The 250,168-nt window shown below is 38.1% G+C and overlaps 4 protein-coding genes and 1 long non-coding RNA gene across 8 annotated transcripts; 3 read left to right on the top strand and 2 right to left on the bottom strand.

Annotated features, from left to right (window-relative positions):
- Nucleotides 1–21,249: 21,249 nt before the first annotated feature.
- Nucleotides 21,250–136,609, bottom strand: ACAD11 (acyl-CoA dehydrogenase family member 11). The gene is made up of 20 exons (XM_004003336.6): nucleotides 136,380–136,609; nucleotides 118,797–118,896; nucleotides 116,519–116,644; nucleotides 107,428–107,589; nucleotides 101,545–101,709; nucleotides 82,526–82,667; nucleotides 82,056–82,177; nucleotides 80,115–80,221; nucleotides 78,423–78,549; nucleotides 70,099–70,176; nucleotides 69,274–69,412; nucleotides 67,260–67,367; nucleotides 62,373–62,471; nucleotides 48,124–48,190; nucleotides 47,405–47,490; nucleotides 45,549–45,620; nucleotides 43,020–43,174; nucleotides 25,972–26,088; nucleotides 23,643–23,752; nucleotides 21,250–22,514 (listed from the first exon to the last, which is right to left on the bottom strand). The coding sequence occupies exons 1-20, from the start codon at nucleotides 136,526–136,528 to the stop codon at nucleotides 22,400–22,402; spliced, it is 2,346 nt and encodes a 781-aa protein (XP_004003385.1). The 5' UTR covers nucleotides 136,529–136,609; the 3' UTR covers nucleotides 21,250–22,399.
- Nucleotides 57,250–61,820, top strand: ACKR4 (atypical chemokine receptor 4). The gene is made up of 2 exons (XM_004003337.5): nucleotides 57,250–57,305; nucleotides 59,667–61,820. Exon 2 carries the CDS (start codon nucleotides 59,676–59,678, stop codon nucleotides 60,726–60,728), a length of 1,053 nt encoding a protein of 350 aa, XP_004003386.1. The 5' UTR covers nucleotides 57,250–57,305; nucleotides 59,667–59,675; the 3' UTR covers nucleotides 60,729–61,820.
- LOC121817389 (uncharacterized) lies at nucleotides 97,158–101,118 on the top strand. The gene is made up of 2 exons (XR_006057274.2): nucleotides 97,158–97,442; nucleotides 100,799–101,118. It is a non-coding gene; the product is annotated as an uncharacterized LOC121817389 (long non-coding RNA).
- A 542-nt stretch (nucleotides 136,610–137,151) lies between the features above and the next one.
- On the top strand, nucleotides 137,152–171,516 carry UBA5 (ubiquitin like modifier activating enzyme 5). Of its 2 annotated transcripts, none has more exons than XM_004003335.6 (12): nucleotides 137,152–137,505; nucleotides 144,031–144,076; nucleotides 144,192–144,281; nucleotides 147,220–147,329; nucleotides 149,690–149,776; nucleotides 150,412–150,496; nucleotides 152,256–152,360; nucleotides 152,539–152,666; nucleotides 166,260–166,395; nucleotides 167,596–167,671; nucleotides 167,821–167,927; nucleotides 168,453–171,516. In XM_004003335.6, exons 1-12 carry the CDS (start codon nucleotides 137,345–137,347, stop codon nucleotides 168,534–168,536), a joined length of 1,215 nt encoding a protein of 404 aa, XP_004003384.3. In that variant the 5' UTR covers nucleotides 137,152–137,344; the 3' UTR covers nucleotides 168,537–171,516. The 2 variants fall into 2 exon arrangements, with proteins under 2 accessions (XP_004003384.3, XP_011958725.2); XM_012103335.5 differs by having other exon boundaries at nucleotides 166,242–166,395.
- A 537-nt stretch (nucleotides 171,517–172,053) lies between these two features.
- On the bottom strand, nucleotides 172,054–227,182 carry NPHP3 (nephrocystin 3). Of its 3 annotated transcripts, none has more exons than XM_042237020.2 (27): nucleotides 226,761–227,182; nucleotides 224,813–224,938; nucleotides 223,945–224,095; nucleotides 222,011–222,181; nucleotides 220,697–220,830; nucleotides 218,890–219,050; nucleotides 208,887–209,043; nucleotides 206,347–206,421; nucleotides 204,681–204,854; nucleotides 202,175–202,278; nucleotides 200,100–200,214; nucleotides 199,699–199,842; nucleotides 199,137–199,234; nucleotides 196,400–196,502; nucleotides 195,877–195,959; nucleotides 194,073–194,211; nucleotides 192,039–192,203; nucleotides 183,524–183,618; nucleotides 182,782–182,904; nucleotides 181,012–181,201; nucleotides 180,614–180,855; nucleotides 179,275–179,350; nucleotides 177,471–177,598; nucleotides 175,978–176,218; nucleotides 174,873–174,998; nucleotides 174,162–174,277; nucleotides 172,054–173,207 (listed from the first exon to the last, which is right to left on the bottom strand). In XM_042237020.2, exons 1-27 carry the CDS (start codon nucleotides 227,154–227,156, stop codon nucleotides 173,027–173,029), a joined length of 4,014 nt encoding a protein of 1,337 aa, XP_042092954.1. In that variant the 5' UTR covers nucleotides 227,157–227,182; the 3' UTR covers nucleotides 172,054–173,026. The 3 variants fall into 3 exon arrangements, with proteins under 3 accessions (XP_042092954.1, XP_014948142.2, XP_042092961.1); XM_015092656.4 differs by having other exon boundaries at nucleotides 222,011–222,163; XM_042237027.2 differs by lacking the exons at nucleotides 172,054–173,207; nucleotides 174,162–174,277 and having other exon boundaries at nucleotides 174,873–175,018.
- Between the last annotated feature and the right edge of the window lie 22,986 nt (nucleotides 227,183–250,168).

Raw genomic sequence — 250,168 nt, 5'->3', positions numbered from 1 at the left:
GGTCCATCTAGTCAAGGCTATGGTTTTTCCTGTGGTCATGTATGGATGTGAGAGTTGGACTGTGAAGAAGGCTGAGCGCCAAAGAATGGATGCTTTTGAACTGTGGTATTGGAGAAGACTCTTGAGAGTCCCTTGGACTGCAAGGAGATCCAACCGGTCCATTCTGAAGGAGATCAGCCCTGGGATTTCTTTGGAAGGACTGATGCTAAAACTGAAACTCCAGTACTTTGGCTACCTCATGGGAAGAGTTGACTCATTGGAAAAGACTCTGATGCTGGGAGGGATTGGGGGCAGGAGGAGAAGGGGAAGACAGAGGATGAGATGGCTGGATGGCATCACTGACTCGATGGATGCGAGTCTGAGTGAACTCTGGGAGTTGGTGATGGACAGGGAGGCCTGGCATGCTGCAATTCATGGGGTCGCAAAGAGTCGGACATGACTGAGCGACTGAACTGATTATGGACTGAATTTGTGTACCCCAACCTGATTCATATGTTGACATTCTAAGCTTCAAGATGATGGAATTAGAGTGGAGTTATGAATGGGATTAGCACCCTATCAAAGGGACCCTAGACACCTCTTTTGAGATTTTTCTGCCATATGAGAACATACGAGAAAGCAGCATTTGAAAACCAGAAACAGCCCTCAGCTGATGCTCAATCTGCTCGTGCCTTGATTTTGGACTTCCACTTTCCATAACTGTGAGAAATAAAGTATGTTTAAGTCACCCAGTATATGTTGTTTTGTTATAGCACCGTGAGCTAAGATGAGCAGAAAACATAATCAGAAAGTCCAATTTCCCAGTGCCCAGCCCAGTGGATGAAAATAAACCCTGACACGTCCATGTCATTGTGAAATCTTACAACATGGAAACAGGAAGTTTCTATAAGCTTTCAGGGTGTGGCAGGAGAAGGGGGGAACATGTCTCAGAAAGGAACAAGAATCAGGATAACACTGGATTTCTCAATAACACTGAAGGTTACAAGACAAGGAAGTGATGCCTTCAAAAGCTAGGGGAAAATAATGTCCCGGCTGATGATTCTAGATCCAGCCACACTACCAGTTAAATGTGTGTGTGTGTGTGTGTGTGTGTGTGTGTGTGTGGCGGGGTTGGGGGAGGTGGGGTGTAAATTAAGACATTTACAAATAAGGTCTCAGAAATACCTCCCATGAATGTTTTGTAAGAAGCTTCCTGAAGGATGTTTTCCACCAAAGTAGGGTAACCAAGAAAGGAAGCAGGAATTCTCCAAATGGTGGTGAAAAGAGATCCCAAAGTAAGGTAACAGTTTGTAGCTGACTTAGAGCATGATCAGACTGGACCAGGCCAAAGCAGGTCAGAGGCTTGGGAAACAAATTCTTTAAGAAGATGAAACACTTAGACAATCTGTGTGTTTGAACATGAAGGAGGTTGATGTATCTGAGGAATTTAGGAGAGTCAGAAAAATAACCATTGTACATATGACCCATAAGATTCTGAGTGATAATTATAATGCCAATATGATTATATGGGGAGAATGGAAAAACAGGAAGGATATATGTGAGGGAATGTAAGTTTGGTGGAGGGAGAAGATGAATGACCACTCAGTTATAGCTAAAACGAAAAACAAGGAGTAGCAAGATAAGTGGATTCTCAGGTGGCTCAGTGGTGAAGAATCCACTTGCCAATGCAGGAGACATAGGTTTGATCCCTGGGTTGGGAAGATGGCCTGGAGGAGGAAATGACCTACTCAGGTATTCTTACATGGAAAATCCCATGGACAAGAGCTTGGTGGTCTATAGTCCATAGTCTTGCAAAGAGTTGGACACAACTGAGCAAGTGAGCATGCATTTGAATAGCAATATTTTCCAAGTCAAATTCCCCAAGTGTGGTCATTGTATTAGGGATGACATGATATCTGCAATTAATTGTCAAATACCACAGAGAGAGAGAGAGAGAGAGAGAGAGAGAGAGAGAGAAGAGGACAGAGAGAGAAAGAAACGTGAATCTAGATGAGAATATTCGGGTGTTCATTTTACTCTCCCTGAAATTTTTCTGAAGGTTTGAAATTTTTTCTACTAAAAACTGGGAGATGAGTAGCAGCATACTTGGATATTTAGAAGTAGGTAGTCACACTTAACAATTAGCTTATAAGTTTTACATGTTTGCCTGTGGGAATGGGAAGTTAGCATGTTGAAAGGGTGGGAGGATGAACCACTGATGTTTTTTATAACTATGCTTACTCCTTGGAAGAAAAGTTATGGCCAACCTAGATAGCATATTCAAAAGCAGAGACATTACTTTGCCGACTAAGGTCGGTGTAGTCAAGGCTATGGTTTTTACTGTGGTCATGTATGGATGTGAGAGTTGGACTGTGAAGAAGGCTGAGCACCGAAGAGTTGATGCTTTTGAACTGTGGTGTTGGAGAAGACTCTTGAGAGTCCCTTGGACTGTAAGGAGATCCAACCAATCCATTCTGAAGGAGATCAGCCCTGGGATTTCTTTGGAAGGAATGATGCTAAAGATGAAACTCCAGTACTTTGGCCACCTCATGCAAAGAGTTGACTCATTGGAAAAGATTCTGATGCTGGAGGGATTGGGGGCAGGAGGAGAAGGGGACGACAGAGGCTGGATGGCTGGATGGCATCTCTGACTTGATGGACATGAGTCTAAGTGAACTCCGGGAGTTGGTGATGGACAGGGAGGCCTGGCATGCTGCAATTCATGGTGTCGCAAAGAGTCAGACATGACTGAGCATCTGAACTGAACTGAACTGAACTGTTGAATTCAGACATGTACATTTTTTATTAAAAAAAAAAAAAGCTAAATTTAAAAAGTCAATGCATATTAAGGAGAAACTAAAAATCAGTAAAATAAAAACTTTTAAAAAGAAACTTTTTTATGGAAGGCATAGATATATATCTCATGCTCTTAGATTGGAAGAATTAATATTGTTAAAATTAATTGTTACCAAAGCAATCTACAGATTTAATGTGATCCCTATCAAATTACCTAGGAGGTTTTTCAAAGAACTACAGCAAATAATCCCCACATTTATATGGAACCACAAATGACCCGGAATTGACAAAAGAATCCTGAAGAAAAAGAGCAAAGCTGAAGGCAAAACACTCCCAGACTTCAGATAATATTACAAAGCTATAGTAATCAGAACAATGTGGTATTGACACCAAAACAGACATATGGATCAATGGAACAGATTAGAGAGTCAATTAATCTTAATTAGTCAGTCAATTAATCTTTGACACAGGAGGCAAGAATATACAATGGATAAAAATGACAATCTCTTTGTCAAGTGGTATTGAGAAAGTTGGACAGCGTCATGTAAATTAGTGAAGTTTGAATGAAGTTTCACATCATACCAAAAAATGAATTCAAAATATCTTATAAGAATTACATATAAGACATGACACCATAAAACGCCTAGAAGAGAACATAGGCAAAACATGCTCTGACATAACTAGGTCAGTCTCCTAAGGCAATAGAAATGAAAGTAAAAATTAACAAATAAATTATAAGCTGTTACACAGCAAAGGAAACCATAAGCAAAACAAAAAGACAACTTACAGACTGGGAGAAAATATTTGCAAATGATGCAACTGACAAGGAATTAATCTGTAAAATATACGAATAGTTCATACAACTCAATATCAAAGAAACAACAGCATCAAAAAAATAGAAGAAAGCCTAAATAGGTACTTCTGCAAAGAAGGCATCCTGATGACAAATAGACACTTGAAACGATGCTCCGCATTTCTAATTACTAGAGAAATGCAAATCAAAACCACAGTGAAGTACCACCTCACACTGTTCATCAAAAAGTCTATAAACAATAAATGCTGGAGAATGTGTAGAGAAAAGGGAACCCTCCTACACTGTTGGTGGGAATGTAAATTGGTGCAGCCACTAGAGAACAGTATGAAGATTCTTTAAAAAAAAAAAAAAAATGGAACTAGTATATGATCCAGCAATCCCACTCCTGGGCATAGATCCAAAGAAAACTAGTGGAAAGATACATGCACCCCAATGTTCATAGCAGCACTGTTTAAAATAGTCAAGACATAAATATCCTAAATATTCATTAACAGAGAAATGGATAAAGAAGATGTGGTACGTATATCAGTTCAGTTCAGTTCACTTCAGTCGCTCAGTCGTGTCCGACTCTTTGCGACCCCATGAATTGCAGCACGCCAGGCCTCCCTGTCCATCACCAACTCCCGGAGTTCACTCAGACTCACGTCCATCGAGTCCATGATGCCATCCAGCCATCTCATCCTCGGTCATCCCCTTCTCCTCCTGCCCCCAATCCCTCCCAGCATCAGAGTCTTTTCCAATGAGTCAGCTCTTTGCATGAGGTGGCCAAAGTACTGGAGTTTCAGCTTTAGCATCATTCCTTCCAAAGAAATCCCAGGGCTGATCTCCTTCAGAATGGACTGGTTGGATCTCCTTGCAGTCTGTATATAGAGTGGAATATTACACAGCCGTTAAATAATGAAATAATGCCATTTGCCGCAACATAGATGGATACAGAGACTGTCATACTGAGTGAAGTAAGTCAGAGAAAGACAAATATGATATCACTTATCAACAGATGAATAGATAAAATGTGGTACATGTATAAAATGGAATACTACTCAGCCATATAAAAGAATGAAATGATAACATTTGTAGCAATATGGTTGGACCTAGAGGTTAACACACTAAGCGAAGTAAGTCAGAGAAAGACAAATAACATATGCTATCACTTATACATATAATCTCTGCTTTTGAATATGCTTTCTAGGTTGGTCATAACTTTCCTTCCAAGGAGTAAGCGTCTTTTAATTTCATGGCTGCAGTCATCATCTGCAGTGATTTTGGAGCCCAAAAAGATAAAATCTGGCACTGTTTCCACTGTTTCCCCATCTATTTCCCATGAAGTGATGGGACCAGATGCCATGATCTTCGTTTTCTGAATGTTGAGCTTTAAGCCATCTTTTTCACTCTCCTCTTTCACTTTCATCAAGAGGCTTTTTAGTTCCTCTTCACTTTCTGCCATAACGGTGGTGTCATCTGCATATCTGAGGATATTGATATTTCTCCCGGCAATCTTGATTCCAGCTTGTGCTTCTTCCAGCCCAGCGTTTCTCATAATGTATTCTGCATATAAGTTAAATAAGCAGGGTGACAATATACAGCCTTGACGTACTCCTTTTCCTATTTGGAACCAGTCTGTTGTTCCATGTCCAGTTCTAACTGTTGCTGCCTGACCTGCATATAGGTTTCTCAAGAGGCAGGTCAGGTGGTCTGGTATTCCCATCTCTTGAAGGATTTTCCACAGTTTATTGTGATACACACAGTCAAAGGCTTTGGCATAGTCAATAAAGCAGAAATAGATACACTTCTGGAACTTTCTCTTGCTTTTTCCATGATCCAGTGGATGTTGACAATTTGATCTCTGGTTCCTCTGCCTTTTCTAAAACCAGCTTGAACATCTGGAAGTTCACGGTTCACATATTACTGAAGCCTGGCTTGGAGAATTTTGAGCATTACTTTACTAGTGTGTGAGATGAGTGCAATTGTGAGGTAGTTTGAGCATTCTTTGGCATTGCCTTTCTTTGAGATTGGAATGAAAACTGACTTTTCCAGTTGTGTGGCCACTGCTGAGTTTTCCAAATTTGCTGGCATATTGAGTGCAGCACTGTCACAGCATCATCTTTCAGGATTTGAAATAGCTCCATTGGAATGCCATCACCTCCATTAGCTTTGTTTGTAGTGATGCTTTCTAAGGCCCACTGACTTCATATTCCATGATGTCTGGCTCTAGGTGAGTGATCACACCATCGTGATTATCTGGGTTATGAAGCTCTTTTTTGTACAGTTCTCTGTAGTCTTGCCACCTCTTCTTAATATCTTTTGCTTCTGTTAGGTCCAGACCATTTCTGTCCTTTATCGAGCCCATCTTTGCATGAAATGTTCCCTTGGTATCTCTAATTTTCTTGAAGAGATCTCTAGTCTTTCTCATTCTGTTGTTTTCCTCTATTTCTTTGCATTGATCACTGAGGAAGGCTTTCTTATCTCTTCTTGCTATTCTTTGGAACTCTGCATTCAGATGCTTATATCATTCCTTTTCTCCTTTGCTTTTCACTTCTCTTCTTTTCACAGTTATTTGTAAGGCCTCCCCAGACATTACTTTGCCAGCAAAGGTCCGTCTAGTCAAGGCTATAGTTTTTCCAGTCGTCATGTATGGATGTGAGAGGTGGACTGTGAAGAAAGCTGAGTGCCGAAGAATTGATGCTTTTGAACTGTGGTATTGGAGAAGACTCTTGAGAGTCCCTTGGACTGCAAGGAGATCCAACCAGTCCATTCTAAAGGAGACCAGTCCTGGGTGCTTTTTGGAAGGAGTGATGCTAAAGCTGAAACTCCAGTACTTGGGCCACCTCATGCGAAGAGTTGACTCATTGGAAAAGACTCTGATGCTGGGAGGGATTGGGGGCAGGGGGAGAAGGGGACGACAGAGGATGAGATGGCTGGATGACATCACCAACTTAATGGACGTGTGTTTGAGTGAACTCCGGGAGTTGGTGATGGACAGGGAGGCCTGGCGTGCTGTAATTCATGGAGTTGCAAAGAGTCAGACACGACTGAGCGACTGAACTGAACTGAATACATGGAATCTAAAATATGATATAAATAAACTTATTTACAAAACAGAAGCAGACTCACAGATACAAGAAACAAACATATGGTTACTGAAGGGGAAAGGGCCTGGGAGGAAATAGTAGGAATTTTGGATTAACATATATATATATACTGCTATCTGGGGGCTTCCCTAGTGGCTCAGATGGTAAAGCCTCTGTCTGCAATGCAGAAGAGCCGGGTTCAATCTCTGGTTTGGGAAGATCCCCTGGAGAAGAAAATGGCAGCCCACTCCAGTATTTTAGCCTAGAAAATCCCATGGACTGTGGAGCCTGGTAGGTTACCATCCATGGGATTGCAAAGAGTCAGACACGACTGAGCGACTTCACTTTCACTGCTATTTGTAAAATAGATAATCCACAAGGACCTACTGTATAACACTGGGAACTATATTCAATGTCTTATAATGAACTATATTTGAAAAGAATATGAAAAAGAACATATATTTGTATAACTGAATAAATTTGCTGTGTAGCAGAAACTAATGCAACATTATAAATCAACTATCAATCAATTTGTTTTTTTAAAAGGTAAAACAGCTTTTGTGCATACAAACTAGTGGAAAATACAATAGACAAAATATTATCCACAAAAAAGGAAGAAAACATTTAGGAGTAACTTTAATATGGAATGTGCAATTAATTTTCTATGATGACTAGCCCTCTACTGAGCAACATACATGAATTCTTGAATGGACAGCCATGTCTTATTCCTGGGTAGGATGATTAAATATTGTAGAGATATAAGTTGTCCCTAAAGTAAACTTAACACAATCTCAATCAAAACCCCAACAAAATGATTAATGGCTCATTTGTAAAAATATAACAGAAATATTAGAAAGAAACTGGATAATGAATTACTCAACCAATTTATTTATTTATTTATTTATTTTTTATTGAAGGAAAACTGCTTTACAGAATTTTGCTGTTTTCTGTCAAACCTCACCATGAATCAGCCATAGGTATACATACATCCCCTCCCTTTTGAACCTCCCTCCCATCTCCCTCCCCATCCCACCCTTCTAGGTTGATACAGAGCCTCTGTGTGAGTTTCCTGAACCATACAGTAAATTCCCATTGGCTATCTATTTTACATATGGTAATGTAAGTTTCCATGTTACTCTTTCCATTCATTTCACCCTCTCCTCCCCTCTCCCCATGTCCATAAGTCTATTCTCTATTTCTGTTTCTCCATTGCTGCCCTGAAAATAAATTCTTCAGTACCATTTTTCTAGATTCCGTATATATGCATTAGAATATGATATTTATCTTTCTCTTTCTGATTCAGTTCACTTTATATAATAGGTTCTAGGTTCATCCACGTCATTACAGCTGCCTCAAATGTGTTCCCTTTTATGGCTGAGTAATATTCCATTGTGTATATGTACCACAACTTCTTTATTCATTCATCTGTCGATGGACATCTAGGTTGCTTCCATGTTCTAGCTATTGTAAAGTGAGGTCGCTCAGTCGTGTCCAACTCTTTGCAATCCCGTGGACTGTAGCCCACCAGGCTCCTGTGTCCATGGGATTCTCCAGGCAAGAATACTGGAGTGGGTTGCCATTTCCTTCTCCAGGGGATCTTCCCGACCCAGAGATTGAACCCAGGTCTCCTGCATTGCAGGCAGATGCTTTAACCTCTGAGCCACCAGGGAATCCCAGCTATTGTAAGTAGTGCTGCAATGAACAATGGGAGGCAGGTGTCTCTTTCAATTTTCATTTCTTCAGGGTATATGCCTAAGAGTGGGATTGCTGGGTCATATGCTGGTTTTATTCCTAGATTTTTAAGGAATCTCCATACCATCTTCCATCGTGGCTGTATCAATTTACATTCCCACCAACAGTGCAAGAGTGTTGTTCCCTTTTCTCCACACCCACTCCAGCATTTACTGTTTGTGGACTTTTTGATGATGGCCATTCTGACTGGTGTGCAGTAATATCTCATTGTAGTTTTGATTTGCATTTCTCTAATAATGAGCGATGTTGAGCATCTTTTCATGTGTTTGTTATCCATCTGTATGTCTTCTTTGGAGAAATGTCTGTTTAGGTCTTTTTCCCACTTTTTGATTGGGTTGTTTGTTTTTCTGGTATTGAATTGTATGATCCACTTGTATATTTTGGAAATTAATCCTTTGTCTGTTGTTTCATTTGCTATTATTTTCTCCCATTCCGGGGGTTGTCTTTTCACCTTGCTTATAGTTTCCTTTGCTGTGCAAAAGCTTTTAAGTTTAATCAGGTCCCACTTGTTTACTTTTGTTTTTATTTCCATTACTCTAGGAGGTGGGTCACAGAGGATCTTGCTTTGATTTATGTCAACACATGTTCTGCCTATGTTTTTCTCTAAGAGTTTTATAGTTCCTGGTCTTGCATTTAGGTCTTTAATCTATTTTGAGTTTATCTTTGTGTTCAACCAGTTTTTAAAGTATATTAAAAGGGTACAGAAAATTGAAACTTGGCATAGGCACTGTAAACATAAAGGTCAACCGAAGCAAACAGTCAAACTATCAGTCCAAGCACATGATAAATAGCATGTGATAAAGATGCCCTTTCCCCTAGGCATGTGTGTATATGTGGGTGAGAGAAGAGAAATGGATTAATGAGGCAACTGGCTACCTTCATATAGATCCCACCCTGTATAAGAAAAGATCCATAGAGTGGTCCCACCTTATTTACTTACATGCATGTATATCTCAGTGATATCAAAGGTTTAAAGTGAAAACTAAAACAAATAAAATCCATTAAATAAAAGAGTTAACCTTCTATTCCTGGCCAATTGCCATGCCATGCCATGAGCATCATCCTTGATTTCAGCCTCTCTTACAACATCACTTTTAATTAACTACATTTTATTTCTTCTACACCTTAAATATCTCCAGCATCCATCTCCAGTCTGTCTCCCCACTGCAAAACCTTCCAACATGTTGCCTTAGTTCAGTGCAGTAGGATCCTGTTTGGTGTCTGACTTCTAACATGGTCTGAGTCTAATCCATATTTCATGGAGCAATAGTTCTAAAACCAGGTGCGACCTTTTTAACCCCACGTTCACTTCCTTGACTCCTCACTGCTCTCGGGACCAAGTCCAGCAGCTTGTCTTTGGCCCCAGGGCCCTTCATGTTCCAGCCCCTTCTTTCTCTGGCATCATCTCTCCTGCTATCTCTGTATCATCCCCCAAATAGTGAACTGCTCAGTTTCTAGAATTTGCCAACCTTTTCCTCCAAATCTTCTTATAGTACTGTTCTCCTCATAGCACTGTTCTTCAGGTCTGGGAGCCTCCCATGCCCCCCTTGATATCTTGGACTTTGTTAATGAAAGCCTTGTATTTACCTGACCATCTCCCCACAGGAAGTAAGTTTTGTGGGTTCAGGGATCATGTCTGTCTTATCCATCTTGGATCCCCCAGAATTTAGTATTATACTTAGAACATAGTAGGAATTCACTAAGTATTTGGTGAATGAATTGAACTGTGCTTGTATAAATCAGTTTTTCTCAGTAAAAAGCAAAAAAATAAATTAACATTATACAATTGATAGTTAATGGCAAAGTTTTACCAACTGGCATTAATGGAACCCTGGGCTGTGCCTGAGCCAGCGCTGCTCAGTGCTATAAACAGCATGGACTATTCACAGAATTATAGATTGCTGTTCAAGGACAGTCTCCTCTGACTTCCAGGTATTTTCAACAATGCCAGCTGCTCAGAATTTGACCCCCTGAGGTTTAGATTTAGGGCTGGAGGTCCAAAGTGAGGAGAAATCCCATCTCTGATCCTCTTTTGCTTCCTGCTTCTAGATCCTTCAGCTGAAGTTGCTTCAGACTCATCTTGCTCACCATTGCAGTGGAAATGGGATCTTAGAAATTTGAAAAATATTTTCCATGTAAGTACCAGTTTGTTTTCTCAAGGTCATGTGATTGATGAAAATGTGGCACTTGCTAGTAAAAATGGGTGGGGGTTTCAGGTTAAGGGAGTTGCCAATTGGCTGAAAGACCTCCTGGGGGCCAGGACACCCCAGGTCTGTGGGCAAGTGTGTCCCCCATGGGCACTCAGATGGACTGGGTGAATTGCTTGGGACTGAGGTCTTTTCCTCCTCAGCTCTAAAGTTAATCTGGTGTTCTGTCAATTCCAGCTGGTCTAGGGTCATGTTGCTTCATCTCTATATAAATACAAAGTCTTTATGATTTAATACTTTAAAGAATCATGAGGCGGCAACACTGAATAGGAAGAAACTATTGGAGAAAAATGGTAAATGTAACCTGTGGTTTCTGCCTCTCTTCTGAATGGCTTTTCCAAACTGTCTGCAAAAGAAAGTGTGTTGCTGCTGTTCAGTCCCTCAGTCATGTCTGACTCTTTATGACCCCGTGAACTGCAGCACGTCAGGCTACCCTGTCCTTCACAGTCTCCTGGAGTTTGCTCAAATGCACATGAATGCATTGAGTCAGTGATACCATCCAACCTTCTCATCCTCTGTCACCCCCTTCTCCTCTTGCCCTCAGTCTTTCCCAGCATCAGGGTCTTTTCCAATGAGTTGGCTCTTCGCATCAGGTTGCCAAAGTATTGGAGCTTCAGCATCAGTCCTTCCAAAGTATATTCAGGGTTGATTTCCTTTAGGATTGATTGTTTTGATTTCCTTGCTGTCCAAGGGACTGTCAGGAGTCTTCTCCAGCACCGCGTCCAACAGCCAATATCCATTGGCCAGTTAAGGTTTACACACTCAACAAGGATCGGCAGTGGGATAACCAGAGCACTGAGCATGTCTTCCAGCTATGTGGAGCTACTCAAGGGCAGGTCCCAGCTAGTCAGGGCCTGACAAATGTGGTCCACTGGAGAAGGGAATGGCAAACTACTTTAGTATTCTTGCCTTGAGGACCCCATGGACAATATGAAAAGGCAAAAAGATATGACAATGAAAGATGAGCCCCCAGGTTGGTAGGTGTCCAATATGCTACTGAGGAAGAGCAGAGAAATAGCTCCAGGAAGAATGAAGAGGCAGAACCAAAGTAGAAATTATGCCCAGTTGTGGATGTGTCTGGTGGTGAAAATAAAGTCCCATGCTGTAAAGAACAATACTACATAGGAACCAGGAATGTTAGGTCCACGAGTCAAGGTAAATTGGATGCGGTCAAACAGGAGATGGCAAGAGTGAACATCAATCGACATTTTGGGAATCAGTGAGCTAAAATGGATGGCAATCGGTGAGTTTAATTCAGATGGCCATTATACTGTGGGCAAGAATCCCTTAGAAGGAAAGGAGTAGCCCTCATAGTCAGTAGAAAAGTCTGATATGCAGCACTTGGGTGCAGTATCAAAAACGACAGAATGATGTCCATTCATTTCCAAAGCAAACCTTTCAATATCACAGTAATCTGAGTCTATGCCCCAACTGATGCTGAAGAAGCTGAAGTTGAACGATGCTATGATGACCTACAAGACCTCCTAGAACTAAGACCAGAAAAAGATATCCTTTTCATCATAGGGGACTGGAATGCAAAAGTAGGAAGTCAAGAGATACCTGGAGTAACAGCCAAGTTAGGCTTTGGAGTAGAAAATGAAGCAGGGCAAAGACTAACAGAGTTTTGCCAAGAGAACGCACTGTTCACAGCAAACACCCTCTTCCAACAACACAAGAGACGACTCTACACATGGGCATCACCAGATGGTCAATTCCAAAATCAGATTGATTGTATTCTTTGCAGCGGAAGATGGAGAAGCTCTATACAGTCAGCAAAAATAAGACCAGGAGCTGACTGTGGCTCAGATCATCAGCTCCTTATTGCAAAATTCAAGCTCAAATTGAAGAAAGTAGGGAAAACCACTAGGCCACTCAGGTATGACCTAAATCAAATCCCTAATGATTATACAGTGAGGTGACGTATGTGATTATACAGAGATGATGAATAGATTCAAGGGGCTAGATCCGGTAGACAGAGTGCCTGAAGAACTATAGATGGAGGTTCGTAACATTGTACAGGAAGCAGTGACTAAAGGAGGCTGTGACAAAAGCCCTTCCCAAAAAAAGAAATGCAAGAAGGCAAAGTGTCTGAGGAGGGTTTACAAATAGCTGAGAAAAGAAGAGAAACAAAAGGCAAAGAGAAAGAGAAAGATACACCCAACTGAATGCCGAGTTCCAAAGAATAGCAAGGAGAGATAAGAAAGCCTTCCTTAGCGATCAATGCAAAGAAATAGAGGGAAACAATAGAATGGGAAAGACTAGAAATCTCGTCAAGAAAATTAGAGATACCAAGGGAACAGTTCATGCAAAGAGGGGCACAATAAAGGACAGACATGGCAAGGACCTACCAGAAGAGGTGGCAAGAATACACAAAAGAACTGGGCGAAAAACCTCTTAATGACCCATATAACCACAGTGGTGGGGTCACTCACCTAGAACCAGACATCCTGGAATGTGAAGACAAGTGGACCTGAGGAAGCATTACCACAAACAAACCTAGTGGAGGTGATGGAATTCCAGCTGAGATATTTCTAACCCTAAAAGAAAGGTTAAAAAGAACAAAAAATCCCCATTAACTTAGTGTGTGAGGACCGCAACATGTTGTGGTTTTGCCTGTTAAATTATTTACTCCTTTGGGCTTTAGTCTAGCTGTCTTGATGTATTGGCAGGAGACTTCTTGCAGAAAGGTTTCAAATGGATTTAGAATTTAAACCTAACTCGTGCAGTCAGCGCTTTGAGAAGGAAGCACTGAACATCTACACCAGATATGAGGGTCATCCCTTCAGCCTCGTTCATGGCTTCATCCCTTAGTAATAGAACGTTCCTTCAGTGTCTTGGAGACAGACATATGAGTTATAATGGACTAAATGGAATGAAATGCAGCAAGTAGACCATTTGGGAGTCATCTCTCCTGAAGCCAAAAACTTCATCATAAACAGTTTGTAGAGGATCGGTTGGGAGAGAATAACTGATGATAACAGTTTTGAATTTTATTCAAAGTGTTGCCTCCATTTCGGTGACAAGATTATTATTAATTCCCATGAAGCAGGGAGGACTCTGGCTCACGAATCAAACATGTGATCTCAAGAGACTGAGTTTACACCCTTCTGTTACTATGTATTAGAGCCAAGCATTTTTCCTACTTGGAAACCTTAACCACCCTGAATAGATACCAATTTTCCCTTCGCATGATCTTTAGGAATGGCTTACCACAGGACCCTTGATAACTAGAAATACTTAGCAGTTCCTTCTCATTATGAGTTTGTTTTGTTTTCTTTTCTAAATAAAGGAAATGCCCTGGAGTTAACCTTCCTTCACCAGACCAAAACATAGAAGATATAAAAATACTGCCTTCCCTTAGTCACAGTGGTAAGCAGCTGCTTTTGGCTGCTCAGCATCTGTTCTCCATATTTAATGCCCCAAGGCCTTTCCTTCATTTAGTGCGGCAGGTCAGCGTCTCATGGGCATACTGGCCAGCACAGTAGCCACTGGCCATTTGTAGCTACTGAGCACTTGAAATGTATCTGATGAACTAATTTCTTAATTTCATTTTAATTAACTTTTTTAAATGTTAAAAACTGATGCTTTTAAAAACTTTTAATGTGCATGAAACAATTCAAGTATATGAATCTATTATTTCAACTGTAAGTTTTATGAAAACTACAATTAACTTTTTTACAGTTCAAGTATTTGCATTGAAAAATTAGCTTCCAAATTGAGATGTATTGTAAATGTAAAATATACTTTGGATTTTAGGGGGAAAAGTGAAAAATATCTTACTGGTAATTGTTGTTATTGATTACATGTTGGAATGATAATATATGGGTGTGTGTGTGTGTGTCTGTGTGTGTCTGTGTCTGTGTGTGTGTATGCTCAGTCACTTCAGTCATGTCTGACTCTGAGACCCCATGAACTAGAGCCCACTAGGCTCTTCTGTACATGGGATTCTCCAGGCAAGAATACTGGAGTGGGTTGCCGTGCCCTCCTCCAGGGGACCTTCCTGACCCAGGGACTGAACCTGTGTGTCTCTGGCATCTCCTGCATTGCAGGCAGATTATTTACTGCTGAGCCACCAGGGAAGCCCCAATATTTGGATATATTAGGTTAAATAAAATATATAGTTAAAATTAATTTTTCATGTTTCTTTAAATGTAGTCATGTATGGATGTGAGAGTTGGACTATAAAGAAAGCTGAGTGCTGAAGAATTGATGCTTTGGAACTGTGGTGTTGGAGAAGACTCTTGAGAGTCCCTTGGACTGCAAGAAGATCCAACCAGTCCATCCTAAAGGAGATCAGTCCTGGGTGTTCATTGGAAGGACTGATGTTGAAGCTGAAATTCCAATACTTTGGCCACCTGATACGGAGAGCTGACTCATTTGAAAAGACCCTGATGCTGGGAAAGATTGAGGGTGGGAGGAGAAGGGGATGACAGAGGATGAGATGATTGGATGGCATCACCAACTCAATGGACATGAGTTTGGGTGAACTCTGGGAGTTGGTGATGGACAGGGAGGCCTAGCGTGCTGCTGTTTATGGGGTCGCAAAGAGTCGGACACGACTGAGTGACTGAGCTGAACTGAAATGTGGCACTAGACAATTTAAAACCATACATGTGGCAGATGCTATTTCTTTTTTCTCTCTCTGTTGCAGAACAGGCCCTGGTGATCTCTGCAATGAGTTTGGCCAGCCAGGTGCTCCTCGGAACCTGAGTGGCGGGGTGGGGCAGAGGTGCAGCTGAGGAGCGTGGGGCCCAGGGAGGTCAGCTCTGCTGGTCAGCTGCTCTCCCTCCCTGTGGCCTTTCCTGGCAAGAGCCTCCAGGCTTTCTTGGTCTTCTGCTTCCATACTCGCCTAGCAGATTTCCCTTAGCACACCTTAGCCAGTCTCTTCCTGGGGTTTTCAGCCAGACACTCTAAAACAGACCTGATCAGGATTTGCAGGGAGTGGCCCTCGTTTCTTCAGAATCCCTTCAAGTCACTCCTGAAGTCACCATCACCAGCACTGGATTTGGGTTGGGCTGGGGCACTTGAGTCTTCGTTAAACTGGGATTCTGATGTTCAACCAGAATTGAGATTGAGAAACAGGGCTTTAGGTCTTTTAGGCTTCTGCATGGCCAGTGAGTGGAGAAGGGCATGGCAACCCACTCCAGTATTCTTGCCAGGAGAATTTCATGGACAGAGGAGCCTGACAGTCTACAGTCCAGGGAGTCGCAGAGAGTCAGACACGACTGAGTGACTAAGCACACACATGGCCAATGAGTAAGCATGAGTCAGTGCTGCACACTCCTGATGGAGAGGAAAGCAAACTTCCTGGGATCTGTGCACTCCAGTAGCTGGAAGAATTCCGTTGACACATTCAACAAATGTTTAGTGAGGATCTAATACCCACTGGCTGGGCATTGTTCTAGACACCAAGTGTGTAGCATTGAGGCAAATACACAAATCCCCTCTCTGCCAAAGCATACTTCTTAATGGGAAGTGGGGGGATAATAAGCCAAATAAAAAAGAAAGATACATAGTATGTTACAAGCTGGCCATTCTCACGAGAAAGCCAAACCAGAGGAAGCAGTAAGGAGTGTATGTGTGTATACATTAGAAGGGCAGAGACATTTGGATGGGGTAATCACAGAGAAAACACCTAAAATGTTACATTTACAGGAAGGGAGCAAGCCTTGAGAATACAGGACTCGGGGAGAGTTTTCTAAGTGAGAGAATCCCTCTGTCCTTGGAATTCTCTAGACAAGAACACTCGAGTGGGCTGCCATTCCCTTCTCCAGGGGATCTTCCCAACCCAGGGATCGAACCAGTGCAGAGCCTGTACTGCAGGCAGATTTTTTACCATCTGAGCTACCAGGGAAGTGTAATCATTTATTAACACATAGATACAAAATCTAGAAAAATGGTATGGATGAACCTCTTTGCAGGGTAAGAATAGAGACACAGAGAATAGATTTGTGGACACAGTGGAGGAAGGGAGGGTGAGATGAACTGAGAGAGTAGCATGGAAACATACACATTCCCATATGTTAAGTAGATAGCTAGTGGTAGAGGCTGCTGGCCAGTGCCCTGTCCCAGCGGCATGCCAATGCTGACCCGTGCCTCTGCAGGAGACCCTCAAACACTCCCAGAGGAGTCAAAGAATACACAGTTGTTCTATTTTCTTGCTGGATTTTGACTTGTTCCCTTCTTACAACTCTGTCGTCTTCCAAGTCACACGCATTATCAACCAGAATCTTTGGAACATCATCAGTGTCTTTAACTTGCAGAATTGTTCTCTCAGATCATATGTATCTTTAAATGTGGACTGTGCTGCGTTGGAATAAAGCAAAGCCTTGTCCATGTTTCATGTACAGATCCCTCACCACTATAAATGGTCTGTTTCTATAGTATCCAAGATTTCACACATATACTGTTGTACATCTACTTTTAACTTACTATCTATAAGAATCTTATATTGTAGGACTATATTTTCAACAAAGATTCCTTGAATAAAGTGTATAATGAGAGTAAAAAAGAATAGATAGCTACTGGGAAACTGCTGTATGACACAGGGAACTCAACCTGGTGCTCTGTGATGACCTACAGGGGTGAGACGGGGGATGGAGTAGGAGAGAGAGTCTAGAAGGAGGGGATATATGTATACTTAAGGCTGAGTCATATATGGCAGAAACCAACACAACATTGTAAAGGAATTACTCTCCAATTAAAAATAAATTTTTAAAAGAAACTCTTGTTTCACAAAACTTATTGCAACCACACTCTTACACTAGAATGTTTATGGATTTTCTTCATGATAATCACAAAATTATGAGAAAGGGGTATCCTGAAGAAATAAAAATATTATGGCAGGATCATAAACCTTGAATGCTTTTTGCCCTGAATTAAGTGAGGGCTCTTCCCGAATCCTAATTTGGAAAATTAGAAAATTCTAATGATCACTGAATGTGGTTTTGTTTTTCTTAGTTATCCTGTCTTCCCTCTGTACCTTGAGCTGATCACAGCACTCTGGCTGATTAGGTTGGACTCCACATCAAGAAAATTTAAAAAAATATGCCCCACTTCTTAGAATAATGGAAATAAAAACAAAAATAAACAAGTGGGACCTAACTAGTTTAAAAGATTTTGCACAGAAAAGGAAATTATAAACAAGGTGAAAAGACAACCCTCAGAATGGGAGAAAATAATAGCAAATGAAACAATGGACAAAGGATTAATTTCCAAAATATACAAGCAGATGATACAACTTAATACCAGAAAAAAAAAAAAACAAACCACAACCCAATCAGATAGTGGGAAAAAGACCTAAACAAACATTTCTCCAAAGAAGACATGCAGATGGCTAACAAACACAAGAAAAGATGCTCAACATCGCTCATTCTTAAAGAAATGCAAATCAAAACTACAATGAAATATCACCTCACACTGGTCAGAATGACCATCATCAAAAAGTCTACAAACAATAATTGCTGGAGAGGGTGCGGAGAAAAGGGAACCCTCTTGCACTGTTGGTGGGAATGTAAATTGATACAGCCATGATGGAAGACAGTATGGAGATTTTTTTAAAAATTAGGAATAAAACCAGCATACACCTAGCAATACCACTTCTAGGCATATACCTGAGGAAACCAAAACTGAAAAAGACACATGTATCCCAATGTTCCTTGCACACTATTTACAATAGCTAGGACATGGAAGCAACATAGATGTCCATCAACAGATGAATGGATAAAAAAATTGTGGTACATATATACGAGGGACTACTACTTGGCCATAAAAAGGGAACACATTTGAGTCAATTCCAATGAGGTGGATGAACCCAGAGCCTATTATACAGAGTGAAGTAAATCAGAAAGAGGAAAACAAATATCATATATTAACACATATACATGGAACCTAGAAAGATGGTACTGATGATACCTATCTGCATGGCAGCAATGGAGACACAGACATAGAAGAGACTTATGGACAAGGGTACAAGGCAGGAAGGAGAGGGTGAGATAAATGGAGAGAGTAGCTTGGACGCATACACACTACCATATATAAAACAGATAGCCAGTGGAAATTTGTTGTATTACTCAGGGAACCCAAACTGGGGCTCTGTAACAATCTACAGGGATGGGAAAAGGTGGGAGATGGGAGGGAGGTTCAAGAAAGAAGGGACATATATACACCTATGGCTAATTCATGTTGATGTATGGCAAAAATCAAACCAATATTGTAATGCAATTTTCCTGAATAACTGAATTTTCCTAAATAACTGAATTTTTTAGTAAAGAAAAAAAAGTAAATGTACATTCTCTGAATTGTTAAATACTCATTAAAAACAAGTATTTCATCAGTTGATCAGCCCAAACTGCTGTGTGCCCCCACTGCTGGGGCTCTAATATCCCTTCTCAGTCCCAGAGAAGACTTTTATGTTCGCTTTCAGTCTGGGTCTGTTGCCCAGCCTCTGTGTTCTTGGGCTAATGCTCGGGCTTCCGTTCTGCTTTTGTTTGCAGACTTACAAATAAATGCTTGGCCCTCTCAACAACTGCAAATCAGGGATCAGGAAAGCAATCATGCACATGAATTCATTCATTCATACTTTTTTGAGTGCATGCTAGCATGCATGGTTCCAATACACACAAAAAGTGGACTCTACTGAGCAGACAGACCATAAATAAATAGATATGCCAAGTGATCAGTGCTGTGAGAAGAATGGTAGGTAAAGGGGCTGGAGAGCAGGTGATGCTAGTTCAGAACAAGTGGTCAAGAAAGGATCTTTGTGACAGACCTCATTTTCTTGGGCTCCAAAATCACTGGGGATGGTGACTGCAGCAATGAAATTAAAAGACGCTTGCTCCTTGGAAGAAAAGCTATGACAAACCTAGACAGTGTGTTGAAAAGCAGAGATGTTACTTTGCCAACAGAGGTCTGTATAGTCAAATCTATGGTTTTTCAGGTATGGATGTGAGTTGGACCATAAAGAAGTCTGAGCACTGAAGAACTGATGCTTTTGAACTGTGGTGCTCGAGAGGACTCTTGAGAGTTCCTTGGATGGCAAGATCAAACCAGTCAATCCTTAACGAAATCAACCCTGAATATTCATCGGAAGGACTGAAGCTGAAGCTGAAACTCCAATGCTTTGGCCACCTGATGGGAAAGCCATCTCACTGGAAAGGACCCTGATGCTAGGAAAGATTGAGGGCAGGAGGAGAAGGGGACGGCAGAGGATGAGATGGTTGGTTGGTGTCACTGACTCAATGGACATGAGTTCAAGCAAACTCCAGAGACAGTGAAGGACAGGGAAGCCTAGTGTGCTGCAGTCCATGAAGCTGCACAGAGTCGTACATGACTGAGTGACTGAACAGGACAGGCCTATGAGATGCAAACAGACCAGAGTTGTGGGCAGAGCTGGGGAGACATGGGCCTGGGGGAAGCCTTACAAACAGGCTGATGAGAAATTCAGCTCCTCCACGATTACCTGAACTTTCTCTTGTGTGTTCTCAAAGGTTAAACCATCAACTCCTGGAGATCCTTACCTGGCTACTCCCTGGACAAGCCATGCCTCTGTGGCCACTTTCGTGTAAAGCCTTACGGTGACTTCCAGTTGGGCAGCCGCTTCCCCTCCTTCCCTGCTGCTGCCCACTAACTGGTGAGCTCTCCCTCTCTTCCTGCCTTCCTATGTGAGGTTACCTGAAGGACGACTTCTCATCTTAAACCTGTGAGGGCTCAAATGACTGGCAAACCTGGCTGACTGTCCTGGGTGGACTGCTCAGAGTGACTTGCAGTGACAGCGTGGGGAGACCCTGGAAAGGGACCTGTCACTCCCGTGTTTACAGTCAGTCATTCACTCACTGATTAAGGGAAAGGGCCCTTGATCTTACTTTAGTCTTTGTTGACTGGAGTTTTTTCTTTCAACAATCTTTACTATGTTTTTTAATATGATTTTATCTGAATAAATTAAAGGTAGGTGAGAGAGGCGATATGGATCACATGGGGAGAGGACAGCTGTGTATATGACAGACAGAAACAGATCAATTGAAATAAGTCAACCACCAATTCAGCCAGTTTTTCTCAAGGAGGAAAAAATTATCACAAAATTACAATTACCAGATACAACTTTTAATCCTAACTGGTCAGAAACAATCTTGATTTCTTCTAAGTTGCAATTTTTAAAACTAGTAATAAGACTGAATAGCTTGGGTTATAAGATTTTATCTACCTAAAAAAGGATGCCTTATAGAAGGCTTTATTGTTGTTCAGAAGTATCAAAGTATTTTTATACAGCTTCAGTGATTATCACACAAGCCCTCAGTAGATAAAGGTCCTCTAAATTTAAAAGTTAATCCCAGCATACAGAAGGAAATACGAGATACCGTGAGGTTAAGGCGCAAAGGCAAATGTTTACAAAGCCCACATGATACACAAGACTCAGAACCCGGGTCTTTGTCAAATGCTGGGTACCCACTCCCACTCCAAGAAAATATTTAAATAATGACTGAAATAACTTATGCACATCAATAAATTCATGTACAGTTTTAAAGCTTTTTGAATTCAAAATATTTTCATTTGAAAATTAAAAAAATTTGTTGGTAACTGAACTGAACTGATTCTAATGGCAAACTAAAAATGTAACAAGAAATAGGTAAAATTAATTTAAATAATATATTTTATTTAATTCAGTATATCAAAAATATTAACATTTCAACATGTAATCAATATTAAAATGTATTAATGAAACATTTATTTTTTTGTACTAAGTTTTCAAAATCTGGTGTATATTTTGTACTTTCTTAATTTGGATGCTAAATTTTCATTCAAAATACTTGCATTTAGACTTCAAAAAATTTACATTTGCCAAAGACAATTAACATACCCAAGTTATTCTGAGCATACTTAAAAGTTTTCCAGTAACTGAACTGAGAATCTAAATTAATTAAAATTTTTAAAAATCAGAAATTCAGTTCCTAAGTTATGCTGATCATATAATTCAGGTGCTCAAGATTCACAAGTGGTCCAGGGCTGTAGTTCTGGCAGCACTGATTTAACAGGCCACAAGGATGTTGGCTTAGGGTATTGCTTTTAACAAAATAGTGTTCAGAGCAGATTGTTTTTAATCTCCTCTCAAAACTATATAACTTTCTTATAGGTTAAAACATCCATTGTTCATATCAATATTTTATACATAATTAAACTTTTTCTTAATTTTATTTTCTCATAAGATGCATGTCTTCTAGCAAACTTTCAAACATAATCAGATTTTATGGATAAATGCTTCCTGCTGAATTATGAAGAGACTTATAACAATATAAACTCTAAAATGACCCAATCAGTCATGTCTCCTTCAATGCAAACAATACCACACAGTGTTAAACCAACCCCTAAAACCAATGACCAAAAGGAGATCCCACTATATTTTTACAAAGTAGTGATTAAATATTTATTTAATATTTATTTAAATGGAACAATTCCTGAAAGTAAAAAAGTAAAAATATTTGTATGCTCATGATTTAGTTCTCCAGTCTACTTCATGATTTCTTTACAAGTAGTGTGTTTAAAAACTAAATGTTATATACGTTTAGGTGTTAGACTGAAGCTATAAAATTTCCTTTTTCACTTAAACCCTTGAGATTATAAAATTTCAAGTGTGATCCTTGAAATGATAAAAGCCACTGATTAAAACAGATGCTCAAATTTTTACCAAAGAGAGTAATTAATCCTGTGCTCAAGCTGTTGCAAAAGTGGAAAAATATTCAAATGCTGGCACTGATGATGTGTGTATCAAGGTGAGGTGGTATCATCTCCTATATCTTGGCCCTCAGGTTTTGGGCTTGGTCCCTCAGCTCCATTTTTGCAACTGCTGAGAGGTGGACTTCGTCAGGCCCGTCTGCTATGCGCAAAGTCCGTGTTAGGGCATACCTGCAAAAACATAAAGAACAGAGTGTCAGGACTTATCATAGAGAAACCTGACGCTTCAACAGTCACTCTAACTCTAAGCCAAGATTATTAGTGTTTGAAATCTCACCAAGACAGTGATAAGAAAAACTGCACAGGGAAAATCAAGAAAAGTAAGCCCAAGGGCTTGTGAAATGTCATTTTAAAGTCCTCACTTTGGGAGTGGAATCTTAAACGGCATGGTGCAGTGGGCTTAATCTCATTCTTGGTTTGCTGTAGGTACTAGAAGTTGCTAGGAGACATCTTGGGTAAGCCACAGGCCATGAAGATATATAACTTTTATATAATATAAATACATAGTACTATATATTCAGTTCTTTCTTATTAAAAATTGATGGAGGAAAAACTGATGGGGCACCAGATTCTTATCTCCAGTGTGACAGAGAAGGTGGTATCATGTCCAGTGGTTAGTGTACCTTCTTGATCTCAGCACTTACCGTGTGGACACAATGTGTTGGCTGGCAGGAATGGCCGCAGTCTGGCCACACCTATGGGTGTGGGTGGTAAAGCATCCTTAGTGCCTGCCTAAGCCTGGCTCTGGGCCCCTCTTTGACCAGCTCTGTTCCTGTCCTCCTTTCTGTTCCAGGGTGAACCCTCATGAGTTATTTACAGTCCAGGAACGCTTGGTGCATCCTCTCAGGGTAAAAGTGAACATAATTGAGGGAAATGACAATTGTAATCATAAAACTATTTATTGATACACAGATCTACTGTAAAGTACCTATATTACCTCAGTTAGCTTTCAATTAGGCTTTAAAGTAAGTTAGTTATTTTTATTTTCTTTGTAAATAGTATCAAAGCATCTGCAGATATTTAACCCCAACACCATTAAATATAGATGGTGATTAGATGACATGTTAGTCAGAGGGTCCCAGGTGGGGCTAATGGTAAAGAAACTGCCTGCCAATACAGCAGACGTAAGACATGTGGGTTGGATCCCTGGGTTGGGAAGATCCCCTGGAGAAGGGCATGGCAACCCACTCTGGTATTCTTGCCTGGAGAATCTCATGGACAGAGGAGCCTGGCGGGCTATCATCCATAGGGTTGCAAAGAGTCAGACATGACTGAAACTACTTAGCACACAGAACTCACATGCTAGCCAGAGGGTAATCCTGGGAAATACCCGCAGCTCCACACACTTGGATGGCCCGGTCAATAATTTTGCAGACGGCACGGGGGGCAGCCACTTTAATCATTGCAATCTGTATAAACAAGATGTAAGAAGAATGTTCTTTTCTTAGACAATATGTGTGACAGAATTTGATCTAATCTGTATTTTCTCTGTGAAAAGAAACAAGAGAACTTTTCCACAAACACTCACCACTGAAACAGGATTTTTGATGAAAGCCAACAAAGATCCGCTAATGCAGCCATTAGGCCATATTTCAGTCAACATAGACCTTCTGGAAAGAAATACCTCATCCAAATTACATTCTATTATTTATAACTTGCCTTGCCTTGTTTGCAGAAGGATTTCAGGCAGCTGATAAATGATACTTATCATGTTAGGGATCATAAAGAGGTAAAGAGTCTTCACTAATCATTTTCCCTTAGCAGTGTCATTGATTTTTTAAAAAAATTGATTTATTTTTTACTGAAGGATAATTGCTTTACAGAATTTTGCTGTTTTCTGTCAAACCTCAACATGAATCAGCCTTAGGTATACATATATCCCCTCCCTTTTGAACCTCCCTCCCATCTCCCTCCCCATCCCACCTTTCTAGGTTGATACAGAGCCCCTGTGTGAGTTTCCTGAGCCATACAGCAAATTCCCATTGGCTATCTATTTTACATATGTTACTGTAAGTTTCCATGTTACTCTCTCCATACATCTCACCCTCTCTTCTCCTCTTCCCATGTCCATAAGTCTATTCTCTATGTCTGTTTCTCCATTGTTGCCCCGTAAATAAATTCTTCAGTACCATTTTTCTAGATTCCGTATATATATATTAGAATATGGTATTTATCTTTCTGATACAGTTCACTCTGTTTAATAGGTTCTAGGTTCATTTACCTCATTAGAACTGACTCAAATGTGTTTCTTTTCATGGCTGAGTAATATTCCACTGTGTATATGTACCACAACTCCTTTATCCATTCATCTGTCAATGGACATCTAGGTTGCTTCCATGTTTTGGCTATTGTAAATAGTGCTGTTTTTATTGTAAATAGTGCCATAGACAAAGATAAATTCAAAATGGATTAAAGACCTAAATGTAAGACCAGAAACTATAAAACTCTTAGAGGAAAACATAGCCACAATGCTTGATGATAAATCAAAGCAAGATCCTCTATACCCACCTCCTACAGTAACGGAAATAAAAACAAAAGTAAACAAGTGGGACCTGATTAAACTTAAAAGCTTTAGCACAGCAAAGGAAACTATAAGGTGAAAAGACAACTCTCAGAATGGGAGAAAACAATAGCAAATGAAACAATGGACAAAGGATTAATTTCCAAAATATACAAGCAGATCATACAACTCAATACCAGAAACACAAACAACCCAATCAAAAAGTGGGAAAAAGACCTACACAGACATTTCTCCAAAGAAGACATAGAGATGACTAACAAAAACATGAAAAGATGCTCAATATTGCTCATTATTAGAGAAATGCAAATCAAAACTACAATGAGATATCACCTCACACTGGTCAAAATGGCCATCATCAAAAAGTCTACAAACAATAAATGCTAGAGAGAGTGTGGAGAAAAGGGAACACTCTTGCACTGTTGGTGAAAATGTAAATTGATACAGCCACTATGGAAGATGGTATGGAGATTCCTTTAAAAACTAGGAATAAAACCACCAAATGACCCAGCAATCCCACTCCTAGGCATATACCCTGAGGAAACCAAAACTGAAAGAGATACATGTATCCCATTGTTCACTGCAGCACTATTTACAATAGCTAGAACATGGAAGTGTCATTGATTTTATAGTTATGCTCTTATATAATTATGCTCTTATTCCGAATAAGCCAGAAACAGATGACAAGAAGGACTTTCTAGGAAACATTTCTATGTGGCAGCATAGTGCTCTGCATTCTACACCAACTTGGTTACTCTTCATTGGAACTCTAGGTCATAGGCAGATTAGTTAGATACTTTGCTCAAGGTCAAGAGGTTGACAGAAGGTGACATAACAGGTACAATTCCAAGTCTGTATAAAGTCTAGTATTTTCCTACTTTTTGTTGTGGCATCTTGAGAAAGTTGAAGATATTCTTCATCCTGAAAATCTTTCCCTAAAGCAGCCCAGTGAAAGGAAAACTGGCAAATGACATACATTTATAATCTTTAAACCAAAATCAAATGGAAGCTTCCAATATTCTGAGTGCCCTCCAGTCACCATGAAACCTGGAATGCCCAAAGTGTGGGAGAAACGTATGACTTGGCAGATGGTAGTCCAAAGGTTCTCACCTCTTTCTTAGCACAAGCGCTGCCCAGAGTATCAATGCTGTGAGCAGCTTTCAAGGTCAACAAGCGGATCTCCTCAATGGCAATGCGGCTTTCAGCAATCCAGTGAGCTACTACCTCCTGGAGGGGAACAAAGGGCAGCAGAAGAAGGAGGAGATAAGCTGGTGTCTGAGGTCCACATATAACACATGAAAACAACCTATTCTATACATTAATATTTTTAAATGGAAGACTTAGTTTGATATAACCACCCAACCATATACACAGCATTTGGTATGGCTGCAGGTAACTTTGGAAGATTTTAGAAAAAAAATTTTATTTGCTCATAAAAATAATTTATTTTGGATATTCTGGTGTCTAAAGTCAAGACAGCCAAACTGAGCAACTGTCTTGTTGCCAAGACTCTCCATACTGGCTATTTTAAATGCTAACTGCATAGTCCCATTGAAACTTGTTAAGTGTAAGGTGGTGGATCTGCTTATAGACAGTCTACATAATTCCCAAGACAATTTCAGTGAGAATGGTCCAGCAGTCCTTCATTATACTGTTACTATTATTTATTTAGTAAACATGACTTTTTCTTTGGTGAATAGTTCTATGAATTTTAACACATTCATAGATTGGTATAACTACAATCAAGAGACAAAACAGTTTCATCTTCCCCCCAAAATTCCCTCATACTGCCCCTTAATAGCCCTACCTCTAATCTGTAGAAACCACTGAATAGTTCTCAGTTATTATGTTGTTGTTGAGTTGTGTCCAACTCTTTGCGATCCCATGGAATGCAGCATGCAGTCCTTTGAGCACTCATGTCCACTGAGCTAATGTCCATTGAGTACTCACGTCCATTGAACTAATGATGCCATCCAACCATCTCATCCTCTGTCACCCCCTTCTCCTCCTGCTCTCAATCTTTCCCAGTATCAGGGTCTTTTCTAATGAGTCAGCTCTTCACATCAGGTGGCCAAAGTATTGGAGCTTCAGCTTCAGCATCAGTCCTTCCAATGAATTTTCAGGGTTGACTTCCTTTAGGATTGACTGGTTTGATCTTGTTGTCCAAGGGACTCAAGAGTCTTCTCCAATACCACAGTTCAAAAGCATCAGTTCTTCAGCTCTCAGCCTTCTTTATGGTCCAACTCTCACATCTGTACACGACTACAGGAAAAACCATAGCTTTGATTATATAGACCTTTGTCGGCAAAGTGATGTCTCTGCTTTTTAATATGCTGTCTAGGTTTGTCAGTTATTATACTATTGCCTTTATCCGAAGGTCATATAAATGAATTCTTTAGCATGTGTTCTTTAGAGGCCAGCTTCCTTCACTCAGCATAATTCATTTGAATGTCATCCAAATTGTTCTGTTTATCAACTGTCCATTCCTTTTCATCAGTGAGTAGTATTCCACTGTAGGGATGTACCACAATTTGTTTATCCATTCATCTGTTGAAGGACATTTGGGCTGTTTTCAAGTTTTGGTGATTATTAAAGAGCTCCTGTAAATATCTGTATATGAGTTTTTGTGTGAACATAGCTTTTCATTTTTAAAAGCAAATAGCAGAAGTGGAGTTGTTAGGTCATCTGGTAAATACTTATAAGCTGTCAACATTTTCCAGAGTGACTATGCCATTTTACCTTCCCACCAGCAGTATATGAGAGTTCCAGTTATCAGCACTAGGTATAGTGAGTACTTTTAAGTTTTAGCCATTTTCACAATGTGCAGAGATATCTCATGGTGGTTTTAATTTGTATTTCCCTAGTTGCTGATGTCGGAGAAGGCAATGGCAACCCACTCCAGTACTCTTGCCTGGAAAATCCCATGGGCGAAGGAGCCTGGTGGGCTGCCATCTATGGGGTTGCACAGAGTCAGATACAACTGAAGCGACTTAGCAGCAGCAGCAGCAGCTGCTGATGTGTTTGTTTGCCATCTATACATTCTGTATTTCTCTGTATTTATTAGGCTTCTTTCATTACTTTTATAATTTTTAGCATATAGATAGCATACATTTTGTTATATGTGTACCTATTTCCTTTCTTAGTCTATTGTAAAATGGTATTTAAAAAATTTCAGCTTCCAAATGTTCACTGCTAGCTAGTGGTAAAGCTAGCCAATGCAGGAGCTACAGGAGACGTGGGTTCAATCCCTGGGTCAGGAAGATCTCCTGGAGGAGGGCAATGGCAATCTACTCCAGTATTCTTAACTATGGACAGAGGATTCTGGTGGGTTACAGTCCATAGGGTCGTAAAGAATTGGACATGACTAAAGTGACTTAGCATGCAGTATCTAGAAATAAAATTAATTTTATATGTTGATATAATTCCGAGACTTTGCTAAACTCACTTATTTTTAGTTCTAGGAGGGACTGTTTGTTTTGTTTGGTAGATTCCTAAGGATATTATACTCAATCATGTTGTCTGCAAAGAGGCATATTTTTATTTATTTTTTTCCTCAACTAGGAACTTTCTTTTTCTTGTCTCACTGCAACGGCTAAGACTTCCTCTATGAAGATAAAGAGCAATGGTGAGAGTAAACATCTTTTGTTCTCAATTTCAGGAATTAAAACACTCAGTCTTTCATATTAAGTATGATGTTAGCTATAGAATTTTTAGATGGTCTGAATCAGGTTAAACAAATTCCTTTGTATCTCTAATATTTCATGAATAGATGTTGATATTTTGTCAGTTGCTGTTTTGCATTAGTTGATATGATCATGTGGTTTTTCATTTTAGGCAGTTAATATGGTAGATTACAATGAATAATTTTCTTAATGATTGACATATGAATATGAATCATCCTTGTATTCCTGGGATAAACATCACTTGGTTGTTCTTTTTATATACTGCTAGATTACTCTAGATTTTTGCATCTATAGTGGTCTGTAGCTTGTTGTTCGGTAATTCTGGTCTCATAAATGAGCTGGAATGTGCTTCCTCTTCTTCATTTTTCTGGAAGAGATTGTGTAGAATTGGTGTTTTTTCTTCTTTAGTAGTTCATCAGAATTCACCACTGATACCATTTGGGCCTGAAGATTTCTTTTTTCAAGATATATTAAATTGTGAATTCAACTTCTTTAACAGAAGCATTTAGGGTTATCTATTTCATATTCTTCCAACAACACAAGAGACGACTCTACACATGGACATCACCAGATGGTCAATACTGAAGTCAGATTGATTATATTCTTCACAGTTGAAGGAGAAGCTCTATACAGTCAATAAAAACAAGACCAGGAGCTGGCTGTAGCTCAGATCATGAACTCCTTATTGTACAATTCAGACTTAAATTGAAGAAAGTTGGGAAAACCACTAGGCCATTCAGCTATGACCTAAATCAAATCCCTTATGATTATACAGTGGAAGTGACAAATAGATTCAAGGGATTAGATCTGATAGACAGAGTGCTTGAAAAGCTATGGACAGAAGTTTGTAACACTGTATAGGAGGCAGTGTTCAAAACCACCACCAAGAAAAAGAAATGCAAAAGGCAAATGGTTGTCTGAGGAGGCCTTACAAAGAGCTGAGAAAAGAAGAGATATGAAAGGCAAAGGAAAAAAGGAAAGATATATCTATCTGAATGCAGAGTTCCAAAAGATAAGAAAGCCTTCCTAAGTGAACAATGCAAAGAAATAGAGGAAAACAATAGAATAGGAAAGATTAGTGATCTCTTCATGAAAATTAGAGATACCAAGGGAACATTTCATGCCAAGATGGGCACAATAAAGGACAGAAACAGTATGGACCTAACAGAAGCAGAAGATATTAAGAAGAGGTGGCAAGAATACACAGAACTATACAAAAAAGAACTTCATGATGCATATAACCGTGATGGTGTGATCTATCACCTAGAGCTAGACATCTTGGAGTGCAAAGTTGAGTAGTCCTTAGGAAGAATCACTATGAATAGAGCTAGTGGAGGTGATGGAATTCCAGTTGAGCTATTTCAAATCCCAAAAGATGATGCTGTGAAAGTGCTGCACTCAATACACCAGCAAATTGGAAAACTCAGCAGTGGTCACAGGACTGAAAAAGGTCAGTTATCATTCCAATCTCAAAGAAAAGCAATGCCAAAGAATGTTCAAACTGCTGCACAATTGCACTCATCTCACATGTTAGCAAAGTGATACTCAAAATCCTCCAAGCTATTCTTCAACAGTACATGAACCAAGAACTTCTAGATGTTCAAGCTGGATTGAGAAAAGGCAGAGGAACCAGAGATCAAATTGCCAACATATGTTGGATCATAGAAAAAGCAAGAGAATTTCAAAAAACATCTACTTCTGCTTCATTGACTATGCTAAAGGCTTTGACTGTGTGGATCACAACAAACTGTGGAAAATTCTTAAACAGTTGGGAATACTGGACCACTTTATGTACCTCCTGAGAAACCTGTATGCAGGTCAAGAAGCAACAGTCAGAATCAGACATGGAACAACAGATTGGTTCAAAATTAGGAAAGGAGTATGTCAAGGCTGTTATTGTCACCCTGCTTATTTAACTTATATGCAGAGTACATCAAATGAAATGCTGCCTGGATGAAGCACAAGCTGGAATCAAGATTGCAAGGAGAAATATCAACAAGCTCAGATATGCAGATGAAACCACCTTTAAGGCAGAAAGTGAAGAGGAACTACAGAATCTTTTAATGAAGGCAAAAGAGGAGAGTGAAAAAATTAGTTTAAAATCCAACATTCAAAAACTAATATTGTGGCATCCAGTCCCATCACTTCATGGTAAATAGGTGGGGAAACAATAGAAACAGTGAGAGACTTTACTTTGGGGGGCTCCAAAATCACTGCAGATGGTGACTGCAGTCATGAAATTAAAAGACATTTGCTCCTTGGAAGAAAAGTTACACAAACCAAGACAGTGTATTAAAAAGTAGAGACATTACTTTGCCAACAAAGGTCCATATAATCAAAGCTATGGTTTTTCTAGTAGTCATGTATGGATGTGAGAGCTGGACCATAAAGAATGCTGAGCACTAAAGAATTGGTGCTTTTGAACTGTGGTTTTGGAGAAGACGCTAGAGAATCCCTTGGACTGCAAGGAGATCCAGTCAGTCAATCCTCAAGGAAATCCATCCTGAATATTCAGAAGGACTGATGCTCAAGCTGAAACTCCAATACTTTGGCTACCTGATGCAAAGAGCCAACTCATTAGAAAGGACCCTGATGCTGGGAAAGATTGAAGGCAGGAGGAGAAGGGGACGACAAAGGATGATATGTTGGATGGCATCAGCGACTCAACAGTCATGAGTTTGAGCAAGCTCTGGGAGATGGCGAAGGACAGGGAAACTTGGCGTGCTGCAGTCCATGGGGTCACAAACAGTCGGACACAACTGAGTGACTGAACAACAACAACAATTTCATATTCAGTGAGCTTTGGTAGTTTGTGGGTTTCTGAGGAGTTGGTCCATTTCATCTAAGTTGCTAAATCTATATGATCGGCATACATGCCTGAGGGTGTGTTTCCCAAGATCCAGACCTAGAGTAAAGGAGACTCTACTCAAGCTTCAGCACCAGTCCCCATTCTCTAGTTTAGCCTTTCCCAGAGAACTTTAGACAGTAGTTTAGAGAATACCTGCACAAATTAAGAAACTCATGCTTCCAAAGACTTCTGTTTCTAAGAAGATGGAATAGATGTACTTTCCCCTAGTCCTTCAACAAAGTACAAACCAAAAATGGGCACTGTCTATAAAACAAGCATAACAAGACTCTGAAAGGTAGAGAGAAGAAGGTAGACTGCAAGGGAATTTTGGACCAGAAAAAGAACAGGAGATTAAATTCCCTGGATTTTCTCTTTGTCTCATATATCCCAGACTTGGAGCTGAAGAAGCCAGCAACTTGAAAATGCCAGCGAGCACAGACCAAAATCAAATGAAAAAGAGCATCAACAAAAGTCTACTGTCTATAGCTGAAGGACTGGGAAAGCGCAGCTAGAAAGACAGAAAACTTAGAGAATAACCACTCTATCTATGCCAAATACCACAGAAAAAAATCACTGGCCCCACCCCAACTCATGCCAACACAGGCTTCCACCATTCTGAGTGCTGTAATGAGGTACCTCAACACCCCATCCAGGGTGGTATCAGACAGTGCCAAGTAAGGAATGACACCAGGAACAAGTTCTCTCCTTTCTATGATGTCAGTGGGAACCACTCAGTGATAAGAATACATCTCTCTCCTCAGGTATCAATGTAGGCGGAACGGGAACCTGGACTTCTACCTACTGGCAGAGGTAGTGCAACCCTTTCCTCTAACTGAGTACTGCCAGATAAACCCAGCTAAAATAGAAAGTTTAAATAAGGTCTCAAAATATATTATGAAAATGTTTAGGTTTTAATAAAAAATCATTTGTCATGTCAAAACCCAGGAGGTCTGAAAATGAATGATTATGTGAACACTGAGGTGACAGAGATGTTATAATTTCTGACAAATACTTTAAAGCAACTATAATAAAAATGCTTCAATTAGTAAATGTAAACACAGTAGAAACAAATGAGAAAATAGAAAGTCTCAGTAAAGAAATTTAAATATTAGTAATGAAACAGAAGAAATAAAGAACCAAATGGATATTTTATAACTGAAAAATATAACAATTTAAATAAAAACCTCAGTGAATGGGCAGTGGATGGTTTAGCAAAATGGAGGAGACAAAGGAACAAACCGATGAACAGTAAGACAGGTCAATAGAAATTGATCAATCTAGACCACTGAGAGAAAATAGAGCAAAAAATTCTTTCAAAGACTAGCATTAGGGACATGTGAATTATAACAAAATATCTAACATTTATCTAACATTTAATATCTAACATCTCTGGGAAGATGAGAAAGAGGGCAAGACTGAAAAAATACTCAAAGAAATAATGGCTGAAAACTTCCCAAATTTGGCAGGAGACATAACTTATAGATTTAAGAGGCTGAGTAAACCTAAGGCATAATAAATAGAAGAAATCCATGCCAAGACACATCACAATTAAACTTCTAAAAACTAAAGACAAAATCTTAAAAGCAGCCAGTGAAGAATGAAAATATATGCATATGCTAGGAGGAAATGGCAGGATATTTTTCAAGTGCTGGAAGAAAAGAATTGTCAACACAACCTTATACTCAGTGAAGATATCCTTGTTGTTCAGTCGCTCAGTTGTGTCCGACTTTTTGTGACCCTCCTTAAGGAGAAGAAATCAAGACAGTCTTAGATAAAGGAAAACAGAGAACACTTGCCTACAGACCCTAAATAAGAACTGCTAAAAAAAGCCTTCTAAATAGAGGGGTTAAAGGGAAACCTAGGAAAATCAGGAAGGAATAAACCATGAAAAGAAAAATATGGCTACAGAAATTGGTTTTTCTTTTTCTCTTGAATTTTCTACACTATGTTTGATGTTTATTTTTTTTTGTTTGATGTTTAAAGTAAATATTTTAATACTATGTGATGTCATTCTACATGTACACAGAGGAAATATTTAAAACAATTATATTAAAAATGGTGGAGGTTAAAGGGAAGTAAAGTTTCTTCATTCAAACTGGTCAAATGACGATACCAATAGATTAGTGAGATATATACATACATATATTAATATATGTATTTTTATTATATATCATATGTATCTATATTATAATACCCAGAGCAATCTCTAAAAGAGTTTACAAAGAGATACAATCAGAAACATTCTAGATAAAACAAAGTGGACTTCTAAAAGCGTTAAATTAACTGATTGGAATGCAGGAAAAAACCAGAAACTAAAAACAAACATGAAGTGGCAGCCTTAAGCACTAGCCTCAATCTTATTACAAAGACAATGAACTAAAAAATGTGACCCAACTAACTATATGTCGTCAAGAAATTCACTTCAAATATAATGATATCGGCAGGTTGAAAACAACCTACCAAAAATGAAAAAATATATCATGCAAACATTAATCAAAGGAAAGCTCCTGCTTTCCTATATTAATACCAGATAAAAGTAGACTTCAAAGTACCGAGAATTACTTGGAGGTCAAAGCACAGAGACAGAGAAAGTCATTATATAATGATAAAAGGGTAAATCCTTATGAAGTCATAGCAATCCTAAATGTGTATGCAACAAATAACTGAACTGCTGAATATGTAAATAAAAAACAGAAAGAACTGAAAAGAACAGTAAACAAATCCATAGTTCTACTTGAAGACTTCAACACCCCTCTCTCAACCATTGATAGGACAATTAGAAAACTAGCAAGGATATAGAAGAACTCAACAATAACATCAACCAACAGGATCTAGTAGATATTCACAGAACACTCCACCCAACAAAAGCAGAATCTACATTCTTTTCAAGTATCCATAAAACACATAATACGATAAACCATATCTTAGTCTATAAAGCCAACCTCAACAAATTTTAAAGAACTGAAATAATACAGAATTTGTTTTGTGACCACAATGGAATCAAAAATAGCAAGATAACCTCTAAACACTTGGAAATTCAGTTACACATTCTCGTGACCCACTTCCATGTATCAAAGAGAAATTCCAAGGGAAATTGAAAAATACACTGAATGGAATGAACATGAAAATACAATACATACAAATTGTGGGATACAAATAAAGCAGTACTGAGAGGAAAATTTACAGTGCTAAATGCATAGACTAGAAAAGTGGAAAAGTCTAAAATCTATAATCCAAGCTACCATACCAAGAACCTAGAAAAACAGAGCGAAATAAGTCTGAGGAAAGCAAAAGAAAAGAAATGATAAACAGCAGAAATCAATAACACTGAAAACAAAAGAGAAAATGAAACAAAGATCTTATTAATATTAACTCATAACATATCAATTATTATATTGTATAATTTTATATGTTAATAGTTAATACATATTCTTTGAAAAGAGCAATAAATTTGACAGACCTCTAACTAGACAGACAAAGGAAGGAAGGCACAAATAAACAATTTTGTATCCTTTAGGGGATATCACAGAAGACTATGCAGACATCAATAGGATAATAGGAGAATATTATGAACAACTCTTTGAACAACTCTTTTTGCATTACTATGAACAAAGCTAGTGGAGGTGATGGAATTCCAACTGAGCTATCTCTAATCCTGAAAGATGATGCTGTTAAAGTGCTGCATTCAATATCCCAGCAAATTTGAAAAACTCAGCAATGGTCACAGGACTGGAAAAGCTCAGTTTTCATTCCAATCTCAAAGAAGGGCAATGCTAAAGAATGTTCAAACTACCACACAATTGAGCTCAATTCATACACTAACAAGGTTATATTCAAAATCCTTCAAGCTAGGCTTCAATGTATGTGAACCAAGAACTTCTAGATGTACAAGTTGGATTTAGAAAAGGAAGAGAAACTAGAGATCAAATTGCCAACATTCATTGGATCACAGAATAAGTAACAGAATTCAAGAAAAAGATCTGCTTTATTGACTATGCAAAAGCCTTTGACTGTGTGGATCACAACAAATTGTGAAAATTTCTGAAAGGGATGGGAATACCAGACCACCTTACCTGCCTCCTGAGAAACCTGTATGCAGGTCAAGAAGTAGCAGTTAGAACTGGACATGGAAAAACAGAATGGTTCATAATTAGGAAAGGAAATGGTTCATAATATGTCAAGGCTGTATATTGTCACTCTGCTTCTATGCAAAGTACATCATGTGAAATGCTGGGCTGGATGAAGTACAAGCTGGATTCAAGACTGCTGGGTGAAATATTAACAACCTCAGCTATGCAGATGATACCACCTAATGGCAGAAAGTGAAAAGGAACTAAAGAACCTCTTGATAAGGGTGAAAGAGGAGACTGAAAAAGCCAGCTTAAAACTCAACATTCAAAAAACTAAGATCATGGCATCCGGTCTCATCTTTTCATAGCAAATAGAAGGGGAAAAAGTGGAAACAGTGACAGATTTTATTTTCCTGGGGTTCAAAATAATTGTGGATGGTGACTGCAGCCATGAAATTAAAAGATGCTAGCTCTCTGGAAGAAAAGCTATGACAAATCTAGACAGCATATTAAAAAGCTGAGACGTCACTTGGCTGACAAATATCCATAGAGTCAAAACTATGGTTTTTCCAGAAGTCATGTATAGATGTGAGAGCTGGACCATAAAGAAGGCTGAAAGAAAAAGAATTCATGCCTTCAAATTGTACTGGAGAAGATTCCTGAGAGTCCCTTAGACAGCAAGGAGATCAAACCAGTCAATCCTAAAGGTAATCAATCCTGAATATTCATTGGAAGGACTGATGCAGAAGCTCCAATACTTTGGCCACCTGATGGGAAGAGTCGACGTACTGGAAAAGACCTTGATGCTGAGAAATACTGAGGGCAGGAGGAGATGGGGGCGATACAGGATGTAACAGTTGGATGGCATCACTGAGTCAGTGGACATGGGTTTGAGGAAACGCTGGGAGATAGTGAAGGAAAGGGAAGCCTGGCATGATGCAGTGCATGGTGTCACAAAGAACTGGACATGACTTAGCAACTGAACAACAACATGTTTGCTACAGTACATTGCTTCAGTGGTGGATATTTTGATCAGTTTCCCTATCACAGTGATGTTCAACATGGTAGCCAATAATCATATGCAATGTGAAATATGTTTAGTCTGAAACAAGATGTATTATACATGTGTGAAATGTACATCTAATTTAGAAGAATCAGTTTTTAAAAGAATGTAAAATAACCACTAGTAATATTTTTATATTGATTTCATGTTGAAATGATAACATTTCAGATATATTGGATTAAATAAAATGTATTATTAAAATAAATTTAATCTGTTTCTTTTTACTTTTGAAAAATGTAGCTACTAGAATATTTTCGGAGAAGGAAATGGCAACCATCTTCAGTATTCTTGCCTAGAGAATACCAGGGACAGAGGAGCCTGGTGGGCTGCCATCTATGGGGTCACACAGAGTCGGATATGACTGAAGCGACTTAGCAGCAGCAGCAGCAGAGAATTTTAAATTACATTTCTGGCTTACCCTATTTATTTCTGTTGGATGGCACTGTCCTAGATGTTGAAACCAAGCTCTGAATTGACAATGTCAAACAAAACTCCAGCAGTCAGTGTCTTTTTTTAATGGCTATCCAACTAGGTAACAACAGACTGGTTCCAAAATGAGAAAGGAGTATGTCAAGGCTGTATATTGTCACCCTGTTTATTTAACTTATATGCAGAGTATATCATGCGAAATGCCAGTCTGGATGAAGCACCAGATGGAATCAAGAATGCCAGGAGAAATATCAATAACCTTAGATACGCGGACAACACCACCCTTGTGGCAGAAACTGAACTAAACAGCCTCTTGATGAAAGTGAAAGAGGAAAGTGAAACAGTTGGCTTAAAGCTTAACATTCAGAAAACTAAGATCATGGCATCCGGTCCCATCACTTCATGGCAAATAGATGGGGAAACAATGGAAACAGTGAGAGACTTTATTTTCTTGGGCTCCAAAATCACTGCAGATGGTGACTGCACCCATGAAATTAAAAGACACTCTTTGGAAGAAACGCTATGACCAACCTAGACAGCATAGTAAAAAGCAGACTTGACTTTGGCAACAAAGGTCCATCTAGTCAAGGCTATGGTTTTTCCAGTAGTCATGCATGATGTGAGAGATGGACCATAAAGAAAGCTAGTGCCAGAGAACTGATGCTTTTGAACTGTGGTGTCAGAGAAGACTCTTGAGAGTCCCTTGGACTGCATGGAGATCCAACCAGTCAATCCTCAAATAAATCAATTCTGAATATTCATTGGAAGAACTGATGCGGAAGCTGAAACTCCAATTCTTTGGCCACCTGATGCGAAGAACTGACTCACTGGAAAAGACCCTGATGCTGGGAAAGACTGAAGGCAGGAGGAGAAGGGGATGAGATAAGTTGAGATGGTTGGGTGGCATCACCGACTGGATAGGCATGGGTTTGAGCAAGCTTCAGGAGGTGGTGATTGACAGGGAGCCTGGTGTGCTGCAGTCCATAGGGTTACAAAGAGTCAGACATGACTGAGTGACTGAACTGAACTGAACTGATCAAACTAGGTGATTATAACTTCATGAACAAACCACCATATGCAATTACTTCTTAGCTTTAGAATAAAGGAAAGTGGTCCTAGGTGGATCTTTACAGGCCCTCAGTTCAGTTCAGTTCAGTCACTCAGTCGTGTCCAACTCTTTGCGACACCATGAATTTCAGCACGCCACGCCTCCCTGTCCATCACGAACTCCCAGAGTTCACTCAGACTCACGTCCATCAAGTCAGTGATGCCATCCAGCCATCTCATCTTCTGTCATCCCCTTCTCCTCCTGCCCCCAATCCCTCCCGGCATCAGAGTCTTTTCCAATGAGTCAACTCTTCGCATGAGGTGGCCAAAGTATTGGAGTTTCAGCTTTAGCATCATTCCTTCCAAAGAAATCCCAGGGCCGATCTCCTTCAGAATGGGCTGGTTGGATCTCCATACAGTCCAAGGGACTCTCAAGAGTCTTCTGCAACACCACAGTTCAAAAGCATCCATTCTTCGGTGCTCAGCTTTCTTCACAGTCCACCTCTCACATCCATACATGACCACTGGAAAAACCATAGCCTTGACTGGACGGACCTTTGTTGGCAAAGTAATGTCTCTGCTTTTGAATATGCTATCTAGGTTGGTCATAACTTTTCTTCCAAGGAGTAAGCGTCTTTTAATTTCATGGCTGCAATTACCATCTGCAGTGATTTTGGAGACCCCCAATATAAAGTCTGACACTGTTTCCACTGTTTCCTCATCTATTTCCCATGAAGTGATGGGACCAGATGCCATGATTGTTTTCTGAAAGCTGAACTTAAATTTTTCACTCTCCACTTTCACTTTAATCAAGAGGCTTTTAGTTCCTCTTCACTTTCTGCAATTTGATCTCTGGTTCCTCTGCCTTTTCGAAAACCAGCTTGAACATCTGGAAGTTCATGGTTCACGTATTGCTGAAGCCGGGCTTGCAGAATTTTGAGCATTACTTTACTAGTGTGTGAGATGAGTGCAATTGTGCGGTAGTTTGAGCAAGGGCTTCCCTGGTGGTGCAGAGGTTAAAGTGTCTGCCTGAAATTTGGGAGACCTGGGTTCGATCCCTGGGTTGGGAAGATCCCCTGGAGAAGGAAATGGCAACCTACTCCAGTATCCTCGCCTGGAGAATCCCATGGATAGAGGAGCTTGGTAGGCTACAGTCCATGAGTTGCAAAGAGTCGGACACGAATGAGCAACTTCACTTCACTTTGAGCATTCTTTGGCATTGCCTTTCTTTGGGATTGGAATGAAAACTGACCTTTTCCAGTCCTATGGCCACTGCTGAGTTTTCCAAATTTGCTGGCATATTGAGTGCAGCACTTTCACAGCACCATCTTTCAGGATTTGAAATAGCTCAACTGGAATTCCATCACCTCCACTAGCTTTGTTCATAGTGATGCTTTCTAAGGCCCACTTGATTTCACATTCCAGGATGTCTGGCTCTAGGTGAGTGATCACACCATCGTGATTATCTGGGTTGTGAAGATCTTTTTTGTACAGTTCTTCTGTGTAGTCTTGCCACCTCTTGTTAATATCTTCTGCTTCTGTTAGGTCCATACCATTTCTGTCCTTTATCGAGCCCATCTTTGCATGAAATGTTCCCTTGGTATCTCTAATTTTCTTGAAGAGATCTCTAGTCTTTCCCATTCTGTTATTTTCCTCTATTTCTTTACATTGATCGCTGAGGAAGTCTTTCTTATCTCTTCTTGCTCTTCTTTGGAACTCTGCATTCAGATGCTTATATCTTTCCTTTTCTCCTTTGCTTTTCACCTCTCTTCTTTTCACAGCGATTTGTAAGGCCTCCCCAGACAGCCATTTTGCTTTTTTGCATTTCTTTTCATGGGAATGGTCTCGATCCCTGTCTCCCGTACAATGTCACGAACCTCCGTCCATAGTGCATCAGGCACTCTTATCAGATCTAGTCCCTTAAATCTATTTGTCACTTCCACTGTATAATCATAAGGGATTTGATTTAGGTCATACCTGAATGGTCTAGTGGTTTTCCCTACCTTCTTCAATTTAAGTCTGAATTTGGCAATTAGGAGCTTATGATCTGAGCCACAGTAAGCTCCCAGTCTTGTTTTTATTGACTGTATAGAGCTTCTCCATCTTTGGCTGCAAAGAATATAATCAATCTGATTTCAGTGTTGACCATCTGGTGATGTCCATGTGTAGAGTCTTCTCTTGTGTTATTGGAAGAGGGTGTTTGCTATGACCAGTGCATTTTCTTGGCAAAACTCTATTAGTCTTTGCCCTGCTTCATTCCATATTCCAAGGCTAAATTTGCCTGTTACTCTAGTTGTTTCTTGATTTCCTACTTCTGCATTCCAGTCCCCTATAATAAAAAGGACATTTTTGGGGGGTGTTAGTTCTAAAAGGTCTTGTAGGTCTTCAAAGAACAGTTCAACTTCAGGTTGTTCAGCATTACTGGTTGGGGCACAGACTTGGATTACTGTGATACTGAACGGTTTGCCTTGGAAATGAACAGAGATCATTCTGTTGTTTTTGAGATTGCATCCAAGTACTGCATTTCGGACTCTTTTGTTGACCATGATGGCTACTCCATTTCTTCTAAGGGATTCCTGTCTGCAGTAGTAGATATAATGGTCTTCTGAGTTAAATTCACCCATTCCAGTACATTTTAGTTCACTGATTCCTAGAGTGTCGACATTCACTCTTGCCATCTCTTGTTTGACCACTTCAATTTGCCTTGATTCATGGACCCGACATTCTAAGCTCCTATGCAATATTGCTCTTTACAGCATCAGACCTTGCTTCTATCTCTGATAGATGATCTAAGAAGAATTAAATGGGTGCTCTAAGAACGCGCCAGATTTATTTACTAGGAGAGAACTTTGATAAAGAACTTTTTGCTTTAGTGCCTGGAATAAATTAGAAGGCAGCTGGAAAGGATCTCCAAATTCAGGGAAGTGGAATGTTACTTTGACAAATTAAAAAAGGGAAAAAAAGCGAGCCCAGATTTTTATTTGACCTGTTCACACATCTCTTTAGCTCTTGCCAGATCATTTCCTTTATGCCAAATGCAAGAGGTTTTCAGAGAAGGGAGGCATATTTTTGAAAAGCCCAGGCTTGTTATGCTTGCTACATTAAGTTTACAAAGTGGAAAAGAAATTTCTCTTTAGCACAGTATTAAAACATCTGTCATGAAAGCAGCACTTGAGAGTGCTTTTGTGTGTTCAAGATGCCTGTAGGTAAACCTTTCTGTTCCTCCTTGCACCCCTCTCGGGGTTTGGGTGGCAAATTTGAGAAGAGAAATGTTTATGAAGTGACATTTGATGCCATGAACAACTCTTTAGCTCTTACTCCAGCAGCATTGTGGAGTTGTACTTATAGCCTCAAACTTTCACATCATTTTACCTCCAGGAGTGCCCATCCAACAGTTGAACACTTGCCCTCACTGTTTACTAAAAGGGTTTTCTACAAATTATTCCCAGGTATGTGCCATAAAGCACGCTATATTTTTTCATAAGAACAATGTTATAACTAAGTCATAGATTTGCTAAATAATATTTCATAAAAAAGAAAGCATGGCCTGTAAGAATTCACGGTAAAAAATATACTGTAAAATATTTATAAGGTTATCACAAATGAACTTTATAACTCCTTGTAAAGTACAGTTGAGACAATCTTATAAAATGTACTAAAATATATATGTCCAGCAAATATGGATACAATTTACCACTACAAGTTTGACCTAACAGTACATGTTAGCAATCTTAAGTATTAAATATTTAATAATAATTTTTCTTACCGTCTTAGAAGGGCTTTTAGGGGGATGATTTGGCTATCTCATTGTTCTTAAGAAGCTTTCCATTTCAGCTTAAAGCTCCTTTGAATATTTCTTGTAAGCAAGGAAGTCTGATATGGTAGCATCTTTTCCCTCTTGATAAATATTTTCTAATTTGGATTATAGTGCCTGGATGTAAGTATTGTTCTTTGTAAACAATAGGCTCAGTAGTACATAACTCAGAGGTAAAAATTCAAAATATCATGAACACCCCAGCTAATGCTGGTCCCATTTCTACTTGCATTTCTCCAGTGACAGGGAGCTCACTTCTTTATAAAGCAGTCCTTTCCATTTTTAGATCTCTTTTCTTTCACTGAGTTTTGGGCTATTTTCCTATATCTCTCCACTTATCTGTCTTAATTCCTCCACAGAGCCAGAGAATAAGGCTTCATTCTTCCTTAAAACAGCCCTCTCATGTCCACAGAGAGGGCTACTCTATGAAGTTCTCTAGAGAACGAGAACCGGAGAAAAGTTGAACAGATTATCGACACTTTGTGTGCTGAGGTGTTGAAGCGCTTAAGGAATTATTAAATATTGCACAAAGATAACTATCTCTCATCAGCCTATATATATATATATATATATATATATATATATATATATATATTCACACATAGCTTGAATCTTAGGATTTTTCATTAATGTTTATTGGAATATAGTTGCTTTACAATGTTGTATTAGTTTCTGTTGTACCAAAGTGAATCAGCTACATGTATATATATATATATCCCCTCTTTTTTGGATTTTCCTTCCTGTTTAGGTCGCCACAGAGCATTGCGTCCCTTGTGCTATACAGAAGGTTCTCATTAGTCATCTATTTTATACATAGTAGTGTATATATGCTAATCCCAACCCTCCTATTCATCCTGCCCTGTCCCACCTTGGTATCCATGTTTGTTCTCTACCTCTGTGTCTCTATTTCTGCTTTGCAAATAAGTTCACCTGTATCATTTTCTAATTTTACATATAAGTGGAATCATATGTGGAATATGATATTTGTTTTTCTCTTTCTGACTTAACTCTGTATGACAGTCTCTAGGTCCATCCACATCATCAGACTACATTTAAGTACAGACTACAGATAAATATATTTTGTGGAAAAGAATCACCTTGTTTATGCAGAGGAAATCTCTTTCTGACCAAATAATGTTATTTTGGTTCAAGGTTAGTATAGTGCATTGGGCTACAATAAATTCAAATAAGTAATTATTCTTACATGTGAATAAAGTTTCTTCTTAAAGGCCACCCTTTGGTTTGCTCGTTCACACATGATCTGTAAAGCACGTTCAGCCAAACCTATTGTTCTCATACAGTGGTGGATTCTGCCAGGTCCAAGCCGGCCTTGGGCAATTTCAAATCCCCTACCTTCACCTGTGAAAAAGAAAGGAGAACATGACCACAGCCTATTTCTTTTGTTATTTACACAGATCCTGAGAAAATAATGAACTCTCCTCAATAAAAATGGCATTCCAGTAGGAAAAAAGTAAGTTCTGTAATAAGGTTCATTATACATTTATGGAACTTTGATTTCTAATACATAGAAATGTAAACCACCATCATTAAAAACTTGGATCACTGATCTATATGTCTGTGGAACAAAATAGAAAGCCCAGAGATAAATCCACACACATATGGACACCTTATCTTTGACAAAGGAGGCAAGAATATACAATGGAGTAAAGACAATCTCTTTAACAAGTGGTGCTGGGAAAACTGGTCAACCACTTGTAAAAGAATGAAACTAGATCACTTTCTAACACCGCACACAAAAATAAACTCAAAATGGATTAAAGATCTAAATGTAAGATCAGAAACTATAAAACTCCTAGAGGAGAACATAGGCAAAACACTCTCAGACATAAATCACAGCAGGATCCTCTATGATCCACCTCCCAGAATTCTGGAAATAAAAGCAAAAATAAACAAATGGGATCTAATTAAAATTAAAAGCTTCTGCACAACAAAGGAAAATATAAGCAAGGTGAAAAGACAGCCTTCTGAATGGGAGAAAATAATAGCAAATGAAGCAACTGACAAACAACTAATCTCAAAAATATACAAGCAACTTATGCAGCTCAACTCCAGAAAATAAACGACCCAATCAAAAATGGGCCAAAGAACTAAATAGACATTTCTCCAAAGAAGACATACGGATGGCTAACAAACACATGAAAAGATGCTCAACATCACTCATTATTAGAGAAATGCAAATCAAAACCACAGTGAGGTACCACTTCACACCAGTCAGAATGGCTGCGATCCAAAAATCTGCAAGCAATAAATGCTGGAGAGGGTGTGGAGAAAGGAACCCTCCTACACTGTTGGTGGGAATGCAAACTAGTACAGCCACTATGGAGAACAGTGTGGAGATTCCTTAAAAATTGCAAATAGAACTACCTTATGACCCAGCAATCCCACTGCTGGGCATACACACCGAGAAACCAGAATTGAAAGAGACACATGTACCCCAATGTTCATCGCAGCACTGTTTATAATAGCCAGGACATGGAAACAACCTAGATGTCCATCAGCAGATGAATGGATAAGCAAGCTGTGGTACATATACACAATGGAGTATTACTCAGCCGTTAAAAGAATTCATTTGAATCAGTTCTGATGAGATGGATGAAACTGGAGCCGATTATACAGAGTGAAGTAAGCCAGAAAGAAAAACACCAATACAGTATACTAACACATATATATGGAATTTAGGAAGATGGCAATGACGACCCTGTATGCAAGACAGGGAAAGAGACACAGATGTGTATAACGGACTTTTGGACTCAGAGGGAGAGGAGAGGGTGGGATGATTTGGGAGAATGACATTCTAACATGTATACTATCATGTGAATTGAATCGCCAGTCTATGTCTGACGCAGGATGCAGCATGCTTGGGGCTGGTGCATGGGGATGACCCAGAAAGATGTTATGGGGAGGGAGGTGGGAGGGGGTTCATGTTTGGGAATGCATGTAAGAATTAAAGATTTTAAAATTTAAAAAAAAATAAAAATAAAAATAAAAGACACAATCAAAAAAAAAAAAAAGAAAAAAAAAATAAAAAACTAAAAAAAATAAAAATTTAAAAAAAAAAAAAAAACTTGGATCACATTCAAAAACTCTCTCTTCAGTACCTACTCTGCATAAGTTTTTTGGTTAGTATTGCAATGGTTACCAAGGCACATAAGAAACAGTCCTGAGTTTAGAAACTAGAAGAGGGGCAAGGATGCTAGGGATAAGGGATATGGAGAAGGGCAAGAAAGGCATAGGAGGGAAAGGTGTCTGTTCATCATGGTAACCTGAGGGCCTGGCAGGATCAGGGGCTTATCGAATGGATGAGATAAGGAATACAAGAACCTTCTTGAAAGAGGTGGCATCAAAGATGTTCCCTGAAGGTTGGGTAGGATTCCAACAAGCAAGAGGATGGAGTCATTCAAGGAACACAGTGTTCAGAAACTACTGAGGTTTTATTAAAACAAGTAGAGGCTTGACAATCATGTTTTAGGAAAAAGTATGTTGCTCCGAATTGTATAATTTTTGTATTTAGCTATGTTTTCAATAGATGTGATACCATGTCAAATACTTAAATAAAACCTTATTATTACCAAAGGAAATAATTTTCCCTTATAAATGGAGTAAACAAGAAGGAAAGTATCTAAATTATGGTAGACTTCACATCTTTTTCAGATTTAGACCTGAAAATATATTTTTTAAATTACTAGGGAATCATGTGTTCAATTTATCTCACCTAGTATTAAATTGGTGGCAGGAACTCGCACTTGATTGAAATGGATCTCAAAATGTCCTCCATGGAAATTATCTATAAAATAGAGAATGAGAGTTTAGAGAACAAAATGAGGTGACAAAAAGGTAGTCAGAGATAATTAATCTACTGAAATACGATTCTCAAAGACAGTGGAATTTAAAGGCCTCATATGTCAGACATTTCTAGGTAGATCTGAGCCCTGAACCCCCAGTGCTGTGCAGCCCAAAAAACTTATCAACTGTTTAAGAAATTTTAGATATCATTTCATCCAGAGGTTTTGAATGGATCCTCTGAGATTGTAGAGCTGTGAAAATGAAGATGGCTCCATAGCTCAAATTAGATCATCTTATTATTGTTTTATTATTGCTTCTTCTTTGAAATTTTTAATATACAGGCTTCTGAAGAAAATTTTGCTTGGGGAAAAAAAAAGAAGGCTCCAGTGGTTCAAAATTTGCAAGTGAATTATATAATTCTTTTTTATCACTGTGGAAACCAATGCCTGAAGATGTAAAGAACCTGCTCGAAGGAACAGAGCAGGTTTAGCATTAGAGACAAACCCAAGGCTGGACCTGCAAGTATATTTGCTTCCAGTCTAGGCTTGTTTGCCTCTTGAAAATGCTGGCATGTGACAGAGACTGGGAACACATCCACACTTTGTCTTTACATCATCCTTCCTCCTCGCCAAGTTCTGGAGATAATCTCCAGTTAAGTCCCCACCCTTTTCCTGTCAGAACAGACATTAATAATCAACTCCGTCCACACTATTTCTTTTGGCCTTGGCACAGAGAGTTGGAGAGATACTGGTGAAACGGTCATACTGAAATTTGAAACACAGGCTCTACAATGGTGGGTATTAATAGCCAACCAACATTATAAACCCATTTTCATGGTCTTTTAGGCTATTGTTCTACAACCCAACCACTTAACCTGTGGGTACGTTTTCTAGCTGCAGCCTATAAAAAGCAATCCATCTCTTGAATATTTGCATTAGCTACATTTAACAATAAAGAAAAAGCCAGGGTCACCACAAAACCTAAAGTTCAGTAAACTTAATAACATTTATCATTTGCTGACAGCTACCTAGCTTATTTACATATCTGTATTTATCCTCTGTCTGTCCCCCAGCAAGTAAGCTCCACAAGGGCAGAGATCTTAGTTTACTGTGTTCACTATTGTATTCTGAGCACCTGTAACAGTGCTTGTGTGTGTGCGTGCATGTTAAGTCGTTTCAGTCATATCTGACTCTTTGCGACCATATGGACTGTAGCCTGCCAGGCTCCTTTGTCCATGGGATTCTCCAGGCAAGCATACTGCAGTGGGTTGAGTGCTCAACAAATACTTGCAGAGTGAGAAACCTGAGCAGCAAGGAAACAGTGAACATGAGACTAAGCAAAAGTATCCTTGCTTCTTAGACATTCCACCCAAGGACAGAAGGAAGGAAAAGTTCTGCATTCAAATCAATCAAAACCCTTTGCTTATTAACCCTTGTAGGTTGATTAAGAAAGTTAAAAATGAATATTACTGTGAGTTACTTAATTTTTCACATCTATTTCATTAACCCTTCCTCCTGGATGATGAAAAGAAGACTGGCACACAGAGTTGCTGTGCCTTAAATGCCAGTTTGCCCTTTCCCCAAAGCAGACAAAATGTGGTAGAATGCTGCACCACCTCTCTTTTCATTTGTTCTATTCTGAACTCCACTGGTAATTTATACTAAGGGTCAAAGGATTTCTAAGAATCCATCTCATGCACTAAAATGTTATCTATTTCCTTCAGAGTTACTGCATATTCTAGGTTTCCTACTTGCAAATACACAGACAAATTGATTGAACACTTACCCAGGTAGCCAAAAACTGTCAAGGGCCTTATTATTTTTACTCCAGGTGTGTTGATGGGAACAAGAATCATGCTGTGTTGTTTGTGTCTGGTCAAAAGAAAAGTAGATGTTAGGAAGTTTGCTAAGTGGAAAAATAAAACAAATGTTAGGTGGAGACTCAACTGTCATCTTTTCATTGTTGCTATCATGTAGTCATGTAAGTAATGATGTCTGGAATAGGAATTGTATAAAAATCATTAGGTACATTCAGATGCAGGCTGTGATCTGGAACAACAATGATTTGAAAATATGTGAAAGTTATTTAATTGAGGCTTCTCCTTGCTCAGAATGGTAACTTGGAACTGATATTTAATATATTAAACATTTCAAGATTATTGCCTTGGATCTAAATATCTAATCAGTTAATTACTTACAGACAGTTTTGAAACAGTTTATATATCTTATAATTGGATCCAAACAGCTTTGAGAATTCAGCAACACTTTTTAAAACAGGAAATTTCACAGTGAAGAATGTATACCAACACTTCCTAAAATGTTTTCTAAATATATCTTTAGCAAAATAATTGTGAAACAACAGATATATGACTTTTAATATCATGATATACTTTATATTATTATAATTTATGGGCCTAAATAGTGAATTTTAAGTCAATTAAGTGAGTACAAAAAAATACTGACTCTTATTCCTCATAGATTTCTCAATCCCTATTGTTTTATTACCTGGTTTCAGAGTTACTGTTAATTCTTCCCATAACAATTGCAATCTTGCACTTTGGATTCCCAGCTCCTAAAATCAGAGAGACAATGAAAAGAGTACATCATAAGAGAAATTTTTAGTCTGACATTTCACACTAAAGGTTCTAATCTTTCAAAGTTTACCTCTGGCAAAAACAAACACATAGGAAGAAAGCCCTTGATCATCAAAAAAAGAAATGCTTATGTACAAAACTGTATATCACTCAAGAAAATTGACTATCTTAGGCCAAGAATGGACTTTTTCAGTGAGAACTGCTGCATGTAAATAACCAGAAGTCAAAGAAGCCATGAAAGAACTGCAGCCCTTAAGACAAAGTGATGGCTCTCCCATTCATACCATTTCAAACATCAGCATGCTGGAAAGATTATGAACTTCTTCTAGCGTATTTCCTCCTGTTTAGATCTCATATTCTCTGACCTATGGACAACAGTACCAAAACTCATGATATTTACTCCTCAACCAGTGACTGAGAAAGACTTAACTTCCCTAGCCATGGAGTTGGATGAGGGTGAGTCTGTTTCAGTTAAACAAACTGAAAAGCATTAATCCATCTACAAACAATTAGAAACTTGAATACTTACTGGATATGTAACGATACTAAGTAATTTTAGGTGTGCTAATGACATTGTGGTTACATTTTTAAAAGAGCTCTTATTGAGATGCACACTGAAATGTTCGTGAGAGACATAATATGATACCTGGGATTTATTTCAAAACAATGTGGAGAGGAGGAAATGGGAATAGGGATGAAGCAAGGTTGGTGCCCTGAAAGTGTTTTCCTGCTTCTTCATTTAATGAATAATTTTCCACTGTATTCTGGACATAATAATTCCTTTGTTTTGAAGACTCTGGATTCTGTTCTCTCTCTCTGAAGACGGTTAATGTTATTGTTTTAAGAGGCAATTAACTTAGGTAGAGTCAAACTGCAGAGTCTGTCTCAGTTAAGGTGAATGAGAGGCCACATTTCACTTTAGCTCTTTGATTTAGCTGCAAGGTGCTTTGAGTCTGCTTTGTGAATTACTTTGATTCATGAGTAAGCCAGAGACTTGGGCAAAGCTTACACAGGAGACAGAGCTCTCTTTCTCCGGTTTCTCCTTTCCTGGAATCTCACCCTACTCTATCATTTTTCTGGGAGCAATGGCTGCCTTACTATCCTCTAGTTCCTTAGGACACAAAGACCTGCATTATCTAGAGAAGTTTCAGCATTCTCACACCACATTGAGTCCTTAGGCCAGATTCTTAAAATGAGACCTTGGGCCCATCTCATCTTCTAAATTCTGACTCTGCTACAAAACCAGCCTGTCTTTGGTCACTCTACAGGCTCTTCAGGTAGTTATTTTTTGTAGTTTTTTAGTTGTTATCTGTGAGAAGGTCAATCTTAGGTGCTTAATCCACCACACCAGAAATGGAACTCCCCTCGAGTTTTTAAAACTTTGCCCAAACCAGGTTTTCACTTATCTCATGTGATGGTTTCTTAAATCAGGTACCTATCATTAGTGTCAGCTGAAGTTTTAGAAATGCAATGATCACCTCAAAATATGATCAGATAAGAGGCAGAATTAGGAATCTTAGAAGCTTAAAAAACTTTAAATCAATAAAACCAAGAGCTTATCATTCTATTCCCCTCAATTATTCTGTATTGTGAATTATACATGTAAAGTTAAATACGGTTAAAGTTAAATATAATTGTTTTAAAACCAAAGCTCTAATTTTGGTTTCTTCAAATTTAATGGAAACTATTTTTTTTTTCAATCAGTTCTGAAAGGACTCTTTATAAGATGGATGTATCAGCTGCTACATCTTCCAGATTTTAGTGAAAAAAGATCTCCCCACTCACATATCTCAAAATTAAGTTTTAAAAATCTCAGATGTTATACTCTTGATGTTCAGTCCACTTGACTATCCTCATTTATTGAACCATGTTTGACTTTCCAAATTGTGTTTAGTTATTTTTTACAAAAGTGTGTCCTTCTGATTTTTACAGATGCTAATACAGAGAAAATGAATTCCACAATTCTGAGGATCAACCCAAAAAACATTAGGATGATTCAAACAGTAGATGATAAAACTTAAATTTCAATGTGGATATTAATGTAAATTTCTTATCTGAAAATGCTGAGCAGAGGGAATTTTTTTTACCCTTGATTGACTCTGGTTCTACAATGTTATGCAATCATGCTTTGATTTTTTCTAGAAATTATAGACAAAAGAATCTTTTTCAAAAAGGCTTATTTTTAATTTTTCAACTGGATATTTTTCCACTTGAAGTTTTTTAGGTTTTACTTGTAGGAAGACTTGAGGTTCTAAGAATGAAGAGTCCGGCCACTTGCTCCATATAACACACTGTCTCCTTGGTGGGTGTACATTTAAAAATCAGATTAGGACATAATGGTATGACTTGGGGTTCATTTCATTAGAGATCTTTTCTTTGTCCACTTTATCCTGGTAATCAAAACCACTTTGGGTACATCTTTTAAGGATTCATGGATCTTAATCCTTCAAAAGTAAAGTCTTCTCTATAACTCTCTTAAACCCTAACTGAAAGCACTCCTTTTCTAATTCCATATTTTTTCTCTAATATTTCCCAATAGGATTTCTTGTCCTGCTCTTTTTATCATGAAAAATTGTTGGCACAACTTTAAGTACTCAACATATTTCAGATATTAGGTAAATTTTGATGGAACTCAAGAAACTAGGAAAAGAGTTCTTCAATTCTGCTTTGCCTAATCTAATATGGAAAACAATTCAGATTCTAAAAAAGTGAAACTTCTAAATTGGCTCTCCTTTTTGGGGTCATTAAATAGAGGAAGTAAGGATGAATGCATAAGCTGTAAATTTCGAAATATTTTGATTTAACCTTGATGTTTCAGAAAATGGGAAAACCCTCTCACAAATATATCATCTCATCTTAGCTACTAGCATAATTTGGCAGGTACAGCTGCTGAAATGTCCTTCTTCTAAAGAGTTTTTGTTCTCATGTTATTTTAATTAATGGACAGGATACCAAATGTCACAAATTAAATATATTAAAGGAAATCTGAATAGATCAGAAAGCATTTAAATATTTATCTGCTGTGTCACAGGCCTTCATGAGTGAAAACAGATGGCACAGATAAAATAATTTTGTTTTTAATCCAGACTGTGTGGTATTTCAAGACTGTTCAAGTGCCAGGATTAAGTTAGGCTGAAAGGGACATTTTCCTGATATTTGCTGATGAGTTTTAATTTCACAGATTCTTACAACCACATGACTATCAAACAAAATCATTCTATAACACAAGGAAATATGACAGGTGGAGAAAAACATAACTGTTGAGTATGGATATGGTCTGCAACCATAAGGAAAGTGATATAAACAATAATATAATATGAAGTACAATTAGTCATTTACAAAGCATCAAGGTTATTTCTACCAATATTGAACTTCTGATGTGAAATATATAAACTTCATTTGGTCTTACCATTAATACTAATGAAAAGTGAAAGAGTGAATCACTAAGTCGTGTCTGACTCATTGTGCCTTGGTGGATCGTAGCCCACCAGGCTCCTCTGTCCATGGAATTCTCCAGGGAAGAATACTGGAGTGGGTAGCCATTTCCTTCTTCAGGGTCTCCCACATTGCAGGCAGATTTTAAAAACAATTATGTGTTAACTAATATTTTACAATGAAATTTCCACTTGTTAAAAAAATGTTTATCATACAGTTAAGGGAAAAAAAAGTGGGCTTCCCTTGTGGCTTAGCTGGTAAAGACTCAGCCTGCAATGTGGGAGACTTGGGTTCAATCCCTGGGTTGGGAAGATCCCCTGGAGAAGGGAAAGGCTACCCACTCCGTATTCTAGCCTGGAGAATTCCATGGACTGTACAGTCCATGGGGTCACAAAGAGTCGGACATGAATGAGCAATTTTCACTTCATTAAGGAAAAAAAAAGAAAATCTCATGTGTTCCCTTGGATTATATGTGCTCTTGTTAATAGGGGAAACAACTCTGAAATTCACTTATTCTTCCTCTAGGAAGGTTTACATCTAAAAAGCATTCTATAAATGTTACATGCTGTCACTGCTGCAAAATATAGTTGAATAAAAATCAGGTCCAAATAGATCAGAATTGAAATTTTTAAAAAATTAAATAATCAAGACATAAAAGAACTAGAAGAAAAAACAATTTAGTATCTATGAAATTTCTGAATGGAAAACCTCAAAAATAATAATTTAAACCTCAAAAATAATAAACATAGGAATTCTCTTGTGCTTCAGTGGCTAGGAATCTATGATCTCACTGCCAACGGCCCAGGTTCAATCCTTGTGTGTGGCCAAAAAGAAAAAATAAATTAAATTAAAAGAGACTGATTGGCTGATCTGTATTAAACTGCTGTACAGTAAGAAACAAAATTGGGCTTCCCTGGTGGCCAACAAAGGTCCGTCCAGTCCAGTGCTCACGTATGGATGCGAGAGTTGGACTGTGAAGAAAGCTGAGCACCGAAGAATTGATGCTTTTGAACTGTGGTGGTGGAGAAGACTCTTGAGAGTCCCTTGGACTGCAAGGAGATCCAGCCAGTCCATTCTGAAGGAGATCAACCCTGGGATTTCTTTGGAAGGAATGATTCTAAAGCTGAAGCTCCAGTACTTTGGCCACCTCATGCGAAGAGTTGACTCATTGGAAAAGACTCTGATGCTGGGAGGGATTGGGGGCAGGAGGAGAAGGGGATGACAGAGGATGAGATGGCTATATGGCATCACTGATTCGATGGACATGAGTTTGAGTGAACTCTGGGAGATGGTGATGGACAGGGAGGCCTGGCGTGCTGCGATTCATGGGGTTGCAGAGTTGGACACGACTGAGCGAATGAACTGAACTGAACTGAACTGGTGGCTCAGCAGTAAAGAATCTTCCTGCCAGTGCAGAAGACACAAGTTCGATCCCTGGGTCAGGAAGATCACCTGGAGGAGAAAATGGCAACCCATTCCATGGACAGAGGAGTCTGGTGGACTATGGTTCATGGGGCCACAAATAGTTGGATACGATTTAGCAACTAAACAATAACAACAAAGAAACAAGACTAGAGCAAGCAAACAAACAAAAAAAAACCCCAACAATTTAGGAAAAAATATCTCACATACAGCTGGCAAGGGAAGGGGAATGGTGCTGAACTGGAACTGAATTACAAGTTTTTTAAGACAGCAAAATGGTAGTGGAACAAGACATTCAACTGGTAATGTTCTAGGGAAATAGATACTTTCATACATTATTGGTGAGAGTACAAAGTAATACCATCCCTATGAAGCACAATTTGGCAACATCCATCAAAATTACAGATTCACTTAGTCTTTAATCCACCTATTCAACTTCTGAGATTTATCCTACAGATATAGCTGCTCCTGAACTTCCTAGGTGTTGCTAGTGGTAAAGAACCTGCCTGCCAATGCAGGAGATATAAGAGATGGAGGTTCAATCCCTGGGTCGGGAAGATCTCCTAGAAAAGGGCATGGCCGCCCACTCCAGTATTCTTGCCTGGAGAGTCCCATGGACAGAAGAGCCTGGTGAGCTACAGTTCATAGGTTCACAAAGAGTCAGACATGACTGAAGTGACTTAGCATGCATGAATGAACTGAGAGAGGAAAGAATTGGGCACAAATCAATATCCATCAACAGAAGACAATTATATGGGTGTGTTCATATAATGGAACCCTTCTTAAAAAAAGGGTTCTTTCAAATCATCTAAGCAATGATTTGAAAGAACTCTAAGATTATTCTACGGAATGCCATCTTTCGTGTAACAAGAAAAGTGATAGTTAGACATGGTTAGTCCCATTATTCAAAATCTCTCAGTAAGATAAGATTAAGTACCATTTCCTACTACATCTACAAAGATGCTCTCTATAACATTATTTGTAATAGCAAAACACTAGAAAAATCTTATAATAGTTGAACAGTAAGGCAAATTATGATAATCCATACAACAAAATATTATTTAGCTACTAAAAATGTCATTTATAGGGAGTTTGGCATAACACAAAAATGTCATTTATAGGGAGTTTGGCATAACACTTAAGCAAAAATGCTAAGTAAAAAACTCATATACAGGACTTCTCTGGTGATCCAGTGGTTAAGACTCCACACTTCCAGTGTAGCAGTCATGGGTTTGATCCATGGTGAGGGAACCAAGATCCTACAAGCCATGCAGCACAGTCAATATCCGCCCCCCCCCCCCCCCCATCATATAAAACACTAATTCAATATGTAGTATGGATATTAAAGAGTTGGATGTGACTGAGCATGCATACACACACACACCTGCCTGTGATAACCACATATCTGATCTCTTTTTTTAAATGGTTGTTTGTTTTCAAAGTACAATTGACCTATGACTTTATATTAGTTCCCATAATATGACATAGTGATTGGATATTTCTATACATTTTAAAGTGACCACTATGATAAACCTAGTTATGATATGTCACCATACAAAAATTACTTAGTTATTGACTATACTCCTTACACTGTACATTTCATCCCCATGATTCATTTATTTTGCAACTAGAAGTTTGTAATTCCTTCTTAAGAGTTTGTAATCTCTTAATCTCCCTCACCTATTTCTTTCCCCCATCTTCCTCCTCCCATCTGGCAAACATCTGTTTTTTGTTTGTATCAATAACTGTTTCTGTTTTGTTTAATGTTTGTTCATTTGTTTTGTGACAGTATTTTAAATAGAATAGTCAGAGGTTGCCTCAATGAGGAGGTGGTGATTGGACAAAGACTTGAAAGACATGAGGGAGTGAACCTTGTGGATATTAAAAGAAAGCACATTCCAGGCAGATAGAGGAGCCAATACAAAAGCCCTAAGAAGGAATGTGCCTGGTACATTTCAAAACAGCATGGAGGCTGGTGCGGCAGAATAAGCAAGCAAAGGGGTGAGTAAAAGGAAATAAGTCAGAGAAGTAATGAGGGATGGAGGCAGACCTTGTGGGAACTTGTAGATCATTCTAAGAATTTAGTGGAAGTTGCTTGTTTGCTTCCTCCTGGCCCCAAAATACATAAGAAAAAAAAGAATAAAAGGTAAGAGAAAGCGAAAGACCAGAGAGTCTAAAGAGGGCGTGCATGTATGCTCAGTTGTGTCTGACTCTTTGTGACTCCCTGGACTTAGGCTCCTCTGCTCATGGGATTTCCTAGACAACAATTCTGGAGTGGGTTGCCATTTCCTACCCCAGGGGATCTTCCCTGCTCAGGGATCGAACCTGTGCTTCCTGCATCTCCTGCATTGGGAGGCTGATTCTTTACCACTGAGCTGAAGAAGGAATTCATAGGGCCTGGACTCCATCTTAGGCCTGTTCATGCTGATCATGCTTGGCCACCTTTCCAATGGACTCTGAACTCTGTGTTTAGTGCCTAGGAAAACACAACAGAAGGATAAGACCCCCTCCAGACAGGAGAACCTTGAAGATCATATCTAGGTTACTCATCACCGAAGAGAAAACATACACTAATCACCCCTTCCTCCAGACAGGCCATAAACTTTTCTGTATCTATTGGGGTGTAACCTCAGGTTTATTGATTATTGGCTAATTGTTTGACTGTTTGAGCACATAAGCACATAGCACATGAATGATGGGGTTTTGGGGATTGTATTTTCCTTGGTTTATGTAAGTCTCAAGGAATTTGGGGTGGTAGGTTTGGACATGTACACATGGGGTATGAAAGATTTTCACAAATGCTGGTAGGGGTCCTTGGCTAAGAGGAGACTCTGCCTTGGGCCCACCGGTATAATAAACTGCACTCCACTATCTGCATTGTCCTTCTGAGTGAGTTTGTTTCCCGGAAGGCGTGGTTACAACAGAGCCACCTGGGAAGCCTCTAGAGAGGCAGGGATAATATTAAGAGCAGTATCCTTCGTAAGAGATCAGAGTAATGATCAGCTATGGTAAGGAGAAGAGATGCCTCCTTTGAAGAACTGTGCTAGAGCCTCCTAAGAAAGGCTGAAAATACTCATCTCTTAGCAAAGTTGCCCTCAGTGAATTCACATTGGTAGCTGAAACTGGCCATGGTGGGAATATTTACACCATGAAGAATGGCAAACACTGCAAATCTAGGTAGTTTTTTTCTTGGTTAGATGGTTTAGCTGCATGCAAATAACTCTTCCTCAAAGACTGGTAGATAACAAGGAGGAGAACCTGGCTGTACCCTCAGACACACACTGTCTGAAGGTGAAGACCTCAGTGACCTAGAGCTTCTTTTCTGTGAATCAACAGGAATATTAGATCAACTGCTTAGAGGAAAAAAAGGAATGGGTCTGAAATAACTTCTAAGCCTAGTCTCCTCTGAGAAAGTAAATAAGGGAACTGTTATGCAAAGGAGAGTCCAGGTCAAACAGTCTACTAGTGTTAAATCTGCAAGCATTTCTTTCTCTAACTTTCATTTGTTTGGAAATGGGGGGAGCGGGAGACAGTTGAGATAGGCTTCCCAGGCAGAAGGATGTGAAAAGTTTGTGGCTGGTCATTGAAGATTACAAGAAGGCACAAGAATTTAAAGTCATGGGGAAAGGCATACTCTGGGGTCAAGGACAGAGGAGGAGCTCAGTGAAGCCAAGGAGAGTCTCACAGTTTAAGTATTAATAAAATATAAAATGATCTGGTATAAAAATTTAAATTCTACTAATTACTCAGAATTTACTTTTGATAATTTAGTCTTCAAAAAGATAATTGTCTTAATTATAATCATTTTTGTTTTCTTTCCTAGATAAAATAATTTTAGACAGTATTTGTCTAGATACTACCTACAAGTACTTATTAGCTGCCTTGAGGTGCTCTGGTGAATTCTCTTGGTTTGGCAGTCAGTACCTCAGCTGCAGACATGTTCCCATTCCCTTCAGTTAAGTGGAAACTTGGAAAGGTCTGTAGCTTTTGAAACAAGATTGAATTCTTTCAAGTTTATAACCAAGGATACTTAAGAACTTGGATATGACTTCACAGGACGGTTATACATAAATAGAAGATCAAGTGCTCACAAGATTACATTTCCGGAAAGCCCTCCTGGATGTAAGACAAAGGCGGGGTGTAAAAACGAAAACAAAAGTAGTCTGAGTTAGAGAGATTTGTCATTTGATTTTACTCTCTGCATTCAAGATTGCTCCTGTCTGCCTACTGAAACAGGTTGGTTTTTTTCTTTCTTTTTCATTCAGAGTTGGATATGACTTTTTTTTAAAGTCCAAAGATTTTGTATATTTACCTATGCAGAGGGAGTCGAGGCATAAAACTTTACATGTGCAAAAAAGAGCTATTTGAAAAGTTATACACTTCAACCTTAAAAATATGAATATAGCTAGAAGAAAATATTATTTTAATACCATCACTTGCCTATAAAGCTTTGTTAACAGGTTTTGCTATACCATTTTTTTTCTTGCTTTGTTTTATAAACACCAATTTTTAAAATTCTTGTAATAATTATAAAGGCATTTAAATGTGTTTTTATTTATCTGCCAGAAGGATCACTTCTGCAAATAATTTCCAGTTCTATTTTAATTTACTCATATTTTTAGTATGATTAATTCTTTTAAAATATCTTTCCTTAATATCTTTTACTGTTTGGCCATATTATACCTTATAACCAGGTTTAAGATTTCTGTGATAAAAGGGAAGGAAAGAACAAAGTTCATATTGTGTTAATAATTAACATATAAGAAAATGAACCCTAGAGTGGTCTTCTAGATTGGAACTTTTCAAATAACTATAAGGATAAAACAGTCATTTTAAATTGTGAGCACCTGGTTTTTATAAAATGAAAGCAGTTCTATGTGGTATTTTTCCTCTATGTAGCCTTCTTCATTTTGCTTTACTCATTTACAAAAGGTTAGCAAGTATAAGAGTATTCTTTTGAAAATGTAGCATAAGCTGGTGTACTGTTTTGAAAATAATTTCTTCATTAATGATTCTATAAGAACATTTGAGATTCTTCCAAGGACAAAAAATAATCCAAGAAAGACAGAAGGGCTAAGGAAAAAGCATAACAAAGCTTAGCGCTAATAAAAACACTAAAAGTTATTATTATATATATTTTAAAATGTGAATTTTGTGCAAGCTTATCTTTATACTACAGGGTACTGACAACATAGTAGAATAACTTAATGATGAGACATGAGATTCCTGGAATATCATCTTTCCATTCCTAGAGTAACAGCTTTATACTTACTAGTAAATGTTGCAGTTGAGAAATATTTGCTGGCAACCTAGAGTGTACCAGGCACTCTCTTCAGTTATTAATTACAAACAGAAATCCAATAGGTCACAGTCTTAGGGAACTTAGACCAGAGAGGGAAAAGATAGTCTGGGAAACTCCACAGGACCAGGTCAGTTCTTTGATATGTAGATACAATTGATACATAGATACAGTTATTGGATTGGGAAAGTCTTCTAGAAAAGTGAAATTTGAGTTAACTGAATAGGAAATGGCCTTTCAAGGGACGGGAAGGAAACAGCATATCAGATAAAACAGCAGAATGAGTAATGATGTAGATGCATACTACGGCATGGTGTGTGCCCCCAAACCACTGGCAAATCAGTACTATCATCGTCTGCAGTGTAAGGTGTACAGTAGAGGGGGTACAGGAACCATGGGTAGGACTACATTATGGAGCCTTGGGTATCATGGTAAAGAACTTCGATTGTATCTTTCAGAGAGATGTGTCTTTTAGGTGAGGAGCTAAGCAGGAGAGTGATAAGACTGACATGTTAGAGACAGAGCACACTGATGGCAGTAAGAAACATGTTTTTGACAGGGAAGGGGTAAGAAGGAATGAGAACAGCAGGATACCAGTTGGGAAGACATTGTAATAGGCCAGGTAATTATGTGGCTCAATTATGTGAAAAGGAAGAGACAGATTTTAAAATCAGAATTTAGGAGCAGACTGAAAATCTTGGATGAAGGGATGAAGATAAGAGAGGAATCAAGGATGGTGCAGGCTTAAGGCTTAGGTGACTAGTGGAACAACAGTTCTATCAAATAGTAGTTTACAATCAGCATGCAGTGGCAAGCTTTGGAGGGAAGCTAACTGGAGCAGACTTTGTTTTATAAAAGCCAACAACTAAAACTAAGTACAATTCTGAGATAATTTAACTTAATTTAAAATAAATTCATGAATAAATATAAGTAAAATATTTATTTTAAATAATTTATTTTAATTTATTATTGATATACTGCATAAGAATCACAAAGTTGTGTATATAAGTTTTAGGGCTTAATGATTAAGAACATTTCCCAGGGTATTATTTTTTATCTTCCATCTGTAAATCCCATTTCCTGTACAGACTTGTAAAAACAAGTGATGAAAAACTATTCTTGAGGATATACTCCAATGTGACTTCCATTAAAGAGTTTCAAAGAGTGGCAGACTCAGGCTCACATATGTTATGGCAACAAACTATTCTCTAATAAAAGCATAAAACATATGCTAGAGCAGAAGTGTTTCCATTTAAGCAATATTAAAATAAACATACTGTATTCTTTTTGCCATTTAGATTGGAACCATGGCTTTGGAATACAACCAGTCAACAGATTACTATTATGAGGAAAATGAAACGAATGACACTCATGACTATAGTCAGTATGAAGTGATCTGTATAAAAGAAGAGGTCAGAAAATTTGCAAAAGTTTTCCTACCTGCCTTCTTCACAATAGCTTTCATCATTGGACTTGCAGGCAATTCCACTGTAGTGGCGATTTATGCCTATTACAAAAAGCGGAGAACCAAAACAGATGTGTACATCTTGAATTTGGCAGTGGCAGATTTATTCCTTCTATTCACTTTGCCTTTTTGGGCAGTTAATGCAGTTCATGGGTGGGTTTTAGGGAAAATCATGTGCAAAGTCACTTCAGCCTTGTACACAGTCAATTTTGTGTCTGGAATGCAGTTTCTGGCTTGTATCAGCACAGACAGATACTGGGCAGTAACTAAAGCTCCCAGTCAATCGGGAGTGGGAAAACCATGCTGGGTCATCTGTTTCTGTGTCTGGGTGGCTGCCATCTTGTTGAGTATCCCTCAGTTGGTTTTTTATACAGTAAATCATAAAGCTAGGTGCATTCCCATCTTTCCATACCACTTAGGAACATCAATGAAAGCATCAATTCAAATCCTGGAAATCTGCATTGGATTTGTAATACCCTTTCTTATCATGGCAGTGTGCTACTTCATCACGGCAAAGACACTCATCAAGATGCCTAATATTAAAAAATCTCAGCCCGTCAAAGTTCTGCTCACAGTGGTCATAGTTTTCATCGTCACTCAATTACCTTATAACATTGTCAAGTTCTGCCAAGCCATAGACATCATCTACTCCCTGATCACTGACTGTGACATGAGCAAACGCATGGATGTTGCCATCCAAATCACAGAGAGTATTGCACTCTTCCACAGCTGCCTCAACCCAGTCCTGTATGTTTTCATGGGAACCTCTTTTAAAAACTACATCATGAAAGTTGCCAAGAAATATGGATCCTGGAGAAGACAAAGACAAAATGTGGAGGAGATTCCTTTCGAATCTGAAGATGCTACAGAGCCAACCAGTACGTTCAGCATTTAAATGTAAGACCCAACTCTCTCTTGCTTCAATACACATGAATGATGCTTCCCGCTGAGAACATTTGCATCTGCATCAAACATCTGCATTTTTCAGAAATTCAAATTTCAAACACTGTGGTGGCAACTTGTAGCAAAGAAGAGGTTGGGGCGGGAAAGGGGAGTGGGGTAGAAGCCAAGAAAAAGAGGAAACAAAATAATAAATTCATAAAACATAGAAATTAAAGCTAACCATATAAGAAAATAGTATTAACAGTCATACATAAGAAAAACACTACAAGTCAGGTCATCTAAAACAGATTATTAAAGAGGTTTAATTTAAGGGTCATTTACAGTTATTTTAAATTATCTAAATTTTAATATAACAATTTTCCTGCATAATTTTAATACTTGAATAATCATGCAGCAACATTTAATGACTTTTTCTTTTTCCTGTTACTAATGTGTAAGTGATTCATAAAACTTGAGAAAGAGTAAAAATTAGCAATCAGAAACAAAACAATAAGCTTTCTGGCTGTCTTTTTCTTTTTCCTGTTTCTAATGTGTAAGTGATTTCATAAAACTCCAGAAAGAATAAAAACTAGCAAAAAAAAAAAAAAAAGCTTTTCTGGCCATTTTAATGTATTACTAGTAAGTTTCTTAACATCTAATTTACTTTTATGTCAACTTTCTTTAGTAATAAGCTGGTTATCCTATTAGACTTATCATGTATACTCTAGAAGCAATCCTCAGACAAGCACAGGTTTTAATTTTTATAATTGCCTAAAGGATTTATCCACATATGTGATTCTATTACTGAGGGTTGATTAAATATTTTCCTATATGTAAAGACTCTTACTTTTCACTTAAACACTTGTATTTTTAAGCAATGAAAATATGTACCACAAATAAATTTTGATAGTATGTATTGCTTATCTCTTCAAAAATTATGTATAAATTATTATAGTCCAGGTAATATGCCCCTACTAAAATTTAATTTTGGTAGAAATGACAATGGCTAAACATGGTATGCACTAATATAAATTTTTACCTCACCAACTGTAAAAAAAAAGATGTTTTCTGTTCTTAAAATAAACATTGCCTAATCAAGACATTATTTTAAGATTACTTTCCTTTTATCGATTCAGTTCAGTTCAGTCGTGTTCAACTCCTTGCGACCCCATGAATCACAACATGCCAGGGCTCCCTTTCCATCACCAACTCCTGGAGTTCACTCAAACTCATGTCCATCGAGTTGGTGATGCCATCCAGCCATCTCATCCTCTGTTGTCCCCTTTTCCTCCTGTCCCCAATCCCTCTCAGCATCAGAGTATTCTCCAATGAGTCAATTCTTTGTATGAGATGGCCAAAGTATTGTAGTTTCAGCTTTAGCATCAGTCCTTCCAATGAACACCCAGGACTGATATGCTTTAGAATGGACTGGCTGGATCTCCTTGCAGTCCAAGGGAATCTCAAGAGTCTTCTCCAACAACACAGTTCAAAAGCATCAATTCTTCAGCATTCAGCTTTCTTCCTTTTATCAACTATTTCTAAATTTGAAAATGCTTTCAAAGGTAGAATTTAAAAAACTGTGGTCATGAAAGGAATAACTATGTATCTTATTATTCTAGCACAGCATCTGGCATGAAGGATCATTATGAATACTCACCACTGCTCCACCATTTCCTGCCATTAATTATATAGCTGTCTCCATCTCGCTGGATGCTACATTCAATATTTGTGGCATCACTTGAAGCTACATCGGGCTCTACAAATAAGCAAAGGCTGAATTTACAGGCAGGCAGATAACACTGGTTTATAAAAGACACTTAAAGAAATGTGAACTCTTTGATGACAGAGGCATCTTTGTCTTTTTCATCTTCCTACCATTACACATAGTAGGTATGCAATAAATGTGCACTGAGAGAATGAATGAAATATTTAGAACAACTCAGATCAGCTATCGAAATTATGTGGTTTTGGCTTACTCAGTGACATATAACTTGGGTTACAACTCACTTAATCCTCTCCCTAATCATCAAACATACATTGAAAATATCATTGTTTACTTCCCACAATGGAAACCTGTATTTGCAAGCCAGATTTCCCCACCATCAGTTCAGTTCAGTTCAGTCACTCAGTCGTGTCCAACTCTTTGCAACCCCATGGACTGCAGCATGCCAAGCTTCCCTGTCCATCACCAACTCCCGGAGGTTACACAAACTCATGTCCATTGAGTCAGTGATCCCATCCGACCATCTCATCCTCTGTCATCCCCTTCTCCTTGTGCCTTCAATCTTTCCCAGCATCAGAGTTCATATCAGATGGCCAAAGTATCAGTCCTTCCAATGAATATTCAGGACTGATTTCCTTTAGGATGGACTGGTTGAATCTCCTTGCAGTCCAAGCGACTCTCAAAGAGTCTTTTTCAACACCACAGTTCAAAAGCATCAATTCTTTGGCGCTCAGCTTTCTTTATAGTCCAACTCTCACATCCATACATGACTACTGGAAAAACCATAGCCTTGACTAGATGGACCTTTGTTGGCAAAGTAATGTCTCTGCTTTTGAATATGCTGTCTAGGTTGGTCATAATTTTTCTTCTAATGAGCAGGCATCTTTTAATATCATGGCTGCAGTCACTATCTGCAGTGATTTTGAAGACTAAGAAAATAAAGTCTGTCACTATTTCCATTATTTCCCCATCTATTTGCCATGAAATGATGGGACTGGATGCTATGATCTTAGTTTTCTGAAAGTTGAGTTTTAAGCCAAATTTTTCACTTTCATAGAGAGACTCTTCAGTTCTTCCCTTTCTGCCATAAGGGTGGTGTCATCTGCATATCTGAGGTTACTGATATTTCTCCTGGCAGTCTTGATTCCAGCTTGTGCTTCATCCAGCCTGACATATTTTTTTTTAATGTACTCTGCATATAAGTTTAATAAGCAGGGTGACAATATACAGCCTTGATGTACTCCTTTCCCAGTTTGGACCAGTCTGTTGTTCTGTGTCCAGTTCTAACTGTTGCTTCCTGACCTGCATACAGATTTCTCAGGAGGCAGGTCAGGTGGTTGGGTATTCCCATCTCTTGAAGAATTTTTCATAGTTTGTTGTGATTCACACAGTCAAAGGCTTTGGCATAGTCAATAAAGCAGAAGTAGATGTTTTTCTGGAACTCTCTCTTTTTTGATGATCTAACAGATGTTGGCAATTTGATCTCTGGTTCCTCTGCCTTTTCTAAATCCAGCTTGAACATCAGGAATTTCATGGGTCATGTACTCTTGAAGCCTGGCTTGGAGAATTTTGAGCATTACTTTGCTAGTGTGTGAGATGAGTGCAACTGTGTGGTAGTTTGAGCTTTCTTTGGCATTGTCTTTCTTTGGGATTGGAATGAAAACTGACCATTTCTAGTCCTGTGGCCACTGCTGAGTTTTCCAAATTTGCTGCCATATTGAGTGCAGCATTTTCACAGCATCATCTTTTAGGATTTGAAATAGCTCAACTGGAATTCCATCACCTCCACTAGCTTTGCTCATAGTGATGCTTCCTAAGACCCACTTGACTTTGCATTCCAGAATGTCTGGCTCTAGGTGAGTGATCACACCATTGTGATTATCTCAGTTGTGAAGATCTTTTTTGTATAGTTTTTCTGTGTATTCCTGCCACCTATTCTTAATATCTTCTGCTTCTGTTAGGTCCAGACCATTTCTGTCCTTTATCGATCCCATCTTTGCATGAAATGTTCCCTTGGTATCTCTAATCTTCTTGAAGAGATCTCTAGTCTTTCCCATTCTATTGTTTTCCTCTATTTCTTTGCATTGATCACTGAGGAAGGCTTTCTTATCTTTCCTTGCTATTCTTGGCACTCTGCATTCAAATGGGTCTATCTTTCGTATTCTCCTTTGCCTTTTGCTTCTCTTCTTTTCACAGCTATTTGTAAGGACTCCTTAATCATTTTGCCTTTTTGCATTTCTTTTTCTTGGGGATGGTCTTGATCACCGTAGGTTTAGTATATTAACCAGCTTTCTTTTAAATTAATTTTTTGTGAGTATCTTTGACTTACAATGTTGTGTTAGTTTCTGCTGTACAGAAAAGTGAATCATAATATCCACTGTTTTTTAGATTCTTTTCCCCTACAGGTCATTAGCTCCCTGTGCTATATAGTAGGCATCTATTATATACGTGTGTGTGTGTGTGTATGTGTGTATGTGTGTATGTCAGTCCCAGTCTCTCAATTTACCCCTCTCTGCCGCTTGCTCCCTTGGTAACCATAGCTTGTTTTCTACATCTCTGACACTATTTCTGTAGTATCTTAGACAACTTCTAACTGCGCCTTTCAAATTCCATCAGTAATGCTGTCATCAATCTATTTTGCATTCTATAAAACCGGCTCTACATTTACTGTCTTCAGAAGGCTTTCCATAGGACAGCCTTACAAGACTGCTTTACAGCATTGCATTTTAGAACTTAACAGGCTAGTTCTAAATCATAGTAATCTGCGTTTGTTAATATGCTGCTCTTCTGAGCAGTATCCTTCAAATAGTTTATGTGTTCCCCTTCTAAAACTAGAGACACTCTTTCTTTAGAAAAGGAGCTGTCTACTTGTTTTCTTTTTTTTAAAATTTATATTTATGGTTGTGCTTGGTCTTTGTTTTTGTGCACTGGGTTTCTCTGGTTGTGGAGAGCGTGGGCTGCTCTCCAGTTGCAGTGCACAAGCTTCTCATTGTGGTGGCTTCTCCTGCTGTAGAGCACAGCCTCTAGGTGCATGGGCTGTAGTAGTCGGAATGCATGAGTCTAGTAGCTCTGCAGCATGTGGTATCTTCCTGGATCAGGGATCACACCATGTCCCCTGCACTGGAAGGTGGATTCATATCCACTGTACCACCAGGGAGGTCCCAGTTTTACTATTATAAACACATTCAGTGTTACAGAAGGATGATAAATTCTGATAAATTTATGGCCAGATGAAACTTACTTTAATTCTAACTCAATTATAAAACAATGACTTTGTTCTTTGAGTAAGAGTTCTTAATAACTGTTTCCTATGTACAAATATACCAAGACCCACTTTTATTAACATGCTCCTACTTTCATCAGCCCACATGATTATAATTTATAATTTGAGCTATACGACCAACACAGGTAAAAGTTCTATTTTTTTCAATTTATGGCAGAGTGGAGTACTTTTTAAGTGTCAGTATAAAATTATCACAAAGATGAATGTTTCATATTCTAAGGTAAAAAAGATCTTAAATGTCCTTCGAAGGCAATTTTAAATACAAGTCAAAAGATTACGAAACTAGGTTTCAGTTCAGTTCAGTTCAGTTGCACATTCGTGTCTGACTCTTTGCGACACCATGAATCACAGCACGCCAGGCCTCCCTGTCCATCACCATCTCCCAGAGTTCACTCAGACTCAAGTCCATTGAGTCAGTGATGCCATCCAGCCATCTTATCCTCGGACGTCCCCTTCTCCTCCTGCCCCCAATCCCTCCCAGCATCTGAGTCTTTTCCAATGAGTCAACTCTTCGCATGAGGTGGCCCATGTACTGGAGTTTCAGCTTTAGCATCATTCCTTCCAAAGAAATCCCAGGGCTGATCTCCTTCAGAATGGACTGTTGGATCTCCTTGCAGTCCAAGGGACTCTCAAGATTCTTCTCCAACACCACAGTTCAAAAGCATCAATTCTTCGGTGCTCAGCCTTCTTCACAGTCCAACTCACATCCATACATGACTACTGGAAAACCATAGCCTTGACTAGATGGACCTTAGTTGGCAAAGTAATGTCTCTGCTTTTGAATATGCTATCTAGGTTGGTCATAACTTTCCTTCCAAGGAGTAAGTGTCTTTTAATTTCATGGCTGCAGTCACCATCTGCAGTGATTTTGGAACCCAAAAAAATAGTCTGACACTGTTTCCACTGTTTCCCCATCTATTTCCCATAAAGTGATGGGACCGGATGCCATGATCTTCGTTTTCTGAATGTTGAGCTTTAAGCCAACTTTTTCACTCTCCTCTTTCACTTTCATCAAGAGGCTTTTCAGTTCCTCTTCACTTTCTGCCTTAAGGGTGGTGTCATCTGCATATCTGAGGTTATTGATATTTCTCCCGGCAATCTTGATTCCAGTTTGTGTTTCTTCCAGCTCAGCATTTCTCATGATGTACTCTGCATAGAAGTTAAATAAGCAGGGTAACAATATACAGCCTTGAGGTACTCCTTTTCCTATTTGGAACCAGTCTGTTGTTCCATGTCCAGTTCTAACTGTTGCTTCCTGACCTGCATACAGATTTCTCAAGAGGCAGGTCAGGTGATCTGGTACTCTGCTGCTAAAGCAGGCTACCAGAAAATATCTGGTATCCTCCCAAAGTGGAGGATGATTTTATTCTGCACATTTAAAAATGCCAAAATATTAAAACTGGGCTCACAACAAACACATTCATATTTCTGGTCATAGGAAAATTTGCCTAAACACAAAGCCACATTCCACATTTCTTTAGTTTCTCCATATAACCTCAAGAGTGTACAATGGGAGAATGTGACTGATTTGCTCTTACCTGTCATACAGAAACAGGAGGCAATACTCCCTTGAAGAAGAGGCTCTAGCCACTGCTGCTTCTGTTTCTCACTTCCATATAGGTGGAGCACCTCCATGTTCCCTGTGTCTACATGTAATAAAGAAAAGCATTTATTTTGCATTTAAAAATGTACTAATATGAAATTCAAACTTTATATCGATAAGATACATGAATCTTTTTAATATTTACTAACAAAAATATTTTGAAACATAATAGATGAGATCAGGTGTGTTCAGGGTGGCATGGCCATAGACTAAACATAATCAGTTCAGTTCAGTCGCTCAGTTGTGTCCGACTCTTTGCAACCCCATGAATCGCAGTACGCCAGGCTTCCCTGTCCATCACCAACTCCCGGAGTCCACTCAGACTCATGTCCATCTAGTCAAGGTCATGGTTTTTCCTGTGGTCATGTATGGATGTGAGAGTTGGGACTGTGTGAGCTATGAAGAATTGATGCTTTTGAACTGTGGTGTTGGAGAAGACTCTTGAGAGTCCCTTGGACTGCAAGGAGATCCAACCAGTCCATTCTAAAGGAGATCAGTCCTGGGTGTTCTTTGGAAGGAATGATGCTGAAGCTGAAACTCCAGTACTTTGGCCACCTCATGCGAAGAGTGGAGTCATTGGAAAAGACTCTGATGCTGGGAGGGATTGGGGGCAGGAGGAGAAGGGGACAACCGAGGATGAGATGGCTGGATGGCATTACCAACTCGATGGACATGAGTTTGAGTGAACTCTGGGAGTTGGTGATGGATAGGGGGGCCTGGCCTGCTGTAATTCATGGGGTCACAAAGAGTCGGACACAACTGAGCAACTGAACTGAACTGAACTGAAGTCCTTGAAGGCATCCTTGATTCTTCCATTAATACCCCCAAACCAACCAGGAAATCCTCTTAGCTCTGCCTTCAAAATACAGTTAGAATCTTTCGCTTCTCACTATTTTCACTGCTACTTCTCTGAACATATCCCTCTCATCCATTGCTCAGGACCATCACAACAAGAGTCCCTGCTTATATCCTTCTCTTTTAGTTAATTCTCAACATGGCAGCCAAAGGGATCCTTTAAAAATTAAGAGGCATATTGTCACTCCTCTGCTCAAATGTCCATTTCATTAAAATATAAGCTGTCATCTGCCTGTTAAGACACATATAAGACCCTTTCCCTCTGATATCTTCTACTTTTCTTTCCCTGCCACAATAACCTCCTTGGTTATTCCTAAAATACACCAATCACATTCAAGCTTTAGGGCCTTTGTATTTTATGTTCTCTATGCTATGAAAACTCTCCCCTCAGATCTAAGCATGGCTGACTCTCTCACCCTCTTTAAGTCTTTACCAAATGTCAGGTTTTCAATAAGGCCTGTCCTGTGCCTTTCATCTTAATAATAAATTGTAATACATATTCCGCATCTCTCAGCATTCCAGCACTTCCCTACCCCACTGGGTTTTTTCTTCCAAAGAACTTTTCATTTTCAAACTTACTGTAAAATTACTTATTTATCTGGTGTTTATTTTTTTATTTTTATTTTTTTATTAGAATGTCAGCTCCATAAGGGCAGAAAACTGTATATTTTATTTCATGATCTATCCGGAGTTCCTAAAATGGTACTTAGCATATAGTAGGCAACTGATAAAGAATGAGCAAGTAAATGGAGAGTCAGTGAGGCTAACCAAAAGATTTCAAAACTCTATTCATTCTAACTAACCATAGATATATTTAATACCGAGTCAGAAAAAGGGAAACTTTATAATGCCAATCCCTTTGATGGTAACTTCTATTCACTAATACTCAATGTAATGATGTTTAATAAAAGAATAATACAATGAGAACATTAGATCCATTTTCTAACATTTAAATGAAAGTAACTAAAAAGTAAAATTACAAATTTATAAATCAATGACTTTGTGTAGAAAAATTTCCTTGTTAAAAAATAGAGAAATTTTAAACACTGCTTAAAATATCTGAGAAAAGTTATGCTTTAAAATAATGTTGTAACCTGGTGCTTGGCAGTTAAAGATATCTGGAGCAAAAAAGCATTTTCCTGTTTCTTCAGCAATCAAGGCATAGTCCACCTGGGTGAGACCGCTTACAGCTGGCAAAAACAAGTTCCAGAGGCCTTCTGCTTTGGCCATTTCCTGTCAAGATGATGAATATGCCAGAGTGACCATAATTTATCACAACCTAAAATAGTTTACTTTTAAAAGATATTGGTATTTGTGCCTTTCAAACTTATGAAATTATTTCATCATATCCTACAATGTGCAGTCATTAATTCATTATAAATCAACATTTTCTCAATGGTTAAATAAATGACTTTTCCACAAAGCTTCCTTATATTTGGCTGAAAAACTAAATTTAGTTACTTGAGTGGTTCTTATTGAATCATAGCTATTATAAAATCTCTTCCATTTGAGTATAATTATGCCAAATACACTATTTTGTGCACTTCAATTTCTAACATGTGTTACCATTTGAAAACATGAAATTTGGATTAAGCCTATGTGGGACAAATACTCTGCCTCAACTTCAGTCTCAAGTGAAAGTGTTGATTGTATTTTTAATTTGAATAGCTATAAGAAGCTGTCTTCATTACATATCACACACAACACACTATGTAAACTAACTTGTATGTTACAGATTCTATTTTTAAATTTCTTTTTAAAAAAGTATACTTGAAAAACTATCCTCTACATATATAACAAAAGTTATCATTGATATAATTATCCTCTACATAACAAGAGAAGCGACAACAAACAAAAGTTCACAAAAAAAAACCCTGCATATAAATTGTCCAGTTTTAAGGTCCTCTTATTTTTCTTACCTTGAGTTTATCAATTACTAAAGGTTTTTTCCATTTGTCCACTGAATTTTCATTTTGAACATAGAACTCAATTACCTCCTAAAAGTATAAAAAAGTTCATTAGTTAGAGTTAATAAAAGTAATGCCGTAAGCTGCTAATATCCAAAGTAAATAAACATATTTAAGTGAAAAGCTCTTTCAGTTGCTATTGAATCAGTAAAATTTCTTTCTAAAATCAGACACAGAATTATAAAAAAGTTTACAGGTTTTTTTTTTTTTTTGCATATCAGGCATCTAGCTTTGGTAGAGGGAAGCAGTGATCTCTGATCCCTCCTCTTGCCCTATTTGTGACATTTGTTTTTGCTTCCTGACTCCTGCCTATGTGGCCCATTGGAAACTAAGGCCCAGGCTAAGACATATAATTCTATGTGTAATATATAATCATATGTAATATATAATAAATAATACAATATTTTATTCTTCACAAAATTATGCTGCCTTGGTATTAGAGAATTAACTTTTAAAATCCTACACCAAGATTCAAGTGTTCCATTTTCAGTAAGATGGCATACTGGATGGTCATAGAATCCTCTCTCAGGGTAATACAACTAAAAATGCTGGGTAGAATATTTAAAATAATTTTAAAAATACATGTAATACTACATAGCTGTGCTGAAAGGAAAATAAGGAAACTCCTCAGAGGCCAGGAATAAAAATGTCTGACTTTAGGTGTGAGTGAGCACTGGAACCAAGTTTGTCTGGAGGGTGTAGGCTGATTTATATTAGCCTAGATCCTAGTTTCCAATGGGCCACATAGGCAGGCAAAACCAAATGTCAGAAACACGGCAAGAGGAGGATCAGAGACCACCACTTCCCTGCATCAAAGCCAGGATGCCTGATCTGCAAAACCTAAGTGGAAAAAAGTAGAAAATAAAAACAAAAAGCTGAATAAGACCATTCACAGGATGGAACAGAAAAAAGAAACATTCCTAACCTGAAGCCTGTCTTTAATCAAGTTTGAGATCTGAATTCACAGACCTATGTGGCCCTAAAGATTCAAGTCAAAAATTAAGTTTACACTGTTCCTGGTGGCAGTGCCTAAAAGTACTGCAGAAGCAAAAGCAAATTCACTTTGGAGGAAAAGTTCTTTTTTTAAAAGAGTCTTGACTAATCCCTGCAGATAAAATTCCATTCCAAAGAACGTGATTCCAGAATGAAAAAAACTAAACACTCAAGGTAACAAACCACCATTAGCAAGAATTAGCAAAAACAAAAGTTCAACAAAATAGAATCATACCCCCAAAGGCCACAGATAGAATAATGATTAAATACAGAATAAAAAGTATTTGTGTCCAATAGATTCCAAGAATAAAAGAAGGAATTAAGAGGCTGACAAAGGACTATCAAACTTGGGCAGACAAACCTGAAAAAGATTGACTACAACGTGAGGCAAAGAAAAATCACAGTAATTAAATTTAAAAACACAATGGCAGTGATTCTCAAACTTTGGTGGGTATCAGAATCACTTGATAAAACACAAGGGTTCAGGCTGTATCCTTCCTCGATGAGTCTACTTGTGTATTCCTATTTTTGTAATCTTAACTAGCTCTCTAGGCAATTCTGACACAATCCAAATAATGAGATACACCCCTCTATGCAAGGTTGAATGATGGACTAGTTACATTCAAATAATAATAAATTGAAAGGAGGATCTGAAGAAATTACTCCTTTCTTCAATGAAGCACAGGAATTCAATGGAAGGAAAATATGAGTGGTTAAGATATGATGGATACAGACAGAATCATTGCTTCCCTTTTCAGATGTGGGGGAAAAAAAGGAAAAAACAAAGAAAAATAAGCATTTACTAGCAGATTCTCATTAGAGGATTTTGATCCAAGAAGGAACATCTGGGTTGTAAGAAGGAATAGTAAATAAATAAAGTGATAAATACAAGGGTAAGTTGAAATTTAACAACTAGCTACATAAAAACAATAACAGTAATCTCTAATCTGTGAACTAAAATATTGGACTATAAGGACGTTTTCCAATATTTTGCTCTTATAACAACTCTGTACTTATTTTCTACATATAGGCTAATAGAATTACTGAAATAAGGCTATGAACATTGGTCAAAACTCTGTATTACAAAATTGTTTTCTAAAATTGTTTCACCAAATTACAGTCATATAAGTAAATATGCTAAAATGTTTCTTTTATTGAAGCATGGCTAGTCTAAAACTTCAAGAAGACAAAGGATGGCTCTTTCACAAGCACCACAATGAACAGTACTTGTCATTTCTGTCAGGAAGTAAGTTAAGTTGGAAGACTTCCTGTTTATGGTTGTTAATTATTAACATTTCCATCCCTCATGTTGCCATGGAAATAGTAATGCAATTGTGTTTGATAAGAAATGTGTTATGTAATACGTGTACAAATTCCCATCTGTGACTACCTCTGTTTGACTCTATAGTTGTGAGAAATTACACTATGCCATTTGTCAGTTTAGTTCAGTCACTCAATGACGTCTGACTCTTTGTGACCCCCTGGACTGGACATCAGGGTTCCCTGTCCATCACCAACTCCTAGAGTTTGCTCAATCTCAGGTCCATAAAGTCCGTGATACCATCCAACCATCTCATCCTCTGTTGTCCCCTTCTTCTGCCTTCAATCTTTCCCAGCATCAAATGAAAGTGAAAGTTGCTCGTCATGTCCACTCTTTGTGAGACCATGGACTGAGGTCCATGGAATTCTCCAGGCGAGAATCCTGGAGTGGGTAGCCATTCACTTCTGCAGGGGATCTTCCCAACCCAGGGATCGAACACAGACCTCCTGCACTGCAGGCAGATTCTTTACCAGATGAGCCACCAGGGAAGCCCTCCATCAGGGTCTTTTCTGATGAGTCAGTTCTTCGCAACAGGTGGCCAAAGTACTGGAGCTTCAGCTTCAGCATCAGTCCTTCCAATGAATATTCAGGACTGATTTCCTTTAGGATGGACTGGTTGGATCCCCTTGCAGTCCAAGGGACTCTCACTTGTTTTCTTCAACACCATAGTTCAAAAGCATCAATTCTTTGGCGCTCAGTTTTCTTTATGCCATTTATATAATTATTTAAAAATTTGTATTATTTAATAGTGAAAAGTGAAAGTGGAAGTTGCTCAGTCGTGTCTGACTCTTCGTGACCCCATGGCCTATATAGTCCATGGAATTCTCCAGGCCAGAATACTGGAGCCTTTCCCTTCTTCAGGAGATCCTCCCAACCCAGTGATTGAACTCAGGTCTCCCACATTGCGGGCAGATTCTTTACCAGCTGAGCAACAAGGGAAGCCCAAGAATACTGGAGTGGGTAGCCTATCCCTTCTCCAGGGGATGTTCCTGACCCAGAAATTGAACTGGGGTCTTCTTCACTGCAGACGGATTCTTTACCATCTGAGCTATGAGGGAAGTATGATTTGGAATTTTGCAAAATCTATATGTTGCAAAGAGTCAGATAAGATTTAGCAACTGAACAACACAACAATATGTGGTATGGTAGAAGTCAGAATTAAAATAAAATAATTTATCACAAAGAATCTTTCTTTAATTCTTAAAGTATGAAAAAATAGTTTATTAATGGACAAGGAAAACAGAAAATATGCTTGGTGCCTGATCAATTCTCCCTAGTAATTTTGCAATATAATACATTTTTTACTTTAAACTTAAGTCTGTTAGAAAAAAAGAAGCAAGAATTCTTCCCTAATATATTATTAGATTCAGTAAAAAATATGACTAATGTTACCATTATATTAAAAGTGTGTTCTCAAGTATGTCATGTTGCTAATTTCTGTTCTACATGCTATTTTAAGACTCCTTATTCATTTTAAATAAGAAGAATTGCCTTTATTTCATTTCCTTTTTTCTTCCAGTTTTACTGAGATATATGGGGTAGCAAAGAGTCGGACACGACTGAGTGACCAAACTGAACTGAATAGCACTGTATATATTTAAGGTATACGGCATAATAACTTGACTAACACACATCATGAAATGATGATCACAATGTTTAGTGAATATACACATCTCATATAGATATAAAATTAAAGAAATAGAAAAAATTCTTTCTTTCACACATAACTGTAAGTTGTATTTATCATGCTGTGTATTGCATTCCTAGTTATCTATCTTATAACTGGAAGTTTATAACTTTTGATTACCACCAATTCCCTCTCCCTCCCCTCCAGGAAGAATCACCTTTTAACATTTTAATGGATAATGGGTTCTCATGTTCTTACTTTATGATATCCAAAGAAATTTAAAAGGTCATTAGAAGAGCATAAATTGAACCTTATTTTTTTCCTGTTATAAGTTGGGAAGATATATAAAGCATTAAGAAAAAATCATCAGGAGTCTTACTACTAAAGATATATAATATTAAGATGTTAGTGTATTAAATGGTATAATCTTATTTTCTAGATATGACTATTCTAGTTTTTATAAATATAGTTATAAAAATAGTGGACAGAATTTTATAGGCTTTCTCTCCTTCTATTTTGAAAAAGCTAATTACTTTTCTCTAAGCATCATTTCAAACGAGTGTGTTCAGAGATAGGGATTAGTACTGTTCAGAATCATTCTACAGGATAAAACATTTACAGATGTTAGTACAAGTTTTTAAAGGAAGAAAAAGCTCTCATTAGATATAATTTAAATTTGAAAAATGTGCTAACAGAAAATGGTTATGGCTTTCCTTGCCACACAAAATGTTGACAAACCTTTCCTTGAAAACTACAGACTGCTTTTTCTAAATTTATCACAAAGCATTTTATTGAAAATTCTTTGTAAATACTTTAGTAGCTGCATGAGATGAGGTTCAGCAGATGTATCATAATCCAACTTGTAAAACCTCTTCTCTGCTTCCCTGGATTGCTCATTTACATTTAGGAATGAAAGAACAAGGCTACTTGGTTTCCTCTGCCAGTTGACTCTCCTTTGAATAAATCAGGTAGGCTGATAGGCAAGCTGGGGTCTACACCAAATCCCCCACTGGGGAAAAAAAAAGTGGAGAACTCTTCTCTGGAGCACTATCATTTGAAGCCCTGGTTTTTTGGAAACAGATCATCTGCTTTTTTAGAGTACTCTGGCAGCCTTTTGTATGGAGCAATCACTGCTGCTACCCAGGAGTGTTAGAAACCAGCCCAAGCAGCCCACATATTACAGGTTTACTCTTCAATCAAATATCTTGATTTCTCTTCCTCTTCTCATTCTTGCTCTTCTTAACAGGCAATCGTAGGGGGTCCATTGTAAAAAGAAAAAATTGGTTACCACCTGTATTAAAGACCTCTCTCACTGTGAAATTCTCTTGAAATGTGGCTTTCTGTTAAGGTTTAGTCTTTGGTATGATCCATCCTGCTTTCCAAATCCAATTTCCATTCTCTTTTCAAAATCTTTAGTCCTCTGATGTGCACTTCTCCTATTTTTGTGCTTTTAAAAATACAGTTTTAAAAACTTATTGTTAATTCAAGGGGATTTTATTCATCCAAGATTTCAGTCTGCCATCTTCAACTCAAAGTGTTGTATTTTCTTTTTAATACCTCAAAGTTCAGAATTTTATTTTTTAAATTTTAATTTTACAGGGAGTAGAGTTGATTTACAATGTTGTTAGTTTCAGGTTTACAGCAAAATGATTCAGTTATACATATACATATTCTTTTTCAGTCCCATATTGGTTATTAAAGAGCATTGAGTAGAGTTCCCTATGTTATACAGTAGGCTCTTGTTGATTATCTATTTTATAGATAGTAATATATATATGTTAATCCCCAACTCCTAATTTATCCCTCTCCTTCACCTTTCCCCTTTGGTAAATATGTTTGTTTTCTAAGTCTGTGAATCTGTTTCTATTTTATAAATAAGTTCATAAGTTCATTTGCATCATATTTTCAGATTCAACATATTAGTGATATCATATGACATTTGTCTTTCTCTGTCTGACTTACTTCACTTAGCATGATAATCTCTGGGTCCATTCGGGTTGTTGCAAATGGCATTATTTCATTCTTTTTTATGACTTAGTAATATTCCATGTATATATGTACCACATCTTCCTTATCCATTCATCTGTTGATGGACATTTAGGTTGCTTCCATGTCTTAGCTATTGTAAATAGTGCTGCTATGAACGTTGGGGTGTATCTTTTTGAATTAGAGTTTCTCTGAATATATGCCCAGGAGTGAGACTGCTACATCATAGGGTAGCTCTATTGTTAGTTCTTTAAGGAATCTCCATACTGTGCTTCACAGTGGCTGCACCAATTTACATTCTCATCAATAGTGTAGGAAGTTTCTGCTTTCTCCATATCCTCTCCACAACTTATTGTCTGCAGATTTTGATTGCCATTCTTACTGGTGTGAAGTGATACTTCACTGCAGTTTTGATTTGCATTTCTCTAATAAAAGTAGTGATATTGAACATATTTTTATATGCTTTTCAGCCATGTTTTCTTTGGAGAAATGCCTACTTAGATCTGCTTATTTTTTGATTGCATTGTTTGTTTCTTTGATATTGACCTGCATGAGCTGTTTGTATATTCTGGAGGTTAATCCCTTGTTGGTTCCATAATTTGCAAATATTTTCTTCCATTTTGTGAGCTGTCTTTTTGTTTCATGGTTTTCTCCTTTGCCGTGTGAAAGCTTTTAAGTTTAATTAGGTTCCAATTGTTTTTGATTTTATTTTCATTCTCCAGAAGGTGAATCCAAAAGGATACTGGTGCAACTCATGTCAGATACTGTTCTGCCTACGTTTTCCTCTACAAGATTTATACTATCATCTTACATTCTGGTCATCAGAAGTTCAGAATTTTAAAAATCAAAACTGTATATATACTAACTAGAGCAGAAAGTCTGCAAAGTGATACCTTAACCACTGACCACATTTAAGAAGTGACTATTTTGGAAAGCACTTCTTCATATTAAGCTATATTCCACACGGTGAGCCAAATTCATCTTACTCTGGATCTTCACTAAAAATACTATAATTATTCATATAATTCAAGCAACAATAGTAACTGCTCTATAAACACATATCAACACTGACAATTTTTGTTGAAAGAATTTTAGTCATTTTCAGTTTCCTATTTAATTTTTCTCACCTAGCTCTAGAGTTCTCAGAATCACAAAAGATTTAAATGGGAATTTATTATGTATATAGTCATACCTCTTCATACTGTAGATAAAGAAACTGGGCCTCTGAGAGATAAAGTTATTTGTCCAAGACCACCTAATTTGAGGCAGGAAGGCCTTATATAGTCATAATAGTTTTTATCTTTTCTTCACAGCATTTATCATCTCTTAATGCTTTTCTTTCATGCTAAAGTATACGCTCTATAGGAGTACAAAATCCTGTCTTCTTGTTCTTCCTTTTACTTTCAATGGCTTGCTAGGTGCCTAATCCATTACTTGGTACCCAATTATTATTTGTTAACTGAATGAATGAGTGTGTCACATTGCTTGTCTACTCTCAGTGAATTTACTGAAACTTAACACTTTTGAACTGTCGTGTTGGAGAAGACTCTTGAGAGTCCCTTGGACTGCAAGGAGATCCAACAGTCCATTCTGAAGGAGATCAGCCCTGGGATTTCTTTGGAAGGAATGATGCTAAAGCTGAAACTCCAGTACTTTGGCCACCTCATGCGAAGAGTTGACTCATTGGAAAAGACTTTGATGCTGGGAGGGACTGCGGGCAGGAGGAGAAGGGGATGACAGAGGATGAGATGGCTGGATGGCATCGCTGACTCGATGGACGTGAATCTGAGTGAACTCTGGGAGCTGGTGATGGACAGGGAGGCCTGGCGTGCTGAGATTCATGGGGTCGCAAAGAGTCGGACACGACTGAGCGACTGAACTGAACTGAACACCTTAGAACAGAAGCCTGTGAGGGGAACAGTGGTAGTAGCCATATACAGTTTCAAATGATATACAAAATTTTCTGGGTATGCCCTTTTTGTTTAACATAAACTCCTTTTAATTTTCAAAGGGGCTCATAAAGAAAAAAAAGGCTGTCACTGCCTTAGGAAAAGACCCTCAAAGTAATGTTTTACTCTATTCAAAGATCTTAACTTTACAAACAGCTAATTCCCTTTGACTTAGTTTTAATTCCACAGATTTATGTGGCATTCCCTTGGCATATTATAGAAGCTTGGAATTTTTCAGGATTAGGCTCTGTAGCAGTTCAGTGCTAAGGTGAGAAGTGGCATCTAGGTAAGGATTGACTGCAAAGAAATGATACCAGGGTACTCCTAGAAGAGATAACAGAAGTAATTCATCAATAGTCTTGAAGCGCAAATACATTCTGTTTATTTATAGAATACTTACCTTTTCTACTGGGAGGATATGTTGTTTCATGAACTGCTTCACCCTAGTAAGAACTTCCTGACCTGTCCTAGTCTGTACAAACAACTGACGGGTAGTATCAGTCTGTGGAAGCGCAGTGCTGAAAGATCTTTATTTAAAAAAAAATTACAAAGAAAGAAAAAAGTTACAAAGATGTCCAAAATCATTATTACAGATTTCTGAATAGAATGTGAAGTCTTCCCCCAATTCCCCGTAAATATCTCTCAGACAGAGCTTCTGTATTTTGGAGCTTTTTTTTTTTTAACCTTTCATGGTTATGAGAGGAATGCAGAATCACTTTATTTTGAACATTAAACTTTAGTGCTTAAAGCACTTTTTGAAGAAAACGTAGCCTGGCATGACCTCAATCAATGGGAGTTTAAAATCTTTTTTGAATTCACCTATCAAAATATCTAAACAAGAAGGCAAAGGAATTGGACACAAATAGAATTAGACATTCTTAGTATTTGCCTCACAAATACAACTGCAGGATGTCATTATAAGTAAGACCTTTAAAGATCATTATGAAGAGCAGCACTGTCATTTATTATGTTATATAGATCATAAATATTCATGTATAAGATGAAGTGTAAAATACAATGGTCCTAAGGTGATGTCAGGCCTCCCTGGTGGCTCAGACGGTAAAGAATCTGCATGTAACGCAGGAGCTCTGGGTTCAGTCCTTGGGTCAGGAAGTTCTCCTGGAGAAGGAAAAGGCAACCCACTCCAGTATTCTTGCATGGAGAATTCCACGGACAGAGGAGCCTGGAGGGCTACAGTCCATGGTGTCGTAAAGAGTCAGACACACAGAGCAACTAACACTTTCACTTTCAAGGTGATGTCATGGAAACTCGTGGCTTGGGCAAAATTTCCAGGGGCAACATGATTCATGCGTTCAGTAAGTGCTATATATCACACTGGTTTTTTTTTTCCCCTCTAACTTTTATTTTACATTGGAGAGTAGTTGGTTTACAATGTGTTAGTTTCAGGTATACCAAAGTGATTCAATTATATATATACATATAGTTATTCTTTATCAGATTTTTTTTCCCATAAAGCTTACGGGAATATTGAGTAGAGTTTCTTCCACTATACAGTAGGTTCTTGTTGATCATCTATTTTATGTATCGTAGTGTGTATATGTTAATCTCAATCCCCTAATTTACCCTCCCCTTGCATCACACTTGTTAGATGGAGGTATGGTTTGAAAAAGTGTATTAGATGCCTCAGAAGTGCCCCACTAATGGACATATGAATTAAAAGATGCTTAAATGTCTGAATACAGTTTCATGCAATTTGATGGTGGAAGAGAGCAACATTTTTAAGCTTAATAAATCATCTTATATAATACGTAATTTTAAATAGGTATATGTAAGTAACAAACATTAGAAGGGAACATTTCAGAATTTTATCAATATCCTTAAAAGTTTATAATTCCACTTGGCAAAAGAGAAACCTCTTAATATTAAATTGATATTTCTTTATATGTGAAGTCAACTATTTTCAAGCATAAAAGAGATTTACTAAAAAAAAAAAAAGAATAACCATGGTTGACAGCAGTAATCCTTGTGTTGTAAGCAATAAAAACAATCCCTATCCTTCTAAAGCTTATGACCCTCACATACCTAATACAGGCTCTATTTGAATTAAACATGGAATCTATATTTTGCTTGCCTTTTAGAGAGCCGCAATCCAATTTCTGCCAGAGGTTGCACAACATTGGCATACTGGAAGCTATTTTCAGATGCATTATTTCCCAGAAGATATCTATTATAAATTCCCTATAAGTAAATTAACACAAAGGGATTAAAATTCAATGAAAAGTATTCTTCAGCTATCCAGTCTTCCCAGTTTCCCAGCTATGTGAATCACTAAACTTACAAAGTACTAAGATATAAATCAGACTATCAATTCTATTAATTTACATGCAGGAAAAATCATGCCACTCCAAATGAAAGTATTACACGCTTTTCATCTGGCTAACATACTCTAATCATAACAGAATTATAGCTGGAAATCAAACCAAACTTCAAAATTACTTCAGCAGTTACCAAAGATACCAAATTGGCAAGTTATATCATCTGTAAAGATCACTGTTCTACCTTCATAGTGGAGAAAAAAAAAAAAAAACTAAAGAAATCAAAATAAAATTAAAAATTACAAAACAAAAAGAAGACAATGAAATGACTTCTAAGAATATTGTATCCCCTTTTTTGGACCTTTAATTAAGGTGAAACTCTTCTCCTTTGAATAGTGTTAGTGGAATGCTCAACTTTCTTTTTTCCCTTACCTCTCCCTATTCTGTGCCTCCATCATAATATATTCTCTGGTTCCCTGCCCCAAACAATATCAACTGATTTCATTAGTTTATTTCTGTATATAATTCTTTGTACAATATTAACACTGTAATCCAATTTCACATTTCTAGTTAACATGGAATGTTTATGATCATCTCTAAAGTTACTACTATATAGTTTATGATGTATAGTAGTTTATGACATATTAATTTCAATCATAAACCATGTCAAGTTTTCATTTGAAATGAAAATCCATTTTAAGTTGAAAGCCTATTTGGTATCTTTTTTGTGGAAACTGACAAATACAGAAACATACCATAAACCTTATTGTGAGAAATCTATCTAAGCAACAAGATTAATTAATATGATTAATATGATTCTAAACTACAGGATGAGATGTAACACAACAATTTCTTAGAAGATATTTCAAGTATTGGAGGACAGCATGGACTCTGAGGACAGGGAAAAATAACCATAATTTTCCTTAATCTTTTTTTTCCCATTCCCTTTGTTTCTAAAATCTCTTATTTACTTGTTCTTCCTATAAATCCTAACCCCTTGCCAGTGATGAAGCATCTTAATTTCTTAAATAAACAAAGATTCAAACTTAGGTTAATGAAAAATTAGTTTAACAAGGTAGTATAATGAAGAAGCATTTGTTTAAACTGTAAATTAAAAAAAACTGTACTTATATTCAACTTTCTCTCAAAATTGTCATATTATTAGGAAAAAAGACAATTTTGCTTATCTTCACTCAAAAATATAGTTAAGAGGCTTCTGTATGCTAGGTACTGTGCTAGGCTTTGGGAAATACAATGATAATTCTTTCCTCACTATCAGCTCTGATTAATAAATGGCTTTACAATCTGAATCAGACATCACATTAGGAGTTTAGCTCTTTCTTATATTGATATTCAGGAAATAACCAATTTTCACATGCTTTTCTTCTTTTTGTCATTATGTCTTTCTCTCTCCCTTCCTCCATCTTTTTGGTCTATTATACCACATTTGCTACTCAACTTTTTCCCTTGCCAAATTCCTATTCTGTAAACTCTGGGTTTATATTTTATCCATGTTTGGTATTTGTCATTGTGGAAAATAAATTGATCTAAAGATATTATATAAGGGAATTCTCTAGTCCAGTGGTTAAGATTCTGTGCTGTTACTGTCAGGGGCCTGGGTTCAATTTCTGGTTAGGGAATTGATTCCACAAGCCAAGCCAAAAAAAAAAAAAGAATGTAACACCCCCCAAAACCAAAAATATTTTCAAGAGTATATTAGTAAGTAACAGTGAAACACATGCTAAAAAATTAATTACCTGTGCTATTCCAGCCATTTTAAAATATGAAAGGGCAAGAAAGAAATTCCAGTTAGGAAGATTAGGATTAATTCCCCTGCAGTGGCAATATATTGAAATCAGTTCTTCCATTGATGGTATCCCTATAAAAATAGTACATACTATGAACTTTAATAAAAATGTCAGGGTGAATAATTTTAAATGTCATAATACATATAAAATTGAATATAAAGCCATTTTCTACAAAGCAAAACATGCTCCAAGTATTTATTTTCAAAAGGATACTATATAGAAATGATTACATTTTGTCACAAATTACTAAAAGTGGAATGGCACACTTTAAAAAAATTGATAAAGATTATTTAAAAACATTTCAAGAAACAAATAAAAGCTGGTTATCTAAGATTATAAAATTATCTTTTGTTAATTATGGAGAGAAATAAAGACAATTTTACCTTAATAGAAATTTAGGCAACATTATGTTTTCATACCTATGTTTTCTTGCAAATGATGGCTTTGATTTCCCAATGAAACAGTCTTTGGCCAAAAGTAGAACATGGAGAGATAAGCCAAGTCTAACAAAGGATGACCAATGGTTGAAAGCTCCCAATCAAGCACAGCTATAACTCGAGACTGTAATTAAAAATAAAAAGATTTTAATATATTAAATCCAAAAGAACTAAAATAAGGAAAAAAATGAAATAGAATATATTGAAAATCATATTTTCCATCAAAAGCAAATGTGAAGCTGTAGTTTGCAGTTTTTACCCACAGTGGCACAATTCACTTATCAAATAACTAATTTTAATAGCCTTGAATGAGTAAAGCCAAGTCCCCTGCTTCCATGATTGGCTCTCAGTTCTTCATTTTACTTCACATAGCCTTAACATGTCTACTAAAGAGCGGAGGCAAGAGCAGTTGAAAATATTTGACTGGAAGTTAACTATGATAAAAGAAGAAATTCTAACAAATACTTATAATTTAAGAATCTATGCTCTAATAATGAATCTAGCAACATGACAAATATTTCACTCCTATGGAAACAGTAATTTTTTAAAGTAAGTTATTTTATGCTGCAGATACAAAAAGGTAATTGTTATAAAAGATGCTGCTTGTTTTATGAATATAAAATCAATCATCATATAGTAACATGATAAAAGAGTTGTGTAATTTGGAATCAATAACAGCTTTCCTCATGCTACTTTGTAACAATATATATCAAAGGAATATAAATTTTTATGTTAGGAACATAGGGCATTCAACTGAAAATACAAGCAATCTGCAGAATAATATGTGTACTATGATCCTATTTAAATAAAAAGGTTGCAAATGAATACTCAAAGTTGAAAGAATACACACCAAACTGATTACAATGACTATGGTTGCTTCAAGTTAGGTAGGAGGGATGGGATATGGGAGGAGGAACTCCACTGGAGGGTCTGTACAGGAAGAGTAACTAAATAGGATTTGTATTTTAAGGTCACTAGCTGCTATGTTTTGAATAGATTGTAGGGGAGCAAAGAGGAGACTGCAGCAACAATTTAGCCAAGATTATCTAAGCCATATAAAACAGCAGAGTTCATTTAGGCAATGCATATTATTGCATTTCATGCCTTTATGTATCTTTGTATGTGTTTGTACTCCCTTACTTCAGTCACATATTTGTACACATTATTGTAGCTTTAAGGAAAATGTGGTCTGTGAAACCACACAGACCTGAATTCAAATCCTAGCTCTACAATTTAGTGAAAGAAAGCGAAACTTGTTCAGCCATGTCTGACTCTTTGTGACCCCATGGACTATACATTCCAAGGAATTCTCCAGGCCAGAATACTGGAGTGAGTAGCTGTTCCCTTCTCCAGGAGATCTTCCTAACACAAGGATTGAACCCAGGTCTCCTGCATTGCTGGTGGATTCTTTACCAGCTGAGCCATGAGGGAAGCCCTCCATCATCTACTAGCTGTGTAATTCTGGACAGTTAACTCTGCAGTTCTGGACTAGTTAACACTTCAGATTTTCAATTTAAGTAACCATAACATATCTGGTGTAGAGTTAGTGTGAATATGAAATAAAGGTAGGTAATATGTCCATTTTGTTTATCAGAGTCTATTTAAGTACCTAGCACACAGTAGGCGGCTAAAATGTATTTATCCAATGAATAAGTACAGAGCCTGGCATATGACAGGCAATAAAAAATTTTCTATTATGACTATGGAAAAATTGATCATTACTTCCTCCATGATTTGACTTCATAGGACTTTTTATGGTTGTGATTATACTGAATTATCAGTTAAATTTGCTTCAAAAAAAAGGATTGGATGCCTTTTTGTCCATACCATTCTGTTTTTTCTGTGCTCCTAACATCCAAAGAAAACTAGCACTTCCTCAGCACAACTGGCCTATGGGCTTCACTGGTGGCTCAGTTGGTAAAGAGATGCTTACAATACAGGAGACCCAGGTTTGATCCTTGGGTTGGGAAGATTCCTGGAGAAGGAAATGACAAACTACTCCAGTATTCTTGCCTTGGAGAATGCCATGGACAGAGAAGCCTATAGTCCATGGGGTCACAAGAGTCAGACATAACTGAGCGACTAAACTTAATCCAGCTCAACAGAAGCTTCATTTCGTTGATAATCAGCCACAATATTTATAGTGCATGTAGATTAAAAACAAACTAGCCACAACTGGGTTGATTCCAAGTATACATCAACAGATGACTGGTTTAAAAAGACATGGTATATACATAAGGGAATATTACTCAACCATAAAAAAGAATGCAATATTGCCATCTGTAGCAACAGGGAGAGACTTAAGGAATATCTGCTGAGTAAAATAAATCAGAGAAAGACAAATACTGCATGAAATAATCTACATGTGGAATCTAAAATGTAACACAAATGAAAGCATATATAAAACATAAAGACACAGATACAGAAGACAAACTTGTGGTTACCAAAGGGGAAAGGGAAGGGGGAGGGACAAATTAGGGATATGGCATTAACAGATACAAATTATTATATATGAAACAGATAAGCAACAAGAATATATTGTATAGCACAGAGAATTATACCCAATATCTTATAATAACTTATCTGGGATGAGTTCACCTCCTCTCATGAGCACATCAAAATAACAATGATAAGCAGAACAATAACTGATGAAAAAGACCAGAACCTACCAGAAAAGATCATCTACAGTTAAAGACAAAAGAAGGGACCACATCAGGATGAGTAGGACAGGTGGACTTGCAATATAGTCAAGTCCCATACCCCTCGGTAGATATCCACAAACTGTACAATAATTCCACAACAGAGGCTCTCCCACAAGAGTATGAGGTCTGAACCCATGTGAGGCTCCCCATTCTAGGGGTCCTGTACCAGGAAAATGAACCCTCAGAGCATTTATTTGGCTTTGAAGGTCAGTGGAGCTTACTTTTGGAAGGTACCAGAGGACTGGGGAAAATATAGACTTCACTTGTAAAGGGTGCACACAAAATCTCACACCTTCCAGGATCTCAAAAAAAAAGTCATAGTTTCATAGGGACCTGGGTCAGATCTAACTGTTGGTTTCAGAGAGTCTCTCAGAGAGGTAGGAGGCAACTGCAGCTCACCCTGGGGACAAAGACACTAGTGGCAACCATTCTAGGGAGCTCTTTCTACCACGTGGACATTGGTGTTGGCAGGTGTCATTGCGGAATCCTCCCTCTAGTTAGCCCTAGGACCCAGCCATGCCCCAACAAACTATAGTCACCAGTCCTGGGACACCTTAGGCCATGCAACTAACTGGGCCATCCATCAGAAGACAGGCTGCCTGAAGACCCCATGAGCCTGAAGCTGCCTCTGGACACAGCCCTTACCAACAGAGGGCCCAGGAACTTCCTCCACCCACCATAGGCAGACACCAGATGCAAAAAAAATCACAATCCTGCAGCCTGCAGACCCAGATCATTGACCAAAAGGCCATACCCTTCCCTGAGACAAACAGCCCTGGTTCTGCCCACTAGCAGGCCAATTCAAGCTTCTGGATACCCCAGCCTCTGTGTCAGAAACCCACCTACCACTGGCAGTAATCTGACACCAGCCCTAGAATCCCTGGATCCTGTAACTAGACTCCAAGACTTGCTCTGCCTTCCAGGAGTCTGGAAAAAACCCCAGGACCATCCATGCACAAAGCTATCAGGAAGGTTAAAAGACAAAAGTAGTAAAGCCACTGATATCAACAATAAACACGTAAAGAATACAGAAACCATTTAGATGTAAAATATGATATAAATAACAGTATCGTGAGAGGAGGAGAGTACAAATGCAGGGTGGTTAAAATGCATTTGACATTGTGGTATCAGCAACTTAAAATAATACACATACTCATACACCTATTTACCTCATGGTAACCACAAACCAAAAAATCTATAACATATATACACACAAAAAGAAAAAGGAATCCAAATATAACTCTAAAGATAGTCATCACATCACAAGAGAACAAAAGAAGAAGAAAGGGAAATATAAAGGCCCACAAACAACTCCAAAATAATTAACAAAATGGCAATAATAACATACATATCAATAATTCCCTTAAATGTAAATGTACTGAATGCTCCAATCAAAACACACAGAGTAGCTGAATGGATATAAAAACAAGACCCAAATAGATGCTGCCTACAAGAGACTCACTTCAGATCTAAAGATATACACAGACTGAAAGTGAGGGGGTGGAAAAAAAAAAAAAGGTGAGGTAGCAAAAGTTATATCAGACAAAATAGACTTTAAAATAAAGACTGTTACAAGAAACAAAGAAGGACAGTACATAATGGTCAAGGGAACAATCCAAGAAGAAAATATAATTGTACATATATGTAACAACATATGCACCCAACATAGGAACATTTAAATGCATAAAGCAAATATTAACAGACATAAAGGGGGATATCAACAGTAACACAATATTAGTGGGGGACATTAGCATCCTACTTACATAATGAACAGATCATCCAGACAGAAAATCAATAAGCCTAAAATGACACATTAGAAAAGATGGACTTAATTGATATATACATAGACTATTCATCTGAATATTGTGCAGCAGAATACACTTTCTTTACAAGTGCACATGGAACATTCTCCAGGAGAGATCATATGCTGGCCACAAAACAATCCTCAGTAAATTTAAGAAAACTGAAATCATGTGAAGCATCTTTTCTGACCACAATGTTGTGAGACTAAAACTCAACTACAAAAAAAGAAAAACTGCAAAAAACACAAACACATAGAGGCTGAACAATAAAGTACTAAATAATGCATCACTGAGGAAGTCAAACAGGAAATAGAAACATACCTAAAGACAAAATGAAAACATGATTTGAAATTTATAAGATTTACCAAAACCTGTTCTAAGAGGGAAATTTACACTTATAAAAGCTAAATCAGAAAAGAAAATCTCAAACAACCTAACTTTACACTAAAAGGAACTAGAAAAAGAAGAATAAACAGGAGAAAAGAAATCATAAAGATCAGAGAAGAAATAAATTAGAGACTAAAAAATCAATAGAAAAGAATAATGAAACTAAAAGCTCACTCTCTGAAAAGATAAGCAAAATTGATAAATCTTTAGCCAGATATATTAAAAAACAAAGGAGAAAACCAAATCCATAAAATCAGAATTGAAACAGAAGAAGTTAAAACTGACATCACAGAAATATAAAGATTCATGAGAGACCACTATTAAACTATACACCAATAAAATGAACCACCTCAAAGAAATGGACAAATTTTTAAAAAGGTACAATCTCCCAGGACTGAACCAGGAAGAAATAGAAAATATGAACAGATCAATTACCAGTAAGCAAACTAAATCAGTAATTTTAAAACTCCTAAGAAACAAAATCTAGGACCAGTTGGCTTCATGAATGAAGTCTACCAAAGTTTACAGAAGAGTTAATGCTTATCCATTTTAAATTATTCCAAAAAACTGCAGAGGAAAGAACATTTCTGAACTTGTCCTTTGCAGCCAGAATCACCTTGATACCAAAACCAGACAAAGATACTGCAAAAAAGAAAATTATAGGCCATTATCACTGATAAACATAGATGCAAAAATCCTCAACCAAATACTAGTAAATCAAATAACTGCAGACTAAATATAACAATACGATAAAAGGATCATGCACCATGATCAAGTGGGATTTAACCTAGGTATGCAAAGATTTTGTAATATCTGAAAACCAATGTGATACACCACATTAACAAATTGAAGATTAAAAACATGAACAACCCAATACATGTAAAAAAAGGCTTTTGAAAAATTCAAAATCCATTTAATTCATATACCCATTATATCTACTACTGTGGGTAAGAATCCCTTGGAAAGAATGGAGCAGCCCTTACAATCAACAAGAGAGTCCAAAATACAGTACATGGGTGCAGTCTCAAAAATGACAAAATGATCTTGGTTTGTTCCAAGGGAAACCATTCAACATCACTGTAATCAAAGTCTATGTCCCAACCAATAATGTCAAAGAAGCTGAACTTGAATGGTTCCATGAGGACCTCCAAGACCTTCTAGAACTAACATCAAAACAAGATGTCGTTTTCATTATAGGGGACTGGAATGCAAACATAGGAAGTCAAGAGACACCTGGAGGAACAGGCAAGTTTGACCTAGGAGTACAAAATTAAGCAAGGTAAAGGCAAACAGAATATGGCTAAGAACCTCTTCCAACAACACAAGAGATGACTCTACACATGGACATTACCAGATGCTCAATATAAAAATCAGATTGATTATATTTTTTTCAGCTGAAGATGGAGAAGCCCTATACAGTCAGCAAAAAACAAGACCTGGAGCTGATTGTGGCTCAGATCATGAACTCCTTGCTGCAAAATTCAAACTTTTATTCAAGAAAGTAAGGAAAACCACTAGGCCATTCAGGTATGACTTAAATCAAATCCCTTATGATTTTAGAACGGAAGTGATGCAAAGATTCAAGATATAGATCTGATAGATAATAAACTGTACAGGAGGCAGTGACCAAAACTGTCCCTAAGAAAAAGAAATGCAAAAATGCAAAATAGTTGTCTGAGGAGGACTTACAAACAGCTGAGAAGAGAAGAGAAGTGAAAGGCTAAGGAGAAAGAGAAAGATATACCCAACTGAATGCAGAGTTCCAGAGAAAGCAAGGAGAGATAAGAAAGCCTTCTTAAGTGAATAATACAAAGAAATAGAAGAAAAGAATAGAATGGGAAAGACTAGAGGAGGTCTTTTAAAAAAAATTGGATACCAAGGGAACATTTCATGCAAAGATGGGCACAATAAAGGACAGAAACAGCAAGAACCTAACAGAAAGAGAAAAGATTAAGAAGAGGTGGCCAATCATACACCATGATCAAGTTGGGTTTATCCCAGGGATACAAGGATTCTTCAATACTCGCAAACCAATCCATGTGATACACCAAATAAACCAATTGAAAGATAAAAACCATATGATAATCTCAATAGATGTAGAACAAACCTTTGACAAAATTCACTACCCATTTATGATGAAAAACTCTTCAAAAAAGGGGCATAGAAGGAACCTACCTCAACATAGTAAAGGCTGTATATGATAAGCCCACAGCAAACATCAGTTTTTCAATGGTGAAAAACTGAAAGCATTCCCTATAAGATCAGGAATGAGATAAGGGTACCAACTCTCACCACTATTAGTCAACATATTTTGGAAATCCTAGCTATAGCAAGCAAAGAAGAAAAAGAAATAAAAGGAATCCAGACCAGAAAAGAAGAAGTAAAACTCTCCCTGTTTGCAGATGACATGCTACTATTCATGGAAAACCCTAAAGATACTTTCAGAAAGTTACTAAAGTTAATCAGTGAATTTAGCAAAGTCATAGGATACAAAAATCAATGCACAGAAATTACTTGTATTTTATAAACTAACAATGAAAAACTCAGAAAGAGAAATTAATGAATCAACTCCATTCACCATTGCAACAAAAAGAATAAAATATCTAGGAATAAACCTACCTAAGGAAACAAAAGAACTGTATACAGAAAATTATAAGACACTGATGAAAGAAATCAAAGAGAACATAAAACAGATAGAGAGATATTCCATGTTCCTGGGTAGGAAGAATCAATATTGTGAAAATGACTATACTACCAAACACAATCTACAGATTCAATGTGATCCCTATCAAATTGCCAATGGCATTTTTTCACAGAACTAGAACAAAAAAATTCACAATTCATACAGAAATACAAAAGACCCCAAATAGACAAATCAATCTTGAGAAAGAAGAATGGAGCTAGAGGATCAACCTTCCTGACTTCAGACTATACTACAAAGCTACAGTCATAAAGACAGTATGGTACTGGCACAAAAACAGAAATATAGACCAATGGAACAAAATAGAAAGCCCAGAGATAAACCCATGGGTACCTTATTTTTGACAAAGGAGGCAAGAATATACAATGGGGCAAAGATAGCCTCTTTAATAAATGGTACTGGGAAAACTGGACAGCTACATGTAAAAGAATAAAATTAGAACACTTCCTAACACCATATACAAATATAAACTCAAAATGGATGAAAGATCTAAATGAAGAGTAGAAACTATAAAACTCTTAGAGGAAAACATAGACAAAATACTCTATGACAAAAATCACAACAAGATTCTCCCTGACCCACCTCCTATAATAATGGAAATAAAAATAAATATATGGAAATAAAATAACATAATGGAAATTTAAAAAAAACATATTTTTATCTTTATGCTCAAAAATCCCATATGATTATGGGACCTAATTAAATGCTTTTGCACAGCAAAGGAAACTATAAACAAAGTGAAAAGACAACCCTCAGAATGAGTGAAAATAATAGCAGATGAAAAAACTGAAAAAGGAGTAATATCCAAAATATATAAGAAGCTCATACAACTCAATACCAGAAAAACAAACAACCCAATAAAAAAGTGGGAAAAAGACATTTATCCAAAGAAGACATACAGATGACTAACAAACACAAGAAAAGATGCTCAACATCACTCATTATTAGGAAATGCAAATCAAAATTACAAAGAGATATCACCTCAGACCAGTCAGAATGGCCATCTGGAAAATCCCATGGATGGGGGAGCCTGGCGGGCTGCCGTCTATGGGGTCGCAAAGTTGGACATGACTGAAGCGACTTAGCAGCAGCAGCAGCAGCAGCAATCAAGACACAGACACAAAAACCAGACTTTTGGACATGGGGGTGGCAGGAAGAAGGAGAGGGTGGGATATATGGAGACAGTAACATGGAAAGTTACATTACCATATGTAAAACACATAGCCAATGGGAATTTGCTGTATGACTCTGCTGCTGCTGCTGCTGCTAAGCTGCTTTAGTTGTGTCCGACTCTGTGTGACCCCATAGACAGCAGCCCACCCCAGGCTCCCCCGTCCCTGGGATTCTCCAGGCAAGAACACTGGAGTGGGTTGCCATTTCCTTCTCCAGTGCATGAAAGTGAAAGGTGAAAGTGAAGCTGCTCAGTTGTGTCCGACTCTTAGCGACCCCATGGACTGCAGCCTACCAGGCTCCTCTGTCCATAGGATTTTCCAGGTACTGGAGTGGGGTGCCATTGCCTTCTCCGAATGTTTGGCATAAACCAGCACAATTCTGTAAAGCAAGTATCCTTCAAGCAGAATATAAATAAATTTAAAATTATTTAAAAAGGGCAGCGGGACAAGAATACACAGAAGAACTGTATAGAAAGGTCTTAATGACCTCAATAAACATGATGGTATAGTTACTTACCTAGAGCCAGACATACTGGAATGTGAAGTCGAGTGGGCCTTAGGAAGCATTACTACATGCTAGTGGAGGTGATGGAATTCCAGATGAGCTTTTTCAAACCCTAAAAGATGATGCTGTTAAAGTGCTGCACTCAATATGTCAGCAAATTTGGAAAACTCAGTAGTGGCCACAAGATGGAAAAAGGTCAGTTTTCATTCCAATTTCAAAGAAGGGCAGTGCCAAACAATGTTCAGACTACCATACAATTGCTCTCATTTCACATGATAGCAAGGCAAAGCTCAAAATCCTTCAAGCTAGGCTTAAATGGTATGTGAACCAAGAACTTCCAGATGTACAAGCTGGATTTAGAAAAGGCAGAGGAACCACAGATCAAATTGCCAACATTTGCTGGAAACAGAGAAAGCAAGGGGATTCCAGAAAAGCATCTAATTCTGTTTCATTGACTACGCTAAAGCCTTTATCTGTGTGGATCACAACAAACTGTGGGAAATTCTTAAAGAGATGGGAATACCAGACCACCTTATCTTTCTCCTGAGAAACCTGTATGCAGGTCAAGAAGCATCAGTTAGAACCTTAATGGAACAACAGACTGTTTCCATATTGGGAAAGAAGTGTGTCAAGGCTGTATATTGTCACCATGCTTATTTAACTTCTCTGCAGAATACATCATACAAAATACTGGGCTAGAGTCACAGGCTAGAATCAAGATTGCCAGAAGAAATATTAACATTTTCAGAAATATAGATGATACTATGCTAATGGCAGAAAGGGAAGTGGAATTAAAGAGCCTCTTGATGAAGGTAAAGGAAGACAGCGAAAAAACTGGCTTAAAAATTCAACATTCAAAAAACTAAGATCATGGCATCTAGTCCCATCACTTCATGGCTAATAGACAGGGAAAAAGTGGAAATGGTGGCAGACTTTTTTTTCTTGGGCTCAAAAATCACTGTTGACGGTGACTGCAGCCACTAAACTAAAAGAAGAAAAGTAATGACAAATCTAGACAGTGTATTAAAAAGTAGACTTCACATTGCTGACAAAGGTCCATATAATCAAAGCTATGGTTTTTCCAATAGTTATGTATAAATGTGAAAGTTGGACCGAAAAGAGGGCTGAGTGCCAAAGAATTGATACTTTCAAACTGTGGCGCTGGAGAATACTCTTGAGAGTCTTTTGGATAGCAAGGATATCAAGCCAGTCAGTCCTAAGGAAAATCAACCCTGAAATATTCATTGGAAGGGCTGATGAGGAAGCTGAAGCTCCAAAACTTTGGCTATCTGATGCAAAGAGCCAATTCATTGGAAAAGACTCTGATGCTGGGAAAGTCTGAGGGCACGAGGAAAAGGGGGTGACAGGCAATGAGATGGCTGGATAGCATCACCTAATCAAAGGACATGAGTCTGAGAAAATTCTGGGAGATAGTGAAGGACAGGGAAACCTGGCATACTGTAGTCCATGGGGTTGCAAAGAATCGGACATGACTTAGTGATTGAACAACAACAACATTCATTTATGACATTTTTCTGAAGTAAGTTGGCACAGAGGGAACATACCTTCACATAATGACAGTCATTAATGACAACCCACAGTTAACATCATACTAAAGCAGTGAAAAGCTGAAAGCATTCCCTCAATGATTAGGAACAACACAGGGATGCCAACTCTTATTATTTTTATTTAATATAGTATTGGAAGTCCTAGTCATAGAATCCAGACAAAATAAACAAAAGGAATTTAAATTTAAAAGGAAGAAGACTGTCACTCTTTGCAGATGACAAACGCTATACATATAAAATCCTAAAGATGCCACCAGAAAACTACTAGACCTCACCAGTGAATTTGGTAAAGCTTGGTAAAGCTGCAGACATAAAATTAATACACAGAAATTTGTTGTTTTTCTATAACTAACAATGACCTATCAGAAAAAGAAATCCCTGGTGGCTCAGTGGTAAACAATCTGCCTGCCAATGCAGGAGACATGAGTTTAATCCCTGACCAAGCAGGATCCGACATGCCGCAGAGCAGCTGAGCCTATGTGCCACAACTATTGAGCCTGTGCTCTAGAGCTTGAGAGCTGCAAATACTGAGCCCACATGCCACAGCTACTGAAACTCGCATGCCCTAGAGCTATGCTCTGCAACAAGAGAAGCCACTGCAATGAGAAGCCCACGCCCTGCAACTAGAAAGCAGCCTCTGCTCCCTGCAACTAGAAATAAGTGACTGCAGTAAAGAAGACCCAGCATAGCCAATAATAAATAAATAAAATTAAAAACAATGTACTTAAAAAAGAAGGAAATAATCCCATTTATTATTGTATCAAAAAGAACAAAATACCTAGGAATAAACCTATCTAAGGAGGTAAAAGACCTGCAGTTGGAAAACTATAAGCAACTGATGAAAAAAATGAAGGTAACACAAACAGATGAAAAGATGTACCATGTTCTTGGACTAGAATAATTAATATTGTTAAAATGACCACTTTAACTCATTTAACTATGAGGGTTTCCCTCATAGCTCAGTTGTTAAAGAATCTGCTTGCAATGCAGGAGACCCTGGTTTGATTCCTGGGTTGGGAAGATCTGCTGGAGAAGGGATAGGCTACCCACTCCAGTATTCTTGGGCTTCCCTTGTGGCTCAGCTGGTAAAGAAACCACCTGCAATGTGGGAGATCTGGGTATGATCCCTGGGTTGAGAAGATCCCCTGAAGAAGGGAAAGGCTACCCACTCCAGTATTCTGGCCTGCAGAATTCCATGGACTGTATAGTTTGGCCTGCAGAATAGATAGTCCATGGGGTCACAAAGAGTCAGACATGACTGAGTGACTATCACTTTCACTCTAGGCAAGGTACAGATTCAGTGCAATACTTATCAAAATACCAATGGTATTTTTCACAGTAATAGAACAAATAATGTTAAAATTTGTATGGAGGGAATTCCCTGGTGGTCCAGGGGTTAGGACTCCATGCTTTCACCACTGAAGGCCTGAATTCAATCCCTGGTCAGGGAACTAAGATACCACAAGCTGTGCAGTGTGGCCAAAATAAAATAAAATTTTTATGGAAACATGAAAGATCTGGAATAGCCAAAACAATCTTGAGAAAAAGAACAGAAGTAGAGGACTCATGCTTCCTGTCTTCAGACAATACTACAAAGCTATAGTATCATATCATCAAAACAGTATGGCATTGATACAAAAAATACACACATAAATCAATGGAACAGAATTGATAATGCAGACATAAATCCATACTCAATCAATCTATGAGAAAGGAGGCAAGAATATACAATGGAGAAAAAACAGTCTCTTTAACAACTGGTGCTGAGAAAACTGAACAGCTACATGTAAAATAATGAAATAAGAATATTTTCTCATACAAAAACAAAAATAAATTCAGAATGTATTAAAGACCTAAGTATAAGCCTGGAAACAAAACTTCTAGAGGAAAATACATAGAACACTCTGTGATATAAACGGTAGCAATATTTTTTTAGATCTGTCTCCTAAGACAAAGAAAATAAAAGCAAAAACAAACAAATGGTACCTAATTAAACTTAAAAGCTTTTGCACAGCAAAGGAAGCTATCAACAAAATAAGAAGACACCCTGTTAAATGGGAGAAAATATTTGCACATAATATGACCAATAAGGGGGTAATATCCAAAATATGGAAACAGCCCATACAACTCAATATTTTTAAAAAAAGCTGATTAGGGACTTCCCTGGAGGTGGGGGCCTAGGTTAAAGTCCTTGTCGAGGATTTAGATCTCACATGGCACAACAAAGAATTTGCATGCTGCAAGGACTGAAGATCCCACGTGCTGCAACTAAGACCCAGAACAGCCAAAGATAAGTATTTAAATCTTTTTTAAAAATATGATTTAAATTGGGCACAAAACCTGAATATATCTTTTTCTAAAGAGGACATGCAGATGGCCAGTAGGCATGCAATGTTCAACATCGCTAATCATGAGGAAAATGCAAATCAAAACCATAATGAGGTATCACTTCACATCTGTCACAATGGCTATCAGAAAAGAGAACACAAACGGCAAATGCCGGTGAGAATGTAGAGAAACTGAACTCCTCATATAATGGTGGGAATATAAATTCCTGTAGCCCAATATTATTGAAAACAGTATGGAGGTTTCTCAAAAAACTGAACATAGTACTATCATGTGTGCTGTACTGGGCTTAGTTGCTCAGTTGTGTCTGACTCTGTGACTCTATGGACTGTAGTCTGCCAGGCTCCTCTGTCCATGGAGATTCTCCAGGCAAGAATACTGGAGTGGGTTGCCATGCCCTCGTCCAGGGGATCTTTCCAATCCAGGGATCAAACCAGGGTCTCCTACATGGCAGGCTGATTCCTTACCAACTGAGCTACCAGGGAAGCCCTAGTACTATTATATGACTCAGCAATTCCACTCCTGAGTACATATCTGAAACAAAACAAAAACAGATTTGGAAAGATACGTGAATCCAGTGTTCACATCAGCACTATTTATAGTTATAATGGTCAAGATATGGAAGCAACCTAAGTGTCCGCCAACAGATGAATGCATATAGAGGACGTGTTATACATACACAATGGAATGCTACTCAGTCATTAAACAGAAGGAAAGTTTGCCATTTGCAACAACATACATGGACTTGGAGTGTATTATGCTTAGTAAAAGAAGTCAGACAGATAAAGACAAAGGCTGCTTGATATCACTTATATGTGGAATCTAAAAAATAAAACAAACTAATGAATATAACAAAAAAGAAACAGATTCATAGATTCAGAGAAGAAACTACTGGTTACCCATGGGAAGAGGGAAAGGGGAGGGGCAATACAGTGGTAGGGAATAAAGAGGTACAAACTATTATGTATAAAATAAGCTATATTGTACAGGGAATACAGGGAATATAGCCAATATTTTATAATAACTATAAATTGAATATAACATTTAAATATCATGAATCACTATACTATACATCTGTAATACATAATACTGTCCCCCGTCCATGGGATTTTCTAGTCAAGAGTACTGGAGTAGGCTGCCTTTTCCTTCTCCAGGGAACTTCCCTACCCAGGGATCAAACCCAGGTATCCTGTATTGTCTACAGACGCTTTACCGTCTGAGCCACCAGGGAAGTCAATATATAATACTGTACATCAACTATACTTTAATTTTTAGAAAGTAACAACTTTTCTTGGTAGTGGCTTAGGAAAAATGTCACCCAGCAGTCTGCATGAAGGAGAGGACTGAAATATCTTCAGCAATATCAAGGAAACTTCCAGGGAATGTCCCTATAAAGCAGCTTATGCTGAAAAGTGACTAAAAAGACAAAAATGAATCAAGTCTAAATGCTGAGAATAAGAGTCTAGATGTAAAAAGCAACTTGACAGTTTGAGAAGAACAGAAAAGATTTGAAAAAGGGATTAAAATTTTTTCACAGATTTTATAGAGAGAAGTTAGAGCCTAGATGAAATTATGTAGCAAAAATATGTCCCAAACCCTATTAATCTGACTTTATGACTTTATTCTGCAGCAAAAATATGATGAATCAAGATCAGGGTTGGAGATTATACATAAAGTCAAGAGTCGAGAAGATTCTGGAATAACAAGTAAGCTAAGGTCAGGAAACTTTGTAACTCTTACATTATTTTCACACACATTCATTGTCAAAAAATTATTTTTCATTGATAATAAAGAAGGTAGTTTTTTAAATGACTGATCATGCCCAAATAGGCCAGGCAGGGTGAGAAGTCAGATGAAGTCATAAGGGGTTCATGAATTCTAAAGTAAGAGCAGTCAAATTTGTAGCATCTCAGGTGAGATATAAATAAGAGAAGTGGAAGGTAGTGAAAAGAAAAGTGAAAGTGTTAGTCACTCAGCCGTGTCCGACTCTTTGTGATCCCATAGACTGTAGCCTGCCAGGCTCCTCTGTCCATGGAATTCTCTAGGCAAAAATATTGGAGTGGGTTGCCATTCCCTTCTCCAGAGGATCTTCCTGACCTGGGGATAGAACCCAGGTCGCCCACAGAGCAGGCAGATTCTTTATCATCTGAGCCATCAGGGAAGCCCAGAAGGTAGTGAGGACGTGGTCAAAGACAAGGGTCTAAGTTTCTAGATTACCAAAACTGACCAGTTCCAGAGGAGATGAGAAGCAGGACAGTGTAGAATGAAGTCAGTAGGCCTGTGTTCAAAACTTGGTTTTATGACCAAAGAGCATATTAAGGGTATCTAAAACTATTTGTAAAGTAAAAAGATTGGGAAAAACACATCCCCATATATTTTGTAGCAATAAAATTAAATTTTATAACTAAACTTTTCCCCAACTACACTGGCATCTTAGAAATAATGGGGGAATTAAGAAGAAAAAAAAAACATTAAAAATACATTGTGCTTTGCATATCAAATCTTTTTTTTTCATAAGACAACATATAAAATGCTGCAAGGCAGATGACTTCAGAAGAACCAGTGTACTTATATTTATCTAAAATACATCTGACTACTAATTACTGAAGGCAGATGAAATATCTATGGGTTTATCTGTTCCTAGTTAAACCTATTTATCTTTCAAGCTGAAATGGCAATATGTATACTAAACTCCAAAATCTTAAACATTTCTCTGCCAGATGGCTGATTTATATTTGGAAAGTTAATAATCTTTTCCAGGAAAACTGGAGTTCGTTTAAACATTTCATTGAGCATGTTGTTACTGAAACACTTGCTCAAATATGCTTCAAATACTTTATATATCAGTAACTACAAATTAACTAGGGATTGTGAAACTGAGTAACATGGTTCAGGTTTTTTTAATTCCCTTTAGTAATTTTCTATTGGCTAATACACGCATTCCTGGATGGTTTATCATTCAAGATTGTTTTTGTTTTTATTCCTTAATTACTGAGTTTTCTGATGACAAAACAAAAATAAGCTATTGCTTGGGGAAAAAAAATAAAACATCAAACCTTCAACATCACAGGAATGTAAGTTCATAAGCCTCCTATAATCCCATTCCCTATACCACTGTTTAGGTTTTAGTACATATTTACCAAAGAGTAAAGATTTTACTTTGTTCTAATTTTTTCTAAATAATAGAACTTGATAGGATATCTTAGAAAACTAGAATATAAAAACAGAGGGGTAAAGAAGAAAAGAATTAAAATAAAGTCAGCATCAGCTCCATATCAATTACCTCACTTTAGCTTCTTGGGAACCCTGATTTTGTTTTTCCCCCCAATTCAAAATGCACACAATATCAATTTCCTGGCTTTGATAATAATTTACTATAGTTGTGTGAGATCTCTTAGGGGAATGTGGATGATGGATACACAGCTCCTTCTATACTATTTTTATAACTTCTTGTGAATCTTTAAAGATTTTCAAAATTAAAAGCTACAACAAAAATGGAGGCACAGAGGTGGGGAGAGCCATACTACTGGAGAACAAAAATTAAGCATAAATAGATGAGATGGAAACAGTTACTTAGTGATTAATTATAATCAGTTCTTTTAGCATAGATTCATTCAGAAACATGTAACTGTTGTATAAATGAGTAAGATGCATTTACTGCTTTATAGGAGGTTTTAGTCTAGAAGGTCCCCATTTACTCAGCATTTACCATATAGGCTTTAGAAACAAAAGTAAGAAAAAAATTAAAGATACAATCCTTACCCTCAAAGGAAAAATAAAAAGCTTTCAATCATATTCTTAGGAACATGTATAGCTGAGCACAAACATACACATACTAAACTTGTTATAATCCAGGGACTGATATTTCAATTTGTGAAGTGCCTTCATGAAAAAGAAAAATAGTCTAATTCCCCACTTATTTATGAAATTTTAAACTATTATTCAATATTTTATTGAATAATTATAGTAAATTATTGACTAAAATTAATTTGTAATATTTCATAGTTTTGAAAGTCAGACCATAGTGGATATCTTTTCCCTCTTTGACTAGTCTTAGTTTTATTGTATGATATACTTTAGCACTTGAGTATGTATTGTTCTCTGCTGTTACCACAGTTATCTTTTCTCTCCATCTGTATTTTGAGCTCATTAAGAGCTGTTTTGCCTTCTAATTACATGTTTCAGGGCACATAGTTGGTAATAAATAAATGCTAGTTGATTGGTACTTTGCCAACTGTGTGTTATTTCCATAAAAAATTAGCTACCCATATTTATATGAGACAGAAATTGATTAAATTTTATATCGCTAATAATTATGGGATTCTTGGGTATAAAGTAGAAGACATTTTACTAGCTATTATATAACCCTAAAACATAAAAGACATATAAATTTAAAACTGAAAAGACATACGTTACAAATTAGCATTGCCTTCACAGAACTTAAGAAAGATGATCCTTGTTTGGTAACTTGAATTTTATAAGAAATGGTTTTCTAACATGAGATTAAATATAAAAGGGAAATAACTATTTGGAACTTACTGTAGTCTGTCATTATTTTCAGCATATTTAATATTTAATTTTAGCATATTTAAACATCTTGGTAGAAAACACATAACAAGGAGATTTAGGTCTGAAATTTTCCTTCCTTGATTAAGTAATGAAAGAAAAGTATTAAAACTACAGAAAACATAAAGAACAGTGACCTATTCAAAGATAGGCTCCAAAAATATTAATGAATCAAATGATATAGATAAAATATAGACCAGATCCAGTTTTAAAGCATAAGCTTTTACAATTTTTCTGTTATAAATTAGTGGTCTTTCATTTTCCTATTCTATATTTAACAAAGTTAGAATTCAGAATCCATCCATGCCATTAACAAAAAGTTACATGCACACATATACATATAATTACATATACATAAATTAAATACCCAAACTGACTTTTCTATGAAAATTTTTGTTTTAATGGTAAATGTGCTCATACTTGAACTTTCAATAGATATAGTACTACTTTGAATTATGACAACAATAGAATTTATAATGCTATTTTCCTCCATCCTCTTCCTACAGGAAAAGAACATGAAACCCAGAAGCTCAGCACGTGAATTTAGAGCAGCTCTTCTGGCCCTACAACATTTCAGCATTCTGAGAAAACTAATGAACCCAGAAAATCTCAGTGTTAGAATACTAAGAGCCGAATGTCTTGCCCAAAGGCATGTAGGTAAACTGAAGTACTTTCTTTAGTCCCACCACACTCTTTCAATTCTAGGCTTCACTATGCTCAGTGGAGGAAGATTATAGTTTTGATTTGTTTGTACTCTTTATGAAAATTACACTCAGTACATTTATACAGAGCAAGGTTCCATTAAATTCATACATGTTCTTTTGAAGCCTCAAAAGAATCTTTTGGAATTCTGTCCTCTCTGAGCTAATAATAATCAAACCAAAAATTCTCCAACAGGGGAAAAAAATGAAAATGAACCAGAAGAAAGAGCAAGAATATGTATAAGCTAAATATATTGAGTAGTTGAAAAACATCTTTGAAGAAAATAGCAACATGTATGTAAATTCCCAAATTATTTTAAAGTACTTTACTACTTTATCAGCAAAGGCCAGTATGAGACCTGGCCTTAAAGATAAGAAGATACCTATGCCAGAAAATCTACAAGGCTCATTTCCAAAAATTGTGAGTGGTAAAGACAGTCTTGAATGTAGAGGAAGAATGGGGATGGTTTGGGCTTTTTCAGCACTCTAGGGGAACATCTACTTAGTACAAGTCAGACATACTCAATTTTTGTAAACAGGGGTTCCAATACCTCTTTAGGATGGAAAACTATGTTATCTAGTCTGAAATCTCCATGAATCAAATTTTCTTCATTGTCATTATCTGGCAAGTTTTTCATTAGCCAATCAGATAGCTGGTTCATGGCAGGGATGTCCTGATGAGCTGCAGCTTGATATTGCTTTGTCCAGGTTGATACCTAAAGATAAATAAATTTTTAAAATGACAGAGCTGAAAGTAGAACATAAGATTCAGCAATTTTTAAATTAAAACAAAATTCAATTATATCAAATTTAGGTTCAGTCTTTAATATTCAGGAATAATGCCTATGATACTTAGTCTGAAACACTCGCATAGGCCTAAAAACTTCAACACTTAAGTTTCTCTCCCATCTAGTTCCATTCTACTTACCTAGACTTTTATCAGGGGGAAAAAAAAAACTGGCCTATGAATCAAGAGGTGGAAGAAACATCAACAACCTCAGATATGCAGATGATACCATTCTAATGGCAGAAATAGATGAGGAACTAAAGAGCCTCTTGATAAGGGTGAAGGAGGAGAGTGAAAGAGCCAGCTTAAAACTAAGTAAGGGGAAAAGGTGGAAGTAGTGACAGATTTGCTCTTCCTGGGCTCTAAAATGACTGTGGATGGTGACTGCAGCCATGAAACCACAATATGATTGCTTCTTGGCAGGAAAACTATGACAAACCTAAACGGTGTGTTGAAAAGCAGAGACATTACTCTGCCAACAAAGGTCTGTATAATCAAGGCTAGGTTCTTCCCAGTGGTCATGTGTGGTTTTGAGAGCTGGACCGTAAAAAAGGCAGAATGCCAAAGAATTGATGCTTCGAACTGTGGTGCTGGAGAACACTCCCGAAAGTCCTTTGGACAGCAGGGAGATCAAACCAGTCAATCTTAAGAGAAATCAACCCTGAATACTTGTTGGAAGGATTGATGCTGAAGCTGAAGCTCTAGTACTTTGGTCATCTGGTGTGAACAGCCGACTCATTGGAAAAGTCCCTGATGCTGGGAAACATTGAGGGCAGAAGGAGAAGAGGGTGTCAGAGAATGAGATGGCTGGATGGCATCATCAATGCAATGGATATGAACTTGGGCAAACTTCAGGTGATGGTGAGGGACAGGGAGGCCTAGTGTGCTGCAGTCCATGGGGTCACAAAGAGTCGGACACGACTTGCAACTGAACAACAATAGGAATCAAGAAATGTAGGTTCTAGCCTTTATGTGGCAATTATTTTGTAGAAGGAAAAAAAAAGAACAAACACATATACCTACATATGAAAAAAAATAGAAAATTTCTGAAAGGGTTACAAGAAACAAGTAGTCTCTGAAAAATGTTATATGGAGATTACAAAAATAAGGGAGACTTATTTCTCATTTTAATCTCCTTTTTTTAAATTACCCATAGAATCTTCTAAAGAATCTTTGAAATATATTACACACATGAAAATGCAAAGTTTTTTCCTATTTTTCTTAGAATGAATGCAATTAAGTCAACCTATTCTCAAAGTCCTCCACCAATTGAAATAATATTTACCTACTTATCTCTGTCTCTACTTTCTAAGGTATCTCTGTTCAATTTAGTACAGTAAAGACCTTCATCTTTGGAATCAGGGAGAGCTGGGTTTAAATTATGTTTAGGCCACTTATTTGTACATTACTTAATACCTGCAAGCATCAGTTGCCTCATCTGTAAAATGAGGGTATTAAAATCTATGTAATAGGGTTGTTACAAAGATTAAAAAACATTGCGTCTATAACTCATCTAGCATGGGACCTGGTATGTAGTGAGTATTCTTTCAACCTTAGTTCCTGCCTCTCTTCCTTCTTCCCCTTGAAACAGACATATGTACAAAGGGAAACAGCCCCATACTTACCTGGTCTTGCTATTCCTTTGATGTGAAATTCTCATCATCTTTTCCCTATCACTGTAGATTTTATTCTTCCTTAAATATACAGTACAAGACATATCTATCATACGAAGCATTCCTCAACTTTAACAAGGGCATACCTGTATCTACCCTCCAAATAGAACAGCTCTCATGATAGGTAACAAACAATTTACTACCAGATACAGTTCAGTTCAGTTCAGTTGCTCAGTCATGTCCAACTCTTTGTGACCCCATAAATCGCAGCACGACAGGCCTCCCTGTCCATCACCAACTCCCAGAGTTCACTCAAACTCATGTCCATTGAGTCGGTAATGCCATCCAGCCATCTCATCCTCTGTTTTCCCCTTCTCCTCCGGCCCCCAATCGCTCTGAGCATCAGGGTCTTTCCCAATGAGTCAACTCTTCTCATGAGGTGGCCAAAGTACTGGAGCTTCATTCCTTCCATAGAAATCCCCGGGCTGATCTCCTTCAAAATGGACTGGTTGGATCTCCTTGCAGTCCAAGGGACTCTCAAGAGTCTTCTCCAACACCACAGTTCAAAAGCATCAATTCTTTGGTGCTCAGCTTTCTTCACAGTCCAACTCTCACATCCATACATGACCACTGGAAAAACCATAGACTTGAATAGATGGACCTTTGTTGGCAAAGTAATATCTCTGCTTTTCAATATACTATTTAGGTTGGGCATAACTTTCCTCCAAAGGAGTGAGCGTCTTTTAATTTCATGGCTAAAATCACCATCTGCAGTGATTTTGGAGCCCCTCAAAATAAAGTCTGACACTGTTTCCACTGTTTCCCATCTATTTCCCATAAAGTGATGGGACCAGATGCCATGATCTTCGTTTTCTGAATGTTGAGCTTTAAGCCAACTTTTTCACTCTCATCTTTCACTTTCATCAAGAGGCCTTGTAGCTCCTCTTCACTTTCTGCCATAACGGTGGTGTCATCTGCGTATCTGAGGTTATTGATATTTCTCCTGGCAATCTTGATTTCACCTTGTGCTTCTTCCAGCCCAGCATTTCTCATGATGTACTCTGCATAGAAGTTCAATAAGCAGGGTGACAATATGAAGCCTTGACATACTCCTTTCTTATATGGAACCAGTCTGTTGTTCCATGTTCAGTTCTAATTGTTGCTTCCTGACCTGCATATAGGTTTCTCAAGAGGCAGGTCAGGTGGTCTGGTATGCCCAACTCTTTCAGAATTTTCCACAGTTTATTGTGATCCACACAGTCAAAGGCTTTGGCATAGTCAATAAAGCAGAAACTGATGTTTTTCTGGAACTCTCTTGCTTGATCCAGCAGATGTTGGCAATTTGATCTCTGGTTCCTCTGCCTTTTCTAAAACCAGCTTGAACATCTGGAAGTTCACGGTTCATGTATTGCTGAAGCCTGGCTTGGAGAGTTTTGAGCATTACTTTACTAGCATGTGAGATGAGTGCAATTGTGCGGTAGTTTGAGCATTCTTTGGCATTGCCTTTCTTTGGGATTGGAATGAAAACTGACCTTTTCCAGTCCTGTGACCACTGCTGAGTTTTCCAAATTTGCTGGCATATTGAGTGCAGCACTGTCACAGCATCATCTTTCAGGATTTGAAATAGCTCAACTGGAATTCCATCACCTCCACTAGCTTTGTTCGTAGTGATGCTTTCTAAGGCCTACTTGACTTCACATCCAGGATGTCTGGCTCTAGGTGAGTGATCACGCCATCATGATTATCTGGGTCATGACACTCTTTTTTGTACAGTTCTGTGTAGTCTTGCCACCTCTTGTTAATATCTTCTGCTTCTGTTAGGTCCATACCATTTCTGTCCTTTATCGAGCCCATCTTTGCATGAAATATTCCCTTGGTATCTCTAATTTTCTTGAAGAGATTTCTAGTCTTTCCCTTTCTGTTCTTTTCCTCTATTTCTTTGCATTGATCGCTGAAGAAGGCTTTCTTATCTCTCCTTGCTATTCTTTGGAACTCTGCATTCAGATGGTTATATCTTTCCTTTTCTTCTTTGCTTTTCACCTCTCTTCTTTTCACAGCTATTTGTAAGGCCTCCTAAGACAGCCAATTTGCTTTTTTGCATTTCTTTTCCATTGTGATTGTCTCTTGTACGATGTCACGAACCTCCATCTATAGTTCATCAGGCACTCTATCTATCAGATCTAAACCCTTAAATCTATTTCTCACTTCCACTGTATAATCATAAGGGATTTGATTTAGGTCATACCTGAATGGTCTAGTGGTTTTCCCCACTTTCTTCAATTTAAGTCTGAATTTGGCAATAAGGAGTTCATGATCTGAGCCACAGTCAGCTCCTGGTCTTGTTTTTGCTGACTGTATAGAGCTTCTCCATCTTTGCTGCAAAGAATATAATCAATCTGATTTTGGTGTTGACCATCTGGTGATGTCCATGTGTAGAGTCTTCTCTTGTGTTGTTGGAAGAGGGTGTTTGTTATGACTACTGCGTTCTCTTGATAAAACTCTATTAGCCTTTGCCCTGCTTCATTCCGTACTCCATGGCCAAATTTGCCTGTTAGTCCAGGTGTTTCTTGACTTCCTACTTTTGCATTCCAGTCCCCTATAATAAAAAGGACATCTTTTTTGGGTGTTAGTTCTAAAAGGTTTCATAGGTCTTCATAGAACCGTTCAACTTCAGCTTCTTCAGCATTGCTGTTTGGGGCATAGGCTTGGAATACCATGATATTGAATGGTTTGCCTTGGAAATGAACAGAGATCATTCTGTCGTTTTTGAGACTGCATCCAAGTACTGCATTTCAGACCCTTTTGTTGACCATGATGGCTACTTGATTTCTTCTAAGGGATTCCTGCCCGCAGTAGTAGATATAATGGTCATCTGAGTTAAATTCACCCATTCTAGTCCATTTTAGTTCGCTGATTCCTAGAATGTCGACGTTCACTCTTGCCATCTCCTGTTTGACCACTTCCAATTTGCCTTGATTCATGGACCTGACATTCCAGGTTCCTATGCAATATTGCTCTTTACAGCATTGGACCTTGCTTCTATCACCAGTCACATCCACAACTGAGTATTGTTTTTGCTTTGGCTCCATCCCTTCATTTTTTCTGGAGTTATTTCTCCACTGATCTCTAGTAGCATATTGGGCACCTACTGACCCGGGGAGCTCCCCTTTCAGTATCCTATCATTTTGCCTTTTCATACTGTTCATGGGGTTCTCAAGGCAAAAATACTGAAGTGGTTTGCCATTCCCTTTTCCAGTGGACCACATTCTGTCAGACCTTCCACCATGACCCTCCCGTCTTGGGTGGCCCCACAAGGCATGGCATAGTTTCACTGAGTTAGACAAGGCTGTGGTCTGTGTGATCAGATTGGCTAGTGTTCTGTGATTATCGTTTCAGTGTATCTGCCTTCTGATGCCCTCTCGCAACACCTACCGTCTTACTGGGGTTTCTCTTACCTTGGACATGGGGTATCTCTTCACGGCTGCTCCAGAAAGTGCAGCTACTGCTCCTTACCTTGGACGAGGGGTATTTCCTCACGGCCACCCCACTACCAGATTACATATTCTTTTATACCATTTTCAAGTTTCATGTAAATGAGTTTCATGTAGAGGTGTCTCAAAAATGTTAAGTTCCTTTAGGGGAATAATTGGTTTCTATTTTCTTGAAATTTAACACAGTACTTAGCATGTATTAAACATACTTATATGCTTAATAAATATTTATTAAACATATGCTTAACAAATATTTGTTAAACTAATTTAAAAAAGGAAAATTGTATAGAAAATGTATTGGTAAATTAAGTGAAAAGATAGAAATAGCTTTAAATTTGCATTTATATATGCTGTCAGTTATAGAAGCTTTTGCTGATCTAAAAATTATAACATTATTTTATGTTTAAAATAAGTCTATCTGAAGGTTCAAAGTTATAGCCAGATTTCAGAAAAGTATAAAATAATAGGTTTTTACTTTAATTAAAAATGTATATTTTGTTTCTAAGAACTTGAGAAAAGAAACTCTTTGTGTGGATGCCTTACCTGTCTTTTGCAATACCCAACACCTCTACCATATCCTTCCAGCTGCAATGACTGTATATTCAAGGAATGTAACTGAGCCAAGGTTTGTATCATGGCCACGTATATGGCTGAACGTTCTGCTGGGCTAACTCCAGGAATTGTCAAATCACGAAAGATTCGGCCCTATGGAAGCAATTACAACAGATAATTTTAAACAAAATAAATATTTTCATACCAATTATTTGCTTATTTTCATACCAATTATTTGCTGTGTCATCATACTCTATTTCATACAAAGATTAGGTACAGTTTTGCAATCAAAACCAATTCTCTGTAGAATGTGCCAGCACTTCCCTGGTGACTCATATGGTAAAGAATCTGCCTGCAATGCAGGAGACCCACCAGGTTTGATTCCTGAGTCAGGAAGATCCCTTGGAGAAGGAAATGGTAATTCACTCCAGTATTCTTGTCTGGAGAATCCCATGCACAGAGGAGGCTGGTGGGCTGCAATCCATGAAGTTGCAAAGAGTTGGACACAACTGAGCAACTAACACATATATGCCACAGGCGAAATACAAGGATACACCGAGATTAACTTTAAGGACAAAAACTACTCTCCAGTAACATTTTACCAAATAAAAAATCTTAAAACAATTTGGATATACTGTTATTAATAGACTGGTTTCTTATTTGGAGTAGTTTCTTTCCCTCTACTATCTGGACAGTTTAGTTATTGCCATTACATGTCTCTTTACTGACACCTAGAGGAAGAATAGGCCAATATGCTATAATTAGTAAATATGTTCCTAGTTTATCTCACTCAAATTGTGTTCTCAAATTAAAATTAAAGTTTAATACAAGACAGAGAATATAGCCAGTATTTTAAAATAACTCTAAGTGGGAGGTGGTCCTAAGATGGCGGAGGAATAGGATGGGGAGACCACTTTCTCCCACACAAATTCATCAAAAGAACATTTCAACGCTGAGTAAATTCCACAAAACAACTTCTGAATGCTGGCAGAGGACATCAGGCACCCAGAAAAGCAGATCATTGTCTTCGAAAACAGGTAGGAAAAAATATAAAAGACAAAAAAGGTAGGGAGGGAGATTAGTCCTGGGAAGGGAGTCTTAAAAAGAGAGGTTTCAAAAACACCAGGAAACACACTCACTGCCGATTCTGTGGTGAGCCTTGAAAGCACAGAGGGCAACATTACAGGGAGGAAAAATAAATAAATAATTAAACCCCACAGATTACGAGCCCAACGGTAACTCCCCCAGCGGAGAAGCAGTGCAGACACCTGCATCTGCCACTAGCAAGCAGGGGCTGGGCAGGGAGGCGCGGGCTGCATTGCTTCACAAGGATCGGGCCCGAATGCCCCAAGTGTAACCAGAACGAGCTAACTTGGGCTAGCAAACCAGACTATAGGATAGCTACCACGCGAAAAGCTCTAACATAAGACACCGCCAGGACCGCGCACAGAACAAAGGATGGAACAGAATTAGCTAGCTGCAGACCATCCCCCTCTGGTGACAGGCAGCCAGAGTCGGAAGGGCCAGAAGGGGGCAATAGCAGCCCCAGAGAGACATTACCTACGAAACTGCAAATAGGCTTGTTTGCTAACTAAGACTTCTTGGAGTTCTGGACAGTCATCATCCACCTGAGAAAGTACGCCAGCTGCACACCCAGAAAACTGAGCAGCAGGGACGGGAGAGGTGATAAGTCGCAGGGACCGTGCTCGCCAAACACCTGAGCTACTCGGACCTGAAGGGCACAAAACACAGGCCCAACCAGTCTGTGCCTCTGGGGACTACCTGAGTGCCTGAGCCTGAGCTGCTTAGACTTAGGAGGTGCATGCAGACCAGGGCTGGCCTCGGATGGTTCCCAGTGGAGCAAGCTAGAGCCTGAGCTGTGTGCACCGTCAGGCCCAGTGTGGCTGGGACACTGCGAGCACTCACTAGTGTTATTTGTTTGCAGCATCCCTCCCTCCGCACATTGCGACTGAACAAGTCAGCCTAAAAAAAAAACTGTCCACCACCACCCACCTTGCGTCAGGGCGAAAATCGGACACTGAAGAGACCAGCAAATAGAAGAAGCTAAAACAGAGGGAACCGCCTTGGAATTGACAGGTGCAATAGATTAAAATCCTGTCATTAGTACCCACTACATAGGAAGGGGCCTATAGATCTTGAGAAATATAAGCCGGACCAAGGAAATATCTGAAAATGAACTGATCCCACACTGCCCACAATCCCACCAGAGAAAGTACTAGATACATCTTTACCATTTTTACGATCATTCTTTTTTGATGTTTGTTTTTTCTTTTCTTTTTCTCTTCTTTTCTAACACTTTTTAATTTTTAAATCCTCTATTTCTCCTTTAGTTTTCATTTTTATAACCTACTATTAATTTCTCCCCCCCAAAAGACCCAATTTTTAAAGCAAACTTCATATATACATATTTTTTAATTTTATAATTTTTAAAATAATTCTTGTGACTTTTTTTCTTCTTCTTCTCTTTTTTAATACTGTATTTTTGAAAATCCAATCTCTATTCTAGATTTTCACTGTTTGCTTTTTGGTATTTGTTATCAATTTTGTACCTTTAAAAACCCAATCTTCAGTACATATTTATGCTTGAGAGCAAGATTACTGGCCTTACTGCTCTCTCCTCCTTTGGACTCTCCTTTTTCTCCACCAGGTGGCCTCTGTCTCTTCCCTCTCCCTTCTCTTCTCTACCCAATTCTGTGAATCTCTGTGTGTTCCAGATGGTGGAGAGCACTTAGGGAACTGGTTACTGGCTGGATCTGTCTCTCTCCTTTTCATTTCCCTCTTTTATCCTCTGTCTACTTCCTCCCTCTCCTCTTCCCTGTATAACTCTGTGAACACCTCTGAGCGGTCCAGACTGTGGAGCGCCCATAAGGAAGTGATTACTGGCTAGCTTGCTCTCCCCTCTTTTGATCCCAGCTCATCTCATTCCAGTCATCTCTAACTACCTCCTCCCTCTTCTCTTCTCCATGTAACTCAGTGAACCTCTCTGGGTGTCCCTCAATGTGGAGAAACTTTTCATCTTTAACCTAGATGTTTTATCAACAGTGTGGTATAGAAGGGGAAGTCTTGAGACAACTGTAAAAATAAAACTGAAAACTAGAAGCAGGAGGCTTAAGTCCAAATCCTGAGAACATCAGAGAACTCCTGGCTCCAGGGAACATTAATCGATAGGAGCTCATCAAACGCCTCCATACCTACACTGAAACAAAGCATCACCCAAAGGCCAACAAATTCCAGAGCAAGACATACCATGCAAATTCTCCAGCAACTCAGAACACACCCCTGAGCTTAAATATACAGGCAGCTCAACGTTACTCCGAAACCACTGACGTCTCATAACTCATTACTGGACATGTCATTGCACTCCAGAGAGAAGAAATCCAGCTCACCCACCAGAACTCCGACACAAGCTTCCCTAACCAAGAAACCTTGACAAGCCGCTGATACAAACCCACCCACAGTGAGGAAACTCCACAGTAAAGAGAACTCCACAAACTGCCAGAATACAGAAAGGCCACCCCAAATGCAGCAAAATAAACAGGATGAATAGACAGAGGAATACCCAGCAGGTAAAGAAACAGGAGAAATGCCCACCAAACCAAACAAAAGAGGAAGAGATAAGGAATCTACCAGACAAAGAATTCCAAATAATGATAGTGAAAATGATCCAAAATCTTGAAATCAAAATGGAATCACAGATAAATAGCCTGGAGACAAGGATTGAAAAGATGCAAGAAAGGTTTAACAAAGACCTAGAAGAAATAAAAAAGAGTCAATATATAATGGATAATGCAATAAATGAGATCAGAAACACTCTGGAGGCAACAAATAGTAGAATAACGGAGACAGAAGATAGGATTAGTGAAATAGAAGATAGAAAGGTAGAGATAAATGAAGCAGAGAGGAAAAAAAGAAAAACGAATTAAAAGAAATGAGGACAATCTCGGAGACCTCCAGGACAATATGAAACACTCCAACATTCGAATTATAGGAGTCCCAGAAGAAGAAGACAAAAAGAAAGACCATGAGAAAATACTTGAGGAGATAACAGTTGAAAACTTCCCTAAAATGGGAAGGAAATAATCACCCAAGTCCAAGAAAACCAGAGAGTCCCAAATAGGATAAACCCAAGGCGAAACACCCCAAGACACATATTAATCAAATTAACAAAGATCAAACACAAAGAAAAAATATTAAAAGCAGCAAGGGAAAAACAAATAACACACAAGGGGGTTCCCATAAGGATAACAGCTGATCTTTCAATAGAAACCCTTCAGGCCAGGAGGGAATGGCAAGACATACTTAACGTGATGAAAGAAAATAACCTATAGCCCAGATTACTGTACCCAGCAAGGATCTCATTCAAATATGAAGGAGAAATAAAAAGCTTTCCAGACAAGCAAAAGCTGAGAGAATTCAGCACCACCAAACCAGCTCTCCAACAAATACTAAAGGATATTCTCTAGACAGGAAACACAAAAAAAGTGTATAAACCCAAACCCAAAACAATAAAGTAAATGGCAACGGGACCATACTTATCAATAATTACCTTAAACGTAAATGGATTGAATGCCCCAACCAAAAGACAAAGATTGGCTGAATGGATACAAAAACAAGATCCCTATATATGCTGCCTACAAGAGACCCACCTGAAAACAACGGACACATACAGACTGAAAGTGAAGGGCTGGAAAAGATATTCCACTCAAATAGAGACCAAAAGAAAGCAGGAGTAGCAATACTCATATCAGATAAAATAGACTTTAAAACTAAGGCTGTGAAAACAGACAAAGAAGGACACTACATAATGATCAAAGGATCAATCCAAGAAGAAGATGTAAGAATTATAAATATATATGCACCCAACATAGGAGCACCACAATATGTAAGACAAATGCTAACAAGCATGAGAGGGCAAATTAACAATAACACAATAATAGTGGGAGACTTTAATACCCCAGTCACACCTATGGACAGATCAACTAAACAAAATTAACAAAGAAACGTAAACTTTAAATGATACAATACACCAGTTAGACCTAATTGATATCTATAGGACATTTCACCCCCAAACAATGAATTTCACCTTTTCTCAAGTGCTCACGGAACCTTTTCCAGGATAGATCAGATCCTGTGTTATAAATCTAACCTTGATAAATTCAAAAAAAGCAAAATTATTCCAAGTATCTTTTCTGACCATAATGCACTAAGATTAGATCTCAATTACAGAAGAAAAACTATTAAAAATTCCAACATATGGAGGCTGAACAAAGTGCTTCTGAATAACCAAGAAAATACTGAAGAAAAAAAATTAAAATATGCATAGAAATGAATGAAAATGAAAACACAACAACCCCAAACCTGTGGGACACTATAAAAGCAGTGCTAGGGGGAAAGTTCATAGCAATACAGGCATACCTCAAGAAATAAGAATAAAGTCAAATAAATAACCTAACTCTACACCCAAAGCAACTAGAAAAGGAAGAAATGGATAACCCCAGGGTTAGTAGAAGGAAAGAAATCTTAAAAATTAGGGCAGAAATAAATGCAAAAGAAACAAAAGAGACCATAGCAAAAACAAACAAAGCCAAAAGCTGGTTCTTTGAAAGGATAAATAAAATTGACAAACCATTAGCCAGACTCATCAAGAAAAAAAGGGAGAAAAATCAAATCAATAAAATTAGAAATGAAAATGGAGAGATCACAATAGACAACACAGAAATACAAAGGATCATAAGAGATTGCTATCAGCAATTATATGCCAATAAAATGGACAAAGTGGAAGAAATGGACAAATTCTTAGAAAAGTACAACTTTCCAAAACTGAACCAGGAAGAAATAGAAAATCTTAACAGACCCATCACAAGCACGGAAATTGAAACTGTAATCAGAAATCCTGCAGCAAACAAAAACCCAGGTCCAGAAGGCTTCACAGCTGAATTCTACCAAAATTTCGAGAAGAGCTAACACCTATCCTACTCAAACTCTTCCAGAAAATTGCAGAGGAAGGTAAACTTCCAAACTCATTCTATGAGGCCACCATCACCCTAATACCAAAACCTGACAAAGATGCCACAAAAAAAGAGAAAACTACAGGCCAATATCACTGATGAACATAGATGCAAAAATCCTCAACAAAATTCTAGCAATCAGAATCCAACAACACATTAAAAAGATCATACACCATGACCAAGTGGGCTTTATCCCAGGGATGCAAGGATTCTTCAATATCCGCAAATCAATCAATGTAATTCACCACATTAACAAATAGAAAAATAAAAGCCATATGATTATCTCAATAGATGCAGAGAAGGCCTTTGACAAAATTCAACATCCAGTTATGATAAAAACTCTCCAGAAAGCAGGAATAGAAGGAACATACCTCAACATAATAAAAGCTATATATGACAAACCCACAGCAAACATTATCCTCAATGGTGAAAAATTGAAAGCATTTCCCCTAAAGTCAGGAACAAGACAAGGGTGCCCACTTTCACTGCTACTATTCAACATAGTTCTGGAAGTTTTGGCCACAGCAATCAGAGCAGAAAAAGAAATAAAAGGAATCCAAATTGGAAAAGAAGAAGTAAAACTCTCACTGTTTGCAGATGACATGATTCTCTACATAGAAAACCCTAAAGACTCCACCAGAAAATTACTAGAGCTAAGCAATGAATATAGTAAAGTTGCAGGATATAAAACCAACACACAGAAATCCCTTGCATTCCTATACACTAATAATGAGAAAGTAGAAAAAGAAACGAAGGAAACAATTCCATTCACCATTGCTAAGAAAAGAATAAAATACTTAGGAATATATCTACCTAAAGAAACTAAAGACTTATATATAGAAAACTGTAAAACACTGATGAAAGAAATCAAAGAGGACACTAATAGATGGAGAAATATACCATGTTCATGGATTGGAAGAATGAATGTAGTGAAAATGAGTACACTACCTAAAGCAATCTACAGATTCAATGTAATCCCTATCAAGCTACCAGCGGTATTTTCACAGAGCTAGAACAAATAATTTCAAGATTTGTATGGAAATACAAAAAACCTCAAATAGCCAAAGCAATCTGGAGAAAGAAGAATGGAACTGGAGGAATCAACCTGCCTGACTTCAGGCTCTACTACAAAGCCACAGTCATCAAGACAGTATGGTACTGGCACAAAGACAGAAATATAGATCAATGGAACAAAATAGAAAGCCCAGAGGTAAATCCACATACCTATGGACACCTTATCTTCGACAAAGGAGGCAAGAATATACAATGGATTAAAGAGTCTCTTTAACAAGTGGTGCTGGGAAAACTGGTCAACACTTTTAAAAGAATGAAACTAGAACACTTTCTAACACCATACACAAAAATAAACTCAAAATGCATTAAAGATCTAAACGTGAGACCAGAAACTATAAAACTCCTAGAGGAGAACATAGGCAAAACACTCTCTGACATAAATCACAGCAGGATCCTCTATGACCCACCTCCCAGAATTCTGGAAATAAAAGCAAAAATACACAAATGGGACCTAATTAAACTTAAAAGCTTCTGCACAACAAAGGAAACTATAAGCAAGGTGAAAAGACAGCCTTCAGAATGGGAGAAAATAATAGCAAATGAAGCAACTGACAAACAACTAATCTCAAAAATATACAAGCAACTCCTGCAGCTCAATTCCAGAAAAATAAACGACCCAATCAAAAAATGGGCCAAAGAACTAAATAGACATTTCTCCAAAGAAGACATACAGATGGCTAACAAACACATGAAAAGATGCTCAACATCACTCATTATCAGAGAAATGCAAATCAAAACCACAATGAGGTACCATTTCACACCAGTCAGAATGGCTGAGATCCAAAAGTCTACAAGCAATAAATGCTGGAGAGGGTGTGGAGAAAAGGGAACCCTCTTACACTATTGGTGGGAATGCAAACTAGTTCAGCCACTATGGAGAACAGTGTGGAGAGTCCTTATAAAACTGGAAACAGAACTGCCTTATGACCCAGCAATCCCACTGCTGGGCGTACACACCGAGGAAACCAGAATTGAAAGAGACACATGTACCCCAATGTTCATCGCAGCACTGTTTATAATAGCCAGGACATGGAAGCAACCTAGATGTCCATCAGCAGATGAATGGATAAGAAAGCTGTGGTACATATACACAATAGAGTATTACTCAGCCATCAAAAAGAATACATTTGAATCAGTACTATTGAGGTGGATGAAACTGGAGCTGATTACACAGAGTGAAGTAAGCAAGAAAGAAAAACACCAACACAGTATACTAATACATATATATGGAATTTAGAAAGATAGTAACGATAACCCTGTATGCGAGACAGCAAAAGAGACACAGATGTACACAACAGACTTTTTGACTCTGTGGGAGAGGGAGAAGGAGGGATGATTTGGGAGAATGGCATTGAAACATGTATAATATCATATAAGAAACGAATCACCAGTCTAGGTTCAATGCAGGATACAGGATGCTTGGGGCTGGTGCACTGGGATAACACAGAGGGATGGTATGGCGAGGGAGGTAGGAGGGGGGTTCAGGAGTGGGAACTTATGTACACCCGTGGCAGATTCATGTTGATGTATGGCAAAACCAATACAGTATTGCAAAGTTAACAAAAAAAGAGAATAAAAAATAAATAAATAAAATAATAAAAAATAAAACATAGACTAGAGCCAAAAATAAAATAAAATAACTCTAAATGGAGTATGACCTTTAAAAATTGTGAATCACTATGTAATACATCTGTAACATATAATATTGTACATTAACTGTATCTCAATAAAAAATAATTTAAAAAGCAAAACAAAAATAAAAACTTCCATAAAGAACCAACCCTGCTGATACCTTGGTTTCAAACGTCTAGCCTCTGGAAATGAGAGGATACATTTCTGTTGCTTTAATAAAAAGAAAAAAAGTTTAAGCCCTTGCAAAGCAAACTACCTAAAATGCTGACTGATAAACTACCATTTATTAACATGTAATTTCACAACTAAAAATAAAAGCAACAAAGCACAATTAAGTGTTAATTTACCTGTACATGTTCCATCAAATAAAATTCTGTTCCGATGACAGATGGATCACTGCAGTACAATAAAGGTTTGGGAACGGGGAATCCAACTGAAAACAAGGCTTTCTGGACTTTAAATTCTCTATCAATCTAAATAAGATGATAATTAAAAATCAGAAATACAGAAATTTAATAATTACTTGTGAGCTGACATTAAGGCTAGAAATTAATTTTAAAACAGTATCAACAAATGTGACAAACAATATAACCCAGAGGATAATAATTTCCTTAGTATTGTCCATAAAAGTAGTCTTAGTGCGATTATTACAATTATAAATTAGGCTGGTACTTGCAAAAGAGTCAGACAGAACTTAGCAACTAAAATAAAAACAACAATAATTGCTAAACAACAACAATAATTGCTAATTAGGCTAAAAGGACAGGCTTATGTGTGGGGCTTAATCTGACTGATAATATGAAGGTGACAGTTTCTGACCATAAACTTTTGCAGATATCATTACAAAAAAAAAAAACAAACAAAAACAACATTTTTTTCTTATCAGTCCCTGCTTGCTGACTCACTCTTGCTCTTGCTCCCCACCACCAATCCCTCTCCGGTCTACCATGGGGCTCAGGCAAGTCTCTATTTCAACGTTCTGGGCATAGTCAACTACAGGGTACTGGTGGAAGCCTGTGGGTGCTGGTAGAAAGGAAATGTACCCGCTCTGTCTGGAGATCAATGGAGGTACTTGTTTTCAAGGCAGTGGTGTGGGGATTCTTCCTGGTACCCAGGGCTGCCATGGAACTCAAGATAACTACTGGGTAAGAAGACAATGAGAAGCAACTTGGTACTGACACAGAAGCTCAGCTAAGATAGGTGAAGAAAAGGCCTTCTTCAACCAGGAAAGATGTACACATTTATCACTCAGAATCCAGGGACACAGCTTATAGCAGAACACTGATGCCAACTAATCTGCCTGCAAAGTCCCCTTCCCCACACTCAGGCTGATCACTTCTAAGGAGAAGAAACCATGCAGTTCACTTTGACCAGAGGGATAAACCGGCCACTGCTGCAATAACTAGAGCAGGGAAATGACTAAACCCATAACCAAGGTGAGAGCAGTCAGAGATGTCAATAGCTATAGAAAGAAGCTTTCTGGTGCTGTGAAATAGGGGTGGCATGGGGCGGTGGAGGCTGCTCATAAAGTAGATGTCATGTGGGAACACTGCTTTTTTCCAATGCAGATATGGGAAAAATGAAAGGAGTTGAAACAAAAGTACTTTAGATCTTTGGGCTGAAAGCATTATGTTATGTTCTGATGTCTTCTAGATATCCAGGGTATTATCAAGAAGAGAGACAAATCCAGCTGTTTACTGGGGCATAAATCTCTCCCTGCAGGTGGGGATTCTCTTTCATCCATGCCTTGTTGAGGCTTAAGAAAAGTTCCTGAACTTTTTCGATCTTAAGCATGCAGGTCACTTCATTTTCTGGGAATATCATAGTCAGAATCTGCATTTTCTATTACTGTGATATTAAACCCACCTTTCAGTGGCCCATCTCCAGTCAGTTTGGGTTGGGAAGCATGTATAATCTGTTATACATGATTATAATAATATCCAAAATATGCATCATGATTTTAATGTTCTTTTCTCTAAAAATCCATAGATAATATGTTTTCTGAAAAGAATTAGTTTTTAACAAAAATCTTTTATAAGTCTCACTGTCTAATATTTATAGCATATTCAGTTCAGTTCAGTCACTCAGTCGTGTCTGACTCTTTGCAACCCCATGAATCACAGCACGCCAGGCCTCCCTGTCCTACAGCAAATTATGATTATTCAAATATTTATTTTTATCACCAAAAGATCAGAGGATTATTACATCAAATATATTAAAGTATTCAGTGAATAGATATTGTTATAAGATATAATAATGTACCTTTTAAAACATAATTTAATCAAAGTAAATGAGCAGCTCTGAAAACATTCATCAGGTGACTGTATTTCTAGCTAACTGTATTTCTAGCTAACTGTATACAAAGGAATCAAATCCACAAGAGGACTGGATAGTGCTCAAGATTACCAGCTTAAACACAGCCTTAGATTTCAAACTCAAATCAGTGATAAAAACAAAAAGGGGGTGGGAATACAATTCAAGTGAAATTTTCATCTAAGAAATAAAATGCATTCTCCATATTTAACAATTGTGAGAGTACTTTTAAAAGCAATTTAAATTGTTTTGTGAGTATAAAATGCATTTATTAGTCAACAAGGAATTTAACATTGCATTTGTATATCATACCTTATGTGCTTTAGGAAGAAGTAAACCAGGTGGTTTTTTTCTGAGTACATATGCTTGAAAGCCTTTCTGGAGATAAAAGGTTGGATTGGACTGTCCTGATCTAGATAAGAACAGAGAAAAGGCCAATAACAAAGATATATTTTTCTTTTCTCCCACATTCTGCTGAAATTTCAGAAGAAAACACAAAATGAAAATAAATCCACTTCAATGCTAGAAAGCCAAGAGGGGTGCTACCAGCGGCTGAGAACATTCATTTTTGGATTATATATAGCAGACGGTAACACAGTAGCAGCTGAAAAATCTATAATCCACACAGGTAAAAGAGAAGATCTTACTTCCCGCCTGCAAATCATGAGTTTTATCAGAAGTATCCCTAGAAAAATGTCTAGATCTAAGTAAAGAAAGGCTGGGAGAAGAGATTGTAGGGGATCTGTCAGCAAATTAATTAAAAGATGCTGAAACAACTGTTCCCTCATCTTCGATTGGAGAGAGAACTGTGAGTACAGCTCTCTGAAATGGGAATTCTGATAAGCAAGGTCCTAGAGTGGATATTTGGGCCAGGAAGTGCAATAGTGCCCCAGGTAACTCACAGACACCAGGGCACTGACTTTCCCTGCTCTGTGGACAGAAATTCTCACACGGGCTAAGAAAATACACTCCAGCTGCCAAAATTATTTAATCTATACCTTCATTTACCCAACTTTTAAAGAATTCAATAGCATGAAAGAGAGGCTTTGAACTAAAAAAGCAGAAGAATTAATCCCTGAGGTAATAGGTAATAAGAGAAAGTTAAAAAAACATTTTTCTCTGAAGTTTTACCCTAGGCTTCCAGCCTCCATCTGCAAAGAACAAAAGCAGATTGAATGCAGCAGCACCTGCAGTTTCTACATCTTACTCAGATAAGCAAAACCCATCCTCTCCAGCAGTCATACTAAAAAGCACCATCTAATCCTGGGTGAGCACCTTTAAGCACAGGAAAGTGAAAATCATTCCCACAGTGTCAGCAAATGGGACAACATCAAGCTGTATTGTCAATCTTTTTAAAATATGAATTCATTTGTTTATTTTTGGCTGTGCTGGGTTTTCATTACTGTGGGAGCTTGTCTCTAGCTGTGGAGAGCCGGGGCTATCCTCTAGTTGTGGTGCATGTGCTTCTTGTTGAGGTGGCTTCTCCGGTTGCAGAGTGCAGGCTCTAGGCCCACAGTCTTCAGTAGTTGCAGGGCAATCGGTAGTTGCGGTTCCCAGGCTCTAGAGACCAGGCTCAGTAGTTGTGGCTCATGGGCTTAGTTACTCTGTGACATGCGGATCTTCCTAGATTAGGGATCAAACGCATGTCTCCTGCATTGGCAGGTGGATTCTTTACCACTGAGCCACCAGGGAAGCCCCTGTGTTGTCTATCTTGACACGGGACAATTTATCTGTAATGCTCCAAAGAGTCAAGTTGCGATGAACCTTACAAAGACATTTTTTAATGCCAAATGTCTGCTTTGATGCATTTCTGATAACGCAGTCATTTATGAAGCACTGGTGTTTTGTGATGGTAAATGACCAAGGTGAAATATAAAAGGAAAACTAAAAGCTTTTTATTAAATATATAGTTACCGTATGACCCAGCAATTTCACTCTAACATATATATCCAAGAGAACTGAAAACACATTCAAACAAAAAACTGTACATGAATATTCATAGCAGCTCTATTTTCAACAACCAAAAAGTAGAAACAATCCAAATGTTCATCAACAGATGAATGGATAAACAAAATATGATATATTCATATAATGGAATATTACTCAGCCATAAAAGGACTGGAGTTTGGATACATGCTAAAACATGGATTGGCTCTGAAAACCTTATGCTAAGTGAAAAAAAAAAAAACCAGTCACCAAAGGTCACATATTATATGGTTCCATTTCTATGAAATGTTCAGAATATGTAAATCCATAGTGATAGAAAGTAGATTATTGGTTTCCAGGGGATGAGCAGAAGGGGAAATTGTGAGATAAGGGTTTCATAGGGTGATGGAAATTTCCTGGAATTAGATAGTGGTGATGACTGCAGAATATTGTGAATTAATAAAAACCACTATATTATACACTTAAAATAGTTAAAATTTCAAGTTTAACATAGCATGAATTTTATCTAAAAAGACAAACACACAAACAAACAAAACCCCACCAAACTAAAAGCATCTCCTTTGAGCAAGTATCCACCATCCATGGTTCTAACAAAGACAAAAAAGATTAAAAAAGCAGAATCCCAGCAGGGGAAGACCATCACCAACACTGTGTACTGTGAACAAATTACTGACTACATTTTACCACTCTAACCATCAGGCCTCCATATAGTATAGAATCCACTGATGGTATCAATATGATAAGAATCATCAATGAGTCAAAGGTCATAACTATTTGAGGACTTGAACAAGACTGTTAGGACTTGAACAAGACTGTTAGGACTTGAACAAGACATTTAATACTAAAAGAAATGGCTTGATTTATAATCAAACATGTGACACTTTTGATTTGTTGAACCTTAATTACAAAGATGGAATCTTTGCATTTAAGTGTTCAGTTAGGAACACTCATTTGGTAGACTCATTTGACTAGACAAGAAATCTCAAAGAATCTTAGCACTGGTTTTACTTAGAAGCACAGGAAGACAGGAGATACAGTATGCCAGCGGGGTAGCATCAGATGAGTTTCTTTAGTAAGGTCCTTACAGTAGGTCCATGCAGCAGTCTAGGATCTACCTTATAACTCCTGTGTCCCTATGGTGATGGCTCAGGTTTGAAGGAATGAGACCACAGTGGATGAGTGTGAGTGCCACCCTGGCTTAGAAGCCTCATGCTCCACACCATGATGACTCCATCATCTCCAGGAGCAGTCCTCTAACAAGAGACATGACCAATTTTAAGAACAGACTAAAGGTAGAAAAGCCCCAAGTTAAGCCTAAAATATCTGACCAGATACTTTAGTTAAACATAAAATATCTGACCAGATACATTTACAGGCCTTCCAGTTCAGATGCAGTTTATCAAATAGATGTTACTTTCAACATAAGTGCTCTTGCTTGGAAACACAGCTGACACTCCACCTTACCAAGTTTCCAGAGTAACAGAGTTAGAAAGTTAATTTGTTTATGGTTGGTTGGTTTAGTCACTAAGTCGTGTCCGCCTCTTGTGACCCCATGGACTGTAGCCCGCCAGGCTCCTTTGTCCATGGGTTTCTCCAAGCAAGAATATTGGAGTGGGTTGCCATTTCCTTCTCCAGGGGATCTTCCTGACCCAGGAATTGAACCCAGGTCTCCTGCATTGGAGACAGATGCTTTACCGACTGAGCTATGAAGGAAGTCTGTAGGACAGGAGAAAAGTTTTGTGGTTTTTTTTTTAACACTTTTCTCACAACATGCTAGCCTCAGATCCATGATGTAATCCTACTAGTTGGCTACTAGAGCCAGGTGGCTCTATTTGCATCTCCAAGCTTCCAAGCTTGGAGATATAAGATTTTTTTCAATAGCAAGAAATTTTTAAAAAGCATCAGTCCTGATAAAGGTCACATATGTTTGCAGCTATGTAGGCAGCCTAAAGGAAATCAGTCCTGAGTGTTCTTTGGAAGGACTGATGTTGAAGCTGAAACTCCAATACTTTGGCTACCTGATGTGAAGAGCTGCCTCATTTGAAAAGACTCTGATGCTGGGAAAGATTGAAGGCAGGAGGAGAAGGGGACGACAGACGATGAGATGGTTGAATGGCACCACTGACTCAATGGAGATGAGTTTGAGTAAACTCCAGGAGTGGTGATGGACAGGGAGGCCTGGCGTACTGCGGTCCATGGGGTCGCAAAGAGTCAGACACGACTGAGCGACTGAACTGAACTGAAGATAGCCATCTTGTCCCTTGTCTGGAGATAAATTTGAAGTTATTCAGAATTTACTGTTCTTTGATATCACTCCTTTTTCTTTAATTTTGAAACTACTTGTGGAGTCATGACTATTCTGACCAACTGCACCATAGCAAGCAGTTAATACCAAGTGGACTTAGACCTTCATATCTACTCTTAAAATCAGGTTGGTATACTCACTGAGGTATATGGAATTGAGTGAGCAATGATGCAGGATAACAACCAGCTTGGCAACTGAACTCACAGGCACTGCTATGGCGTTCTTTGAAATAGTAACTTTTGATACTGATGCCAATAGTTCTTCAAATGTATTTGCTGTGGATTAGAGATCAAGAGAAGAGAAGACTAAAAGACAAATATCATGGTGTTTAAGCATAGAAAATATTGAGTATATAGTTCAAAAGACTTAAAAATACAAAGCTGGAGATAAGAAGAGGCAAAATATCCCCAAAAATCTTGCCCCAAACTAGGATTCAGAGCCATGGTAGAAGAGATGTCAAGGCAGAATCAAAGGAAGTCAGAAGATTCTTGACAACTGCAATGGAAGCAACAAACGGCTGGCCAAGAATCAGATTATTAACAAGGAAGAATTTAACATCAGCAGAAAAAGCTGGAGAGGATCCAAAACTCCACCATAGTGTATCAGAGAACAGGCATCATGATAGGTGCTTTGCTGGGCATTCCCTGGAAGTGGTGGCTAATCTTCAGAGGTGCCTTTTCTGGATCCATGACTGCAAAAATCAACCAACTTGAACAAAACACAATACAGCACATTCCGCAGAGTCATGAAGTTTGAAGGACTCTGATTTGTAGGAAGCCGGTTTACTGACAGTTTAAAAAATCATTATTTAAGCTTCTTAATATACTATTTACAATTACTATATTAATTAAATTATAACTATTTAACATATTAAAATCACAGACATTTGTCCTTTTCATCATAGGGGAATGGAGTGCAAAAGTAGCAAGTCAAGAGATACCTGGAGTACCAGGCAAGTTTGGCCTTGGAGTACAACATGAAGAAGGGCAAAGGCTAACAGAATTTTGCCAAGAGAATGCACTGGTCATAGCAGATACCCTCTTCCACCAACACAAGAGATGACTCTACAAATGAATATCACCAGATGGTCAATATCAAAATCAGATTGACTAAATTCTTTGCAGCCAAAATGGAGAAGTTCTACCCAGTCAGCAAAAAGAAGACCTTGAGCTGACTGTGGCTCAGATCTGGAACCCCTTGTGGTAAAATTCAGACTTACTGAAGAAAGTAGGGAAAACCACTAGGCCATTCAGGTATGACCTAAATCAAATGCCTTATGATTATATAGTGGAGGTGATAAATAGATGCAAGGGCCTAGATCTGGTAGACAGAGTGCCTAAAGAACTATAGATGGAGGTTCATAACATTGTACAGGAGGTGGTGACCAAAATCATCCCCAAGAAGAAGAAATGCAAAGTGATTGTCTGAGGAGGCCTTACAAATACCTGAGAAAAGAAGAGAAGCGAAAGGCAAAGGAGAAAGGGAAAGACATACCCAACTGAATGCAGAGTTCCAGAGAATAGCAAGGAGAGATAAGAAAGTATTCTTAAGTGAACAATGCAAAGAAATAGGGGAAAACAATAAACTGGGTAAGACTAGAGATCTTTTTAAGAAAACTGGAGATATCCAAGGGAACATTTCATACAAAGATGGGCACAATAAAGGACAAAAATGGCAAGGACCTAACAAAAACAGAAGAGATTAAGAAAATGTGGCAAGGATACACAGAACTGTATAAAAAAAGTTCTTAATGACCCAGATAACCATGATGGTGCGGTCATTCACCTAGAGCCAGACACCCTGGAGTGTGAAGTCAAGTGGGCAGTGGGAAGCATTACTACAAACAAAGCTAGTGGAGGTGATGGAATTTCAGCTGACCTATTTCTAATCCTAAAAGATGCTGCTGCTAAAGTGCTGCACTCAATATGCCAGCAAACTTGGAAAACTCAGCAGTGGCCACAGGACTGGAAAAGGTCAAGTTTCATTCCGATCCCAAAGAAAGGCAATGCCAAAGAATGTTCAAATTATCATATAATTGCACTCATTTCACATTAGCAAGAATATGCTCAAAATCCTTCTAGTTAGGTTTCAACAGTACGTGAACTGAAAACTTCCATATGTACAAACTGGATTTAGAAAAGGCAGAGGAGCCAGGGATCAAGTTGCCAACATACGCTGGATCATAGAAAAAGCAAATAAATTCTAAAAAAACATCTACTTCTGCCTCATTGACTACACTAAAGCTTTTGACTGTGTGGATCACAACAAACTGTGGAAATTTCTTAAAGAATACCAAACCACATTACCTGTCTCCTGAGAAACCTGTATGCAGGAGAAGAAGCAACAGTTAGAAATGGATGTGGAACAATGAACTGGTTTGATATTGGGAAAGGAGTATATCAAGGCTGTATATTGCCACTCTGCTTATTTAACTTATGTGCAGGGTACATCATGTGAAATGCCAGGCTGGATGAGGCTCAAACTGGAATCAAACTTTCTGGGAAAAATACGTACAACCTCATATAAGCAGATGATACCACTCTAATGGCAGAAGGCAGAGAGGAGCCTAAAGAGCCTCTTGATGAAGGTGAAAGAGGAGTGAAAAAGTTGGCTTAAATTAAACATTCAACCCACTCCAGTAGTCTTGCCTGGAGAATCCCATGGACTGAGGAGCCTGGTGGGCTGCAGTCCACGGGGTCACAAAGAGTCGGACACAACTGAGTGACACATTCAAAAAGGAAGATCATGGTATCCAATCCTATCACTTCTTGGCAAATAGATATGGAAACAATGGAAACAGGGTCAGATTTCATTTTCTTGGGCTCCAAAAGCAATGCAGATGGTGACGGCAGCCACAAAATTAAAAGACGCTTGCTCCTTCAAAGAATAGCTGTGACAAACCCAGACAGTGTATTAAAAAGCAGAGACATCACTTTGCCAACAAAGGTCCATATAGCCAAAGCTATGGTTTTTCCATACAGCTCTTACATGTATGGTTGTAAGAGCTGGACTATAAAGAAGGTTGAGTGTTGAAGAACTTTTTTTGTGTGTTCAAACTGTGATGAGGGAGAAGACTCTTGACAGTCCCTTGGACAGCAAGTAGATCAAACCAGTCAATCTTAAAGGAAATCAACCCTGAATATTCATTGGAAGGACCGGTGGTGAAGCTGAAGCTCCAATACTTTGGCCACCTGATACGAAGAGCTGACTCATTGGAAAAGACCCTGATGCTGGGAAAGATTGAAGGCAAGAGGAGAAGGGGTGACAGAGGATGAGATGGTTGGATGGCATCATCGACTCAGTGGACAGGAATTTGAGTAAACTCAGGGCTATAGTGAAGGACAGGAAAGCCTGAAGTGCTGCAGTTCATGGGGTCACAGAGTCAGACATGACTTAGCGAATGAACAAAACCAACAAATAGACATCTGTATACTTAAATACACACAGAGAAAGAGAATAATACAGGTTCACTTTATCCACATAATAAATAAGTGGAAAGAGCTATTCATGTCAAAACACAAAGCTCTTTTTTATATTGGCATCAGTTGTGGGGGAAAAAAAAAGTTAACTTGGAGTACTTAGAATAAGACTGCCTATCCCCATTCCCAAACACCTATCTCTTCCTACTTCCCATCACTCATAGCACTGCTGTCTTAAAACCACCAGGACTGGTCTCATAATGCTCTTTATCTCTGTTTATGTTATCAAACAAAAGACCTACATGCTCATGTCACCATTTATCCACTGCATTCTAATTCCCATAAGGCTCTATATAGTCCTTAGTCTTCTCTCACCCCGACCCTCATGCCCCCAACTCCCAACACCTTTACATCATGCACCCTGAAACTCACTGTCTTTCAGCACCACAATCACATACAGTGCCAATCTCTTCTCCGCAAGGACCCTTCGCCTTCTTGCTCTAACTAAAACCTGAATGTTCCACAAGGATCCTGTTTCCCTTGTCTCTTATGTGGTAGATTTTGCCTCACATCACTCATCCAGTGACCTGGAAATTGAGTCTGTGTCCTTCTTGATACTCATTTCCAGTTCCAGTCTCTCTGCCCTCCATCCTGTCTAAACACCTCTTCCCCAGCTTTGAATTTCATGTCATAGAGACTCTGCCACCCTCTACCCATTCTTGTTGCAGTCACCCACTAATTCATAGATCATTCTCCCTCAATGCCTAAGGATTTTCACTCTTACTAACACTGTGTTGTTCAGTCGCACAGTCATGTCTGACTCTGCGAACCCATGGACTGCAGCATGCCAGGCTTCCCTGTCTTTCAGCATCTTCCAGAGCCTGCTCAAACTCATGTCTATTGAGTTGGTGATGCTATCCAATCATCTCGTTCTCTGTCATCCTCCTCTCCTCCTGCCTTCAATCTTTCCTAGCATCAGGGTCTTCTAGTAAGCTGGCTCTTTGTATCAGATGGCCAAAACTCTACCCCCATCCTAATTATTAATGGCATTAAAATCCATAAAGATATTTGTTCTTAGGCCTATCAGTTCCTTGAATTCTCACCTCCAGTGATTATACTACCTGTCACTCATTCTATGGGACACACCGTGGTGGTGGTGGTGAGTCACTGTAGACCCCCAGGCTCCTCGGTTCATGGGACTCTCCAGGCAAAACTACTGGAGTGGGTTGCCATGCCCTCCTCCAGGGGATTTTCTTGAGCCAGGGATTGAACCAGCATCTCTTATGTCTCCTGCACTAACAGGCGGGTTCTTTACCACTAGCACCACGTGGAAAGCCCTGGGACACACCTTATATCTTATCAACAACTCAAGCATGGCATTATCCTATTTTTTAAGCATTTCTAACTCTGATCATGGAGAAGGCACTGGCACCCCCACTCCATTACTCTTGCCTGGAAAATCCCATGGACAGAGGAGCCTGGTAGGCTGCAGTCCACGGGTTCGCTAACAGTCGGACACGACTGAGTGACTTCACTTTCACTTTTTACTTTCATGCATTGGAGAAGGAAATGGCTACCCACTCCAGTGTTCTTGCCTGGAGAATCCCAGGGATGGGGGAGCCTGGTGGGCTGCCGTCTATGGGGTCGCACAGAGTCGGACACGACTGAAGCTACTTAGCAGCAGCAGCAATTTTCATCATAACCTCTTTTCACTCACACACCTAGTACCTCAATTTCAACAATTCTTTGATCCCTGGACCTACCTACCTACCAACCATTAATCATACTACCTTATCATGGCCTTTGGTTCTCCCTTTCCCTATGATATCCATCCTTAACTAGCTTAAATTCGATGCTCAGTTACATAACTACTCCCTTGAATACGTCTTTAATACACTTGCCCTCTCTCACTTCATGTTATTTGCTTGGAGTCCCCCATCCTGGTTAAATCCAACTGTTTGCCTGAATGTAGCTGGAGAAAGAAACACATAGCCATAATTATTGTTTAGGTTAGGTCCACTAGAAGCAGATCCTGAGAGATTTGTGTGCAAGCAACTTAGTAAGGAAATGCTTAGGAAACCAATAAGGAATTGAGAGAAGCAAGTCAGGGAAGGGGAGAATGCTAAGCAAAATTATGATCTGAGACAAAGTTCCTTAGAGGGTAACTTCAGCTTGATTTCATGGTAAGGAGGGGACTCAACAGTGTAAGGTACACCTGAGAGTTGTCTTATCTCTAAAGCAAAAATAGTGGGAATTTCATACATCTAAACCCATGAGTCACTGGTTAAGAGCCATCTTGGGCACTACAACATTCAGGGCAAAAGAGGCTCCAGAAGGCAAGGACAGTCTATAAAAGAGCCATATGTGTTGGCTACTGGAAGCAGAAGCCACCAAAGCAGGGTATACATGAAAACAGTAAAAAGCAATCCAAGAGAATCTGAGCAAAGGATCAATAATACCTACTAAAATAACTACTCTTACTTCAAATTCATGACTGTGAACCTCAAAGTGAATCATGCTGCAATCATAATATACTTCCTTAGTCCTTTCATGCATTTCCCATGCTCTTAGATGACTATTTCACAATTCCTCCTCTTCCTTCAAACCTCGAACACTTTCTTCCACCATCTTCACTCAGCTGATTACCTAGCTTCATATTTCACAGAGAAAATGCGAACAATCAGGTGAGAACTTCCACAAGGTGACACTACCATTTCTATGGCATCAGTTCAGTTCAGTCGCTCAGTCGTGTCCGACTCTTTGTGACCCCATGAATCGCAGCACGCCAGGCCTCCCTGTCCATCACCAACTCCCGGAGTTCACTCAGACTCACGTCCATCGAGTCAGTGATGCCATCCAGCCATCTCATCCTCTGTCATCCCCTTCTCCTCCTGCCCCCAATCCCTCCCAGCATCAGAGTTTTTTCCAATGAGTCAACTCTTCGCATGAGGTGGCCAAAGTACTGGAGTTTCAGCTTTAGCATCATTCCTTCCAAAGAAATCCCAGGGCTGATCTCCTTCAGAATGGACTGGTTGGCTCTCCTTGCCATCCAAGGGACTCTCAAGAGTCTTCTCCAGCACCACAGTTCAAAAGCATCAATTCTTCAGCGCTCAGCCTTCTTCACAGTCCATCTCTCACATCCATACATTACTACTGGAAAAATAGAAGCACCTATATCCATATACTCTCTCTTCCCTGCAGAGTCTGTAGAATGCCTACATTTCTTTCTAAGGACAATTCCTCTCTTGTGAATTAGATCCCATTCTACTCTTGTCTACTCAAGGACCTAATTCTAGCCTTCTCTCTTCCACAGATTTTTCACTGTTTTGGATCACTGCCATCAGCATACAAACATGCTGCCTTTTTCTTTTTTAAAAAAGACTTCTCTTGACCCCACGACCCTGATGCTGGGAAAGATTGAGGGCAGGAGGAGAAGGGGACGGCAGAGGATGAGATGGTTGGATGGTGTCACCAACTCAATGGACATGGGTTTGGGTGGACTCCAGGAGTTGGTGATGGACAGGGAAGCCTGGCGTGCTGCAGTTCATGGGTTGCAAAGAGTCAGATACGACTGAGCGACTGAACTGAACTTGACCCCACTTCCCCCTCTACAGAAAACATTTATTTCCCCCTTTAGAGCAAGGAGTATAAACTCAAAATGTTTACACTGTTTGGTACAATTATTCTTCTATTTTCTCATGAACCCATTTCAATCAAGCTTTCATTCCTATCTTTCCAGTGAAGTGACTTTTTTCAAGGTTACTAGTACTCCAGTGTGCTTGCCTGGAGAACCCCAGGGACGGGGGAGCCTGGTGGGCTGCCATCTATGGGGTCGCACAGAGTTGGACACGACTGAAGTGACTTAGCAGCAGCAGCAGCAGCAGTACTGCTATGGTATCAGATCATGGTTTCCCCTTCTTGGACCACCCCTTTTGAGACTCTGTTGTATGTTAATCCTTAATTCTTCAATTCTCAATACTGGGATTCCTGGGACTAAGTTCATAGACTTTCTCTTTATGTAGACTCATCTTCTAGGTAAGCTTTATAATTTCATGGCTTTAAATACCTTCTCTATCTCAGTGACTTCCAAATGTATGTGGCTAGTTTAGATCTCTGCTCTGACCTCTTGATTCATATAGCTGCCTGCTTACTATTACATATCCACTCCCATGTCTAAATTGCATCTTGAAATTCAACATTCCAAAACCAAGTTCCTGATATTTCCTTTCCAATCTGATCGTCTACAGTTATCTCTACTTCATTGCATGATAAATCCATCCTTTCAGTTGCCAAGACAAAAATGGAATACTGTTGGTTTCCTCTTCTTTTTCTTTCATATCCCATATGTGATCAGTTATAAATCCTCCAAAATAAATCCAGAATATGACCACTTTGCACCTATCCTACACTACCACCTTGTTCCATACCACTAATTACTCTCTACTAGGTCATCAAAATACACTCCAAACTGGTCTCCTTTTGTATGCCTCCTTCAGTCAAACAATAATAGGGAAACAGATTCTACTTAAAAAAACAAATCACTTCTTTCCTCTGCCCCTAAATCCCTAATCTCTCACCATCTCAGCTAACTTTGTGTGCTTAGTCACTCAGTCATGTTTGACTCCTTGTGACCCTTTGGACTGTTGACCACCAGGCTACTCTGTCCATGGGATTTTCCAGGCAAGAATACTGGAGTGGGTTGCCATTTCCTTTGCCAGTGGATCTCCCTGACCCAGGGATCAAACCTGCATTTCTTACATCTCCTGCGTTGGCAGGCAGGTTCTTTACCCCTAGCACCACCTGGGAAGAGTGTCAGCTAGAGTAAAGGCCAAAGCCCTTATAAGAGTCAACAGAATTTCTCTTGCCCTTGTTATGCAACTGCAGGCACCCTGGCTTGTATTCTCTCCACCCACTGGGCACACTCCCTCTTCAGAGCCTCTGCTCTTCCCTCTGTCTGGAATAGTGTTTCCCCAGATAGCTATAAGGCTTACATCCATATCTCTCCTTGCTGAATGCCACCTTCTTTTCCTATTCTCCTTTGTTTCTCTCCATAATACACATTACTTTCTCATACACTGTAATATTTAGAAAGTGATTTTATTTATCCTCTGTCTTCTCCAGATAGAATGCAGGTTCCAAAAAGGCAGGATCTTTTTTTCTGTTAAATTCTCAGTGATTGAAGCAGCGCCAGGCACATAATATACACATACTTGGAAATCATAGGGTTTGTTGTATCAAGTTATACAACATCTTCATTATTGTTTAAGTCAAAATATTTTTATTTCTAATATGATTTAAATTTTGCTCATTCTAAAAATAAACTTTGCATAGGTAAAAAATAATATTTGAGAGAACAGTAACACAACAAATACCAGTGTTCTCACTACGCAATTCAAGAAAGAAAAAATTACCATCTCTAAAGCCCTCTGTGTATCCTTCCCTTCATTTTTTATTTTTGCTTTTTGTCTGTACCACATGTCTTAAAAGATCTTAGTTCCCCAACCAGGGATCAAACCTGAGCCACCTCAGTGAGAGCACTGAGTCCTAACCACTGGACCACCACTGTCTCTCTCTTCAGAGTAACTATCATTTTGATTTTTACATTTATCATTCCCTTGAAGTTTATCCCCTTAAACAATATACTGTTTATTTATCCAATTTTTGTGTTGATGTATATAGCTGCAGTTGAATAATCTTCACTGCAGTGTTTCTTCATGTGAATATACTATAATTTTATTCACCCATTCTTTAATTAATGTTGTTTTATTACTCTATTTTTACTGTTACAAACAGTGCAAAGATTTTTGTAGGTTATCTCGTGATACCACAGTACAAGAATTCCTCAGGAGTACACAACTAGGAATAGAAATGCTTTGTCATGCAACATGTATATCTTCCCATTTTATCTTTACAAGATTGTGCCAAATTGTTTTCCAAGGTTGTTGCGTTGTTGTTCAGTCACTAAATCAAGTCTCTTTCTGACCCTATGTGCTACAGCTTGCCAGGATTCCCTGTCCTTCACTATTTCCCCAAGTTTGCCCAAACTTCGTTTGTTGAGTCAGTGATGCCATCCAATCATCTCATCCTCCGTCAACCCCTTCTCCCCCTGCCATCAATCTTTCCCAGCATCAGGGTGCCACCCTCAATAGTGGATGAGTCCTTGTTATCTCATATTCTGCTTGATATTATCAGATTTTTTTTGTCAAAAATTCCATATATATATGTTAGTACACTGTATTGGTGTTTTTCTTTCTGGCTTACTTCATTCTGTATAATAGGCTCCAGTTTCATCCACCTCATTAGAACTGATTCAAATGTATTCTTTTTAATGGCTGAGTAATACTCCATTGTGTATATGTACCACAGCTTTCTTATCCATTCATCTGCTGATGGACATCTAGGTTGCTTCCATGTCTGGGCTATTATAAACAGTGCTGTGATGAACACTGGGGTACACGTATCTCTTTCAATTCTGGTTTCCTTGGTGTGTATGCCCAGCAGTGGGATTGCTGGGTCATAAGGCAGTTCTATTACCAGTTTTATAAGGACTCTCCACACTGTTCTCCATAGTGGCTGAACTAGTTTGCATTCCCACCAATAGTGTAAGAGGGTTCCCTTTTCTCTACACCCTCTCCAGCATTTATTGCTTGTAGACTTTTGGATCTCAGCCATTCTGACTGGCGTGAAATGGTACCTCATTGTGGTTTTGATTTGCATTTCTCTGATAATCAGTGATGTCGAGCATCTTTTCATGTGTTTGTTAGCCATCTGTATGTCTTCTTTGGAGAAATGTCTATTTAGTTCTTTGGCCCATTTTTTGATTGAGTCGTTTATTTTTCTGGAATTGAGCTTCAGGAGTTGCTTGTATATTTTTGAGATTAGTTGTTTGTCAGTTGCTTCATTTGCTATTATTTTCTCCCATTCTGAAGGCTGTCTTTTCACCTTGCTTATAGTTTCCTTTGTTGTGCAGAAGCTTTTAAGTTTAATTAGGTCCCATTTGTGTATTTTTGCTTTTATTTCCAATATTCTGGGAGGTGGGTCATAGAGGATCCTGCTGTGATGTATGTCGGAGAGTGTTTTGCCTATGTTTCTGTGGGAGAGGGAGAAGGTGGGGTGATCTGGGAGAATAGCATTGAAGCATGTATAATATAATATATGAAACGAATCGCCAGTCCAGGTTCGATGCATGATACTGGATGCTTGGGGCTGGTGCACTGAGACGACCGACCCAGAGGGATGGTACGGGGAGGGAGGGGGGGGTTCAGAATGGGGAACACGTGTATACCTGTGGCGGATTCATGTTGATGTATGGCAAAACCAATACAATATTGTGAAGTAATTAACCTCCAATTAAAATAAATAAACTTATATTTTTAAAAAAGTCAAAAATTATGCTATGAGATGGTATCTTGTCATTTTAACTTGCACTTTCCCCAATTATTACAGTGTAATGAGGCTGAGTGTCTTCAAGTCTTTTGCTCATTTTTCTGTTGAGCTAGTGCAGTTCTTCATATGTTCTGGAGGTTAATCTTTTATCCATTCTATACTTTGAAATTATTTTCATCTATAATTTCATTTAAAGGATTCTTCTAGTCATTTCCTTCACAGTTTGCGCTTTTGTCTTTTTAAAGACTTTATTCTCTACTCCACAGTCTAAAGAGCTTCTATATGTCTTCCAAATGTTTACAGTTTAAGAGATTATGTTTTTATTATTTATTTTTTAACTGTGGTGGGTCTTTGCTGCCGCACATGGGCTTTCTCTAGTTGTGGCAAGCAGGGGGCTACTCTTTGTTGCAGGCTCAGTAGTTGTAGCTCCTGGGTGCTGGAACAGAGGCTCAGTAGTTGTGGTGCTCTGGCTCTGCTGCTCTGAGGCATGTGCAAACTTCCTGCACCAGGGATTGAAATCAGTGTCCCTTGCACTGCAACATGGATTCTTAACCATTGGACCACCAGGGAAGTCTCCAAATGTTTATAGTTTTGCTTTTACTGTTCCTCTGTAGTCCACCTAGAACTGAGTAAGGCAGAGTAAGGAAAGGGTCTAATTTCAATTTTTTTCATATATATAATTATCCCTGTATAATTTACTGAAAGATCTCTTCTCTCTCCAACTCTCTAAAGACTGATTCTCAGTGCCAGCACTGTCATATGTCAAAGTTCTATAAATATGTGGGTCTTTTTGTGGATTCTCTCTTCTGTTTTATTGATTTGTCTATCTCTCTGAAAAAATAAGCCATCTTAATTCACATTTCCCACTTTGTTCTTCCTCAGGAGTGTTTTCCTTTATTTTTAACCCTTTGCTCTTGCACATACAATTTAGGAGTAATTTTTCGAATTAGGGGAAAAATTAAGACTGTGTCATTGCACTGAATCTATATAACAATTGGAAAAAAAGGGAAACATACAATTCTGAATTCTCCTATTCATGAACATGGCATCTTTTATTGTATTTAGTTCTAAGGTTCTAATAGTTTTATAATTTCCTCTACAAAGGTCTTGCAAATATTTTATTAATGTTTGAGAAAATTATATTTCTGATGCTCTTATTAATTTGGTCTTTCTAAAATTTATATCTTTACATTTTTGCCGCTAAAGTTGAGAAATTCAATTATTTTTGCATACTGAAATTTGATAAACTCCATTATTTTCTGTAGACTATTGGCTCTTTAATTTGTGTATCAATTAGTTTTCTAAAATGTGTTCATTAGCTATCCTTTTTTGATTTGTAAACTTTTGGCATTTATATTGATTTTTTTTTTTTAAAGAATGACATTTTTGAATTTTTGAAACTTCTTTTGTGGCCTAACATTTCTTCAATTTTTATAAACTTTTCAATGTGTCCTGGAAATAAATGTGTATTCTCTGTGGGGATAGTTCTATACCGTCTATACTTCTATATTATCTATCTAACTAGTTCTATACTAGTTATTCCATTTATCAAGCACAATTCTGATTTAACATTCAACTTAATTCAGAATTAACTCTCAGTTAGATAATTCTCAAACAGCCCTAGGAAATAAATATTATCTCCACTTTGCCAAAGAAGGGTTCAGTGCTCAAAAGAGTTAAATAACTTGTCCAGCTGATTTGAACTTTGATCTATTAGTCTGTTTACAACCCAAGTCTTCAGGCTAGAAACCTCTGCCATTTTTTATTCCACTTGCTGCTTCATTCTATAATATCTATGTGATACAGCGCCTTTTATTTTTTGGTTGTTATTTAATTTGGCCACTGCATGGCCCCAGCAGTGAAAGCACTGAGTCTTAACCACTGGACAGCTAGGTAATTCCACATGGTGCTTTTTAATTTTACCTCGTCAAACCCTCTCTGATCCATCACCTTTCCACTATTTTTAATTTCTCTGAAATCAGTAGTAAAGGAATATAAACCCCTGTGATAAGGCCACTGGTAAACAGTGCTGTTACAACATTAAGCCCTTCCATCTATATTACTTCATTTATCAGGATTATACTGAGCAGGCAAGTATTTATTACAGGTTATGAAACTAGTCATCAAAGAGTTCATGTACCACAGTACTTAAATTTCCAGTCAGTAAGTGACACACCTAATTCTTCTGGAAGCCAGGATTGCTTCTATAAGTTCTGTGTTTATCAAGATGCTATTTTTAGAGCAAAGTCTATTTGTAAATTACCTTCTACTATACAACAACATCAGACTAGAGGCAGATTCACTGTGGAGAACAGACAGTACTCTCAGCACCGTCATCTAGTTCCATTCCCCTATTTCAAAAGAACTAAAGCCCAAAGTGGTGCTGTGATTTGCTAAATGGAATATCTAGGATAAGAATTCGGATCCCCCAACTGGTACCGTTAACTCAGCCTCTAAGAATATAGCCAATGTGAATGGAATTACATCCGCTTCTCTGGGAAAAAAAGGTTATAGAACAAAGGTTGAGCAAACGGCCTCTCTATATCACACAGAGCTTCCAACCTTAACTGCCTCAGTGAATTCTCAAAGTATATAGCTGTTAACAAAGATTCCTTCTCATAGCTGGAATCATGAACGTTATAGTGCTTCCATTACCGCGCTGGAATTGGAAATACTCAGAATGTAACGCGGGAGCCAGTGACAGCAGCTCCCGCCGGCAGAGTAGGTCACTACGGAAAAAAGAAACAGGGTGGAAGAAACTGGAAAACCACCCAGTGCCAGAGGAAGAAAAGCACAAAGTACAGATTTGTTTCTGCTGGAGAAGGCTGGCGTCGATACCTGTATTGGGCAACCGTCAGCTTGGCCTCGGGCTCGGTCCCAAAGCCGGGCAAGTGCTGGTGTAGGTAGGCGTCCAGGGACCTGCAGTCGAACTTGTGCTGGGGCAGCACTTCCATAGTGTTGGGCTCGCGGGAGGCAGCGGTTTCCATGATCTACGCTGCCGCTTCAGACCACAGAGTCACAGAACTCACTAGACTCCTGGGATCCGGTATGTCTAGGAGAACGCCACTGCACAAACAGGGGCGAGACCGAGACGCCCAGGTGGAGGCGGGCCCGGCTCCAGCCAATTACACATCGCCAGGCCGCTGGCCGGCAGCACTGGCCAGCTGTCTCCTGGACTTGGGCTCTATTCAGGAAATGCTAGAAGGGCCTTGTGTGTTCGAATTTAAACTTTTCAGTCAGCCTCAGAGATGGAGACCTCAATTCTAAAGAAAGCAAAGTCACGTTAGTCACAAGAGCATATTAGAACGCCGAGGCCTGGTCCGTCTCCAAATTGAAAGCACTGGCAGGCGGAAGACCTACCGGGTCCGGTGCAGAAAAGAGCCCGTCAAGACCTCGAGCCTAGGAATAAAAGATTCTGGGGTTTTTCCTGGCCGCCAGGTTGGAAAGGCAACATCGCAGGCCGCTGGTTCTGGACACTTATGACCCGAGCCCTAGAGCTCCCTGGACTCTTAGGCCCTGGCGAAGAGGGCAAGTAGGGGGCTTTTTTTTGTTTGTTTCTTTTCCCCCCTGAGGCGGACCTTTGACTGCAACGCACCGGAAGTCGCACGCTGGGAGACCCGCAGGAGCGGCCGAGACGTGTCGGTCTGGGGCGCGCTGGGAGCGCTTCCCCAGGTTTGTGGGCTGGGAAAGCTGCAGCAAGGTGACCCTCCACATATCCCTCTCGGGGCCAGCAGGCCAGCAGCGTGGGGCGGCGACGACGGCGACGGCCGGGGCTGGGAGCGCTGGCGGCCGGGGTCCCAGCCATGGCCGAGTCTGTGGAACGGCTGCAGCAGCGGGTCGAAGAGCTGGAGCGGGAACTGGCCCAGGAGAGAAGTCGCCGCGCCCTGGGGAGCGGCGACGGAGGAGGCGGTCGGGCCCGCATTGAAAATATGAGCTCCGAGGTGGTGGATTCCAACCCCTACAGGTGACCTGCGGGACGGGTCGGGGCGGAAGAGGGGCGAGGTCACGGTCTCCAGGTGGTCAGAAGTGAGGCGCTTCCCGCCGCTGTCCAACTGACAGCTCACACCTCCCTTTTCTTCTTCTAGGGTCTTATTTCCAAACGAGCAAGGCCAAGTCTTAGTCTTGGTCAAAAGGTGTTCTTTCTCTTTTTAAAAAAACTCAACTAAATCAGCCATATGGTGCTGCTCCTGTGCTTGCTGAGGACACGGATCCGGTTTCCTGCCGCCCCTGCCTCTTTTAGTCTTCCTCGCTCAGCCTGAAACTGATAGTAGAAACTTTCAGACTAGGACACCGAATGTAAAACCTGCTAAGCTAAACTTGGGAGCTTCATGGAGTCTTCTGTGTTTCTTAAATTAGTGTGGTGGAAACAGCTAGATTAGCTCTAAAACCTTTGGACTTCACTAGTCCTATCCGTACCTCTCCTTTCTTCATTTCCCAAGATTTTGTTAATTCAGCAGGTTGACTATAAGGTAGTAGTTGAATGTAGGTTAGTGATTGACGGTAAGGACCCTAGGCCCAGACTGGAGTCAAATCTTGGCAACTGAGTAACCTGGTGAGAGTTCTGTACCTTCACTTTCTTGCTTGTAGTATCTCTTTCTGTGGAGTTGTGAATATTGAAAATACAAGTATATGTAAAGTTCTTAGAATAGAGCTTTCGATGCTAGGCAGTATAGTAACAGTTACTGAACTTTCACCACCCGCTAAACACTTTGCATGCGTTGTCACTTTTCCTCTTCACCGCAACCCTTGGAGATTGCTGCTGTCATTTTACCCCCATTTTATAGGCGAGATAAATTAGGCTTAGAGAGGTGCTGTGACCTGCTTCAAGCCATAGAGCTAACAGTAGCTAAAAAGGCTTGGACTGCCATTAGGTTTGTTTTGCTCCAAAGTTCCCATGGAGCTGTCTCCCCAGTAAAAATAAATAAGCCCTTAAGTAGTGTGGCTAAAAACTGGACAGTTTTAGAATAGGTGAAACAGGAAAGGTATTATTGGTGCTCTTTCCCTTCAAAGAGCAGAAATTTGGATTTTAAAGGTTTTATTCATGACATAAAGCCTCAGTAATTGTCTTAGGATGCATATATATATATGTGTGTGTGTGTGTGTCTATATATATATATATGTGTATATATATATATATATATATATATATATACATATATATGACTTCCCTGGTGGCTCAGATGGTAAAGCATTGGCCTATAATGCGGGAGCCCCGAGTTCAATCCCTGGGTTGGGGAGATCTCCTGGAGAAGGAAATGGCAACCCACTCCAGTATTCATTCCTGGAAAATCCCATGGACGGAGGAGCCTGTCGGCTACAGTCCATGGGGTCGCAGAGAGTCGGACATGGCTGAGCAACTTCGCTTCATATATATTGCAACATAAAATGCAGACACAGTATTTAGGCACAAAGCTGTTAATTACAATATTATTTGTGATAGAAAACCTGACCAAAATTATAATTGTTCTATAATTACAGAAGAGTTTATTTTAACCTACATTAAATCATGCCAGATTCTTGATTTTCTCTCATTTATCTTACTACATTAACAAAAATTTTCTTTCAGTTTTGAGATATAATTGACGATAGTGCATGTATTTTACTTGGCACATGTGAAAGGTTTACCATCTCATTAATCAGAATAAGTAGTAACTATTCCATTTGGCTTCTCTCCTGGCTCAGACGGTAAAGAATCTGCCTGCAATGCAAGAGACCCAGGTTTGATCCCTGTGTTGGGGGGAAGATCCCCTGGAGAAGGGAATGGTTACCCACTCCAGTATTCTTGCTTGCAGAATTCCATGGACAGAGCCTGGTGGGGTACAGTCCACGAGGTGACAGAGTCAGACATGACTGAGTGTTAGTCACTTTGATTCCATTTAGCATGCTTAAACATTTTTCGGTTTTGGAGATTCCTTAAAAAATTGCAAATAGAACTACCTTATGACCCAGCAATCCCACTGCTGGGCATACACACCGAGGAAACCAGAATTGAAAGAGACACATGTACCCCAATGTTCATTGCAGCACTGTTTATAATAGCCAGGACATGGAAACAACCTAGATGTCCATCAGCAGATGAATGGATAAGAAAGCTGTGGTACATATACACAATGGAGTATTACTCAGCGGTTAAAAAGAATTCATTTGAATCAGTTCTGATGAGATGGATGAAACTGGAGCCGATTATACAGAGTGAAGTAAGCCAGAAAGAAAAACACCAATACAGTATACTAACACATATATATGGAATTTAGGAAGATGGCAATGACGACCCTGTATGCAAGACAGGGAAAGAGACACAGATGTGTATAACGGACTTTTGGACTCAGAGGGAGAGGGTGGGATGATTTGGGAGAATGGCATTGTAACATGTATACTATCATGTGAAATGAATTGCCAGTCTATGTCTGATGCAGGATGCAGCATGCTTGGGGCTGGTGCATGGGGATGACCCAGAAAGATGTTATGGGGAGGGAGGTGGGAGGGGGGTTCATGTTTGGGAAAGCATGTAAGAATTAAAGATTTTAAAATTTAAAAAATAAAAAACTAAAAAAAAAAAAAAGTCTGTTGGTAAATTAAAAAAAAAAAATAAACAGTTAAAGGAAAAAAAAAAAATGAAAATTTTGAAATGCTCCCTCTGAGAAAAGCAAAGGAATGTGAATCATATATTTAGAATCATCTTTCAGACATCATTTTAATGTGAGACAATTACTTGCTGCTGCTAAGTCACATCAGTCGTGTCTGACTCTGTGACCCCATGGACTGCAGCCTACCAGGCTCCTCCGTCCATGGGAGTTTCCAGGCAGGAGTACTGGAGTGGGGTGCCATTGCCTTCTCCAGAGACAATTACTTGACATTATAGTAACCACAAATCTTTCAGTACTCAAATTTAAACATTTAGTATTTTCTATCTTATTTGCACCATTTTGTCTTTATTAAAACTGCTACTTTGGAGATGGCAGTTGACACCCAAAGCTCTGTACTAGTACATGGAAACTTGATAAGGTCAGCCTTATTTTTTGAATTGTTGTACATTCAGCACATATTTAGTGAGCACCTTTTCATTTCCAGCCTTCCTGAATAATGTTATTTACCATTTATTATTTGCACAGACACTGGGAATACAAAGACATGGTCATTTCCTTCCAGAGGTTACCAGATAAGTGTGAGATACAAAGGTAAACTTGGGATTACAGTATAAGTGGTAAGAATTATGATAAAGCACAGCACATGATTATCAGAAAAATATAGAGGGATTTGTAGGTATTCTACGTTATTTTAATTGCATCAAGTGACATTTTGAAATACAAAGTTCCTGACCCTCAAAGACCTTTTGTTTTAATTTGGGAGAGTCAATGGTTGCAGAATAATGATCAACACAAGTAACTGTAAAATTGTGTGGTAAGGAATATAATTAGAAGCATGTTAACTAAATGAAAAGGTGAGCAGAGTCTTTAAAATTAGAAAACCTGGTTTTAAATACTAGCTCCAAAACCCAGCTCTGAATAATTGTTTGCCATTTGACTAATCTTGGGCAAGTTAATTAACCTGAAACTCCCCTCCCTTTCCCCCAGCTGGCCCCATTTATAAAAGGAGGTTGCGATGTATTCTTTTTTTTTTTTAAGGAAAGGAAACTTTATTTTAAAATTTCATTTTAAAGTTGTAGAGAATAAGACTACAATATAAGTATAAAGCTAGACAAATATTTCTATGGACTAGGATAGAAAGTCTGGTAAAAGACCCATATAAATATGGTCAATTGATTTTTAACTAAGTTACCAAAGCAGTTTATGGAGAGGATTGTTTTTGCAACAAGTGTTGCTGGAACAGTTGGATGTTGTTATTGTTGTTTAGTTGCTAAGTCCTGTCCATGTTCCATGGGCTTTCCCAGGCAAGAATGCTTGAGTGGGTTGCCATTTCCTTCTCCAGCAATGCATTCTTCTCAGGATTATTTATAAAGATTAAAGACAGCATCAAGGTAAAGAGACAGATTGATCACAGACATATATCACTGTCTACCCAATCTCAGTGAAATGAAAGTAAAGGAATAATTTTTAAAAAGGAATAAAAAAAATAAAAGGAATAAATCGCCACTGGGAAAAAAATAGAGTTTCTGTTAATAATTGGGGGATGGGTGAGTCTCTGTACTTGAATGATTATAGTAAAACAGTCTTAGAAACTAGAAAGGGACAGATGACTAATAGATGATCCTGATTTAAACGATCCAAGAAATTCACTCTAAAGCCTGCAACCCGACTCATACAATAGAATTCTCTCAAAGCTCAAGAACAGGCATAGGTCTTTCAAGAAGGGCTTAAGGTAGGACTAAATGAGATGGCTGAAAATCTGTTGAAGAAGCAACCCAAGTTCATTGTTTCACTTTGAGTAGTGAGGCAAATGCCTCTTCTTTGTCAGGAGAGACTACTAGAGATTTACTCATTAGAGAGTAAAATAGAGTATTTCTATTAATAATTAAAGCAAGTCTTCATGCCTGAAGGAAGGGAATTAACTAAATGTTTGCATACTGAATGCTAGGACTCCCAGCCTTGCTTCTCCATTTAACACCCCAAAACTGATCAGCTTAAAGACTTTTCAGGCTGGAAATTGAAAGATTCTTCTGTAGGGAATCTGAGAGTGCCAAGAAGAAAGACTGAGAGACATTGACATTGTGGGTTTCTCAACTAAACAGCCCAGCCAGATCATGCTATGCTGCTGCTGCTGCTGCTAAGTCGCTTCAGTCGTGTCTGACTCTGTGTGACCCCATAGACTGCAACCCACCAGGCTCCCCTGTCCCTGGGATTCTCCAGGCAAGGACACTGGAGTGGGTTGCCATTTCTCTCCAATGCATGAAAGTGAAAAGTGAAAGTGAAGTTGCTCAGTCATGTCCGACTCTTCGTGACCCCATGGATTGCAGCCTACCAGGCTCCTCCGTCCATGGGATTTTCCAGGCAAGAGTACTGGAGTGGGTTGCCATTGCCTTCTCCAAGATCACGCTATAGTGAAGCCCAAAGTCAGATAAGCAGCGCCCACATCCTTGCCTTTATTAGTGTCTGACTTTTAAATATGAGCAGAAAGGATGAGAGAACCTCCTAATGTGAAAGGAAGAAAAAAAAATTAATAGACTGTATAAGGGGACTGCAACCCCAACATGATCATTAATATCTTCAGAAAGATATATGTATAAATGAAATAGGACAGAGTACTACAAGAAGAATCATTCTTGCAAATGGAGAATGATAACAAAAGTGAAAATCTCAATAAAAGAAAATAACATTGAAAGAAATCCGGAGAAAGCAGAAAACTAAATGGAAAACAGGAAAGACATTACAAGTAGAGGACTAGTCCAAGTGGTCCAACTTCCAAACAATAGGAGCTCCAGAAAGTTCAGGAAAAACCAACCAACCAACCAAAGAAGTCACCACATTCTTCAAGGAAATTTTCTGCAACTTAAATACGTTTCTGATTGGAAGGAGTCCAGTAAGTACTCAGCACAATTGATGAGAATGGTTTCACTCTAAGGCACATTTTGAAGTTTCAGAAACTAGAAATCATGTTAGAAATTTTGAAGGAAAATTGTTTCTAATGTAAAATTATATATCTAGTTAAACTATCAACTAAGAGTGTGTGTGTGTAGGTATAGCTTTCAACAATTATATACCCTTTAGTTCGTCATTTTATAATATATTTCTAAGAATAGAATTTTGATAAAACGTTTTTAAGAAGTTAGGTAAAGAACATTTCAGACATACAAGTTCTCAAAATTTACCTTCCAAAGTTTACCCTTTACAAAACTTTGGGAAGATGTTCTTCCAACCATAACAAGAGAATAAATTAAGTAATCTACAGTAAAGGTTCTCAAACTTAAGTGTGCATCACAGTCATTCGGGGAGCTTATTAAAACACAGATTGTTAGGCCTCCCATCCAGAGTTTGATTGGCTTGGTGGCTGAAGAAGGGAACAGACTAGCAGTAACTAGATATCTAAAGTACCTCTTAGAGTCGTTGAATAAAGGTGTTTACTAAAAGACTTACCATTGTGGGCAGAGGCAAGAAGTCAATAGAATTCCAGTCATGAGGTTATTTTGATGTTAAATATAAAATCTGAATCAAATATTAAATATTTACATTAATAAGCATGGGAATATGCTGAAATTTCACTTTGACCCGTTCTTATCTGGAAACTTAACATTTCAGTCAGTAGGTCTCTATCTTCACTGCACATTAGAATGAATGTATGAGGAACTTAAAAAAAAATCGTATTGCACAGGCTCTGTCTTGGAGGATATTCGGGCATCCGTACTTTTTAAAATTGCTGAGGTGATTTAGTTTCATCTGGTAAAAATTAACTGAAAGATTTCTCCTCCAACCCCCACTCCCCTCACTGTTTCTTCTCTTAAAGTTTATTTTCTGTGATGATGTATGTTTACCTATGTCACTATTAATTAAAATACTGTAAACTTTAAAACATTTTTTTCCTCCTTTTTTTTAAGCCGCCTGATGGCTTTGAAACGAATGGGAATTGTGAGCGACTATGAGGTATGATAAACTCTTCCAAATTTTTGAAGATGATTTCAGTAAATGAAAATAATTTTCAATGACATTTTCAGTGAAGAATTATTAACCAACACATATATAATTTTGCATTTTACAGAAAATTCGTACCTTTACTGTAGCAATAGTAGGTGTTGGTGGAGTTGGCAGTGTGACTGCTGAAATGCTGACACGGTGTGGCATTGGTAAGGTAAAAGCATTTCTCATTTTCTGTCGTATTCAGAACCCATTCACTTGTGGAGTAAATAAGGTACAAATTAGGATTTTTTTCTCTTTATTAATGGCACATTGATTTGTGGTGTATTCATTCAGATTGTTTTTTCTACCCCAGTTAAGACATAAACTCACCCAAGAGGAAACTAATATTGCTGCTGATTAAATAAGGACTGTCTGATTGTGTTCAGGAACTTTTTTGTTTGGGATAATGTGTAAACAATTTGGACTTAAGTGTTTTGATTAAAGACCTTTAGGAAAGAAGGCTGTTAAATTGAAAAAGTGTGTAGTGAAACACTGAAACATCCTCCAAATTTTTTTAAAAACTTATTTATAAGACAAACTAGAAAGCATGTGCCTTTCTTACTCTTGAAATTGAACTGCTGAATGCTCCAGATTTTTTTTTAACTCAGGCATTTTTTTTTTCCCTAAATTTTCTTGGTCATGCCCTGTGAGGCTTGTGAGATTTTAGTTCCCTTACCATGGATTGAACTCTGAGGCCATGGCCGTGAAAGCACCAATTCCTAACCACTGGAGCACCAGGAAGTTCCTTCCTTTTTTCTAAAATTGATTCAGATTGTGACTGTGAGGAGGAAGGAAAAGTTGACTTTATACCAGAAGTCAGTGTACCAATCTTATATTTATAAATCTAAAGTCCATGATGTTAGATAGATAGTGGTTGAATATAAAAGTTTTCCACAATTGTATATCATTTTGATAAATTTTGTGGGAAAATGCTCGCTTTATCAATGCTCTTTAATACATTGGTCCATTCCATGTCCCAGATTCTTAAAGTGCTTTCAAAATTGGCACTTATTTATCAATATAGAAAAGACAACACCAAAATACTAAAAATGTTTATTAACATTTTAATATCTTTCAAGAAGTTTATACATGCCTGTCAACAATTGCTTACAGCTGACATGCCCTGGTTGCTTGACCAAGGGTGGTAGAGATCATGAAGATTTGTGGGTCTTTGGTTTGAGTGTGCACTGGAGTCACTTGGAAGGCTTATTAAAACAGAGATTGCTGAACTCTAACCCAGTGGTTTTGATTCTGTAGGTTTCAAATGGACCTAAGAATTTCTAACAAGTTCCCAGGTGGCTCTGATGATATTCCAGTGACTGTGCTTTAAGAACTGCTTATTCAGTCTGGTCCCAGCATCACCTGGGAACTTGTTAGAATTGAAGATTCCCAGGTCCCACTCAAGACATGCTGAATCAGAATCTGTATTTTAACACAAACTCCAGATGATATTGCTGTAGTTAGAATCACCTGGGATATTAAAAAAACAGTTCTTATGTCCAGACTGCACCCCATAATAGGTAATCAGAACCTCTGGGAATAAGACCCACACATCTGTATTTTTAAATACAGTGATTCCAAGTGCACTCAAGTTTGTAAGCTGAGAATCTGCATAGGTTAGTTTCAGAACTCTCTCTTCAATGTATAAAACAGAGAAACAAGAAGCTGTTTCATGTGGTTAAGTAGGGAAATGGAGGATTGGAGATCCAGAGCCCACTTCTTATCCCTGAAAATTTCCTGAGTTCCTGAGGTACCCTGGATAACCATATCTAGATCAACTGCCTTATTTTACAAATGAGGATACAGACCTAAACAGTTAAAGTGACTTACAGAATCAGAGCTAATTATTGACAGTTACAGCTCACACCTCCTGTCCTCAAATTTAGGATTTCCTACAATTTACTCATATAGCTATGAGGCTGAAACTCAAACTTAATACTTGGCCTGACCTAATAAATACTGTTTGAATAAGCTTAAATAAACCAAATTTTGAAGAGACTAAGTAGGGTTAGAAAGTTATAGAGAATATAAGCAATGTCTTTTCTAGCAAGATACTAAGGGCTGGGTTAACTTTCTTTAGTTTTTATATTGAGAAGAAGAACATCCCATTTTTGTTTTTATTGTTAGATTTGGAACACTGAGAATTGTATCACAAAGTCACAGAATTTTAGATAAAGAAGTGACTTTGGCAACGATAGCAAAGTATATCACTTTTACACTGCTTTGAATTATTCCATAGGTCTAGAGGATCAATTTCTTTTTGGTTCTTTTTTTCTTCACTCTGGATTAATTGCATTGCTGTGCGTTCACGTTCATTGATCCTCTTTTCCCCCTGCCCCTTTCTCCCCCCCTCTAGTCTACTCTGAGTCTCATCCAATAAAAATTTAATTTTAGATAATAAAAAAAATAAGAAAGGACTTTGGATATCTTTGAGTTCAACCAGCTTTTACTGATAGGAAATGGACCTTTTGGCCATTTTAAAGTTGTGTGAACAGGTTTGACAAATGCTATCATGCCTAAATATATAGCAGGAAATATAAATTAACTGGTTAATCATTCTGTTTGGAATAATGTTTGAGCCATGTCGTGAGTATCCATATTCATAAAGGGCATTGTATTATACCATGGTTTTAAGTTATAGCATTTTTTGAATCTTATTTAAAATTTTCATTTATCTAATGGGTGGTTGGCTTTTGGCCAATAATTGAAATGAAGTAAGATTTTGGCACAGTTTGTAAAAATTGTCATGAAATGCAATGAACATAATAATTTAAAAAAAATGCAATGAACATTAATTTTGATATAATCATTTAGAGGGGCAGTACAGCAGAGAATGCCTCAGTTTGAACCCCATGTTTACTACATATTAGCTGAGTAGCTTTTGGGGAAGTACCCTAGTTGTATTATTTCTAAAATGAGGAGAGTACCTATATACTTACTGCATGCGATCCTTAAATGACTTAATATATGACATCTAGTTTTTCAAAGTTAGTTAATATTATTACTGTTAAAGAGTTAAACCTATCAGATTTTAACTAGCTGACTAGTTCGTTATTTTTCTTTTCTTTTTTGGTACACTTTTCATCAGATTACCACTATTTTCATTTTAGTTGCTACTCTTTGACTACGACAAGGTGGAACTGGCCAATATGAACAGACTTTTCTTCCAACCTCATCAAGCAGGATTAAGTAAAGTTCAAGCAGCAGAACATACTTTGAGGTAAATGGAATAGAAGTTGAAGGCAGTGAAATTGGTGAAATCTTCCTGTATGTATTCAGTCACCTAACTTATAATGGAACTGAATTTTCCTGTATAAAAATGCTGGTTTCACTTATGCATAAAGATATGGGTTGGCAGCCTTTTTCTCTATAAGGCTAGATAGTAAATATTTTAGGCTTTGAGGGCCATATGGTCTTTGTCAAAACTGCTCAGCTATACAGTTGTAGTAGCTATAGGCAGTATAAAAGTAAATGAGCAAAACTGTGCCCCAATAAAACTTTATTTATGGAATCTAAAATTTAAATTTCTTATAATTTTCACATCATGAAATATTGATGTTCTTTTGATTTTTTTCTTTTCTTGCAGCCATTTAAAAATATAAAAACTACTCTTAGTTTGCGACAAAAAAATGTCGCAAGGTGGTAGTCAGATTTGGCCCAAGGGACCTAGTTGGGCAGCTCTTACTCTGGGATGTTTCTTTATGTTCCTAAACGTTCTTGCACTGAATTGAATAAGAAGCAAAGAAGCCCTTTTGTTAGACTGAATTGTGTAGTTAACAGAGGTGATAAAAGCTTAATTCCCAGCACATCTGTGGGGATCACAATAAGCTGTGGAAAATTCTTAAAAAGATGGGAATACCAGAGCAGCTGACCTGCCTCTTGAGAAACCTGTATGCAGGTCAGGAAGCAACAATTAGAACTGGACATGGAACAATAGACTGGTTCCAAATAGGAAAAGGAGTACTACAAGGCTGTATATTGTCACCCTACTTATTTAACTTCTATGCAGAGTACATCATGAGAAACGCTGGGCTGGAGGAAGCACAAGCTGGAATCAAGATTTCTGGGAGAAATATCAATAACCTCAGATATACAGATGACGGGAGAAGGCAGTGGCACCCAACTCCTGTATTCTTGCCTGGAAAATCCCATGGACGGAGGAGCCTGGTAGGCTGCAGTCCATGGGGTCACTAGGATTTGGACACGACTGAGCGACTTCACTTTCACTTTTCACTTTCATGCATTGGAGAAGGAAATGGCAACCCACTCCAGTGTTCTTGCCTGGAGAATCCCAGGGACGGTGGAGCCTGGTGGGCTGCTGTCTATGGGGTCGCACAGAGTCGGACACGACTGAAGCGACTTAGCAGCAGCATACAGATGACACCACCCTTATGGCAGAAAGTGAAGAAGAAATAAAGATCCTCTTGATGAAAGTGAAAGAAGAGAGTGAAAAAGTTGGCTTAAAGCTCAACATTCAGAAAACTAAGATCATGGCATCTGGTCCCATCACTTCATGGGAAATAGATGGGGAAACAGGGGAAACAGTGTCAGACTTTATTTTGAGGGGCTCCAAAATCACTGCAGATGGTGATTGCAGCCATGAAATTAAAAGACGCTTACTCCTTGGAAGGAAAGTTATGACCAACCTAGACAGCATATTCAAAAGCAGAGACATTACTTTGCCAACAAAGGTCCATCTAGTCAAGGCTATCATTTTTCCTGTGGTCATGTATGGATGTGAGAGTTGGAGTGTAAAGTAAGCTGAGCGCAGAAGAACTGATGCTTTTGAACGGTGGTGTTGGAGAAGACTCTTGAGAGTCCCTTGGACTGCAAGGAGATCCAACCAGTTCATTCTAAAGGAGACCGACCAGTCCTGGGTGTTCATTGGAAGGACCGATGTTGAAGCTGAAACTCCAATCCTTTGGCCACCTGATGCAAAGAGTGGACTCATTGGAAAAGACTCTGTTGCTGGGAGGGATTGGGGGCAGGAGGAGAAGGGGACGACTGAGGATGAGATGGTTGGATGGCATCACCGATTCAATGGACATGGGTTTGTGTGGTCTCTGGGAGTTGGTGATGGACAGAGAGGCCTAGCGTGCTGCGGTTCGTGGGGTCGCAAAGAGTCAAACACGACTCAGTGACTGAACTGAACTGAGACTGTGGGAATATTTTTTCTTCCCTGGTGGCTCAGAGATTAAAGCGTCTGCCTCCAATGCAGGAAACCCAGGTTCGATCCCTGGGTCGGAAAGATCCCCTGGAGAAGGAAATGGCAATCCACTCTAGTACTCTTGCCTGGAGAATCCCATGGACAGAGAAGTTTGGTAGGCTACAGTCCACGGGGTCACAAAGAATCAGACACGACTGAGTGACTTCACTTTCACTTTCTGACACTCTACATGTTTTGAACTTGGTCTTTGCAGTGGGATGAAAGGTAGAAGAGGACTTTGGATTTTCTTTGAATTGCTTGAATTCCGTTTCTCTAGTATCTGTTAAATGATCTTTAGCTATTTTTAGTGCTTTTTCTTGCTTTATTTTACTGTTCTACTTGTAGTTTTTATAATCATTCTCTTTTCCCTTTAGGAACATAAATCCTGATGTTCTTTTTGAAGTACACAACTACAATATAACCACAGTAGAAAACTTTGAACATTTTATGAATAGAATAAGGTAAAATTTTATTTATGAGTATTTTGCACAATGTCCATCTCACTTTCAGTGTTAGAAAATCTATCAATTAATTCAATGAGAAGGTTGATATATATTTTATTTTTAAAATAGTTAATATTTTGTGTAAGTTTTATATAGTGGGAGCTCAGTAAATAGTATATATGGTCCATTAAACAATAGTAACAACAAAATAAAAAATAATCCTCAAAATGTCTGTTATTATGATATAGCAAGGGGTCCTCCATTATAAGTTCTGTGTTATAGGTTATATTTCTATCTGAATATGCTTTTCTGCAGACCTAAACTATTGAAATTATATTCAATTAACTTTTATTACATTTACATTTGTAGTGAAACATGAATAGAAGTCTATAAAAGCTGACAGAGAAATGGCAATTTTTGTGAACACAGTTTATATTTCTGGTACCCCTGTACATCTTTACAGTTTAAGTAATACTGTAATATTATTGATATTTATAACAGTGAATACTTAATATATACTTGATCTTTAATATTAAGTTCTATGTTACAATTATACTCAAAAATTTACTGAAAGACTAAATGTGTTGATTGAACAAATAAGATTGTATTTTGTGTCCTGATTTTTTCCAATAAAACTTGTTTTCTTTGCCTAGTAATGGTGGATTAGAAGAAGGAAAACCTGTTGACCTAGTTCTTAGCTGTGTGGATAATTTTGAAGCTCGAATGACAATAAATACAGTGAGTATCTTTTGTGTTATACTCATGGGTTTACCTGTTGAAAGGTTGTTGCTGAACCCGGAAAAGACACCAGGATTCTTGGTCTTGGCCGGGATTCTTGGTCTTGGCCGGGATTCTTGGTCTTGGCCGGGATTCTTGGCCTCTGGAGGAGAAGAATTCAATCTGGGGCCAGAGACGCGGCTTGATAGCTCAGATCTTTTGTGTAATAAAGTTTTATTAAAGTATGAGGAGATAGAGAAAGCTTCTGACATAGACATCAGAAGGGGGCAGAAAGATACCCCACTGCTAGCCTTTAGCTGGATGTATATATAGCTACTAGATGCATTGGAGAAGGAAATGGCAACCCACTCCGGTGTTCTTGCCTGGAGAATCCCAGGGACGGGGCAGCCTGGTGGGCTGCCGTCTGTGGGGTCACACAGAGTCAGACACAACTGAAGTGACTTAGCAGCTGCAGCAGCAGCAGCAGCAGCAGCAGCAGCAGCAGCAGCAGCAGCAGCAGCAGCTGTCTGCTAATTAAAGAAAGGAAATGTCTTAAAACTCAGAGAATGGCACCAGGCCCCTTACCTACCAGATGCATTTTGAGATAATCTTGGCACCAGGTGAGTCATCCCGGGCCATAAAACGATTGACATGAATCTTGAAAAAGGCAGATTCCCATACAAATATATAGTTTCATTAAGAGAACAGTGTATGAGTGTAACATACTGGTTTTTCAAGTCAGTTCTGAGCCTTTAGCAAATGGACTTGAAGACAGAGTCTGGGGTAAATGCATATTATATTAACATAGCTTAAGACAAACATTTCCATAAGAAAAATGCATTGGTTAGCTCAAGGTTTGAGAATATAGTTAAGTTCAGGTGGAACCAGGTATCATTATGGCAACACAGTGTTTTAAGAGAAACCTGTTTTTAAATTTGTATAGGGAAGGGAAAAATATATATATCACTAGTTTGTTTCCTCCTGGCTCATAAGAGAGAGATAAAAAATGTCTCACGCTTGCAGCCTACCTCCTCTGTTTGGAGACCCCTGGCCTTCCTGCTTGTTACCCTGTCACTATTTTCCTGTGTATTCTGTCAGTATATATTCCACCTTCTGAAAGTATTTCTGCATTTAAGCCCTTTGATAATGTGTTTTATTTATTCTTAATGTGATCTCATCCTATTTTTGAAATTTATTCTAAGGGGACCTGTCTAGCCTTGCTGGTAAGGCATATGTTTCAGTATCCTACTTTGTCTTAGGCCAGTAGAGGAAACTATTAAACAGTAGATAATTCTGATGTACAGTTTTTTAAATAATGAATATCTTATAATACTGCCTTATTCTTGGTCAGCATTGGTTTTAACTTTTGTTACTTATAAGTAAATGTATAAATATGTATAAATAGCTTACACACATGATTTCTCAAAAATAAAACTGAATTCTTCTTTTGAATTATTGTATCTTCAACTTTGCAAATAACATTTTGCAGTTTCTTGTTGCTGAAATTATTTTAGATAAGTGAAGTTTTACATTAATAAGAAATCCAGTATGCTTTGGTTCAGTTTAATTATTGACTGCTTACCTGAATGCTATTGGTTACTTTTCTAAGGAAAGTGTCAATTGCTAAGGAATTTCATTATTTACAGTTTCTTGTTTCTTAAAATTTATTTTTAAAAACTCGTTGTAATTCATTTAGTTAAACTCCACTTTTTCATGAAAAAACTTATGGTAAATTACTTTTTTGTTTTAATGTCCTTATTTTTCCCTTATTTCTTTTAAGGCTTGTAATGAGCTTGGACAAACATGGATGGAGTCTGGGGTCAGTGAAAATGCAGTTTCAGGGCATATACAGCTCATAATTCCTGGAGAATCTGCTTGTTTTGCGGTACGCATGATTCATTTTGAGTTATTATTTTTCACTGTTAAGTACTAGAGTTCCTAGGGGAAAATATTTATAGTTCAAAGGAAAACCAAACTTTGAATGTGGTGGAATACTATTTGGAACATTGAATACTTCTTTCCCTTTCTTTTGAAATACACATTTTTTAATTCTTTTCTTGTAGTGTGCTCCACCACTTGTAGTTGCTGCAAATATTGATGAGAAGACTCTGAAACGAGAAGGTGTTTGTGCAGCCAGTCTTCCTACTACTATGGGAGTGGTTGCTGGGATCTTGGTACAAAATGTGTTAAAGTGAGTGAAAAGTAATTTTTCTGTTTACTTCTGACAAACATTTCAAAATTGGAGTTACCAGCTAATTATTTAATTTTTAAATTTAATTTTACAGATATTTTAACATTTTTTACATGTGTAATATATGTATACTTTTAATTTATATATGGTAGTGGTTTAATTTATATATTTTTAATATAATTTATATATGTGGTGGTGGTTTAGTCACTAAGTCGTGTCCAACTCTTGTGACCCATGGACTTTAGCCCACCAGGCTTCTCTTTCCATGGGATTTCTCAGGCAAGAATACTGAAGCAGGTTGCCATTTCCTTCTCCAGGTGATCTTCCCAACCTAGGGATTGAATCTGGGTCTCCTGCAGTGCTGGTAGATTCTGTATCGAGTGAACCACCAGGGTAGCCCTTAATTTATAAATAAATAAATCTAATATATTTAATTTAAATATATATTGATTTACACACATCAGCACACACATAATTGTGTTACTTTCTCCATTTGGAATAGCTCTTGTTAAATGCTACAGTGGTACTGGTATATTTATTTATGAAGCCTTAACCAAATGATTTACATCTGCAGGTTTGGCCAAAGGGTGAAGACCTAGGCACAGACACACTCGCTTGATTTGATGTTTATTCAGTTCAGTTCAGTCACTCAGTTGTGTCCAACTCTTTGCAGTCCCATGGTCTGCAGCACGCCAGGCTACCCTGTCCATCGCTAACTCCTGGAGTTTACTCAAACTCAAGTCCATCGCGTTGGTGATGCCATCTGACTATCTCATCCTCTGTCATCCCCTTCTCTTCCCACCTTTAGTCTTTCCCAGCCTCAGGGTTTTTCCCGTTGAGTTGGTTCTTTGCATCAGGTGGCCAAAGTATTGGAGTTTGAGCTTCAGCATCAGTCCTTCCAGTGAATATTCAGGATTGATTTCCTTTAGGATTGACTGGTTTGGTCTCCTTGCTGTCCAAGGGACTCTCAAGAGTCTTCTCCAACATCACAGTTCAAAAGCATCAGTTCTTTGGCGCTCAGCTTTCTTTATAGTCCAACTCTCACATCCATAAATGACTACTGGAAAAACCATAGGTTTGACTAGACAGATCTTTGTTGGTAAAGTAACGTCTCTGCTTTTTAATATGCCATCTAGGTTGGTCATAGCAAGCATCTTCTAATTTCATGGCTGCATTCACCATCTGCAGTGATTTTGGAGCCCCCCAAAATAAAGTCTGTCACTGTTTGCATTGTTTGTTTCCCCATCTGTTTGCCATGAAGTGATGGGACCGGATGCCATGATTGTAGTTTTCTGAATGTTGAGTTTTAAGCCAACTTTTTCACTCTCCTCTTTCACTTTCATCAAGAGGCTCTTTAATTCTTCTTCACTTTCTGCCATTGATGCTTATTATTTATTAATAAAAATAATATGTGATTAAACTTTAACTAGGGTAATATCTCAGTTATCCATAAATAGATACTCCTGCAACCACGCATCTAAACTATAGCTAATAAGGACAAATGTCCTTTCTTTCTTCTTTTTTTTTTAGGACAAATGTTTCTTTGCAGCTAAAATTAATATCAGTTTTTGAACCAACTCATACTTTATGAAAAGCAGAACTACTTTAGTTGTTCCTTAACTCAGGCCATTTTTTTACCTCACTTTACAGTGTTAATAAGCTTAATTATATTTTTTCAGCATCTAATATAAAAAGAAAAAATTGCTACATGATACAGAGAGGCACTCTAATCTTAGTATCACCTATCAGCAAAGAAATACCAACACACATAAGAACTCTCAAGGCAACTCTCTCTGTTACTGCAAATGGCATTATTTCTCTGTGACTATTTCATATAAGACAAATCGTCTGTCAGACTTCAATAGGTCCTATCTAAACACAATATTTTATTGTATGTTATGAAGAAGGGGGAAAATAATCATTTGTATAGAGTATCTCTCTGTACATCTGTATGTCTAGATATATCATATATAGCCAGCTCTCTGTTGACGGACATTTAGGCTACTTACAGATTTTTTTTTTTTTTGCTATTATTAACAATGCTGCAAAAAACAATTTGCCTTCTATCTTTGTAAACTAGATTTTTATAGTGTGAATTTTTAGAAGTATAATTTCTAAGTTTATGCAATACTTATTTTGACAGATACTACTAAATTTCTCCTTCAAAAGGATTGTACATTTCCATGACAGTTTTGAGAGTACCTGGTTTGTCCACACCTTTAGTAACATTAGGTGTTGTCAAACTTTTATTTTTGAGGTTTGCAGCAAAGTCATATATATTGTTTTTCAGCTTCTTTTCCTTTATAAGTTATTACAAGATATTGAGTGTCGTTCCCTGTGCTATATATTAGGTCCTTGTTTTCCTATTTTATATATTTAGTGGGTATATGTTAATCCCATACTCCTCTAATTTATCCTCCTCCCTTGCTGCCGACCTCCCATCCCCTTTGGTAACCATAAATTTGTTTTCTATGTGTATCTGTTTCTGTTTTGTAAATGTTTATTTGTATCAAGCTTTTTAGATTCCACATATAAGTGATACCAGATGATATTGATCTTTGTCTGGTTTACTTCATTTAGTATGATAATCTCTAGGTCATCTATGTTACTGCAAATGGCATTATTTCATTCTCGTTTTAATAACTGCGTAATATTTCATTTTATATATATATACCACACATTTATCCATTTATCTGTCAGTGGACTTTCAGGTTGCTTCCATGTCTTGGCTATTTTGAATTGTGCTGCTGTGAACATTGTGTATCTTTTCAGATGCGTTTTCTGTGGATATATGCCAAGGAGTGAGATTCCTGGATCATATGAGAACTCTATTCTTAATTTTTTAAAGAACTTCCATACTGTTCTCCTAGTGGCTGCACCAACATACATCCCAACCAACAGTGTAAGAGGGTTCCTTTTTCTCCAAATCCTCTCCAGCATTTATTATTTGCAGACCTTTTGATGAAGCCCATTCTGACCACTGTGAGGTGATATCTCATTGTAGTTTTGATTTGCATTTTTCTAACGATTAACTATATTGAGCATCTTTTTATGTGCCTGTTGGCCATCTGTGTGTCTTTTTTGGAGAAAAGTCTGTTTTGGTCTTCTGCCTATTTTTTGATTGGATTGTTTTTTGATATTAAGCTATATGAGCTGTTTGTATATTTTGGAAATTAACCTCTTATTGGTAGCATAGTTTGCGGATATTTTCTCCCAGGTCATAGTTTGTCTTTGTTTTGTTTATGGTTTCCATTGCTGTGCAAAAGTTTAATTAGGTCCCATTTGTTTATTTTTCTTTTCATGTCCATTATTGTAGGAGACAGATCCAAAAAAATACTGCTACAATTTATGTCAATGAGTGTTCTGCTTATGTTTCCCTCTAGGAAACATTTAGGTTTTAGATTTAGATCATTACTCCATTTTGATTTTATTTTTGTATATGATGTTAGTCATCAAACTCTTTGTCAATTTGACATGTGAGAAAAGGGTATCTCATTTTAATTTCTAGTTGTGCAAAGGCTTGAACATTTATATTTTTCTGTGAATTGTCTTCTTATATTCTCTGCTCAGTTTTAGAAAAAAATTATATTTTAATTTTTAATTTGTAATATTTTTAATTTTAATTTTTATAGAATTGTGTTGTTTTCTGTCAAATCTCAACATGAATCAGCCATAGGTATACATATATCCCCTCCCTTTTCACCCTCCCTTTTGACCCTCCCTCCCAACTCCCTCCCCATCCCACCCCTCTAGGTTGATATAGAGTCCCTGTTTGAATGTCCTGAGCCATACAGCAAATTCCCATTGACTATCTATTTTACATATAGTAATGTAAGTTTCCATGTTACTCTTTCCATACATCTCACCCTCTCCTCCCCTCTCCCCATGTCCATAAGTCTATTCTCTGTCTGTTTCTGTACTGCTGCCCTGCAAATAAATTCTTCAGTACTGTTTTTCTAGATACCATATGTATGCATTAGTATACAATATTAATCTTTCTCTTTGTGATTTACTTCATGCTGTATATAGGCTCTAGGTTCATCCACCTCATTAGAACTGACTCACATGCATTCCTTTTTATCTCTGAGTAATATTCCATTGCATATATGTACCACAGCTTCTTTATCCATCCATCTGTTGATGGACATCTAGGTTGCTTCCATCTTCTAGCTATAGTAAATAGCACTGCAGTGAACAATGAGATACATGTGTCTTTTTCAGTTTGGGTTTCCTCAGGGTATATGCCTAGCAGTGGGATTGCTGGGCATATGGTGGTTTTATTCCTAGTTTTTTAAGGAATCTCCGTATCATATTCCATAGTGGCTATATCAATTTACATTCTCACCAACAATGGAAGAACATTCCCTTTTCTCCACACCCTCTCCAGCATTTACTGTTTGAAGACTTTCTGATGATGGCCATTCTGACTGGTGTGAGGTGAGATAGCTCATTGTAATTTTGATTTGCATTTCTTTAATAACAAGCGATGTTGAGCATCTTTTCACATGTTTGTTAGCCATCTGTATGTCTTCTTTGGAGAAATGTCCGTTTAGACCTTTTCCCACTTTTTGATTGGGCTGTTTGTGTTTTTGGTACTGAGTTATATGAGCTGCTTGTATATTTTGGAAATTAATCCTTTGTCTGTTGTTTCATTTGCTATTTTGTCCCATTCTGAGGGTTGTCTTTTCACCTTGCTTATAGTTTCCTTTGCTGTGCAAAAGCTTTTAAATTTAATCAGGTCTCACTTGTTTACTTTTGTTTTTATTTCCATTACTCTAGAGGGTGGATCATAGAGGATCTTGCTTTATGTCATCGAATGTTGTGGCTATGTTTTCCTCTAGAGTTTTATTTTCTGGTCTTACATTTAGGTCTTTAATCCATTTTGAGTTTATCTTTGTATATGGTGTTAGGAAGTGTTCTAATTTCATTTTTTTACATGTAGCTGTCCAGTTTTCCCAGCACCATTTGTTGGAGAGGTTGTCTTTGCCCCATCTTATGTTCTCGCCTCCTTTGTAAAAAATAAGATACCCATAGGTATATGGGTTTATTTCTGGGCTTTCTATCTTGTTCCAGTGGTCTATATTTCTGTTTTTGTGCCAGTACCATAGTCTTGATGATTATAGCTTTGTAGTATAATCTGAGGTCAGGAAGGTTGATTCCTCCAGGTCCATTCTTCTTTCTCTAGAATCTTTTGGCTTTTCAGGGTCTTTTGTGTTTCCATATGAATTGTGAAATTTTTTGTTCTAGTTCTGTGAAAAATTTTATTGGTAAATTCATATGGACGATGTTAAATTGTAGATTGCATTTGGTAGTATAGTCATTTTCACAATATTGATTCGTCCTACCCAGGAACATGGAAAACTCTCTATCTATTTATGTCGTTTTTCATTTGTTTCATCAGCGTCTTATAATTTTAGGTGTATATTTCTTTTGTTTCCTTAGGTAAGTTTATTCCTAAATGTTTTATTCTTTCTGTTGCAGTGATGAATGGGATTGATTCCTCAATTTGTTTTTCTGATTTTTCATTGTTAGTATACAGAGATGCAAGTGATTTCTGTGTATTGATTTTGTATCCTGTGACTTTACTAGGCAGACACTTTACTGTCTGAGCTACCAGGGAAGCCCCAAATTCATTGATTAGCACTAGTTGTTTTCTGACACTATCTTTAGGGTTTTCCATGTATAGTAGCATGTCATCTGCAAACAGTGAGAGCTTTGCTGCTTGTTTTCAGATCTGGATTCCTTTATTTCTTTTCTTCTCTGATTGCTGTAGCTAGGAATTCCAAAATGATGTTGAGTAACAGTGGCAAAAGTAGACATCCTTGTCTTGTTCCTGATCTTAGAGGGAATGCTTTCAGTTTTTCACTATTAAGAATAATTTGCTGGCTTATCATATATGGCTTTTACTATGTTGAGGTAGGTACCTTCTATGCTCATTGTTTGAAGAGTTTTAATTATAAGTGGGTACTGAATTTTGTAAAAGGCATTTTCTGCATCTAAGATTATCATATGTTTTTTATCTTTCAATTGGCTTATATGGTGTATCACATTGATTGATTTGCATATATTTAAGAATCCTTGCATCCCTGGAATAAACCCAACTTGATCATGGTGTATGAGCTTTTTAATGTGTTGCTGAATTCTGTTTGCTAAAATTTTGTGAAGTATTTTTGCATCTATGTTCATCAGTGATATTGGCCTATAGTTTTCTTTTTCTTGTGTTGTTTTGTCTACTTTTGGCATCAGGGTGTTGGTGGCCTTGTAGAATGAATTTGAAAGGGTTTCTTCCTCTGCAGTTTTTTGAATGAGTTTTAGCTCTGAGCATTAGCTCAGAATGTTTGATAGTGTTCTCCTGTGAAACCATCTGCCCCTGGGCTTTTTTGTTTCAGGGGATACTTGTTCACAGCTTCAATGTCAGTGCTTGTAATTTGATTTTTCATAATTTCTATTTTCTTCCTGGATCAGTCTCAGAAGATTGAACTTTCTTAAGAATCTGTCCATTTCTTCCAGATTATCCATTTTATTGCCATGTTTTTGTTCATAATAGTCTCTTATGATCCTTGGATTTCTGCATTGTCTGTTGTAACCTGTCCTTTTTCATTTCTAATTTTGTTGATTTGATTCTTCTCTCTTTTGTTCTTGAATCTGGCTAAATGTTTGTCAACTATGTTTATCTTCTGAAAGAACCATCTTTTAGTTTTATTAATCTTTACTATTGTTTCTTTCATTTCTTTTACATGTATTTCTGCTCTGATCTTTTTGATTTCTTTCCTTCTGCTAATTGGGGGGTTTTTGTTCTTTTTCCAGTTCTTTCAGGTGTAAAGTTAGGTTGTCTACTTGATGTTTTTCTTGTTTCTTGAGGTAGGATTGTATTGCTATAAACTTCCCTCTTAGCACTGCTTTTGCTGCTTCCCATAGGTTTTGAGTTGTGTTTTCATTCTCATTGGTTTCTAGAAATTTTTTTCTTTCCCTTTTGGTTTCTTCAGTAACCTATTGGTTATTTATAAATGTATTGTTTAATCTCCATATGATTGTGTTTTTTTACACAATAATTGATATCTAGTCTGATAGCATTGTGGTAAGAAAAGATGCTTGATATGATTTCAGTTTTATTCAATTTACTGAGGTTTGATTCATGAGCCAAGATGTGGTCTGTTGTGGAGAATGTTCCATGTGCAGTTGAGAAGAAAGTGTATTCTGCATTTGGGTGGAATGCTCTGAAGATATCAGTGAGATTCATCCATCTAATATATCATTTAAGGCTTGTGTTTCCTTATTAATTTTCTCTTTTGATGATCGTCCATTGGTGTGAGTGGGGTGTTGACCTCTCCTACTATTACTGTGTTAATGTCCATTTCTCCTTTTATGCCTGTTAGTGTTTGTCTTATGTATTGAGGTGCTCCTATGTTTAGTGCATAAATATTTACAATTGTTATGTCTTCCTCTTGGATTGATCCCTTGGTCATTATGTAGTGTCCTTCTTTAGCTCTTGTAGTATTCTTTACTTTAAGGTCTGTTTTGTCTGATGTGAGGATTGCTACTCCAGATTTCTTTTGTTTTCCTTTTGCATGGAAAATATTTTTCCATCCTCTCAGTTTCAGTCTATATGTGTCTTTAAGTCTGAAGTGGATTTCTTGTAGACAGCATATATATGGGTCTTCTTTTTGTATCCATTTGGCCAATTTGTGTCTTTCAGTTGGAACATTTAATCCATTTATGCTTAAAGTAATTATTGATATATATGTTCCTATTGCTATTTTCTTAATTGTTTGGGGTTTGATTTTGTAGATCTTTTTCTCCTCTGGTATTTCTTGACTATATAAGTCCCTTTAACACTTGTCATAAAGCTGGTTTGGTGGTACCGAATTCTCTTAACTTTTGCTTGTCTGAAATGCTTTTGATTTCTCCATCAATTTTGAATGAGGTTCTTGCTGGGTAGAGTAAACTTGGTGGTAGATTTTTCCCTTTCAGTACTTTAAATATAATCCTACCATTCCCTTCTGGCCTGCAGAGTTTCTGATGAAAGATCGGCTGTTAAAAATATGGGGTATCCCTTGTATGTAACCTGTTGCTTTTCCCTTGTTGCTTTTAATATTCTTTCTTTGTATTTAATCTTTGTTACTTTGATTAGTGTATGTCTTGGTGTGTTTCTTCTTGGGTTTATCTTGTATGGGAGTCTTTGCCACTCTTGGACTTAATTGACTATTTCATTTTCCATGTTGGGGGAATTTTCAACTGTAACCTCTTCAAAAATTTTCTCATACCATTTCTTTTTCTCTTTTTCTTGGACCCGTATAATTCAGTGTTGGTGTGTTTGATATTGTCCCCAAGGTCTCTGAGACTTTCCTCAGTTCTTTGCATTCTTTTTACTTTATTTTGCTCTTCATAAGTTATTTCCACCATTTTACTTCCAGCTCACTGATTTGTTCTTCTGCTTTAGATATTCTGCTGTTGATTCCTTCTAGAGTATTTTTAATTTCAGTAATTGTGTTGTCTGTCTCTGTATGTTTACTCTTTAATTCTTCTAGGTCTTTGTTAATTGATTCTTGCATTTTCTCCATTCTGTTTTCAAGGTTTTTGATCATCTTTACTATCATTATTCTGAATTCTTTTTCAGGTACTTTGCATATTTCCTCTTAATTTATTTGGACTGCTGTGTTTCTAGCTTATTCCCTCATTTGTGCAGTATTTCTCTACCTTTACATTATTATTTTTAATTTATTGTGTTTGAGGTCTCCTCTTCCCAGGCTTCAAGGGTGAATTTTTTCTTACTTTTGGTTTCTGCCCTCTTCAGGTTGGTACAGTGGTTTGTGTAAGCTTCGTATAGGGTGAGATTTGTGCTAAGTTTTTTTTTGTGTTTCTTCTGATGAGGTTGAGTAGGTAGTAATCCTGTCAGCTGATGATTGGGTTTGTATTTTTGTTTTGTTTGTTGCTTGAATGAGGTGTCCTGCACAGGGTGCTACTGGTGGTTGGATGATACCTGGTCTTGTAGTCAAGTGGTTTCCTCTGTGTGTGTTCTCACTATTTGATACTCCCTAGGGTTAGTTCTCTGGTAGTTTAGGGTTGGAGTCAGTGCTCCCACACCAAAGGCTCAGGGCTTGATCTCTGGTCAGGAACGAAGATTCCACAAGTGGTTTGTTATGGCATTATTTGTTAGATTAAAACAAATACTTCAAAGTGAGAAACCAAATGTGAACCCCAGACAAATAGCAGTTACAAAATCAGGCAAATAATAATTAAAATAATGGGATATACACATATGCATATACATCCATTAGCAAAATCAAAACAATCTAACAAAAATAAAGTACAATAGATTGACAGAGTGAACAGAGCAATCCAAAAGTTATATCTACCTGTTAAGAACAAAACTAACTACAGCACAAACTGGAAAACAAAAGTAAAGTAAGGTGCCAAATGAGGAATAAAGCAATGAAAACAAAACTAACAAGTATGTTGTGAGGAAAGGAAAGAAAAAAAGAATAGATATGAAAAGTTAAACATAGCTTTAGAAAGAAGATTTATATACATTGAAGATTAACTGCAAGAGTAAAAGAACAGTAGGAAAAGCAAACAAAGGAATAAATGTAGAAAAAATAATAGGTTTTTAAAAGTTAAAAATTAAAATTAGAAAAGAAAAAAATAGGTAGAGGGAAGGAAGAAAAAAGGAAAACTCCATAGAACTGCAAAAGTCCAACATAAGAGGCAGAGGTTTATAACAATAAAAAGTGTGATTGGAAAAAGAAAAACCTACAAGCTTAATTAGATTTCATAGTGCCATTAAAATCAACAACTACAACAGAGGCGGGGGGGGGGAAGAAAAATCAAAAAGAAACTACAGAAGTCAAAACATAAGAATAATAAATGTTTTTCTTGAATCACTTTTGTCAGGGTCCTTTCCCTGGGAGTCACAGTCCACCTCACCCACCTAGGGTACTTCCAACACTGTGCTGGTCTCTGGACCTGCTGTTGGGGCAGCTCAAATTCTAATCTGGTCTTACTTCTGTGTGTTCTTGCCTCCATTTTCCACAGCTATCGGAACTAGTGTGTTTTCTTTTGTGGGAGCTCTCAGTGTCCTTTTACATATTCCATAGACATAAAGTCTGCCTAGTTGATCATGTGGATTTAATCTGCAGCTTGTATAGCTGCTAGGAAGGTTTTAGGTCTTCTTCCTTAGCCACATTGCCCCTGGGTTTCATTTGTGATTTATTTCCACCTCTGCATGTGGTTTGTCCACAGGGGTTTGCTCCTGAGGCTGCCCTGGAGGACTTGGGTCTGCCCCTGTGAGGGCCAGGTGTGGAAGTGGTGCAGCTGCTTGGGTCACAGAGTTTCTGGCAGCACCAGGTACTCAGAGGAGTCAACAACTAGGGCAGCAGGAAATATAGTGCTTTTAAAGAAGGGTATCGGAGAAGGCAATGGCACCCCACTCCAGTACTCTTGCCTGGAAAATCCCATGGACGGAGGAGCCTGGTAGGCTGCAGTCCATGGGGTCACTAAGAGTCAGACACGACTGAGCAACTTCACTTTCTCTTTTCACTTTCATGCATTGGAGAAGGAAATGGCAACCCACTCCAGTGTTCTTGCCTGGAGAATCCCAGAGAAGGGGAAGCCTGGTGGGCTGCCGTCTATGGGGCTGCACAGAGTCGGACACGACTGAAGCGACTTAGCAAAGAAGGGTATGGAAACCAGTAATGGCCAATACACTTTAGTGTTCTTGCCTGGGGAATGCCCCCTGACAGAGAAGCCTGGCAGGCCATAGTGCACAAGGTCACAGTGAGTTAGACACGATGGAAGGGACCCCACCTTCTAGGGGACCTGCTTCCCTGTCCAGGGTACATATGGCTGCGGCAAGAACTTCTGATTCTCATTGTATTTAGGCTGCCACAGATCAGCTGTTTCACTCTCAGCCTTCCCATCTATTCCCCGTGCATAGATGGGAAGACTTTTTTGCTTGTGGCAGTTCTCCCTCAGTGAAGGTTGAGCATGAAGGTGGCACAGCTGCTTGGGTCTCTGGGACCCTGGTGGCGCCAAGTCTGCAGGGACACAGACTGCCTCAGCCACAGGAGTTTTGGCCTTATCAGAGACTTTTTTCGAGCCTCTGGTAACTGGCGATCAGAAGCCTCTTTGGCTAGTCTTTCTCCATAGCTCCACCTGTTCAGGCCCTTAGAGGGCTCCCTTTTGGGGTATTTCTTTGTTGATCAGCATGTCAGTGATATAGAAGGCCCCCCTGGCTGGGGTCCTACTCTGTAGATTGGTGTGTCGGGCACTTAAACAGGCACCCTGGGTGGGGTTCTACTCTGTAGCTCCATGCATCAGTCACTTAAAGGAGTGCACTGGGTGGGGTCCTAGTCTGTAGTTCGGTGCATCAGGTGCTTGATGGGCCAGTCTCTGTTGCTCAGCTGCTTATGTTGGCATGTGTGGAGAGACAGGCTATGGTGATGGCTACACCCCCTATGTTTGACTTAAGAGTATCGACTTGCTTCCATGGCTGCCTGGCTTTCCTCCACAGTCATTTCCCAACACAATCTCCTCCCTCACATCCCCTGGGTCCCTCTCTCCGCAGTGAACAGCCCTCACCCGGGGACTGCTCCACAGTCCCTAAGCTCCAGCTCCCAGCTGCTGCACCTTCTAGGGGACCTGCTTCCCTGTCCAGGGTGCATACAGCTGTGGCAAGAACCTCTGGTTCTCATTGTATTTAGGCTGCCACAGATCAGCTGTTTCACTCTCAGCCTTAACTATTTCTCCTCTGACTCAGACAGTTGCCCTGATGTGGGGATCGGACCCCTGCTTCAGTTCCCCCACCCACCGAGGGCAGGTCCAGTCCTAGTACCACTCCTGTTTCTCCCCCACTTCGCCCTACCAAGTTTTGCATGGTTCTATATATTCTTTTCCACTGGTCTGGTACTCCTGTCCACTCTCAGCTGGTGGTGTGCACATCCATGGAGGGAGAAGTACTCCATGTCCACCTTCTGCTCTGCCACCTTGTTCTGTCTCTGTTCAGTTTTTTTTTGGTCTTTCTTTGTTGTATGTTGAGACTATACATTTTTCAATTTTTTTCCTTTCGTTGTTTATGTTTGTACATGACTTTTCCTCTACTTATAAGCTTCTAAAAGGAATCAGGGACTTCCCCAGTGGTCCAGTGGTTAAGAATACCCTTGCCAATGCAGGGGACACAGGTTCAATTCCTGCTCTAGGAAGCCAAGAGGCAACTGAGCCCATGTGCCACAACTACTTAGCCTGCCCCACATGCCTCAACTATTGGGCTTACATGCCCCAGCTACTGAAGTCTGAGTGCTCTAGCGCCCATGTACTGCAACAAGAGAAGCCACTGCAATAAGAACCCCACACACTGAACTGGAGAAAAGCCAGTGTGCAGCAATGAAGACCCAGGGTAGCCAAAAATAAATAAATAAATAAAAACTAAAAAAAAAAATCAGATTTAAATGTAAGGGAGCAAGGGTGCTTTGTGGCATATTGGAAATGCACTATACAGCTGGTCCTTTATTTCCTTGGGTTCTGCATCTGCAGAATCAACCAGTTGTGGATCCAAAAAGAAAAATCCATGCAGTTCCAAACAGCAAAATGTGAATTGCCACAAGCTGTTAACTGTTTATATAGTATTTGCATTATATTTAGAACTATTAAATGGCAACCCATTCCAGTATTCTTGCCTGGAAAATCCCATGGACGGAGGAACCTGGTAGGCTACAGTCCATGGGGTCACAAAGAGTTGGACACGACTGTGTGACTTCACTTTCACTTTCATTTTACATAGCATTTACATTATATTAGATAGTGTAAGTAATCTAAGTGAAAGTGCTCAGTGCTTAGTTGCTCAGTCATGTCAGCCTCTTTGTGACTCTGTGGACTGTAGCCTGCTTCTGTCCATGGATTTCTCCAGGCAAGAGTACTGAAGTGGGTGGCCATTCCCTTCTCCAGAAAATGTTCCTGACCAAGGAGTCGAACCCTGGTGTCCTGCATTGCAGGCAGATTCTTTACTGTCTGAGCCACCAGGATGATTTAAAGTATATGGGAGGATGTGCACAGGTTATCTGCAAATATTGTGCAGGACTTGATTTTGGTATCCTGGGTTGAGGGTGTTATGGAATCAATTCCTCATAGGTATGGAGGGCCAACTATATTTTGATCTGGTAGTGATTATTACATGAGTGAATACTTCTGTAAAATTTTATTGAGATTTAATACAAATTTCAGATAGCAAACTTTGTAGTGTCATATATAAAAAACTTTTAAAAATGAGATTTAGAACCATATCTCAAAGATGTTTGTAAGATATCTTTGATATCTCACATTTGAACTTCTCTGAAATTAATATGCTTCTTAATGTTGTTGACATGTCATAGTTTAATTGGTAGCATTTTATCTTTATTACAGGTTCAAAAAATAATAGTGCATTCTGTTGTTTAATTCAAGAAAATCTACTATAAGCCAGGCCCTATAAACAAGATAAAAAAATTGTTTTCTGTGTTCTTGTTACAGAAATCATTACCTTCAAAATAATTATTTTTAAAGTATCAGTTTTTTCTAATATTTTTATGGTTTTGTTTCTTTAAGTCTGCTTTGTTTTTCTAGGTTTCTGTTAAATTTTGGTACTGTTAGTTTTTACCTTGGATACAATGCAATGCAGGATTTTTTCCCTACTATGTCCATGAAGCCAAATCCTCAGTGTGATGACAGAAACTGTAGGAAGCAGCAGGAGGAATATAAGGTATATGTCAATGTGTCACAATGCATGAGAGATCATATTGCATAGGACAGAAACTTAAAAAAGAAGAAATAATCATTTAGATTTGGAATACAAGGTAAATGGATTTTGGATTTTTAAAGTTCTGATTTATTCACCATGCTTTAAAAATGAAAATTTTGTTCAAAGTCCTTTCTTGTTTTTTTGTAAGATAAAAAGCCTGTCCTAATTCCGTTTTTAAATTTTAATTTTTTAAGCTAAAATATGGTTGCATACATATTATGCTAGTTTCAGGTGTACCACGTAATGATTTGACATTTGCATACATTATCAACCGATCACTGTGATCAGTCTAGTTATCATCTCTTCCTATACAAAGTTATTAAAATATTATTGACTATATTCCCTATGCTGTAAATTATATTTCTGTGACTTATTATATAATTACAGGTTTAGACCTTTTTGTTCACTTCACTTATTTTGCACCCCTACCTCTCCTGTGGCAACATTATTTGTTCTCTGTATCTGTGAGTCTGTTTTCCTTTCATTTTGTTTTTAGATCCTTTATTTAAGTGAGATTATATGGTGTTTGTCTTTGGTTGTCTTATTTCATTTAGCATAATGCCTTGTAGTTCCATCCATGTTGCAAATAGTAAATTTTTTTATGGCTGAGTCATATTCCATTGTATATATATGTACCACACCTTCTTTATCCAGTTATTTTTTGATAGACATTTAGTTTACTTCCATGTTTTAGCTGTTATAAATAATGCTGCAATGAACATTGGATTATATATCTTCTGAGTGTTTTTGTTTTCATTACAAAAAAAAAAAACAACCAGGAGTGAAATTGCTAGATCACATGATAGTTGTGTTTTTAGTTTTTTGAGACACCTCCATCCTGTTTTCCAGTGATTGCACCAGTTTACAATCCTGCTGACAGTGCACAAGTTTTGCCTTTTTTCCATATCCTTGCTAACACTTGTTATTTGTTGTCTTTTTGATGGTAGTCATTCTGACAAATGTTATCTCATTGTGGTTTTCATTCACATTTCCCTGATGATTAGTGATACATGTCTGCTGGGTCTGTCTGTGTATTGCGTAAAGTCTCTGTATGTAGACCTTAGAAAAAGTCTGTCTGAATTCTTGATTCTGATCAGGTCTGAATAATGCTTCAGAGAACTGAGAATGAGTAAAAACACTGAAACTGTTTGATTTCTACAGAAAAAGGTAGCGGCACTGCCCAAACAGGAGGTAATTCAAGAAGAAGGAGAGATAATACATGAAGACAATGAGTGGGGTAGGAATTGTTTTATAAATTGAAATGGCAGCAAAAAACATTCTTTTATGGGAGGGAACCTAATTATTATTAAGATTATACAAGTTTTGAATGATTATTACTCATTAAGTTCCTTGAAAGCGGTTTTAAGATTAAGTTTAACTTTACAGGTATTGAGTTGGTATCTGAGATTTCAGAAGAGGAACTGAAAAATTCTTCAGGTCCAATCCCTGACTTACCTGAAGGAATTATGGTGGCATATACAGTTCCCCAAAAGGTACATCTAAAATCTGATTTACCATAAGAAGATATAAGAGAAAATGTCTATTTATATTCTTATATCTTCAACCTATTTTATAATGCCAATGCAGAATTTCTTATTTTAGATATTTTACATTAAGATTTGTGAGAGAGGTATTCAGTGTTAATATGGAAATGTGCACAGCACATTTTAAACTGTTTGAAAATGTAGACATAAAATAGTTTTGTTCATTCATTGATGGATCGGTGAAATAGATTTTGATTAAGACTACCTTTTCTGTATATTGATAGTTTTAGCCACAAAACCATTTACAAATACCAGTTCAGTAGAGATCTCAAGAAAACTGAAATTATTGCCTTTTGAGTCAAAAGACTGGTGGAGAAAATAAAGGACTTTATCTCTCCTAAAAATTAGAAGGCATATTTATTAAAGAAGGTTTACTTCGTAAATTTTTTGAACATAGTTATAGCTTACTGATATGTTCCTAAGCATCAAGAACTTTGATTATTTTTTCACCATGTTTCCCTCATTTATTGATAGCAAGAAGATTCTGTACCTGAAGTAACAGTAGAAGATTCTGGTGAAAGCTTGGAAGACCTTATGGCCAAGATGAAGAACATGTAAATAATGGACTGGCCTATATTTTATTTCCTATATTTAAACCTATTCCCTTGCAATTAAAAAATCATTTAAAAACTGAGAAAACTTAACATCAATTGATGTGTAATCTTCACTGAGTTGTTATTAACTCTTTGGAAATACTGTGACTGTTGCTTGTTGCTCCCCTCCTTTAACTAAATCAGAAACTCTCTTAAAACTCATGTTTCATTCTAGTAAGAAAACTTCAAAGGATTAATTGTAGGTTAGCCACTGAACTGTTTTGACCTTTGGGGTGGGGGGGGGGTGAGAAGAAAGGACCAATTTGCTGGTATATTCCTTTTCTTTCCAATAATCCTTTGCAGTCTGTTGCCTGTGGCCATGGACAATAGATAGAATAGTGTGTGATCAAATACAGGGAAAGAACAAGAGGAACAGCATGTTATTATAGCCAGCGGGCACATACTCATTGTGTTTGGAATTGCTCTCTACAAGAAAACTGCCCACTACGACTAACTTGAGCAATAGTGAATTTCAAGTTGTAAACCTACAAAATAAAAACATCCTCTCAAGTGTTTCCTGATGAAATATAAGCTGAAATGTAGGCACTGGAAAAGTTTGTAAACTTGTGATATATATAATCTAAGCAAGACAGGCAAATAAAAAGAAACTTCCTTCATGGATAGTCAGATAAAGATATTTTCAGGATGTACAAATTGTATTTCTGTACTAAGAAAAAGCATATCATCTGTCTGAGTCAGTGTGCTTTACTGAGGAGCAAAAGATAAGTTTAGGCTTAAGATCATCTAAATTGTACCCATCATATGGGCTACCTTCTAATACTTTACTTTATTCAAATTTGATTCCCTGGGTAATTAGTTACTGGCAAAGGCTTGTCCTGGGTAGCAGATAATAAATGAAGCCTACATTACTTCTGAAATGACTGACGTGTATTTTCTTCACAGGGAAGAGTATCATTTTCCCTGATCATTGTAATTTGCTAAACTGCTTTTCTCTGGAGTTTGCATACAAATAATGAAGGCTTAGAGAGCCTCGGTTGAAGTAAATTCCAAATGGTTTGAAGACTAATAAACATGCATGGGTAACCATTATCTGTAGGCTGTTACTGTGCTTGTCTCCTATTTTGATGATTTTTTTGCTTTGAAGAGAGAATATCTAAATTCTATCTCTAGGGGAAAATGTAATTGAAAATTACAGGTACCCTTCCTATTTATGAAATAAGATTCTACAAACTAATTTCAGAAAGCTCCAAATATCAAATATGTTTAATACATTAGTTTTGAGATTTTAGGGTACTGTGATTCTTACGTTTACAGTAATGTCAGGATGTATGGGGATAGCTTCCTAGGCTTGAAATGTATTTATGTTGCCTTGGTAGGTCATTGCAGTTATTTAAAAGCTTAGTATATTCATCTGTAAAATAACTTTTCTAGTTCATAGAGATGCTTTAATTTCAGCAAAGAAATGCAGTCTTTCTAAATAACATTCCTTTGGTACACCAATTTGGTAAGGCTATACTTACAAGTTTAAGTTTATATAGTTTGATAAATAGCTAGAACCTACAGTCTTTAAAAAAATTTTTTTATTGATGTATAGTTGATTTACAATGTTGTGTTTATATTCAGGTGTGCAGCAAAATGAATCAGTTATACATATTAGAACCTACTGTATTCTAAAGATTTTTTTTCCTGTTCTTTATTTGTACCCTGCTGGTATCTTATATTTTATAAAATCTTATCTAATTTTTTTCTTTTATTTTCCATTAAAGTTATTATTTTAGCAGAAAAAAATCTGGTAACAAATATCTTTTGTAATCTAGAGTGCTCTCTTGACAGTCTGTATGTCATGAAAATTTGTATATGTAGACAGCTGACTATGAGAAATTAATCATCACTGGATTTTACATTACTAAATAAACCTATAGTGTTTGACCAGATTTATAACACTATTGCTTCAAGTGTGAAAGATGGAAACACACTCCCAAAATTGCCGTAGCACAAATACTCTAAATTAGAGTAAAACAAACAATATGTTTAACTTTAATCCCTTTTAATTTAACGGGAGGTTAATTCATAAGTTCAGTTCAGTTCACTTGAGTTGCTCAGTCGTGTCTGACTCTTTGCGACCCCATGAATCACAGCACGCCAGGCATGGTACTATTCAAATGTTTTATGTAGTAAAAAAAAAGTAAGTATTATGAGTTTCTTTATGTAAAAATATTACTTCCTGAATACCTATAAACACACTGACCAACCCAAAAATGTAATAAATATTTGAGAATATTAATGAAGCTTTAACTTCTCCCATCATGTTTTTTTTTGTAAAGTATTAATGAATGAAAATTAATTATAACTACCATATTTCAACTCAAGCATTCCAATTCAGATTTATAATTATTTTAAACCTATGCTTTTCATGTTAAAGGTGTATATTAAAGTGCACATAATATTCCTTTTGAGAACTTCTTTTTTTTGGCCATGCAGCATGGCATGTGGGATCATAGTGCGCCCTATAGTGGAAGCATGGAGTCCCAACCACTAGACCTTCAGGGAAGTCCCTATTTTTTTATCTTTTTTTAAGTAGGCATTCTACATGAAAACATTTGAGTTGGTAGTATAATTAGTAAATATAGTCTTAAAAACTATATTTAAACTTAAACCTTTTGAAATAATCACCCCTCAAGTATAATTAATAACTTAAAGTCACTTTGAATAATGTAAGTTTTCACTTTTTATATATTTTTCAAGTGCAAATTTTGTAGGAACAAACAAAAATGCATGTTATTCTTTTGCTAGTTTTTCCTTTTTTCAGGCTTCTTCTAGGATATCAATCTCAGTTTATTTTCTAAAGTTTAAGGCATTTAAATTTAATGTATTATTTATGATGTGTTAAATTACTTATACCACTAAATAATCAAATTTTAAACTCTAAAAGGTTAATTCTAAAATCAGTTTCCTAAAAAAAATAAATAAAAAATTAAATAAAATCAGTCAGTGTCTGATATATTTGTGAAGTCAATTGCTTTGTGCCTTTCATAGCTGACAAACCCAGAAATACGTGTTATGGTTGTAGGTTATGGTTGTAGTTAATCTTCTTTTTTCCCTCTTGTACTTCTGCCAGAAGGGAGAAGAATGATGCTCATTTCGTAAGATTCTGCCTCATTTACTTTAGGTCACCACTCCAGTGCCTTAAAATTAGACCACTGTTTCCCAAACTTCTGTGCCTATGAATCACCTGAGAATCTAACTACATTGCAGATGCTGATTCAGTAGGTGTGGGGGGTGCCTGTCTGAATTTTTACTAAGCTCCCAGGGTAATACTGATGATTCTGGTCCACAGACCACCTTGAGTAGCCAAGCCTTAGAGAACATAAAATCCTAAGGTGTTACTGAAGCTCAAGTTGAGCAAACTACTCAGTGAATTAGCAAACTACAATGCTAATTCTTCTTTTTTGTAGTGTTCAACATTTTTCTTAATTATGTAAATATAATCCTTTTGTATAAACTGGAGTGGAAAAAAGAACTTGAAATTTCACCTTTATTTTAAAATTGTGAAATATGGTTATCACATCTTTCACCTTTACAATTAATACATACTGGAATGTTACAAGTATTAAAATTGAAAATTTTATTATATATATATATATAAATACATAAATGGCATGAAACAGTACCCCAGATTGGCAATATTTATAAAACCTATAAAAACATTTAATTTTCAATATAAAATGGGCAACTAAGTTGAGTTCGAGATAAATGAAGAGGTAGATTTAGGCCATTTAAGGAAGAAGGTCATGTCCATATTTTGGGAAAAGTTAAAAGAATGCCAAAGAGCTTGATTTGTTACTGCAATATTGACTTCAGATTGTGCAAGGACATTCTACACAGCAAAAACAATATATAATGTAGAAAGCACAGAAAACACTGGGCTTAGCCATATCTGCTCAAGGAAAAGGTAGAATAAAAGAAATGTAGCAGACAGATTCCTAATACTAGTTCATTTTACAGAAGACAATTCATATGTCCCATAAACATTATCCCTTTATTCCAAAACTTTTCTTTGAGGTAGACAACTGGGCCAGACTGCTACTGAATAGCAAGATGAGGAATGGTGAGGCTAAAGTAGATTTTGAAAGATAAGAATCATGGAATTCTTGAACAACTTGTATTAACTGCTAATAAAGAGTTATAACTGCTATTACAGAACAGAGACCAGTCTATTCTCCATGATCACTTAATTCTTCATGTCATCTTAGGATTCCAAGGTGTATATATTGGTTCCCACACAATAGGAAAGGTAATTGTTTCAAACAGCTAAAATTGAAATAGCCATGACTCAAACTTCAATGTAGTCCAATATCATACAAATAATCAGTTAAATCACACAAAGTAAAATTAAATTTTCTTAACAGTTTTTATAAATTTTAAATTCTAAAGTTCCAAATGTTTATTTTTTTTATCCTAAGGTGCATTTCCAATGAATTGTAGTTGCTGCTGTCACCTTTGTCCTTGATGAAGGAAAAGATTAGGAGAATGGGTTGTTTTTAAGCTAAATGTATCTCCACTTGATGAATGTTGGGAAGGAGCTTTTCCACCCAAAAGTGACGTTTCTGCTTCTTTTATTTCCATTGCCCTTTTGTATAGTTCAGCAGCTTTTTCAAAATCCCCTTCTTCATAGCTTTGGGAGAAAAAAAAATTCTCAAAATTCTCTTTTAACAATTCTAAATGATCTTATAGGATACAGAAAAACAAGTTGTGCTCTTTTTTTCCAAGCTGAAGATTGAAAAAACTGGAGGTTTTTATTATTAGAGTTTCATATAGAAAAAGTTATATTTGTTGAATGCTTTCAAAATTTTCTAAAATGCCAACTATCACAGGATTTCCAAGATTATTTCAGCCAATTGCTAGTCATTTAACCATATGACAAAATATAAATAATTGAAAAAAAAATCCACCTGAAATCTACCCAGAAGTGCTCTCCACCTCACCTTGTGTAAAACCCTACAGCTGGGTTTTCTGTGCACTGTGAAATAGTGAATGGTCCCATAGTGACATGCGAGAGGCAGCTTGACCCCTTACTTGGAAAGAGTCTGTGGATCATTTCTAGGTTTTGTGTTTTGCCTAAGAAATGATCTTACTTTATATTTTAACTTCAGTTTGTAAATTTTACTCTGCAAGAAAAGTCCGTTTTCAGGCAAACCAATAAAACAGAATACCCAAATTCTTTTTGTCTGCTGCCAAGTGTCTTATAGGGGCACCATTAAGACTATATTGTAATGGGTACAGTGAAACTGGTGAAGGAAGTTAGCATCCTGAGGGAAACAATGCAAAAGTCAACATGGTAAATCCACTTTGAGCATAGCAAACTGCTATTACCCCCAGAGCCAGTTAGCTGCAAATGTAATCCATCCTCTTATTTGTCATGATACTCTCCTCTACAAAATAGGTTGTGCCACCGTCAATTTCACTTCTGGATATTATGTCAATGTGTCTTGAACTAGATCAGCCAAAAATAAACCCTCTGTTCCAATAAAAAGCATATCAGCAATAACTATTTTGTGGGGTTCTATGATGAATCAAAGATGTCCTAAAAGGGATTTTGGCTAATGTGAGGAAAGTGAAGAATTCTTACCTAAGCACAGCTAAATTTTTTAGTGTTTCTCCAACTCGAGGATGCATCCGACCCAAGCTGTCCTCGTAAATCTTTAATGCTTGTTCATATAACGGCAAGGCCTCACTGTGTTTTTTCTTATTAAAAAAGAAAACAATGCTCATTTGAACACATTGGGTTTCTGAAATTACTTTTAAGGTACTCTAGACTGAGCTGACCTACTTGGCTAAGCACTTTAAAAGAGTTAATATCCTCCTACAAGATGTAGATAAACTGATTAATTTTGGAGTAATCATAATTGGAGAAGTAGTATAATAAAATTCAGAAACTTAAGTTTTAGACTTGGCTTGGTAACAACTGACATTAATCCAATTATATAAGCACAAACTTCTTTGCGGTACCCCAGGGTACCATATCACTTACTCATGACAAGCAAATGATACATCTTAGAAACAGTATTACATAAAGAGATGTAGGGAGTCTCCAGAAATAAATAAGCCTATGCAATGAACTAAACAGTATTTCACGCTAAGAAGAATGGGCTGTCTTACAGCTGTAACTTTAATAATTTCTCAAGTATTAAAGGGAACATTAGTAGATAGCCTTAAATGTCCTTTAATTATTTTTACTGTGTCATATCTAATACATGTTTACCTATATCTAATACATGTTTACCTATATTTCATATGTTAAAACTATTCATTTATAAAGTGTTATAGTATGGGAACTTACCATTTGGCTATAAAGAACAGCTAAATTCACCAAGGCAGTAGCTACACTTGGGTGCTTTGGGCCAAAGGACTTCTGCCGGATTTCAACAGCCAGCTCATACAAAGGTACAGCTTTGTCAAGTTTCCCCTAAAACACAAAAGTGAAATCTAACAAAAATATTAAAGCAATAAATACTTTATGATCAGAGCTTGTTCCATAAATACAGCTTTATGGTAAAAAGTAATTTTGAGGAAAAAAGTTCAGAAATATTTCCTCCCAGTTTAATGGATAAGTTTATGGATATCTGAAATCTAATAAAATATGTAAGTAAAGCTATAGAATATAAGAACATTTTCTCTGATAACTCAGAAAGTTCTTTAGGATCACCCATTATAACTTTCTGGTGACATAAACACATGCCAGTTAAAGTATGTTTGCTACTATACGTAATCTAGAGGTAGCATCAGTTTTTATTTTAAAACTCATTTTCCACCAATACTTTCCCGATTTTTCTGATTATTTCTTTTTACTTGAAATTTAGGTAGAAATAGCAACAACCTTTATATTGAAACATCAACTTCAGTACTAGGAGGGTTAGCAACAGTCCCACAAAGTCTATACAACTCTGTAACCACACTAAATGAAAGCAGTTTTTTCTCCTGATTTTCATTTGTTTTAAGGACAGCTATAAAAACTCCAAATACCACTTAGGCTAGAACTCTATGGTAAAGAATGGTTACATTTAACTGCAAGCAAAGAAAAGAAAAAGTGAAATGGTCATTTCATTAGCTATGGAGACTTCTTCAGTCCTGACAATTGGGTGATTTGTTATGTCTGTGGTAGCCTAACACAGCAAACTTAATACTGGTTGAATTTTAGAACTTCTGAAATGTAAAAGAAGAATAAGTTCTAGCTGGAGTGCTGACAAATGCATTTGTATTTAGAATGTATTGTTAAAAACTAAACTAGGACCTTAATTTAGTTAAGTCTGAAATAATTAAATCATTGTGATTTAAAAGCTGATAGAAAATAATCTATCCATCAGAAGATAAATTGTTTTCCTTACAGCAATTTGGCTTAACTGGTATATTATAAAACACATGTAGGCATGCTGTGGATTACTTACCATTTTCTTGTATAAGATCGCAAGATGCTTTACCGTATAAGCCAAAGAAGGGTGGTCAGGAGCTAATGCTCGTCTCCGAATGTCTAAGGCTCTTTCATAAAGTTCTTCTGCTTTGTCATACTGTTTCTTTTCATTGCACAGAGCCGCCAGATTATTCAAAGACTGGGCACAGTCAGGGTGATCTGGTCCTAGAACTCTCTCCCTCATCTCCAAGGAACGCTTCAGAAACTGGTCAGCTGTTCTATGAACAAAAGACCCAAATGGTTTAAACTATCCTCTAGAAGTCAGAACCCTAGTCCTAATTAGGAGGAGAACTGAAGTACTTTTATTCTTAAATCCAAGATAGTTAAAATGAAGGATTCAGCTCAAAATCCTCTTTCCCATCTCTCATCTCTTTCTGCCCTTTTCCAAAAATTAAATATGCCTTCCTGGTAGTGTGAGACCCTAAAGTATCTGGATAATTGTCTCAGTTCTCCACTTCACTTCTCCTAAAAGACAAACTCATAAATAGTTTCCAAAACAAACTTTTTATATCTTAAAAATTACTAAGCCAAACTCAAAGGATTTTGGTATTCTTTCTTTCTCCCTCCCTTTGGAGTTAGTACTAAATCTGGTTGAGTTTTTTTTGGTATTTTGGCTGCATTGTACCATGCAAGATGGTTCCCTGACCAGGGGTAGAACCCGGGCCTCTCCAGTAAAAGAGCAAAACCCTAACCACCAGGCTACAAGGGAGCTCCCTAGTACTAAATAAGTTTTAATTAAAGAACCCTTTGTGGGACTTCCCTGATAGTGCAGTGGATAAGAATCCGCCAGCCAGTACAGGGGACACATGTTCAATTCCTGGTCTGGGAAGACTACATATGCCCGTGGATCAAAACTACTCAGCCTATAATGTAGAGCCTGGGAGCCGCAATGACTGAGCCTGTGTGCTACAACTATTGATGCCCATGTGCCCTAGAGCCCATGCTCTTTAACAAAAGAAGCCACCACTATGAGAAGCCTGAGCACCACAACAAACAGTAGACCTTGCTCCTTTGTGAAGTGGGCTAAATATTTGTATTTTTCTGATATCCAAAATGTCAAGTCTATTATATTTTGCTGACATACAAAGAAGTCCAAAAAATACTCATTTATCATAAAAGAGTCTTTTTGAGTCTACACCCAAATAAATTGAAGAATAAAATTAGCAGCCATCTACATTCTTTTATTTTCTCTCAGTCCCAAGTTTGTTCTTATGTGAGATCTTTTGTACAATATCTACACAAACTCACTTGTTATAAACATAAAATACTAAGGAAACTACAGAATATCTTAGTTATTAAATAAACAATGTCAAAGAAAACAGTGGAGAAATTGTCATGGTCTTTGTTAAATGTGGCCATGTTCATAAGATATCATACATGAAAAATTCTGTCAGTTTTTTCTAGCTTGGCTTGATAGATGCAAGAGATGAAATGAATACCTGTTTTCAATATGAACAGTATGGTACTCACTCTAGGTTGTTCTGAAGATAGTAGAGCACACCCAGTTCATTGAGGGTCCGAGCATTGTCAGGTGTATCCTTACCTAATGTGAGCTCTTCTAATTGTAGGGCCCGTCTACGTAAAAGGGAAAATCCATACTGGAGAAACACAGAAATTCACAACAATCATCAAGAAAGTGCAATCTCTGATTCTGAAGCAATATACTAGGGTTCTGAAAAAATCCTTTCTCCTTTTGTTTCCTTTAAAGTAGATTACAATTACTTTAAGTATACTCAATTACTCTAATGATTATTAAAAAGTATACAAACTTCCCAGTGACATCACATTCTTAAATTCATTTAAAACTATTTTGTGAAAATGACTATGATATTTTAGCAAAATGAACAGAATCCCTAAATGCATCAAAAAGATCAGGAAACAATTAATGTGCATATATTTATTAACCCTATTACTAAACATTTAATACCAAGTACTACTATGGCTTTTCCTGTGGTCATGTATGGATGTGAGAGTTGGACTGTGAAGAAAACTGAGCACCGAAGAATTGATGCTTTTGAACTGTGGTGTTGGAGAAGACTCTTGAGAGTCCTTGGACTGCAAGGAGATGCAACCAGTCCATTCTAAAGGACATCAGCCCTGGGATTTCTTTGGAAGGAATGATGCGAAAGCTGAAACTCCAGTACTTTGGCCACCTCATGCAAAGAGTTCACTCATTTGGAAAAGACTCTGATGCTGGGAGGGACTGGAGGCAGGAGGAGAAGAGGACGACAGAGGATGAGATGGCTGGATGGCATCACTGACTCGATGGACGTGAGTCTGAGTGAACTCCGGGAGTTGGTGATGGACAGGGAGGCCTGGCGTGCTGTGATTCATGGGTTGCAGAGTCAGACACGACTGAGTGACTGAACTGAACTGAACTTAAAATTGCACATAGCACTTGCAACTAGTAGACAAGTAAGTCCTGGAAATCAAATGTATAGCATAGGTAATAATGGCAACAATACTGTATTATAATCATCAAACTTGCTAAGAGACTAGATCTTAATTATTCCAATCACAAAAAAGAAATAATTTTGTGATGTGATGTTATGGTGTAATCATATTACAATATATAAATGCATCAAATAAATATGTTGTACATCTTATATTTACACAGTGTTAGATATGAAATACATTTTAATAAAAAACTGAATATAGCATTTTAAGTTAAAATAAATATGCTATATTTATTTTATCAGCAGCTTAGAAAAATGAAAAATTTTTTACACTTAAGGATAATAATTTCTTGGCATTTGAATGTAACATTAAATGTTTACTAAATTTCTTTTATTCTCTTTTCCAGCTCTTTAAAAAATTGAAACAGCTTTTAAGTTCATCTTCTAAAATCTAACCTTTATCATTTTTGTTAATTTTTATTGGAGTATAATTGCTTCACACTAAAATCTAGTCTTTGGATTATATAGTTCTACTTTTTAAAAATTAAAAAGAAAAATTTCCCCAGCTTTATTGAGATATAATTGACATATAAAACTGTGTAAAGTGTACAACATTATGATATGACATGTATATAGTGTAAAATGATTACCAAAATATATAGTTCCACTTTATAAACATACACTAATTTGTACTTCTCAGTGATACTAATATTTAAACATGTATTTTAAATTAGAAAATATTAATTAGTATTTCCCTAGAAATCAATTTTTAAAGTCAAAAGTTTTTAAATATGTGAGGTTTATGCATCTACATTATGATATGGAGATGTTCTTTTCCTTTTTGTTCAAAATACAACACAAAAGAAATCTCTCATTACCAAGTTGCCTTTTCTCCTTGCAGCTTTCTGACGAATTTTAAACGATTTTTTCCTAAAATGTTCAGCTTGTTCATATCTTAAAAAAAAAAAAAAAATAAGTCAAAGGAAAGGAACATGTCCAAAGTGTCATACTTCAGTGAAATAAAGCACCAATGTAAAGTCTTTTTTTTGCTAATTAAATACAACATTATTTCTTTAGAAGTGATAGTCATATGGAATGAAAAATCTTAACCAAAAACTTTCACAAAGCAAAATCTAATAAATCTAGTCCTCCAAGTGGGCTTCCATGGGACTCAGTGGTAAAGAATCTGCCTGCCTATGCATGAGATGCAGGTTCAATCCCTGAGTCAGGAGAAGGGAAATGCATCCCTGGAGAAGGCAATGGGAACCCACTCCAATATTCTTGTCTGGGAAATCCCATGCATAGAGGAGCCTGGCGAGATATAGTCCATGGGGTCACAAAAGACTCAGTCATGACTTAGCAACTAAAAGAACATGTCTTCCAACTAGCTGACATTTAACTATTTTTTAGCTGATTAAACTCAGTTTGAGTTTAAGAGGCAATCTCTAAAATGCAATCCAATTAAATGAAAATTCAAAACTTTAGTTTGCTATATCAACTAATTTTTGGTCACATAGAAATGGGAAATTCACACAAAATCTGTGTGAAACAATATTTTTAGAAGTTAAAAGAAAAAATTCCAATATGTGTTGCTTATGATTGAGCAAAAGAAATGATTTCAGATAGAGAAGAGATACCTTTCAGAGGTTGTATTATACTAGGGATCAAACTTCTGTAAACTGCTAGATAGTAAGCATTTTTGCCTTTGTGGGTTATGTGATTGCTGTTGAAACTAAAAAGCTACTGTTGAAGCATGAAAGCAGCCACAGATAATATGTAAATGAAAAAAAACCCAAAAAACTATGGCTGTGTTCCACTACAACCTTAGGTCCAAAACAGGGGGGGACCTTCTGGACTGGGCATGTGGGTGATGGTTTGCTGTCCCCTGTATTAGTAGTACTCAGTATTAGAAAGCCAGTCAGCAAAGGAGCTCATTTGCACATCCAGCTCTATGACTCCAAAGTCCATGCTCTGTCCTCCACAGAGATGAACCTTGTCCTTGAAACAGAGATGAACCTTGCAGTTCTAATTTTGTTTACCCCATGAAGACCCAGACAAAGAATAATATTTGAATATGGTGGATTCAAAAGAATATAGGATAAGGAAAGTACAGGATAAAGAAAAGTACACAGCCACAAAACAATGCCTCCCACATAAGTACATTAAGAACACTAATTCCCTGTCAAAAAACCAGAGAATTACTAATTGAAATCTTACTTATCTTGTTTCTGGTACAAAGTTGCAAGTGCCTCAAGTTCGCGAGCAATATGTGGATGGTCTGAACCATAGGCATTTTCTGAGATTTCCAATGCCTGTTTATACAGTTGTTCTGCATTGCCAAACTTCTTCCACTGTACATACACACTTGCGAGTTGGTGGAGAGACTGAGCTACTTGTGGGTGATCTGGATCTAAAGCTGTTTCTCGAATTTCCAGAGACCTCTGCAAAGGCACAACAGCCTGGGGAAGAAAAAGGTTAAAGACCAATTAATGTGAGTGAAATCCTGTAAGATTTGCCATCTGATTAGCACAACAAATGAAAGCTACATCAATTCCTAGGAAGGAGAAGAGAGTAAACATGAAGACCCACAGCCTCTAACTCCCTGCTGAAGTTACCTGACTGAGAAGGCCTAGATCCTTGAGAAATCGCCCCAGGGTTTCATAAAGGTCAGCTAAGCAAACCATGCTCTCTTCGCCTTCACAGTTTTTCTCATACTGCTTCAGTGAATCAAAGTATTCTGCTGCCATTGCGATTTTGTCTTTGCCAACAAACTGCCAATAACTCAGCAACTCAGCAAAATGTCCTCTGTTTCAACAAATAACAGTGATATAATGAAAAAGAAATGGTAAACCCCACTACTGAGTGAAGATGCCACAAATTCATATCAAGCTACTGACAGTATATTAGGAGGCCAGTCCAGTGTAGTGAGCTAAAGGTGTAAACCGGGCCTGCCATCTGAGTCTACAGCGCTCTAGCTGTGTTCTCTCCTACCTCATCATTCTCGGCTGCAGAAGGAGCACCCCGACATCACCTGCCTCAAGTGTTGCTTTAAGGAGACCACGGCATGTAGCAAGTACTCCATAGTGCTGGCTGATACCATGAATACCATTATGGTTACTCACCAATGGAACCCTATCAGAATCCTGTTTAGATTTTTTACGATATGCAGTCAACGGCTGAGTTCACCCCAAAATTATTTTAAATGATGGAAATACGAACAGAAGAAACAAAGCACAGGCAAGCTGTCAGAATACCTGCTTTGTATTTTCATCAAGGAATGGAATGATAAAAGTAAGCTTATTCATCTGTAGATGGTATTAAGTAGGATGGAGAGCTGTTAAACTAAAGGATGAATCTCATTTCAAATCATGAGAAACTGGATGGAGATCAGAAATAATTTATGAGCTGCAACAAAGAAATTTGAGAGAGATCATTAAGGAACAAAACAAATCATGCAGCTAAGTTATGAGAAGTGTCTAAATTTCTAGGTGAGACGGAGGTGGGACTTAGAGGTCAGAAGGTTGGCTCATAAAAAGGTGATTCTGCAAGAGGCAAATTCAGACACACCAGGAGATACCAATGAGACATAAAGGATCTCCCTTAGCCAGTGGCTAAGACTTGGTGCTTCCACTGCATGGGGTGTGGGTTTGACCTCTGGTATGAGAAATAAGATCCCACATGCCACATGGTACAGCCAAAAAGATAGAATAAAAACTTAAAAAAGATTATTATAAGAAAAGGGTAATCCTTTCTTTAAATTCTGACACCAGTCAGATCCTATGAAGAGCCCAAAGTCTAGCTTGAAGGCTATACTTTAAAATACTTGGATGCCCTAAGAGGTAGACATCATGAACCACCTCTCTGGGTGGTCTGGATTTAAACCTGCTTCAGTGAAAGATTAAGATACAAAGCTACCTCGAGAGCATTCCAGCTCTGATTTTATAAAAACAATACTCTTTATCTTTTTTGTTTGGGCTTCCGTGGTGGCACAGACAGTAAAGAATCTGCCTGTAATGTGGGAGATTTTGGTTTAATCCCTGGGTTGGGAAGATCCCCTGGAAAAAGGCACAGCAACCCACTTCAGTATTCTTGCCTGGGAACGCCCATGGACAGAGGAGCCTGGCGGGCTACAGTCCATGAGGTTGCAGAGTCAGACATGACTGAGTGACTAAGCACAGCACAGCATCTTTTTTGTTTACCTCTTGGGAAAAGTAGACATGGCAATTTGCAAACTGTTTAAAATTTCTCCCATATTGTTTTATACTACGGTTACCACTGAAAGTGGACTAATTTTTAAATGAAGAATGCCATTTTCCCCTGTTACCCCGAACAACTGTTTGAATCTGTTTTTCTGGGGAAAGATGTCCTACAAATAAGTTTTTTACCTTTTATAGAGGTTTTGAGACACAAAGAGGTTAAGAAGACAGTCATGCAGCTTCTGTTTACTTCCCTGCTGCTGGAAAAGCCAAGGTAGTTCATCTGCACTCCTCCAAGTCACTCGGTCCTGACTATTAGAAGAGAAGGGACAACATTCAATAGTGCTGTCCCACAGTGGGATTGCTTCAAAAGACTACTGGCAAATGTTAAAGGAGGAGATACATATTTGATATATATCCTATCCCTGACTCGATGAATAATACTGAGAAAATTAGGTAAAAATCAGAAATTTTATGAACCTAACTATGGAAATAAAGTGATATTCAGGACCACTGATCAAACTCTATAGGTATTTTCCTATACCTACAGAGTAGGCATTGAACTATTAAAAAAACCATCAATGGACACAAATTGAATTATCAAAAATACCCCATCAATGGACACAACTGTATACAACCAGGTATTTACAGACATACACATATTTTTTAACTACTTAAATTATTTAACTAGAATAAAATAAAAATAATAAAATGATCCTGCATTGATTTCACTTAAATCTTCAGCATAATATTAAAAGACTGACTTGCATAATTATATTTTGTTCTTTTGGCATTAACAGGAGAGAACTTAACCTTTAAAATAGTAAGTAAATTTTTATATTTTAAGTTATTCTAAGAAAGAAAAAAATAAGGACACAGAGGTATAGTGTGTTGCAGAAGCTAAGAACAACAAAATGGACGTTTGTAATACCTTAGCTGCATGGTAAAATAGTTGGTTAGCTTTTGTCTATATGAAGTAATAATGGTGGGGCCTTCCATGTATTCTAGTCTCACTGTTTCCCAAGCCTATGGAGAAAAAGAAAAAATATCACAGTCTATTTTCTGTAAGTCACTGTACATCTAACAATGAATTTTTAAAATGAAATTTATAATTATTTCAATTTATAGTTGTAGAATAGAAATAGCATTAAAATATTTAAAAATTCAGTATGTATTTATGTGACAACTGACAGAATTCTTGTTAGAACTCAAAATATAATACAATTCAAACTTTTAGTGAATACATTAAAAATCTGAAATGTGGACTGCAAAAATACAAAAAAAGGAAACTATATTTAAGTGATGTATTAATACTACAAAGGAGAAAGATAAGCCTGTGAAATTACAAATATTCTACACCTACATATAACACAGCATACTCAAATGAAAGAATTTATTTACATTAGATTACATATATAAATTAACCATGGCAATGAAGGGCTTCCCAGGTGGCATTAGTGGTAAAGAACCTGCCTGCTAATGCAAGAGACTTACGAGATGCGAGTTCAAGGGAAGATACCCTGGAGAAGGGGATGGCAACTCATCCCTGTATTCTTGCCTGGAAAATTCCATGGACAGAGGGGTCTGGTGGGCTACAGTCCAGGGGGTTGTAAAGAATTGGACAGGACTGAACACACACACACACATGCGCTCAATCCTAGAGAATGTTTCAGGTGCACTTGAACAGAATGTGTATTCTGCTATTTTTGATGTTCAGTTCAGTTCAGTTCAGTCGCTCAGTCGTGTCCAACTCTTTGCGACCCGATGAATCGCAGCACGCCAGGCCTCCCTGTCCATCACCATCTCCTGGAGTTCACTCAGACTCATGTCCATCAAGTCCGTGATGCTATCCAGCCATCCCATCCTTGGTCGTCCCCTTCTCCTACTTGCCCCCAATTCCTCCCAGCATCAGAGTCTTTTCCAATGAGTCAACTCTTCCCATGAGGTGGCCAAAGTACTGGAGTTTCAGCTTCAGCATCATTCCCTCCAAAGAAATCCCAGGGTTGATCTCCTTCAGAATGGACTGGTTGGATCTCCTTGCAGTCCAAGGGACTCTCAAGACTCTTCTCCAACACCACAGTTCAAAAGCATCAATTCTTCGGCGCTCAGCCTTCTTCACAGTCCAACTCTCACATCCATACATGACCACAGGAAAAACCATAGCCTTGACTAGACGGTCCTTAGTCGGCAAAGTAATGTCCCTGCTTTTGAATAGGCTATCTAGGCTGGTCATAACTTTTCTTCCAAGGAGTAAGCGTCTTTTAATTTCATGGCTGTAGTCACCATCTGCAGTAATTTTGGAGCCCCCCAAAATAAAGTCTGACACTGCTTCTACTGTTTCCCCATCTATTTCCCATGAAGTGATGGGACCGGATGCCATGATCTTCGTTTTCTGAATGTTGAGCTTTAAGCCAACTTTTTCACTTTCCTCTTTCACTTTCATCAAGAGGCTTTTAGTTCCTCTTTGCTTTCTGCCATAAGGGTGGTGTCATCTGCATATTTGACGTTATTGATATTTCTCCCGGCAATCTTGATTCCAGCTTGTGTTTCTTCCAGTCCAGCATTTCTCATGATGTACTCTGCATATAAGTTAAATAAGCAGGGTGACAATATACAGCCTTGACATACTCCCTTTCCTACGTGAAACCAGTCTGTTGTTCCATGTCCAGTTCTAATTGTTGCTTCCTGACCTGCATACAGATTTCTCAAGAGGCAGCTTAGGTGGTCTGGTATTCCTATCTCTTTCAGAATTTTCCACAGTTTATTGTGATCCACACAATCAAAGGCTTTGGCATAGTCAATAAAGCAGATATAGATGTTTTTCTGGAACTCTCTTGCTTTTTCGATGATCCAGCAGATGTTGGCAATTTCATCTCTGGTTCCTCTGCCTTTTCTAAAACCAGCTTGAACATCAGGAAGTTCAAGACATTACATTTTTGATGTAATGTCTTGAAAATATCAACTAAGTCTAACTATTATATTGTATCATTTTGGCTGTCTGTTGCTTTACTGATTTTCTGTCTCAAAGATCTGTTCATTGATGTGAGTCAAGTGTTAAAGTCTCCTGCTATTATTGTATTCCCATCAATTTATCCCTTTATGTCTGGTAGTATTTGTTTTATGTATTTAGTTGCTTCTATATTGACTGAATATATGTTGATGAGTGTACTATCATCTCCTTGTATTGATCCTTTTATCATAATATAGTAACCTTCTTTATCTCTCTTTATAACCTTTGACTTAAAGTCTATTTTGTCTGATATGAATATTGTAACCCCTGCTTTCTTGACATTTCCATTTGCTTGAAATGGTTTTTTCCATCCTCTCACTTTCAATCTATGTGTATCATTTGCCCTAAAATGAGTCTCTTGTAGGCAGCATATTCTATACTTTTTTTTTTTATCCTTTCTGTGACTATGTGTCTTTTGATTTGAGCATCTAGTCCATTGACATTTAAAGTAATTATTAATAGAAATGTATTTATTATTATTTTAAATAATGTTTTTCCATGATTTTATATTTCTTCTTTGTTCCTTTCTTTTCCTTTTTCCTTTTGGGGTTTGATGATTTCCTTTTGCATTATGCTTCTCTTCTCTTCTCTTTGGTTTTTGTAAATCTATTATATGTTTTTGATTTGTGGTTACCCTATGTTTCATGTATGCTAACCCCCTTCCTATATCTGCTTGCCTTAGACTGGTAGTTATACAGCTCAAACACATTCTAGGGAAAAAAAGTCTACATTTTCTTATGCTCGTCCCCCGCATTTTATGATCTTGATGTCCTCTTTAATATCTTCATGTTTGTCCTTTTGCTGTTTGTTGTGGTTATCACCACTTTCACAGAAATTTTTAAATATCTGCGTACCCGGTGGTTCAGTGGTAAATTTGCCTGCCAATGCATGAGACGCAGGTTCAATCCGTGGGTTGGGAAGATCCCCTGGAGAAGGAAATGGCAACCCACTCCAGTACTCTTGCCTGGGAAACCCATGGACAGAGGAGCCTGGCGGGCTACAGTCAATGAGATCACAGAAGAGCTGGACATGACTTTGTGACTAACTAACAAACCAGCTTATTTAAATGATTTACTTTCCAATTGTGGTTTGCTCTTCCCTATTGATTCTTACTTCTCTCCTATTTAGATAAGACCTTTCAATATTTCCTTTAGGATGGGTTTAGTATTGTTGTTTTTTTTTTTAAGTTTTTGCCCATCTGAAAAGTTCTAAATGATAATCTTGGAGGGTAGAGTATCCTAGGTTACAGATTTTTCTGTTTTAGGACTTTGAATATATTTTGTCATTCTATTCTGGCCTATAATGTTTCTGTAGAGAAATCAGCTGATAGCCTTATGGGGATTCCCTTATAATTAACTCTTTGTTTTTCTCTTGCTTCCTTTAGTATCTTCTCTTTATATTTTGTTGTTATTCAATTGCTAAGTCACGTCTGACTCTGCGACCACATGAACTGCAGCAATCCAGGCTTCTCTATCCCTCACTATTTCCCAGAGTTAGTTCAAACTTATGTCCATTGAGTCAGTGATGCCATCCAACCAACTCATTCTCTGTCACCCCTTATTCTCTAGCCCTCTTTATGTTTAACTTTTGCCATTTTTTATTATAGTATGTATTGATATAGGTCTGTTTGGGTTTATCTTGTTTGGGACCTTCTGTGCCTCCTGTACACAGGAGGATATGTTTCTTCCTTTAGGTTTGGGAAATTTTCAGGCATACTTTGTTCAAATATATTTTCAATCCCCCTTCTCTCTTTCTTCTCCTTCTGGGATCCCTACTATGTATAGACTGACATGCTTTTATAGTATCCCATAGGTCTCTTATATTGCTTTTTTTTTTTTTTAATTCATTTGGTTTTCTGTCTGCTGTTCTGATAGGGTGATTTCCATTATTCTATCTTCCAGATCACTTATTCATTCTTCTGCATTATTTATTCTGCTATTCATTGCCTTTAGCTCAGCTTTCATTTCAGCAAGTGAATTTTCTAATTTTTCTCGGCTCCTCCTTCTAGTTTCTAGTCTCTTTGTACAGTAACCTACATTACTATGAATAGTCCTTTTAAATTCCTTCAGTGTCTATTCCTTCTAGTGTTTTAGTGTCTATTAGATTGAAGAAGTCTGTCTCATTTAACGAGAATTCTCTTGATCTTTTATTTGGGAGTGGTTCCTCTGCTTCATTTTACTTATATTTCTCTTACTCTATGGATTTAGGAGAAACAGTTATCTACTGTGGTCTTGGAGGACCATTTTTTATGTCAGAGCATCCCTGTGTAGCCTGTGTGGACTTAACATTTTTTGGTATGCGGGCCATAAGAGAATACTAGGAACAATTATAGGTCAACAAATTCAACAACTTAGAAGAAATGGACAACTTTCTAGAAACATACAATCCAGCAAAACTGAATCAAGAAGAAATAAATAACTTGAATAGACCAATAACTAGAAGTAAAATAGAATCTGTAATTTATAAACTCCTTACAAACAAAATTCCAAGGCCAGATGGCTTCACAAGCGAATTCTACCAAACATACAAGGAAGAACTTATACCAGTCTTTTCTAAACTCTTCTAAAAGACTGAAGAGAAAGGTACATTCCCAAAGAAACTCTATGAAGCCACCATCACCTTGATACCACAACAGACACTTCTGAAAAAGAAAATTATAGGCCATCTTTGATGAATATAGTTGTGAAAATTCTTAACAACATATTAACAAACCTAATTCAGTGACACATAAAGATCATACACAACCACAACCAAGGTGGATTCATCCCAGAGTCATAAGGATGATTTAATATATGCAAATTAATTAATATGATATACCACATCAACAAAGAAAAGACAACACATGATCATCTCAATAAAGGCAGAAAAAGCATTTGAGAAAACTCAATTAAAAAAAAAAGAAAATTCAATATCCGTCTATGATAAAAACTCTTACCAAAGTAGATTCAAAGGGAACATATCTCAGCATAATAAAAGCTATTTATTACAGGCCCACAGCCAGTATAATACTCAATGATGAAAAGATGAAAGCCTTCTTACTAAAATCTGGAAGAAGACAAAGATGCCCACTCTCCCCACTTCTCTTCAATATAGTATTTGAAGTCCTAGCCACAGCAATCAGACCAAAAAAAAAGTAAAAGGTATTCAAATTGGTAGGGAAGATTTAAAATTGTTATTATATGCAGATGACATGATACTGCATATAGAAAACTTTAAAGACTCCACACAAAAACTACTAGAACAGATCAATGATTTCAGGAAGATAGTAGGATATAAGATTAACATAAAGAAATCAGTTGTATTTCTTTATACTAACAATGAAATATTAGAGAATGTAAAAAAGTATTCCTTTTAAAGTCATAGCAAAAAATTTACTTAGAAGTAAATCTTACCAAGGAGGTGAAAGACTTATATCCTGAGAGCTATAAAACATTAATAAAGGAAATAATATGATTCAAAAAATAGAAGATACCCCATGCTCTTGGATTGGAAGAATTAATATTGTTAAAATGGACATACCACCCAAAGCAAACTATAGATTTAATGTGATCTCTACCAAATTACCCATGACATTTTTCACAAAACTAGAACAAATGATCCAAAAATTTATATGGAACCAAAAAAAGACACAGAATTGACAAAGCAATCTTTAGGAAAAAGAACAAAGCAGGAGGCATAACCCCCCCCAGACTTCAGACAAAACTACAAAGCTACAGCAATCAAAACAGCATGATATTGGCACAAAAACAGACCTATGGATCAATGGAATGAAACAGCCAAGAAAAACCCATACACCTACTGTCAATTAATTTTCGGCAAAGGAAGCAAGAAAATACAATGGAGAAAAGACAGTCTCTTCAGCAAGTGGTATTAGCAAAGCTGTACAACTGCATGTAAATCAGTGAAGTTAGAACACATCTCTCACCATACACAAAAACAAACTCAAAATGACTTAAAGACTTAAATATAAGACATGACACCATAAAACTCATAGAAGAGAACATAGGCAAAACATTCTCTGACATAATTGTAACAATGTTTTCTTAGGTCAGTCTCCCAAGGCAATAGAAATAAAAGCAAAACTAAACTAACAGGGCTTAATCAAATTTATAAGCTTCTGTACAGCAAAGGAAATCATAAACAAACAAACAAAGGGAGAACATATTTGCAAATGATGTGACCAACAAAGGTTTAGTTTCCAAAATATACCAACAGCTCATACAACTCAATAACAAAAAACCAAACAACCCAATCAAGAAATGAGCAGAAGACCTAAGTAGATATATCTCCAAAGACATACAGATGGTGAATAGGCATATGACAAGATACTCATTATTGCTAATTTTTAGAGAAATGTAAATCGAAACTACAGTGAGGTACCATCTCACACCAGTCAGAATGGCCATCATTAAAGTCTACAAATAACAAATGTTGGAGAGGGTGTAGAGAAAAGGGAACCCTCCCATAGTGCTAGTAGGGATGTAAGCTGGTACAGCCACTATGGAAAACAGCATGGAGGTTTCTTAAAAAATTAAAAATAGAGTAATCATAAGATCTGGCAATTCCACTCTTGGCATTTATCCAGAAAAAAACTGTAATTCAAAAAGATACATGCAGAAATTTCTCCAAATAAGACATACGGATGGCTAACAAACACATGAAAAGATGCTCAACATCACTCATTATCAGAGAAATGCAAATCAAAACCACAATGAGGTACCACTTCACACCAGTCAGAATGGCTGCGATCCAAAAATCTGCAAGCAATAAATGCTGGAGAGGGTGTGGAGAAAAGGGAACCCTCCTACACTGTTGGTGGGAATGCAAACTAGTACAGCCACTATGGAGAACAGTGTGGAGATTCCTTAAAAAATTGCAATGACCCAGCAATCCCACGCTGGGCATACACACCAAGGAAACCAGAATTGAAAGAGACACATGTACCCCAATGTTCATCGCAGCACTGTTTATAATAGCCAGGACACGGAAACAACCTAGATGTCCATCAGCAGATGAATGGATAAGAAAGCTGTGGTACATATACACAATGGAGTATTACTCAGCCATCAAAAAGAATACATTTGAATCAGTTCTGTTGAGATGGATGAAACTGGAGCCGATTATACAGAGTGAAGTAAGCCAGAAAGAAAAACACCAATACAGTATACTAACACATATATATGGAATTTAGAAAGATGGCAATGACGACCCTGTATGCAAGATAGGAAAAAAGACACAGCTGTGTATAACGGACTTTTGGACTCAGAGGGAGAGGGAGAGGGAGAGGGTGGGATGATTTGGGAGAATGGCATTCTAACATGTATACTATCATGTAAGAATCGAATCGCCAGTCTATGTCTGACGCAGGATACAGCATGCTTGGGGCTGGTGCATGGGGATGACCCACAGAGATGTTATGGGGAGGGAGGTGGGAGGGGGGTTCATGTTTGGGAACACATGTAAGAATTAAAGATTTTAAAATTAAAAAAATAAAAAAAACCCCAAAAAACAAAACAAAACAAAACACAAACAAAAAGATACATGCACTTCTGTGTTCATGGTAGCTCTCTTTACAATAGCCAAGACATGGAAAAAACCTAAATGTCCATCAATAGGAGAATGGATAAAAAATACATGGTACATATAAGCAATGGAATATTTATTCAGCCATAAATAAAAGAATGAAAATGCAGCATGGATGGACCTAGTGATTTTCATACTAAGCGAAGTCAGAAAGAGACAAACTGTGATTACCACTTATATGTGGAATCTAAAATATGACACAAAGGAACATATCTATGAAACAGAATCACAGACATAGAAAACAAATTTGTGTTTTCCAAGGGGAAGGGGTAGTTGGGGAGGGAAGGATTGGGAATTTGGGATTAACAGATGCAAATTATGCGGTACAAAAAAAAGAGTTATATTAGTCATTATTTACTAGGTGCTAGAAATCATGTTTAGGACTTCACCAGGACCAATTAATTATTCACCATTTCAATTAATTATCTTCACAACCCCTGAGGTGAGCTGGAAACATCTGCCCAAGGCTCAGATAACTTGCCCAGGGTTACATTAAGCTGTAAAGAGCTGGGCTGTGAACTGAGGCAGAGTGACAGAACCCAAGCTCCTAAAACATGTATAATATACCAACAATACAATGAAACATAAAATTGAAAAAACATTTTTCTCTTTCAGAAAAAACTACTTTTTAAAGTAATAGCCATTTCATAAAGGTTTTACTTCATAAGAATACTAGCCAAATTTTGTATCTAACCTAAAATTACTGGAAAAATATCTGTAATGCCAAATGAGATTTCAATTTTGTCTTTTAATTGAAATATTTGAAATAATATGGTATTATATAGCATAATACATATGCGATGATATGTAGACATTTCAATAAGTGAAAAAACCTTACTAAGATAACATTTACCTGTAGATGTTGAAACTTAAGCAAACCGCAACCATAAGTCAACAAACACATTTTGTGTAAACTGTGAATAAGGGAGGTCAAGACAGTCCAGGACATCTCAGGATAGAGTTCCATCAATTCTGACTCATTCACACCATTGTGACTAATATTTACAAGGCAGAGAATCTAGGTAGATAAAATAAATTAACAGTGATTATACAGTACCTCTATTGTTAACTAATAGCCATTAAAATGTCCATAATTCTTTTAAGCTTATTAACTTATTCAAATTTATCATTCAAGTGATTTAATAAACCAAGAAACAGATTTCTTAGAACACACTTTCCAAAAGACACTAATCAAGAATAAGACAGTGTATATATAAAATGTAGCGTGCCAAAGATAATATACATATAGAAAAAGTTTAGTGAAATTAAAACTGCAGGAAATGTATTATTAAAGCTAATGACAGAGTTCCAATTCTGGGAAGATGGGGGAAGAAAACAACCCTCTTAGTACAAATGCCTCTTAATATCAGATAACAACAAGTAACAAAACATTTCTAAAATCATAATTGAACCTTCAGAAAAGAAAGGGAAATCCCCCAAGTATCCCAAATAGTAAACTGAAAATTTAGGTAGATAAATAGCAGAACAAGAAGACAAGGAAGGAAGCTCGTGGGCTTAGAGGTGGAAAGAAAAGTCCAACTACAGAAACCCCCCAAGCTGAGAAATAAACACAAAAATGGATCCAGGTTAAAAGTATAAGGGCTCAGCAAGGTTGTTAGTGAATTTCCAAAAACTAAGTTGAATAACCAGCAACAAAAAAAAGTTTTACAAGTTATTTTAACTACTACAGAGTTATTAGAAACAAATTTTAACAAAAGATGTTCAAAACTTTTATGGGAAAGAAGATAAAATGTTATTTGAAAATCATTCAAGACAATGACTAAATAAATGGAGAACTATCTAGCTTTTCATGAAGGAGAAGATATAAGATAATTTTCCCTAAATTCGCCTCTAAATTCAGTGCAATTCCAATTAAAATTGCATACTGAATTTCCGTGGCACTTGCTGAGCCAACTCTAAAGATACACATGGGAAATGAGCCAAGACAACTATGAAAAATATTAAGAGGGGGTTTGCCCAATGAAATATCAAAGCTTACTTTCAAGTTCTAATAGTTAAGACAGTGGTATTGATAAAGAATAGTAAATTAGAACAGAAGAGCCTAGAAACAGACTCATGTTTATATATGAGCTTGATACCTGAGAGGTGGCATCCCAAATCAGTAGAAAAGATATATAAAGTAAAATGAACAATTAACTAGCTATATTTTAAAAGATTAAGAATTAGGCTCCTGGGAATTCCCTGCAGTATCCCAGGTTCAATTCCTGGTCAGGGAACTAAGATCCTACAAGCTGTGCAGCGTGGCAAAAAAAAAAAAAAAAAAAAAGTAGATTCCTTCCTCACACAATAAATAAAAATATGTAATGTGCATTAAGGACTTATACATGAAGAACAAAATTATAAAATATTTTGAAGGGAAAAATATCAAATCATTTTTATGACAGCAAAGGATAAAAAAAAAAAGATAAACAGGCATAAACCATAAAAGAAACTGTGGCTAAATCTCACTTTATTAAAATAAAACTTTGTATAATGATGCCATAAGGTTAAAACACAAGAACAGGGAAGACATTAATTTGTAAACTCTATAAAGAAGAATTTGTATTCAATATGCAGAACCTTTAAAAACTAACAGATCAACAAGAAAAAGTCAACTCAGTTAAAAAATGGGTAAAGGACCTGACCCAGCAACTCACAGAAGATGAAACAAGAATAGCCAAGAAGCATGAAAAGATGAAAAATCTCCATGATAATCAGGAAAATGAAGATTCTCTGAGATATCACTTCTGGTCATAAGCATGCTATGGCAGTGGGTATAGTATATGCTTGAAACATAACATTACAGGGATTTACCATTTACTTCAATTCACACACAAATCCAAACATGGCAAAATAATCTTCCCTTTATAAGTTTATTACATTTTACCTGCTTCATTAGTTCTTTATCTGTATCGTTTGCCATGGACTCCTGGATAGATCGCAGAACAAGTCTGTATAATGAAACAGTGTCTTGACACTGGAAACACTGAAGAAGGATTTTATCTAAATTGCCTGCTCTCCCAGCACTGTTGGAATTGAGAACAGATTTAATTTCTTACAATCTGCCAACAACTGAATAATTGGGGGTAAATAAAAACAATGCTCTACTTTATCTTTTTTTATACTGTTCAACTGATGACAGCAGGAATTCGATAAAACATGGCTCAGGAAAACGTTAGTTTTATGGGACTGCTAGAATCATCAGAGTTATTTTAGTATACCATTTAATTCAATGCAATAAACATATGCTGGGAATTAACTACGTATCAAGTAATTACTGCACACTGTGGAACATAAAAATAAGACATGGTACATCTAGATGTGCGCCACCTACATACAGGAAGCAAGAAAATAATTACAAGTAAGTATTATTAGTTAGCCATGCAAACTAACAGAACCAGAATTTGGAAAACATCAGCTTAAAGAAAACAGTAGATAGGGTTTGTTTTAAAACATTACATATTTACCAGTAGTTTCTTTTTTTAATATGTAAAGAATGGTGAAAAAACAAAAAATCGTCCATAGTCCCTCTTAAAAGAGATTACTTCAAAATATACGAAATGCACGACTTAACACTCTTGAATTGTACTCATGCAAGCCACTGTTGTTCTCAGATTCACTGCTACAACTCTGGGGACAGGGGGAGGGGTCAGTGAAAATATCACAGGCAATTCAAAGTTTTGAAAGATTTTTTTCATTTCAAATGTGGTCCTTCAGGTGAGAATGTGGAATTGCGAGACAACAGTACTAGTTTCAGTTTCCCCAATATGAATTGTGCTAGGATTACAACCTACTCTGATGAATACCAAAACAAGTATTAGTCTTTCTTTTTTTTACCTCTGGTTGCAAACAAAGTAAGGTGAGGCTGTCCTGAAGAAGTAAAGGTAGTAAAACTCTCTGCTCCTGCTGCTAAGTTGTTTCAGTTGTGTTGGACTCTGTGCGACCCCATAGACGGAAGACCACCAGGCTCCCCCATCCCTGGGATTCTCCAGGCAAGAACACTGGAGTGGGTTGCCATTTCCTTCTCCAAAGCATGAAAGTGAAAAGTGAAAGGGAAGTCGCTCAGTCATGTCCAATTCTCAGCGAACCCATGGACTGCAGCCCACCAGGCTCCTCTGTCCATGGGATTTTCCAGGCAGGAGTACTGGAGTGGGGTGCCATTGCCTTCTCCAGGTAAAACTCTCTACTGCTTATATAAAGGCACATTACAAATGAATGTCTAAAATAGAAGTCTCCGCTGTAAGATGAAACATTTATCAGGATGTGGGAACAGAGACAATTAAAAATTCCTACCAATACATCTATCTACTGATATTGAAAGACACCTGAATAACATTTTTTATGCCTCATTTGCCTCCTCACTTTCCCAAAACTACGGGCCTCAAGGTGACAATTTAGAACAAAGATTGCCTTCTTTTGCAGCCCCAAGTTGAGAAAAGGTTAGTGTGATGAAAACCAGACAAATATTTCCAACAAGTTCTGATATTCAAGGGCTAGCAATTTTCAGTTGTCACATTATCATGGATGTCAAGTTACAGTATCACAGTCAAGTCATAGCATCACAGTTAGAACACCAGAATCTTAGTGGCCTGAGAGATTGCCATAATGATCAGTTCTGTTTCACCCAGTGAGGAAGCATTCTGCAGCAAACACAAAATTGCTGAAGGTGACATAAAATAACTACCACTTACCGTGCAATCATTTTGCCGAAAAGAGTGACGTAAAGAGCATTGCAGGTTGTAGCAGAACGACAGTGTCGTTCTAGCTTCTTCTCCTGTACCAGTTAACCAAAAAAACAAAACAAAACAAAACAAAAATACAAAACCACCCTGGAATTAAGTGGCCTTTACAACTGAGCCATCAGCAAATGCCCCTGAAGAAATAACAGTTCCTGCCACCTCATCAGTGGCATCACTGCCGTGCTGTGGTAAACTACAAGTGCTGTCAACATACAAATGCTTTTTCACTTTTAAAATACTGCTTAATATAATACAGTAAAGTAAGCCTTAAGACCAAAGTCTTTTTTATTGCTTGTTCTATATCTTATTAGTTTAAGGGTAAATCCATTTAACAAAGTAATAACTAAATTCCAATTTTCCTTGGAACCACATAGAGTTTCCTATATTGAATTTTAAGTCTCATATAAGGTATTTTTTTTTTAAATAAAGAAATCTATAGAGAGTAAAAGAGAGCAGCAAAATTAAAAATACTTACCTGCTCTTTACTCAATTTAATGTCTACAGAGTGGCATTCTGCAATTATAATAGATTTTGCATCTTTTGGATTTAAAGGGTCAAGATGAAGTGTAGGCCACAGCCTTTTATTTAAAGAAAAAGGAAAAATCAAATTCTTTTCTAATGAAACAACAAAGCTTCCCATAATACAAATCAAAGTCCATTATAAGAATTAATTTTTTATACTACCTTCATAAAATTAATCTCTGTTAAACATAGTAATATTATTTCCTTTATACATGTTATAACATGCATGTCATCACTTTTAGCAATTAATCACAACAAACACTATTATAAGATAAATGCGCATATATTGACAGTAAACTGGTAAAACATTTCTAGTTCTATGTTCTATACGATCAGTAAAATAACATCAGTATTGGTACCTATGAGGAATAGTGCCAGACATAGTCTTTTACCAAACATTGCTTGTAATTCAGTCAAATTTAATACCCTATAACATCCAGTCTCAGTGAAATGCTGAAATTCTTTGTTGGAGAAGGGAAATCTTACGCTTTTTATAAACCACAAATCTGTGCTTTATACATAAAAAGTGTAAGATTTCCCCTCCCCAGCAAGCTAGTGAAGGTGATGGAATTCCAGCTTAGCTATTTCAAATCCTAAAGGATGGTGCTGTTAAGGTGCTGCACTCAGTATGCCAGCAAATTTGGAAAACTCAGCAGTGGCCACAAGACTGAAAAATGTCAGTTTTCACTCCAATCCCAAAGAAAGGCAATGCCAAAGAATGTTCAAACTATTGTACAATTATGCTCATTTCACATGCCAGCAAGATTATGCTCAAAATCCTTCAAGCTAGGCTTCAACAGTATGGGACCAAGAACCTCCAGATGTACAAGCTGGATTTAGAAAGGGCAGAGGAATCAGAGATCAAATATCCAACATCCACTGGCTCATAGAAAAAGCAAGAGAGTTCCAGAATAACATCTATTTCTGTTTCATTGACTAGGCTAAAGCCATTGACTGTGTGGATCACAACAAACTGTGGAAAATGTTTAGAGAGATGGGAATACCAGACCACCTTATCTGCCTCCTGAGAAACCTGTATGCAGGTCAAGAAGCAACAGTTAGAACTGAACATGGGACAACAGATTGGTTAAAAATTGGGAAAGGAGTACATCAAGTCTGTATATTGTCACCCAGCTTATTTAACTTATATGCAGAGCACATCATGCAAAATGCCAGGCTGCACGACTCACAAGCTGGAATCAAGATTGCTGGGAGAAATATCAATAACCTCAGATATACAGATGACACCACCCTAATGCAGAGAGCAAAGAGGAACTAAAGAACATCTTGAGGAAGGAGAAAGAGTGATAAAGCTGGCTTAAAACTCAACATTCAAAAAACCAAGATCATAGCATCTGGGCCCATCACTTCATGGCAAACAGCTGGGGAAAAAGTGGAAACAGTGACAGGTTTTATTTTCCTGGGCTCCAAAATAACTGTGGACAGTGACTGCAGCCACAAAATTACACTTGCTCCTTGGAAGAAAAACTATGACAAACCTAGACCACATATTAAAAAGCAGAAACATCACTTTGCCAGCAAAGGTCCATATAGTCAAAGCTATGCTTTTTCCAATAGTCATGTATGGGTACGAGTCACGTTTCTCACAGCTGGTGAGAAATATTTCTATCTCTGCATTTTAAACCAAAATTGTCACCAAAAGGACCCAATTTCACTGAGTATACTTTTAATCTTTGCAAGAAAGCTGAATGATAAAGAATTGATTCTTTCAAATTGTGGTGCCAGAGAAGACTCTTGAGAGTCCTTGGACAGCAAGGAGATCAAACCAGTCAATCCCAAAGGAAATCAACCTTGAATATTCATTGGAAGGACTGAAGCTGAAGCTCCAATACTTTGGCTACCCTGATGCTGGAAAAGATTGAAGGCAAAAAGAGAAGGGAGAGACAGAGGATGAGATGGTTCGATGGTATCACTGACTCAATGGGTGTGAGTTTGAGCAAACTCCAGGAGATAGTGAAGAACAGGGAAGCCTGGCATGTTGCAGTCCATGGGGTTGCAAAGAGTCAGACATGACTTAGCAGCTGAACAACAAATACACATATATCTGTTTATGTTCATGAATTTATGTATGGTATATGTGTGATATTAAAATTTCTTGGTAGGGAGGTGATTAGGAAGAACATTACTAAAAAGGCTCCTGGGGTAGGGAGACAAAATAGATTGAGAAACACCACTTCACAGAACTCAACCACTGCATCCCTTTTTAAGTACTGGACTTGCATTTCAGGATCACAGCTGGCTAGTCTTATTTTTCCTGGTCCAGCTCTGCCCTTGTTTTCCTCACCCATAAATTTCACTGCCTACCAGACAGAAATCACCAACTGGAGCTATAATTGACAACTCAAACAAACCATGTCTGAAAACAAAACTCATGACCTTTCCTTCACAAACCTGCCTGTCCTCTGTGTTTCCCATCTTAGTTCATGGAACCACAATTTACTTTATTTCTCAAGCCAGAAACCTGGGGGCCATCCTAGTCTTCTCCCTCACATCTCAGATCTAACTTCCCACAAAATGCTATAGATTGTATCCTTTTTCTGAATTTGCGCACTTCCCCTATCCTCACTCCCACTTACATGAAAAATATGAGAAATAATCATGTTTCAAAAACCTTTCTTTCTACTTAAAATATTTTATGTAGCCAGAAATAACTAATGTTAGCAGCTTACCTCCATGCTGGAGGGCACGTTTCTACATTCACAGAAACAATTACTCTTACATTCACAGGCAGTGGATCTATCAGCCATTTCATGTGTTTTTCAACTTGCTTAAATATATAAAAACAAAATTCCATCTATTAATTTAAAATATTTCAAAAGCTTTCCAATTAAAATGAAATTCTCATTATATTTCTCATTAAGGATAAAATCTTATTTGGGGATTATGTATCTCAGAATATTAGAAGAACAAGTGGTAAAACACTACCATCACTGATCTGAATTCTGGGCATGTAAGGAAATGTCAAAGCCCTAAAACTATGTCAAAATGAACAATATTTGCTAATTGTGAAAATATAGTTGGTCCTTCCCAACAAGATACAAGTGTCTATTGGCATATATATATGTTTGTGTGTGTGTGTTTCTGTATTATCCATATGCTTCCTCTCTATAAATTAAGCAGAAATAAACAAAATCAACACTTTTTTCTCACAAACATGATTTAAACATCTGTCATTACTGATATTTTTGTCTCTTTCTGAGTGTATCAACAGGTTACAAAGTGAAAACATACCTGAATTTGATCTATAGAATCAATAATGATGATGATGCTGCCTTGATGACGGGCAGAGAGTTTTTCCAGCCAACGTGGAAATTCTTCCAAAAGCTTAGCAGGATCCAATGACAGAGCAGATACTGACCAAGAATGCTGCATCAACTACAAGGTGAGAACACATACAAATTAAAGCAGCTACACTTTATCACACAGCTGGTGAGAAATATTTCTATCTCTGCATTTTAAACCAAAATTGTCACCAGAAGGACCCAATAGCATTAAATATACTTTTACCCGTATGCAAAACCAAAACAAATGGGTAATACTGAAAATTAGTTTATCATCAGGTCCTCAGGTCAGACAACTTCTGAATCTAAATAAAAATTGTAGTAACTAACTCCAAAAATGGTATATTCTACCTTTAGAGTCAGTCGTTTAATAATCAAGGAAGCCTCTGAGCTGGTTGACATGGGCCTCCCCACAAAATGAGAAAGAATTAGTGTGTTAGGGGAATTCTTCTGTTGTAATTGGATCCTGAAAGAAAAAGACCTTTTGTAAGAATGATAAACCTCCTTTACTGTCAACAAAAAAGAATTCACAATGCATGAAGCATCAATTGCTACCTGTCAGTAATTACACGATCAGTTAATTTTGAATTAACGTGGGAAACTTCCATTTTTACTCCACTTTTAGATTCTTTTAAATAAACCATTAAAAATTATAGCTTCACTTTACTTACAAGTTGATGCGACTAATGTTAATCAAAACACTATACATTTGAGGTTAAAGTATTAGTAAAATGAACATTAACCTAGGAAGAAAGAAGTTTCTATGGTAAGTACAAAACTAATATTTTGAAATATAACTTTGAATAAAAGGGCAATAAAAAGGAAATACCATATGGTAACTCCTCAATGTAAATAATAACTATGAATGAAAGAAAACGGTCTTACCTCTTGTTTTTAAATAACATGAGGGACTAAAATAAGAGTTTATCAGCTTAAAGGAAACTTAGTCCATCATTTAAAGAACTAGTTTTATATTCATAGTAAAGATTATCCTTTATTTTTATATTCTGTATGATTTATTTCACTCTAAATAGTCTGTCCTATTCAAATATTTAAAATCCCAATTAATCTTTAAAGATGAGCCCAGTAACTGAAAATAAAGGTACATGCCTCTATAATTCACCTAATTCCCTGTCACACTGACCACTCCCTTCAGTTCAGTTCAACTGCTCAGTCCAACTCTGTGACCCCACGGACTGTAGCACGTCAGGCTACCCTGTCAATCACCAACTCTCAGAGCTTGCTCAAGCTCATGTCCATTGAGTTGTTGATGCCATTCATCTTATCCTTTGTCATCCCCTTCTCCTCCTGCCTTCAAACGTTCCCAACATCAGGGTCTTTTCCAATTAATCAGTTCTTCGAATCAGGTGGCCAAAGTATTGGAGCTTCAGCTTCAGTATCAGTCCTCGCAATGAATATTCAGGATTGATTTCCTTTAGGATTGACTAGTTTGATCTCCTTGCTGTCCAAGGGACTCTCAAGAGTCTTCTCCAACACCACAGTTCAAAAGCATCAATTTTTCAGTGCTCAGCTTTCTTTATGGTCCAAATCTCACATCCATACATGACTACTGGAAAAACCATAGCTTTGACTAGACAGACCTTTGTCGACAAAGTAATATCTCTGCTTTTTAATATGCTGTCTAGGTTGGTCATAGCTTTTCTTCCAAGGAGCAAGCATCTTTTAATTTTTGTGGCTGCAGTCATCATCTGCAGTGATTTCAGAGGCCAAGAAAATAAAGTCTGTCACTGTTTTCATTGTTTCTCCATCTATTTTCCATGAAGTGATGGGACCAGATGCCATGATCTTAGTTTTCTGAATGCTGAATTTTAAGCCAGATTTTTCACTCCCTCTTTCACTTTCATCAAGAGGCTCTTTAGTTCCTCTTAGCTTTCTGCCATCAGGGTGGTGTGATCTGCATATCTGAGGTTATTGATATTGATATTGACCACTCCCTTAGCTCTGACCTATATAATTTATGTGGGCTTCCCTGGTGGCTCAGTGGTAAAGAACCAGCCAGCCAGTGCAGGAGACTCAAGAGACCCAAGTTCGTTCCGAGTTGGGGAGATCCCCTGGAGAAGGGAATGACAACCCACTCCACTATTCTTGCCTGGGAAATCCCATGGACAGAGGAGCCTGACAGGCTACCATCCATGAGGTTGCAAAAGAGTCAGACTTAAAGACTAAACAACAACATAATTTATGTACACAATCACAAATGCTATTCCTTTCTCATTCTGCATCTTCTCCCTAACATTCAATTTTTATATTTCTCAGGGCATGAGTTTGTTATTTTACTCTTTTTGCTTTTTTAATATTCAATACAGGCCTTGCAGGAAGGTAGACATGCAATAATTCACTTTGTTGAATGAGTTCAGTAGTTCAAATGATGACAACAATAACTTTTTAATTGCACTGCATCATACCACTTTGATAAAAGAAGGGACTTTCCAGAGCCTGGTCCTCCAGATACAAGAAGGGGTGGAATTGGTGCTGGTGCTGCCACAAGATCATTAAGGCGCTGGTAGTACTAGAAATAAAAATAAATTTAAATTGTGAGGAAGAACATGCCTCTTCAAATACTAAACAGAGTCAATTTCCGATTATCCTCTGAAATCAGTGGAGAAAAGCTGTACGAAAAAATGAAATCTACTTTTAATCAGTAGTACCCTCATAATTGCTTATTTTTTATGATTGGTTAAATATGTCCAAAGGAGTAAACTAAGAATGGGCCCCAATTTCTTCTGCTACAGTATTAATGTAAATTAATAGGTGAGGGGCAGCCTTTCAGATCACTGTGGGGCTTTGCACCATTCAGATGTTCTGCAGAATGTTGCAGGGAGGCTACTGTATTACCCTGAGCTCCTGAACCTTGGAAAGAACCACAGAAGACCTTGAGGGAATCATCAGCAGGCATCCTATATCTCCTGGTCAGAAGAATACCTGTTTTGAAGACCATCTCAGTTTCCAGGGATTCCTGAGAAACAATGAGAAGGCCTTATCTGAAGCCTTGGAGTCACTGAACTCACTACAGAGAATCAAGTTATGACAGGCCACCTAAGATCTTTTTGAAATTGAGTGAATTCTATGCAAAGCCCAAGAACTCTTATTTCCGAGGCCTTCCCTGATAGGAAAACTTGGTTCAGAGCTGAAAAGGAACTTGCTCAGAAAACTGCAATATCTCAGTTGTTATAAAGGAGTTTCCAAAGTCATCTTGGGGGTTAGGATGTTTAAGTGTACCAGTGGTGTAAATGATAACTGATGAGGAATCAAAAGAATGTATAATAAGCAGTTTGTGTGAGCTTTAGGGTAGCAGAGATTTCTAACAATTACAATAAATAATTACTTAGTATAGTTTTTCAATCAGTTTTTCTGTTTGTTGTATCATATTTCCCAGGAAATCAAATATTTCTGATAGAAATGATGCTTCTCAAGAAACAAAGGGCTTATTTGATTTATGACCTCATAAACCTCATAAATTGTTAGGTTGTATGACCTAACAATTTAGTTCACGGCTCCACCTAAAGTCTAGGTGGCTTAAAGTGGTAAAGAATCTGCCTGCCAATGCAGGAGACTCAAGAGACCTGGGTTCAATCTGTGGATCAGGAAGATCGCCTGGAGGAGGAAATGGCAACCCACTCCAGTATTCTTGCCTGGAGAATCCTACGGACAGAAGAGCCTGGCAGGCTACAGTCAATAGGGTAGCAAAGAGTCAGATACTACGCAGCACGTACACAGAGTCTTTTTATAGACCTGTGTTTCCCAAATTAAGGCTCCTTGCCACAGAAGAAAGCATAGGATTTATAGCCTGAAGACCTAGGTTAAAATCTTATATCTGCAATCTACACTCTGTAGGCTCATAGGCAAACTATAATCTGAACCTTAGGTTCTTCAATTACAAAATAGTGATATCTTGCCTTCCTTATGAAATAACAATTTAACGTTACCATGTGATGGGTACTGTGTCAAGTGCTATATGTGCAAGATCTGGTTTAGTCCCCCCAACAACCATGTGAGATAGGTTCTATTAGTCATCCTCATTTTATACACAAGAAAGTCAAAGCTTAGAGCTAAGTGGCTTGATCAAAAGCCATAGTGAGGAAACAGTGGAACCAAGACATAAAACTGACAGTCTAAATTATAAAAGCCATTAAAAGTTCTATAAAAACATAGCTGTTAGTGACAGTTACCATAATATTCTTTAAGATATTCTTTTATTAATTTTTAAATATTAAGTGCTTTTTAAACTTGAAGGTAGATTCTTTGTACACTTCTAGTCTTGTTTATTCACTTAGATATTTAAAGACGCCGAAGGACAGATCTGCCTATTGCATTAACTACTCTGCTTTGTTTTCTGGATGTTTGATATTTTGATTCCTCTAGGAACTGGAAGAATAGATAGCCTTACTATTTTTATCAGGTTTCCCAGGTATATTATCTTAGAGAATTGCAGATGGTAGCATAATAAACATATAGTTGATAAATCCTAATCTGTAAAGAGGGCTTCCCAGGTGGTAAAGAACCCATCTGCCAATGCAGGAGACATAAGAGACATGGGTTCAATCCCTGGGTTGGGAAGATCCCCTGGAGGAAGGCATGGCAACCCACTCCAGTATTCTTGCCTGAAGAATCCCATGAACAGAGGAGCCTGGTAGGCTACGGCAATTAGGGTCACAAACAGTCAGAAATGACTGAAGTGACTTTGCACACAAGCACAATCTAACTAAACATGTTTGATGTTCATAAGTATATTTGAATCTCACTTTTTTTCACATGATACAAACCTAAGCACATGTCTCAACATAAATAATTAAGCCATGAGGAAGTTACTAACATAGTCCTTAACCTTGACTATAATTAGATTAAACCACAATTATGTTACAGCTTTTAAGTGCAACTGATTTTTGTTGGAACTGTAAACCAAATGCTTACTTTCTCGAATCCCAACTCATGGGCTGAATTTGAAGCTTGCTGAAAAGCTTCCATTTGCTCTTGTTCATCATGTATGTCCCACAGAACATCACCGAAATCATCTTCTTCTGGAATAGAATCTTCACTGCCCAAATCCTTGGTGTCCAGGTCTGTGTTTTCAAAGCCCAGGATGTCCTGAACACCAACAGCAAGCACGCAAAAGTGAATGAAGGAAGTGAAGACCTTGTACAGTATAGTCAGCACACAGGCCTAAGGTGGCCCTCATCTACTTTGGAGGGTAAGTTCAAACCTATGGCCTTTTATGGGACCTCCAGGGATCAATTTGTAACTATAAAATTAAGCAATAGTTTAAAAATAAAAGTAAAGAAATATTAGGGCTTCCCTGGTGGCTCAGACAATAGAAAATCTGCCTGCAATGCAGGAGACCCAGGTTCAATCCCTGGGTCAGGAAGACCTCCTGAAGAAGGGAATGGCAACCCCTCCCAGTATCCGTGCCTGGAGAAATCCATTGACAGAGGAAGCTGGTGGGTTATAGTACATGGGATCGCAAAGAGTTGGACACAACTGAGTCACTAACAGAACAACACAAAGAAATATTAAAATAATAAAAACAAAGACCTCTCTCTTTCATTAAAGTTAGAGGGAATCTGGTTTTTGAAAAATATTACACAATAGGGTTGTATTTGGCTAGTGAACAATTTTAAAGACTGTGCTAATGTCTAAGATATATGCTGCTTTACATTTTTATAAGAATGTAATTACTAAGATAGAGTTTTTTGATGTTAAATATCTCTGCTGTGATATCTACTCGTTATACTAATCACTGAAAATATATTGTCCTACAAGTGGTAAAGTTGGTGAGTATGTCCATTTTCATTTATTACCATTTATTCTCTTTAATTCATCTTATTTCAGGGCTCACTCTATATCTCCATACTTTAACACGAGTTAATTTTTAAAAAGTAATCTAAACCCTTACTTCTCAAATAGGGTTCCCAGTACCCTGAGGGAGACGTCAGCAGGTAAGAATAAACACAGGCTAAACATCTTCTTGTGCCCATTTTACTTGAAGATAGGAAACACTTTTTATTATCATTATTAGCATTTTTGCTGACACATAATTTTAAATGATTTTTAATACTAATAAAGACAGGTAAATATCAAGCAAAATATTTAACTCATATAAAGTTTCAAGATAATACTGAGATACCATAGAAACTTTTAGTTTGAGATGTCTCTGTGATCCATGACCTCAGACACACTGAGGTATATTTTCACTCCTCTCTATGGTTAGGAGGATAGTAAAATCCATCCTGAATTTTTCTGTTTACAAAAACTCAAGGTGCACACAGAACCTGAGGAAACTCTCTACTGAACAGGATGAACATTATCCCTCAAATACTTGCTTTTTACCTACCACTTTTGTAATCCATTTTATACCTGATGGGTATTAAAGAATCAAACCATTTGTGAGCTCAGAGACACAGATACACGGTACTGGGAATGTCACAACAATACTACAGGATGGACTCTTGCCAGAAATAAGGGCACACAACCCAGGTATTGTTTTCAAAAAAGCAAACAAGTGATTTTCTCTGGAAAACTCAATTATATTGAAATCAGTCAAGATATTTGAGATGAAATCTTACAGGGAATGCATATTTACCTGTTTAATAATCTTTTCTACATAAATATAGGTTTTATAGACTCCTTCTGCAGGATCTCCCAAGTGATCAATGATCTAGGGGGGGAAAAAAAGTTTAACAACAAGCAAAAGCAGTACTAACAGGAGGAGGAGGTGGTACTGAACATTTTCACAGGCTTATGTGTCAGGAACTGTTCTAAGTGCTCTATGTGTATAGCTCACTTAGCCTCACAACCCTGTTATTCTCTCCATTTTCTAGAAGAGGAAACTGAGGCAAGTTCAATACCTTGTCTAAGGTCACGCAAGGAATTTTTTGTGAACAATGTTGCAAATAAAACAAAAAGTATGCTTTTTTTTTTTGGTTCATGTGTCCATCTGGAAAGGTGACTGGTATTGGTGATGCCAAAACTCTGTCCAGGACCTGGTATCACCACTGAAAATCCACCTTGTCTGGACTGATGCACACAGCTGACCATTGTGACATGAGAGAGCAGGAACCGACTAAGGGCCTGGATAGGTGGGATGGTATGTGCTGGGGCCTGGTAGCAGTGTCTACATCCCTGGGTGTGCTGCGAGGCCATGGAGCCTCCATCTCTGCCTGCAAACAGAAGCAGATTTTATCATGTGGAGCAAAGACTGTGGAAAGTATTCCTAAGTTTGGCTTGATTTTATCTCACAGCCTTGGGGGAAATAATTTTTGTTTCTTTCTTCTTGTCCTGCAACGTCAACACGTAGGCTCATATAAAAGCCCTCTCTGAATATTGCTTGCTTTCTGCATATGTGTTTTGGAAGGGTAATCAGGATAACCTGAAGAAATGTCGAAGGGTTGGGGTCCCTGGTTGTGGGCAGGGGGGACCAGACTTTCTTTAGTGGGAGTTAATGGGGCTTCCTCTGCTTTTCTCTGTGGATCTGGGGCCTAGGTGGTCAGCAAATCTGTGGGTTATTTATAGAATGATCTAGAGGAGTGGTGGGGGGAGGGGGCCATGTGCCAAGGCTGAGGGGCCTTCACCTGGAGAGCAGGTGGGGGTGCAGAGGACAAGGTACCCCCACAACTGCCACTCTGAGCTCTTTCCCTGTTTGGCTGGGGGGCTTGGCCCAGGTGAAAGGAATAGTCTTTTTTTTTAGGAAAACTCCAGTGGCTGAATTCTCATAGTTTTGTTTCAGGTAAAAACTTGCAGATACCTTGCTAATCACTTCATCTTTTGGGTTATGAACATTCCAAAGCTAGGCAAAGCCAAATACCAGCCTTTACTGTTTTAATCACTCTGCTGAATGTCCCTTCTCTTGATGTCCTCAATGGCATTTTTTTTTTTTCTTAAACACACAGTCACACACACATAAATTAAACAGCTAATTCATCTTATGTATTTCTGTACCATTCAATATACATAACATTCAAAATCCATCTTTATGCCAGTAAAACTGCAATTCTACAAAACAAAGCAAAGAAGTTTAGCCTACATTTAAATTTATAATCATAGTAGAGAGATTGTGACTCCTATATAAAAAAATTCAACCTGTGGTATACTAATTTTTAAAAGTAGTATCTAGAGAATAAGTAACTTCGCTTGTAGCATCTGGTAACGTAGGCTGGTACTAAAATAAATTAAAATAAGATGAAATGGCTCTGGAGATTAACTATAATAAAAATGTACTCTTTTTTCCTTAGACTCTTCACTTTATTATGCTGACCTCAAGAAAAATGTTTGTATTCACATTTGATCTCATTTTCTGGCTGGACATACAGAAACAGAAACTTTGTGAAAACCCTAGAGTTATTTAATTGCATTCTTATCATTAACTATAAACATTTACCAAGTTATCTCAGCATGCAGTAATGCAAAGCCTGTAATCTCTATTCCAAAATACATTCTGCTTTGCATCTAGGGATGATCAAATCCTTCTCCTACTCATCATCAGTTTTCGGCTTTTCCCAAAGCCCTCAGAAATGGTTACCAGGAAAAGGCTCTTCCTTACACTGATCCTTGGCCAATAATAGATAGAAGGACTCTGTGCTTGAGAAAAATGCACAGTAATGATTCTGATTTGTCCACTTACATATCATACACTTTTAAGGTATATATCACTATTTGTGTCTCATTCTCTCATAGTCCACAACTAATCTCTTAGTAACTCTATTGACTCTGTCAATTTATCCAGAATCCTATCACTTCTCATCACATCCTTTGGTCTGAGCCACCAGCCACTCTCGTCTGGATAACAGCAAGAGCTCTCCAGCTCTGACCCATCCACTGCCCTCCCTTCAAAACACAGACAATTCTCAACACAGCAGCCCAAGACAGCCTTGTCACAACAGCATTTCTTCCTCTTTGGTTAAAGTCCTTCAGTGGCTCCCCACCTCTCTCTACGTAAGGAAAACCAAGGTTTTCAGGATTGACCCCCTGTGACCTCTCCTACTCACGTCCCCTCACTCACTCTGCTCCAGCCACACAAGCTTCCTTCCTTTCCTCAAACATGCCAGGCTCACTCCCCCCTCATGGCTTTCGTCCCAGCACACTGCTCTCCCAAGAATGTTCTTAAAAACAACCTATGAACTTTACCTTGGCTTTGCTGGTCTTGTTCAGGTTAGAAACTTGATCAATCAGTTGCTGGACAGAGTTAGAACTGACTTTCCCATCCTCCAAACGATGATAAATTAATCGTGGTTTGCCTTCAGGGTTTTTCAGAAAAGCTTCTTCACAGTCTTCCAATAAAAGGCTAGATTGGAAATCAGTATTTCTTGTGCTACACTGCACTGTGGCAGCACACAGATAGTCTATTTACCTAAGTGCCAAGAAGGGGATTTCCTACAATGACAAGTGGCCAGGAAAGGCCCTGCTGCAGAACAAGTGAAACTTTCCAAAAATGGATGCTTTTTATAGCTTTGTTCTAGCTTATATTAAGTACAGTATATTCACTAGCAGACAGAGTAGACAATAGCAGACAATAAACTGTGCAATAAATTAAATTTAAAATCATACATAACTTTATTTAAATATAATTTTTTAAAAAAAAACTTCTCAAAAATACTGTTAAACATTGCTCAAAATAATGGACCAGACTCATAAGACTTTGCAAATCAATGGAAAACCTAATTCCGTTTACAATTATATAATTCTCAAGTTAAAACACAAATATTATCAGCCTCAAGGTTTCAAGATTTTCTCTTCTCTAGTTCTTTAGCCTTTACTCATACAATAAATGACCTGAATCCTTATACCCCAGATACATTGTAAGAAAGATCCAGAGGTAAATGAGAAAGGCTAGGCAGCCAGTAAAAATCTTGACCAAGGTAAAGGTTAAAAAGAAATTCTGTTACAATGTACTATAACTATAACTATAGTTTGTACTATTCCTATTTAAATTCTAGAAATCTTATAGACTATTAGCATTTTCTATATCACAAGGAAAACTATAAACAGTCTCCCTTTCTAAAAGGCATTAAGTCAAAGTTTGTCTAGGGAGGCAAATAAGTGTGTATATACAAGGGAAAGCCATTATACGATTCAGAATTTTCATTAAAAAACTAAAATACCAGCCCTAATATAAAACAGAAGAAAAAACAAAGAGGAAAACCGAAAAAAAACATGGTAGCAAAGATTAAAGAATTAACGAGAAAAACAACAAATGACATATACTATGGTCTGAGATAAAATATTACCCAGATGTTAAATATAAAACAGGATATATTCTTAATAAATATAAAAACAAAACAAGAAAGGAAAACAGGGAGGGGAGGTAAAGAACTCCAACTGGAGGAAATCAAGTTGAAGGAATCCTCAATCTTGTTTTGGGAAAAGGTTCCTTGACCAGGTGGTTCCCCAGCCACCTCGCCTCTGGCTATCCAGACTATACTCTATAGTCCTAAGGATCAAGGATGGGTTATACTGCAGAGTCTCTAGTAAAGCTTAGGGCTCCAGACACTTCCATACACAGTTAAAGTCAGAGTTGGTCCTCAATAAAAACAGGAAAAAATGCTTTGGAAGGATTAAATCCAATCAGAAAGAAAGTATAGAAAGAAAACTTAACCCCTTATTTTACCTTCTATCTATCCTATTCTGTCTTCTATCTATCTATCTAACTGGTTTAAAAAAAAAAAAAGAACAACTTTGTTTGCAGATTAGATTCGTTGGTGTGATTATATTCACATTATAATAAAACTGCTCACTTTACTGGATTTAAGTAGTTACCTCCTCAGCAAATTAAAAGTATGATTTAACACTTGTACAAGTGTTTAATTGCCTCTCAATCTGTACCTGAACAAAGAAAATAATGAAGGTTAATGCTAATTACTGAAATCAGGGGTTACCACCCTTTTCTGTGAAGAGTCAGCTAGCCAGCATTCTAGGCTTTGCAGGACACACTGTCTCTGCTGAAATAATCAACACTGGTGGTACACTGTGAAAGCAGCTGTAGACAATACACAGAAAGGAACGTATCTGTGTTCCAATAAAATTTTATTTAAACAAACAGGTGACTGACTGGATTTGACTTGAGGGCCATGGTTTGCTAACCCCTGATTAAAATGATCTTACATTAATGATGTTAATCTTATAACCTATCAAAAATAAGCCTAACAGTGTGAAAGTTTTTATTAATATTTAAGTATGGAAAGTCATAGAATTTTTTGAATTTCAAGGATTGTCTTTGATTATAAGAATGCAATTAGAAAGAGAGAACAAGATAGCAGAGGAGTAGGTGGATGTGGCATATATCTCTCTCCACGGACACATCAGGAATACACCTTCAGACACAGACGTGTGTGCAGAACATAAGCTGAGAGCAGACAGGAGTACCAGACCACCAGAAAAGAATATACAGAACCACACAAAAATTCAGTAGGATGAAGGAACTAGGAGGAAAAACAGGAATGTTAGTAGGACTGGAACTGCCCGCAGTGGGTGGGGGAACTGAAGCAGGGCTCCAGTCCACACACTGGGGCAACTGTCTGAGTCAGAGGAGAAACATTTATGAGAGTGAACCAGCTGACCTGTGGCAGCCTAAATGCAATGAGAATCAGACAGTCCTTGCCGCAGCCATATGCATCCTGGACAAGGACGCAGGTCCCCTAGAAGGTGCAGCCAGGCAGCCATGGAAGCAAGGCAATACTACTCTCTCTCCCACAGCCAGCATCGGCAGATGAACAATAGAAAGAATGGCCCACCAAGCCCTTGACGCACCCGAACTAGAGTAGGACGCCACCCAGGGTGACTGTTTAAGTGCCTGACTCACCGATCTACAGAGCAGGACCCCAGCCTCTATGTACCTGACGCACTGAACTACAGAGAAGGACCCTAGGCAAGGGAGCCCTCTAAGTGTCTGAATGGGTGGAGCTACAGAGAAAGACTAGCCAAAGAGGCCTTCTGATTGCCAGCTACCAGAGGCTTGAAAAAAGACTCTGATAGGGCCATAACTCCGGCAGCGAAGGCAGTTTGTGAACCTGCACACTTGGCACTGCCAAGTCCCTGCAAACCAAGCATCTGCACCACCTTCATGCTAAACCCTCACGTGGGCAGAGCTGCCACAAGCAAAACAAAAGTCTTGCCTCTATGCACACGGGGTTGCTTTGGTTATATCCAACTCTTTGTGACCCTGTGCACTATGGCCTGCCAGGCTTCTCTATTAGCGGGGCTCTCCAGGCAAGAATACTGGAGTATTGTGGCCATTACTGGTTGCACTCTTCTAGAAAACTATATTTCCTGCTGCCCTAGCTGCCAACTCCCCTGAGTACCTGGTGCTGCCAGAACCCCTGCAACCCAAGCAGCTGTACCACCTCTGCAACTGGCCCTCTCTGGGACAGACCCAAGTCCTCCAGGGCAGCCTCAGAAGCAAACCCCAGTGGACGACCCAGAGAGGTGGAAATAAAACCACAATTGAAACTCAGGGGCAGGGTGCCTAAGCAAGAAGACCCAAAACCTTCCCACTAGCTGTACAAGTTGCAGATTAAATTCACATGAACAACTAGGCAGACTGTGTGTCTATGGAATGTATAAAAGGACATTGAGAGCTCCCACAAAAGAAAACACACTAGTTCTGATAGCTGTGGACAATGGAGGCAAGAACACACAGGAATAAAACCAGATTAGAATCTGAGCTGCCCCCATAGCAGGTCCAGAGACCAGCACAGTGTTGGAGGGTATCCTAGGGAGGTGAGGTGGGCTGTGACTCCCAGTGAGGGAAAGGATCTTAACAGCAGTGACTCAAGAAAAACATTTATTATTCTTATGTTTTAACTTGTTTGGTACTTTCTTTTGGATTTTTTTTTCTTTTTCCTTTGTCTCCTTTTCTGTCCTTTCCCCTCAACCCATCCTGTTGTAGTTGTTGATTTTATTGGCATCATGAAATCTAATTAAGTTTTTGATTTTTTTTTTTTTCAATCACGATTTTCCTTGTTATAAACCTCTGCTTCTATGTTGGGCTTTTGCAGTTCTGTGGAGTTTTCCTTTTTTTTCTCTCTTCTTTTTACTTTTTCTCCCCCTTTTCTCTTCCCTTTTTTCCTTTTCTCCTTTTTTAATATTAGTTTTTCTAAACCTATTATTATTTTCCTACATTTATTCTTTGTTTGCTTTTCCGACTGTTCTTTGCACATTGAAGTTAAGCTTTAGTGTATATAAGTCTCCTTTTTCTACCTCTATTTAATTTTGCATATCTATTCTTTCTTTCCTTTCCTCTCAACATATTTGTTAGTTTTATTTTCATTGCTTTATTCCCCACTTGGCACCTTGCTTTAGTTTTGTTTTCTAGTTTGTGCTTTAGTTAGCTTAGTTCTTAACCGTTAGATATAATTTTTGTTTTCTTTGTTTGCTTGGTCAATCTATTGAACTTTATTTTTCTTGGACTGTTTTGATTTTGCTTATGGGTATATATGTATATGTGTATATTCCATTATTTTAATTATTATTTGCCTGATTTTGTAACTGCCATTTATCTGGGGTTCATCTTTGGTTTCTTATTTTTGGGTATGTGTTTTAATCTCACTTAATGCCATAACAAGCCACTTGTGGAATCTTTGATCCTGACCAGAGAGCAAGCCCTGAGCCTTTGGAGTGGGAGCACTGATTCCAAGACCCTAGACCACCAGAGAACTAACCCGTGGGAGTATCAAATAGTGAGAACTCCTGCAAAGGAAACCACTTGAATACAAGACCCAGCATCACCCAACCACCAGTAGTACCCTATGAAGGACACCTCATCCAAACAAAACAACAAACAAAAATACAAACCCAGTCATCAGCAGACAGGATTACCACCTCACTCAGCCTTGCCCATCAGAGGAAATACAAACAAATAAAAAAAACTTCCCATAAATCTCACCCTATACAAAGCTTATACAAACCACTGCACCAACCATAGTGGGGCAGAAACCAAAAGGAAGAAAGAATTCAACCTTGAAGCCTGGGGAAAGCAGACCTCAAACACAGTAAGTTTAAATAAAAATAATGAAAAGGAAGAAAAATATTACACAAATGAAGGAACAAACTAGAAATACAGAAGTCCAAATAAGTGAAGAGGAAACAGGCAAACGCTGAAAAACAATTCAGAATAATGATAGTAAAGATGCTCAAAAACTTTGAAAACAGAAGAGAAAATGCAAGAATCAATTAACAAAGACCTAGAAGAATTAAAGAATAAAGATACAGAGACAAACAACACAGTTACTGAAATTAAAAATAGAAGGAATCAATAGCAGAATATCTGAAGCAGAAGAAGGAATCAGCACGCTAGAAGATAAAATGGTGGAAAGAACTTCTGAAGAGCAGAATAAAGTAAAAAGAAAAAAAGAACTGAGGGTAGTCTCAGAGACCTCTGGGACAATATCGAACACATTAACATTCAAATTATAGGGGTTCCAGAAGAAGACGAGAAAAAGAAAGGGTATGAGAAAATTTTTGAAGAGATTAGAGTTGAAAATTTCTCCAACATGGAAAAGGGTTTGTCAATCAAGTCCAAGAGGTGCAAAGAGTCCCATACAGGATAAATCCATGGAGAAACACGCCAAGACACACACTAATCAAAGTAACAAAGATTAAACACAAAGAAAAAATATTAAAATCTGCAAGGGAAAAGCAACAAGTAACATACAAGGAAACCCCATATGTTTAACAGCTGATCTTTCAGCAGAAACTCTGCAGGCCAGAAGGGAATGGCAGGATATATTAAAAGTACTGAAAAAGGAAAAATCTACAACAAAGATTACTCTACCCAGCAAGGATCTCTTTCAAAACTGATGGAGAAATCCAAAGCTTTTCAGACAACCAAAAGTTAAGAGAATTTAGTACCAACAAACCAGCTTTAAACAAATGTTAAAGGGACTTATATAGTCAAGAAATACAAGAGAAGAAAAAGATCTGCAAAATAAAACCACAAAAAATTAAGAAAATGGCAATAGGAATATATATATCAATAATTACTTTAGTGTAAATGGATTAAGTATTCCAATCCATTCAGACTGGCTGAATGGATACAAAAACAAGACCCATTTATATGCTGTTTACAAGAAACCCATTTCAGACCTAAAGACACATATAGACTGAAACTGAGAGGATGGAAAAATATTTTCCATGCAAAAGGAAAACAAAAGAAAGCTGGAGTAACATCCTCGTATCACACAAAATAGAATTTAAAATAGAGAATATTACAAGAGATAAGGAAGGACACTACATAATGATCAAGGGGTCAATCCAAGAGGAAGACATAACAGTTGTAAGTATCTATGCACCCAACAGAGGAGCACCTCAGTATGTAAGACAAACATTAACACATAAAAGGCGAAACTGACTGTAATACAATACGGTTACTATTGTAGGAGACTTTAACACCCCACTCACAAGAATGGACAGATCATCAAAACAGAAAATTAATAAGGAAACATGCCTTAAATGATACATTAGATGAGATGGACCTTATTGATATCTTTAGGACAGTCCATCCAAATGCAGAAGAATACACCTTCTTCTCAACTGCACATGGAACATTCTCCACGATAGACCACATATTGGGTCACAAATCAAACCTCAGTAAATTTAAGAAAACTGAAAGCATCCTGACCACAATGCTATGAGACTAGATATACAAGAAAAAAAAAAGTAAAACATACAAACACATGAAGATTAAATGTTTCTAAATAACCAACAGTTACTGAAGAAATCAAAAGGGAAATCAAGAAATTTCTAGATTCAAATGACAATGAAAACATGACAACTCAAAACCTATGGGATGCAGCAAAAGCAGTTCTAAGAGGAAAATTTATAGCAATACAATCCTGCCTCAAGAAACAAGAAAAACATTGAATAGGCAACCTAACTCTACACCTAAAACAACTGGAAAAAGAACCAAAAAAAAAACCCCCAAACATAGCAGAAGGAAAGGAATGATAAAGATCAGAGCAGAAATAAATGAGAAAGGAATGAAAGAAACAATAGTAAAGATTAATAAAACTAAAAGCTGGTTCTTTGAGAAGATAACCATAATTTTTAGTCAGACTCATCAAGAACAAAAGAGAGAAGAACCAAATCAACAAAATTAGAAACAAAATGCAAAGAATTATAGAGACTATTACAAACAACTATATGGCAATAAAATGGATAACCTGGAAGAAATAGACAGATTCTTGGAACAGAAACAGAAATTATGAACAAGCCAATTACAAGCACTGAAATTGAAACTGTGATTAAAAATCTCCCAAAAAACAAAAGTCCAGGACCAGATGGTTTCACAGGAGAATTCTATCAAACATTCAGAGAAGCATTAATGCCTTTCCTTCTAAAACCCTTTCAAAAAATAGCAGAGGAAGACTTCCAAACTCATTCTATGAGGCCAACATCACCCTGCTACCAAAACCAGACAAAGACAACCCCCCAAAAGAGAAAAATACAGGCCAATATCACTGATGAACATAGATGCAAAAATACTCAACAAAATTTAGGAAACAGAATTCAGCAACACATTAAAAAGCTCATACACCATGATCAAGGTGGGTTTATTCCAGGGACGCAAGGATTCTTCAATATACACAAATCAATGTGATAAACCATATTAACCAATTGAAAGATAAAAACTATATGATAATCTCAATAGATGCAGAAAAAGCCTTTGACAAAATTCAGCACCCATTTATGATTAAAACTCTTCAAACAATAGGCATAGGAGGAGCCTACCTCAACATAATAAAATCCATATATGATAAGCCTACAGCAAACATTATTCTCAATGGTGAAAAACTGAAAGCATTCCCCCTAAATCAGGAACAAGACAAGGGTGTCCACTTTCACCACTATTATTCAACATCGTTTCAGAAGTCCTAGCTACAGCCATCAGAGAAGAAAAAGAAATGAAAAGAATCCAGATCAGAAAAGAAGTAAAGCTCTCACTGTTTGCAGATGACATGATACTGTACATAAAAAACCCTAAAGATATTATCAGAAAATTACTAGAGCTAATCAGTGAATTTAGCAATGTCACAGGATACAAAACCAATACACAGAAATCACTTGCATTTCTATATACTAACAATGAAACATCAGAAAGAGAAATTAAGGAATTAATCTTATTCACCATTGCAACAAAATAATAAAATATCTAGGAATAAACTTACCTAGAGACAAAAGAAGTGTTCACAAACAATTATAAGACACTGATGAAAGAAATCAAAGATGACATAAACAGATAGAGAGATATTCCATGTTCCTGGGAAGGAAGAATCAATATTGACTATACTACCAAATGCAATCCACAGATTCAATGTGATCCCTATCAAATTGCCAATGGCATCATTCACAGAACTAGAACAAAAAATTTCACAATTCATATGGGAACATAAAAGACCCCGAACAGCCAAAGCAGTCTTGAGAAAGAAGAATGGAGCTAGAGGAGCCAACCTTCCTGACTTCAGGTTATACTACAAAGCTACAGTCATCAAGACAGTATGGTACTGGCACAAAAACAGAAATATAGACCAATAGAACAAGATAGAAAGCCCAGAAATGAACCCACACATGTATGGGTACCTTATTTTTGACAAAGGAGATAAGAATATACAATGGGGCGAAGACAGCCTCTTCAATAAATGGTGCTGGGAAAATGGGACAGCTATATGTAAAAGACTGAAATTAGAACACTTCCTAACACCATGCACAAAGATAAACTCAAAATGGATTAAAGACTTAAATGTAAGATCAGAAACTATAAATCTCTTAGAGGAAAACACAGCCATAACACTCAATGACATAAATCAAAGCAAGATCCTCTATGACCCACCTCCTAGAGTAATGGAAATAAAAACAGAAATAAACAAGTGGGACCTGATTAAACTTAAAAGCTTTTGCACAGCAAAGAAAACTATAAGCAAGGTGAAAAGACAACCATCAGAATGGGAGAAAATAATAGCAAAGGAAACAACTGACAAGGGATTAATTTACAAAATATACAAGTAGCTCATACAACTCAATACCAGAAAAACAAACAACCCAATCAAAAAGTGGGAAAAAGATCTAAAGAGACATTTCTCCAAAGAAGACATACAGATGGCTAACAAACACATGAAAAGATGCTCAATATCACTCATTATTAGAGAAAAGCAAATCAAAACTACAATGAGATATCTCCTCACACTGGTCAAATGGCCATCATCAGAAAGCCTACAAATAATAAATGCTGGAGAGGGTGTGGAGAAAAGGGAACATTCTTGCACTGTTGGTGGGTATGTAAATTGATACAACCACTACGGAAGATGGTATGGAGATTCCTTAGATGACTAGGAATAAAAAAAAGCTACCATATAACCCAGCAATCCCACTCCTACCCATAAACCCTAAGGAAACCAAAACTGAAAAGGACATATGTATCCTATTGTTCACTACAGCACTATTTACAATAGCTAGAACATGGAAGCAACCTAGATATTCATCGACAGATGAATGGATAAAGAAGTGTCCATTACTTTTTATAAATATAACACAATTGAAATTACTCAGCGATAAAAAGGAACACATTTGAGTCAGTTCTAATGAAGTGGATGAACCTAGAGCCTACAATACAGAGTGAAGTAAGTCAGAAAGATAAAGATAAATATTGTATACTAATGCATATATATAGAATCTAGAAAAATGGTACCAAAGAATTTATTTGCAGGGCAGCAGTGGAGAAAAGAGACATAGAGAATAGACTTATTTATGGACAAGGGGAGAGGGGAGGAGAGGATGAGATGTATGGAGAGAGTAACATGGAAACTTATTTTACCATATGTAAAATAGATAGCCTATGGGAATTTGCTGTATGTTTCAGGAAACTCAAACAGGGGCTCTGTATCAACCTAGAGGGGTGGGATGTGAGGGAGATGGGAGGGAGGTTCAAAAGGGAGGGGATATATGTATACCTAAGGCTGATTCATGTTGAGGTTTGATGGAAAACAGCAAAATTCTGTAAAGCAATCATCATTCAATTAAAAAATAAATAAGTTAAAAAAATAAGAATGCAATTAGAACTTAACGTTTCAAGTTCACTTGGCAAGCTTAATTCTATTTACAAATTTAACCCCTATAATAAATTATAGAATTTTCAGCTTACCTTGGTAAGGTTAAATGAATGAATAAGATAACTAATGAACTTTTCTCAATTTCCCATTTTCTTACAGCGAGGTATTGATTTTCAATATCTATTGGAAAATATACAGCATGGAAAAAGTATCCCATTGTCTCACACATTCTCTTAAGTTTAGGTGAGTAATCCTAAAAACAAATTGAAACATAGCAAATATCTTTCATGTGCAAATTGAAAGATAGCATAGCTTATTTAACTGAAGATCTAGTTAGCTTCATCTACTTAAAATAAAAAAACATGCTTTATCATAAGTTATGTTGGATATTCTCTGATTTAAAACTAAAAAAAATCATAATCACATTAAAAAAAATCTTTAAGAGGAAAGGCAAACTTCTTTATAAATTGAAAATAGTAATAGCTTAGCAGCTCGGCTGTTTCCTAGTTCAGAAAATGATTTATCTCATAACAAAACTTAAAACAACAGGAGTACAGTATTAAGTTGTTTGCTGTGGTATATATTTTTATTATTATTCTTACAAATAACTTCTGTTTATTGTTACAGGGAGACAAACATAAACCCATAAATTTATATAGTAAAAAGTGTCTGCCATGAACACTAAAGCAAACAGATATAAAATAAAAATATGCTGGTCTATTACAAATTATCAAAGAGCTGACTCATTTGAAAAGACCCTAATGTTGGGAAAGATTGAAGGCGAGAGAAGGGGACAACAGAGGATGAGATGGTTGGATGTCATCAGCGACTCGATGCACATGAGTTTGAGTAAACTCCGGGAGTTGGTGATGGACAGGGAAGCCTGGCATGCTGCAGTCCATGGGGTCGCAAAGTCAGACACGACTGAGTGACTGAACTGATGACAAATTAACTTACCTAGTAATGTTGATTATTACTATGCAATAAATTAGTAATTCCCTCAACATGTATTTGGGAATAATGTATACTCAGTTAGTGAGTAGAAGCTTTGGTTTTCAAAATAATGTGTCTGTTTACCAAAATTGAGTAGTATCAAAAAGGAAAGCTAAATGGACTTATTAATCAACAATCCAGAGGATGTTAATATTGAAGGTATTGCATGTGCCACACATATTTATTGAAAATTCAGTTAGAAACGTAACTGGTGAACTTTTCTGCGAAGAGCCAGATGGCAAATTAATAATAGTTTAAGAAGCTGCCTGTTTTGGCAGAGGTTTTTGTGGTGCATTCAGGTGCCACTATAATTTTATTCTGCCATTAATGTGAAGCAACCGGAGACAATATGTTGTGTGTGGCTGTGTTCTAATTAAAATTTATAGACAACAAAATTTGAATTTTATATGATTTTCACATCAAAATATTCTTCTGATTTCTTTTTCAATCATTTAAAAACGCAGAAACCAATCTTAGCTCTAGGTTACACAGTAACAGACTTCAAGCCAGATTTGGCCAACAGGCTTTTGTTTGCTGACCCCTGCCTTAGATTAACCCCAATGGCTGCTGTGAAAAATTGAAAATCATGACAAGGATTACATTTTGTTATAATCTGAAACAGATTCAAGAATAGGGCTGGCAGAGATTAACTAAAGCAGGCACAGCTAAACACTGTGGAGAATGTGTAATAAAGCATTCAAAAGCATAAAGTTTCAAGGACTTAATTTGAATATACTGAAAATACTAAGACATTTTCTTAAGAAAAGCCCAAGATGCCTCCTACTCTTTAAGATGTAATCTTGTATGTAGTAAACTACCTGGTTCAGAGGCAGTAGTATCATAACCAGAATACAATATTAACTTGTATTTTAAATCAGTGAATACAAAATTTATAAATGTCCTCACCTTAAGGAAAAGATCCATTTCAGGCTGGGTTTCATCGGTATGAATGAGGTAACATCTGACAGTGTTACTCCATAGAGAATGTGAAAACAAGGGGGTAACTTGTAATAAACTAGCCACAGCAATATCCCAGTCATCTGAAAATAAAATTTCTCATAAGTTCCCCAAAAGAATTATTAGAAGACCATATGATAAGATGTCTGAAAGTCTGAAAAAACACAACTGGCATCGTAGAATGATATCTTATCTCACTTGTAATACTGACATAACTTCTAGAATAACATATTAAAAGGCAATCAGCTCTCTAATCTCAAATTCTATCCTGGGGTTTAAAGCAATCACAGTCACCAGTGGTCTCTGCTGAGGTAGCCATGGCTCCAGTCAAATGTCAGGGAACTAGGCCACATGGGCTGTTCAGTTAGTTTGTAACTTGAGGAAGGCCTACATTCCCAGACTGGTTTTACTTATTATTCTAGAAATATACTGAGTCAAAAAGAAAGTTTAAGAGTGGTATAAAATGAAAAGTAACCTAAAAATAGTGAGAATGAATATTTGAAGATGTATTTGACTAATTGAAAATGCATTATTTAAAAAATAATTTTCATTTTGCTAATAGATAAATAATTTCATAGTTTTAAGAAAAGAATGGAGCTATAATATCTCAGGTCAGCTGTGGTACTGAAATTCTGAACAGATCTTAAGAGCTGCTTTGAATACCAAATTATACAAAGATAATGAGTAAAACTGGACTTCCCAGGTGGTGCTAGTGGTAAGAACCTGCCTGCCAGTGCAGGAGACATAAGAGACGCAGGCTCGATCCCTGGATCAGGAAGATCCCCTGGAGGAGGGCATGGCAACCCACTACAGTACTCTTGCCTGGAGAATCCCATGCACAGAGCAGTCTGCCAAGCTGCAGTCCATAGGGTGCACATGTGACTGAAGTGACTTAGCACACATGCACACACAATGTTTCAACACCATCAAAGATGCAAAAGAAAAGACTGAAAACCACTGTGTTTCAGCTGATCTACAGTAAACTCTCACTACTCAACTAAAATGCCTGAGAATCCAGACCAAAATTTCAGTTAGTAGAACTCATTGGTCAGTCAGGCTGGGGCACACCATCTGATCCTGATGTGAATTATGTAACTTCATCCTTTCTGGTCAGTGACAAGTACCAGAACACACTGGCCTGACCGTGGAAGACACCCAGAAAACAAGTCTTACGCTCTGCTGATGGCAGTTCTCCCAGCACAAGACTGTAGTACACAAACAATCATTACCATTAACTAAGCTAATTAGCAAATGGCTAATTACCTCTGTTGACATTAGCAAACGGTCCTTCCACGTCTATAGAACTGTGGGCAAACTCAGGGCCCCGGAAGGATTGCTGAAGCTGGATCATACTCCCTATGGAAGGCTCACTTCCCAAGGCTCCACCAGTCCAATATTCGCACTGGGTTCCAGCAGCTGTAAGGCAGATTTCATCTGATGAAAACCAAATAATACTGAAACTTCAAAACCTTATCAAATATACTCAACAGGATTTCTAATCCAAAAAAGTACTATAAGATCATAAATACAACAAATATTAAAACTTTGATTTCAAAATCAAAAGAATAATTCTGAAAGTACTTTGCCACCAACTTCTGGCATGTTCTAAGGTGGTAGTTAACACAGTTTTGGTTATCTCAGTCTTAAAAGGGGGATTAAAGAGAGAAAGATGAAAAGAAATTAGGAATATAATAACCAAAGAAATCATAATAACAGAGAGAGGAATTAAAAATGCTCCCCAACAAAAATTTCTAAAAAACTTTTCTAACCATATGATTTAGGTATCAGTGTAAAATGTGAAGGGATGAATTTCAAAGGAAGACTATTACTGGCACATTAGTAATTGATATTGGTAATTCACTAGGATATGAGCCAAAGATGTAAACAGTACATTCTCTTTAACCTCCCAGAGGAACAAAATTAATGTCTGAATTAATGAGTACTTACTAACAAACATTTTTAAAATAAGGAATATTTGCTATAACATGGAGTCCTTGACTAAACTTAAGTAAACTGGTATTTGGGTGACAATCTCTGGCAAAACTGATTTTTATTTGTAGGTGACAAATAATGAGCAATATTCCCTCAAGCATTCCTCCTTCATGTTTATATCAAAATAGGAAAAAAGACCCAGGAGAAAATATTAACTTGTTTTTATTAACTTGCCAAGAAAATTAGAATATAATAGTTTTGAAACACTATATTTTAGCATATGTCAACACTGAAATAACCGCTAAGACTAATGTCTTAGTCATAATAAGCCATTAAGAATCTCTTCACCTTTTTTTCCTCAAAAGTTAGTAATAAAAGTCTCAGAACGCTGGTCAAATTTCAATGGTACTAAAATGCAAATTAAGAGGGGATTATCAATTGCCATATTTTACTCCAAAATACATTAATTTGGAAGAATATAATTACAGTTTTTTTATAAATAGGAGAGTGACTGCATCTTCCCACTACAGTTAAAATAGAATATTGTTCAATGTCAATCACACTTCATTATTATTTCCTATTAACATAGTGGACATTTTCATTCTATGATTCTGAGTTTTTCTTTATTTCTAGAAGGACATTTAATATGTTTAATTATAAAACAAAAACTTTAAAATATTTCAAAAAACTGTATTGGAAACCACTTGATGAAACATTATGTAGACACTCTGATAGCTGCAAGAATACATCCATTATGTGGGAAAATGTGACAGAGACTACTAACTGTTGTCCAACATCCATTCTCTCCTTTCTTTAATGACACAACCCCAAACTTTACGTGCATACATGGCTCTTCTACTAATAATTACACTTTCCCATCTTCCTAGGTAGAGGAAGGTATAGGCCGATGGGGTTTGAGTAGGAGTAATGTGTATTATCTTTCAGATTGTGCTTTCAAGGAAAGTAATGTATTCCCCCACTTCCTCTAGCTAAATTGTAGATGTGATGGGACTTGGAGGGGCCATCTTAGACCAGAGAGAGAAAAGCTATGGGTTAAGGTTGGCAGAGCAACAAAATAGAAGGAACCTCAGCTTCTACGCCATAGACTTCTACAGAAAAGACCTGTTATAACATGAGAAAGAAAGAGCAACTCTATTTGTAAGAGCAATTACTTATCAGTACAAGGATTCAAGGCTGGCTCTACAATCATTATACCTATTAATATTTTGATATCTCAAAACATTATAAATAGGAAATAAACTTACCAGTAACATCTGTACAGTTGTCATCTGAATCAGATTCTCCAGGATCAAATACATGGATCCCCTGAGCCTGTAGCCTCTGAAGTTTGCTCTCCAACTCTCGCTTGGCCCTCAATAAATCCTGAATTTCATTTTCCTTGGTCTCCCTAAAAATCTTTAAAAGATATATTTTAATTTTGAAATCCTTTTCCATAAGCAAAAAGTGATATCATCAACTTTTAAGGGAAAATTCTTTCATTCATAAAATCAATATTCATTTGGTACTTGATCTCCCTCTTTCGTAAGGCGAATACCTCTCTGTCACTGTTTTGTAACTGGAACCCAGTGGAATTCCAGAAGGATATATCTAAGGTGTGGGGCTGCCATGTGTGCTACCTGATGTTTAGCAAATTGCCCCCCTCCCACTTATTGTCCTCCTGGAGGAGGGCACGGCTACCTACTCCAGTATTCTTGACTGGAGAATACAATGGAGTGAGGAGCCTGGTGGGCTACAGTCCGTAGGGTCACAGAGTCGGACACGACTGGACTGACTTAGCATGCACACTTATTGCCAGTAATGCCCTCCCAAAGGACACATCCCCAAATATTTCTACATGCTCTCCCCTAATACAAACACTTTCCTTCCCCTCCCCCACCCCCGACTAAAATGTTCACTTTTATACCTTTTCTTTGAAATTATCTCAAGTTTACTTGGTCCAACTCAAATACTTCAAAAGTAAAAAGTATTTACTTTTTATAAGACTTTAGCTCTTATACCTTTCATGACTCCTACATCATTTACTTCTATTTACTCATCACAGTATTATATGAAATCTTAAAATATATTGCTTTATTCCCTGTCACTTTGGGGATAAAGATGCATGAAATTTACCTTAAATTGCCTCTTAACTTTGTCTCTGTCATGTTCAAATGTAGCTGCTCTCTCCATTGCTTGGTATTTTGCTTCTAAAGCACTTTCCTTTTCCCGAAGTATCTTCTGGTAAGTTTTTTGAAGTGCCTGGAATATTTTACCTTGTTATTTCTAAAAAATAGCATGCCTCCCAAATTTTACATTATGTTATATGCATATTGGGCTTCCCTTCTGGCTCAGGAGGTAAAAAATCTGCCTGCAGTGTGGGAAGACCTGGGTTCGATCCCTGGGTCCAGACGATTCCGTGGAGAAGGAAATGGCAACCCACTCCAATATTCCTGCCTGGAGAATTCCATGGACAGAGGAGCCTGGCAGGTTATAGTCCATGGGGTAGTCAGGCATGACTGAGCAACCAACACTCTCATATACATATTGCATGTCTCAGAATATCAACAGTCTAGTTTTTCACCAGTTTTCAAGAACTGCATACCGCCATTCTATTCAAACATATAATGGGGAAAAAACCCTGCAACTGTGCTTGAATTATAAATGAAGATATTCAACATTAAGCTTTCAATGGAAATTAATACTTTTTCTTTGAAATACTGCACCAGTTCTGAATCTTCACTACAACTCAGTTTTCCCACCTTTAAGAGAACAAATCACAATTTATAAGGTTTAACCTGAAGGATAATTATTTCTGTGAGACTGTGCACTCCTTGGCTCCATGTCTCACTCCTCTTGCTAGCTCCAAGGCTGATACACTGCAGGTCTTCAGTAAATGTCTGACTGAATGGATAAAATAAATATAGGGTGTGTGTGTGTGTGTTTTAAATGCCTAGGTATACGAAAAAGGAAGAAAAAAGGTTACATAAGAAATCAGGATTGGTAACAGAAATAACCTGGGACTGGAACATTTGTCACCCCTGTGCACTCTGTCCTGTTGCAATTGCATTTGGGGGGGTGGGGTGGGGGGGCAGGGTCTTAAACACCTACGAAGGGTTTGATGAGCTGCCTCAACAGGATGTCACCAAAGTCTTTTGTGTATCTGTGTGGTCCTGGCAGACCCACTTCCCTGGAGATTAGCATTTGCTGCTGCTCTGTGTTTAGTCGCTGAGTCGTGTTCGACCCTTTGCAACCCCATGAACTATAGCCCGCCAGGCTCCTTTATACATGGAGATTCCCAGGCCAGAATCCTGGAGTGGGTTGCCATACCCTCCTCCAGGGGATCTTCCCGACCTAGGGATCCAGCCGGGGGTTCCTGCATTGCAGGCGGATTCTTTACCAGGGCTTCTGTGATAGCTCAGTTGGTAAAGAATCCGCCTGCAGTGCAGGAGACTCCAGTTCGATTCCTGGGTCAGAAAGATCCCCTGGAGGAGGGATAGGCTACCCACTCGAGTATTCTTGGGCTTTCCTTGTGGCTCAGCTGGTAAAAAATCCGCCCGCAATGCGGGAGACCTGGGTTCAACCCCTGGATTGGGAAGATCCCCTAGAGAAGGGATAAAGCTACCCACTCCAGTATTCTGGCCTTGAGAATTCCATGAACTATTAAGAGTCAGACACGACTGAGAGACTTTCACTTTCACATTTTCTTTACCAGCTGGGCTACCAGGGAAGCCCCGAGCATTTGCTGCTCCGGGCTAATAGCTTCAAGGTGTCTGAATGAATGGCCCAAAGACAGAAAAAAAAAAAAAAAGGTGGGGAGGTGGGGGGAGCCGGTGGTTCCTAAAGAATCAGTTTAGACCGCAAGGCAGTATGCTGTCTCAAAGTAAAATGCAGAGCAGTTTCTGCTTAACTTTCAAAACTTCTTGGTTTGGAGATGAGGCAGGACGGACAAGGGACGAAGTCAGGCGTTCAGGGTCCAGTTGGCAGTGCCGCCATGCGGCTGCGGGGCGGTGGGCAGACGGCCCCGGGCCTCAGTTCCCAGGTGTCGCGGTCATCTCCGGTGAGTGCCCGGGCACAGCATTACCTGCAGCTCGGCCCGCAGCCGCTTGTTCTCCGTGTCCAGCTTGGCCTCCCGACGGCCCATGGATAACAACTCTTGGTTCTTGCTGACCCGGAAGATCTCGTACTCCTTCTTCAGCCTCTCGTACTCAGCAGCCGCGTATTCCAGCTCGGGCACCGACGAGCCAGTAGACTTGAAACTGGCCCCTAGCAGCCCGCCGCCGCCCGCTCCACGGGGCAGCGAACCGGGCCCGGCTCCCGCAGCCGCCACACCCGCGGCCCGGCGGAACGAGCTGCGCAGCAGGCGGGCCTTGGGCTTCACCTCCACCGGGATCTCGCAGGCCTCGCCGCCGCCCGCCCCATACGTGTCCTCGATCACCTCCCCACCCGCGGGACTCACGAGCGACGAAGCGGTACCCATGGCGCCGGCTGGCGCTGCTAATTGCCAGCAGGGTACGAGGAGGGGGCGGGACACGACCAGATAGACGAGGCGGGGCAGCAGGAAGGGGCGGAGCGAGCATATCAAAGAGGGGCGGGCCAGTGGGCGGGCGAGAAGGACAGGGCGGGGCCAGAGGAGCAGAACGGATGGGGCGGGGCGGGACGGGACTGGGCTGGGCTACGTAGCCGAGCCCGCCAGCGGGTTGCTGGGCAAGCGATCGGCGTGGCGCGCAGAGCAGCAGGGATGTGGCTCTGGCCCGCCACTGCACTTTGTCAGTGCCTACGGGAGGGCGCAAGTAGGCTTCTCACAGTTCCCTCTATTTGGCCAAGACTTCCCCACGGGTGCGTGCCTCACATCGAGCTCTGGCCTGGGTCCCATGTAGCTCAACTTCTGTTGCTGCAGTTTATATGCTGCGGCCTTTCCAGACGCTGCTCTCCTCTCCGAAGGTTGCTTGCATGCGTGTGTGCTCAGCCGCGTCCCACTCTTTAGGATCCCATGGACTGTAGCCTGCCAGGCTCCTCTGCCCATGGGATTATCCCTGCAAGAATACTGGAGTGGGTTTGCCTTTTCCTCCTCTAGGGAATCTTCCCGACCCAAGGATCGAACCCAAAGGCAGTTAGGAAGTCAGAAATTTATTGAGCGACTGCTATATGCCTCTCATTAATGGCAACCCACTCCAGTGCTCTTGCCTGGAGAACCCCAGGGACGGAGGAGCCTGGTGGGCTGCCGTCTATGGTGTTACACAGAGTCGGACACGACTGAAGCGACTTAGCAGCAGCAGCAGCATGCATGCATCTCTCAGAATGCCTGCAGTTGGAATGACCAGAGAGACATAGTATCAGCCAAGACAATGTTTCTAGGTTTTACAGACTGGGACCACCAGTTTCACCTTAGACAAAGTGAAAGTTCAATTTTTTTTTGCAACGTGGGACATTGGAGACCTGCATTTCAGAAGAATATGGTACATTTAACCCATTAAAGGAAAGGGTCCACTATGAGCCATATCATAAAACATGAAGAGATGGGGAACAGTTTTAAACTTTTAAGTCAGGGAAAGAGTGGGGTTATCATCTTCTTGTTTATGCTGTCTTGTGCTCTTGCCCCTCTGCCAAGTTTCTAACCTCTCCAGGTTTGGAACCCTTGGTAGGAGGACAGGTAATAGTCGCTCAGTAGTGTCCAACTCTCTGCGATTCCATGGACTGCTGCACAGCAGGCTTCCTGTCCTTCATCTCCTGGATCATGCTCAAACTCTTGTCCATTGAATTGGTGCTGCCATCCAACCATCTTGTCCTCTGTCGTCCACTTCTCCTGACCTTTATCATTCCCATATCACAGTGTTTTCCAATAAATTGGCTCTTCCCATCAGGTGGCCAAAGTAGTGAAGCTTCACTTCAGCATCAGTCCTTCCAGTGAATATTCAGGGTTGATTTCCTTTAGAATTGACTGGTTTGATCTCCTTGCTCTCAGGGGTACTCGCGTGAGTCTTCTCCAGCACCACAACACAAAAGCCTCAATTCTTTGATGCTCAGCCCTCTTTATGGTTCAAATCTTACAAAAAACCATAACTTTGACTATAAGGACCTCCTTTTAATATGCTGTCTACATTTGTTATAGCTTTTATTCCAAGGAGCAAGTCTTTTAATTTCATGGCTGCAGTCACCAATGCAGCCTGCATTGATCTGGGAGCCCAGGTAAATAAATATGTCACTGTTTCCATTTTTTTTCCCCATCTCTTTGGTGTGAAGTGATAGGACCAGAAGCCATGATCTTAATTTTTTGAATGTTGAGTCTTAAGCCAGCTTTTTCTGTTTTTTCACCTTCATCAAGAGGCTCTTTAGTTCCTCTTCACTTTCTTCCATTAGAGTGGTGTCATCTGCATATCTGAGATTATTGATATTTCTCCCAGAAACCTTGATTCCAGCTTGTGCATCATTCAGCCTGGCATTTCACATGATGTACTCTGCATAGAAGTTAAATAAGCAGGGTGACAACAGACAGCCTTGACGTACTCCTTTCCCGATTTGGAACCAGTCCATTGTTCCATGTCTGGTTCTGACTACTGTTTATTGACCTGCATACAGGTTTCTCAGAAGGCAGGTAAAGTCTGGTATTCCCATCTCTTGAATTTTCCACAGTTCATTATGACCTGTGTAGTCAAAAGCTTTAGCATAGTCAATGAAGCAGAAGTAGATGTTTTTTCTTGAATTCTTTTGCTTTTTCTATAATTCAGCAGATGTTGGCGATTTTTTCTCTGGTTCCTCTGCCTTTCCTAAATCCAGCTTGTACATCCATAAGTTCTCAGTTCACACAATGTTGAAGCTTAGCTTGAAGGATTTTGAGCCTTACCTTGCTAGCATGTGAAATGAATGAGATTGTGTGGTAGTTTGAACATTTTTTGACATTGCTCTTCTTTGAGATTGGAACAAAAATTGACCTTTACTGGTCTTGTGTCCACTGCTGAGTTTTCCAAATTTGCTGACATATTGAGTGCAGCACTTTAACAGCACCATCTTTTACGATTTGAAATAGCTCAGCTGGAATTCCGTCGTCTTCACTAACTTTGTTCATAGTAATGCTTGCTAAGATCCAGTTGACTTCACACTCCAGGATGTCTGGCTCTAGGTGAATGGCCACAACATCATGGTTATCTGGGTCATTAAGACATTTTTTGTACAGTTCTGTATAGTCTTGCCACCTCTTCTGCTTCTGTTAGGTCAGTACTGTTTCTTTCCTTTATTGTGCCCATTTTTGCTTGAAATGTCCCCTTGGGTATCTCTAATTTTCTTGAAGAGATCTCTAGACTTTCTCATTCTATTGTTTTCCTCTATTTCTTTGCGTTTTCTTAGGAAGCCTTTCTTAACTCTCCTTGTTTCTCTTTGGTACTCTGCATTCAGATAGGTATATCCTTCCTTTATTCCTCTGCTTTTCACATCTCTTCTTTCCTCAGCTATTTGTAAGGCCTCCTCAGACAACCGTTTTGCCTTCTTGCATTTCCCCCTGCCTTTGGAATGTTTTTTTCACCACCTGCTGTACAATGGTATGAACATCCGTCCATAATTCTTCAGTCACTCTGAAAGGACTAGCTCCTAGTCCCTTGAATCTATCCATCACCTCCACTGTATAAAATCATAAAGAATTTGATTTAGATCATACCTGATTGGCCTAGTGGTTTTCCCTAATTTCTTAAATTTGAGCGTGAATTTTGCAATAAGGAGCCTGCAGTCAGCTCCAGGTCTTGTTTTTGCTAACTGTATAGAAATTTTCTCTCTTCAGCTGCGAAGCATGTAATCAATCTAATTTTGGTATTGACCATCTGGTGATGTCCATGTGGGGAGTCATCTCTTGTGCTATTGGAAGAGGGTGTTTGCTATGACCAGTGTGTTCTCTTGGCAAAACTCTGTTAGCCTTTGCCCTGATTCATTTTGTACTCCAAGGCAAAACTTGCCTATTACAGATATCTCTTGACTTCCTACTTTTACATTCCAGTCTCCTGTGTTGAAAAGGACATCTTTTTTTAGAACAGGATTGTTCAAATTCATCTTCTTTGGTATTAGTGATTGGGGCATAGACTTGGATTACTGTGATATTGAATGATTTGCCTTAGAAATAAGCCTGAAATCAATCTGCCATTTTTGAGATTGCACCTAAGTTCTGCATTTCAGATTCTTTCTTTGACTATGAGGGCTACTCCATTTCTCTAAGAGATTAGATATCATGGTCATCTGAGTTAAATTTGCTCCTTCTCATCCATTTAGCTCAGCAAATCATAAAATGTTTATTTCACTCTTGCTTTTGCTCCTGTTTGACTACTTCCAACTTACCTTGATTCATGGACTTCATATTCCATGTTCCTATGCAATATTGTTCTTTATGGCATGGGACTTTACTTCACCACAAGACACATCTACAACTGGGTATTGCTTCTGCTCTGGGTCAGCCTCTACATTTCTCCTGGAGCTATTTTTCTGCTCTTCTCCAGTAGCATATTGTATACCTATTGACCTGGGGGCTTCATCTTTCAGTGTTATCCTCATCCATCAGAGGGCAGAATGAAAACCACAGTCACAGAAAACTAACCAAAATGATCATGTGGATCACAGCTTTGTGTAACTCAATGAAACTATGAGCCATGCTGTGTAGACTCATCCAAGACAGACAGGTCATGGTGGAGAGTTCTGATAAAACGTGATCCACTGGAGAAGGGAATGGCAAACCACTTCAGCATTCTTACCTTTAGAATCCCATTATCAGTATGAAAAGGCAAAAATATATGACACTGCTAGATGAACCCCTAGGTCAGTAGGTGTCCAATATGCTCCTGGAGAAGAGTGGAGAAAAAGAAAGGAAGGAAAAGAGTCTAAATTGATTAGCAGGAGAAGTTGAGCTTTGCTACAATTTCAACAGAGGCCTTAGCCAGGCTACAGGAAGTGTTGAAGCTGGCCCTGCAGAATTTTTCTAATTTTCCTAAACTGGGACTTTATACCCCTATACCATCTAGTTATCATCTTTCTTCAGCCAAAACAATCCCCAGGAGACTGATCGTGGGGGAATGTCTGCTGGCGTCACTCCCAGTGGTTGGAGAAACAAGTCTTTCAGGCATCACATCTACCACAACACAAGACACACTCTTCGCCTCCAAGAACTCTGGAAATGCAGGCCAATTCTCACTCCTTCCATCACAGTAGCTAGTCATCTTTTCTTTGACCCTTTAGATTTTCTTCAGGTGGGAGTGCAGACACCAGACCCTTATGTTCTTCAAACTCCAAGAGATACATATTAACTTCTTCAAATAATCTCCTGAGATAAGGAATGTGCATCAGCTGGAGACTTCCACTATTATGCTTGAATAATAGAGTAAAAGGCCATCACTCATTTCCTCCAAACCAATAGCAAACTTCCTATAGCTTGTGGAGTAAATTCAGATTCTGCAGCCTTGGAACAGTGCCCTGGAGCAATGGCTCTCCTCTCCTCACCTCCAATTTGTCTTGTAACATTCCTCTACCCATGTTCCTCCACACTAGCAGGGCTGATTTTCTTTTGGTCCTTATACCAACATAGTTTCTATTTCTTTTCAGTACTCTGCCAACCCTTATTTCTTTCAAAGTCTAACTTCTTTGCCTAAGAAACTTTCACTGGACAATCATATCTTTCAAGAGTTTATCTTATTAATAGTTTCAATTCAATAATCTTCATCTTTGTGCAAAGATCTGTACTTAACTTTTTCTGACCTTGTTCTCCATTAATTGTGTCTCGATTCTATCTGTCTTGGTTTTTGGTAGTTGTTACTGTTTTGAGGCCATTTATTGCTTAGATTCATCACCAGCAACCTTACTGGACACCTGCTGAGAATATAATGTAGCACAAATGACTGATGACCCAAAGAAATGTCAAATGTGGCTGGGGTTCTCCAAAAGCATAGGAGTTGTCACTGCCTTCTCTAATAACCTTTGCATAGTTTTGCCTCCAAAACAAATCCAGGTTTGCTGAGACTTCTTTCTATATAGTGATTACTGGCTACCTTCTCATCAAGGAAAATATACTCATCAAGGAAATTTCTCATCCAGGACAATATACATCAGCACAGATACTGACCCTGGATACCTGTTGGCTACTGCCTAAGTGACCTAACTAAGTGAGTGGGCCCAGAGGTGATCAGTTAAAAGGTGTTAGCAGACAATCAATGTGGTTGGTTTCCAACACTTTTTAATCCTAAACTTACCATAGCATCTGTTCCAATTTTCAACCTTATAATTTTTTTTCCCTTCTTTATGCTGAATTTATGCCACAAACCTCAGTCTGCATTTTGAAAGGATAATTTTGAATACAGAATGATGGTAAGGATTGAGGAAGCTTATGGCCAGTTAAAGATGGCCAAAAAATGTTAAATACTCTATTCATTGCAAAGTGAGGTTTATGATGAAGACAGGCTACATAATTTGTGGGTGGCAGTGCAAAATGAAAATCTAGTGACCTTCATTCAAAAATTATAAAGAATTTTAAAATAGCAATAAATGAAGAATGGAATCCTTTTGCGTTCATATCCCTATTCAATTGCCCTTGAGTTTTTCCAGAGGGCTGTATGCCCATTACTCTACTCTGTTTATTGACTCCTCTCCTTGAATCTGGTTGGGCTCTGTAAAACTGCTTTGACCAATAGACTATGGCAGAAATGACTGTGCCAGTTTCTGAGTCCATACCTTCAGAGAATGGAAGCTTCCACTTCCTGTGTCCTGAAACACTTGAAACTTTGAGCTGCCATGTAAGGAGATCTATTACCTCAGCCAAAACTACCAGACTGGTAAGCTTGTGTGTAGGCATTCCAGGCAACAGTTGCCCAGCCTTCCAGCCAAGGCATGTGAAGTGAAGCCATCTGGGACTCTTCAGGTTAGCCTATTTGCCAGCCGGATACTACTAAGTGACTTGAGTTGGCACCACAAGGAGAATAGAAAAATCACCCAGTCAACCTCTGCCCAAGTCCTGAAATACAGAATCATGAAATATATATAATTGTTGGTTTAAGCCAATGAATTTGAGGATAATTTCTTCTTATACTGAGAGCAAGAGAAAAATTTCCCCACATTTGGTGAGGGTAGCTTGTAAAATTAGTAAATAATGCTGCCATCTTTTAAACAATGTGATTTGTAGAGTAACTATCAGTTGTGTAGGTTAGTATAGGTTTGGTACCCAGACTGTGAATCTCAAAATCACTTGGGATGTTTATTGAGATCCACTAGGGTTTAATTTCTGAGACTGGAGCTTGCAAATCTGCATGTTTAGTTATCTCCCAAGTGACACATACTTTAAGATCTCATAACCACTGAGTTTGCATAAAAATTCTGTCTCAGTTCAGCTCAGTCGTGTCCAACTCCTTGCGACCCCATGAATCGCAGCACACCAGGCCTCCCTGTCCATCACCAACTCCTGGAGTTCACTCAGATTCACGTTCATCGAGTCAGTGATGCCATCCAGCCATCTCATCCTCTGTCATCCCCTTCTCCTTCTGCCCCCAATCCTTCCCAGCATCAGAGCCTTTTCCAATGAGTCAACTCTTTTGCATGAGGTGGCCAAAGTACTGGAGTTTCAGCTTTAGCATCATTCCTTCCAAAGAAATCCCGGGGTCGATCTCCTTCAGATGGACTGGTTGGATCTCCTTGAAGTCCAAGGGACTCTCAAGAGTCTTCTCCAACACCACAGTTCAAAAGCATCAATTCTTTGGCGCTCAGCCTCCCTCACAGTCCAACTCTCACATCCCATACATGACCATAGGAAAAACCATAGCCTGAATAGACAGACCTTTGTTGGCAAAGTAATGTCTCTGCTTTTGAATATGCTATCTAGGTTGATCATAACTTTTGTTCCAAGGGGTAAGCATCTTTTAATTTCATGGCTGCAGTCACCATCTGTAGTGGTTTTGGAGCTCCCAAAAATAAAGTCTGACACTGCTTCCACTGTTTCCCCATCTATTTCCCATGAAGTGATGGGACTGGATGCCATGATCTTAGTTTTCTTAATGTTGAGCTTTAAGCCAACTTTTTCACTCTCCTCTTTCACTTTCATCAAGAGGCTTTTTAGTTCCTCTTCACTTTCTGCCATAAGGGTGGTGTCATCTGCATATCTGAGGTTATTGATATTTCTTCTGGCAATCTTGATTCCAGCTTGTGTTTCTTCCAGTCCAGCGTTTCTCATGATGTACTCTGCATAGAAGTTAAATAAGCAGGGTGATAATATACAGCCTTGATGTACTCCTTTTCCTATATGGAACCAGTCTGTTGTTCCATGTCCAGTTCTAACTGTTGCTTCCTGACCTGCATACAGATTACTCAAAAGGCAGATCAGGAGGTCTGGTATTCCCATCTCTTTCAGAATTTCCCACCTCTTTCAGAATTTCCCACAGTTTATTGTGATCTACACAGTCAAAGGCTTTGGCATAGTCAATAAAGCAGAAATAGATGTTATTCTGGAACTCTCTTGCTTTTTCCATGATGCAGTGGATGTTGGCAATTTGATCTCTGGTTCCTCTGCCTTTTCTAAAACCAGCTTCAACATCTGGAAGTTCATGGTTCATGTATTGTTGAAGTCTGGCTTGGAGAATTTTGAGCATTACTTTACTAGCATGTGAGATGAGTGCAATTGTGCAGTAGTTTGAGCATTCTTTGGCATTGCCTTTCTTTGGGGTTGGAATGAAAACTGAACTTTTCCAGTCCTGTGGCCACTGCTGAGTTTTCCAAACTTGCTGGCATTTTGAGTGCAGCACTTTCACAGCATCATCTTTCAGGATTTGAAATAGCTCCACTGGAATTCCATCACCTCCACTAGCTTTGTTCGTAGTGATGCTTTCTAAGGCCCACTTGACTTCACATTCCAGGATGTCTGGCTCTAGATAAATGATCACACCATCATGATTATCCAGGTCGTGGAGATCTTTTTTGTACAATTCTTCTGTGTATTATTGCCACCTCTTCTTAATATCTTCTGCTTCTGTAAGGTCCATACCCTAACAATAATCTACTTCGTTCCTACACAGAGTGTGGTCCAGCAGCAACATCACCTTAAAGCAGCATCCCCAACCTTTTTGGCACCAGGGACTAATTTCGTGGAAGACAATTTTTTCCATGGACCGGGGGTGGGGAGGATGGTTTGGGGGTGATTCAAGTGAATGACATTTATTTTGCACTATATTTCTAGTCTAATCCTGGCACTGATCTGACAGGAGGCACCAGTCTTCAGACTGGAGGCTGGGTACTCCCTACTTTAAAGGTTATTAGGAATCATTCTAATGATTCTGAGAAGAGCTACTCCACATTCAAGGTCAGGAGGGCGGCGGTGAGAAGATACCCCTCGTCCAAGGTAAGGAGCAGTGGCTGTGCTTTGCTGGAGCAGCTGTGAAGAGATATCCCACATCCAAGGTAAGAGAAACTCAAGTAAGACGGTGGGTGTTGCGAGTGGGCATCAGAGGGCAGACACACTGAAACCATAATAACAAAAAACTAGTCAATCTAATCACACTAGGACCACAGCCTTGTCTAACTCAATGAAACCAAGCCATGCCAAGATGGGAGTGTCATACTAGAGAGGTCTGACAGAATGTGGTTCACTGGAGAAGGGAATGGCAAACCACATCAGTATTCTTGCCTTGAGAACCCCATGAACAGTATGAAAAGGCAAAATGATAGGATACTGAAAGGGGAACTCCCTGGCTTGGTAGGTGCCCAATATGCTACTGGAGATCAGTGGAGAAATAACTCCAGAAAGAATGAAGGGATGGAGCCAAAGCAAAAATAATACCCAGTTGTGGATGTGACTGGTGATAGAAGCAAGGTCCAATGCTGTAAAAAGCAATATTGCATAAGAACCTGGAATGTCAGGTCCATGAATCAAGGCAAACTGGAAGTGGTCAAACAGGAGATGGCAAGAGTGAACTTTGACATTCTAGGAATTAGCGATCTAAAATGGACTGGAATGGGTGAATTCAACTCAGATGACCATTATATCCACTACCGTGGACAGGAATCCCTTAGAAGAAATCGAGTAGCCATCATGGTCAACAAGAGAGTCCGAAATGCAGTACTTGAATGCAATCTCAAAAATGACAGAATGGTCTCTGTTCATTTCTAAGGCAAACCATACAATATTACAGTAATCTAACTCTATGCCCCAACCAATAACGCTGAAGAAGCTGAAGTTGAACAGTTCTATGAAGACCTACAAGACCTTTTAGAACTAACACCCCAAAAGATGTCCTTTTCATTATTAGTGGACTGGAATGCAAAAGTAGGAAGTCAAGAAACACCTGGAGTAACAGGCAAATTTGGCCTTCAAATGCGGAATGAAGCAAGGCAAAGATTAATAGAGTTTTTCCAAAGGAATGCACTGGTCATAGCAAACACCCTCTTCCAACAAAACAAGAGAAGACTCTACACAGGGACATCACCAGATGGTCAACACTGAAATTAGATTGATTATATTATTTGCAGCCAAAGATGGAGAAGCTCTATACAGTTTTTGCTCTATACAGCAAAAACAAGACCAGGAGTTGACTGTGGCTCAAATCATGAACTCCTTATTGCCAAATTCAGACTTAAATTGAAGAAAGTAGGGAAAACCACTAGACCATTCAGGTATGACCTAAATCAAATCCCTTATGATTATACAGTGGAAGTGAGAAATAGATTTAAGGGCCTAGATCTGATAGATAGAGTGCCTGATGAACTATGGACATTGTTCATGACATTGTACGGGAGACAGGCATCAAGACCATCCCCATGGAAAAGAAATGCAAAAAAGCAAAATGGCTGTCTGGGGAAGCCTTACAAATAGCTGTGAAAAGAAGAGAGGCAAAAAGCCAAGGAGAAAAGGAAAGATATAAGCATCTGAATGCAGAGTTCCAAAGAATAGCAAGAAGAGATAAGAAAGCCTTGCTCAGAGATCAATGCAAAAAAATAGAGGCAAGCAACAGAATGGGAGAGACTAGGGATCTCTCAAGAAAATTAGAGATACCAAGGGAACATTTCATGCAAAGATGGGCTCGATAAAGGACAGAAATGGTATGGACTTAACAGAGGCAGAAGATATTAAGAAGAGGTGGCAAGAATACATGGAAGAACTGTACAAAAAGATCTTCACGACCCAGATAATCATGATGGTGTGATCACTTATCTAGAGCCAGACATCTTGGAATATGAAGTCAAGTGGGCCTTAGAAAGCATCACTACGAACAAAGCTAGTGGAGGTGACGGAATTCCAGTTGAGCTGTTTCAAATCCTGAAAGATGATGCTGTGAAAGTGCTGCACTCAATATGCCAGCAAATTTGGAAAACTCAGCAGTGGCTGCAGGACTGGAAAAGTTCAGTTTTCATTCCAATCCAAAAGAAAGAATGTTCAAACTACTGCACAATTGCACTCATCTCACATGCTAGTAAAGTAATGCTCAAAATTCTCCAAGCCAGGCTTCAGCAATACATGAACTGTGAACTTCCTGATGTTCAAGCTGGTTTTAGAAAAGGTAGAGGAACCAGAGATAAAATTTCCAACTTCCACTGGATCATGGAAAAAGCAAGAGAGTTCCAGAAAACATCTATTTCTGCTTTATTGAGTGTACCAAAGTCTTTGACTGTGTGGATCACAATAAACTGTGGGAAATTCTGAAAGAGATGGGAATACCAGACCACCTGACCTGCCTCTTGAGAAACCTGTATGCAGGTCAAGAAGCAACAGTTAGAACTGCCATGGAACAACAGACTGGTTCCATATAGGAAAAGGAGTACGTCAAGGGAGTATATTGTCACCCTGCTTATTTAATTTCTATGCAGAGTACATTATGAGAAACCATGGGCTGGAGGAAGCTCAAGATTGCTTTCCAGAATCAAGATTGTTGGGAGAAATATCAATAACCTCAGATATGCAGATGACACCACTCTTATGGCAGAAAATGAAGAAGAACTAAAGGGCCTCTTGATGAAAGTGAAAGAGGAGAGTGAAAAAGTTGGCTTAAAGCTCAACATTCAGAAAACGAAGATCATGGCATCTGGTCCCATCTCTTCATGGGAAATAGATGGGGAAACAGTGGAAACAGTGGCTGACTTTATTTTTTTGGGCTCCCAAATCACTGCAGATGGTGATTGCAGCCATGAAATTAAGACACTTTCTCCTTGGAAGGAAAGTTATGACCAACCTAGATAGCATATTGAAAAGCAGAGACATTACTTTGCCAACAAAGGTCCATCTAGTCATGGCTATGGTTTTCCCAGTGGTCATGTATGGATGTGAGAGTTGGACTGTGAAGAAAGCTGAGTGCCAAAGAATTGATGCTTTTGAACTGTGGTGTTGGAGAAGACTCTTGAGAGTCCCTTGGACTTCAAGGAGATCCAATCAGTCCATTCTAAAGGAGATCCGTCCTGGCATTTCTTTGGAAGGAATGATGCTAAAGCTGAAACTCCATTACTTTGGCCACCTCATGTGAAGCGTTGACTCATTGGAAAAGACTCTGATGCTGGGTGGGATAGGGGGCAGGAGGAGAAGGGGACGGCAGAGAATGCGATGGCTGGATGGCATCGCCGACTCGACGGACGTGAGTTTGAGTGAACTCCGGGAGATGGTGATGGACAGGAGGCCTGGCGTGCTGCGATTCATGGGGTCGCAAAGAGTCAGACACAACTGAGTGACTGAACTGAGGAATCATTCTCAGGTTTCATCACAGACCCACTGAATCATTGTGCACATCTGAAAGATCCCCTGGTGATTTGAATATACCTTAAAATTTGAGAAACTGCTGTAGAAGAGTAGTTCTTAACCTTAGTTGCACTTGTAGAACTTAAAAAGAAAAAAATCACTGCTGCCTCTTAGGTCATAATGTGTCAGGTGGGTTGAGGGGGGTGTAAGGGAGGGGTCAAGGGCCAGGGAGGATTTGGCTGTCATGTTTTAAAAGCTCCTTGGAGGATTTTAGTCAATAGTTAAAGGGGGAAATTAATGGTTTTATCCTCTGCTAACTCATTATTGCCAACAGGTGTGCAGTCCCCCTTAGAAACCACTTTGGCATGTTTGTATGCATCCTGATTCCTGTTTAAGCTTCCCTTCCTTTCATCACATAGTGAGTGCACATGTAATTTTGACCATGTTGATAGCATTGTTCTTTAGTTGTGGTGATGACATAGCATCACAAATGGCCAAAATGTCCCCAAGAAAATATACCACCTTGGGATAAATGACTGTCTAATTGTACATACAGAGAGTTAATAGCCTTTGAAGATAAAAGAATTTCACAAAGGGAAGACATTCTAATTCTTATTAAAATTGCCAGCCTTCTCCAAGGCCATTTAGTTCTACTCAGTTCTGCCAGGTGAACTGATTCCTAAAGTCCCTGTTACCAAATCTAGAGACTGATTTCAGGAATTGAGTAACAATGCTGCTGCTGCTGCTAAGTCACAGTCATGTCTGACTGTGTGACCCCATAGACAGCAGCCCACCAGGCTCCGCGTCCCTGGGATTCTCCAGGCAAGAACACGAGTTGGTTGTTATTTAACACCTAATCTGATTAAACATTTGTGATTTAACATTTCTACCATCAGGGGGCAGTGTAACTCAGGAAAAAATTTGGCTTGTTACTTGCATATATTAAAAAGAATCATTTTTCTCATGTGAAGATAAAGATTGCAAAGAATTCAGTCCAGGTATTATTGTTTTCAATAGTGATAAACTACATTGCCTTACTTAGTTTCCACCACAAGTGATAACATGACTTCTGGAAATTAGTCATGAAATAGACAAGAGGCAAGGGTCTGTGAACTTTTCCTATACAGGACCAAATAACAAATACTTTACATTTTATGGGCTATATGGTTTCTATCTCAACTTTGCCATTACAGCATAAAAACATCCATACACAATACATAAATGAATGGGCATGTCCACATTCTAATTAAACTTTATTTACAAAAACAGATGGCAGGGTTAACTTGGCTTGAGGCCTATAGTTTGCTGATGCCTGAATTAGAGGGGTAGTTTTCAAACCTGGATAACTTTTACTAGTACCTGGGGAGCTTGTTAAAAATTTAAAGTCCTGGAATGTACATCAGATCCACCGAATCAGAGTATTTGAGAATGGGGCGTAGAATTTAAAGTATCTGAATTTTTTTTTGTCCCTACATGATTCTGAAGCAAATCCTAATTTTGCAACCATTAGGCCCAAATAGCCGAGAAGGCAATGGCACCCCACTCCAGTACTCTTGCTTGGAAAATCCCATGGACGGAGGAGCCTGGTGGGCTGCAGTCTATGGGGTCACGACTGAGCAACTTCACTTTCACTTTTTACTTTCCTGCATTAGAGAAGGAAATGGCAACCCATTCCAGTGTTCTTGCCTGGAGAATCCCATGGACGGGGGAGCCTGGTGAGCTGCCGTCTATGGGGTCGCACAGAGTCGGACCCGACTGAAGCGACTTAGCAGCAGCAGCAGGCCCAAATAGGAGCTTCCCTGGTGGCTCAGTTGGTAAAAAAATTCTGCCTGCAATGCAGGAGACCCGGGTTCAATCCCTGGGTTGGGAATATCCTCTGGAGAAGGGAATGGCTACCCCCCCAGTATTCTTGCCTGGAGAGTTTCATGAACAGAGGAGCCTGGTGGGCTACAGGGGTTGCAAATAGTTGGATATAACTGACAGACTAACACACAGACACACACACAGGCCAAAATAAAATTCTCCTTTTAGGGAACTATAAGGTCCTCCTTGGCATATTGTAATTATTTTCTATATACATGGTATAAAAGATATATATGTAGAGCTTAAGGTTCAAATTATCTGTGGGCACTTTCAAAGCATATCAGTGAAGGTCTCATTCCCATATAAATGTTTGTTTTAAGCGATTGGTTTGAGGGCTTTTTGTACTGTAGCACATCCCCGCCTGTCCTGATTGACAGAGGACCATACTGAATTAATTTGAACAGGGAAGGGGAAGAGATTGAAGAAATGGGAAAAGGGAAGGAAGAATGTAGAGAGATGATGGAATGTGCAGTGCTTTCCTGTTGCTGCTAAGTTGCTGCTAAGTCGCTTCAGTCGTGTCCAACTCTGTGCAACCCCATAGATGGCAGCCCACTAGGCTCCTCTGTCCCTGGGATTCTCCAGGCAAGAATACTGGAGTGGGTTGCCATTTCCTTCTCCAATGCATGAAAGTGAAAACTGAGAGTGAAGTTGCTCAGTCATGCCCGACCCCATGGACTCCCACCCTTCCTTCCCCCCTAATTCTCACTTTTGATAGAAAGTTGGTTACAACATTGCAAGTAATGGAACTTCCCACCAAGAAGGGAAATCCTAAACTAACCACAGAATCCAGCACTCCTGACCCCAACTCAGTAACCACTCAGAAAAAGTCCTCCCCATCCCTTCACAATCACTGGGCTCTCTGTCTGGAGAGCTATGCCTATTGGACAAGCACACCTGATTAAATGGAGCAGTGCTTTCCTAGATGTCCCAAATCTTCAATAAACTTCCACTTTCACAAAAAACTTAACTGTGTACTGGATTTTTTATTTTATTTTTATCATTATTTTGAGGTGGGGGCAGAAATTGGTGAAGGGGAGGGTTTTGATGCTTAAGTGAGTACAAGAGTAAAACAAAGGCAGGGGAGAACAAGACGGTGGAGGAGTAGGTGGACATGGAGTACATCTCTCTCCATGGATATGTCAGGAATACACCTTCAGACACAGAGGCGAATGCAGAATACCAGCTGAGAGTGGACAGGAATGCCTGACCAGTGGAAGAGAATATATAGACCCACGCAAAACTCAGTAGGACAAAGGAACTAGGGGGGAAAACAGGAGTGTTAGTAGGACTGGACCTGTCCGAGGTGGATGGGGGAACTGAAGGACACATCGGGGCGATTGTCTGAGTCAGAGGAGAAACATTTAAGGCTGACAGTGAAACCGCTGATCAGTGGCAGCCTAAATGGAGTGAGAATCAGACAATCCTTGCGCAGCCACACATACCCTAGACAGGGACGCAGGTCCCCTGGAAGGCACAGCCACTGGGATTTGGAGTTTAGGGATTGTGGGGCAATCCCTGGGCGAGAGCTTCTGATGACTGCGGAGAGACAGATGGAGGGGATGTGAGGGAGGAGACTGTGGTGGGAAATACCTGTGGAGGAAAGCTGGGAAGCCATGGAAGCAAGGCAATACTGGTGAGTCATGCATAGGGGGTGAAGCCACTACTATAGCCTCTCTCCCCACCACACGCCAGCATTGGCAGCTGAACAATATAGAGAGGCTGGCCCATCAAACGCCTGATGCACTGAACTACAGAGTAGGACCCCAGCCAGGGTGCCCCTTTAAGTGCCTGACTCACTGATCTACAGAGTAGGACCCCAGCAAGGGGTACCCTTTATGTGCCTGACACGCAGAACAACAGAGAAGGACCCTGGGCAAGGGAGCCCACTAAGTGTTTGAATGGGCCAAGCTATGGAGAAAGACTGGCCAAAGAGGCCTTCTGTTTGCCAGCTACAAGAGGCTGGAAAAAAGACTCTGATAGAGCCATAACTCCTGTGGTGGAGGCAGTCCATGTCCTTGCACATTTGGTGCCACCAGGGTCACCTCAAGCCAAGCAGCTGCACTACCTTCATGCTCAACTCTCACTGGGGCAAAGCTGCCACAAGCAAAAAAAAAAAAAAAAAAAAGGCTTGCATCTATGTGTGCAGGGGCGCTTCAGTAGTGTCCGACCCTTTGCAACCCTGTAGACTGTGGCCTGCCAGGCTTCTCTGTCAGAGAGGGATAGGTTATCTCCAGGCAAGGATACTGGACCGTATTGGCCAATACTAGTTGCCATACCCTTCTAGAGCACTATAATTCCTGCTGCCCTAGCCGCCGACTCCCCTGAGTACCTGGTGCTGCCAGAACCCCTGTGACCCAAGCAGCTGCACCACCTCCACAACTGGCCCTCACAGGGGCAAACTCAAGTCCTCCAGGGCAGCCTCAAGGAGCAAAACCCAGTGAACAACCCACCTGCAGAGGTGGAAATAAAACCACAAGAGAAACCCAGGGGTAGTGTGACTAAGGAAGAAGACCCAAAACCTTCCTGCCAGCTGTACAAGCTGCAAATTAAATTCACACAGTCAGCTAGGCAGATTCACTGTCTATGGAATATATAAAAGGGCATTGAGAGCTCCCACAAAAGAAAATGCACTAGTTCTGATAGTTGTGGATCTTGGAGGCAAGAACAAGAGGAGTAGGACCAGATTAGAATCTGACTCTTTTGGATTCCCCCCCTCCCCCCGCCACCCCCGCCCCATTGTAGCTGTCGTTTTTATTGGCAATGTGAAATCCAATTAAACTTTTGAGCTTTTTCTTTTCTTTTTTTTCTCAGTCACATTTTTTATTGTTGTTATAAATCCCTGTCTCTACGTTGGGCTTTTGCACTTCTGGGGCATTTTCCTTTATTTTCTTTTCTCTTGTTTTAATTTTTTAAACTTATTATTATTTTTTCTACATTTACTCCTTTGTTTGCTTTCCCTACTGTTCTTTTCACCTTGCAGTTAATCTTTAATGTATATAAATCTTCTTTATCTACCTCTATTTAACTTTGCACATCTATTCATTCTTTCTTTCCTTTCCTCTCAAACGTATTTGCTAATTTTATTTTCATTGCTTTATTCCTGAATTGGCACCTTGCATTAGTTTTGTTTTCCAGTTTATGCTTTAGTTTTGTACTGGTAGACATAATTTTTGTTTTCCTGGGTTGATCTACTGTACTTTATTTCTGATGGACTGTTTTTATTTTGCTTATGGGTGTGTATGTATACGTGCATATTAAGTCACACTTTTTACCGTTGTTATAAACCTCTGCCTCTACATTGGGCTTTTAAAGTTCTGGGGCATTTTCCTTTTTTCTTTCTTCTTCCATTTTTTTCCTTTCTTTTCTCTTTTTTATAATTTTAACTTTTAATTTTTTAAACCTGTTATATTTTTCTACATTTATTCCTTTGTTTGCCTTTCCTGATGTTCTTTTCCCCTTGCAGTTAATCTTTAATGTATATAAATCTTCTTCATTTACCTCTCTTTAACTTTGCATATATGTTTTTTCTTTCTTTTCTTGCTTTCCTTTCCTCTCAACATATTTGTTAGTTTTGTTTTCATTGTTTTATTTCCCCATCTGGCACCTTGATGTAGTTTTGTTTTCCACTTTGTGCTTTAGTTAGTTTTATTCTTAACTGGGAAATATGATTTTTGATTTCTTTTGTTCTCCAGGTCCATCTATTGTGCTTTAGTTTTGTTGGACTATTTTGACTTTGCTCATGGGTGTATATGTATATGTATATGTGTATATTCCATATTTTAATTATTATGTACCTATTTGGTAACTGCCATTTATCTGGGGTTCATCTTTGATTTCTTGTTTTTGGATTTTATTTTAATCTCACTTAATGCCATAACAAACCATGTGTGGAATCTTTTTCATGACCAGAGAGCAAGCCCTGAGCCTTTGGAGTGGGAACACTGACTCCAAGACCCTAGACTACCAGAGAACTAACCCTAGGGTGTATCAAATAGTGAGAACTCACACAAAGGAAACCACTTGAATACAATATCAGTCATCACCCAACCACCAGTAGCACCCTGTGCAGCCTCATCTAACAACAAACAAAGAAAAATACAAACCTAATCATTAGCAGACAGGATTACCACCTCACTTAGCCTTGCCCATCAAAGGAAAAAGAAACAAACAAACAATCAAAAAATTTGGCACAAATCTCACCCTATACAAAGCTTACACAAACCACTACACCAACCATAGTGGGGCAGAAACCAAAAGGAAGAAAGAATTCAGCCTTGAAGCCTGGGGAAAAGAGACCTCAAATACAGTAAGTTTAAATAAAAATAATGAAAAGGCAGAGAATACTATACAAATGAAGGAACAAACTAGAAACATAGAAGTCCAAATAAATGAAGAAGAAATAGGCAAACTACCTGAAAAAGAATTCAGAATAATGACGGTAAAGATGATCAAAAACCTTGAAAACAGTGGAGAAAATGCAAGAATCAATTAACAAAGAACTAGAAGATTTAAAGAATAAACATACAGAGACAAACAACACAATTACTGAAATTAAAAATACTCTAGGAGAAATCAATAATGGAATATATGAAGCAGAAAAAGGAATCAGTGAGCAGGAAAATAAAATGGTGGCAATAACTTCTGAAGAGCAGAATAAAGTAAAAAGAATGAAAAGTACTGAGAAAAGTCTCAGAGACCTTAGGGACAATATCAAACACACCAACATTTGAATTATAGGGGGTCCCAGAAGAAGCAACCATAGGTTGCCATCTAAGTCTGCCATTATACTCATCATTGATAAAAATCAATGTGTTCTTCCCTGGTGGTCCAATGATAAAGAACCCATCTTCCAATGTAGGGGACATGAGTTAGGTCATTGGTCGAGAACTAAGATCCCACATTTCTCTGTGCAGCTAAGCCGGCACACTGCAATGAAGAGCTATAGCACAGTACCCCCTCTGCCCAGACAATAATACATTAAAAAAAATTTTTTAAGTCAATGAACATTAGACTGTCATTTCCATGTATCAGTAATTCACTTAAGGGAAACTTCACCTATGAGAAATTCCACTCAAAACCATAAGTGGAAAAGGAGAAAAGTGATGTCTGTAAAAGTCCTTGCACTTTGCATGGCCAACATTCAATAACTCAGAGGAGAGAATCTAAGGTCTCCACAAAGATCCTATGCACTATTATTTTAGATGTTGGCTCCAAAATTTACAGCAGATTACAGGGTGGGAACATTGCAGTAGTTAAAACAGCAGCTATGGCCTGAAGTCAAGGAAGAAGCAGGGAAACTAGAAATTAGGAGAATTTTTTTTTTAAGTAGGTAGTCTAGAATTTTTAAAAAATGAGTTTACCATTCCTGATGTCCCTTTGTACATTATAAGATCATATAATATTCAATGTCAATAGTAATTATTCCTTCAGTTCAATTCAGTTGCTCAGTCATGTCCGACAGTTTGTGACTCCATGGACTGCAGTATGCCAGGCTTCCCTGTCCATCACCAACTCCCAGAGCTTGCTCAAACTCATGTCCATTGAGTCGGTGATGCCATCGAATCATCTTATCCTCTGTTATCCCCTTCTCTTCCTGCCTTCAATTTTTCCCAGCATCAGGGTCTTTTCCAAGGAGTTAGCTCTTCGCATCAGATGGCCAAAGTATTGGAGTTTCAGCTTCGGCATCAGTCCTTCCAATGAATATTCAGGACTGATTTCCTTTAGGATTGACTGGCTGGATCTCCTTACAGTCCGAGGAACTCTCAAGAGTTTTCTGCGGCACCACAGTTCAAAAGCATCAATTCTTCAGTGCTCAGCTTTCTTTATAGTCCAACTCTCACATCCATACATGACTACTGGAAAAATCATAGCTTTTACTAGATGGACCTTTGTCAGCAAAGTAATATCTCTGCTTTTTAATATGCTGTCTAGGTTGATCATAGTTTTTCTTTCAAGGAGCAAGCATCTTTTAATTTCATGGCTGCACTCACCATCTGCAGTGATTTTGGAGCCCAAGAAAATAAAGTCTGTCACTGTTTCCATTGTTTCCCCATCTATTTGCCATGAAGTGATGGGACCGGATGCCATGATCTTAGTTTTTTCAATGTTGAGTTTTAAGCCAACTTTGTCACTCTCCTCTTTCACTTTTGTCAAGAGACTCTGGTTCGTCTTCACTTTCTGCCATAAGGGTGGTGTCATCTGCATATCTGAGGTTATTGATATTTCTCTCAGCAGTCTTGATTCCAGCTTGTCATTCATCCAGTCTGGCATTTCACAGGATGTACTCTGCATAGAAGTTAAATAAGCAGAGTGACAACATACAGCCTTGACGTACTCCTTTATCAATTTTGAACCAGTCTGTTGTTCCATGTCCGGTTCTGACTGTTGCTTCTTGACCTGCATATAGGTTTCTTTTTATTTTATTTTATTTTTTTTAATTTTAGTTTTTTATTTTTTAAATTTTAAAATCTTTAATTCTTATATGCATTCCCAAACATAAACCCCCCTCCCACCTCCCTCCCCATAACAACTTTCTGGGTCATCCCCATGCACCAGCCCCAAGCATGCTGCATCCTGCGTCAGACATAGACTGGCGATTCAATTCACATGATAGTATACATGTTAGAATGTCATTCTCCCAAATCATCCCACCCTCTCCCTCTCCCTCTGAGTCCAAAAGTCCATTATACACATCTGTGTCTCTTTCCCTGTCTTGCATACAGGGTCGTCATTGCCATCTTCCTAAATTCCATATATATGTGTTAGTATACTGTATTGGTGTTTTTCTTTCTGGCTTACTTCACTCTGTATAATCGGCTCCAGTTTCATCCATCTCATCAGAACTGATTCAAATGAATTCTTTTTAACGGTGAGTAATACTCCATTGTGTATATGTACCACAGCTTTCTTATCCATTCATCTGCTGATGGACATCTAGGTTGTTTCCATGTCCTGGCTATTATAAACAGTGCTGCAATGAACATTGGGGTACATGTGTCTCTTTCAATTCTGGTTTCCTCGGTGTGTATGCCCAGAAGTGGGATTGCTGGGTCATAAGGTAGTTCTATTTGCAATTTTTAAAGGAATCTCCACACCGTTCTCCATAGTGGCTGTACTAGTTTGCATTCCCACCAACAGTGTAGGAGGGTTCCCTTTTCTCCACACCCTCTCCAGCATTTATTGCTTGCAGATTTTTGGATCGCAGCCATTCTGACTGGTGTGAAGTGGTACCTCATTGTGGTTTTGATTTGCATTTCTCTAATAATGAGTGATGTTGAGCATCTTTTCATGTGTTTGTTAGCCATCCGTATGTCTTCTTTGGAGAAATGTCGATTTAGTTCTTTGGCCCATTTTTTGATTGGGTCGTTTATTTTTCTGGAATTGAGCTGCATAAGTTGCTTGTATATTTTTGAGATTAGTTGTTTGTCAGTTGCTTCATTTGCTATTATTTTCTCCCATTCAGAAGGCTGTCTTTTCACCTTGCTTATAGTTTCCTTTGTTGTGCAGAAGCGTTTAATTTTAATTAGATCCCATTTGTTTATTTTTGCTTTTATTTCCAGAATTCTGGGAGGTGGATCATAGAGGATCCTGCTGTGATTTATGTCTGAGAGTGTTTTGCCTATGTTCTCCTCTAGGAGTTTTATAGTTTCTGATCTTACATTTAGATCTTTAATCCATTTTGAGTTTATTTTTGTGTGCGGTGTTAGAAAGTGATCTAGTTTCATTCTTTTACAAGTGGTTGACCAGTTTTCCCAGCACCACTTGTTAAAGAGATTGTCTTTACTCCATTGTATATTCTTGCCTCCTTTGTCAAAGATAAGGTGTCCATATGTGTGTGGATTTATCTCTGGGCTTTCTATTTTGTTCCATTGATCTATATGTCTGTCTTTGTGCCAGTACCATACTGTCTTGATGACTGTGGCTTTGTAGTAGAGCCTGAAGTCAGGCAAGTTGATTCCTCCAGTTCCATTCTTCTTTCTCAAGATTGCTTTGGCTATTCGAGGTTTTTGTATTTCCATACAAATCTTGAAATTATTTGTTCTAGTTCTGTGAAAAATGTGGCTGGTAGCTTGATAGGGATTGCATTGAATTTGTAAATTGCTTTGGGTAGTATACTCATTTTCACTATATTGATTCTTCCAATCCATGAACATGGTATATTTCTCCATCTATTAGTGTCCTCTTTGATTTCTTTCATCAGTGTTTTATAGTTTTCTATATACAGGTCTTTAGTTTCTTTAGGTAGATATATTCCTAAGTATTTTATTCTTTTTGTTGCAATGGTGAATGGAATTGTTTCCTTAATTTCTTTTTCTACTTTCTCATTATTAGTGTATAGGAATGCAAGGGATTTCTGTGTGTTGATTTTATATCCTGCAACTTTACTATATTCATTGATGAGCTCTAGTAATTTTCTGGTGGAGTCTTTAGGGTTTTCCATGTAGAGGATCATGTCATCTGCAAACAGTGAGAGTTTTACTTCTTCTTTTCCAATTTGGATTCCTTTTATTTCTTTTTCTGCTCTGATTGCTGTGGCCAAAACTTCCAGAACTATGTTGAATAGTAGCGGTGAAAGTGGACACCCTTGTCTTGTTCCTGACTTTAGGGGAAATGCTTTCAATTTTTCACCATTGAGGATAATGTTTGCTGTGGGTTTGTCATAGATAGCTTTTATTATGTTGAGGTATGTTCCTTCTATTCCTGCTTTCTGGAGAGTTTTTATCATAAATGGATGTTGAATTTTGTCAAAGGCCTTCTCTGCATCTATTGAGATAATCATATGGTTTTTATTTTTCAATTTGTTAATGTGGTGAATTACATTGATTGATTTGCGGATATTGAAGAATCCTTGCATCCCTGGGATAAAGCCCACTTGGTCATGGTGTATGATCTTTTTAATGTGTTGTTGGATTCTGATTGCTAGAATTTTGTTGAGGATTTTTGCATCTATGTTCATCAGAGAT

Source organism: Ovis aries, chromosome 1 (assembly GCF_016772045.2).
Source record: "Ovis aries strain OAR_USU_Benz2616 breed Rambouillet chromosome 1, ARS-UI_Ramb_v3.0, whole genome shotgun sequence".
NCBI lineage: Eukaryota > Metazoa > Chordata > Mammalia > Artiodactyla > Bovidae > Ovis > Ovis aries.
The sequence above is the reverse complement of the archived record's forward strand: the minus strand, read 5'-3'. Positions and strand labels throughout refer to the sequence as shown.

What these genes read in the sequence shown, in the direction of transcription:
- ACKR4 (XM_004003337.5), top strand. Translation starts at nt 59,676, where the DNA reads ATGGCTTTGGAATACAACCAGTCAACAGATTACTATTATGAGGAAAAT.
- ACAD11 (XM_004003336.6), bottom strand. Translation starts at nt 136,528, where the DNA reads ATGGAAACCGCTGCCTCCCGCGAGCCCAACACTATGGAAGTGCTGCCC. An exon ending in TTCTTCCTAAAGCACATAAG is followed by an intron (nt 116,645 to 118,796) that starts GTATGATATACA and finishes CATCTTATTTAG; the next exon opens with ATTGATAGAGAATTTAAAGT. An exon ending in TGCCACCAATTTAATACTAG is followed by an intron (nt 43,175 to 45,548) that starts GTGAGATAAATT and finishes TCTTTTTCACAG; the next exon opens with GTGAAGGTAGGGGATTTGAA.
- UBA5 (XM_012103335.5), top strand. Translation starts at nt 137,345, where the DNA reads ATGGCCGAGTCTGTGGAACGGCTGCAGCAGCGGGTCGAAGAGCTGGAG. An exon ending in GAGAATCTGCTTGTTTTGCG is followed by an intron (nt 152,361 to 152,538) that starts GTACGCATGATT and finishes CTTTTCTTGTAG; the next exon opens with TGTGCTCCACCACTTGTAGT. An exon ending in TTGGTACAAAATGTGTTAAA is followed by an intron (nt 152,667 to 166,241) that starts GTGAGTGAAAAG and finishes TGTTTCTTTAAG; the next exon opens with TCTGCTTTGTTTTTCTAGGT.
- NPHP3 (XM_042237020.2), bottom strand. Translation starts at nt 227,156, where the DNA reads ATGGGTACCGCTTCGTCGCTCGTGAGTCCCGCGGGTGGGGAGGTGATC. An exon ending in AAATGGATCTTTTCCTTAAG is followed by an intron (nt 219,051 to 220,696) that starts GTGAGGACATTT and finishes ATTTGTTTTTAG; the next exon opens with GATTACTCACCTAAACTTAA. An exon ending in CGATCTTATACAAGAAAATG is followed by an intron (nt 174,999 to 175,977) that starts GTAAGTAATCCA and finishes TTTGTGTTTTAG; the next exon opens with GGGAAACTTGACAAAGCTGT.